General features: G+C 40.8%; 2 protein-coding genes across 5 annotated transcripts; both read right to left on the minus strand.

Annotated features, from left to right (window-relative positions):
* Positions 1–19,736: 19,736 nt before the first annotated feature.
* On the minus strand, positions 19,737–148,792 carry LOC126213511 (zinc finger protein 227-like). Of its 4 annotated transcripts, none has more exons than XM_049941341.1 (6): positions 148,564–148,792; positions 84,025–84,099; positions 70,295–70,366; positions 63,907–64,053; positions 51,286–51,323; positions 19,737–22,541 (listed from the first exon to the last, which is right to left on the minus strand). In XM_049941341.1, the coding sequence occupies exons 2-6, from the start codon at positions 84,052–84,054 to the stop codon at positions 21,692–21,694; spliced, it is 1,137 nt and encodes a 378-aa protein (XP_049797298.1). In that variant the 5' UTR covers positions 84,055–84,099; positions 148,564–148,792; the 3' UTR covers positions 19,737–21,691. The 4 variants fall into 4 exon arrangements, with proteins under 4 accessions (XP_049797298.1, XP_049797297.1, XP_049797299.1 ...); XM_049941340.1 differs by lacking the exon at positions 148,564–148,792 and adding an exon at positions 95,801–96,026; XM_049941342.1 differs by lacking the exon at positions 148,564–148,792 and adding an exon at positions 95,443–95,463.
* Positions 148,793–167,501: 18,709 nt separating this feature from the next.
* On the minus strand, positions 167,502–191,962 carry LOC126213512 (uncharacterized). Its single transcript, XM_049941344.1, has 2 exons — positions 191,747–191,962; positions 167,502–168,766 (listed from the first exon to the last, which is right to left on the minus strand). The coding sequence occupies exons 1-2, from the start codon at positions 191,779–191,781 to the stop codon at positions 167,764–167,766; spliced, it is 1,038 nt and encodes a 345-aa protein (XP_049797301.1). The 5' UTR covers positions 191,782–191,962; the 3' UTR covers positions 167,502–167,763.
* Positions 191,963–244,995: the final 53,033 nt, after the last annotated feature.

A 244,995-nucleotide genomic window follows, 5' to 3' on the forward strand; every position in this document is an offset into this window, starting at 1 on the left:
CAGACGGCAGCTACGACGACACTGACACTACTGGCACTATGGCTGACTAAAGGGACTCTCCTTTCTTAGGTATTATACGCGATTCTCAGAGTAATCATAAGGAGTATTCTTTTAGATGGTTCGTCCTACTCCGTGATCTCTAATGACTGTACTTCGCGATCTACTATGATTTTATTTTGAAATTAATGGGATTCTATCTTTTTTATTTCTTACTTTTTCAAAACGCTAAGCTGCTTGGTACTGAATTCCTTTTCTATCTACGTGCTATTATTCAAGCAACATTATTCCCGAAGGGACTTTGCTTTTTTTCTTTTTTTCCCTTTATGAAATTTGGAACTTGATTTTTGGGACTTTTGGGTTTTGGGGTACTGTTTTTATATCCTTCATTTTTCGTCCAAAGGAAGCGACGTTACAATGAGGATAAGATTCTTTCCTGCAAATTACTGTCCGACAAGAGAGAACATATATCTGATGACAAAAAATCTATTTAGGCTTTACAATACCAGAACAAAGAAAATGGCTCCACTGTGGGTAGATAAGAATGAAATCAGATGAAAGTTTTTAATGAAAATTGTTTCAGCAGTGAAATCGTCAACTCTGTACTAGCAGCAAAATAGTTTTGGATGTTTTGTGGCATTTGAAAGGAAAACTAGACGCAAAAGATACACTACAGAGAAGCTTTGTGCCACCCCCTAAACATGCGTTTGTACGAGGTGCAATCAAAAAGTAACAGGAATCTTTTAATTTGCGGGCTTAATACATCTGATTTTCAAATTTTTTTATCTTATAGGTACACACGTTCCTGATGTATGTTTGCATTTTCACCTTTTTTGAATATTTAGTTTACTGTTGACAGTCGAAAAGATTATATGTGTTTTCGAGTGCTCAGAGAATTTTTACTTTGGAAAAACGTGGATTGTGACTTTTAGCGAATTTAATATGTGTAAGACAAGAGTTTAGCAGTGGTATAAATGTTTCAGAGAGGTTAGAGAAGACACTGAAAATGACGGCCGCTCTGGACGCCCTAGCACTGACGATAATGTGGAAGAAGTAAAGAGCTTGCTGATGATGTCGTCACGTCCTTTGGCATATGCTAAGTAATGTTTTCGGTTCTGGGTATGAAACGTGTAGCAGCAAAGCTTGTTTCACAATTGTTGAATTTCGATCAAAACCAACATCGTGTAAACATCCCTCAAGAATCGCTGAATGAGGTCAGCAATGCTCCAAAACATCTAAAGTAGGTTATAGCAGGTGACAGAACATAGTGTACATATGATGTCGAAACTGAGGCCCAATTGTCCCAATGGAAACTGCCTGAAGAGCCAAGACCGAAAAAAAATTCCACGAGTTCGATGACACAAGAAGGTACTTCTCACTGTTTACTTCAATTACAGTGGGACTTTGCATCGCAAATTTCCGCCTTATGATCATACAATCAATAAGGAATACTACCTGGACGTTATCCACCGTTCGCATGAAACAAAAAAACAAAAAACAAAAAAAAAGAAATTGTGGCAAAATCACTCGTGGAAATAACATGAGATAACGCTCCTGCTCAGACCTCAATGCCTGTTCCTGATATTTTGGCAAAAAAAAAAAAAAAAAAAAAAAAAGAGTTTCAAAGTCATAAGAATAAGCGATAATAACGTGCGCTGGATGCTAGTCGCTTTGTGAAACAAGGATTTTCCCTCAACAATATGAATTTGTCCTCCTCCCCCCCCCCCCTTCCTAGATCTGGGTTTGCTGCGCATGCATGAATCTGGCAGCTTGGGCGCTCCAGTAAAATTTTTCCTGGTCGTATCTAGCTGCTTGCTGCGACTGCTTACACAGCCAACAGCCACACTTCTGTAGCCAGAAGCGGGAGAAGGTATCAATCAACTGCGCAAGCCCGTGATCCCGCTCGTAACTGTTAAAACGAATCTAATGTAAACAGTCGTGACGTCACGCTCATCGGAGGCAATTTGTTGTTACGAAGCATTGCACAGTCTTCCTACAGCCTTTGACACATTTTGCTGTTGGCAGACGCTTGTATGAGAAATCTGTTTTGTTGCTGTGTACGGCGCATTTCCTTTGAAATTTAAGTTTTATTTTCGTTTTTTCTCTCGTTCATGTTTTATTGCTGCAGTATTATTCTACAGTAGCGGGATACAGTAATATCACTTGTTAGAGTATCGGTTCTTACCAGTCAAAATCACAAAAATTTAACTGAAATCAAAAACAATCAAAAATTCCCGGGTTTTTCCAGGTTTTCTCCCGGATGAAAAAATTCCCGGGTTTTTCCCGGATCTCCCGGTTGTCCCGGGCAGAGATGGGTCGAACTCGTTCATTCCTGTGAACTACTTCATTCATTTCACTCTTTGCCGTGAAGCGTTCAAATGAAGTAGTTCATTGATGAAGTACGGAAGGCTGGCGAAGTTGCCCAGTTCGCCGCTCAGCCGCGGCTACGCTCGCTCGTACAATAAAGCTACGTAATACTTCATAATTTTACCAAAAGATGGCCGAACTATGCAGTAACGTGCACGCAACTTTTTACTTACAGCGTCTGAGTTAAATAGAGCATGGTCGAAGGGGACAGAGGAAAGATAAACAGAGAAGCCTGTCACATATAAAGTATTACATTTAATCTTGCTCGACATTTTCTCATGAAGCGCCCAAAAAAGTCTTTATCTGCCAAGTGAAACTTTATTTGTTGTATTCGTGGACTGAAAACTAGGGCTACCAACGAAATGCAGTCCAATTTTACGTTCCTTTTAAAATTTAATCCAAAATAGAATGTGTATGTTTACCACTGTCACAAAGTCTATATATCTACATTAAGTAATTATTCAGAAGTTTTCCTGTATATTTTATTTTTGTTGAGAATAATAACCCTCCAGATTCAAAACGTTAACTGTCACCTGTAGTCATTGGTACGATTTCAGGTAAAATCCCTCTTTCAGTGTTATTAACAAACCTTTTATTTTCATATTGGCTGTGCGTGCTCACACAGTCAGCCTCTTCGTTTGTATCTTTAATATTCATTTGCCCGCAAGAGCTGCCAACGGTAGGCTACCGATAGACGCGAAGTACACTCCTGGAAATGGAAAAAAGAACACATTGACACCGGTGTGTCAGTCCCACCATACTTGCTCCGGACACTGCGAGAGGGCTGTACAAGCAATGATCACACGCACGGCACAGCGGGCACACCAGGACCCGCGGTGTTGGCCGTCGAATGGCGCTAGCTGCGCAGCATTTGTGCACCGCCGCCGTCAGTGTCAGCCAGTTTGCCGTGGCATACGGAGCTCCATCGCAGTCTTTAACACTGGTAGCATGCCGCGACAGCGTGGACGTGAACCGTATGTGCAGTTGACGGACTTTGAGCGAGGGCGTATAGTGGGCATGCGGGAGGCCGGGTGGACGTACCGCCGAATTGCTCAACACGTGGGGCGTGAGGTCTCCACAGTACATCGATGTTGTCAACAGTGGACGGCGGAAGGTGCACGTGCCCGTCGACCTGGGACCGGACCGCAGCGACGCACGGATGCACGCCAAGACCGTAGGATCCTACGCAGTGCCGTAGGGGACCGCACCGCCACTTCCCAGCAAATTAGGGACACTGTTGCTCCTGGGGTATCGGCGAGGACCATTCGCAACCGTCTCCACGAAGCTGGGCTACGGTCCCGCACACCGTTAGGCCGTCTTCCGCTCACGCCCCAACATCGTGCAGCCCGCCTCCAGTGGTGTCGCGACAGGCGTGAATGGAGGGACGAATGGAGACGTGTCGTCTTCAGCGATGAGAGTCGCTTCTGCCTTGGTGCCAATGATGGTCGTATGCGTGTTTGGCGCCGTGCAGGTGAGCGCCACAATCAGGACTGCATACGACCGAGGCACACAGGGCCAACACCCGGCATCATGGTGTGGGGAGCGATCTCCTACACTGGCCGTACACCACTGGTGATCGTCGAGGGGACACTGAATAGTGCACGGTACATCCAAACCGTCATCGAACCCATCGTTCTACCATTCCTAGACCGGCAAGGGAACTTGCTGTTCCAACAGGACAATGCACGTCCGCATGTATCCCGTGCCACCCAACGTGCTCTAGAAGGTGTAAGTCAGCTACCCTGGCCAGCAAGATCTCCGGATCTGTCCCTCATTGAGCATGTTTGGGACTGGATGAAGCGTCGTCTCACGCGGTCTGCACGTCCAGCACGAACGCTGGTCCAACTGAGGCGCCAGGTGGAAATGGCATGGCAAGCCGTTCCACAGGACTACATCCAGCATCTCTACGATCGTCTCCATGGGAGAATAGCAGCCTGCATTGCTGCGAAAGGTGGATATACACTGTACTAGTGCCGACATTGTGCATGCTCTGTTGCCTGTGTCTATGTGCCTGTGGTTCTGTCAGTGTGATCATGTGATGTATCTGACCCCAGGAATGTGTCAATAAAGTTTCCCCTTCCTGGGACAATGAATTCACGGTGTTCTTATTTCAATTTCCAGGAGTGTATAACTGGACTGCACGAATAGTCACGGGTAATGATGTCAGCACTGCAGGAAGCAGCTGACGCTGCCTTCCCCTCGTCCCTCACCCCCACAACCCCCGGCAAACCAATCGTTTCCCACAAACGCCGCGCGATTCGTCGACAGGCAGTAGAGGGGGAACTGAAGTGAAGGGAGAATGAGTGACGTAGCGCCGATGTAATGGGATGAGGGAGAGGGGAAGAGAGTGAGTGAACTAGAAAAAAAGTGTGGAGTGTGCTATCTGTGAATAGTTTGAAGTACCAGTTCATTGAAATTGAGTGGTTAGTTCACACTTCACTGGAGTGAAGCGCTCATTTGAACGATTCATTCACGAGCTCCCCATCACTAGTGAACAGACCTATGATAGAGTATGCACGACAAAACTTCTTTGACTATTCTAATGTTTTTGACTCTGCAGGGAATGGCAACCACTGTCAGGTAGAAAGTGAATGGGAAAAAGACCATTTCCTGAAAGTGAACTGAAAGTAAATGACATAGCGTAATTTTGTAATTCAGCTGTCTGATTCCAGAGTGTAGTGCAATGAGCTTTCAAATGTAACATGTACCGTGTTTTTAAGTACCGTAAACTGTACTAAAAATGTGTTTTGGAATATCCCTGTTTTTTGGTTATCTATGCAGTCTCTTATCCACATTAACATGGATAACCGCAAGTTTGCTGTACAGTATATATAAAAGGTATGAATGTTAACAAGAAAACAGCTTAGGACAACAGGCACATTAAGTGGCATTTGCCTCAGTTTCGTTTTAATTATAAATAAATTAATAAAAAGATCATCACACAAATTAAATATTTCAAGACCTTAGGTGAAATTATCGGGAACACTATCAATGAAATAGTGACCTATTACCCACACAAAAAGGTTGTGTAAAGCTTACACAATCATCTGGAATATCTACAACAAGAAAACTCTCTCTATCCAAGGCAAATTTCATCACTATCAAACAGTCTGAAGAGAAAGTGAGTTACGCATCTGGCATGAAAAACACAAAACATAATAAATGACTTGTAATTATCACTTTAATAAAAGTGTAGTGTTATTGACTTTGCTCTGTGAACAAAAAATGAAACGTCAGGCGTTTATTACACTAGCCTTAATTGTTAATTTCCACAAAACCTGAAAAGTATAGCACTGGATGTGAATCTTGTGGCATTTATTGTTATACTTAGTATTGTTCTCTTTCCAGTCCCACATGTTTATGTTTTGTTTCTGTGACGATTGTAGTCAGCTTTCTGTAGAAAACACGATGTTACCTGAAGGTGCTGCATAAGCTGCTTCTTTGCTGGAAGGCGGTCACAGTACGCATTATGTTGGAGAAGTGTTGAGAACCACACCTCCCTCGATTTTCAGAACCGTAAGAAGTTACTGGGATACTGGAAGCTGAGCAATAAAACTGCGATTAGGCGAGAGATGAGCAACATCGACTAGAGATGACCTCATCTTACAACTTCAAGCTCTCTGCAGCCATCACAACCTCCACTGAAGCAACTCCATCAAATTCGTGAGGTGAATATTAGTGACAGAAGGCTGTAGAGGAAGGGAAAGGCCAATCTTCAATCCAGAAGACCTGTTACAGGCTTCATTTAGCATCGAAATGTTGCAGCTGGACATTACAACAGTGGGAACAAGTATTGTTCACTGATGAATCCCAGTTGATCTGTGATCAGCTAAGAGTAGAGAGAGGATGTGGAGAAGGTGTGGGGAAAAGTATTCACCTTGCATACTCTCATATGGGACACCTTTCTAGTGTGGTTCTCTGATGCTGTGGGTACGAGTCATTACGACTGGAAGAACGGATTTGGTCTTAGTAGAGCATGGGAAAGGTGCAGGTGTGGAAAACACGGATAGCATAACACTTGAGATAAATGGGGGGGGGGGGGGGGACTGAGGGACGCACAAAATGTCAGCTTTACTTTAAACAAACACTATATTGAAGTTGTGGACAAATTAGTAACTCAAAATAATATTTCAAAAATAAACACAACAAAAATTCCATGTGAGACAAAATGCTTATTCCTGACCACAACAAATGAATCAGAAATTGTAAAAGTAATACATAGCCTAAAAACAAAAAACACTGAGGGACTTGATGGTATATCCACTAAACTAATTAAACGCTGCTCACAGTGGGTAGGAAAGCCATTAACCGGTCTGATAAACTTATCTATAGAAAAAGGAATATTTCCAATGTGGCTGAAAAAGAGTTAAGTGATCCCTATACATAAAGGAGGCTGCAAAAAAGACCCAGGAAACTACAGACCTATAACCATTACATCTGTATTTTCTAAAATAATAGAAACCATAATAAAAGACACAATATTAAATTTCATACAAACATGCAATATTCTAAACATGGACAACATGGACTCAGAAAGGGCAAATCTACCAAAACAGCAATAACTGAATTCATAACACTGGTAACTAAAGCACTTGATGAACAGAAGAAAGTCTGTGGTATGTTCCTGGACCTATCTAAAGCATTTGATTGTGTACGTCATGACATCCTATTAGAAAAGCTTTATCTTTATGGTATAAGGGGGAAAGCAGCAGTCATCATTAAATCGTTTTTGGAAAATAGAAAGCAGTGTGTAGAAATAAAGCAAAAAGTGAAAAATAATATTACAAGTGTCTTTTCAAATTATGAAATTGTTAAATATGGAGTTCCCCAAGGATCTGTCTTTGGTCCACTACTTTTCATTCTGTATGTAAATCATGTGACCAAATCAGTATCCGATAATGTAGTCATGTATGCAGGTGACACTTCAATTGTTGTTACCAGTTCTACAATAGATGACCTGCAAGAGAAGGCATCGCTAAGTATGAAAAGTGGAAACAACTACTTCAGGGAAAACAATCTCTTCTAAAATGGAACCAAACAACATACATACAGATACATGCAAACAAACAACACACCTTGGACAACATCGCAGTCAGGCTTGGAGACCTAGAATTAAAGGAGACAGACAGCTACAAATTTCTAGGTGTAACAGTGGATAGATATAACACATGGGAGAATCACATAAATAACTTGTGCAGCAAAATAGGTTCAAGCTTATTTCTCGTGAAAAAAATGTCAAAGATAGTAAACAGACACTCTACAAACACTGTACTATGGACTAGTCCATACACACCTCTCATATGGCATCTTGGCATGGGGAAATGCTGCAAATGTGCACACACAAAAGGTATTAAGATTACAAAAGAGAGCCGTACGATGCATCGCAAAAGTATCACCAAGAGAACCTTGCAGAAATAAATTCAGAGAGCTAAAAATTTTAACAGCAGCATCAATATATATATATATATATATATATATATATATATATATATATATATATATATATATATATGAAACAAATATCTACTTAAAAACTAGCTGCACTGCATTGCTAAATGGTGAATATCATGAACATAATACAAGAATAAAAAATGACTATCATATAGAAGGAAGCAGGCTAAAATTAACAGACAAAGAATCTGTAAATGCTGGACACATAGTGTACAACCGTTTACCACAATGTATAAAGATGGTAGAAGGTATGTCTCTTTTTAAAAGACATCTGATGCACCTACAATATAAAAGAATATCTTGAAATAAAAAATTAAATAGTGTGTATGTATACATTTTTTGTAATGTACTTGAATGACATTTTCTGAGACTATTCTATAAAATATATGTATATGAACAACCTTTTTGTAACTAGCTATGTATATGCAAGATTTATGTAAAAATGAAGTATCCAATATAATTATAAGAAATGATCCACAGACAAATAAATAAATAAATAAAAATATTAAAGCACATCAGTATGTGGAAGAAATCCTTTCAGAGCACAATGCGCATTTCCCTCCATTTATTGGTGACAGGTTTACATTAATGTATGCCCACACATTGCAGGAGCTGTGTTCTTACATGAAGCAGAGATTCATGCTCCCACTTAGCTTGCTCAAAGCCCTGATTTGAACCCCCAGGCTGTAGTTGTTGGCACAGCGAACTTGAGAGGGGCAGGAATTTCGAGGTTGTGTGTCACTGACCCATCACGATAATAGAAAATCTCTATTTTAAATGCATTTCTACTACATATTCATAGCTAGGAAATAATTAATACAATCGATTTTTTTCAAGGAATGCGATGATTCTCCCACGATATTTGTGGCTCGATTATTCGCAGATTTGATTGTTCAGAAAATTTTCTGATATATATTTAGTATCTGCAGATTTGTAGTTCGGTTGTAGCTTCCACATCAAGAAAGCTATTTGGTACTAAATTTTGACCAATTTCAAATTATTTAATGCAGGATTCGTTGTAACGTTTTCATCTGAGTAAATGTGTAAGATATAACAAAAATCTGAGGTTTCAGAGTAATTGTGAAGTAAAATACTATACGAGACACATATCACAACATTTCTCCCAAAAAAGTGATTATATGGATATCAACATTCGACTCTGAAGTGTTTTATTTATAACTACTACAACTGAGAAAAGAAATTACGTACATACAGCAGCTGCAAGCGTTAACAAGGCTACTTTTTGTACATTGGTAGGCGGTAGAGTCGGTTAAGGTGAAGTGTGACAAGGTCACAATTACCAAAGAGCTATCAAAGACTCTTACAGATTTTACAAAATCAAATCAAAGAGTCTGAAAAAAAAAACAAAGATATATTATAGTTGCATTTGTGGATAGGAAAGTATAGGAAATTCCTGTGAGTAAGCCTCTACAAATATTTTGTACATAATGGTCAAATAGAGGTGACAGAATCCAAGTTTGCAAAAGTGTGACATAACTACCTTTATTCTGAAAGGTATCTGGTCTGTTTGAACGGAATGGACAGTATCTTGAAAGGAGGATATAAGATGAACATCAACAAAAGCAAAACGAGGATAATGGAATGTAGTCGAATTAAGTCTGGTGATGCTGAGGGAATTGGAATAGGAAATGAGACACTTAAAGTAGTAAAGGAGTTTTGCTATTTAGGGAGTAAAATAACTGATGATGGTCAAAGTAGAGAGGATATAAAATGTAGACTGGCAATGGCAAGGAAATCGTTTCTGAAGAAGAGGAAGTTGTTAACATCGAGTATAGATTTAAGTGTCAGGAAGTCGTTTCTGAAAGTATTTGTATGGAGTGTAGCCATGTATGGAAGTGAAACATGGACGATAACTAGTTTGGACAAGAAGAGATTAGAAGCTTTCGAAATGTGGTGCTACAGAAGAATGCTGAAGATAAGGTGGGTAGATCACATAACTAATGAGGAGGTATTGAATAGGATTGGGGAGGAGAGAAGTTTGTGGCACAACTTGACTAGAAGAAGGGATCGGTTGGTAGGACATGTTTTGAGGCATCAAGGGATCACAAATTTAGCATTGGAGGGCAGTGTTGAGGGTAAAAATCGTAGAGGGAGATCAAGAGATCAATACACTAAGCAGATTCAGAAGGATGTAGGTTGCAGTAGGTACTGGGAGATGAAGAAGCTTGCACAGGATAGAGTAGCATGGAGAGCTGCATCAAACCAGTCTCAGGACTGAAGACCACAACAACAACAACAACAACATCTGGTCTGAATAGAAAAAGACTTCCACTAGACTGGGAAAACCTTCATTCCTCTTGAAAAGTAAAGATGTGTTGTTGTTGTTGTGTCATATACGAATATTACAGTCATTGATACGTTTCAAAAATCACAACTTCTGAGATAATGTTGATTAGTTGAGGAGTAAGGTTTTTACCATTTTAAAATTTGTTATGATTCAATCGGCACATTCACGGAAGTCAATATTGACAAATATCTATAACAAACACTTTGTCAATAAACTAAAGATCTGAGGAAGTTGTAAAGGTACATCACTGGCGCCTATAGCTACATATCCACGAAGTTTTCATTAGATTTATATTTTCAGGGTGTATACGCGGACAAGGAAAAAAATTCCCGGATTTCCCGGTTAAACATACACTTTCTCCTGGGTGAAAATACAATTTTTCCTTGGTAAGTGACAGTATACTTTCCCTCGGAACTTTAAAACTTATCAATCCTTTGAATTGTTATGGTTTTATACGGGGGCGTAGATTTTCCCGGAACTTAAGAAAAAGAAACTCAGGCGGAAAAAAACACGTTTTGGAAATATCTTTGATGAGCAACAACATCTACGCTCCATATTTTCGTATGACGAAAGTATAAATTCGAACTGCATCAGACACCGCCAGGGTGTTCTATGCCTCTGCTGAACACTCTGGCAGTCGTCTTATACGCGGACTTGTACACCAAGTCCACCGCAGGCCGACCACGCGTTGGCCTGATCTGCTGCGGGAGTAGTTTACTCCGCAGCCCCTATGACGCTTTTGAAGCAGCGTCCGCCCCCGCGCGGGCGCTCCCATAGACCAATCCTAACAGTGAGGCCAACCAATAGATCTTGAGGTCCACGCAGGAATAGCAGCTTCGCTGCTTAGCCTGTCTCCCTCCTGGTAGATGAAACCAGTGACTTACCGTGCAGTGCAGTGCAGTGCACCGCATGTTACTTTCCGAAACATTGGAATAGAGACAGCGATGTGCTTTTGTAAGCCAGTCATAGACCATGTCACGTGATCTCGCCAGCCGATGACAGCGGATATTCAGAGCATAGGACACGTGATGTAGTCAGCCAATAGAAACATCACAGATAAGTAGCCAGCAAAACACAAACAGGGAAAGTTAATAGTATAAATTAATATACATGGTGTTGCTACAAGACAAGCAAAGCTTTCACACACAATATTTGTCTCGAAGATTAATAAGCTAAGCTACAAGAGAAGCTAAGCTTTCACATATAATGTTCATCTTTTTAGCGCATGTTACACTTTATGATACTTCACACAAATGTGCCAGTAAAATTTTTAATAATGATATAAATGTCTGATCTTCAGGGTTCGAAATTCTTCTAAATAGCTCGTCGTCAAAGAGTTGATTTAAATGAGAGTCACACGCTCTATGATTTAAGAAATTCATCGTAAATTCTCGCACATAGTTCATCTTGCGGAAAAGGAAATTTATTTTGAAAATGACGCTTTTCAAACCGCAATATTTTCCCGCGACCTGTTAGAAATAGATTCGTTCCAGGAGGGGCCAGGAAGCGCCAGATAACAGGCGTTACCGTGCTTGCCCAGCTCCGTAGGAAGCCCGTATGTTCGTACGCGTAAAACATTAAAAGATCTTACATAATACCATAAAAGAAACAAGACATCAGAGGATTCGTGAACCATATTAAAATGTATAATTCGCCTTAAAGTGCACATTCGTACGTCCATATTCCCAATGAAGTAGGCCTCGACCTGATATTAAGCTTTTCAGTTTGGTACCAGTACTGCAATACCTCATGTTTGGTTCTTTATTATGGCAATGCCATACGTGCTAGAATATGAAAATGCGCACTTGAAATGCAGCGGACGGTTGAAACTAGCCAATAGTGTGAGAGGTAAACGCTTCGTTTCAAATAAATTTACTTAGTGGTAAAGATTAATAAAAGGTAAATTTCTTTAGCAAACTGACAAATATAGCTTCATTGTTCTGCAAGGCGATTAATGCTTGACTGTCTGATAGTTGGAAATAAAATAAAATCTTAAACTAATAACATATTTTAGCCTTCCGTGTTATGTGGGTGTGTTTTAATTCATTTGATAGCTCCCAGCCGCAGAAATCCGTTTTGTTTTCATTTGACGTGAAAGCAGTAAACGAAGAGGACCAGCAAAATCGCTAAATGTAAACATGGGTCACGTGGAGACTACCCCCCCCCCCCCCCACCATTACAACTCGGATTACGATCTTTCCGAACCGGGGCATTACTAGATAATCCCTCCCCCCCCCCTTAACGGTCCTCACTCGACCGATTGGGATTGGACGTCAAAAATTTAAAAGGGAACGACTTTATAAAAATATGTTCATTTTGTAGCGCACATCTTGCTGAAGAGTCTGATGCATAAAAAACATATCTTCGAGGATACGTAAGACATGTTACTTGGTCTTACGTGTGCCAAAGTGCAGTACCACTCCCTTCACACAGCATTCTTCTACAGCACGTCACTGTGGAACTCAAACGTGTATATTTTGTAATGGATGCCATCAAACTATATTCAAGACAGTGGAAATAAAAATGTCCTGAGGTTCCTCTCCTGCTCTCAGACGGACGGTTAGACATCCTGCCCCTCATTTAAAAAAATCTCGCAGTTAATACTGGATGGATTATTTGAAACCAGGGGGACAAGAACTCTGAAATAGGATACATAAATTCAGTAAAAATAAGAGACAACCAAGGCAGTAAACATTTCTTCACTCCTTAGGTCTTAGCGTTTTCTTCTCTCTAATCTGGCTACAGCTTTACGTGGCGTGCTTTCCTTTCTGCGAAAGAATCTATCACCTAATCAAAGTTCGTCAAACGTTTTGCTACATGAAAAATCGAAATGTCGTTGTCTAATACCGGAAAAGCTGTTAATACAAATAGTACCAAAGAATGGTGTGGTTTCTCGAATTGAGTAAGTCTATTTTGTCACAGTCTGATACATAAAACAAAATGCCTTTCTAATATTTCAGCAACTGTAACACACACCAAATAAGAGAGACTGTTTTGGCAATAATGGTCATTTTTATAACACGACGCAATATAATTCAAGAAGTATCAATATGAAATGCTTATTTGGTCTACTATAAGTAAAAAGTTTTATGTTAGGAAATAGTTTCACATTTCATACATACGCTCCAGTTTCTCAAGCATGTGATCGAAAAGTAGTAGTACGAAATTTTTGTATAAATTTGGAATTGTCATATTCTTCCATAGCCGGCCGGAGTGGCCAGCCGGTTCTAGGCGCTACAGTCTGGAACCGCGCGTCCGCAGGTTCGAATCCTGCCTCGGGCATGGATGTTTGTGATGTCCTTAGGTTGGTTAGGCGTAAGTAGTTCTAAGTTCTAGGGGACTGATGACCACAGCAGTTAAGTCCCATAGTGCTCAGAGCCATTTTTTTTTATTCTTCCATAATTTGTGTAATGTCCCCTTTTCTCCGGGTAGCATGTGGCTGCTTGTTGCTACTGCTTACACAGCAACAGCTACCTTTCGTACGCGACTCAACTGCGCAAGCGTATGAGGCCGTTTAACTGCTCAAATGAATGTAATATAAACAGTTGTGACTTCATGCTCATCGGAGTCAATTTGTTGTTACGAAGCATTGCATAGTCTTCCTAAAGTCTTTGACACATTATGCTGTTGGCGGATGTTTGTTCGAGCACTGTTTTTTATATGACGCATTTCATTTGCAATTTAAGCTTTATTTTCGTTTTTTCGCTCGTCCTATTTTATTGCTGTAGTATTACTCTGTCGTGGCGTGATACAGTAATATCCTTCGTTAGAGTATCGGTTCTTACCAGACAAAATTATAAAAATTTAGCTAAAACAATTAAAAATTCCCTGAACTCTAAAAAGCTCCCTGGTTTTTCCCGGTTTCCTCCCGAATGAAAAAATTCCCGGATCGTATACACCCTGATTTTGCAAGTCACCTTAAAAAGGCCGCCGCCCGCTTTGATATCACATCGTTTTGAATTGCGGTGTTCACACTGGCGGCCGGGCCGCGCCGACACGGCGTGAGCCTCCCGGAGCCGAACCGGCGACATCCCGAGTGTTTGATATTGCCGGCGCGAGCCTGTGGAGCAGCACTACAGCTTCTGCAGTACACGTCTCCCTTCTACTTTCATCACAAGTGTGACTGCACACGTCTTTCATTTTAAGATGTTACCTCACATTTCGGAATCAGTGAGGAAAAATTACGTTTATTATAATGATACATGCGAAATTACTTTTATTTCATTTACTTAATCTACCGTATTTACATGCATTTACAACAATAGCTTGCCAGCGATCGCGGCATTGCCGCCACTGAATAGTTCGCATTTACTTGTAAACGGAGACAGATACGAGTGTCACTGAGGGACGGAAATGTGTCCCTACCAGATGACAATGCATTGTAAAGTCATGCTGTGGCACGTTACTATAAGCTGTTGTCTGTGACATCTTTTTGCGATGTTCTTACTTTAATTAATGCAGAATAACATAGACACGACATTAACTTGTGTCCCTCAATTTGGTAGCAGAAATTCGGTTAGTGTGACAGGAATGATGCAGTTTCCAGATTATGGAACGAAGAAACCAAGGAGTGTGTTTCAGATAGTACACACAAATATAAATTATTTTCCTTTATAATTTTATTGTTCTTTCAGTTAAAACGGCGAAATCTAAATGGAAATGTCTGAGACTATTACAGAGAAGAACTTAAAAAACTTGGTAACGTTAGATCAGGTGACCCAGGAAAAAGCCCACAGAAACGCAATTCCACTTGGCCTTGGTTCGAACACATGCATTTCCTAAGGGATATTTTAATTCCAAGAGAAATGCAGAGTTCGTTGTCATCACAAACGGAACCAGCAAGTCAATCTCAACTATCCCCAGGATTTTCGTCTAACGACCGCTCTAGTCCACAAGATGAACGAGATCAGTCTGATATATCATCATTAGTGGCAGTTGATGAAACGTCGCCACTGGCAAGCACAGTATCACAAAGGAAAACAAGAAAAGAAGTAGTGGGCCAAATATTGAAGAAGAATTTTTAAAGCTCGAAAAGGACAAATTAGCTGTGATGAAGGCACATCAAGACATGACCCAAAACGATGATACATACCACTTGCTGATGAGTCTCAGGAGTGCAATGAACTCCCTTCCAGTTCAGCGGCAAATGTTTGTGAAACTTAAAATACAAGAGCTTGTTTATAATGAATTGGAGGCAGTGAGTGCAGTGCCAGGTTCTTCAAAACAATGACTGCGCTAATTCAACTTACTTCTTCATTACAGACAACTTTGCTTCTTGTATTATATTAATGTGAAACTGTATTCCGTTTTGTAATTGTTGCCTGAAATGTTCTTTGATAGTGATACATGTTATTACTCAATCTGCAATATAAATAAAAGTTTTTCAGGAATGTTCTTTATTATTGTAATTAAAAACCTTTACTAAATGCCAGTCGATATTGTTAGGGAGGATCAATGTCCACCCTATTACAAAGTGCTCAAAATTCCACGAGTCACCATAATGTGAAAACATAACTAAGATAACAATCAAATCATTGTTAAATAAGACGGTTCTAATTGGATAACGGTGAAAAACTTCTGGCTGCACCTGTGTTATCTTCGACCTTCAGCTGCTAATGAATTAAGATCCCTTTGCCGCTGGGGACAAGACCACCAAGGGGAAAAAATACACAGAAGCAAACAGTGACACACACATCTCATCCTTTACACTGCTTGAACTAGACGAGAATCCAACAGATCAATCAACAATAATTCATTTACCTGTCCTGCTGTGCTTGAGGCTGTGCTGAATCCGCGCATTTTCTTTCAGTTACAGTAGAAAAATCGAAATGGCACCACCTTACAGAAAACGATTACTTAATCATTTCATTGTCAAACGATCCAGCAAAGTGTTGATTGAAACGCTGTCCCACTCAGCCTTGGTTTCATTGCATTCATTTCCTAAAATAGACTACTTGTAAGAGCTATCCACAGATCTTTCTAAGTGGAGATAGGGTCGATCTAAAGAATGTAATTATTTACAGCTTGCGGTACTATACTTACGTGAACTGCAAAAACAATAATACAAAAAAATTAACTTTTTGTGCCTTAGTCAAACTTAGACATAGAAACACCTGTAAATGTATTTATATTTTTTAACATCTGCTGTTTATTATATGAAACTAGAAATAAATGATGTAGAATGTTGCAAGCTTGTATTACAATGCATCAGGAGCAAGATCTCATCTTAGATTAATATACTCTTATCTTTTAGTTCGAAATACGAAATGTACATTATACTAATTGTAGGATGTTGATGACAAATAATTGTTTGTCTTTTGTGATGTAATGTGTGGCCAATTATAAAAGCATAGCAGATGATTGTCCAGTAGCCGAGGGAAAAATTCTTATACATTTGGATTTATCTAGACAATGAGACCATTAAAATAATACGACGGACCGACACTAGGTCTGCGCTGATCACTAGTAATTAGTTTTTTTCTGTCCTGCATTATATGACTACACTAAACCAAGCTGTAACCGCGCGAACTCCATGGCTTGCGGACACGGCACTGACGTCACTGAATAGCTCGCATTACTTGTGACCAGAGACAGATATCAGTATCATTATCATTTCAAAAATCTTTTGGTACTTTTAGCTACATTTCATTCCCAACAATGTATGGTCTAAAACGGATTTAACAGTACGCTACCCACTGCATAATTTTTTCACTACAAGATTTGTAAGTCAAGTGCACAACGTTGACAAATAGCATCATTTCACAATGACTGTTAAGAAATATGGAAAGATAAATGATTCAATACGAAGCTAAGATGTTACACTACCACGTGTACAAAAATAAGATTTTTTAGCCGCATACTTTCTTCAAAATCGGTTGGGAAGCGTTACGACGAAACTAAGAAATCACGCAAAACGAAAAGTAGACTTTTTCTTTTTTCATGACGTAAGCAACGCTTTTAAGGAAAAAATAAGTTCATAAAATGATGTGGCGAAGTCTTATATACCGCTAAGAATTTTTAAAACATGAAAATCGGAGAAGTGGATTTTCCCCAATTTCACTGTCCCAGCTCGGCGCGGCGCGCAATGTGAATGCACTACACGTCGGCCTGAGCTGGCCAGGCACGGGCCGAGCCAGTACGCGTCATCCCGGCCCGGCCGGCAGTGTGAACGCAGCCTTATGGTGTGTGGTGGAGAGTCCAGTCGTGAATGGTCACAAAGAGAGCAATTGGTAGGGCAACATATGGACTCGATTCCCTCTCATTTTATATTCATGGTTTTTTCATTATACATGAGGAAGGGGCAATATATTGGTCCACTCTTCTAGGAACACTCACACAGCAGTACATAAAGCCTCTCTTGCGGTGTCTGCCACTGGATTTGTCTGAGCAACTCCGTGATGCTTTCGTGCTTACTACATGAAGATGTAAGAAAATGCACTGTCTTCTTTGGATCTTCCCTATTTCCTGTACATCTTGTCTGGTACGGATTCCAGACTGACAAGCAACATTTGTCTATCGGTGGAACAATGGTTTTGTAGGCTATGGCCTTTGTGGGTGGACTACACTTTCCAAAGATTCTTCAAATTAGTCTCTGTCTGATATCTGCCTTACCTGAGATTAGTTTCATGTCGTTATGCTTCAAATTACTCCATACATACCTGTGTATTCCTGGATATTTAACGGATACGAATGCTTCTAGAAATTCTTCTGCGATCATGTAATCCTACAATAATGGTTCTTCCTACGTTATGTGCAATGTGTTACATTTGTTTATGTTGAGGGTCAACTGTCAATCCTTGGACCGAGTGTCAAGCCTTTGCAGGTCTTCCGATATTTTGCTACACTTTTCCAGCCTTGTGACTTCTCTATACACGACTGTATCATCTGTGAAAAGCCCATTGGAATCTCGGAAGTAATATGTAAGGCCATTTATATACACTGTAAAAAGTAATGGTCCTATAACAATCCTTTGTGGTACACCCGAAGCTACTTTTACATCGGAAGACTTCGCTTTGTTAACAAGGACCTAGTGTGTTCTGTCTGTTAGAAACCAATTTCAAAGCTGTTCTGATATTCCATACGCTTACATTTTGTTCATTGGGTGACAAGGTGGAAAAGTATCAAACACACTATGAAAGTCAAGGAACACAGCATCAACCTGAGCACTGGAATATACTGCTCACTGGATCTCGTGGAGAGACAGAACAACCTGTGTCGTACATGACCGTCATTAGCAGAATCCACGATGATCGTAACCGTAATGAAAAAACTTGCAGCATTAATCTCTTCTGATAGGAACTGTATTATGTTGGTGCATAAGTTTGTAGTGTTTTTCCATCAGTTTAATAAACACAACAGAGACTTTACTCATCAATAATATAATCTTTTTCACTATTTGCAAAAATCTGCTAATGCTCGGGTAACTTTTCAATCCCGCAACTGTAGAAATTACGTGGTTTCGAGGTGACAAACTCATCGAGCCACGTTTGGAAGGCATTTTCATCCAGAAAGGAAGGTTGTTTGATAGAGAGTGGAAAATGAGGGTACATAACCAGATGAATAAAGTGGCTGCAGAATGGTTTCACAACCCACCTCCTGTACACTGTTTTCTGTCAATCTAGCAGAATGCAGGTGAGCGTTATCTCGGAGTAGCATCACTTCATGCTGTCTTCCTGGTCGTTGTTCTCGGACTGCATCTGCAAGACATCACAGGTGTTGCCAATAAGTTTCAGCAGTGATGGTTTTACCTTAGGGAAGTAATTCATAGTACACCACACAGTCAATGTTCCACTAGATGCATAACATTATCTTTGGTGGATGTGCATAGGTCTTTGTACACGGAGTTGCTGCTTTGTTTGGGCTCAACCATTCCTTTCTTCTCCTTACATTAGGATACAGACACCATTTCTCGTCACCAGTAACGAAACATGGCAGGAATGGTGGTGGTGTCCACAAGCTGACTGATTATGAGCAAACAGAGATGCACATTGGCCACCCACTGATTTTTGTGATTTGGGCTTCATACACCAGGTTTTTGAACCTTGCACACTGTGTGCAAATGTTGCACAATGGTGAAATAATCACAGTTCAATGGTGAAATACTGACAGTTCATCACTTCTGGCAGTTCTCGAGTAAACTGATGTGGACCAATGTGTATTAATGCATTTAAATGATCTCCATCAAATTCCGAAGGTCTTCCTGAACGTGGAGAGCCTCTAAAGTCAAAATGATCCTTTTTAAAACTAGAAAAACATTTTCTTGCCGTGCTATGTCCACGCCCCACTCGCATTATTACCGTACCCAGCACAAATGGTTCTGGCTGCATCCACTGCTGTCAATCCTCTGTTAAACTCAAACAGAAGAATATGTCAGAAACATTACAATTTCTACATTTGGCACTCCATTTTCTAGTGTCCACAGCTCTATTCGCTATCTCCAAATGACAATATGTAAACTCACAATAGCAACAGTGAACTACAAATAAAAGATGGCTGTCGATAAATAAACTCGTAGGAACAGGAATACCGACGAGCAAAACAAAAATGCCAGAAACATATACACAAACTTAATAATTTAAAATAACATATATTTACTGCCAATTAAAACAAGATGCAAAAATTATGCATTTATTTAAGGAGTGACGAGGCACATACATAATTTATTTAAAAATATACACTACATAAATCATTTAAAAATATATGTTTCTATAGGAAAAACACCCATAGCTACAGAATTGACAGTAGAATAATTTAAACAATTATGCAACTGAAAGTATACCGGTAAACACTTCGGTGCTAATACCTCACAGGTCAGTTTTCCTCATGTATCACTTTCTTCCAAATAACCCTCCACTGTCATTAATGATTATTGTAACTGTTATGAAGAGAAATATTATTGGAAGAAATGGTGAAGCGTGGTATTAACAGCAACATCAAGCAAGTGGAATCTTAAAATTTCCTCATCCCATAAAATCATACACTACCACAATTTCTTTTGTGATAATGCTGAAAGAGAAGAAGAGGTGGAGGAAGAAGCCATGTGGCATCCATGTAAAGTCTGCAGGTGGAAGATTTTGCATCCTATAAAGTAATGTAGTTTTAGAGACAATGGATAATGAAAACCTGCTCTGCTCATACAAAGCCACGTTTCACACAGACGGGTTAGTATACTATCACAACAACAATGCTCATAATGAACAGGAGCCATACTGAACTTTTGAGCAATCCTTTCTTACAACTGCAGCATCCTAAACTACAAACTTTACGTTTACATATTTGTGAGATCAATAAACATCTACCACGTGAGCAGGTGCTATATTTACGAAATGACCAGTATCGATGTTCATTTCAACAGCTTACTTTTACTTAGTTTCTTGTTAAGAAGGAAATAATTGCTGCTAAATTCTTCTCTCAGACTTCAGCATGCATGTAGATATATATGCACGGGCACCAGTGGAGTTAGGAAAACATTAAAAAGTGGGAACACAAACATCCCACATCAGCCCACAGTACGTGCCCTCCGTAGTACCCGAAAAGAAAAGAGTTACAGAATGACAGATATGTCACTGTGAATGAGATCTCAACAATTCTTACAATAGGACAAAGTGCAATGCAGGATACAATTCAGAGCTCGAATTACTGAGAAATTTGTACCCTCCGAGTCCTGCATTTGATCAAAGACTGTAGTTTAGAAAACAACTGCCATCCAAAACCTCAAACAATTTCAAAATGTAAGAGGCAGTTTTTGAGGAGTATTACGACAGGAAATGAAAGCTGGTTTTGTCATTACGTGCCTGAACTAAATGTCAGAGGACGGAAGGGCTCCACTGGGATTTGCTGTCAGAAAAGAAAGTACGGACAGTAAAATTTGCTGAAAAAGCAGTGGGCAGCATTTTCTATGACACAGAGGGTTGCATTCCCGTTAATGTTCTCAAACATAGACAGACCACAAACGCTGTGCAGTACTTTCAGACACTTTCGAAGCTGTGCGAAGCACTGTACAATTCGTGTCCCAGTAACAGCAAAATAACACCTTCTGACACTGTCCTGCGTCTACTCCCTTTTTAGGTCCGGAGTAACAGATGCGAAGTCAGAAAGCAACGGAACACACTCGTCTGGCAGTCAGAACAGACTTCCGCCACAAGAAGATTTAGACATTGGCGAAAACTTGCACAAACAATGGAGACTGTACTCAAAAATGACAAAAACGTCTGTAGATAACCAGGATGTGCATTATTTGCTTTAAAAATAAAAGCTCAATCTTAACATACGGATAGAAATTCAGTGTTGGTGGGCTTCAAAGGTCACCTTACCAAGTGCAAACTGCTTTGTGTGCTACAGGAATGACAGCTACTGCACTCTGAAATGCACAGAAAACACAATAAACTTTGCCAATATTGAGTGTCCAGTGTGAGCCCTCCTCAGACAGTTCATATATTTGACATATTTTGTGGAAACGAATCACTATTTTGGGCCACACATATGGCTCAGTAAGCTCATAAGAGAAGAGCAACAAACACCACAAGCGAGCTCGAGCACGGCGTACACTTACAGAGACGTAAATCGATACTATCTGACGTGCAAGTATTTGTGTATCTGCAGGCCGCTGGCCCGATGGAACGATTCGCCACATATGTCGCACACGTAAGGCTGTACGTGCTGGGACCTGTGCTTCCTCAGTGAAGTGTTACTATTTACACATTTACCACATACGTTACACTTGTACATCTTGGACTGGCTCTTTCCGCCGTGCTGTTCTTTGTGCCTCCAGAGAGAGCACCGGTCGGGAAAAAACTTGCCGCAGACGTCGCACGTGAGGAAAATCCCACTGCCGTGTACCAGAGCGTGTCTCTTTAGGTTAGAGTTGTTATTGAAAATTTTTCCACAGATTCCACACACGCCCAAGGCAGATTTCCACAAGTACGCGTGAGTGCCGGCAGCAGCCTCCGAGAGAACCGATGCCGCAGCTTCGGAAGGTGCCGGGACGCGGCCACTACGAGAATCTCCGTGTGCCGAGCTGACTTCGCTCCCCCGTGTAGCGAGAGTGACCGCAGAGTCCTCCGGACACGGCACCCCGTCACACTCGTCGGAGAGAATTTCACCCTCCGCGACCTTAGGTACCTGCCGGACGTCAGAGTCGACCGTGGACGTAGAGCCGGAAAATCCTCTCCGGGGCGATCTCCGCATTTCACTCGTGACCACACAGACGTGATTCGTGCGATCTGCCTCCGACGAGAAATGGCGCGTGCACGAACTGCAGGTGGAAGGAGGAGAAGTGGCCGGCAGCAAACTTCTGTCGCACTCGGCCGCTCCCTCCGACCGTACGGGACTGTAGGACTTCTTTGTCTCTTTTGACTCTGTCACACCTCGAGCTCCGGCCAGTGTGATGTCGCGGTCTGCACTGCTGACGCCTCGAGATCTAAAAAAAATACTCTTATGTTTAAAAGAATATTTGATGAAAACATATTTCGGTAATGTACACACAAATATATAAGGGACAGGCAAATAAAAATGAGACAGATGGAAAGTAAACTGTTTAAACTGGAAAGTCCCGGTTGGAATATCAACAATATTATGAAAAGACTAGACCGCTACTTCCTGTAAAGATGATACATCGAGTTGGACAGATGCACATCAAAAAGACTTTTTACCCACTCAGCTTTCAGCCAAAACCTTCTTCAGAAAAGGAAAAAACGCACACATTCACACAAGCAAGAAGACCTCGAGCACACACGACCACTAGCTGTGCCCAAAGTGACTGGAGATAGTAGTCGTCTTTGTGAGGTGTGGTGCTTGTGTGAATGTGTGTGTGTGTGTGTGTGTGTGTGTGTATTTTTTCCTTCTTTGGAGGAGGTGTTTGGCCAAGAGCTAATTGTCTAACAGTCTCTTCATTGTGCCTGCCTGCAACTCAACATGTAATCTTTAGGGTAAGTAGCAATCTATTCTTTTCAGAACTTTCAGCATTGCAGTGTGTCAGCAATCATAAGTATCGAAATAATTATGAAAAATCCCCCTCGACAGTTACATTTTCAGCAATACACCAAGTCCTTTCATCCATACATGTATTTTTTCATCATTACTAACTTTTCTCCAGGAGCGTGTATACAATGTAAATGTCATGTTACTATAAACATAGCTAGGTCTACTTTGGGTCTTCAGATCGATACCACAATGCCAGGTCTTTTAGGTGATGCCATCTCGGTCGGCGAAAGATTCGAGTCCAGGAAGCAACGTGTTTTCACAACGAACAATCGCTAGGGTAAACCATCCACTACCAGAATTTCCAGTAACGACATCCAGAGTAAAATTAACTCAGCAGCCACGGAAGAATATAGGCCCATTCAATATGACAGCTTGGGCCGTTCCATTTCCTCCCAGTTTATTTTCAAGGCTGATAATATGTTTATAGACAGGCATGCGGTGGCGGCATTGATGATACACACGTCGATGAGGCATAGTGCTTCAATGCTGTTGCAGATAGAGCTCACAGCAGAATGGTTCCGCTGGCGTGCACTGCCCACTTATAAAGGAAAAGGTTGACCTTGATTATGTAACGCAGTGATAACGGACTTAGACTCTGCAGGCACCAGCAGGAATGGCTTATCCCGTACGCGTGCTGTAGTCGTTCTAGCAGTCAACCTTTTCCTATATAAGCGGGCAGTGCACGTGAGTGGAACCGTTCCGCTGTGAGCTCTACCTGCAACAGCACTGAAGCACTATACCTCGTCGACGTGTGTAACGTCAACGCCGCCACCGCATGCCTGTCTGTAAACATATTATCAGCCTTGAAAATCGAGGCGGATTTTTCATAATTATTTCTATTCTTTTCATAATATTGTTAAGTAAACTGCTTATTATTTCAAAAGTAATCCCCACGACTGTTAATACATTTACCCACTGAAACACAAGGCAGTCAATGCCTTCACAGAAAAATGTTTGCAGTTGTCTGTGGAACCACAATTATAACCAGGCGAAACAAATTGACAGCCACAAATGTCTCTCTTCAGGAGACCAAAAATATGGAAATCACTTGGGTCGGGGGTTTGGAGCTGTATAGAGGGTGCACTTCCCAATGAAACTTCTGCTTCATAGCCAAAACAATCTTGGCAACTTGGTGATGGATTGGAGGTGGAGTGGGGAGGGGGGGGGGAGGTGGTGTTATATTAAAGGCAGGGAAGACTGTTGGTAATGGATGCAATGGGTTAACAGAGATTGAGGCCAGGAGGATTATGCCAGCAATGAGTGTGTTGTGAGGATAACTCGCATCTGCACGATTCAGAAAAGCTGGTGCTGGAGGGAAGGATCCTGATGACACAGTTTATGTAGCAGCCACTGAACTCACACGTTTTGCAGTAGAACCAGTACTGACACGGCTACTTTCACTGGTGGCTGTGTATCTGACTGGACAGGATGAGCCTGTCACAGGAACAGAGTAGGACAGGGCTTCCCAACGTGTGGTCCGCCGGCTCTTTCTAGGGGGTCCGCGGCCACCTTTCACCAAATCGTGTAAAATAATGAGTAAAATTATTGCATAAAAATGTGAAAATCAACTTCATCACAATTTTTTTGTGTGAAAAACGTGTAGTTTTACTTCAGGTCGTATTCCCAAGCAGCCTTTGTGGTTCCTAAGTGAGAACACACAGTTTAGTGCCGGAGAATGCGGCTTCTCTGATCGACTGTTTTGCAACAATACGGGGGTCGTTTGTGCGCCGACTCACGGCGCTAGATGCGCTGATACCTTTTACGCATGCCGGAGAGAGCTTTGTCGACCAATCACAGTGCTCACTGGCACGTATGCGTCCCCAGGCATCATTAAATGTTAAACTTGCTTTGTCAGTGCACTACCTATTTCATAAGTCGATTTTTGACCAGTTTATTACTTCTAACATGGATCCGTGGCTGAAGTCGGGATCATTGAAGATGGGTGCGGTTTCTCCATCGTCTTCACAACAAGGAAAGTTTCCAGTTGAAATGAATGAGGCGAGAGGACGACCAAAGGAAGAACAATCACAAGAAGCTCCACAGCCAGATTTATTATGTGCAAATGCTGCAAGTACTCCATTGGTTGCAATATCCTGTGGAAGTGGAATAACCAAGAAGAGTAAGTACAACGAAAGCTATTTAGAAATGGGCTTTTTGGAGACAAAGGATGGTAAAGCTCAGTGTGTAATTTGCGCGCGAGTCCTTCTGAACTGTTCAATGGTTCCAGTTAAATTGCGCCGTCATTTTAAAGGTACTCACCCAGATTTTTTTCAAAAGGAAGAGTGCTGAACTAGCTGCTTCCCAGCATTGCATGAAAACTCATGCAAAAACAATTAATGAAAATTCATTAAAAGCTTCTTTCTTGGTTAGTTATTGAGTGGCAAAAACAGGCAAAGCTCATACCATCGCAGAAAATCTCATAAAGCCATGTGTTAATGATATTGTTTCTTGAAACTTTCTGGCAGATTAAAACTGTGTGCCGGACCGAGACTCGAACTCGGGACCTTTGCCTTTCGTGGGCAAGTGCTCTACCATCTGAGCTACCAAAGCACAAATCATGTCCCGTCCTCACAGCCTTACTTCTGTCGGTACCTCGTCTCCTACCTTCCAAACTTTACAGAAGCTCTCCTGCAAACCTTGCAGAAGTAGCACTCCTGAAAGAAAGGATATTACGGAGACATGGCTTAGCCACAGCCTGAGGGATGTTTCCGAAATGAGAATTTTCACTCTGCAGCGGAGTGTGCGCTGATATGAACATTGGGAACATGGCACTTGCATTAAAAAATTTCACTTCCCATGGGTTTCGCTCTGAAATTTAGACTTACTGGGCTCTTGACTGACTAGGGGTCCGCCATGGATTTTCGACTGATGAGGGGGTCTGCCAGCTGAAAAGGTTGGAAAGCCCTGGAGTAGGATATGCTGGGTGGCTGAATCGGGCCAGTCCTGCATTCGAGTCTCTGACAGAGATATGACCGCTGCGGCAAGGGGCTAGGTGTGTGTGGCATTCTGTGGCCCACCCAACCTACGTAACATCCTGATACATTCCTACGTCTCTCCCACTACCGACCCCTCGCCACAGGGTTCGCCATCTTATGGAAGACCGGCCCGATTCACATACCCAGCACATCCTACTCCAGTCCTGTCAGAGGACTTTCTCATCCCATCAGAGGCAGAGTAACCTGCAAAAGCTGCCACATTATATACCAGCTCTGCTGTATCACTGCACAACATTTTATCTCAGCACGACCACTGACCAGCTGTCCACCAGAAAAAACAGTTTGACACCTAATCATGACGGAGCACAGGGTCGACCACCTAGTGGAGGTACGTGCCGAAGTTCGACGGTTGCTTCATAATCCGTGCCATCCGGATATTTCTCCCCAAGCACCAGATGGGAGGTTATCCTTGCATCACTTCCTTTGTTCCTTTCATCCTCCTGAATTCACTCTCTGCAAACCCCCTGCACATTCACCCTCTACCAACAGTCACGATTGCTTTGCCGTCTGTCCGTCCGACTGTTAGGATACCTTTCTTTCAGGAATAGACAGACTTATCAAGTTTAAATTTATGTCACGTATTAAGGTCTATAAAACATACAGCCATTTATGTCAATCTTTCACACTTGAAAACTTACTCAGAAAAAAAAAAAAAACTAGAGTGTTGACCTAGAATCTGAAATATGGCAAGAAGCAAGGTTTCATGGTTCAAATAAAGGGAAAAATCCAAAAATTGTTAATCTGTAATTACATAAAAAATATTTTTTTGTAATTTTTTTTATCTATCTGTCTGTCCATTCGTATTTTAAGACCAGTTTTTCTCTGGAACAGTTTGGCGTATCAAGCTCAAATTTATATCACATACTAAGGTCTATGGTCCCTTGGCTGTGTGAAAATTGTAAGCTTCTAAATCACTGCAATAAAAGATAGGCCGTTACATCATCACATATTTTGACACTTGAAAACTCACTCGTGAAACCCTAAAGGGTACTTCCACCTGACCTAGAATCATGAAATTTGGTAAGACGCAAGGTTTCACGGTACAAACAATGTAAAATTCTGAAACTTCTTAAATTGTAATTTAATTAACACACAATGCATTCCTCATCTGTCAAAAGCACACTAGAGGAACGTTACTGCATGTATACATAAAATGTAAGTTGTAGTAATGTTTTAGTAAGTAAATACAACATATTTTATTTAATCTTCTTTCTCTACATATAAAAACTGAAGTCCCCTGCTTGCTTCTTTCCGTATGTCCGGGGTAGTTTGAGGAACTACTGTAGAGATTTTGATACAGTCACGGAATTCCTGCGACCTTTATCTTGCCAGTATCAAAACTGATAACAGGCAAAAATTGGTGAGATTCTTGATTAGTAAGATGGATGAAATATATATACACATAATTAAGTTTGTACAGAATCCTAAATGCACAAGTGCAATTCACACTTGGCCATTTCCTTGTGTTCCTTTCGACAACTCAATGCTTCTGCTACTCGGTGAGTGGTCTTGGTTACTCCCAAATTACTTATATTCTGCCAGAACTTTCCTTGCCACTTTTATAGTGTGTTGTTTGCATCTATTTCTACAAGGTTACTCTGCAATTAACAATTAAGTGCCTGGCAGAGGGTTCATCAAACCACCTTCAAGTTATTTCTCTATCATTCCACTCTTGAACAGCACATGGGAAAAACCGACACTTAAATTTTTCTGTGCGAGCTCTGATCATTTTTTATCATCATGATCATTCCTCCCTATGTAGGTCAGAGCCAACAAAATATTTTCACACTCTGTGGACAATGTTGGTGACTGAATGCCACCCTAACTTGCATATCATACCTGTGGCATTATCTCCCCTATTTCGCAATAATACTCAATGAGCTGCCATCCTTTGAACTTTTTCGATGTCCTCCGACAATCCTATATGATGCGGGTCATACACTACACACCAGTATTCCAGAAGAGGACTGTACGCGATCTCTTTTGTAGACCCGTTACGTTTTCTTAGTGTCCTGCCAATAAATCGTAGTCTTTCGTTCGCTTTACCCACAAAATTATCAATGTGATCGTTCCAACTTGAGCTATTTGTACCTGTAATCCCTAAATACTTGGTTGAATTTACAGCATTTAGATTTGTGTGACTTATTGTGTAACAGAAATTTAATGGATTCCTTTTGGTACTCCAATTGATGACTTTACGATTTTCATTATTTAAAGCTGTCTACAAACTTTTGCGCTATACAGATATCTTGTCTAAATCATTTTACAATTTGTTTAAATCATCTGATGACTTTATAAGATGGTAAATGACAGCATCATCTGCAAACAATCTAGGAGGACTACTCAGATTGCCTCCTAAATTGTTTATGTGGATCAGGAACAGCAGAGGTCACGTAACACTTCCTTGGGGAAGGCCAGATAGTACTACTGTTTTACTCGATGACTTTCTATTGATTACTATGAACTGCCAACTTTCTGACAGGAAATTGTGAATCCAGTAGCACAACTGGGAATATGCTCCAAAGGCATGATATTTTTAAGTAGAAGTTGTTTGTGAGGAAGGGTGTTAAAAGCCTTCTGGAAATCTAGAAATATGGAATCAATCCGACACCCCTGTTGATAGCACTCATTGCTTTGTGAGAACAGAGAGCTAGTTGAATTTCGCAAGAATGATATTTTCTGAATCTGTTAGCTGTTTGTCAATAAATCGTTCTCTTTGAGGTAACTCATAATGTTCAAACACAGGCATATGTTAAAAAATCCCACTACAAATCAACATTAGCGATATGGATCTGTAATTCAGAGCGGATTATTCCTATTTTCTTTCTTCGTTATAGGTGTGACTTCCACAACTTTCCAGTCTTTAAGTACGGATCTTTCGATGAGTGAGCAGCTGTATATGATTGCTAAGTATGAGCGTATGAGCTATTGTATCAGCATACTCTGAAAGGAACTGACCGGCATACAATCTGGACCAGAGGCCTTACAGACTTTGACTCAAATTTCAATATTTGTGGAACTGAAGTATTTACTTATTGATATCCCAAATTCACAAAACTTATGCGACTGGATGGTCAGTAAAAGAAATAAGTCAATGAGTGAAAATGGTCTTGAGTTCTTTTGGCAAATTAAGCAGAGTTTTTCAAAATGAAGCAATTGATGCGTATGAAAGTGAATGCTTACAATCAGCACTCCTTACCAGTTCTACTATACAGCAGAGTGTCACAGATTTGAAATGCATGAATCATTCCATAACTGAAGGTTGTCTTCTGCGAGCAATCAGTAGATGTGTGCTGGGCATTATTGGGAGGGACGGAAAGAAATGAATCAGGGAACAGACTGCAGTGGAAGGTACCATTATGACTGTAACGGAAACAAAATTGGTGCAGGCAAAATGCGTAACTATTTTATGTTTCCTGGTACAAACTTAAAATCCTGAACATACTCTGATAAATTAAGAACAAAACTTTGAAAAGCAAACAACTTATATCCATTTCTGCACTGATAGTTAACTGTTCGGTGTTTTGAGGGCATCCAGTCTTGCATTTGTAGTCTGTCTGTAATGTTTTGACTTACGAGATTGCTACTAGATATCACCTTTACTGTGCACAGCTTTAGATACTCAACAACAAAACACTTTGTCTCAGCCTCTATTCTGTATTCTTGTTATGCAGTGCTTCCGAAAATAAATGGCTATAGTAACCCTAAGTTTGAAATTGGATTTAGCAGCTCAGAAAGTGAAGAAGAATGTTGGGTTACTTCACTGGCGACAAAAAGCAACACAGAACATGAGATGATTGACTGATGAGTGGTCACTGATGTTAAGAGATAAATCACACAGTTACCAACATTTAAAGCCATTTTGAAATTCATAATTCGAATTCATATCCACACAGAAAGTAAGAAATGACTAAGTTACAGAATACTTCAGTCAAAGTCCAGTGCACAAGTTTACTCATAATGTTATTTGTGGTGATCTTCAAAATTTGTAACTCATTATTTTGAGCTTTAAAAGCTATCTTTACATACATATGTGTAATGTCATTTCACTAAAAAGCTTTAAGAGCTATATTTATGTATACATATGTAATGTCATTTCATTAAAGGATGTTTTTCATTAATAAAATCAATACTAGTTTTTGGAACTTAATTTGTATAAAGTCAGTATGTTAAGGGCTTAATGGAAAGTAACGAATGGTTATAGGGGAAGATATGCAGACGTGTTATAGATAGATGCAAATGATTGGCTGGAAAATGACAGGATGCCAGGTAAAATATGATTTCCCCCTCAAAAGATGTCATTTTATCCCATCATGATTAATTATGCTCAGTACAGAAGCTTAACATTTTTGTCTTATTACTAGTATCACTTCTTTCATGCAATATGCACTGACATATCAGTGACCATACTACAACACTTTTAAGCAATTGTACTAAGGGAAGTTTTCGTATCCATAAACTGGGAAAATAGATGGATGAATGAATGAATGAATGTTAAAGGAAGGAGCCTGAATTGCCTTTGTTTTTCTCATGAAATCATTTTGGTTGTCTCTAATGCAGGTAAATTCTTACACCTAGTGGACAAACATGATACAGCTGGTTTGAAAGCAGGCCTGAAAATAGATTATAAGACTGAGTCACTGTCAGCTTAGACAATGTAGCCATGTATGTGTTTTGTTTCAGTTAGTTCCGAGGGAAGAAACATAAAATGTGAGTTATTAATCTCATTACATACAATGCACAAACCATTACGTCTGCTGTTTAGGAAACATGTCAAATTTTAAAAATAACATGATTTCCCAAAGATCTTTCAACACTATTTTAGAAAGTTATACGTTATAGGTTTTAAGTAGTTTGTTATTCACATGCATTTAATTAAAATGCCAGTATATACAACACTTCAATATTTATTATACATTAACAATTTAAAATTTCTTTTGTTTAGTACATACAACATTTCAATACTAGGCTAATAGTTCACAGATTTCTTTCGTTCAAAGTGTCAGACTGTCTTCCGAGAATTCTTCAATGGTGTAGTAACATTTCTCTACTAAAATATAATGCAATAATCTTTTCAGACTGCCAAAGTCCATATTAATATGTTTCTAACTTTTAGTTTATTATAATTGGAGACTGGAAAATTTCGCTTTAAAGATAAAGTGAAAAATAATGTGAATTCTGCAATTTTTTGCGACACAATACGAGATCACTAGTTTTCATGACATGTCACAAAATGAGAATTGTGTATGGTCTTGAAGTAACAGCTGATTTCCTATGTAAAGAACTATATTTATATATGTAATGTCAAATGAACTGCAGTCTTGTAATAGTTTTAGTCACCAAAGTTACGTTTCGCGACACTTTTGCAGAACCTATCCCATAAAATAGGCGAGATATAAGAGGTCTTTAATGTGATACATCAATTAAACTAGATATTTTCATAGCATGCAAGCATAAAGATGAAAAACACTAAATACAGCACTTTAGTTTTGAAAACATGTAAATCATAACATCTGATACCTTTCAACAAACAAGGCTGAGGCCTTCACAACAGATCATGCTGTCACCACAAACTTCATTCACAGAATAGTAGAAATGTTATGGAATAAATATTTTCAGTTTTCTACTTATCGCCTAAAATATAATAGCATCGTGTCACGTGTACTGTGCTGTGAGTGGCTGAAAATGGCAAACAGAACACGCACAATGTTGATTTATGTGTTTATGGAGCTAAAGTACCGTATTTTGTGATTTTCATATTCGTAATTGGGTTCTACATAAATATGCAGTTAACTGATGCAACACATTAAAAATTTCTCCAAACCAAATCATTTTAGGTACGATTTGTTGCGGAATAAGGTCAGGAAATTTGATGTCGCCAGATAAAATATTACTTGTATTTCAAGTTAAAATTGGAGAATGCCTCGCTGTTGTGGGAAAACGGCGATTAAGCCAGTAAGCTTTTGAGACATATTAAGGGACAAATACTTCAGGTGGAGTTGAAGAAAACACTGAAATGCACTGTGCTGCACCTTCAAATTAGCAAACAACTCCCATGACCACAGATCCATGTATTTTGTTTAGGTTATTGTTTCAGTGACAGAATGGAACTGAACTCTACTCATGTTGGAATGCCAGTGAGTCTATTTTGTGTACATAGAATGGCAGGTCTCAGCAATGTAAGATATTCTGAAGGTATATGTATACCTTCATAATTTGTTGGAAAAACAGCTTTTCATGCTAGCAGAGAATGTGGACATTGCAAAGTATCTGGTGCTGTGAAGGCAGTCGGTTGTCCGTGTTCAATTTTAGACTGGGAAACTGTTTTCACATTATAGGCAAAAGGTAGAGAGGGATCAATGGTATTCAGTCTCAGAAGAGAACTTTGAAGCTTTAATGACACTTTCTTCTGAGAAACTTTTTCAATGGTGTGTTGTTGCAAACCTATTTTTTCTTTAACTGCTTAGACTTAATGGATTTAATATAAATTATTTCTGTTTTATTAATGTGAATTAATGTGATCTGTGATGTCAATTAATATGAGAGGCATTATAAGTAAAGCAACACTTTTTTTTTCCTCACTCAATTTCAGATGAAAAAAAATTTGAAATTTGTTGTGGGAGATTGTGGAATATTCCCACTTCAGCCCAGACAGGTTGTGGCAATATGCATAGCCCTCAAAATGGCATCTGTAATAGAGGTGGGTTCCAAGAAAATAGATGTAATCAAGTTTCTTTTGGCGGAAAAACCAGAGAATCGCAGATATTCTTAGGCACTTGTAACACGTCTACAGAGACCTGGCAGTAAGCAAAAGCACAATCAGTCATTGGGCGAGGTGTCCGTCTTCATCACAACAACACTGCACTATCCCGTCCAATCTCCAACATGCTGGCCGGCCGTAAACAGCTGTGACTCCTCCATGTGCGGACACTTTCATTCAAAGTGACTGACGGATCACAATCAAATGCCTCACTACACAACTGGACATCTCAACAACACAAGGCCTGACATAAGCTTCCGCATCCCAGAGGAGCTCTCAAAACTTCACTGGACTGTTCTTTCTCATCATCCTCCAGCCAGGATCTCACACCTTCCAACTTCCATCTGTTTGGTCCAATGTGCGAAGCTCACTATGGGCAACAGTACGTGGGAGGTGGGCAGGTTACTGATGCAGCAAGCTGTTGGCTGCAACGCCATGCAGGCTCTCCCAGTAAGGTGGCATAATACTGTCACATTGAACAGGTATTATGTTGAAAAACAGGGTTTTGTACCCAAAACAGTTGGGTACAAAACATGGAATACCGGAATCCTGAATAAAACCAACTGACTTCAGGAAAAAAAATTGTTGCATTACTTATTGAACTCCTCTTGTATAATGTAATTGATAGGAATATTTTTGTTTTCAACGTAACACTGTAAAACAATGACGTAAGGTCAACACCAATATATAGCACTTGAAAAATAAGCTGTTTGAAATTAATATCAAAACTGGCAAAAAAGCCGACAGAATAGACAGAAAATAACATGAAAATAGGTAAAAAATAAAACCGAACTTGACAAAAAAGTAACAGTAAAAATGAAAACAAAATAAAATGTTTTTTCCTGCCCCCAGTTACAATTTTTATCCCATTTACAGTGATGTCTGAGCACAATGCTTTCAGTGTTGTGAGGGAAGTCTGAAGTTCTCCATGGCATAGCTATACTTAACGCTGGAATTTTCAAGTTTATATAGGTTACTGTAAAAAAAAAAAATTGCAAACATATACAATGCTGGAATGCTTGCCATTTTTAATTTCTTAAATAATGGACAGCACGGCTAATTGCTACGGGAAGCATATGTTTCTAATGATTACCTCCTGAACAATTAATATCCTTGTCTTGTTCGTAGAATTTCCACAGAAATACCAAACATCCAACACAAAATAACTATGATATATAGTTTTTCTTGTATCCATGAAATATGCATTGAAAAAGCTAAGGTATTTAATTTATCTGTCAAAAAGTCCATATGTGTCTTCCAGTTTAAACTTTTATCAAGGTTTAGGCAAAAGAATTTCGCATAACTTGCTTCTGATGACAGTTGATTATTACTGTCTGAAAACTTGGCAACATTTACGCACGATCCTGTTGAAGTGCCTGTAAACCGCTCGAGGCCTCAGTGATATGCTGAATGGTATCCACTGTTGTTGTGGTCTTCAGTCCTGAGACTGATTTGATGCAGCTCTCCATGCTACTCTATCCTGTGAAAGCTTCTTCATCTCCCAGTACCTACTGCTACCTACATCCTTCTGAATCTGCTTAGTGTATTCATCTCTTGGTCTCCCTCTACGATTTTTACCCTCCACGCAGCCCTCCAATGCTAAATTTGTGATCCCTTGATGCCTCAAAACATGTCCTACCAACCGATCCCTTCTTCTAGTCAAGTTGTGCCACAAACTTCTCTTCTCCCCAATCCTATTCAATACCTCCTCATTAGTTACGTGATCTACCGACCTTATCTTCAGCATTCTTCTGTAGTACCACATTTCGAAAGCTTCTATTCTCTTCTTGTCCAAACTGGTTATCGTCCATGTTTCACATCCATACATGGCTACACTCCATACAAATACTTTCAGAAACGACTTCCTGACACTTAAATCTATACTCGATGTTAACAAATTTCTCTTCTTCAGAAACGATTTCCTTGCCATTGCCAGTCTACATTTTATATCCTCTCTACTTCGACCATCATCAGTTATTTTGCTCCCCAAATAGCAAAACTCCTTTACTACTTTAAGTGTCTCATTTCCTAATCTAATCCCCTCAGCATCACCCGATTTAATTTGACTACATTCCATTATCCTCGTTTTGCTTTTGTTGATGTTCATCTTATATCCTCCTTTCAAGACACTGTCCATTCCGTTCAACTGCTCTTCCAAGTCTTTTGCTGTCTCTGACAGAATTACAATGTCATCGGCGAACCTCAAAGTTTTTACTTCTTCTCCATGAATTTTAATACCTACTCTGAATTTTTCTTTTGTTTCCTTTACTGCTTGCTCAATATACAGATTGAATAACATCGGGGAGAGGCTACAACCCTGTCTCACTCCTTTCCCAACCACTGCTTCCCTTTCATGCCCCTCAACTCTTATAACTGCCATCTGGTTTCTGTACAAATTGTAAATAGCCTTTCGCTCCCTGTATTTTACCCCTGCCACATTTAGAATTTGAAAGAGAGTATTCCAGTTAACATTGTCAAAAGCTTTCTCTAAGTCTACAAATGCTAGAAATGTAGGTTTGCCTTTTCTTAATCTTTCTTCTAAGATAAGTCGTAAGGTTAGTATTACCTCACGTGTTCCAACATTTCTACGGAATCCAAACTGATCTTCCCCGAGGTCCGCTTCTACCAGTTTTTCCATTCGTCTGTAAAGAATTCGCGTTAGTATTTTGCAGCTGTGACTTATTAAACTGATAGTTCGGTAATTTTCACATCTGTCAACACCTGCTTTCTTTGGGATTGGAATTATTATATTCCTCTTGAAGTCTGTGGGTATTTCGCCTGTCTCATACATCTTGCTCACCAGATGGTAGAGTTTTGTCATGACTGGCTCTCCCAAGGCCATCAGTAGTTCTAATGGAATGTTGTCTACTCCCGGGGCCTTGTTTCGACTCAGGTCCTTCAGTGCTCTGTCAAACTCTTCACGCAGTATCGTATATCCCATTTCGTCTTCATCTACATCCTCTTCCATTTCCATAATACTGTCCTCAAGTACATCGCCCTTGTATAAACCCTCTATATACTCCTTCCAACTTTCTGCCTTCCCTTCTTTGCTTAGAACTGGGTTTCCATCTGAGCTCTTGATATTCATACAAGTGGTTCTCTTCTCTCCAAAGGTCTCTCTAATTTTCCTGTAGGCAGTATCTATCTTACCCCTAGTGAGATAAGCCTCTACATCCTTACATTTGTCCTCTAGCCATCCCTGCTTAGCCATTTTGCACTTCCTGTCGATATCATTTTTGAGACGTTTGTATTCCTTTTTGCCTGCTTCATTTACTGCATTTTTATATTTTCTCCTTTCATCAATTAAATTCAATATTTCTTCTGTTACCCAAGGATTTCTATTAGCCCTCGTCTTTTTACCTACTTGATCGTCTGCTGCCTTCACTACTTCATCCCTCAGAGCTACCCATTCTTCTTCTACTGTATTTCTTTCCCCCATTCCTGTCAATTGTTCCCTTATGCTCTCCCTGAAACTCTCTACAACCTCTGGTTCTTTCAGTTTATCCAGGTCCCATCTCCTTAAATTCCCACCTTTTTGCAGTTTCTTTAGTTTCAATCTGCAGTTCATAACCAATAGATTGTGGTCAGAATCCACATCTGCCCCTGGAAATGTCTTACAATTTAAAACCTGGTTCCTAAATCTCTGTCTTACCATTATATAATCTATCTGATACCTTTTAGTATCTCCAGGATTCTTCCAGGTATACAACCTTCTTTTATTATTCTTGAACCAAGTGTTAGCTATGATTAAGTTATGCTCTGTGCAAAATTCTACAAGGTGGCTTCCTCTTTCATTCCTTCCCCCCAATCCATATTCACCTACTATGTTTCCTTCTCTCCCTTTTCCTACTGACGAATTCCAGTCACCCATGACTATTAAATTTTCGTCTCCCTTGACTACCTGAATAATTTCTTTTATCTCGTCATACATTTCATCTATTTCTTCATCATCTGCAGAGCTAGTTGGCATATAAACTTGTACTACTGTAGTAGGCATGGGCTTTGTGTCTATCTTGGCCACAATAATGCGTTCACTATGCTGTTTGTAGTAGCTAACCCGCACTCCTATTTTTTTATTCATTATTAAACCTACTCCTGCATTACCCCTATTTGATTTTGTATTTATAACCCTGTAATCACCTGACCAAAAGTCTTGTTCCTCCTGCCACCGAACTTCTCTAATTCCCACTATATCTAACTTTAACCTATCCATTTCCCTTTTTAAATTTTCTAACCTACCTGCCCGATTAAGGGATCTGACATTCCACGCTCCGATCCGTAGAACGCCAGTTTTCTTTCTCCTGATAACGACGTCCTCTTGAGTAGTCCCCGCCCGGAGATCCGAATGGGGGACTATTTTACCTCCGGAATATTTTACACAAGAGGACGCCGTCATCATTTACTCATACAGTAAAGCTGCATGTCCTCGGGAAAAATTACGGCTGTAGTTTCCCCTTGCTTTCAGCCGTTCGCAGTACCAGCACAGCAAGGCCGTTTTGGTTAATGTTACAAGGCCAGATCAGTCAATCATCCAGACTGTTGCCCCTGCAACTACTGAAAAGGCTGCTGCCCCTCTTCAGGAACCACACGTTTGTCTGGCCTCTCAACAGATACCCCTCCGTTGTGGTTGCACCTACGGTACGGCCATCTGTATCGCTGAGGCACGCAAGCCTCCCCACCAACGGCAAGGTCCATGGTTCATGGGGAGGGGGGGGGGGGTACCCACTAACCCTTCCATTAGTTGTATTCCACCCATGGCATTCCATGATCACAGTTGTTATTACAAAATGGCTAAAACCACACATGGTCTCACTTGCTGGTTGACTATCTAACAGCTTCCAATGGCCAAAAAAATTTGACCTTCAGTGTTTCATATAATTACTGAAAAAAATTTAAAAAATTAAATTGTTAAGAACTAGTCATTACTAGGTATAACCTTGTGTTAAAGGTTTACCACAATAAGTTTGAAGTTAGGCAATGTCTATTTGGATGCAGTGTAACTCAGCATGCGTATTACCCACACTATTTCATCCAGTATACGAGAATGAGAGCACCTGACCACCAACAAATATTCCATATAATTTCAAATCGTTTCCTCACTGACACCCCATACAAAATAATGAAAGGAAAAACAAGTTTTGTTGTTCATGCAGTACAATTTGATCATCAGGTATGATAATTTAACTAGTTACTTCTTTACTATTCATTCAATTTGAACAAACTTTGCTGACAGTATCCACATATACCAATGAAAGTGTCTGCAAAATTGTAACATTGTACACGGTCTGTTCAAACAATTTCTACACTTACTTTTTACTTATTATGCTTAATCTCATTCGAAATACTCTTCTCCACAATTGATACACTGCTCCCAATGCCATTTGCACTTCCAGAAGTAGTTTTGTTACGCCTCACGATGGATCGTGCGAGGCACTGCCTTTGAATTTTCTTTTATCTCATCTATCATTGCAAACCTTTGTCCTTCCAAAGCTCACAGCGGTCATTCTGGAGAGCACAGAGGACGAGACAGCACAGCAATTTTGTTTTTTGTGCAACAGATATGCACCAACAGGGATGAATGTGCAGGTGCGTTACCCTGATGCAAGAGCCACGAATTGTCTCGCGACATTTCAGGCTATTTCCTCCTCACGTTTTCATGCAGGCGTCACAACACGTCCCAATAGTATCATCGATTACCAGTTTGTCCGTGTGGCATGAATTTGTGATGAACTGATCCTTCAAAGTCGAGGAAAACTATCAGCATGGCTTTGATGTTTGACCTGACCTGATGAGTTTTTTATGATCTTGGAGAACCTTTCCTGACCCATGGTGACAATTGAACCCATGATTCTCTTAAGGCACATCTTGTCCTCATTTGTGCAATCCAAAAGTTCTTCAAGGATTGGAAGCCGAAGATCTTTTTGGTCTCGACTCATGACTCGTGGGACAGACTTGGCGACAACACGATGCATTCCGAGATGCTGTGCTAGGATTTCACTGCGTAATCCACCTGGAATGTTACATTCTTCTGCAGTCTTTCAGTCAGTCAGTCTTTGATTGGAACGCACAATTTCGTTGACGTTTCTGACACGAGTGTCACCAGTAGATGTCGAAGGGTGTCCTGAATGAGTGTCAGCTTTAACTTCTGTCAAGTTATTTTTAAACCGTGTGAACCATTTGTAACACAGAGCATGGCTTAAGCACTCATCACCGCAGGTCTCCTGCATCATTTGGTGCATCTCTGTAAAGGTTTTCTTGAGTTTCACGCAAAATTTAATGCAGACGCATCGCTCCTCTAGTTCTACCGTCTCGAAATTCGCAAACTGTGCGACACAATGTTCTACTCGACACAGCACTCAACAATTACTAAAGGACATACAACAATGAAACTTCTGGCAGTTACACACTAAACCCAGGCGAGTACAGGGATGCCAACCACATTTCACTCCGACACACCACTGGCCCGAAATTATGAACGTTCCAGAAGTTTTTGAACAGACCTCGTATGACAAATACTTCTCAACACATGACATCATAAAAACTGGGATGTGTGAAAAGTTAGATTTTCTTAAAAAGGAGTCTGATACTTTAAAGAATTAGGAGGTGGTTAAGACTAAAATAATGTTTCACAAACAAGGCAGCTGAAGACACTTGAGGCAACAGCAAAAAGAAATAAATAGAGGAATAAAAACAGCCTGGAGTTCTTTTGGCAAATGAAACAGGATTTTCAAAACAATGATTCTGATGCACTGTATTTGGTCGGAGTATAGGATGCCCTTGATTACAAGACTCCCCCGCCCCCCCTTTTTTTCTAGAGGTCTTTTATCAATCTATTTTCAAAATATTCTGACTAATCAAAATTAGAAAAATCAAGTAATGATTTTTGGAGGGTAACATTTCCACTCTTGAATGTTACCTTTAGTTAAAGAAGCAGCATTAATGTTTGTACACAGTAACAGTATCCACACGTATATGATAACTTTCATTGGAAACTTGTTCTTGTACAGTTTGTAAGATGATACAATTTAGCACAAGTTCCTCCTGTGTTTCACTAAACCGCCAAATTTTAAGCGGAGTAATAGACTGTTGTAGTCACTAGTTCATGGATTCTCGCCTATCCCTCGCACTAACACTGTACGAGTCAAATGTCACGTTATTGTTCAAGCAATGTTGATACTGTATTGAGCGCTACAGTGTATCGGGAAATTTCAAACCTGTTCGAAAATGTAAGACAACCCCTATACACTCTGTTACAGAATGTAAAAATGTTAACCTCGGCAGCAACAGCTAATCTGTGAATATACGATGACCCTGTATTTTTCGAATGATGAGTTTGGGAAAAAGCCTCATCGCGTAAGTAAAGTATGTGAAAAGGAAAATAAGTATATTCCCTTTGTTACTCAAGTGGTCTCCTTGGCTATATATACACAGTTGCCAACGTTTCTGGAGGACTTGCAAACAAGCAGGGAAATTGTCAACAGTGGTGCTCATAAGGCTGCAGTCACTGTGACATCGATATCGGTGGATTCCGCCAACAACCGACATTGGCCAAAACAGCTGATCTTTCCTCATCAACATGCCACAATGTGTGCGGTTCCACTATAGTCAATCTTATCTCCCTACTGCACAGACTTCAGACAACAATTGGTGAAATTTAAATCAGTCTGTTTTCTTTGGTCAAATCGACCAACATTCTCATACATGAAATATGGAGTGTGACAAACTGACAAGTTTAGTCCAAGAAAGAGTGAGTTTGTGGCATCCTGAGGATGAAAATATCATAATTGGAACATAGTTCAGAATCTATGGACTGAAATCGCAGGTTTGTTGGAAACCTCAAATGGGTAAAAATCTTTATTGGAAATATTAGGCACAGGTTGCAACTTCAAAAAATAATTAGTTCAAGTGAAAATGGTGGCATATCTTATATGCTTATAGCTACTGTAGTGGATCTTTTTTGTTATGGGTTGTCTACAAATTATTACTACCACTTACTTGGCATTTTATGCCAGTAGGGTAATGATTCTGTTAATGTGAAGTGGTTTGCAAATGCAGTGTACGGTGTGTATTACCACTTTTAAGTGCTTTACATTTTCAGAGTATCTTATGCTACAATTTATGCTCGTTTTTCACTCAAGTGCTAAATGACAGTCTGAAGCTTAACTGACATACGTCTGTACAACTTTAAATAAATATAGAGAAATAGAGTGATTATAACTTGCTTTTCAAGGTCATCATGAATTATCTTGAGTATGTAACAGAATGTTTCTTCCATCATCTCATACATTCATAAAACTTGTCTGGTAATTCCAATAACTGAGTAGAGGGTGTATGGTACTCACCACATAGTTTACAAGACAGGAAAGCTTATTCACATGCATCTGGCATCTTTTTAACAGCAGAAGCAGCTATGAACCACTCATATCCAAGCACAGGGGCATTGCGCTATAAACCCACCCTAAGAGGTTAAAATCTAAGTTACTTCATAGATGGGTTAGGTTCTGTTCTAACCTAACCTAACCTCCTCGACCCTGCCAAAAACTGACAAAGGAGACTGAACACACTAAACCATGCTGTTGGCCGATGTTATCGGATGACCTCTCTGGCAACAGTGTCTGACTACCGTGGTTACTGCCACTGTGAACGCAGCCTATGCTCATCTGTCACAGTCCGCTGGGTGTCTGTGGTATCTTGATGAAGATCTTCTTTCTGTCACCTTTTCACTTACAGAAACAAGAAAAAACAGCAAGATGAGAGGTCGGGGGAATATGGTGGACATGGGATGGCAATAAGAGAATATCTGGCCAGATACTTGGTAACAGATAAAGTCTGGGGTCTTGTACTGTCATGCAGTTAGAACCAGTCCCGAGAATGCCACAAATCACGGTGGCGACATTGAATTGCTTGTCACAAAAGTTTCGAGACTTCAATGTAAAGAGCATGGTTCACTGTCAGGGTGTATACGTGGACAAGGAAAAAAAATTCCCTGGAATTCCCGGTTAAAAATACACTTTCTCCCGGGTGACAGTATATTTTCCCTTATCAATCATTTCAATGCTTATGGTTTTATACACGGGCGTACAATTTCCCAGCACTTTAGAAAATGAAACTCAGGGAAAAAGACACGTTTTGGAAATATTTTTGATGTGCAGAGACATGTATGCTGCGTATTTTCATATTACGAAAGTATACATTGGAATTCCATCAGACACCGCATGTTACTTTCCGAATCACTGAAATCGAATGTGATCTCACCAGCCGATGACAGCGGATATTCAGAGCATAGGACACGTGATGTAGTCAGCCAACAGCAACATCACTATTAAGTAGCACGAACACACAAACAGGGAAAGTTAATAGTTTAAATTAATATACATAGTGTTGCCACAAAAAAAGCAAGGCTTTAACATATAATATTGGTCTCTAAGGTCAATAAGCTGCAAGAGAAGCTAAGCTTTTGCATATACTGTTGATCTTTTTTGCGCGTGTTACACTTTAAGATACATCACACAAATGTGCCAGTAAAATTTTTAATAATGACATAAATGAGAATGAGATTTTCACTTTGCAGCGGAGTGTGCACCGATGTGAAACTTCGCGGCAGATTAAAACTGTGTGCCGGACCGAGACTCAAACTCGGGATCTTTGCCTTTCGCGGGCAAGTGCTCTACCGACTGAGCTACCCAAGCACGACTCATGCCCCGTCCTCACAGCTTTACCTCCGCCAGTAGCTCATCTCCTAACTTCCAAACTTTACAGAAGCTCTCCTGCGAACCTTGCAGAACTAGCACTCCAGTCTGCAGTGGGGCGCCGAGTCAAACGCCTTCCGGAAGTCAAGGAATATGGCATCCGTCTGATACCCTTCATCCGTGGCTCGCAAGAATGTAACGTCGAGTGAGTTTTTTGCTCACAGCCAGAGACAAAAGCCTTTTCATGTCTTTTAAGAATGGCCTAGAACTCCAAAAACTGGGAATCCTGTACCAGGGTAGAAAAATGTGTGCACAGGTCAGACTAGCCAGATAATATGGGATAGGTGTGTGGAGCACGAGTGTCACACAGATAAGTAACAGTTGCCTATGTCACTAAGGTGGAGCACTATCACTCCAGCTGACATACCACGAATTATTATAGCACCGACTTGTTGAAACTAGAAGTCTAGAATCGTATAAAAGTATCTGTAGAGGCCGAGCTACACGATGAGATGATAAATAAAGACAGCAGAAACTAAGGCTAAGTAAGGCTCGGGACAAGCCTCGGTGTGCTCAAAGCACAATGACAGCCTGTGGGAAGATCCGTTCGTACTATGCCAACTGGACACCTTAGTTCATACCACAGTGACATGTCTCCCCTTCGGCAGTGTCCTGACCTCCGTGGTGGTGGCAAAGAAACTGAGGACCACAACTCGTGTCCCAACAGCGCACTTCCCCTCTGCTTCACCAGTGGAAATGACCACAGGTACAGCAGGCAAAAACTCTACAGTGCAAAGGAAGCAGCAAACAGGTCGGCATCCGGCAGAAGACAGATCACTCATTGGGACCGACTGAATATAGTAACTCAGCTCGTTGAAATATCATACCATTTACAGACGGCACCAGTCTGATTACCTGAGAACATTTCATGATCATCTTCAGCTGGAAAAGCCTAAAATCACAGGCAACATTGTTATTAGTGCATAGTCTGCTTTTTAAGTCAAAAACAGACACAATGCAGGCACGTGCTGCTTGTGGGAATATACGGGGACGAGGTGGGGAGAGGGTAACACGGCTAGGTGCAGTCAGGAGGTTAGACGAAGGGCGGGAAGGGGAGAGGTTGCCACTGTGGGAGGGGTGGGAAGGATAGTGGGTACGACATTCCTCATTTCAGGGAACGACAAGTAGTAGTCCAAACCCTGACGGAGAATGTGATTCCTGGCTGGTATTTAGCCACAAGTGGGATGTTCCTCTGTGGCCAGACAGTGGACTTGGGGAGGTGGTGGGTGACTGGAGAGATAAGGCACGGGAGATCTGTTTTCGTACAAGGTCGAGAGGATAATTTGAGTCTGTGAAGGCCTCGGCACCGGTGAGACCCTCAGCGTATCTCGAGAGGGACCGCTTGTCACAAAGGATGCAATGGCATGCGAGTGGCTAGACTGCACGGAAGGGACTCCTCGGTACAGAATCGTGGAGATGTCGAAATGGAGGTATTGCCAGTGGTCGGTAGGTTCGATACGGACAGAGGTACCGATGTAGCCGTCTTTGAGATGGAGGTCAACATCGAAAAGGTGGCTTGTCAGGTTGAGTAAGACCAGGTGAAGCGAATGAGGTGTTGAGTTTCTGGAGAGCAAAAGCCTTCAAAGTAAAAGCAATTGTGGGTGAGAATATAGTTGATCGTGGCGATTAAGAAGGAGGTTGTGGGTTTGGAATTCGTCAGACATCGGGAAAGGTAATGTTCGATAGCGGTAAGGCCACGGGTGTTACGGATGTTAGTGCAAAGGGAGGTGGCATAGTAGTGATGAGCAGGGCACCATTTGGTAAAGGGACAGAAACTGTCATCATTCGTGACATCTTCACGATCTGAATCGAGGGTGAGGATACCCTATCCATATTCCTCTAGAAACTCAACACCTTCTTCCCCATTTGCTTCACTTGGTCCTACTCAATCCAACGAGCCACCTTCCTCTATGTTGACCTCCGCTTCACAGATGGCCAGATCAGTACCCCCATCCACGTAAAACCTACCAACCACCAGCAATACGTCCACTTTGACATCTGCCACCCGTTCCATACCGGGAAGTCCCTTCCGTACAGTCTAGCCACTCGTGGCTGTCGCACCCGTTGTGACACGCAGTTCCTCTCGAAATACACCGAGGGTTTCACCGAGGCCTAGACTGTAATTACTCTCCCGACCACGTACGTAAATGGATCTCCCGCGCCTTATCCCTCCGGTCACCCACCACCTCCCAAAGTCCCACCGTCCGGTCACAGACGATTGTTCCCCCCGTGACTCAGTACTAGACAGGATCGGAGCAACCGAATCACATTCTCCGCCAGGGTTTCGACTACCTCTCGTTGTCACCCGATATGAGGAATGTCCTACCCACTATCCTTCCCATCCTCCGACAGTGGAATTCCACCACTTACCGAACCTACACAATATCCTCACCCGTCTCGACACAACTCCTGCTGCCAGCCCCTCGCCTCGTGGCTCACATCCCAGTAATAGACCTAGATGCAAAACCTGTCCCATCCCGTACATCCTTCCACCACCACCTACTTCAGTCCAGTTCGGTCACAAGCATCACCTATCCCATCTAAAGCAGGGCTACCTGTGAAACCAGTCACGTGATCTACAAGCTAAACTGCGACCACTGTGCTACATTTCACGTGGTCGTGACAACTAATGAGCTCTCTGTTCACACGAATGGCCACTGAAAACCTGTGGCCGAGAAGCTGCCGGACACAGCAGTCTTCATTCCAATGACTGCTTCACAAGCTGTGCCGTCTGGATCCTTCCCACCGACACCAGCTTTTCTGAATAGCGCAGGTGGGAACTCGCCCTGCAAGATACTCTACATTGCGGTAACTCTCCTGGCCTTAACCTTTATTCTTCATTGTTCTTGCCCTCTAGCCCCTTCCCTGTTCCCATTCCAACACTACACATTCCTGTAGTACACCAATCCACCCACAGTCTTTTTACCTCTCTCATTTTCCACTAACACACCCCACCCCTGCCTTCTGTCTAACCTCCTGACTGCACCAAGCTGCCCTACCCTCTGTCCACCTCATCCCTGTATGTTCCCACAAGCAACACTTTACTATCTCCCACCCCTACCCTCTCATAGCTCCCCCTCCCCACACCAGCCTCTTCCTCACCCCCACCACCCGATTGCGTCTCCCATCATGTGCAGCTGCCGAAAGTGTGGCCTCAGCAGCCAGAGACAGTGGTCATGTGTGGGAGAGGTGTGTGTGTGTGTGTGTGTGTGTGTGTGTGTGTGTGTGTGTGTGTGTCCTAGTATCTCCGACAAAGGCCTTTTTGGCCAAAAGCTGATTTACTGACAGTCTTTTTGTTGTGCCTTCTGTGACTCAGCAACTACACTATATGGCGAATAGCAACTATCCTTTTCATAATATTGTTACATTCCATCCTAGATTTTGTTTCGTTGAATTCTGCATGACAGATAAATAAAAAGGAATTACCTTCACAAGCACAAAAATTCAAAGTGGAAAAAGAATGACTGGAAGATAAAATGAGAACAATTTAAAAACCAAACACGGTGATTAAAATGATGCGAGAAAGGAATAGATATTTTTAAAAAAACTGCATTTAATAAAACTAATTACCAAAGTCATTTCAATAAGATTTAAAAATTAGAAATTTCAAAGGACCTGATGAGATTTGTACCTTCTTTTACCTTTTGCATGTGAAGCCAGCACCTTAATTATCACACTCGGATTTTTTTTTTTTTTTTTTTAAGCTGCAGAGAATTATGGGGAAAAAAACGCTGAGTACTGGCAAATGGTGGCCCGCCACTTGAATAGCAGCAGAGTGTGATGTACAGGACCTTAAGCTACAACACTGTATAGACAATTTCAAAAAGTTGATTCCACTGCTGGGAACCTCTCCTTGTTAGTCTCTAGGCCCAAGCGCATTTGTCAGATTCACTGTTTGCTATCCAAAGGTTTGTCGAACAAGCGTGCAGAAGTACCAAGAGAGTTTGTCACAGTTAACCTCACTATTGAAGCTGCCTCCACACTGTGCACATCGTGCCACAAAGTATTCTGACACTAGTGGGAATGCAAAATTGTTGAGGCTTTCGTGGCCACTTGTTGACAAACTGCCTATTGGCTTCTGTCTCGGGTTCTTCGGCCGACGTTCATCTAATGATTTTTCTGACGTTAGTGGGAATGGCTACCAATGCATACAAAGCATTCACTGCACTGACTTAAGCACTGTGTACAGGGAAGAAAAAGAATAGATGCTGGTCCAAGGAAACACTGAAAATGTGGGATTAATATATCCTTGAAAATTTGCTAAAGGATATATTACACCCAGAACCTGATAATTATATCAACTTTCTCTGAATGAACAATCAAACTTGTAATAACGTCTTAGAATTACTTCATATATCAAAACATATTGTAATCGGATAGATACAAAAAAAATCTCCTCACCAGGTGACAGCACGAGAATACATTTATAAAGTAGTTAATTTTGCAAGCTTTCAGAACCAGTGGCTGCTCCTGGCAGAAAGATTGAGAGGGGAGGAAGAGGAGTGAAGGAAAATGACTGGTGAGGTTTAGGAAAAGGGGCAGATTTCAGAAAAGTCGTCCAGAACCTCGGGTCAGGAGAGACTTACCGGATGGGATGAGAAGGAAAGAATGATTGTTGAGGGACTGTGACATTGAAAAGTTATGCAAAAATTTCTTCCAACTTCTCAACAAATATCTACAACTTTCAAATATTGGCAACCGGAGCAGATTTTGAACAATGAGTGACATTGTTACTGAAACATCAGAAGCAATAAATAAAGCATTATTTTGTTGAGTTCCCCCTTGTATGTTGGGTACAGAGTTACTTTCTTCTCCCCCCCCCCCCCCCCCCCTTAACGTCTTCCTGTGTAATATTTGGATGGAAAAGACACAACACCTCCATTATTTTGATAATGGCCTGTGAGCTTTACATTTTGACCATGTAAAGCTTTAATTTTAGTTTCTACAATTGTGCAAACTAAAACTAGAAAGAGATAAACGTCAACAAAAATTTGTTTTCACTCAAAATGCACTGAAAAACATCAACATTTGTATGGTTTGTCATCTCAAAATCTGGCAAGAGACTGGGTTTTGCTTGACAAACTTAAGTTTGAGTGAAACTTATTTTCACTTCAGCCGTCAATCAAAATCCTTTCAAACACAATGTACACTTGTTAAACACGTCAAACACCGCAGCACATTAACAAATAATTTTACAAACACGTGAAGTTTGACAAATTATTTGATAGTCTACGGGGGCCTTTTCTGCCGACTCCTATCTTTCTTATGTCTACTGTTGACCTCATAACAGATGGATCCCTCTCACATCATTCTGGAGCCTGAGTGACCTGTCCTTCCTTTTTTTACTATCCCTCTCTCTTAATTGCACAGAGAACTATCAGCTTCAAAAGCTAGGACCTAGGATTAGTGGCTTACATCTCTCAATCAGCAGTACTGGAACTGCCCCCCCCCCCCCCCCCCCCCACATCGGAGGGAAGTAAGTACTGACCACCCGTTCTATCTGTTACTCATTTTATCAGTAACCCCCAATTCTTTGAAGAATCAAACTCCCATCTATAAAACAACTTCAATGACTGATTAGTGTACAAATGAGTTAATGTGTTACATACAGGGTGATTCAGGAGGAATGTCATAATTTGTGTAGTGAATCTACATGTGAAAATAAAGCGAAAAACTATTACGAAAAAGTGTCCAATTTTCAATTGTTACGGAACTGGAGTGGGTTGAAGATCACAGACATCCGTGAAAGGAAATGAAGACTCAGGTGAATATTACTTACCCAAATGCTGTGTAGGTGCTGTGGTGGACAAAATAATGGCAGGAGAGACGACTGATCCATTCGAAAAAAGGTGTGGTGGTTCTCCAACAGATGGCAGCACTCTGATGTCGCACGAGGCAACTGCTGCAAGCGTACCCAGTGTACAATTGTGGGTCATATCCGTGAGCAGCCTCGAGGCTGTGTAGTTTTCGTGTTTAATTGAACAAGTCCACTGTATCTGTGAATACTGACGTGTCATATACGTTCACCTGTGCAAAATAAGCAGTGTTGTTTGTGTACATATACCGGAACGGCAGTGCTCTTGCGACCGTGACAGAACACCAGAAATGTTTCCCTGATCGATAAACTACCTGTGCCGGGGTACTTCCCAGGATTTTTCACACATTACATGAAACCGGAACACTACACAATGTACACGTAACATCAGAATGTGAGGCCGTCCAGTCACCTGTACAATGTGCAATGGTACAATGGAGTCCCACCACCACTACATGACACATTAGCCATCAACTCATTATTTCACAAATGCAAGTGTGGCGTACATTATATCCCGAGAGCTTGTGCCAATTCCGTGTGCAGCCCGTGCAACATCTGCATCCGTGTAGCTCACTAACCAGACAACAATTTTGGGAACGATTGGCTGTACACAGAGATGTCGTGCAACAGACTTTTATTTACAGATGAAGCTACATTTACACTCATTGGTTTCACAAACACCAGCAATTTTCATACATGGGTGACGGAGAACCCAGATGGCATTAGGGAAACAACATTCCAATATCTGGTATGTTACGACTGATGACTTGGTGACAGGACCTGTGTTCCTGCCAAATCGCACGACAGCTGCAGCATACGCACATTTCCCGAGACAAGAACTACCTGCACTTTTGGGAGATGACATTAGAGCAACGATGGTAAATGTACCTGCAACATGACAGATCACCAATTCCATGTACCAGACACATATCCCAGTATCTGAACAACACATCTGCTCATTGGTGCATTGGCTGTGACGTACTCATTAACTGGCCTGCCATATCGCCCAACATAAACCTATTAGACTTTTGTTTCTGGGGATGGTTAAAGGGGTATATGTATGCTACAAAGGTGGATATACATGAAGAACTTGCTGCTCACATCACTGACACTGTTGCTCACATTACACTCCATTCTACTCCACCAACACACCCACAATTCTGCTTTTCCACTTCCCCACCCTCCGACTGCACCTAGCTGCCCTACCCTCTCCCCTCCACGTCCTGCATGCTCCCACAAGCAGGACTTTACTGTTCCCCACCCCTACCCTGCTCTCCCTCCCCCTCCACACCCCAGTCTTCTCCTTACTCCCACCACCCAGGTCGCTTGCACAGTTGCTCGCAGTCTGGCTCCGGCAGCCAGAGACAATGGTCATGTGTGTGAGCTGTATTTACATGAATGTGTGTGTGTGTGTGTGTGAATGTGTGTGTATTGTCTATTTCAGAAGAATGCTTCTCAACATAATGCTTACATGTTTAGCAGTCTTTTTGCTGTGCCTGTCATTCTTTTCACAATATTGTCTTTATTCCAACCTGGAATTTCCATTGTTTAATATAAGACGTGTTTTAGTAAATGGCATTAATCACTAATAAAACAAAATTACTCTTGTTTCTGAACATGATCTGTGGAAAAAATACTTATATTACTATCATGTAGTTAAAATGAAAACCATGCAGAAAAATGGATATATATCAAAATAGATGGTAAATTTGCTAAGGAAAGTTCAGGTAGAACGTAAATAATTTAGGAGTAAAGGACGCTACACACCGAATAGTACAAGCATCGAGTTGTCCACACTGTATACCTGTGCAGGTACGTCGAGCCAGTTGAACACGTATTGCCGACACTGCAGTTCAGCAGATGGATTCAGACGAGTTGTGTTAGGTGGGATGGCTAAAAGAGAGAGAAGGAGGCAGGGAGGAGTAGCCAGCAGCTGGAGGCAACCACTGGGCAGAATAGGAATGCCAGACACAGGCACCGGAGCCGCCGAGTTCACGTAGCACCCAATGGTGAGTACGTGAAGGGAACGGAGGGTAGGCGATCAGACGGACGACGGGTTAGCGGTGATCGAGGCCAGGAGAATTACGGGAGCAAAGGACGCATTGTGTAATTCAGGAAAGGTGGTACTGGAGAGAGGATCCAGATGACACAGTCTGCAAAGCAGCCATCGAACTCGAGCACTCTGTGCTCAGTAGCACGTTCTGCCACAGGCTGATAAGTTTTTGACTGTGACCATTCATTTTGGAGGACAATTAGCTAGCGATTGTACCCATGCAGAGTGCTGTGTAGAAACGGCAGCATAGTTATAGTCGGTATATGACGTGGCTGCTTTCACAAGCGGCCTGTCTCTGGTAGGCTAGGATAAGCCTTGGACAGAGCTAGAATAGAATGTGTCAGGTGGATGAATCGGGCAGGTCTTACGTGTGGGCCGTCCACAGGGAGATGACCCATGTGGCAAGTGGTTAGTAGTGGAAGTGGCACAGAGACAGATCGAGATGTCGTGTAGATTGGGTGGGCAGTGGAATATCACTTTAGGAGGAGTGGGAAGGATTACATGTAGGATGTCCCTAATTTCCAGGCACAATGATAAACACAGACACCGTTCAGTTGCTCCCGTCTCCGGGTGGTACTGGGCAATGAGGGAGGGGGAGGGGGGGGGGGGGACTTCCTTTGCAGATGGTTGTCTTCAGCATATAGGGCAAGGATTCATCTCAAAACTAGCAGCTTTTCATTCTTTCCCGTGTGCCTGTTGACAACTCTCTACTTCTGCTATTCAGTGAGCGGTCTCCTTTGCTCCGAAACTATTTACTGGTAAATTTAATTTTTATTTTATGTCCAACCAGAAGGTGTCAAACACTTACTCGATATTCCCAGGTGGTTGAGTAACTGATGTTGTTTCCTGCAACAGTTGAAACTGACATTAGGCACCTCCTGCGACAATACTGTTACTTAAAAGTGACATCAAAAATCATTGTAGTTGTCTATTTGTAAAAACAAAGCGATTAAATATAACAAATTACCAAATATTAATACAATTTCTTAGAGCTTCGTGTTATTTTCAGTCAGAATTGCCAATTTCCTTTTGTAAATAAGTGGTTGATGTCTATAACAATACACAAAATAATTAAAATAAAACTATTACTAGAACAATTATATAATATGAAGGCATCAGAGGTGAAATACCTGTCATGTCATTATATTCAAAACACGATGTCTAACTTGCTCACTACCCTAACTGTGTCCATCCATGTACCATCTGCCACTGAAACAAGAAACCCTGCATTCTGCACACAATTCAATGCCCTGCTGCTTTTACGAAGAAACTGAAGCATTTCTATAAGTTACCGACTTACATTTCCTCAGAAATTAAGATGTAGGACCAGTTGTGCTCTGTCAAATTGAAGCATTTGCTCCCATCTTCTCCCCTTTACTTGTGTTTCTCTTTTGATTTCTCAGTCACGTCATGTTCTTTTCCCCTCTCTTCATCAATTGTGTCTTCCCCCACTACTGTTGTGTCCACTGTTGCTAGTGCTCATACTTAAAATCTGCCTTCTTGTAACTTGTCTTTACTGTTGCACTTCTCATGAACAAATGTGAACTGTGTTTATTTTTCTCTTTTAGTGCTGTAGTAATAACTCAATATTTCATAGTGTTTATATTAGAAGTTGCTTATAACATGCTTACTAGATTAAATGTAAAGAAAAATATGTGAAATGCCTGGTTAGCTGTAAGAAGGACCTGAATGTCCTTATCCTACCACGTTAAATAAACTAATAAATAAATGAATAAAAATTGCTAACCATAAAAAAGATGCTCTAACAATTTAAAAAACTATACACTATTGTAAAAACACAGGACTTGTGACCTTCTACAAAAAACACAGAATATGTGCAATACAAACATGGTGGAGGAACTCATGTGAATACAAGGTTTGGGGGAGGGGGGAAAAACTGCTTGATAAACAAGAAAACAAACAGGATTAGTGTGCAGGTTATTACAGAAGACAGGTAACAGAAGAACAAATCTCCTACAATGCAAAGATTAGGCACTACACCATGACTTACACCAGAAACACTTTATACTGTATGAGAAAGGAGAAATAGAAGAACTAGAGAAGAAGGGAAGAAAAATATTACAGAAGCTCTTCAGACAACAAAAACGAAATAATAATTGTGGAAGAGGAGGAAATATGATTATCTACATAAACAGATGGACAAGCTCATAAACATTATACACAAGAAAAGACTGAAGTTTTATGTGCCCCTCTTTAGAATGAGCACACGAAATGGGACTAAGAATAAGAAAGGACATGGAGGAAGTTGGGATTAATCAGAAAGAGGTCTGGGAGAAATAAAAAAAAAATTAAATGAAGGTTGACAAATTCAAGGAATTCCATAAAAAAAAAAAACAAGGGCCAAGATCTGCTACATGACACTAACAATAGAAGCTAATCCTGTCATTAGATCATAAATTTAACATACTGGCATACATAGATGACAGTGGAAAAAATCAACAAGAGATTAATTCACTTACTGCAAAATTGTATAACAACTTATTGGCGCAGTAAAATCAAATACTCCATTGTCTCACAGCAAACTAACCATACCATTAAAACTGAAGCAGATAAGTTCACTTATCTGGGAACCTTGCTAACTATAGATAAAAGCATCACAGAATAAAAAGATTCCCTTACACAAAACTCTTTTCATACCTGTCCCGGCATACGCTGGTGAGACACGAACATTAACAAAATCAGAAGAAGCAAAATGTAAACACTGAGGATTGGGGAATGTAAACAAACAAAGAACTGTATGGAGAACCAAACATTCTGTCCAAAAATAAGCTAGGAAATTTCAACGGACTGGACATGCGCTGTGAGCTACAGACGAAGGGAAAAATCTACGAAGTGCGTACAGAATATCCTCAAGGAAGAGGACCACTTGGAAGACCAAGGCTATACTACTTCGATAAGATCAGAGGAGATATGAAAATCTCACACGTGATGAATTGGAAAATTAAATGCTGAGACAGAACTATCTGTCTGTGATGTCAGCAGCAAAGAGCTTGTGGAGCTTGCTAATAATAAGTAATCCTATCACCCATTTATACAGACACGAGCTGTGAAGGGAGGGCGACGGAGAGTAATGGGGTGATGCGGGCAGTGACGAAAAGGAATAGGCTGCATGGCTGGGGAAGGGGCCCGTTTGTGCTCTGCTGTAATGTTACTTAATGTACATGCAAGTAAATCATCACATGCACCATTTTATAGACCTCGTCTCATGCAGGTGATTGGAACATTCCAACTTGTTGCGCAAGAGAGTACCGTATTTACTCGAATCTAAGCCGCACTCAAATCTAAGCCACACCTGAAAAATGAGACTCGAAATCGACGGAGGGGGGAGGAGGGGGGGATCCCGAATCTAAGCCGCACCTGAAATTTGAGACTCAAAATTCAAGGGGAGAGAAAAGTTTTAGGTCGCACCTCCAAATCGAAACAAAGTTGGTCCATTGTAATATGAGACACAATTTAGGTTGAATGAATGACGATACAGCTACAGTACTTTGGTTCGAGTCGTAAGCTTAGCAGTTAAGGTTTACCAGATAACCACTGCTATGCGCCCGTCTGTATTTATACGGGTACCCTTCCTTTTTCACGTGCTACGCCTGGTTTGAATTGATTGCTTATTTTTCTTTGATCTGATAAGTGCCGTTCTCTTTGTTATAGGTGTTTACGTCACTCTAAGCTGAAAATGCATTACTGTACTGTGTCATGCATTGTTTGTCGCACTCTGATAATGAGTGTTTACGGCCTGTCGCCGCTCGCAGCATGGTTTGCTTTTGTGCACTCTACCATCATCATCATCATCATCATCATCATCATTTACGACTGATTATGCCTTTCAGCGTTCAGTCTGGAGCATAGCCCCCCTTATACAGTTCCTCCATGATCCCCTATTCAGTGCTAACATTGGTGCCTCTTCTGATGTTAAACCTATTACTTCAAAATCATTCTTAACCGAATCCAGGTACCTTCTCCTCGGTCTGCCCCGACTCCTCCTACCCTCTACTGCTGAACCCATGAGTCTCTTGGGTAACCTTGCTTCTCCCATGCGTGTAACATGACCCCACCATCTAAGTCTGTTCGCCCTGACTGCTACACCTATAGAGTTCATTCCCAGTTTTTCTTTGATTTCCTCATTGTGGACACCCTCCTGCCATTGTTCCCATCTACTAGTACCTGCAATCATCCTAGCTACTTTCATATCCATAACCTCAACCTTATCGATAAGGTAACCTGAATCCACCCAGCTTTCGCTCCCATACAACAAAGTTGGTCGAAAGATTGAACGGTGCACAGATAACTTAGTCTTGGTACTGACTTCCTTCTTGCAGAAGAGAGTAGATCGTAGCTGAGCGGTCACTGCATTAGCTTTGCTACACCTCGCTTCCAGTTCTTTCACTATGTTGCCATCCTGTGAGAATATGCATCCTAAGTACTTGAAACCGTCCACCTGTTCTAACTTTGTTCCTCCTATTTGGCACTCAATCCGTTTATATTTCTTTCCCACTGACATTACTTTCGTTTTGGAGATGCTAATCTTCATAACATAGTCCTTACATTTCTGATCTAGCTCTGAAATATTACTTTGCAAACTTTCAATCGAATCTGCCATCACAACTAAGTCATCCGCATATGCAAGACTGCTTATTTTGTGTTCACATATCTTAATCTCACCCAGCCAGTCTATTGTTTTCAACATGTGATCCATAAATAATATGAACAACAGTGGAGACAGGTTGCAGCCTTGTCTTACCCCTGAAACTACTCTGAACCATGAACTCAATTTACCGTCAACTCTAACTGCTGCCTGACTATCCATGTAAAGACCTTTAATTGCTTGCAAAAGTTTGCCTCCTATTCCATAATCTTGTAGAACAGACAATAACTTCCTCCTAGGAACCCGGTCATATGCCTTTTCTAGATCTATAAAGCATAGATACAATTCCCTGTTCCACTCATAACACTTCTCCATTATTTGCCGTAAGCTAAAGATCTGGTCCTGACAACCTCTAAGAGGCCTAAACCCACACTGATTTTCATCCAATTGGTCCTCAACTAATACTCGCACTTTCCTTTCAACAATACCTGAGAAGATTTTACCCACAACGCTGATTAAAGAGATACCTCTGTAGTTGTTACAATCTTTTCTGTTTCCATGTTTAAAGATTGGTGTGATTACTGCTTTTGTCTAGTCTGATGGAACCTGTCCCGACTCCCAGACCATTTCAATTATCCTGTGTAGCCATTTAAGACCTGACATTCCACTGTATTTGATGAGTTCCGACTTAATTTCATCCACCCCAGCCGCTTTATTGCACTGCAATCTATTGACCATTTTTTCCACTTCCTCAAATGTGATCCTATTTCCATCATCATTCCTATCCCATTCTACCTCGAAATCTGAAACATTACTGTGCACTCTACCGCCGCTTACAATTAAAAAAAAAGAAAGAGAGAGATATCGTCTCATTAGCGAAACAATGGCAAGAGACTGCTATTTGTTGTCACTTACACTGCTGCTTTCTTTGATAATGATCAACAAGAAACAAATAATAGACTGCGTATGATAGAAGATGTTCTGAACGAGAGTTTAGCGAAAAATTTTCTCCGTTTGAAAATCTCTGCAGACACCTAGACACCTCTTTAGTACATTACATTCTGCACAGAAATTAGAGTCATCTTAGGTTTAAAAATCTAGTCAATTGCCGTGCTTCATTTCTGACTGTATCACTATTAGGCATAAGAATAATACGAATATAATCATGACATGATATGTATATTCTTCCGCGTTTGCTGTTGTCTCACTCTAGTTTTGTAGTTTATTAGGCAAACAGAATTTAAATGAGATAGCAACAAACATGAAACAATACATGGCAAAATGTTTATACTCGTATTATTCTTATGGTGCACTGCATGTGGTTCACAATTCAAAAGTTCCTATTAGCGACCATCTTTTCTCACAGGTAGGAAAAAATTCAGAACGTAGAATTGGCCATATTGACAAACATCCCTAACAGTCTTGCCAGTCGGATTTTTGTAGTACATTGAAATGCCGATACATTCGAAGATGAACAATACGGAATTTGTATTTACTTCATTGGCTAATGTACGAAAATGCAGTGGTCGAAACTGGGCGGAGAAAAAAGCTCGTCTTCCACCCCCCCCTTTTTTTTTTTAATTTATTTACTGACGCAGAGGTTCTGGCGCCAGTATTTATCTTTGTGCCTGCAAAGCATGCCTGTGTAGTGCTACATATATTTGACGGCAGAAGTTAGTAGTGGCGGCACCTACCAACATTTTCCACAACTTCCGCTTACTTTGCACTAGATTTTAAGCCGCAGGCGATTTTTTTTGTTACGAAAACCGGAAAAAAAGTGCGGCTTAGATTCGAGTAAATACGGTAAGCCACTATGTTCATAACAATAACAATAATAAAGTTGTTAAATAATATTTGTATGTGGTTTTATTGTGGAAAAGAGGTGCCCAGCCACACATCTAAAAGCAGCCGTGGTCTGCTAGGATAAAGATTATCCCCTCAAGAGAAATTTATGCCCTTCAATGGAATGGAAAAAGAAGACGATTGTTGTAACTCTGCATGTGATTAAAAAGTAAGGGGAATTTTTGTTTTTCTTAAAGAATCTTTATTTATCCATCAATATCAACTTCATTCTCTTCAAAGCAATCCCTCTCTAATACAACACACTTGTGCCTGTTCTTTTCCCAATCTTGGAAGCACTTCGGGAACTCACTTTTTATGGCATCCAGCTCCTTCAACAATTCTGTTTTTATCTCATCAATGGTGGCAAAACACTGTCCTTTTATACTTCTCTTCAGCCTCAGGACTACAAAGTGGTCACAAGGAACCACGTCCGGTGAATATGGTTGCTGAAGAGACAACATAAAACTTTTTTTTTTTTTTTTTTTTTTGCCAAAAAATCATGAACGAGCATTGAGGTGTGAGCAGGTGCATTATCATGATGCAATTTCCCAATTTCCAGCAGTGGTTTTGCCACAATTCTGGCCATTTTCTTCACATTGCTTTGTGCAAGCGGTGAATAACTTCAGGTAATATTCCTTATTGACCGTACGACCATAAGGCAAGCACTCATGACGTGCTATCCCATGTAATCAAAGACAACAGTGAGAATAACTTTTTTTTTTTTTTTTTCTTCCAGTCTTGGCTCCGCAGGTAGTTTTCACTGGGACAATTGGGCCTCAGTTTTGACATCACACCAATATAACAGTGTTTCGTCACTTGTTGTAACCTTCTTTAGAAGTTCTGGATCATTGTCGACTTCATTCAACAATTCCTGAGTAATGTATATGGAATGTCATTTGTAGTTGAAATTTAACAGTTTTAGAACAAACTTTGCTGCTACAAGTTTCATGTGCAAACATCTGAAAAAACTGCTTGGCAGGAGCCACAGGATATGCCAACTTCACCTCTCTGATGGTGATTCTGCAATTTTCCACAAGCATTTTCTTTACTTCCTCCACAGTGCAGTCAGTAATTGATGTGCTAAGGCATCCCGGGTGTTTGTCATCATCATCTTCTCGACCCCCTCTGAAATCTTTATACCACTCGTAAACTCTTGTCATGCTCATAGTTGATCTGCCAAAAGCCACAGTCAATATTTTGAATGTGGTACTGCACTACATTCCATTTTTCATGCAAAATTTAATGCAAATTCTTTGCTCCGTCTTTTTCAAAAGTAAACATTCACCGAGCACTAGGAAACATGCATTCGACTGTCAACAACAAATGTCATATTCAAAACAGGTGAAAATGCGAACATACCTCAGGAGCATGTGTACCAACAAGATAAAAGAAATTTGAAAATCGGATGTCTGAAGCCAGTGAAATTAAAAAATTCCCATTACTTTTTGATCACATCTCGTATGCCAGTTTATATCATCATTTTTTTTTTAAATAAAAAACTTCATCCCTGTGGTCGCTTTCAAATTTGTAACTGACAATAAGTAAGTTTATGATGCCAGACAAATAAATGTGGAAATTTACTGAATTTGCTCTTTCTTTGAAGTCCAACACTTTGAATTTATGTCTGTGGAGCACAACCTGCAGTACTAGTATAAAATATATATATAAAGCACACACACACATATGTGGATGCATGTGTGTGTGTGTGCTCTGGTGTATACCTGTCCTTTTTTCCCCCTAAGATAAGTCTTTCCGCCCCCGGGATTGGAATGACTCCTTACCCTCTCCCTTAAAACCCACATCCTTTCGTATTTCCCTCTCCTTCCCTCTTTCCTGATGAAGCAACCGTTGGTTGCGAAAGCTTGAATTTTGTGTGTATGTTTGTGTGTCTATCGACCTGCCAGCACTTTCGTTTGGTAAGTCACATCATCTTTGTTTTTAGATATATTTTTCCCACGTGGAAATTTTCCCTTATATATATATATATATGTGACTTACCAAATGAAAGTGCTGGCAGGTCGACAGACACACAAACGAACACAAACATACACACAAAATTCAAGCTTTCGCAACAAACTGTTGCCTCATCAGGAAAGAGGGAAGGAGAGGGAAAGACAAAAGGATGTGGGTTTTAAGGGAGAGGGTAAGGAGTCATTCCAATCCCGGGAGCGGAAAGACTTACCTTAGGGGGAAAAAAGCACGGGTATACACTCGCACACACACACATATCCATCCACACATATACAGACACAAGCCTAGTTGATGTGTAGGTGAAGGATTAGGTGGGTGAGGGCGATGGATTGTTCAGTTTGGAACTGGTATAGGGACTGATGGAAAGAAGGGTTGCAGCCAGAGATGGGAACTTTAAGTGTGAGGCCTTTGGGGGTTATGCCAAATGTCAGACAAGCCTGGGAAAATAAAATATGTGAGCGTAATCTGGCTAGGGTGAAGGCATGTTTGCGGAGGGAATGTAAATAAAACTTAATGGGGTCGTTGTGGGGGTGTTGTGAGGGTGACATGGTATTGAAGGTGGAAAGTTTAACATGAGGTTGAAATGAAAATGAAAGATAAAAATATACGGGGAGAGATAAAGGTGAACTAGAAAGCAACTGGAGATCTGGTATGAGAAAAGGCGAAAAAGTGTTGGTTAAGTTGATCCTGTGGTGAACTTGGGTTGGTAGACAGTGATGTGCATAAAGGTTAGGTGGTTGTGTTGCCGCTAAAACACGTTAAAGGACGGAGAAATTCGGGAAAATTTCGAAAAAACGTATCAAAAGGAGTGGTGTTGTGGTGAAAGATTACGAAAATGGGGCTAAAAATTGTCTGACGAAGAAATAATGACGTTAAAACCTGTGGGGAGCGGCTAAAATGATCAGTGATGTGCGAAAAACGGAAGTGGAAATAAAGTGAAAGTTATTAGAACTAGCCGAAATGGTTGTTTAATACGTGAAAGCAGCTGTTATTGAACTAGAAACGGTGGATTTTATAGCAGCGGTAGTGTTGAAAGCGGAAAATAAAATTTTTTTGGTTATGGTTTGGAAGTGGGTTACGTATTATTGAGTATATATAGGCGGGATAAAATTGTATAGTAGATTACGGTGAAAAGCGGAAGGTGAATACAAAGTGAGACTACTGGAAAAAACAGAAAGAGAAAATAAAGAGAAAATAAGACGACAGGAAAGATTTCGAAATGCAACAGCGACAATAAGAAACGTAATTGTTGGGTTCAAATTAATGATATGGTTATAATAGAGGGAAACATTCCACGTAGGAAAAATATATCTAAAAACAAAGATGATGTGACTTACCAAATGAAAGTGCTGGCAGGTCGACAGACACACAAACGAACACAAACATACACACAAAATTCAAGCTTTCGCAACAAACTGTTGCCTCATCAGGAAAGAGGGAAGGAGAGGGAAAGACAAAAGGATGTGGGTTTTAAGGGAGAGGGTAAGGAGTCATTCCAATCCCGGGAGCGGAAAGACTTACCTTAGGGGGAAAAAAGGACGGGTATACACTCGCACACACACACATATCCATCCACACATATACAGACACAAGCATATATATATATATATATATATATATATATATATATATATATATATATATATATATATAATAGAGGGAAACATTCCACGTGGGAAAAATATATCTAAAAACAAAGATGATGTGACTTACCAAACGAAGCGCTGGCAGGTCAATAGACACACAAACTAACACAAACAAACACACAAAATTCAAGCTTTCGCAACAAACTGTTGCCTCATCAGGAAAGAGGGAAGGAGAGGGAAAGACGAAAGGATGTGGGTTTTAAGGGAGAGGGTAAGGAGTCATTCCAATCCCGGGAGCGGAAAGACTTACCTTAGGGGGAAAAAAGGACGGGTATACACTCGCACACACTGATGCTGTTGCTTTTAGTTCAAAGACCGGTTTGATGCCGCTCACATGCTAGTCTATCCTCTTCACCTCTACATAACTACCCTTCCTTACTGTAGTCAAGCCTTGGGTCTTCCTCTACAATTTTTACCCCTCACACTTCCCTAAATTAACAAACTGGCAATTTCTTGAAGCCTCAGGATGTGTCCTATCACCTGATCTCTTCTTTTAATACAGTGGTATCACACAAATTATTTTCTCCCTAATCCAATTCAATACCTCTTCACTAGATATTCGAACTTCGCATCTATCTGTCAGCAGTATACTCTAGCATAACACATCATTTCAAAAGCTTTCACGAGGGTGGTTCGAATAGAAATGGTAATTATTTTTTAATGCATTTATTGGTTAATCATTTACACAACTGAAACCTTCAGTTTTTCTCTACATAGCTTCCTGTACTTTTGCCAGAAATTTGTAAGCTCAAACTACCTCATTCGTAAAGAGTCTGAGAGCCCATAATCTACCCATCGTGCACACGTTTCTCAAGATCTAATGGTTTTTGAATACTTTCAAAAAAACTTCCCAAATGTTGAATAGTAAGATACTTCCGTTTTCTACAAAAGCTTTTGTTGCTGTTGCCAGTCTACATTTTACAGCCTCTTTTCTTCTGCCATCATAATAAGTTGCGTTGCTACCCAAATAACAAAACTCGTCCACTACTTATAGTCTCTTATTTCCTAATCTGTCACCACCACCAGACGTAATCTGAGTACTTTCCGTTGATCTCGTTTTACTTTTGCTGATATCCATCTTAAAACGGTCTGTTCAACTGATCTCCCGAGTCCTTTGCCCTCTCTGACAGAATTACACTGTCATTGGAAAACCTTAAAATGTTTTTATTTCTTGTCCCTGAACTTTTTCTCTGGAATGTCTCATTGATTTCTTTTGCTGCTCATTCAATGCACACACTGAATATCAAATGGGATAGGCTCGGATCTTGTCTCACTACCTTCTTAACTCCTGCTTCCCTTCTGAGCCCTTCACCTCTTATTCTGGTTTCTGCAGAAGTCATAGATTAACATTTTGCTTGCTTTGCTTTCTCACAGGTAACTTTAGAACATCAAACACATTTTCAAAATCAAAATTGCTATAAATGTGGGCTTGTCTTTTAAGATAATTTGTAGTCACTTTTGCCTCAAGTGTTCCCACATTTCTTTGGGACCCAAACCTGGTCTTCCCCCAATTTAGTTTTTACCAGCAGTTTCATTCTTCTGTAGATAATTCATTTTAGTACTTTGCAGTCATACCTTATGACTGACAGTTCGGCTATACTCACAGCAGTCCACACCTGCCATCTTTGGTATGGAGATTTCATGTTCTTCTTAAACTCTGGAGCTATTTTGTCTGTCTAAATCATTCATACCAAATGGAACAGTTTTGTCTAGGTTTATTCTCTAAAGAATCTCAATAATCCTGATGGAATGTCATCTACTAATAGTGGCTTGTTTCAAAGTAATGTCTGTTAGTACTGTGTCAATTTTTTCTCACAGTATTGCACCCCACATGTCCTCTTCATTCACTTTCACTGCTCTTTCCCGTATTATTAATTTCAAGCTTCCTTCTGTTACATAGCCCTCTTATCAGAGTGTCCCAGGAGAAATAGTCAATTATGAGGGATATGACTAACGATCATTTGCTTTTGGGTTCAAAATGAGCACTATGGGACTTAGAACTAATTAAACCTAACCAAACTAAGGACATCACACACATCCATGCCCGAGGCAGGATTCGAACCTGCGACCGTAGCAGTCGCGCAGTTCCAGACTGAAGCGCCTAGAACCGCTCGGCCACAAAGGTTGGCTCGTTCGCTTTTATCTTGTTCTGGTCCACACTATCACCTCTCAAAAAATGAACAGCAAACAGCTTACAGTAGAAGATATTTATTTCAAAGTATCAAAAATGAAGAAGTTATCATAGATATTAACCCTTTGAGTCTCAACGATTTAAAAAAAATTAATTTTAGAATTTTTCGTAAAACTGACCTTTATCATCAAAGTAAGCAATGAATACAAGAAGAAATTGGCAAAAACTAAACAATCAATTATTTTAAGGACATGGTTTCACTTTGGAACATAATTTGAAAACTTTTCACACGATTAACCTTTATCGTCATAGTAAACAACGAATAAAAGAAGAAATTGGCAAAAAGAAAACAGTCAACTGTTTTAAAATTGTGGTTTCACTTTTGAACCGCTGGTACATACAGTTTTCAACCACACATCATTTCACATGTTATATCTGAAAGCAATTTCCCATTTTCCCTAGACACAATCTGACATCTCAAAACTTCTGTGACCTTGTAATGCCCAAAACAAATTCTAGTCCTAAATAACAAGAAAAATGGGATTAAAATTTTATAAATTTATATCAAAAGTTCATATTACTCGATTGGTTTCATTTCCACACCATTCGTAATGTCAATACTAAAAACTCAAATTTATGTTACAATAAATTGCACTGTCAGTGTCCTCAATATGGCCATTATAAAAACATCACATCACCATCTCTTACAACCACATATTACAATATCTGCGCCAACTGTTAAGTAAATGGTGGTTTCAGGCAGAAAGCATTTGTACTCAAAAGGTTATAAGGTATGTATTTTGGAGCCCATGCTTCCTACACTTTCGTGTTCTGAATGATTGTTCCTGTATTATCCTGCAATATTGATCATTTCTCCTAGGACATCCTGTATATTCCTTCCAGGATTCAACCTGATATTTGCTTTGTACTGGCTTGCTATCTGAACTCTTCATACGTACAGTTCTTTCTCTTTCCTCCATCTGTTTCTTTAATCCTATCTTGTTGAAAGTCGATTTATTAGGAATTGTGGCTGTAGTACAATGATATAGTTGATAATTTACACAGAAACTAGTCATAAGTATGGTTTAAAAAAGTTTAAAGCATCTGTATTTCCTATAGTCACGAATGCTTCTACACTTTCCAGCCCTCTTCCCCTGCCACTTTGCACTTTCTGTCCACTTTAGTATAAGTGCACGGAAAAATAATAAAAGAAATAAAAAGAATATAGCTTACATCTCCCTCCACATCAACATCTTGATCCTCCTCTTCCTCCACATTGAGATACACAACTTCCCCTTCAACTTGGACACCCACATCAGACGCTTCCTCACTGCATCGAGACCGAGACTTCCCCACTTCCTCTTTTGCGAACGCCCACTTCTGCAACAGATAAACAACACAAATTGAAACCTGCACTAAATATAATGCACACATATAAAACATGTGAGCAATATTTCATACATATAACCTCCTTCAGCACCACAAACAAAAACCTTATGATTCCTGTGCAATATGATTCTGCTCAATTCACCACTCTTTAATAGTCAAAACATCAACAGCAGCAGGCAATTGACTGACATTTGGTCAACTGCTTGTAACTGAAAGCTCTTGGTTTCTTGTTTTAGAAGCTGATTTTCATGTAACATTTAACATAAACATTTGGCTACAAAATTAAAACACATTTGTTTTCATGCAGCCATGTGTGTTCCTGACTTGCTGCATTGGGGGAGGCAAATTTATAGTGGTGACTGTCGTATGTGCTACGAAGTCATTCTGGCACATAACACAGCATCGACAGTGAAAATGTACAAGGGGCATTCAATAACCAATGCAACAAATTTGTTTCCTCGGACAGTTTTGGCTGAAAAAATGCTGAATTTGTTGTGAGACATCGTCGAATATTCCTGCTTCAGGCCCTACAGTTTCATGAAGTTCTGAAATGTGGCGGCACAAAACCTGGGGGTCTGTTCCAAGTAGAGAGCTGTTGTTGAGTGTTGTCAGCTTCATTCAGCAACTCCTGAGCGATGACTAGGCAATTCTGTTTTTGGTCGAAATTCAACAATTCTGGAACAAACTTTGCTGGAACACGTTTATCACCAGCAACCTCTCTGATCATGATTCAGCGATTTTACAGAACCATTTTCTTAACTTCTTCCACACTGTCATCAGTAACTGACATGCCAGGCCACTGTCATCTTGATCACCTTCTCAGCCATCTTTGAAATGTTTATATCACTTGTGAACTCTTGTTTTACTCATAATAGATCCACCAAAAGCCACAGTAAACATTTCAAATGTGATACTGCACTTTGCTCCATTTTCCAGGCAAAATTTAATGCAAATTCTTCGACCCATCTTCTTCAAAAGTAAAAATTCGTCACATTCAGAAACACACATAACCTTTTCGACTGTGAATAGTAAACTAAATATTCTGAACAGCTGAAGATGCAGACATACATCAGGAACATATGTACAAACAAGATAAAAAGAAAATTTAGAAATTCGGATGTCTATTGTCCCTGAGATTAAAAGATTCCCTTTACTTTTTGATCACACCTCGCACAAAAAGGTCACCTGCTGCCGAGTCCAATACGAACTGAGTGCTACCGAAAACTCTTTCTTGCACCAGCACTGCACTCTTGTCACTGGAGCTGCCACAGATCACAGACTATTCTGCTTCACAGAGTGGGCAAGACTCCAATTTCCACACTGAGTAACGAGGCATCAATGTCTGACACCACCCTGCCATCTACACGTGGTTTCCACAGATACTGGTGACAGCAGTCGGTGAACAGCCAATCAACTTTGCCATTTCCGTGATGCTCGTTCCCAGATACTGGGCCACAACAATGTGCCCTTTGTCAGAGTCGCTGGAACGATTTCCCATTAGTCTCTGCTCAGCTTACATATTTTTCTTACTGCATAATGTGCTTGCCATCCCTAGAGTGGCGGAGAATGATGAGTTAATGCATCCACAGCAGTCAAAAGATTAATAATTTATGATTCATTTTGTTTTATTATGTTCACAGCACTTTTATTCTCATGTCAACACAGTTCAATTAACATAATTATTCAGATTGTGAAGGGAGACGAAAATTTAATAGTTATGGGTGACTGGAATTCGAGTGTAGGAAAAGGGAGAGAAGGAAACGTAGTAGGTGAATATGGATTGGGGCTAAGAAATGAAAGAGGAAGCCGCCTGGTAGAATTTTGCACAGAGCACAATTTAATCATAGCTAACACTTGGTTTAAAAATCATGATAGAAGGTTGTATACATGGAAGAACCCTGGAGATACTAAAAGGTATCAGATTGATTATATAATGGTAAGACAGAGATTTAGGAACCAGGTTTTAAATTGTAAGACATTTCCAGGGGCAGATGTGGACTCTGACCACAATCTATTGGTTATGACCCGTAGATTAAAACTGAAGAAACTGCAAAAAGGTGAGAATTTAAGGAGATGGGACCTGGATAAACTGAAAGAACCAGAGGTTGTACAGAGTTTCAGGGAGAGCATAAGGGAACAATTGACAGAAATGTGGGAAAGAAATACAGTAGAAGAAGAATGGGTAGCGTTGAGGGATGAAGTAGTGAAGGCAGCAGAGGATCAAGTAGGTAAAAAGACGAGGGCTAGTAGAAATCCTTGGGTAACAGAAGAAATATTGAATTTAATTGATGAAAGGAGAAAATATAAAAATGCAGTAAATGAAGCAGGCAAAAAGGAATACAAACGTCTCAAAAATGAGATCGACAGGAAGTGCAAAATGGCTAAGCAGGGATGGCTAGAGGACAAATGTAAGGATGTAGAGGCTTATCTTACTAGGGGTAAGATAGATACTGCCTACAGGAAAATTAAAGAGACCTTTGGAGATAAGAGAACCACTTGTATGAACATCAAGAGCTCAGATGGAAACCCAGTTCTAAGCAAAGAAGGGAAAGCAGAAACATGGAAGGAGTATATAGAGGGTCTATACAAGGGCGATGTACTTGAGGACAATATTATGGAACTGGAAGAGGATGTAGATGAAGATGAAATGGGAGATACGATACTGCGTGAAGAGTTTGACAGAGCACTGAAAGACCTGAGTCGAAACAAGGCCCCCGGAGTAGACAACATTCCATTGGAACTACTGACGGCCTTGGGACAGCCAGTCCTGACAAAACTCTACCATCTGGTGAGCAAGATGTATGAAACAGGCGAAATACCCTCAGACTTCAAGAAGAATATAATAATTCCAATCCCAAAGAAAGCAGGTGTTGACAGATGTGAAAATTACCGAACTATCAGTTTAATAAGTCACAGCTGCAAAATACTAACGCGAATTCTTTACAGACGAATGGAAAAACTGGTAGAAGCGGACCTCGGGGAAGATCAGTTTGGATTCCGTATAAATGTTGGAACACATGAGGCAATACTGACCTTACGACTTATCTTAGAAGAAAGATTAAGGAAAGGCAAACCTACGTTTCTAGCATTTGTAGACTTAGAGAAAGCTTTTGACAATGTTGACTGGAATACTCTCTTTCAAATTCTAAAGGTGGCAGGGATAAAATACAGGGAGCGAAAGGCTATTTACAATTTGTACAGAAACCAGATGGCAGTTATAAGAGTCGAGGGACATGAAAGGGAAGCAGTGGTTGGGAAGGGAGTAAGACAGGGTTGTAGCCTCTCCCCGATGTTATTCAATCTGTATATTGAGCAAGCAGTAAAGGAAACAAAAGAAAAATTCGGAGTAGGTATTAAAATCCATGGAGAAGAAATAAAAACTTTGAGGTTCGCCGATGACATAGTAATTCTGTCAGAGACAGCAAAGGACTTGGAAGAGCAGTTGAATGGAATGGATGGTGTCTTGAAGGGAGGATATAAGATGAACATCAACAAAAGCAAAACGAGGATAATGGAATGTAGTCGAATTAAGTCAGGTGATGTTGAGGGTATTAGATTAGGAAATGAGACACTTAAAGTAGTAAAGGAGTTTTGCTATTTGGGGAGCAAAATAACTGATGATGGTCGAAGTAGAGAGGATATAAAATGTAGACTGGCAATGGCAAGGAAAGCGTTTCTGAAGAAGAGAAATTTGTTAACATCGAGTATAGATTTAAGTGTCAGGAAGTCTTTTCTGAAAGTATTTGTATGGAGTGTAGTCATGTATGGAAGTGAAACATGGACGATAAATAGTTTGGACAAGAAGAGAATAGAAGCTTTCGAAATGTGGTGCTACAGAAGAATGCTGAAGATTAGATGGGTAGATCACATAACTAATGAGGAGGTACTGAACAGGATTGGGGAGAAGAGGAGTTTGTGGCACAACTTGACCAGAAGAAGGGATCGGTTGGTAGGACATGTTCTGAGGCATCAAGGGATCACCAATTTAGTATTGGAGGGCAGCGTGGAGGGTAAAAATCGTAGGGGGAGACCAAGAGATGCATACACTAAGCAGATTCAGAAGGATGTAGGTTGCAGGAGGTACTGGGAGATGAAGAAGCTTGCACAGGATAGAGTAGCATGGAGAGCTGCATCAAACCAGTCTCAGGACTGAAGACCACAACAACAACAACAAATGTAATTTGTACACAAAAAGAACCAGCAATCTGTGAAGGGACTCTCATTTACTTTGAGATGTGCTGAACTGTGCAGATTATGACCTCTACCGTAACGTAACAATATATCAAATTTTAGAAATGACAATATTTTCCACCTGGATTGTTATTAAATGTATTTATTTACCATGATTATGTTGGCTACTGTGCTGTTCCCAAGCAACAGCAGTAATAATAGAAATTGCTGAAAGACCAATTCCATTCTAGAGGAAAACTCTGTATTCAAAAATTTGTGAAGGCCAATTATCTTAAGACAGTCTATAAATGACATAAAATTACTGTAAGAATCTGCAATCATTGTGATTAGTCAGTAATTGCATGTCTCAACTACCTTTTTTAAGTATATGCCTTAACATATTTCAGCCACAGGAATGCTCAGAGTCACATTTAAAATCTCAATACGCTGCATCTTGCCCATTCTCACATACACTTGTTGACTAGTCTGTGGTCCTGTACCTAAATCACAATAGCAAAGCTGTTTACAAGACTGCTACCACAGAAATAACCACTCAGAGAATGTGCTCAGTCACGCCTTCAGTTCCATTCACCGTTAGAAAATTGTTCTGCTACTGCAGTTTCTAGCAAGTTGGAGATGACACTTCTGGCCAATAACGAATGATCTAACAGTTGTGATCTATTACATTGTGTGCTTTCTTTCCCTGTGTGGTGAGTTTATTTTGTGCTACAGAATGTCTGAAGCTTGAAACGGAAATGTGCAGATAAGTGTGGCTGCTAAATGGTCTGTCCAGCAAACTGCTTGCCTCACATTTTGCATGGTCAGAGGTGCGGGTGTGGACAGTGAGGGAATATTTTGATAATGGAGGAGACTGGTGCAAATTTACTGCTTATATGACAGTAGAAAGAACAGTAAAGATTTTGAAGACTCATACAAACACTGTTGCAAAAGTTTGTAATGAAAAATACTGTGCAAAACAGGGAGTAGATGGTTCATCTAAATTACGAACAGCCAGTAAAAATAGGAGGGCAGAACAATGAGTAACAGATGGGACCCATTCCAACAAGATGCTGTCCATCGCCACATGAATGGAGGAAAGAACATGCGACTATAAAAAAAACAGTATGCCACTCTTTGCAAGGTAGAATTATTCAGTGGCAGTAAGATTTCTTCGTTCTCAGTTGACAGAGCCCTCCCATTTCAGATACAAAAAAATTAGTGGATGCAAAATTGCAATGGTGAGAAGTGATATCGTTGCATCACGTTCTCCATTTTCACGAGACATTGTTAATCATCTGAAGAGATTGTGTGGTCCTCACTTCCATAAGCAATCTCATCTCATTACTAAGAAATCCCCTCTGCACTAGTATGATGTACTACATGAACACTACAGTTCCTATTATTTTAATGTTGTTAGTGAAGAATTGTGATCCATTTGAGCACCCTTTTCATATCCAATATGCTAATTATACATAGCTCATAATGATTATCAAACAGACACTTACATCCTCTTGCTAGTGACAAGAGATGCAAATAATAGGAAGAAAGGTATTATTTTATGTCGAGAAGTGCAATCGTTAACGATATGACAAACCTGTATTCCGTGCTCAACTGTGCTTTGCTGTCCCTTCCATATTTCACTGTCAATCATTTTGTTAATCTGATGCAGGTATAGTGTAAACAAGAATGATTTTAAATGTGATTCTGAGGATGACTGTGGCCAAAACATGTTAAAGTGTATAATTTTAAAAAATAAAATATAAATAGCTATCCAGGTGGACAATTATATTGGCTATTTTTAAGTGTTATACCACTTCCATACTCACTACCCTGTGTCTATGCATACTCATTCCTTTTAAGAGGGCACCGACCTCACACATGTGAAATGTGTCGACAGAACTGACACAAAGATGGTACAACATTTAGCTGAGAGCACTGTCAATTGTGGAAGAGGAAACTTAGCAGTTAAAGGATGTATCTAGAATAATTATTGGACTATGTACATCATCAACCAGAAGCAGTATTGGGAAATCAATTTACAAAAACATAGTGGATGCCTCACCTCTGCTATAACTCGCTGAATGGCTTCTCTGGAATCCAACAGCTCGTCTCTTAAGACTATGCAGTCAAATTCCTGCAACAGAATCATTATATATACCCTCAGCACAGTGAAAAAACTCTCTCTCTCTCTCTCTCTCTCTCTCTCACACACACACACACACACACACACACTCACTCTCTCTCTCTCTCTCACACACACACACACACACACACACACACACACACACACACACAAGTATTTGTCTATTATAGATATCAATGAAAGGGACAAATAGAGTACAATGAAACAAGCCTATAATCCTAACAAATATAAATCCGGAAAGAATACAAAATATGCACAAGTGCAGTCATGCCAATGTTACAACATTGTTAATGTATGGATAGTTTTCCTTGGGTTGAAAGGATGTGCATGTGGTCTTTGCAGGATACTTTCATGTGGCTGTTCGTTAACAAGCAGCACGAATCTTCAATACGTGTATCGGCCATGGGTCACCAATACTGTAGCCCACCAGGTGTGCAAAAATTTATTCTCTTCCACGTGGTCCTATAATGACAGTTCATTAAAATACTTTAATGCAGTAACATATGGCCTACATCATCTGTGGGAGAACCAGAGGAATTCAATTTTATTTTACTCCGCTACCACTTGTGTGTTGTGCATAGAAAAATGATTTTCTTCTTCATCTCTTTCCATGTAATTTATGGCTGGAAGAAATGCAATAGCTCTGTCATTTTGGTAACTGCCAGTGCTGTTTCGGTTGTATTCTCGACCGTAGTTTCCGTAGTTGTGAGAACTCATGATACAGTGGGATAAGTTGTAATGCAACTATTTTTCATTAAACACGTGCAGCAAAACACCAACACAAGGAATGTGCGACACACTTGTCCAATTTTCCGATAGTCAAAATTTCTTACAAACACATCAAACAGCACTGTACAATATCAAATATTTGGCAAAAATAGTAAAATCTGATAAAGAATTTGCTTGTGTATGGGGACCTTAATGGCTTCCAGTGGTAACAAAATATGCTTTTTCAATGGTTCCTACAGGTATTTACAAAATTTAAAATTCCGTCAATCGACTTATAAATAGATATAATCTTATGTTGAAGGTTTAATAAGGTAAGACAAGTATTACAGTTAGAGCCATTGTATACATAAATGCAAATCACCCGACCACATTCATGCAGTATTTGAAATGTGGACACAGCAACTTCCAACAAACTTAACACACAATTCCAAACCTTTATAAAACTTATCGGTTATTACACTTTTGCTATTCATGCAGTAAAACCTCAGCACCAGGAATAATGTTTTAATTTATTGGTTCTTTACTGCTAACTCTATTTGCAACAAAACTGCAGACAGTACCCATGTATACCACCAGATGTACCTGCAAAATTATATCACTTAATGACAAACAGTTTGGCAGAAATAACGTCAAAAACCTGCTTTTGCTTAAGACAGATCGCAAATTCTCTGTATGTCCATTTTTTAGAGTTGGTTGCGCGGCTCAAATGTTTGATACAGGATGTGAAACTAAACACCTTTCAGCCGTCTAGTTTCCAAACTTATTTTATTTGGCTATCAGTTCAGCGTTTTACTAAGCCATCTTCAGGCCCTGTGTACAGACAACAATGGTACCAATATGAAATAAATAAAAAAGGGGCATAGTGCAAGTCTTATATACGGTGGTAATATGTACGAGGGCTTTTCAGTAAAGAATGATCATAATTTTTTTTTTTTGACAACAACCTTTACTCGTCCTCATAATTTTGGTGGTCTTTCGCGAAGTAGTCTTCCATGAAAGTGATGCATGTGTCCCAGCGTTTCTGCCAGTCTTCAAATACATGCTGGAAACCATTTTTTGAGAGGTCCTTCAAAATCACCTCCACAACTTTCACCACTGTTTCTGATGATTGATAATGCCACCCCACGAGGGCATTTCTTCATGTTAGAGAATAGAAAAAAGTCACATGGGGCTAAATCCGGACTACAGGGAGTGTGAGGGATGGACTTCACGTTGATTTTTGCAAAATATTCAGCAACAACATTGGCAATATGCGGCCGCGCATTATTGTGGTGCAGCATCCAGCCTGCTTCATGGAAATGTCATCTTTTGCACCTGATATACACTTCCAATGTTTTCAGGACATCCCTGTAGTATTGTCCACTTACTGATGTGTCTGCAGGTAGAACATGCTGATAAACCATTCCATGAACATCAAAGAATGAGATGACCACAACTTTCCCAGCAGAAACAACCACTTTTGCTTTTATGGGGGTACATCAAACTTTAACTGCACGCAGACCTGCACGCGAATGTCCTTTTGTTCGGGAATCAACAGTCTTGGAACCCATCACACACAAACACGTTTCATGTGTAATTTTTCTGTCACCAACATGTGGATGGCAGCCAATGAAATGTTCAGTATTTCAGAAAGTGATCTTATTCATCGATCCTCTCTCACAATGACAGCAGCTGTGTCGTTTTCTTCCGTAAGAGCAGTAACTGGAGCACCGTGTCCACCTTCCTTTGAAATTGATTGTCACCCCTCTTTAAACATTTTAAACCACCTTTGAGCTGTGCTGTAGGGAAGAACAGACCTCCATAGGCCTCCTGTAACATTATATAGGCCTCAGCTAAAGATTTGTTGAGACGAAAGCAGAATTTCGAAGCCGCATATTGCTCCTCACGTGTTACCTCCGTTGCAGTGGAGGCGATACTGAACATCTGATGTTGCCTGCTTCTCACAGGCAGGAACCAGCAGTCCCAACAACGAAACTACTATGGCGTGTTTGTTGCACATTAAGCTAATAGAATATCATACGATTAAATTTTAGTGCGAAAAATTATGACCACAAAAAAAATTATGATCATTCTTTATTGAACAGCCCTCATAACAACATAACAATACCAACCAGTACAGGAAGTTACACATAGTTACAGGTAAATTAAGGACTAAAGAAACAGAACAGTGCACACCGTATTAACTTAAACTAGTGAGCAAAGTATATACATCATATAATTGTAAAAAAGGAACCTAATAAACAGAGGTCAATATTTCATATTATGCATAGATAACATAGTACAATGCTACCGCAATGCCCCTGAAAAAACTGGAGTAAAATAATGTAGTCATATATTGATAAGTAAAGTGTGAACATTAAACATTTGATTACATGCTCTCATATACTAGTAAAACTTATACCACTCACTGGAGGTCAACCCCAAAACTATCTGTATCATCATTTTCCATATACTACTAATAACTAATAAAAGGAGAATATAAAATACATCAGTGCAATTTATCACTCACAAACACATAAGATGCAATAATAAAACATTTCTAGTGAATCAAATTGTGGCTCTAAAGTAATGTACCGTAACAAATTCCTAATAAGTAGTACGTATTGAAATATGGCAATGACAAAATCAACATTATCATGAAAGTGGTAAGTCTGCCAGTAAGCAGGCGTGTGGCTAGGTGATATACTAAACCATAAGCTATGGAATAAGCCTGAAAGAAAGCTACTGTGATGCATATGTAGCGTATTAGAAAGACACTCATTACAATCAGAACAACCAAAGGTGCTTACCTATCTATCAGGTAGCCCTTAAGCACAGGAAGAGAATAGATAGTATGACCTACGACAGAAAAACCACCAGAGTACATTTCTTGGGGTATACTATACAATATGTAATATGTCAGTTAGAACCTTTACGATTAGACAGTTAATTGATATCAAGGAATATACCGGAACACTGTGTTGGGTATTATCAAGGCAACTGAGGTTCAGGTGAGTGACCTGAATAAACACCAATGTCAACTAATAAAATTACTATTCGCTGGAAAACTAACACTCGTCATGTAACTTGAAGGAGGAAAAAACTCACTCACAACACTATCATCATCATGCCAACCAATGTAGTGTTGCAACCATTGTGGTTACATGTCGAAGAATGACAGTAAGCAAGTAAGTACATGGAGGCAATGTTAACCTACCTCACACAGGACTTGTGAAAAAACTAGGAAGCTACAAAAAGCTAACGACACCTGTATCATTTGAAGAACAGCAACTGCACAGTTGTAGTGCAGCCTAGAAAAGTGATATTACAAAATAAGTAATGAATATGTATTATGAAAAATTTCTGTGCATGTTGAAGATCAGTAAAAACCAATACTGTGTGCCATTACATGTTTATTGTACAAAATTGTTAGCGAGAAGTACAAAGGTCACAAACACAATTGTGTGTTCCTCACTGAGTGGTGTCTCATAAGTACAATATACATGGAAGTGTTGCACTCAGCACTGAGTCATAACCAGGAAACTATGTTAATGTATTTTAATACACAGGCAAACACAAATGAAAAGTGGAACCCCATTTTAATTGAAAATAACAAAATGATCAGACATTCAATACTTCCAGTCTGTCATATATTACCGTATTTACTCGAATCTAAGCCGCACCTGAAAAATGAGACTCGAAATCAAGGGAAAAAAATTTTCCCGAATCTAAGCCGCACCTGAAATTTGAGACTCGAAATTGAAGGGGAGAGAAAAGTTTTAGGCCGCACCTCCAAATCGAAACAAATTTGGTCCATTGTAATATGAAACACAATTTAGGTCGAATGAATGACGATACAGTACAGTCGTTTGGTTCGAGTCGTAAGCTTAGCAGTTAAGCTTTACCAGGTAGCCATTGCTATGCGTCAGGCGCTCCGTCCGTATTTATACGGGTACCTTTCCTTTTTCACGTGCTTCGTCTGGTTTGAATAGAGTGCTTATTTTTCTTTGATCTGACAAGTGCTGTTTTCTTTGTTATAGGTGTTTACGTCACTCTAAGCCGAAAATGCATTATCGTACTGTGTCATGCATTGTTTGTCGCATTCTGATACCGTGTGTTTACGAACTGTCGCCGCTCGCGGCATGGCTTGCTTTTGTGCGCGCTACCGCCGCTTACAATAAAAAAAAGAGAGGAATTGTCTCATTAGTGAACCAATGGCAAGAGACTGCTATTTGTTGTTACTTACACTGCTGCTTTCTTTGATAATAATCAACAAGAACCAAATAATAGACTGCGTATGATAGAAGATGTTCTGAACGAGAGTTTAGCTAAATTTTTTCTCCGTTTGAAAATCTTTGTGTACAGAAATAGGAGTCATCTTAGATTTAAAAATTTACTCATTTGCCGTGCTTCATTTCTGACTGTATCACTATTACGCATAAGAATAATACGAATATAAACATTACATGATATGTATATTCCACCGCGTTTGCTGTTGTCTCACACTAGTTTCGCAGTTTATTAGGCAGACAGGATCTAAATGAAATAGCAGCAAACACAAAAGAATACATGGCAAAATGTTTATATTCGTATTATTCTTATGGTGAAGAGAATACTGCATGTGATTCACAGTTCATAAAAGTTCCTATTAGCAACCATCTCTTCTCACGGGTAGGAAAAAATTCAGAACGTAGAGTTGGCCATATTGACAAACATCCCAAACAGTCTTTTCAGTCGGATTTTCGTAGTACATTGAAATGCTGCTACATTCGAAGATGAACAATATGGAATTTGTATTTACTTCGTTGGATAATGTATGAAAATGCAGTGGTCGAAACTCGAGGCGGAGGAAAAAGCTCGTCTTCCACCTTTTTTTAAATTTATTTACTGAGGCAGAGGTTTTGGCGCCAGTATTTATCTTTGTGCCTGCGAAGCATGCCTGTGTAGCGCTACGTATATTCGACGGCAGAAGTTAGTTGTGGCGGCACCTACCAACATTTTCCAGAACTTCCGCTTACTTTGCACTCGATTCTAAGCCGCAGGCGGTTTTTTGGATTACAAAAACCGAAAAAAAAGTGCGGCTTAGATTCGAGTAAATACGGCAGTCTACAGCCATACATGGGAAGTCAAGCCCCTGTATTTCAAGTAGTTTAATCCTAAAAGGAAAAAGAAAGAATGTTTTGTGCAAGCCGTCGACCGTGGTTATTGTATAAAACCTCTTATGTGAAAGAATGCTTAACACTCTCACATGGACTAAACAAAGGGGGAAAAAACAGAGAGAGGAAGTACATCCATATCAGATTAGAACATCATGTGTTACCAGAATTTCTGTGTTGTAAATCATTAATAATAAACCGTTCCACTGTGAAAACGTTAAACCAAAAAATGAGAGAGCCGTGCCATCAGCATATAAGACATCATAAAATTGTCTAAACAACAACTGCCAATTGAATAAAACCTGTGGAAACCCAGGTGATGTCTAACTTCTATAAAAAGGGGGGAGCACACAACATCAGAGTTGACATATTTGGGGTCAGAATTGTAGGAGAAAAATCACATAATCAACTAGTGGAGGTAATGGAGTCCGTAAGAGTGGTTCCATTACATCACGTCAAATAATGTCGCGAAACTGATACAATTTGTTGAAAGTCCTTAACGAGTAGCATGCCTAACGATTTGAATATTGTGTGGGAACACAGGTCCCTCTGTTACATGTGCAGTACTGTACCCACAGACGTACTACAGACAGTAAAGCCATACAAATCTACAATTTACATGGCCAATAAAACCAAAACCACTTTAATAACCACATCAGATGAATTCGCAGTTGCGAATAATAACTACCATCAGCTGTAGAATGGAATGATGACAATGAAAATTTTTGGCAGACCGGGACTGAAACCCTGATTTGCCACTTATCACAAGTGGGTAAACCCGGGTTTGAGTCCCAGTTTGGCACAAACTTTCATTGTCGTCATTCCATTCTACAGCTGATAGTAGTTATTATTCGCAACTGCGAATTCATCCGACGCGTTTAGTAACGGCTGTGTTCACCGCATAGTCGTCAGAATAACACCGGCACTGCAATATCGTATTTTTAGTAACGGTCGAGGACGTGTCACTGCTCGTCAAAGTTAGTGCTTAAAGGGTCGGGGGTATTACTGTGCGATAACCCGTGACAGCAGCACGATCAATACATGTTAAAATGCAAAAGGTTAATGAAATGAGCACATTCGTTAACATTACCTACTTTCGGTACACTTCAACCAAATTAGTGCTACAATACTGTATGACTGGGAACACCCAAAAAAGTAAGTATCTAAATGACAACATATGACAAGAGGCAAATACTATGTAGTATAAAAACCACAAAAAGACCACACAGTGAGAGACAGCCTCAAATGATTATATACAGTCAGAACCCACAATTGTTGCAAGTGTGTCACGTGTAATCATTGCTGCGTCCCTAATTACACGAGATGGAACACGAATGTGGTTACCTGAGGTCTACCATCCTTACTCGTAATCGTACTCATCACACTTCCACCGAAAAAAAAAAAGTAAAACCGAAAATAAAATACTATGAAAGTACATATTGTCAATAGAACTGTACTAATTCTACTTCTAATGAAGAAGGAAGGAAGAATGAAAAGGAAATATATAATCTAGCTACTATAAAGGTGCATATATTGTCAATAAACCAGGTGATACGTGCTCAAAATCTGATGTGGTTGTTATGCACCAAAACATGAGACAAACACATGTGAAAAACAATATATGAATGAAAGCTTACCCTGGCCAAGGTGTAGGAAGATCCTACTTCGGTTGTGATCAAAACGGGGGCCAGCAATACTGGTATTAGTAGATTTCTGTTCAAAAGAAATGAGACACAGGCAGTAACAAATGAAAGGAACCATAATTGAAATAACAATACAAGATAGAAAATAACGTTCGTACGTACTTGCTACAGCGATCACTTCAACCGTCATCTGCCGACAGATAGATAAGCGTTCAAACCAAACAAGCAAAAGGTGAAAACCAGTGATTTCCAAAGACAGAGGTCCTAGTCAAAGGAAGGCATCACAGGTGCATGCCACTACAGTCCAGGGGATATCTATCAAAACTGTCGTAACCAAAATTGTGGCCTGAAATACTTCCCTATAAATCATTACGAGAGTACCGTATGCGCAAACAAAGGAAATACAGGGTGATTCAAAAAGAATACCACAACTTTAGGAATTTAAAACTCTGCAACGACAAAAGGCAGAGCTAAGCACTATCTGTCGGCGAATTAAGGGAGCTATAAAGTTTCATTTAGTTGTACATTTGTTCGCTTGAGGCGCTGTTGACTAGGCGTCAGCGTCAGTTGATGCTAAGATGGCGACCGCTCGACAGAAAGCTTTTTGTGTTATTGAGTACGGCAGAAGTGAATCGACGACAGTTGTTCGGCGTGCATTTCGAACGAAGTATGGTGTTAAACCTCCTGATAGGTGGTGTATTAAACGTTGGTATAAACAGTTTACAGAGAATGGGTGTTTGTGCAAAGGGAAAAATTCTGGACGGCCGAGAACGAGTGATGAAAATGTAGCACGCATCCAGCAAGCATTTGTTCGCAGCCCAGATGTTAGAGAATTGGCTTTTCCCTCAGCTCGAACAAGAAGCACAACAATTCATATTTCAGCAGAATGGAGCGCCACCACATTGGCACTTATCTGTCCGTAACTACCTGAACGTCAACTACCCGAGGCGATGGATCGGCCGCCAGGCAGCCTGTGACAGAGCACTTCATCACTGGCCTCCGAGAAGCCCTGATCTTACCCCCTGCGATTTTTTCTTATGGGGGTATGTTAAGGATACGGTGTTTCGGCCACCTCTCCCAGCCACCATTGATGATTTGAAACGAGAAATAACAGCAGCTATCCAAACTGTTACGCCTGATATGCTACAGAGAGTGTGGAACGAGTTGGAGTATCGGGTTGATATTGCTCGTGTGTCTGGAGGGGGCCATATTGGACATCTCTGAACTTGTTTTTGAGTAAAAAAAAAACCTTTTTAAACACTCTTTGTAATGATGTATAACAGAAGGTTATATTATGTTTCTTTCATTAAATACACATTTTTAAAGTTGTGGTATTCTTTTTGAATCACCCTGTATTTACCTCCGTTTAGCAGGTTCCTTTTTTACGATTATATGACATATATACTTTGCTCACTAGTTTAAGTTAATGTGGTGTGCACCATTCTCTTACTTCACTCCTTAATTTACTTGTAACTATATATAACTTCCTACTCTGGTTGGTATTGTTATGTCATTAAATATTACGACTGTGCACAAGACTTGCACCACACCCCTATTTCGGTTATCTATTTCATACTGGTACCACTGGTGTCTGCACTCAGGGTCTGATGATGATGTTGTAAAACACTGAAATTGGTACCCAAATAACCTAAGTTTGGAAACTTTTGGATGGAAGGTGTTTAATGTGACATCCAGATCGCAAATTATCCAGACTGTAGTCACACAGGATTTGATATCTAAAGCTATATTTACATCTACACACTGCAAACCACAGTGAGGTGCACGGCAGAGGGTATGTCCCTAGGTACACGTAACTAGGGTTTCTCCTCGTTCCATTCGTGTATGGAGCACAGGAAGAATGACTGACTGACTGCCTCTGTGCATGCCGTAATTATTGTAATCTTATCCACACGATCCCTGTGTGAGTGGTATGCAGGGAATTATAGCATATTCCTAGGGTCAACATTTAAAGCCAGTTCTTGAAACTCTGTTAGTAGACTTTCTCTGGGTAGTTTTCCTTCAGTATCTCTGTGACACTCTCCCACATATCAAACAAACCTGTGACCATTCGTGCTGCCCATCTCTGTATACATTCAATGTCTCCTGTTAGTCCTATCTGGTACAAGTCCCACACACTTGAACAATATACTACACTCCTGGAAATGGAAAAAAGAACACATTGACACCGGTGTGTCAGACCCACCATACTTGCTCCGGACACTGCGAGAGGGCTGTACAAGCAATGATCACACGCACGGCACAGCGGACACACCAGGACCCGCGGTGTTGGCCGTCGAATGGCGCTAGCTGCGCAGCATTTGTGTACCGCCGCCGTCAGTGTCAGCCAGTTTGCCGTCGCATACGGAGCTCCATCGCAGTCTTTAACACTGGTAGCATGCCGCGACAGCGTGGACGTGAACCGTATGTGCAGTTGACGGACTTTGAGCGAGGGCGTATAGTGGGCATGCGGGAGGACGGGTGGACGTACCGCCGAATTGCTCAACACGTGGGGCGTGAGGTCTCCACAGTACATCGATGTTGTCGCCAGTGGACGGCGGAAGGTGCACGTGCCCGTCGACCTGGGACCGGACCGCAGCGACGCACGGATGCACGCCAAGACCGTAGGATCCTACGCAGTGCCGTAGGGGACCGCACCGCCACTTCCCAGCAAATTAGGGACACTGTTGCTCCTGGGGTATCGGCGAGGACCATTCGCACCCGTTTCCACGAAGCTGGGCTACGGTCCCGCACACCGTTAGGCCGTCTTCCGCTCACGCCCCAACATCGTGCAGCCCGCCTCCAGTGGTGTCGCGACAGGCGTGAATGGAGGGACGAATGGAGACGTGTCGTCTTCAGCGATGAGAGTCGCTTCTGCCTCGGTGCCAATGATGGTCGTATGCGTGTTTGGCGCCGTGCAGGTGAGCGCCACAATCAGGACAGCATACGACCGAGGCACACAGGGCCAACACCCGGCATCATGGTGTGGGGAGCGATCTCCTACACTGGCCGTACACCACTGGTGATCGTCGAGGGGACACTGAATAGTGCACGGTACATCCAAACCGTCATCGAACCCATCGTTCTACCATTCCTAGACCGGCAAGGGAACATGCTGTTCCAACAGGACAATGCACGTCCGCATGTATCCCGTGCCACCCAACGTGCTCTAGAAGGTGTAAGTCAACTACCCTGGCCAGCAAGATCTCCGGATCTGTCCCCCATTGAGCATGTTTGGGACTGGATGAAGCGTCGTCTCACGCGGTCTGCACGTCCAGCACGAACGCTGGTCCAACTGAGGCGCCAGGTGGAAATGGCATGGCAAGCCGTTCCACAGGACTACATCCAGCATCTCTACGATCGTCTCCATGGGAGAATAACAGCCTGCATTGCTGCGAAAGGTGGATATACACTGTACTAGTGCCGACATTGTGCATGCTCTGTTGCCTGTGTCTATGTGCCTGTGGTTCTGTCAGTGTGATCATGTGATGTATCTGACCCCAGGAATGTGTCAATAAAGTTTCCCCTTCCTGGGACAATGAATTCACGGTGTTCTTATTTCAATTTCCAGGAGTGTAGAAACAGTCACACGAGTGATTTTTAACCAATCTCCTTTTTAGATTGATTGTACTTCCCTAGTATTCTACGAATCAAACAAAGTCTACTGCCTGCTTTACCTACAACTCAGCCTCCTACTAAGTGTTACACCTAGGTACGTGTAAGAGTTAGCCGATTATAACAGCGACTCATAGATATTATAGTCATTGGATACATTGTTTTTTCGTTTTCTGAAATGCACAATTTCACATTTCTGAACATTTAAAGCAAGTTGCCTATCTTTGCATCACTCTGAAATCTTATCAAGGTCTGATTGAATATTTATGCAGCTTCCTTCAGATAGTACTTCCGTATAGATAACTGATTAATCTTAAAGAAGTCTGAGGTTACTATTAATATTGTCTGCAAGGTCATTAATATACAACATGAACAGCAAGGGTCCCAACACAATTCCCTGGGACACACCTGAAGTCACTTCCACATCTGATGAGGACTCTCCATCCAAGATAACATGCTGTGTCCTCCCTACCAAAAAGACCTCAAACCAGTCACAAATGTCACTTGATACCCCATATGATGGTACTTTTGACACCAAGCATGGGTGTGGTACTGAATCAAATGCTTTTTGGAAATCAAGAAATACTAGATCTACCCGACTGCCTCGATCCGAGGCATACAGTATGTCATGTGAGAAAAGCGAGTTGGGTTTCACACGATCAACACTTTTGGAATCTGTGCTGGCTGGCATTGAGGAGGTCATTCTGTTCAAGATAGCTCATTACGCTTGAGCTCAGAATAAGTTTCGAGACTCTACAAAAAATCGATGTTAACGATATCGGATGGTAGTTTTGTGCATCACTTCTACTACCATTCTTCAGGTGTGACCTGTGCTTTTTTCCAAGAACTGTGCACAGATTTTTTTAGGGATTTACGGTACATTATAGTTAAAAAGGGCTAATTCAGCCACAAATTCAGTATAGAATCTAACAGGGATTCCATCTCGCCCTGGAGCTTTGTTCAGTTCTAACTATTTCAGCTTTTTCTCAATGCCACTGACACACTTCATTTATCATTTCAGTTGTGCAGAGATTAAATTGGAACAATTCTTCTGGGTTTTCCTATGTAAAGAAACATTTGAAAACAGAGTTAAGCTTTTGCTTCAACCAGAATTTCCTCGATTTTTGTGAAATATCATCTGACAATATTCTGCTACGGTAGTCGTTGAAGGCTCTCTTGACAGATAAATGAGTTTCACTCAGCACCTCCCTATGCTTTGTTTTACATCTATTGTGCAGAAAATCTCTGTTCCTTTACAAGTTTCTTTACAGTGACTGTGTAACATAGAACTTCCCACCCATTATGAACTGTTCTACAGGTCATATTATCTATCCAGTACATGGTCAACTGTTCTTTCAACTTGAGCCATAGTTTCTTTTCATGCTCCTGTCCTTGCACTGACTATCCAGTGCACGGTCAAGTATTCTTTCGACTTGAGCCATAGTTTCTCTACATACTTCTGCCCTGTACTGAAAGTTTCAAGTTCCCCACTGAGATATGACACAACTGATTTTTTATCTAGTTTACTGAAAATATATAGCTGCTTGCTTTGTTGTCCTTTGTACTTTCATAATCGTTGTTGTCACAACTGTGTCATGGTCACTGATACCAGTTTCAAAGAGGACTTCCTCAAAGAAGTCATGTCTATTTACTGCCATTAGATCCAATATATTTCCATCATCAGTGACGATCCTACCTATCTGTTCTATGTGGTTTTCAGAGAGGACATTATGTAATGTTTCACAGGATGTCTGTCTTATCACACCCACCACTAAAAAAACTGTAATTTTCCCAATTAACTGTTGGACGAATAAAGTGTCCACCGATGATTTCTGTATAACTGTGGAATTTATGTAAGAGTGAACTGTGGTTTTCTCATATGTTTTCGGTTACGTCAGACGACGAGTCTGGTGGGCGATAGTAGGACCCAATTATCATTTTATGCCCACCCACAATACTGAGTCTTGCCCAAACAATCTCACATACAGCTTCAACTTCTATCCCGGTGGCTTTCAGTTTCTTGTCTACTGGGACAAATACGCCACCTCCGTGCTCCATTTGCCAATTCCTTCAATATACACTCAAATTTCCCCCCAAAATCTCACTGCTACCAATTTCAGGTTTCAATCAGCTCTCTGTACCTAGTATTATTTGAACTTCACTGATTTTTTTAGGAGTGCTTAAAACTCTGGCACTCTGTTGCAAATCTTCTTTTCAACTGTTTACCATTAGGATTTTAATACTCTTAACCATGGAGGAGAGCACTTAGCAACTTCCAACAACCTTAAACATAAGGTCAAATATTTTCTAAATGCCAAATACTTAACGCATTATCTCATCTGTAAAGTTATCAGAAATCTGAAGCTATTCTGCACATTGGAGTTCAATTCTTTGCAGGATCAGGGATCACAGGTGTACTGGTGCTCTTATACACCAGTATTCAATATGATGAGATAGAAAGGAAAAGTTGTATGCTGATGTGAAACAGAACATATCTTTTGAGAAGCCAGGAGACAGATTACTGACTTACCAAGACTCCCGCGACATCGACAGCATCCATGTTGAATGCAGTTTGCCCTCACGTTACTTCTCAGCATCTTGCCCCCTAGAACAGGAAATGATGTCTCAGATTATAATTGCAATGGTCACCCTTAACTACGTTTTTTTTTTTTTTTTGTCATAATACAGATCAACTACACAGAAATGTCTGCCTTTACGACATCACTGTTAACTTCACTCACTACCAGCATTCATTTTATTTTCATCATTCTCCTCCCAAAGTACACTGGCCTCGCTATGAGGGACAGACTGAAAAATTTTTAGAATGCCATACTTCTATAAACAATTGAAACACATTTATTTTTGACAGCTACTTTCTAATGTTTTGCAAGTTGATTGCTGCATAGTTCGTTCAATTAGCTCCAACATTTTGTTAATCATCATCATTTTAAGATTTTTTTTTTGTGTACCGACGAATGTATTTGATTAGAGAAAATTTACAGGTTATGATTTTCTTTATGATTTTAAATTGTCATTAACACCTACCCAATGTAAAGCTCGACTTAGAAATGTATCTGGCAAAACAGTCCCATCTAAGGCAACAATCTGTAATTGTAGTAGCACATTCAAAAGACTGGTTTCTTTTTCATAGTGATGAATTTTTCTGAAGGACATCCAAAGAATGCTGTTACTGATGAAAATATTGCTGCTGTTTGAGCAATGCTTGAATAACAATAATGGACATCATCTGTATTTTTTCAGGTAACATTGTGAGTTGATACGAGTCAAATCCAAAACATTTTACATCAATTATGAGAAAGATTTGTGGTGCAACACAAACTGACTCTCAATCAAAATCAACAATACATTGATGGGTGCGGAAACACTCAGGAAAAATTCCAAAGCAACATCTGAAATTTGGTTTGGAATATTGGTACTGGTGATCAATCTTGGGTGTAATGTCATGATTCCGAAAACAAAAGTCAATCTTTTCTATCGGTCTTTTGAGCAGAACCTAAACCTTTTCCAAAAGGGGACCATATTACTCCTATAGAAGATAGACACACTGTTGCTGGTGTTGTTACACATATGCCTCTTTACCACCAATTTTTGAAAAAGTCAGTGAAAAACACCCAAAAGAAAAAATAATTTTACATCATGAAAACGCGTCACACAGAAAAACTAATAACACAGTATGTGAATGCTCTATAGATCAACACCATGGAACCTCCACCATACAGTCTCCGTTAGCACGTTGTGATTTATTGTTGTTTCCAAAAATTAAAGACAAAATGCATGGAATCACTTGCTGTATATGCGTACATGGGGGAAAAAGAACGTTCCGGATATCCCGGTTATAAATACACTTTCTTCCAGGTGTAAGTACAGTATACCTCTGGTGAAAGTACTTTTTTCTGAACGGAGGGACAATATAGAGAGAGAGACGAACCATCTTTAATGCATGGCAATTTTTGGCTGTTCCCCTCCCCAAGAGTGTGGTTAGGCATGACACTAGGAGCACAGCTTAAACTGCAGCACCAGAATATTTCTGACAAGCACGATTATAAATTTCACTACTGTGCACCGAAAATTTCATGGGTTAAATGGCTGAATTTACATTCTACCAAACACTTCGACTTTTCCGTAGAAAAGCCAATTAACAGGTGAAACTGCTCAAGAATTCACTTTGTACTGTTTTTTGAATGATAATTATACTTTTTGCCACTGTTATTGCATAATTTGTAATCTATGAAGAATTAAAATAAATATGAAAAGTTAACCTTGTTCTTTTTTTAGTGTTTGTTATGCTATAAGATATGCCAAACACAAATGTGCCAGTAAACTTTCAAATAATAACATAAATGGCTCGTCTTCTGGGCTCAAAATTTTTCGAAGTGTCTGGTCCTCAAAGTGTTTTGAATGAGAATCTAATGCTCTGTGATTTAAGAAATTCATCGCACATCCTTACTTGTAACATAATTCATTGTGTGTAAAATGAAATTTACTTAGAAACTAATGCTTTGCAAACCACCATTTGCAAAATTTACCTGTGACATGTTAGAAATGTAAATAGTTGTGACATCGTGCTCATCGAAAGCAGTTTGTTGTTACGAAGTACTGCATAGTATTTGACACATTTTGTTGTCGGCAGATGCTTGTGAGTGCACTGTGTTTTGATGCTGTGAATGGTGCATTTTCTTTGCAATTGTATTTTTCTTTTGGTGCTATTCTCTCATTTATGTTTTATTGCTGCAGTATTATTCTGAAGTACCAGAATCAAGTAAAGTTCTTTGCTAGACTATCATTTCTTACCTGTCAAAATTATCAAAATTTAACCTAAAACTACAACAAAAATTTCTGGGTTTTTCCTGTATTTCTCCTGGATGAGGAAATTCCCGGGTTTCTCCCAGATTTCCTGGTTGTTCCAGGGCGTATACACACTGTTATAAAAACCCCATTTCTGAAGTGTCTCAGGAAGTGTGGCATTGTTGCTTTAAGGACTGGTTTCACTGAATGCAAAAATGTGTTAGAGTGGAATATTTTGAACAACTATAAAATCATTTAATTCTTTTAAAATTAATCCTTGTTTGATTTCTTAAATATGTTCAGTGTCCCCTTCTACCATCCAGGACATTGGACATGCAGCACTTATTGAAACATTTGATGTTACTGTGCATCATGAAGAGAAAATCCAATCACACATAATGCTGACTGATGGCTTTTTAATTTTTCCAGATGGTATGACACCAATCCAAATTGTATTTTCAGAGATGGTCTTCACATGGTGCTTACGACATCAAGCACCTGCTATACTGCTGCTGCTTTATAAACTGAAGGACTAATGCTACACTTGCAAGTTCCTGTGATGCGAAAATATTTTGGTATCTTTAGGGCCAAAGCAGGCCACTATGGATTCCAAAAACATGTTTTAAGAAACAAAATTACACTTTTCAGGCACAGCATCCTAAAAGCTGTGGATCAAGGCAACCAAGTGGATGCAAGTATTTCTTAACTTTGGAAAAATCAATACCACACCTAAACCTATTATTGACAATGCGAAAGTACAGGGCATTGAGTGAAATTTGTGAAGGGACTGAGGGTTACTTGATACGGTGAACATGACAGATGTAGAAGTAGTGCTGGAACTATTGCTAAAGACCTGGCACACAATATTAATAGTACCCTCAGAGCTTTCACAGATGAGGGAGCTATCTATAATGAAGCACTGTACTGGGGGAAAGAAAGGAGGGGGAAAGGGGTGGGGTGGGCAGCACAAATACTGTCAAGTCTTGATAAAATTTCACAGTGGTGCAAACATTTGGCAACTTGCTTTAAATACTCGGAAACATAAAATTGCGCATTTCTCCAACTGGGGGAGATATATATATATATACCAAACGAAAGCGCTGGCATGTTGATAGACACACAAACATACACACAAAATTCAAGCTTTCGCAACCAACGGTTGCTTCATCAGGAAAGAGGGAAGGAGAGGGAAAGACGAAAGGATGTGGATTTTAAGGGAGAGGGTAAGGAGTCATTCCAATGCCTGTGTCTTTATATGTGCAGATGGATGTGAGTGTATGTGGGTGTATACCTGTCCCTTTTTCCCACTAAGGTAAGTCTTTTCGCTTCTGGGATTAGAATGTCCTTACCCTCTGCGAAAGCTTGAATTTTGTGTGTTTGTTTGTGTGTCTATCGACCTGCTAGTGCTTTCGTTTGGTAAGTCACATCATCTTTGTGACTTACCAAACGAAAGTGCTGGCAAGTCGATAGACACACAAACATACACACAAAATTCTAGCTTTCGCAACCAACGGTTGCTTCATCAGGAAAGAGGGAAGGAGAGGGAAAGACGAAAGGATGTGGATTTTAAGGGAGAGGGTAAGGAGTCATTCCAATCCCGGGAGCGGAAAGACTTACCTTAGGGGGGGGAAAAGGATGGGTATACACTCGCACACACACACATATCCATCCACACATATACAGACACAAGCAGACATATTCAAATGGCCTTGTTTCGACTCAGGTCTTTCAGTGCTCTGTCAAACTCTTCCCGCAGTATCGTATCTCCCATTTCATCTTCATCTACATCCTCTTCCATTTCCATAACATTGTCCTCAAGTACATTGCCCTTGTATAGGCACTCTATATACTCCCTCCACCTTTCTGCTTTCCCTCCTTTGCTTAGAACTGGGTTTCCATCAGAGCTCTCGATATTCATACAAGTGGTTCTCTTTTCTTCAAAGGTCTGTTTAATTTTCCTGTAGGCAGTATCTATCTTACCCCTAGTGAGATAACCCTCTACATCCTTACATTTGTCCTCTAGCCATCCCTGCTTAGCAATTTTGCACTTCCTGTCGATCTCGTTTTTGATACGTTTGTATTCCTTTTTTGCCTGCTTCATTTACTTCATTTTTATATTTTCTCCTTTCATCAATTAAATTCAGTATTTCTTCTGTTACCCAAGGATTTCTACTAGCCCTTGTCTTTTTACCTACTAGGTCCTCTGCTGCCTCACTACTTCATCTCTCAAAGCTACCCATTCTTCTTCTACTGGATTTCTCTCCCCCAATCCTGTCAATTGTTCCCTTATGCTCTCCCTGAAACTCTGTACAACCTCTGGTTCTTTCAGTTTATCCAGGCCCCATCTCCTTAAATTCCCACCTTTTTGCAGTTCCTTATTAAACCGACTCCTGCATTACCCCTATTTGATTTTGTATTTATAACCCTGTATTCACCTGACCAAAAGTTTTGTTCCTCCTGCCACCGAACTTCACTAATTCTCACTATATCTAACTTTAACCTATCCATTTCCCTTTTTAAATTTTCTAACCTACCCGCCCGATTATGGGATCTGACATTCCATGCTCCGATCCGTAGAACGCCAGTTTTCTTTCTCCTGATAACTACGTCCTCTTGAGTAGTCCCCGCCCGGAGATCCGAATGGGGGACTATTTTACCTCCGGAATATTTTACCCAAGAGGACGCCATCATCATTTAATCATACAGTAAAGCTGCATGCCCTCGGGAAAAATTACAGCTGTAGTTCCCCCTTGCTTTCAGCCGTTCGCAGTATCAGCACAGGAAGGCTGTTTTGGTTAGTGTTACAAGGCCAGATCAGTCAATCATCCAGACTGTTGTCCCTGCAACTACTGGAAAGGCTGCTGCCTCTCTTCAGGAACCACACGTTTGTCTGGCCTCTCAACAGATACCCTTTCGTTGTGGTTGCACCTACGGTACAGCTATCTGTATCGCTGAGGCACGCAAGCCTCCCCACCAATGGCAAGGTCCATGGTTCATGTAATGCTTATTATAAAACTCTTGTTTTCCATTGATTGTTGGGTTCAAATCAGTATCTGCGTTGAACAGTCAATGAATCATTTGAAAGATGTCACCAAAAAGAGGAAAATATTTAATATTTGAAAAAAGTCACATATAATCTGGCAATTAGGAAATGGGTACACAAACATTAGCATCACAAAGGAACTGCCTGTCTTTCTACAATTTGGAAGGACAGAGAGAAAATACAGAACCCCTCCCTCCCCTTCGCCGACACAATTCTTTAAAAACCAAGAGAGCGAGAGCATAGGAGCACAACAATTGAAGAAGCTTTGTTTACATAATTTAAGCAGCGAAGATCAAATAATGTGCCGATCAATGGACCTACTCTTCAAGTGAAAGCCAATGAATCTGCGCATCTGTTGGGGAATCCAAACTTCAATTATTCATCATCCTGGCTATAATGTGTCCGAGCCCAACAAGATAGTTTCGCTGTTAAAATATGTGGCGAAGCTGATACACTACTTGATGGTATAACAAATGAGTGGCTATCTAAGATGTGGCGTGTTTTGTGGAAGGTTACAAGCAAGATGACATATTAAATGCAGATTAAACTGGCTTGCCTTACGACATGAACTCAGGTAAGACACTGAAATTTAAAAGTGAACAGTGTTTGGATGGGAAAATGTCCAAGGTGAGAATCACAGTGAAGGATGCCGCCAATATGACAGGAACATGTAAAGAAAAGTCTTTCGTGACTGACAATTGAGAAAAGCTAGGTGTTTCATAAACAGTCACCCCCACTCATACTTTATGAAAACAATGCAAAATCTTCGATGACATCTGACGGTTTTCAAAAGGTGTTGCAAACTTGGACTCTCAGCTCAAATCAAAGAAATGTAAAACTATTCTCCTGGTCAATAACTGCCTTTTCCATGCAGCTGTCAATAATCTGCCATGTATAAAGCTTGTGTTTTTACCTCCATGTGTCATTTTAGTTCCACAGGCTAGGGCCCAGCGAGTTATAAAATCTCTAAAAATGCAGTAAAAAAAATTCAAATGATAAAAACATGTTTTCGAAAGAAACAGTTTTCAAAGTGCTTGATGCAATTTTAAGGTAGCAGAGTGCAGGAAAAAGTCACTCAAAAGACAATTGCCAATTGTTTTAAACATGCAGGATTCTGAGAACTCTCTTCACCATACCACACCAAGGGTGACACATTTTCAGGAACACCTGATGATGAAGGTGAGGATGACATTCCCGTGGTGGAATTAGTGAAAGAATTTTGTTCACCTTTATCAACTTTTGATACAGAGGACACCTCCAGGTAGACAACAATCTTACTGTGCACGCCTCGGCAACTGAAGAAGAAACTGTAGCTGACATCTAAAGCCAACAAGATGAAAATTCAGTGCACTGGAAACTTCACAAAAAAACTTATTTTGAAACAACAATGTAATGCAAACGGCAATAACGAGGCATTAGAATGAACACACCATCAAGTGCAGAATGTGTACATACACCTTAAATGCAAAAAGCAAACAAAAATAACTGATTACATGAAGCAGGATAGTATGTAGTATGCACTACGAACTCCATTTTAAAATTAAAGTAACTGGTTAAAAAACTAAACAACACTGTCTTTGCCGTGACTGTAGAAAACTGGGAAATTGAATTCTTATTTGTTATTTTTTTCAAAGAGCAAAAGTGGAATAATAGTGAATTTGTTATTCATGTTTTGTGATTGTATGTGTTGGAACTTCTCAATGTGTTATGTAGGCAACATCACGCTTGTACATTTTAAAGAGAAACATGGGAGAGTGTGTAGGCCTTTGGGTAAGGTATGTATAGAATATTGTCTTTCAGGTTTGATACTGTTGATTTATTTTTGTAATACACTAACTGCATCGAAGTTGTGTCATTCATGACTATTATATTATGCAGCACTTACACATTCATTATCCAAAACTGTGTTTGACATTATTGAACAATTTACATTGTTATTACTTCTTTCTTCACTTATTAACAGGGTTTTCCATTTTGCCAGCATGTTAACTCTGTGTGTACTGCAGAAACATATGAAAAATTCCTCTTCAGTCCCTCTCCACAAATACTGTAGGTGTACTTACTGTATTTCTGCTACTTTCTTAAGTATTGGCTATATGTCTCCCGAAATTTACAGATTTGAAATTTTTATCAAAACAACAAAGTGAGTGACTATTGGCTGTAACGACCACAAAATGTTGGTCCTTTCAACATCATTACTGGTATCGAAAGTTTTGAAGAATACAATACAAAAAACTGCTTTAGCCAGTGAAATTACCAATTAGCATTGTTGTTGCTGTTGTTGTTGTTGTTGTTGTGGTCTTCAGTCCCGAGGCTGGTTTGATGCAGCTCTCCATGCTACTCTATCCTGTGCAAGCTTCTTCATCCCCCAGCACCTACTGCAGCCTACATCCTTCTAAATCTGTCTCCCTCTACGATTTTTACCCTCCACGCTGCCCTCAAATACTAAATTGGCGATCCCTCGATGTCTCAAAACATGTCCTACCAACCGATCCCTTCTTCTAGTCAAGTTGTGCCACAAGCTCTTCTTCTCCCCAATTCTATTCAATACCTCCTCATTAGTTATGTGATCTACCCATCTAATCTTCAGCATAATGTCATAAAATCTTGCCTACTTCAACTATCAAAATATCAGCAGCTATATGGGAATATAGACGTTTTTGGTAGGGGTGTTCTCGTTATTAAAACCTTTCATCAGTTTGAGGACGGAAGTAATGTCTATTTAGATTTAGGCATATCAGATCATTCAGCACTGCTCATAGAGCTTCCAAAAATAGGGAAACCAAAATACGTGAAAACGTTTTAAATGGAACTTTAGCAAAGAGAATGTAAATATATTTTCCAACGAACTAAGAACTACACCCAAAAGTGGCCAATAAAATAAATTGGATTACACTGGGAATAAAAGTATCTATTGCCAGGAAAAGACAGCTTCCAAATGAGTTAAAACATAACAAAAATGCTGACTTTGTGGGGTGTGTAAAGAGATATACGAACACATTCAAAATAGTTGTACAAGCAGCATAAAAATTGGCTAACAACATGTATATTGGTAAAAATGAAAATAAATCAAAGGTAATTTGGTGTGTCGTCAAGTCTGAGTTGAGAGTAAACAACAAGTGGGAACAAATTGTTCAAATTAAAATGATGTAATTATACATTCTTTTCAAATGTCAACTGTTTCAAAGATTTTTTCATAAATGTGGCAAAATCAGAAGTAGATATCACAGCCCACCTGGACAAGGTAGATGTCAACTTTTTACCTATAAAACAAAATGCATGCCTTAAAACATTCAAAAGAATTATCCCAAAAGGTGTAGAAGATGCTATAGTGTCTTCTAAAAACAAGAAATCAGCTGGATGGAATGAAATTCCAACCACTGTAGTCAAGGCTGTTTATAACATCATCTCTTATCCATTGGCTAAAATTATAAATCAGTCATTTGAGGAAGGATATTTCCCGGATGAAAATATGCTGAAATAATACCATTGTCCAAGAATGGCTCACCAGATGACATGGGAAATTACCGCTCTATTTCCCTGCTGCCAGTTTTAGCTAAGATGATACAAAGGATTGTTGCAAAACATCTTGAAAACTTTCGTATAGAAAATGACGTATAGACCTAGTTAAAAATCAATTTTGATTTCAAATGGGGAAAAATACAATAAATGCTATCATGGAATTTACTGAAAAGATAAGCTCTGCTTTAGACAAGGGTAAAAAGGTCACAGGTATTTTTTGTGATTTGACCAAAGCTTTTGACTCGGTCAATCACTTACCATTTCTACACAAGTTAGAGAGGTAAGAAATCATGGACAAGACACCGCAGTGGTTCAAATCTTATTTGTCTGAAAGAAAACAGAGAGTTATTCTAAATTCAAATGGAAAAAAATATTCTCAGACTGGAAAAAGATTTGTACAGGGATCCAGCAGGGCTCAATTTTAGGGCCTTATCTTTTTCTGCTGTACACAAATTATTTACCTTTAAGCATTGATGTTCACTCTGTTTTAATTGAAAATGATAATTTAGAATAAATTCATGATACTGTGGAAAATATAATGGGAAACCTACAATTATGTTTTCAGCAAAATGGATTAAAACTCAATGTCACAAAAACACAATTAGAGCAGTTCAGTGCTAAAACATCATCAGCATATCACATAAAAATAGTGCATGGCTATCAGGAAATGACTGAAGCAAGTCATGCAAAATTTCTAGGTCTAAATCTTGACACAAATTTAAATTGGAAGGCATGTGTAGACTTCATAGCAAACAAACTAAACAGCCTGGCTTATGCGATTAATGTCTTATTAGGTTCCACCCTTATGGACACCAGGAAGATAATCTACCACAGCTACTTTGAAACTATAATTCAATACGGAATAATTTTCTGGGAAAACTCTATACAAACAGCCTGAGATTACTTACACTTCAAAAGAGAATCATAATAAACATATGAGTTTAGTCCAAAAAAGAACATCGTGTCGCCCATTATTTAAAAAATTAAAAATACTAACAGTTCCTTCTGTGTACCGTTACGAAATTTTTATTTTCATGTGTAAAAATCAAAACTCACTTGACAATTTTGATTTCAACCACAACTACAGTACTCATTGGAGACACAGTTTCGAACTTCCCTCTGATAATTTAAAACTTTATGCTCAAACACCATTACATACAAAATTAAAAATTTACAATAAAATAAATAACACAAATCTGTCAAATATGGAGTTTGACCAATTAAAAAGACTGTTATTTAATAGACTAGTGTAGAAATGTTATTATTCAATTGAAGAATTCATGCAGGACAGTTTGGAAATTTGAACAGAAAAGAAACAATACAGATTATGTATTGCATAATAAATTGTAAATATATTGTAGAAATTGTATTGCAAGCTGTAAAATGATCATAAGTGTTATATATGTTCTTGTTAAGTTGTTCATATCTAAAAATTCAGAAATGTCTGCTTATATGTGTTGATTATTATATCTTTATTTTTCTGAAGTAATTTGACGTGTCTCCAGTACAAAAATCTTTGATTTGTAACTTACATTGCGAGACGAATAAACAACATTCTACATTTTAAAAACTTGAAAATATCAGTGGGTAAAAGAAAGTTACCAATGGGAATATAATATAACTAGACCACACTATGTATATAAAAACGGTTGTCGTGATACTTTCACTGGCTTCGGTAATATACAAACTATGTTCTAATCAGTTAGTTGCCACAACCATGTTTTTTAAAAATATTATATTCAAATGTTCTGTGTTTTTTATGTTAAACTTTCTGACATGTTCCACACCCAGTAGAATCGTCTCATTTTTGGGTTCATGTAACGAAAACTGAATCTAATCTAATCTTCAGCAAAATTCTTGATTATTATTGCTTTTCCTATGATTATTGAAAGTAATAATAAGTTATTTTGCAGAGAAATAAACAAAACACAGAACTGTTTTGTACAATGTACCTACAAAGCATTAGCTAACACTTTTCCACTTTCTTATGTACTGGTAGTAACAGATGTTAGTCATTTCTCATTCAACATATTAAATCTTACGTGGTACAGAGCCAAATTTTCAGTAACTCAAAACGTGCTTGCATCTCATTTCATGTTGAACTAAATGAGACATGAAGTACCTTCAACACCTTTTCTTATGACTTTCACGACTCCCAAAACCATTACTGAGGAACAGAAAGAAGAAAGGTAAAACACTTAGGAGGTTGTACACTTATTCCAAATTATGATGGAAAATTAAAAATATTTCCCCAAAATAATGACACACAATTTACACCTTGAAATGGAACTATAGATAAATGGTATTGGGAAAGTAATGTCTCTTCGACATTTTGTCAACAGATAATTTCAGTTTGTAAACTTAGCAGTATCTGAATATAAGACGGTTGTACGACACTACATTACGCCTTCAGTACAACCAAGTGTACGTGTTGCAAACAGTAGAGAACAAAATCTATTTCCATACACATACGCGTATTTGAAATAGTACGAGAGAATATAACTCCTTCATGAAATAGTAAGCCGGGCATTGGAGAGATTTTCCATGAAAAGTGCAGTCAAAGATAGCTTAAGTTACCTCTTCTATCGTAATGCGGGAAAGTCGTGAACGAAATGCGGCGCTAAACAGCCAGAGACGCATAACGCAAATAACAACCCAATTTTAATTTTTATACCAATCGCAGCGTTTTAGTACTCTCACACGTAGTACAAACAACACAACGGCGATTACAACATGAACACTCGCACTTGTAGGAATTACGCATTTCTGATTAAAAATGGAAAATGAACAGCTGTGTTCAAATCGACACAAAAGCGTTTCATAATTCGTGCTTAATTCGAAGAGATCGCATTACAGCTGTTTCTCTTATTGTGAACAATATCAAATCATATAAAAATGTCTATAAATAATAATATTAGCAACTGGTAAGACTCACTTCATTCTTAAAATCAATATCTGTGCGATGTTTTCAAAGGTAAACTGAAACAAAAGTCTTCGTCAGCAAATGTACGATTCTTCCTACACCAATGAGTGCACAGCTTAAAATTGTGCAGCTATATATTTTTACACTTTGGGTGTATTGAATCAAATCCGCAAAAACTCAATTTATCAACATTGATTTCGAATTTCCAAACACAACACCGCCAAACCCCGTCAACATGGCCGGGCAAACAATGGACCAATAATGAGTCGATGTCGATATCGAGTATCGACTAGTGTAACAATTTGAGATTCTCAAGCAGACTCCAGCATAAATTAATACTACTACATGCACATGTATATTCTGCAAACCACTATAAAGTGGATAGCAGAAGGTAGCTTCCATTGTACCAGTTATTAGGCTTTCTTCCCATCCCATTACATTAATTATACCGCGCACAGAGGCATCTAAACATTCTTCCCACGCCCCGTACGCGAATTTTTATATATAAACATACAAACATTAGCGTACAGGGCGTTTGGAATAATGAGCGATTAGATGCCTCTGTAATTAATGTAATCTTGCCCTTTCGAATCCTATGTGAGTGATTCTTAGGGATTGTACTAATCGCTCAAATTAAGTAGACATTCGGCGCGGCAGCTGGTGGAAGCGGCCGTAAATGCATTGCCCATTTACAGTCACTCTCATCAGTGCCCATTTACAGTCACCGTGTCCATTGGCAACTTCGCTGTGGTCGTTAGTTGTATTCCGAAGTAGTAATTGAAGGTGAATTTACCAAAACTAAATTCATCTATTTTTCTTTATTATCCATTTCTCTTTATTATCCAACGTACCGCAGTTAATTAGCAAGCATATCTTTTAACAACATCGGCCCTACAATATACATATCTTTATTAGTCCAATAATAATTGGGCAAGAGTTAGCCACAGTCCAGGATGAGGTATAGGTTCTCACTTCACTCTAAAATATAGCATTACCGTAATTGAGTTGAGAACCAAGCAATAATTTGGCAGAATGAAAAATCAAGATTTTCCTGTCCAATGTTTTGCAGCTTTCATTGCCCAGACTGTTGCATTTATATTAGCCAGTAGTCCAAATGCAACATACAGGAAGCAATACTGTGAGATAGTAAAGTTTCTACTCAACCTAAACATATTCAGTTCCTGGTTTATTGCCCCTCTGCGCTCAGTAATTACTCCAATTTTTTCATCGCAGTCCCAACAAGAGTTATACGAAGGAGTTGTAGTAATTTAGTACATACTAGTACTCTAGAAATCACTGTGAAGTGTATGGCAAGAGGACACAAGGTAGCACATCTGAGGATTTCTTCTTGTTTCAGTCATGTATGGAGTGCAGAAGAATAACAAATTAAATGCCTTTGTGTGTATTGTGATTAATCTAACCTTGTGTTCACTGCCCTTGTGAGAGCAATATGTAGGAGGTGAAGACTATCTCTAGATTTTTCTCTTAATTGGTTCACGAAACTTTTTAAATAGGCTTTCATGGGATAATTTGCATCTTTCTTCAAGTGTCTGGAAACAGTTGCCCTAAACCTGTTCAACATAATGCCTTGAGAAGTCTGCCACCAGGACCATTCAAACGAAAAATTGCACAGGACTCGAAACAGCACCCTTTATACCATACTGAAGGATTTTTCTACAATGACCTAACTGATTGGACAATATATATATGTCCTTACTGTGAACAGTTTTCTTTATCTTTATACGACAATCCAGGAATTTCAGCCAGATGCAACATGTTACATATCTGAAGAAATGTCGCTTTAATGTTGTTATTTATTTTAGTACTATTATTTACTATTGTAAAAATCATTGCAACTGTATTATAAATTTTTGACATGTATTCTGTATGCATACTAAATGGATTTCAAATGTATGCCATGATATGAATGAATCACAAGTTTTTCAACATTTTCTTGACACATTTCAGTCAGTCGAACAAACCTGTGACCCTTCATGCCACCATAATTAGCATACACTGGTCTTATTTGGAACAGGTCCAATACACTTGAACAACCTGCTAGCATAGACTGCATCAGGTGATTTGTAAACAGTCTCCTTTATAGACTGATTCCATTTTCCCAGTATCCTGCCAATGAACCAAAGTCTCTCACCTGCCTTACCTATGGCTAACCCTATGAGGTTGCTTAATTTCCTATCTATACAAATGGCTATGCCAAGGTGTTTATACTAGTTGATTGATTCAGATTGTGAACCATTGCCACTGTAGTCATAGTATACGTCTTTACCACACATATTTAAGTGCAACCAAAGTCTCTCACCTGCCTTACCTATGGCTAACCCTATGAGGTTGCTTAATTTCCTATCTATACAAATGGCTATGCCAAGGTGTTTATACTAGTTGATTGATTCAGATTGTGAACCATTGCCACTGTAGTCATAGTATACGTCTTTACCACACATATTTAAGTGCACAGATTTATATTTATGAACATCTGAAACATGTTGCCAATCTTTCCATCACTTTGAAATCTTATCAAGATCTGAATGGATACCACATTTGTGGAGATCTTTTACATAGGACTTCAGTATAGATAACTGCATGATCTGCAGAAAGATCTGAGATTATTAAAAATATTGTTTAACAAAGGATATGTTTATATACAACTTAAGCTGCTGCATAAACTTAATTGGAACACATGTCAATAAAGTTTATACAGCAGCTGGTAGCATACATAGACATTTATCTTGCTACGCTGTAAAAATTTTGATACTAATATTGTATATGTAATACACTCATTGTCATAAAAAGAGCTGAACCCAGAAGGACAAGGCAGATTGCGATCATTGTTTACAGACAGGTAGATGGTACCACACATCATTTAGAAAATCATTACACTTTCAACTTGGGAGAGGCAATAGGTATTCTACTACACAGCCACAAAGCATACATGCTAGTATGGCATCAGGACCTATGGTTGCGAATACAAATATCAAGATGCGTGGCATGGAGTTGTATAGGTCTCAGGTGTCATCCTGAGATACTCCATCCCAAGTCACTTGCACCTGAGAGTGTAGCTCCTACAGAACAGTAAGTGGTGGTGAATTTCTGATGTCCATGCTCCATGGCATCCCACATATTCCTGACCAGAGAGAGATTGGGCAGTGCGGCTAGCCATTGCAGAGTACCACAAATGCAAGACCTTAACATAACATCAGTTTGCTGCATAATTTTGAACATATTGTCAGTTCAAATATGATAAATTTCCCTGAGATAGAAAAACTTCCGCACCACGAATCAGCACAGATTTAGAAAGCATCACTCGAGCGAAACTCAGCTTACCCATTTCTCACTATATACTGCGAACTGTGGATGAAGAGCACAGGCAGATTCCATATTTCTAAATTTCTGATACCCCACTGCAGACTGTTAGTAAAGGTACAAGCAAATGGAATAGGTTCCCAGATATGTGTTTTGAAGAATTCTTAAGTAATAGAACCCAGTATGTTGTCAATGACAGTGAGTGTTTATCAGAGACAAGGATATACTTAGGAGTGTCCCAGAGAAGTATGATAGGATTGCTGTTATTTTATATACACATAAATGATCTGGTGGGCAGCAATCTGCAGTTGTTTACTGATGGTGGTGTAGTGTACAGGAAGGCATCAAAGATGAGTGACTGTAGAATGATACAAGATGAGTTAGATAAAATTTCTAGTTAGTATTCTGAACGGCAGCCAGCTCTAAATGTAGAAAAATGCAAATCAATGCAAACAGGAAGGAAAAACAGACCAATAATGTTTGTATAAAGCATTAGGAATGTCCTGCTTGACATAGCCACAATGTATAAATATCCGGGCATAACACTGCAGAGCAATATGAAATGAAACAAGCATGTGAGGACTCTGTTAGGGAAGCGGAATGGTCGACTTCGGTTTATTGGGAGAATTCCAGGAAATTGTGATTCGTCTGTATAGGAGATGGCTTACAGGACACTAGTGCGATCTATTCTTGAGTACTGTTTGAGTGTTTGGGATCAAAACCAGAGTGAATTGAAGGAATGCATTGAGGCATTACAGAGGCAGGCTGTTAGATTTGTACTGGTAGGTCAGAACAACAAGTAGGTGTTAATGAGATGCTTTGGGAACTCAAATGGGAATCCCTGGAGGGAAGGCAACTCCCTTTTTGAGTAAAACTACTGAGAAAACTTAGACAACAGGAATCTGAAACTGAATGTGGAACAATTCTACTGCTACCGAGGTACATTTCACGTACGAACCACAAAGATAAGATAATAGAAATGAGGACCTATACAGAGGCGTACAGACAGACATTGTTTTGACTCTATTTGTGAGTGGAACAGGAAAGGAAGTGACTTGTAGTGGTACTAGGTACCCTCTGCCAGACACCTAACAGTGGTTGGCACAGTATGTAGGTATATGTAGAAGGCATGCTCGGGAGGTGGCAGCGGTATGGGGATAGGGCTGTCCTGCTCAAGTAGGGGATGGGCAATTATGAACAGCAGAACTACTTCTTGCAGATCCTCATCCGTGTATCGTATGGCTATCACGAATCCCGTTAGGAACATTAACAGTGAATGGACACCGTAGGATAGTTCTTCCCACACTGAGCCGGTGGGATGTGTGACAGGAGACCACAAACTGCCCTCTCTGGTGCTCTTCACTGCACTTCTAGACACGGACCAAGTGGTTGCCGCCTCCAAGATAGAAGTGGGGCTCATCACTACAGATGCCCTACTGCCAGTCTGCAGGGCTCCATCTTCATCATTGCCATCACATCTATGTTTGCATCTACATCAATACTCCACAATCCACCATATATTGTGTGGTGGTACCTCATGGCACTACTAAACATTTCCTTTCCTGTTCCACTTGCAACTAGAACGAGGGATAAATGAGTCCTACTTTTTCGCATCTTCTCTTCATGGTCCTTATGTTCTATGTATGTTGGAGACAACAAAATCGTTCTACAGTCAGCTTCCAATGTTGGTTCTCTAAACTTTTTCAGTGGAGTTCCTTGAAAAGAATGTTGCCTTCCCTCCAGGGATTTCCATTTGAGTTCTCAAAGCATATCTATAACACTTGCATGTTGTTCAAACCTACTGGTAACAAATCTAGGAGCCGGCCTGTTAACTACTTCGACGTCTTCCTTTGATCCGATCTTGTTCGGATCCCAAACACTCGAGCAGTACTCGAGAATAGGTCACACCAGCATCCTATATGTGGTCTCTTTTACACATGAACCACACTTTCCTAGAATTCTTCCAATAAACTGAAGTCAACCGTTCAGCTTTCCCACAACAATTCTCACATGCTCATTCCATTTCATATCACTTTGCAACATTATGTTCAATATTTAAATCACACGACTGTGTCAAGCAGGACAGTTCTAATGCTGTATCCAAACATTACTGTTTTTTTTTCCTACTCATCCACATTAACCTACATTTTTCTACATTTAGAGCTAGCTGCCATTCATCACACTAACTAGAAATTTTGTCTAAGTCATCTTGCAGCCTCCTACAGTCACTCAAGTCTGTCACCTGACCATACACCACAGCATCATCAGCAAACAACCGCAGACTGCTACCCACCCGGTCTGCCAAATCATTTATACGTGTAGAGAATAACAGTGGTCCTATCACACGTCTCTGGGGCTTTCGGGACGGTACCCTCATCCTTGATAAGCACTCGCTGTCAATGACATACCGGGTCACGAGGTAAGATGGGCACGACACTTTGGGGTGTGAGTGGCAGGCATCGAAACAGGGGGCGTGCAGTGAGCTCTGTGTGTGCACCCACTTGACAATAGCACTAGCACTTGAAGGATGTCACATAGAAGGCAGTACAGCCCACCAGATGGCCCCTATAATTGCTGTCAGATCTGCTCACATGTAGTGAACAATGCTTTGGTGCTCTCTCCTCGTAATGCGTGTCGGGCATCCGGATCCTACATGATGTGCGCGTGTGCCTTTGAATTGAATTGAATTTTATTTGATCCTGTAAGATTACATTGTGTACGTATAATATAGGCCATGTCAAAGTAGTAACATTCATTATCACTTATTTTTCTACCCCTGTAGCTTACATTTTTACAGAATTGATAATGAATAACAATATATACAAATTTAATGGCATAAGTATTCTGCAACACTGTAAAACTCTTTTTCAATGAGATAGTCTTTAAGTTTCTTTGGAAAGTCTTTGTCAAGTACACTATCTTGCAGGTTTTTCGGCAGACTTCTTAATAGTCTGATACCAGAGTACTGGAGTCCTTTTTCTAGCACTGCCAGTCGGTGGGGTATGCTCCTTACTTCATTCTTCCTTCTTGTATTGTGGGCATGTACACTAGCATTTGTAATCCAGTCCTCACTACCTTTTCTGATGTAAATTATTGTTTTGTATATATACAATGACAAAAAAGTTAGGATACCTAACTTCTTGAAACAGTTTCTGCACGTTTCAGAGTTCTTTCTTCTTAAAATGGTCCAATTTTTTTTTTTTTTATGTGAACACTCGTTTTGTCTCTTATTTGTTTGAGTTTCCCCACACAGTCACTCCTGTACACAGAAGGTTCTTGTCTGAATACTGTGATAGCTGCATCATTAAGAATATGACAGAGCTCAGTTTCTTACAGACATTATTAATATGTTTTTTGCATTTAAGTTCATTATCCACAAGAATACCTAAGAATCTAGCAGATTCTACTTCTTCCAGCCTTGTTCCACCAACCTCTAAATCCATGTCTACAGCCTTCTCCTTGTTTTTAAATGCTGCAAACATAGTCTTTTTTAGATTTATAACCAGTTCATTTTCCAAAAGCCATTGAGCTGCGACATTTGCAGATACGTATGCTCTTCTCTCAAGCTGTTCCATATTTTGGTCACTATTTAGTATTGTCATGTCATCAGCATACAATATTTTCTTTTCTTCCTCCTCAAAACCTATGTCATTAACAAACACATTAAATAACAATGGCCCCATTACCGAACCCTGCGGCACTCCATATTTGATGGGTTTGGTTTCTGACTGGTATGAGTTGCCTAATGAGACATACTGCTTGTGGTTGCACAAGTATGATTTTATCCATTCACCTGGTTGCCGTCGAATGCCATAGTTGCCTAATTTTTGTATCAGCATTTCATGGTCAGTGGTGTCAAATGCTTTTGAAAGATGCAGAAACATTGCAGAGACAACCTTTTTTTCATGTAAGGACTGTAAAATGTATTCTGTTAAGAGTGGCAATTGCTGATTCTGTAGATTTACCCTTTCTGAAACCATGTTGTGAAGGTATGAGAAGGTTATGTTTGTCCAAATAATTAACTAATCTGGTATACATAAGCATTTCTAGGATTTTCGAGAAACTTGATATAAGTGACACTGGTCTGTAGTTGTTGGGGTTGTCCTTATCGCCTTTCCTGTACACTGGCACCACCTTCGATATCTTCAACAGTTTGCTATGTTCAGCAGTGGTGTTATTATCTGCTCAGTTACCAGCTTTATTCCACGATTTGATATTTCATCATCACCAGCTGATTTCTTGGACTTCAGTTTCTGTATATTTTTCCGTACTTCATCTTCCGTGACTGGTCTTAAGAACATAGTACTGCATGGTACCTTAATACTCTTCTTCTGTTTTAGACTATTTCTTTCCATTTGAAGTTTTCTACTACACTGATATAGTTATTATTCAGTATGTTTGACATTTCCATACCATCTGTGACCACTGTGTTGTCTATTTTAATTGGCCTAATATCTTCTTCTTTGTTTGACCCATCTTTTTCCTTTCTTTCAGCATTAATTGCATTCCAAGCTGCCTTTGCCTTGTTTTTTGAGTTCGTTATGGTGGTGTCAATTGCTCTGGCTTTTGCTTCTCTTATTGTTTTTCTATACTTATTTTTTAACATTTTATAGTTTTCCGCTTCGGCCATCTGTCTCAGTTCCTGCAGCTTTTGTCGCTGTTCTAGTATTTCACTGGTAATCCACTGTGTTTGATCTTGCAGCCTTTCTTGTCTCTTTACTTTGGAAAATGCTACATTAAAATGGTATTTAATTGTTGAAATAAATGCATCATATTTTTCATTTACACTCTGGGCCTGTAGGGTTTCATTCCAGGTTTCCTTACTTAACATTGTTCTAAAGATGTTGATATTTTGATGGTCCTAATTTCTTTGGTTGTTTGTTTTGGTTCTGATACTGTGTCATTACTTCTGCAAAAGCTGATTAGTTGTCCATGATGATCAGATATTTCTGTCTGAACTACATGTAACTCATAGTTACACATACTAGTAATTATGTTGTCAATAACTGTCTCACTTTGTGAAGTCACTCTTGTTGGAGCAGTTATTGTTTCTTTCATGTTATGGTGTATTAACAATTCTTCAAAATCCTGTCTTATTTTTGTGTCTTTTCCCGTGTCAGTGTTGAAGTCTCCACATATAATAAGGTTTCTCTTAATATTCATTCTCAATAAGCTAGCATTTTTTTTTAGAAAGATGCTAATATTGCCACATGGTGATCTGTACATACAAAACACTCTAAAATCCTCTGTCACTATACCAGTAACTTCAAAGTCTTTTTCTCTAGCTATGGGCAATGTAGCAGCTTCACTGTTTACATTCTTTAGGAGAGTACCTGTTTTAATATACATACAAACACCACCACCCTTATATTTAGATCTGCAGAAGTAACTAGCTAGTTTGTAGTCCTTTATTGAAACATTATGTATTTTAATTTCAGTTAGTCCATGTTCACTGATGCATAATATGTCTGGTCTTACTTCACTCAGGAGAACTTCTGCTTCTAATTTTTTGTTACGAAAGTATTGAATATGTTGATGAAGTACTTTTATGTAATTTTTCTTTTGTTGGTTTTGAGGTGTATTCCCAGGCAAATTCTTAAGCATCGTCTTTGTTTGTATGGTGCTTATATTTTTCTTTTCCAGCTAGAGTGTATGATTTTTCACCCGCTTCAGGCCATATTACTAGTTTTCCTTGCTTCTAATGATTTTGCAGACATCTGAAAACATTCTGCTAAATGTTGCAGACCCCAGTCTATTTAAATGCAAGCCATCCTTCGCTAGCGAGTTTTCACTCAGGAATTTGTTTGTGTCTATAAAAACTGCCCCAAGATGATCACATTGTTCTTAAGGGGATACGGAATCGGATTTTGGGTTAAAAAATCGAATTTTTTTTTATTGGCGTATTATATTCTGCCATGTTTCCTCTTTAAAATGACGTATCATACATAGCTCTACTACAATTATAACTATTTTATTTTTATATATTTGTGAGATCGGGTATTGCGCTTTAGTTATACACGTCTCTCGTGGCTGACCATGAACTTTTTGGCAGTACCTTTAAAGTGACATGAATTCAAATATCCCGGTTTCCAGCGACTATTTATACACTAGTAGCCCGAAAATGTTTCTCTCTGGTTTCCTCAAGTTACTCTTTGACTTTGTGGCGGGACTGTTTTGTAAACAGTGTGATATAAGAAAGTAGTTGTTGTTGAGTTATTTCGTATTTAGTGCTTCATTTTTCGCAGTGAAAATGCCTAGAGCTAAAGCAAAAGTATTTAAAAAGCGTGTGAACTGGCAAAAGAAAAGAAATAATGATTCATTAGCAAAGCAAAGCAGTTCATCATCATCACTGTTGGAAAATGTGAATCCACTTATTACTGATTTGCCGAACGAACTTACACCAAATGAAAACAGTGCTTCTCATAAAAAAACTAAGAGATTTGGAAGAGAAATATAATTTACTTGATAGAGGGAATGAAGTTTTTGAACTCATTGATACGAATATATTGTGTGAAGCTCTTGAAAACAGTTTGTGCTGCAAAAAATGTCATGGAAACGTTTCTCTGAAAGTAGAATCCCATGTTGGCCTGGCTGCCCAGTTTAATTTAATATGCAGTGTTTGTAAATACAGCTGTAAGTTTCCAAGTTCGGTTTCAGTAACTGTAAATAATGGATACAAGAAAACTGAACTTTATAGTGTAAATATTAGGTTAGTTTATGGATTGCGAGCAATTGGTAAGGGCAAAGCAGCTGGTGATATGCTATGTGGTGTTCTAAATCTTCCAAGTGCACCTTCAAAGTTTGAAGCTTACAATTATGTACTAGGATCTGCAGTTGAAGATGTAGCACAGAAGTCAATGCAGGTTGCTGTGGAAGAAGCAGTGGAAGAAAATGACGGCAGTCGTGACCTCACAGTGGCGTTTGATGGCACGTGGCAGAAAAGGGGCCACACCTCCAACAATGGTGTTGTAACAGCAACTAGTGTTGATACTGGCAAGGTTATTGATGTTGCAATAATGTCTAAATACTGTAGGTGCACAGGCAGGCTGAAAAATGAACACAGTGATGACTGTATTGCTAATTATTATGGTAGTAGTGTTGGCATGGAGGTTGCTGGGGTGAAGAAAATTTTTCATCGCTCTTCACAGTGGTATAATGTTCGCTATGTCAAATATCTGGGAGATGGTGACTCTAAAGCATTCAAAGAAGTTTTGGAAAGCAAACCATATGGGAACAGTGTAAATATAAGCAAACTTGAATGTATAGGACATGTGCAGAAGAGAATGGGTGCCAGGCTGAGAAGGTTAAAATCGGTTATGAAAGGGAAAAAACTAGATGATGGGAAAACCTTGGATGGCAGAGGAAGATTGACTGATTCCATAATAGACCACATTCAGAACTGCTATGGCCTTGCAATCAGGCAAAATACAGGCAATCTTGAAGAAATGAGGAGAGCTATATGGGCTTTATATTTCCACACCGCATCCACGGATGAGCATCCACAACATGGTTTGTGCCCCAAAGGTGAAAACAGCTGGTGTAAATACAATAGGGGACTAACAACAGGAGAGAAATACATTCACCACCACAGTCTACCATCAGCCATCATGGCAGAAATAAAGCCCATTTTCAGAGATCTGGCTGACAGAAGTCTTCTGATGAAATGTCTTCACGGAAAAACGCAGAACCCCAACGAGTGCTTGAATAGTGTGATATGGCATCGTCTCCCAAAAACAGTGTTTGTCGGAATTAATACACTACATTTTGGTGTGTATGATGCTGTGGCAACCTTCAATCTTGGAAATATAACTAAATGCCAGGTCCTTCAAAAGTTGGGTATGTGTGTTGGTTCCCGTACGGTACGTGCTATGTTCTTTTTAGATCAGCACAGACTAAGGCATGCTGATAATATAATCAAGACATTAGTGAAAAAAGCAAGACAGGTGCAGAGGGGTGCCAAAAGAAGACTTGAAGATGATTATGAAGACTGTGAAGGGGGTATTAGCTACGGATCAGGAATGTTTTAATCTTCTTTCTCCGTTTCCCGTAAGTTTACTTTTTACTTCATCTAGGAACATTATCTCAGGTACTGGTCAACCTAGAAGTCTGAAATTTTTATGACGTAGTGACATAGGTCCCTATTACATACTGAAACAACGATTTTTTAATTACTTGATTTACAAAAGACTTAGGGGTGATAGTCTAGTAAAAAGCGATGGAAAAAATTTACTTAAAAATAAATGTACAATATCTCTGTAAGAAAATACTTTGACAATAAACTGTTGTTTCAGTATTGTTGTAACATATGAATGCACATACAGTAAAATTTTTACCTCTCTGTCTCCAGTAGTTTGTAAGAAAATGTTCCCTATAGTAGGCATATATTAACATTGCGGGGATAGGTGATTCCGTATCCCCTTAAAAACACAGTTTATTTTGGCGATATATTCTTCACTCACAGACCTTCTGTTTACGATTCTGCCAAGTACCAACCGAGATCCTGCATACATATTTCTTGTAGAACAAATCATGTTTCCTGTTTCGTTTGCCGTTTCTTCCTCACTGCTTCTCCTTAACGAATTCGTTCCAACATGTATAAACACCCCTTTATAGTTATGTCTGGTTTCAGAAGCTGGTTCTGTAGTAACGTGTCTTGCATTTGCCATATTTTGAAAATGTTTACCGAGTTGTTGCGTTCTAATTCCAGGTTGTATGTCGATCTTGCAATTGGGGACAGCAATATTCTTCAGCAGTGAATCGCCAATTATTAAAAAGTCATTTTCCTTTTGTTGCGTATCTGTTGCCTTGTTTTTCCTTTTGCTGTATGTCACCACCTTCCATTTATATTTAAAATCCGGTTTTTGGCTTACTGAGTTTACCAAGACATCAATGGGAACACTTGAAATGATGTTGTTTTTAAAGTCCTATCATTCACTCGTATTTTCGCGAACTTCTTGCTTTTCCGTTTGATGATTTTTACACACACAGGACTTCTTTTCTTGTATTACTGTATCGTTTTCTTTCTCGATGGTCGAAATTTCGGTTTTTAATGCCTCAATGTCACTTTGTAGTAGCTTTATAATTTCATTTTTTGTATCAACTGCACTTACAAGATTGGCCGTTTCATCACGTAAACAACCGTGACACGTCCACGGAAAATCATCGCTGACGAATTTTAGATTTACTTTCGCACACTTTTCGTGTAACCAGTAGTTGCATTTGATACACAGATACCCTTCACCAAACGCTTTTCACATTCTCTATACGAAGAACTGTTCATTTTTTGCCTTTTTAACGAGAGAGAAGCGTCACTAGAATTTCCTATCGGCGCCTTCAACAACTCGTCACCGACATTAGGCAGTGCTAGTAACGTACAACGATTTCATGTGTACAGAACAATATAAGGACAACCGGCCTCCTGCATCCCCTCTTGAACTTGTCCCGCTGGGCAACCTAGTGTCAAAAGTGTCGCCTGATCGCAGTGCGTGTTCAGGTGACACTCTCAGTGATGCTACCCAATGTCATACTGGCTGGCACAGCTGTTTGGGGACCTCTTACATTGACCGATGCTTACGCCATCACGGCCCCATCTGTGCTCCCTGAGTGCGTGGCCGACGGAGAAAAAGTAATCGTCGGCATAGCTGATGTGTGCAACGTACCCACCCAGTTTGCAGTGGATCACTTGGATCCCTCTGGGTGCAGCTCCTTTTATAACAATGAGTGTATGAACAATGAAGTTCTGAACACATTTCACTGGGGCATTCCTGAAGTTATTTCTTCTTCTACCAATGACTGTCCACAAGAGATAACATGCTGCATCCTCCCTGCCACGAAGTCCTCAATCCAGTCTCAAATGTTGCTCGATATACCGTACACAGTGCGTCCCGCAGACGGGTTTCAACTGTTAGAAGTTTAACAATGCGAGCAAAAATAATGAGTTTTTAAGTCACATACATGGTCACGACATTATTGATGATGTTTCACTGTTGAAGATGTTGAAAATGCCCTCCATCACTTGCAATGCTATGGCACAGATACACACACATATGTTATGGTTGACATTGAAATGGACTCACGGGCAGTCATGTCATGCTGCATAAATGGCTTTGTTGTGTGGATGCTATCCCTCTGCGTTCCTCACAGGAAGAATTCTAATGGGAGAGTATTAGTAGACAGTATGTTTTTTAGTAGTCCTGTTATTGCACTAAAACATATGTAAACTTTGAGTAAGCTATTGCTGCTGTCTGTTTTTGATGGATGAAATATTTTTTCAGAAACGTTTTAAAGTTGTTCAATAATTTGATGTTGCCCATATATTATAATACTGTTTTTATTTTTTTGACAGTCACAGAAATTTATGTTTGACAGTTAGTTGTTTACTCAAACTTGAATTTCTACAACTGTCAAAATAATAAAAAACATAAAATAAGTGCAACTTTACATTATCAAACAACTTTAAAACATTATCCAACAACTACAGCCAGTAGTAATAGTTTACTCAGAATCGACGTATGTCCATCTACAGTGTCAGCACATGTACTAATGAAGGTTGTTGTTGTTGTGGTCTTCAGTCCTGAGACTGGTTTGATGCAGCTCTCCATGCTACTCTATCCTGTGCAAGCTGCTTCATCTCCCAGTACTTACTGCAACCTACATCCTTCTGAATCTGCTTAATGTATTCATCTCTTGGTCTCCCTATATGATTTTTACCCTCCACGCTGCCCTCCAACGCTAAATTTGTGATCCCTTGATGCCTCAGAACATGCCCTACCAATCGGTCCCTTCTTCTTGTCAAGTTGTGCCACAAACTCCTCTTCTCCCTTATTCTGTTCAATACCTCCTCATTAGTTACATGATCTACCCATCTGATCTTCAGCATTCTTCTGTAGCACCACATTTCGAAAGCTTCTATTCTCTTCCTGTCCAAACTATTTATCGTCCATGTTTCACTTCCATACATGGCTACACTCCATACAAACACTTTCAGAAACGACTTCCTGACACTTAAATCTACATTCGATGTTAACAAATTCCTCTTCTTCAGAAACGATTTCCTTGCCATTGCCAGTATACATTTTATATCCTCTCTATTTCGACCATCATCAGTTATTTTGCTCCCCAAATAGCAAAACTCCTTTACTACTTTAAGCGTCTCATTTCCTAATGTAATTTCCTCAGCATCACCCAACTTAATTCGACTACATTCCATGATCCTCGTTTTGCTTTTGTTGATGTTCATCTTCTATCCTCCTTTCAAGACACTGTCCATTCCGTTCAACTGCTCTTCCAAGTCCTTTGCTGTCTCTGACATAATTACAATGTCATTGGCAAACCTCAAAGCTTTTATTTCTTCACCGTGGATTTTAATACCGACTCTGAATTTTTCTTTTGTTTCCTTTACTGCTTGCTTAATATATAGATTGAATAACGTTGGGGAGAGGCTACAACCCCATCTCACTCCATTCCCAATCACTGCTCCCCTTTCGTGCCCCTCGACTCTTATAACTGCCATCTGGTTTCTATACAAATTGTAAATAGCCTTTCGCTCCCTAATTTTACCCCTGCCACATTTAGAATTTGAAAGAGAGTATTCCAGTCAACATTGTCAAAAGCTTTCTCTAAGTCTACAAATGCTATAAACGTAGGTTTGCCTTTCCTTAATCTTTCTTCTAAGATAAGTCGTAAGGTTATTATTGCCTCACGTGTTCCAACATTTCTACGGAATCCAAACTGATCTTCCCCGAGGTCAACTTCTACCAGTTTTTCCATTCGTCTATAAAGAATTCGTGTTAGTATTTTGCTGCTGTGACTTATTAAACTGATAGTTCGGTAATTTTCACGTCTGTCAACACCTGCTTTCTTTGGGATTGGAATTATTAAATTCTTCTTGAAGTCTGAGGGTATTTCGCCTGTCTCATACATCTTGCTCACCAGATGGTAGAGTTTTGTCAGGACTGGCTCTCCCACGGCCGTCAGTAGTCCTAATGGAATGTTGTCTACTCCCGGGGCCTTGTTTCGACTCACGTCTTTCAGCGCTCTGTTAAACTCTTCACGCAGTATCGTATCTCCCATTTCATCTTCATCTACATTCTCTTCCATTTCCATAATATTGTCCTCAAGTACATCGCCCTTGTATAGACCCTCTATATACTCCTTTCACCTTTCTGCTTTCCCTTCTTTGCTTAGAACTGGGTTTCCATCTGAGCTCTTGATATTCATACAAGTGGTTCTCTTTTCTCCAAAGGTCTCTTTAATTTTCCTGTTGGCAGTATCTATCTTACCCCTAGTGAGATAAGCCTCTACATCCTTACATTTGTCCTCTAGCCATCCCTGCTTAGCAGTTTTGCACTTCCTGTTGATCTCATTTTTGAGACGTCTGTATTCCTTTTTGCCTGCTTCATTTACTGCATTTTTATATTTTCTCCTTTCATCAATTAAGTTCAATATTTCTTCTGTTACCCAAGGATTTCTACCATCCCTCGTCTTTTTACCTACTTGATCCTCTGCTGCCTTCACTACTTCATCCCTCAGAGCTACCCATTCTTCTTCTACTGTATTTCTTTCCCCCATTCTTGTCAATTGTTCCCTTATGCTCTCCCTGAAACTCTGTACAACCTCTGGTTTAGTCAGTTTATCCAGGTCCCATCTCCTTAAATTCCCAGATTTTTGGAGTTTCTTCAGTTTTAATCTGCAGTTCATAACCAATAGATTGCGGTCAGAGTCCACATCCGCCCCTGGAAATGTCTTACAATTTAAAACCTGGTTCCTAAATCTCTGTCTCACCATTATATAATCTATCTGATACCTTTTAGTATCTCCAGGCTTCTTCCATGTATACAACCTTCTTTCATGATTCTTGAACCAAGTGTTAGCTATGATTAATTTATGCTCTGTGCAAAACTCTACCAGGCGGCTTCCTCTTTCATTTCTTACCCCCAATCCATATTGACCTACTATGTTTCATTCTCTCCCTTTTCCTTCTCTCGAATTCCAGTCACCCATGACTATTAAATTTTCGTCTCCCTTCACTACCTGAATAATTTCTTTTATCTCATCATACATTTCGTCAATTTCTTCATCATCTGCAGAGCTAGTTGGCATATAAACTTGTTCTACTGTGGTAGGCGTGGGCTTCCTGTCTATTTTGGCCACAATAATACATTCACTATGCTGTTTGTAGTAGCTTACCCGCACTCCTATTTTTTTTATTCATTATTAAACCTACTCCTGCATTACCCCTATTTGACTTTGTATTTATAACCTTGTATTCGCCTGACCAAAAGGCTTGTTCCTCCTGCCACCGAACTTCACTAATTCCCACTATATCTAACTTTAACCTATCCATTTCCCTTTTTAAATTTTCTAACCTACCTGCCCGATATAGGGATCTGACATTCCACGCTCCGATCCGTAGAATGCCAGTTTTCTTTCTCCTGATAACGACGTCCTCCTGAGTAGTCCCCACCTGGAGATCCGAATGGGGGACCATTTTACCTCCGGAATATTTTACCCAAGAGGACGCCATCATCATTTAACCATACAGTAAAGCTGCATGCCCTCGGGAAAAATTACGGCTGTAGTTTCCCCTTGCTTTCAGCCATTCGTAGTACCAGCACAGCAAGGCTGTTTTGTTTAGTGTTACAAGGCCAGATCAATCAATCATCCAGACTGTTGCCCCTGCAACTACTGAAAAGGCTGCTGCCCCTCTTCAGGAACCACATGTTTGTCTGGCCTCTCAACAGATACCCCTCCGTTGTGGTTGCACTTACGGTATGGCCATCTGTATCGCTGAGGCACACAAGCCTTCCGCCATCCGTGGTTCATGGGGGGGGGGGGTAATGAAGGTAATAAAGCCAAAATAAGCTTATACAAAAATGAAATTCAAGCAGCATACTGTTTACTAATTCTCTGCATAATGTCCCACTGTAACATAATATATGCCACAGGTCCCACAATAAAGAAGGTCTAATGGTTTTACATTGGTTGATCTGGGCGGAATCTCAACAATTCCTGACAAATGTTTCAGCCAGGAATTGCTGCACGTCACAATGTTAATGTGACGGTGCACTGTATTGTTGGGAGGTGGGGGACGAAATCTTCACTTAAGAACAGTTGATGAACAGCTTATACAATTCATTTCTGCAACATGGTGAGGTACTTTACACGTGTCACTGTTTGTTCAAAAACGAATGGCCCTACAAATCCTCTTGCCAGATATGTCACCCACATTGATAATCCAGGAAGATTAACAATTAATTATTCTATAATGTGAGGTTTATCACTTGCCTGGCACACACATTTGTGGTGATTGTTGATTCCATTCAATATAAATGTTATCAGACCAAACATGGCTTCAGTCAGCTGTTTGTTATTCAAGTCCATTCACAGAATTCAAGGCACCTATCCAGATAATCTTCATTCACTGCATGAAGCAACCTGGGATTGTAGGGTTTCCACTTTGCTTGCTTTAACCCATTAGCTTACACAGCCACAGATGTCAAGTCTGTTATTACATTGCCAACTGTGAGATGGGCTTAGCATCTACAGTGTTTCTTGGTGTTTTTTCTTTTCTGTTAATAAATAACATGACATGATATATACCACTGGAAACCTGAGAAATGATTCTATTTACTATTGTGTAACACACTCAATTTGCTTCAATGTTTTGCGAGTTACAAGCAAACACTTTCAGGTTTTGTCAGGTTAATCCACCCTCCCCCCCCCCCCCCCCCCCCACCAATTTCATTAACAGCCTCCAGAAATTGTGTAGTGTGCAAAGCAAGGAAGAAGAAAATGATACACGATACATGGTGTGATCATGAGGGATGTCTTGTGTGACTCTGGGTTATTTCGGTTTATTCCCCAAAACCACCTTCCACTTCTTTACAAGGTGACTTACTTGGAATTTACAGCCACTCTTCTTTACTGGATAGCCGGCTGCTGGAAACCCTCTTGACTCCTCTGTCGAGTAATGCTAGGTACAGGAATTTTTAGACTCTTTCTACTTATGAAATAAGTAGACACACAAACTTTGCTTTTCATCGATTAACAATGTATTTGATTTTCATACACAATCAAACCTCACTTTCAACATAAATATATAACTTCCGGTAAGTCTCTCGTACAATTGAATGTCAGAAATAAATTGCATTACACTTAAAAGAAAGTTAGCTTTGATACCATAACTTTTCTTAACATAAATCAGAAAATGAGTCTTGGTAGGTAGGATTCTACCGTCCCACACTCATATCCAGAATATTGTGTGTTCGAGATGGTAGAAGGCTTAGTGGTTCTAGAATTTACTCAGAAATTCTCGAATCACTACAATGCATGTATTTCTTTGGGTATGCCTCATGAACAAAAACTTCTAAAACAGTATATCTTCACTCCTCAACACTTCAATAAATAGTAAGGATAGATTTCTAAAGAATTTCTATAAAAAAAAAAAAAAAAAAAAAAAAAAAAAAAAAAAAAAAAAAAAAACTATATGAGTTTGAGAAAAATGTGTAAGACAAAACTGTTGATTTTCGTACATTTAAATGGTAAATATTGGGTACTGTGGGGAAAAATATTAGTATGTCAGTGGGTTGAAATGCAGCAACACTTGATTTGCTTACACCTGATTCACACACAGCTTGCCGTATAGACTTCTTTGGAGATCTCGTGAATGTTTGTACCACTGCATCCACCCCTACTTCATCCACTGCCAATTTTTTCCTGCCACATCATCCCTTCTTCAAGATTATGCATAATTTTGTTATTGTTACATGTGATGTGCCATCATCTATGTACTGCTTTCATGTTTTCATATTTCCAATAACATTTTCAAATCCACTTTCTCTGCTACGTGGACAAGTTTCTAGCCACCTTGTTATCTACATCTACATCGATACTCTGCATAGCGGAGGGTACCCTGAGCCACTAATCATCATTTCCTTCCCTGTTCCACTCAGAAATAGAATAAGGGAAAAATGACTGCCTATGTGTCTCCGTATGAGCCCTGATTTCTCGTATCTTATCTTTGGGATCTTTATGCGCAATGTATAATGGAGGCAACCTGCACTCAGCTTCAAATACCAACCCTCTAAATTTTCTCAGTAGTGTTCCTTGAAATGAATGTTGTCTTCCCTTCAGGGATTCCCAGTGGAGTTCCCAAAGCATCTCCGTAACAGTTGCGTGTTGTTCAAACCCACCAGTAATACATCTAGCAGCCCACCTCCTAATTGGTTTGATGTCTTCCTTCAGTCCAACATGGTAGGAATCTCAAACACTCAAGCAGCACTCAAGAATAGAGTGCACTAGTATCTTCCTCTGGTGTCCAAAATTAAAGCAACAAACCGCTGTTTCCCCATCCTGTGTCTAATTCGTGACGTAATCATACAAACTGTCAATCAGATGTCCGTACGTCCATGTACTGCACTGAAGACATTCTGGTCAATGCACAACCACGCCAATGTCAGGGCACCTATGAAACGAGATAGTGTTTGCCAGGTATCCCCACATCCACAAGCACTATGTACACAGTCACAGACAGTGCACTACAGCACAGAGAAGATGCCTACGAGGATCTCTGAGGTGGAGGGCCACAGAAAGAGAGGAAGCAAAACAGTCGCAAACTGATGTGGCCCGATGGCTTAATGTGAATCGTTCTGTTGTTTCCCAGATGTAGATATGCTTTATAGAGATTGAAACTGTATCCTGAAGACCAGGGCAGGCTAATCACACGTGACACCATACTTGTTGGGTTTGTTGATTTATCATAACAGTTAGGAAGGTCTAGGGAATGGTAGCAGAGGTGGTGGAAGACTTACTCGGCTCATTGTATCAAAATGTTCTTTAGTTTTAGAACAGTCATAGTAAATATATAGATAATTTTACAACATTTAATGTCAAATAAAAATTTGTAAAACGTACTGCACAAGATCAGCCCATTTCTCTCACCGCCCTTCTTCCATACATCATATTTATTGACTCGAAATAATGATATGTTATCACAAGAAAATTTCAACAAGTCAGTGTCTTACAGTAAGGATACAGGACACACCACTACATCTGCGGACACAGTCCACAGCACGCGGATCCTACGAGGAGAGATCCTGAAGGACTTCACACCCATTTATCGTACAGGACTCCAAGTGGGGGAGGCCGGCCACACAACTGCCGACAGTCTGCGCCTCGACGTGGCAGTCCGACAGCCGCAGCACGCGCAACCTCTCCAGATAGCGTAGATCTGCGAACGCGTCCTCCAAGAGGCGTCGGCAGTCCGAGACTTCCAGCTCCTCCAGTGTCGCGCTGCAGCCCCGCACGAAAGTCAGGCTGTGGAGCCGCTGGCACCGGACGTACAAGGCGCGCACCGGACCCAGACTGCAAAGTCTCTCGAGGTGTTCGTCCCGGATGTACTTGCTGAACACATTCACTTCCTCCAACACCGGGCACACGGTAGCGTCCGCTCCGGACGTCGGGACGGGGACCTCCGAGGCACTACCGCGGCGGCGACCATTCCCGGAGAGGAGGTCGCGGTGTGCCTCTCTGACCCTCACGCGGTATGCCTCTCTGACCCTCAGCACGGAACCGTCCTCACTATCAGCTTCGCAAACCGGCCCGGCAGATTCACACGTACGGTCAGACGGGTTACAAAAGTACGACTGTTCTACGATGAATATCCTCCTCAACGTGAGGTGGTCGACCCACGACAAGTAGAAAAAAATATTTTTCTGCATCGAGTGGTCTATCACCAGGCACTCGGTATCGAAACACCGGAAGTAGGGCTCCCACCTCGCTGCGGTGTTGCCGTAGTGGTAGAAGACGGTGGCCTCCGGCCAGGCGACGTGGATCCCGAACGTGCCGGAGTAGAGGAGGTAGAGCGTTTCCAGCTGCGGCACTGCACCCGCCATAGCTAGCACTTCCCTCCCGATCCCGTCGTATGCCCAGCACCGCCAGCGCCTCCACAGCGACTTCTCCTCGCGTAGAATAGCACGCCACCTGCTGCACGTGTGCGAACACCACGTCAAGTCGAACGGCCACAAGTAGGAGAATATTTCGATGAGAACCTCGTCTGGAAGGTTATCTATTCCACAGAGAGCTGTTCCCGGTGCTACTGTCTCTCTGTAAACAATGAACAAATTGAAATAGCAAGTTATGTAATGCTGCAGAAACATCTGCAAATATACAAGGTGGTTATCATTAGACTTTCACTACTAGACAAGGCCTGCATGATAAATGAGTTACTGTAGGACAGTGAAACGTTTTGGAAATATTTGTAAGGATATGCAGAAGAGAATTAATTAATAAACCATGGAAAGAAAGATATTTTAATTTGCAGACAAGTGGGTACCATTTGTAAACTGTGTACCAAGTTCACATTCCCGGTTACAAACATTGCTCAAAGTGACAACCCTCTGCATCCGCAACATCCCAGAGCTACTAAGAGATGCCATTTCATTTCACAACTGTTCACGGCACACTTCGAACAGTGGGCTACGAAATGTTTAGCTGTCGTTAAACGGCTCGTGCAATGCTTGAAGATTGCACATTGCATCCAGCATTCTCAGACAGGGCAACAGTAACTTCAACAATTTGTGGTACAACTGGTCATTGGCCTCCCCCAGCAACAATTCTGAAATTGCCAGTTAATTCGAACTCCCGACTCACATTCTTGTGGAAAGAGGACCTCCCTGAATTTTTATAATCCGTCAATACTCACGCAGAGCAGAAGCACTTTTGCTGTTGTTTTGATAAAACAACTTTACGAGTAAAGTCCTGCTCACCTCGTCCAGACCAACATTGACTGCCTGAAACTGTAACACAAGTTGATGTTTGTGCTTCAATGTACATCATTGCACCAGTACTGATGTCTTAACAGCTGATCGTGACACTAACACTGCTAGAAAAGCACATGCTGCTGTACGCAGTCTGAACATCATTCCTGTACAGTTGGATACACTTACAGTAAATAGTTTTCCATCTACACTGGGTCAAGTAACAAATGTTCAATCATAACCACTCTGTACTTTATAACACTGTAATTCTGTCAGAGATGATGCAGGACATGGAATATCAATTGAACAGAATGAATAGAGCCTTGGAAAAATGTTATAAAATGAGCATCAGTAAACGTAAGACGAAGTTAACGGGTAGTCAAATTAAAATTAGGTGACGCAAAAACTAGTAGACAGATTTCACCATCTGGGTAAAAAATAACGAATGATTGTAAAATTGAAAAGAATAAAAAATGACAATAGGAAAAAAAGTGAATTGCAAACACTTGATTAAGGATGGGTTCAAAGCAGACAATATGAGGAACATATGCCTGGCTTTTGCTAATGAGCTAACGTTGCTGGCAAACAACATGCAAGAGACTTCTGTGCAATATAGCTCCAAGGACTGTATTTTATATGACATGCGAGAGCCTTTTATGCAACCTTGGCACTGAGGCAAATGCATTTGTTCAGATGTAGACTCTTTACAGCAATACACCACCATTCTCACCTCATCCTTCACAGGACGTAATCACCCCACCAGTCTAGTTCAAAACCAGATTTCCCAGACCACCACATCCAATTCCAGTACCACTGATCCCTCCAAAAAATAATTTAGGAGTACACCTGTTTTCAATCAGTATTATCCTAGTCTCGAATGTAGTAATCAGCTACTTTGACAAGGCCACGACTCCCTAAAACGAGGTACATTCTGTCTGAGATTTTGCCCACCACACTTAGAATAGCTTTTCATCATCTTCCCAATTTCCGCAATAGCCTTGTCAGACCGTGTGCACCTTAGTCACCCACCTCCCTACTCTGTGACTGTCCCCACTGCAAGACTCACCCTATGCACCCTCCTACCACCACCTTTTCCAGCTCTGTAACTGGCAAAACATATAATATCAAACGGAGAGGCACCTGTGAAATGACATGTCGTATACCAGCAGTTACGTAAGCACTGTTCGGCCTTTTACATCGGCACGACTACCACCGAGTTAGCAGTTGCAACGAATGGGCGCAGGCAGAGGGTGTATATCAGCAGTCACTATAACATCACAGTCGTGACCTCAGAGCCTGTTTCACCACACGCATTTTCTAGACTCTTCCCCCAGACACCAGTTTCTCAGAACACCACATGTGGGAACTGGTGCTAAAACGTGTCTTCAGTTCTTGCCACCCAACTGGCATTAATTTATATTGATTACTTCAGTTTCAGCATTTCTTCACAGCAACTATTCTTTTCTTTACCCATTTTTTACTTTTCTGCATCTTTCACTTTCTGACCTGTCTACTTACTGCCGTGCCCGTCCCACCTCTATCACATACAACGCAGTTAGCTTCCTGTTCTTATTAACTTGTGCATGATGTTTTAGCACTAATCTCTGTCTTGCATATTACCCTATTTTCCACCTTTAAGCTTTCAGGTTTTCAAATCTTGCCCAGAGCAGTCCCCAACAATGAGTCTTTCCTTCCCATCCTTTCCGGCAAGTCTACCCTGAGTTGGAGTTCTGGGCAACTTTTCCGAACTCTACTCCTTTTTCTAAACCTCGACAGTCCTTTACCTTCAACCCTCTTCCTCCCCCTTCAATCGTTCTGCCAGAAGAAGAACCCACTGGCTTAGAAAGCTTGCATACATACTACCTTTTATGTGTGTGTCTCCTGACACCACTTGGTGAGTCAATTTTTTATCTATCCAATTACATTATGTTTTCAACAACTGTATTTAACAGCAGATAGATCTATTGATCAACATCCACGAAGCATATCAAGAGAGCCAAAGCCATAAACTAACTTGGAGAATGAATCTCACAAGATACTGTTTTGAGGTATAAATTTTTCTGTCCTGTCTAATTTGATTTTCCTTTGTTTCAGAGCTTCTATTTCATTGAGATCATCCGACATGGGGACTGCGTGGTAACCACCTTTTGTAATTTTTTGTGTTTATGGTATGTGAAGTTTAGAATTCAAATATACCTCTCCCAAAGCAATTCTGTGCAACTCTCAAAAATACACGAGTATATTAACTTTGAAGTTTTCAACGTTTTTTAATATGCTAAACTAAGGTCTAATTAGGTATCTTGAACAGAATGACCCCCTCAATACCAACCAGTGTGGTTTTTGAAAACTATAGTCACCTGAAACCTAACTCACACTTTTCCACATGACATACTGAAAGCTTTGGATCAATGCAACCAGGAATATGCAGTGTTTCTTGATTTCTGAAAAGCATTTGACACAGTATTGCACATACGCTTATTGTCAAAATATGATTGTACGGGGCATCAAGTGAAATTTGTGACTTGATTGATGACTTTTTGGTAGGGAGGACACAGCATGTTATCTCGGATGGAGAGTCATCGTCAGATGTAGAAGTCACTTCGGGTGTGCCCCAGGGAAGTGTGTTGGGACCCTTGCTGTTCATGTTGTACATTAATAGACTTGCAGACAATGTTAATAGTAACCTCAGAGTGTTTGCAGATGATGCCATAATGTGAAATGAAGTATTGTCTGAAGGAAGCTGCATAAATATTCAATCGGATCATGATAAGATTTCAAAGTGCTGCAAAGATCGGAAACTTGCTTTAAATGTTCAAAAATGTAAAATTGTGCACCTCACAAAACATAAAAACGTAGTATCCTATGACTATAATGTCAATGGATCACTGCTGGAATAACCAACTCATACAAATACATGTGTGTAACTCTGTAGGTATATGAAATGGAATGATCACATAGGTTCAGTCATAGTTGGTTGGTTGGTTGGTTTAAAAGAAGGAGGGGAGGGGGAGACCAAACGGCTAGGTCATCAGTCCCTCGTTCCGATTAAAATAATTCCACAAGGGTGAGAGTAAAATAACCGAGACATACAAAACATAGCTGGAAGAAAGGAGAAAGCTACAAGAGTGACAGAAGAGCAACAAACACTAAAATGGACAAAACCAGACAAGAAAACCACACAGAGACACAAGAAACACGTAGAAGAGATCAAAACAAGAGAGCAGATTACTGTGGCTGGCTGACCATGAGAATAAAGAGGAGAAGCCAGCTACTCTGCAACTCATTAAAACCTACACCCTAAAAGCACTAGGGTGGAGGTCACAGAGCAACAAAGTACATGCGCTAAAACTTAGATCAAATGATAAAACCCACCCTCACGAATAAAATGTAAAACTAAAGCTGCTGTTGAGTCACTGTCATCAGACACCGAAGGTAGGGTGCTGGGAAAATTAAAAGCTTGCCGCACAGTGGCTAAAAGTGGGCAGTCCACCAAGAGGTGGACGACCGTCATTTGTGAGCCACGGCGACACCGAGGTGGGTCCTCGCGACGGAGGAGGTAACCGTGCATTAACCACGTGTGGCCAATATGAAGCTGGAAGAGTACAACTGATTCTCTGCAAGAGGGCCACACGGAAGACTTCCACACGTACGTAGTCTCCTTAATGACACACAGTTCGTCGTGCATACTGTTACGCCATTCCGTCTCCCGAAGCCGAAAAACCCTGCGGCATAAGACAGAATGCAGATCAGCTTCGGAGATGCCCGTCTCCAGAAGTGGTTTCCGCGTGGCCCGTTTGGCCAGCCTGTCGGCAAGTTCGTTGCCTGGGATTCTGACGTGTGCTGGGGTCTACACAAACACCACTGAATGACAGGACCATTCGAGCGCATAGATGGACTCCTGAATGGACACTACCGAAGGATGGTGAGGGAAGCACTGGTCGATAGCTTGCAGGCTGCTCGAGTAGTCAGTACACAAGAGAAATGACTCCCCAGAGCACGAGCGGATGTGCTCGAGAGCACGAGATATGGCCGCCAGCTCTGCAGTGAAAACACTGCAGCCATCTGGCAAGGAGTGCTGTTCAATATGTCCTCCACGAACATACACAAAGCCTATGTGACCATCAGCCACTCGGTGTAAACCACTTCAAGGCCACAGTACGTGGAAAGAACCGAGAGGAAGTGATAGCGGAGAGCCGCAGTGTTAACACAGCCCTTAGGGCCGTGCGAAAGGTCCAGAAGAATCTGAGGCCTAGGTGTATACTGTGGAGGTGTACGTGAATGGACCTCGAGGAGGAGTGGTAACAGGGAGGACTCCAGTTCAGACAGAAGGGACCGGATGCGAACCGCAATCATAAGTCCTGACCTGGGACGCCGATGTGGGAGATGAACCGCCGTGGTTGGGAAAAGGAGACGGTAATTCGGATGCTCAGGAGAACTACGAACGTGTGCAACATAACGGGTGAGCAGCTGTTCACGCCTAATCTTCAATGGAGGGACTCCAGCCTCCAGCAGGACACTGGTCACCGGACTCGTCGTAAAAGCTCCCGTCGCTAGGCGAATGCCACAGTGGTGCACTGGGTCGAGTAAACGCAATACTGAGGGTGCCGCCGAACGTAAACCAGACTCCCGTAGTCGAAGCGGGATTGAACGAGGGCTCTGTATAGCTGCAGAATTGTAGAGTGATCTGCACCCCAGTTGGTGTTGCTCAAGCAGCAGAGGGCACTGAGATGCTGCCAGCACTTACGCTTAAGCTGACAAAGGCGAGGTAGACAATTCAATCGGGTGTCGAAAATCAGTCCTAAGAATCGATACGTCTCCACTACAGTGAGTGGATCACCATTAAGGTAAATTTCTGTTTCCAGATGAACGGTACGACACTAACAGAAGTGCATAACACACGACTGAAAACTGAAAGCCGTGGTCTAAAGCCCACGACTGCACCTTGTGAATGTCTCCCTGTGGGTGAAGCTCAGCAACACCAGTACTGGAGAAGCAGTACAGAAGGCAGAAATCGTCCGCATACGGAGAAGGTGAGACCAACGGCTTCTGTTAGACCGTTAATAGCCACTAAAAATAGAGACACACTCAATACAGAGCCCTGTGGAATGCCATTCTCCTGAATATGGAGAGAACCGGGTGAGGCACCGACTTGGAACGGAAAATATGGAGCGACAGGAAATTTTGGATAAAAATCGGGGGCAGGACCCGGAGACCGCACTCCTACAATGTGGCCAGCATATGATGTCACCGGGTCATGTCGTATGCTCAAAAAAGATGACAACCAGATGTTAGCATCTGGAAAAGGCTGTTCGGATGGCAAACTCGAAGGACACAAGATTATCAGTGGTAGAGCTACCCTGGCAGAAGCTGCCCTGACACGGAGCCAGTAGGCCACGCGACTCCAGAACCCGACCCAACTGCCGGCACCTCGTACGTTCCAGCAGTATACAAAGAAATTGTGGGGGCTGATGGGCCGGTAGCTATCCACAACAAGTGGATTTAGACTGGGTTTGAGCACCGAAATGATGGTGCTTTGCCACCACAGCGATGGAAATTTGCCATCACACCAGATCGAGATGAAGATGATGAGAAGATGTCACTTGCAGTCAGACGAGAGATGTTTAATCGTCTAATTGTAGATCCGATCTGGTCCAGGATCTGTGTCGGGGCAATGTGCAAGGGCACTGAGGAGCTCCCACTCTGTAAATGGGGTGTTATAGGGTTCACTGTGGTGAACACGAGGACTTTCATTTCCAGGCACCATTTGAGGGTGCGAAGGGCTGGGGGGTAGTTCTCCGACACAGAGGCTCGAGCATAGTGCTCAGCAAAGTGCTCGGCAATTGTGTTTACGCCGGTAGGTAACACACCATTGATGCTAATGCCAGGCACACCTGTCGGGGTCCGGTACCCAAAAAGATGCCCGATCTTTGTCCAGACTTGGAAAGGTGACGTACGACACCCAATGGTCCACACGTACCTCTTCCAACACTCCTGTTTCCATCATTTTATAAGCAGGTGAACGCGAGCACGGAGCCACTTAAAGGCTATTAGGTGCTTACTTTGCTGTAGAGCTCGCCTACACTCTTTAATTGCCTCAGCAACTTCCGGCGACCACCGAGGGACTGTGTTTCCCCGGGGGCACCCTAAACAATGAGGGACCGCATTTCCTGCACAGAAACGATCATTGTAGTGACCTGCTCAACGACAACATCTATGGCACAATGTGGGGGAGATTCAGTGGTGACAACAGAGGTGAAGGCTTCTAAGTCTGCCTTGTTCAAAGCCCATCTGGGTAGGCGTCTGTGGGCATGACGCTGGGGGAGTGACAGGAAGATGGGGAAGTGGAAACTACCACACAGGTCATCATGTGCTCTCCAGTGGATAGATGGGAGAAGGCCAGGACTGCAAACTGAGAGATCAATGGCTGAATATGTGCCATCTGCCACACTGAAATGTGTGGGGGCACCTGTATTTAAGAGGCAGAAGTCAAGTTGTGACAGTAAATTTTCGACCTCGCTACCTCAGCCAGTAAGCAAGGCGCCACCCCATAAGGGGTTATGGGCGTTAAAATCTCCCAAAAGTAGGAAAGGTTTAGGGAGTTGATCAATCAGTGCAGCCAATACATTCAGGGGTACTGCACCACCTGGAGGAAGATATACATTGCAGACAGTTATTTCCCGTGTCGTACTTATCCTGACAGCCACAGCTTCCAGAGGGGTTTGAAGGGGCACAGGTTCACTACATACCGAGTTCAGGACATACACGCAAACTCCACCTGACACTCTTATTATAGTCGCCACGGTTCCTGTAATATCCCTTACAGCTTGCGGAGGGCAGGGGTCCACATTGCCGGGAACCAAGTTTCCTGGAGGGCATTGCAGAAAGCTTATCAGTTGCCATAGCTCAGCCAGGTGGTGGAAAAAACCACCGCAATTCCACTGGAGGATTGCACCTCATCCTCAGACACACAGCTTGTAGGTAGTGGTGGTGTGGGTGCCACCACGGTGCCTTGATTCTTGGAGATCTTTTTCTTTTTAGGTTTCTCTCCCTGCTCCTTAGGTTTGTCCTGCTGGGAGGGCTTCACTGATTCAGTCTCAGGGACTGAGGAGGACCGTGAAGCCCTACGACCAGCTACCTGTGGTTGCTTCAGCCACTGGCAGCTTTGCCACTGGTAAGAAGGAGTGATCCAAGGGATACCTCCTTCCTGGAGAGAGGAGCCGAAGACGACTTACGCTTCCTAGGCTGAGAAGTGGGGACTGACGTCCCCGATGGTTGGAGGGGGGGGGGGGGGTTGCTCCTGAAGTAGGTTGTGCAGGAGCAACAGGGAGGGAAGTGCCCCCCACCATCAAGGGAGCAGGTGGAGTCTGACAGCTCTGAGAGCCAACTGTACCCGGCAGAACGGAAGATGGTACAACCGTTGTCATAGCAGCAGCATAGGTTGACATCATATGCACAGGATGTAGCCTCAGTGTAGGTCAGTTGGTCCAGGGTCTTGTATTCCATTATTTTTCTTTCTTTCCGGAGAATCCTGCAGTCTGGCCTGCAAGGCGAATGGTGCTCTCTGCAGCTGACACAGATGGGAGGTGGGGCACAGGGAGTATTGGGATGTGAAGGACATCCACAATCCTGACAGGTGACGCTGGAAGTACAGTGGGAAGACATATGGACGAACTTCCGGCACTTAAAGCACCACATCGGGGGAGGGACATACGGCTTTACATCACAGTGGTAGACCATCACCTTGACCTTCTCGGGTAATGTGTCACCCTAGAAGGCCAAGATGAAGGCACTGGTGGCAACCCGATTTCCCTCGGACCCTGGTGGACGTACCGGATGAAATAGACACCTCGCCACTCTAAACTGGCGCACAGCAAAAGAAGGTCCCTGTGAAATATGATACTCTGCACCATATTTAAGCTCTTATGGGGTGTGATGGAAACAGAAACATCCCCCAGTTTGCCACAGGCGAGTAGTGCCCTTGACTGGGCAGAGGATGCTGTTTTGATCAAGACCGACCCTGACCACATTTTGGACAAGCCCTCCACCTCCCAAACTTGTCCTCTAAATGCTCCACAAAAAACTTTCACTGAGAAGAAAGATTCCCCATCAAGTCTCGTACATACAATGTACCAGGGTGAATAATCTTCGCTGCCATCCTCCCATGGTGTGGCTGGGGAGAGTGGGGGGGGGGGGGGGGGAGGGAATGATTTGGAGTCATATTTGTTAGCACTGAATTTAGACCTTGATCGTTTAGACACTGCTTGTGTTTGACCACCAGCAAGAGATAACGTGCTACACTTCATTGTGTGTCATCCACCCACTCCGAACAGGGGCCCTTCCCACACCCAGCTGTAGCAAAGGCCACCCTGTTAGGATGGCAATTGCTGGGAAACCCGATGCCCCAGGGTGACGGGCATCTACTCCTTGGCATACGTGGGGAGTTAATGGTGCAGGCATCAGCAGAGCAATCCCTGTGTAGTCAGGGGGGTACAACCAACAGGGTACATGGTGACCCCACCACAGCAGACGCTAGACGCTGGATATCAGGTGCAAACGAGCTAAGAAGTCCATTATTGTCAACAGCGCAGAAAGTGATACTGCTCAGAGGATGGAGGAAAACGCACCCAGGAGGGTGACCACACCCAACACTTGGAGAATGAACGGAAGTGCAGATCCGCGTCGACAAACGATGCGAGAGGTCTCAGTGCATGGAGACTATGCACAATGTAAGGCACCCTTCCCCAATTGGCTCGCTCTTCGGGAAAATTTTGAAAAATGGAGGTCAAACCCTACAGGGGACAATCACATAAAGGCCGAAACGTGAGAGACTCCTTTTAGTCGCCTCTTAAGACGGCCAGGAATACCTCGGGAATATTCTACACCTGGACCCGCACGGGGGTTCAGTCGTGGATAAAGCAGGTGGTAGACTTCTGTTTATTGATATAATACTGGGGAAGTGCAATCAGTCTACTAAAGAGTGTTTACAAATCACTCATGCAACACATCCTAGAATATTGCTCAAGTATGCGGAACCCATACCAAATAGGACTAACCGGGAATAATTAATGTATACAGAGAAGGGCAGCATGAATGGTCACAGGTTTTATTAATCCAGAGGAGAGTGTCGCAGAGATACTGAAGGAACTGAAATGGCAGCCTCTTGAAGACAGACGTAAACTATCCCGTAAAGTCTATAAATAAAGTTTAAACAACCAACATTAAATGATTACTCTAGGGATATACTACAAGCCCCTACATATTGCTCACACAGGTATCGTGAGGAGAACATTAGAATAATTGCTGCATGCACAGAGGCATAAGCAATGTGGCTATGTAGTAGACTCCTTGTCTGACATGTAAGGGCCTGGGTTCGAATCCTGGCGGAATCAAAATTTTAAACCAAGGTGCACGTTCTGTGAGCATTTCCGTGAAGCATTAAACACAAAAAACACAGAAAAAACTTTTATTCTTTTTTAATTACACACTCTTGATTAACAATCTTTTATAAAATATCAGTAGGCTACTTAAGAATTTTTGAGTGCAATGTTGTTGTTGTTGTTGTGGTCTTCAGTCCTGAGACTGGTTTGATGCAGCTCTCCATGCTACTCTATCCTGTGCAAGCTTCTTCATCTCCCAGTACCTACTGCAGCCTACATCCTTCTGAATCTGCTTAGTGTATTCATCTCTTGGTCTCCCTCTACGATTTTTACCCTCCACGCTGCCCTCCAATACTAAATTGGTGATCCCTCCATGTCTCAGCACATGTCCTACCAAACGATCCCTTCTTCTAGTCAAGTTGTGCCACAAGCTCCTCTTCTCCCCAATTCTATTCAATACCTCCTCATTAGTTATGCGATTTACCCATCTAATCTTCAGCATTCTTCTGTAGCACCACATTTTGAAAGCTTCTATTCTCTTCTTGTCTAAGCTATTTATCGTCCACGTTTCACTTCCATACATGGCTACACTCCATACAAATACTTTCAGAAACGACTTCCTGACATTTAAATCTATACTCGATGTTAACAAATTTTTCTTCTTCAGAAACGCTTTCCTTGCCATTGCCAGTCTACATTTGATATCCTCTCCACTTCGACCATCATCAGTTATTTTGCTCCCCAAATAGCAAAACTCCTTTACTACTTTAAGTGTCTCATTTCCTAATCTAATTCCCCCAGAATCACCCGACTTAATTCGACTACATTCCATTATCCTCGTTTTGCTTTTGTTGATGTTCTTCTTATATCCTCCCTTCAAGACACTGTACATTCCGTTCAACTGCTCTTCCAAGTCCTTTGCTGTCTCTGACAGAATTACAATATCATCGGCGAACCTCAAAGTTTTTATTTCTTCTCCATGGATTTTAATACCTACTCTGAACTTTTCTTTTGTTTCCTTTATTGCTTGTTCAATATACAGATTGAATAACATCAGGGATAGGCTACAACCCTGTCTCACTCCCGAACCAACCACTGCTTCCCTTTCGTGTCCCTCGACTCTTATAACTGCCATCTGGTTTCTGTACAAATTGTAAATAGCCTTTCACTCTCTGTATTTTACCCCTGCCACCTTCAGAATTTGAAAGGGAGTATTCCAATCAACATTGTCAAAAGCTTTCTCTAAGTCTACAAATGCTAGAAACGTAGGTTTGCCTTTCCTTAATCTATCTTCTAAGATAAGTCATAGGGTCAGTATCGCCTCACGTGCTCCAACATTTCTATGGAATCCAAACTGATCTTCCCCGAGGTCGGCTTCTATCAGTTTTTCCATTCGTCTGTAAAGAATTCGCGTTAGTATTTTGCAGCTGTGTCTTATTATAGTCCGTGAGACGAGTAATTGGTACTGACAGTTCCGGCGGGCAGACGGCGCTGTTGCCGAACGTGGCTCACAGCACGCGGCGCCCTGTCTGCTACACGCATTCTCTAGCAGCAGAAATAAAAGCGAGACAAAATACAAGTCGTATTGGTACGCGTGAATTTATTTAAAGTTGATGCTTGAAATATATTAACTCGAAAACTGATAAGAGCTATTTAGTACAAGTATCTAAGATGCTGAAACATAATAAAGTTATTTGTTAAACTTCACAACTGAATTGAAAACTATTTTCGCAAGTTCTTGAACATTAGCAGTTTTTGTTTCCATTGTTAAGTATTAGCATTATTAATTTGTTCTACTACAAGCTACAGAATAATTGGTCAGTGTATTAAGAGTTATAATCTGAAGAAAGTACTCACAATATGATGATCTGGTTGTAGATCGATAGCAAACTCCCTCCTTACATTCCTGAATACGTTGTAGTTACTGTAATGGAAAAACACCACTCACATCACTGTCAGAATCTGATTTGACATTGTCTTCCTCAGCACTACTCGAACTATCACTGCTCTCTCCCAGATGTGTAATCAAATTTTCGATGCATTCTACCACAACCCCTTAGGTTTTGGCCGCCTCTCTGATGGCACTTGCAGTGCTGTTTACAATTTTAGCTACGTCTCGCTTGTCACTTTATTGATAGCTGCTGGAAGGAGAGTTTCCACTTCAGAGATCGTGAATTTTTTATTGTTTGCAGCAATGTAATTTTTTATCTGCGCCCACACTCCTTCAATTGCATTGAAGTGACAGTGGTATGGAGGAAGCCGAACGATTTCATGCCCGTGCCTTTTAGCAATCTCGTCAATTACATATGTTGGAAATTGGGGTTTCTTTTGTGCCACAATTTCGAGCAGTTCCACCTTCCTTAAATCTTCTCTGAAATCTACTTTTCGCCGTTTCAACCACTGAATGATATCGTCTTTTTTTGTTGCCAAGGTTTGTGCCTTATTGTGAACAACGGAATGATAAGGTGCATTGTCCATAACAATCACTGATGGACTTGTCAGATTCGTCATAAGCGATGTCTCGAACCATTCTTAAAATACTGCACTGTTCATTTCTTCATGGTAATCTCCCGTCTTTTTTGACCGAAACATTTTCAAGCAGTTTGGCACAAAACCTTTCGATGTTCCTGCATGTAAGACAATAATACGCCCTCCTTTGCCAACAGGCACTGCCATTGTCCCCTCGGGCGTTCCATCATTCCAGCCTCTACGTAAAGAATGTAGTTTCATCTAACCACACTATACTTTCGAATTCCACACCCACGATCCTGCGCAGAAATCTGCACCGCCATGCAACTACATCTGTCCTTTCCATTAATATTTTGTGTCCGTTAAACAGTGAATAGCTGAAGCCTATGTCTTTCAACACTGTACGCAATGAAAATTTGCTCCCTTTAAAAAGATCGTCTTTCTGAAGCGACACCAGTAATTTAGATAGAGTGGGATGTTCCCTTCTCTTATAATAGCTGTATATATGACGACGAATAGCGTCTTTCTGAAAATCGTCCAAAGCTGTCACCTGCTTATTTCTCGGTCGCTTCTTTCCTGGTGTGTGCAGCTTTGTTGTGCCACTCTCGTCACAATCTACACTATACTGTTCTTTCCCTATCTTTACAACAGTGTTCTTACTTATTTTCAATGCTGCTGCAGTTCTCTTCACAACCTGAACAACAGGAATTAAGGGCCCACCTTTGTCCTTTTCTTTCTCAAAGTAATCCCTCACAGAGCACACGAATTCACGGGCCTGGGTGTGTAGCAAACTTTTCTTCCTCCGTTTCACTTCTTGTGTTGGGCTGGGTTCAATGGAATGGCTCATCAAGATGAATGGAACGAGTGGTGAACAAGTTCAAAGGAATGGTCTTTCGTAGTTCACTTTGGTCGTGACTTTCTGTTTATAGTTTCCGGGAACGGGAAATGGTTGGTCTCGTTCCCGCAACGGCACGTCGGCCAGTCTCTTTCCAGCCTCGGTCCGGTTCCCACCTGTCTCAGTCTCGCTCGGCTGGACTCGTCCTTCTTCGCATGGCCACTCGTCGTAGTTCCAATGCCGACTGCTCATAGTTAGCTCAGTATCGAGTTATTGTTTGTTCTGTTCGCTGCGCAAGCCCTTCTAGATTTGTTTCAAACCTTTTTTTGAACTTTGAACTTCTGGTTCTTTTCATATTCTATTCAGCGTCCATGACTGGTAATTAAAATGTATTTAATAATTATGTAAATTACATGGTATGTAATGCATCTTTTCAGGTAACAAAACGGCATATCAGCTTACTTCACTATTTTGATAAACAACAGAAGAAATACTTGTAAAAAGGCAAGATTTTTTTATTATTACACATGCAGAGGAAGTTGGCACGGCACACACAAGTGGCCATTTTCCGTCTTGATTTGATCCAAGGTAAAAGAGCACGTTCATTGTTATGGAATGTAGACCGACTTAGAACCAAATGAAGTTCACTTTCCATAATCGAGTGTCTGGTGTCACATTTTGTAAAGAGAATAGTATAACTTCTACAATATTATTTCAGTGGTACAGGGTGGCACAGGAAAAATTGTCCCCGAGTACTAGTCTGTTCATTTTCGCCTACCAATCATCATCTATTGTTTCGAAGATGTTGTTTGCGTTAGCTTCTTTGTTATTTATTCACTGCCTAATTATTACATGTTTATCTATGCTGCTCGTAGAGTTCAACAAATCCTGCGTAATTGGCGAGCTGTCTGTACTCGGGGCTGTTTTCCGTGCGCCACCTTAACATTGTTTCACTGCGATCAGCCACATAATGCTATAGTTGGCTACATGAGAGGTTTCAGAGAATCACGAAAATAACAAGTGTGTGAGAATTCTGTTAGGAATAAAAACTCTGTACTCCGGGGTGGAGACAAGTGCCCTCTTGGCGCCTTCCATCTTCAGTCACCTATACCAATAATTTTCAATTTTTCATAAGAACCATATACCAAGCACAAATGAAAGGTGAACGAGTAAAAATGAAGAGTTCCCAAAAAAGAGCGATCACCAGTGAACTACTTCCCAAGGATGAATGAGTTTGCCCATCACTAATGTAGTGTCATACGACAAAAAAATGCACGAGTCGCCACTGGAACGAGTCAACTTATACAACGTTTTTGTGTACAATTTGTCGGGAAATGAAACTGAACTATCACATAGACTCGGCAACAAGTAAAGCAAGTTGTCAAAGGAGATTCCTTACAAAACACTCCTAGGATATTACACAAGTGCGCAGAATCTGTAGTGCAGCATAATGTGGGATCCTACGGAATAACCTCCTCCACTTTTATTCTCTCAACGCCGACAACAGATGTTCGTGAGACCTGAAAACTTAGTTTAGGTAGTTGTTAAAAGGATAAATTCCCAATGTAGAGAGATAAAGTGTAAGCCACGACAGCCCCGTAGATCGGCAGGGTGCGATTGCAAATAAAACTCTCCATCTGCTGTGGTGGAGCGCTTGTTCTTTGGATACTGTGGCTTGACGGTGCCTCGGAACTTGAGGGACAGAGAAGTGTGCTCGAGAATGTAGATCTAGGTTGCAAAAGTCATATATCGCATTGGACCTTATTTTTCCTGGAACAGAGCAGCAACTCAACTTGGAGTGAGCTCAACAAGTCATTGGAAGTCCCCTGCAAAAATAATGGGCAATGCTGCCTCTACAGCTGTCCATAATTGCAAAAGTGTTGCCAGTGCAGGATTATGTGTACACACTGAGCTCTCTTTTATCTCACGTAAACATTCAATGGGATTCACGTCAGACGACACGGGTGGCTAAATCGTTCCCTCAAACTGTCCAGACTGTTCCGCAAACCTGTAGCGAACAACTGTGGCCCCTGGTGAGATAGTGCATTGTTATCTGGGAGCAGGAAGTGCACGAATGGCTACAAATGATCTTCACGTAACTGAACATAACCATTTCCGGACAATGATTAGTTCAGTTGGACCAGAAGACCCAATCCATTTCATGTAAACACAACTCACATCATTAAGGAGCCACCACCAGTTTGCACAGTGCATCATTGATAACTTGGCTTTGTTACACTCGAAAGTTACCATCAGCTCTTACCAACTGAAATCAGGACTCATTAGATAAGGCCACAGTTTCCCAGTCATCTAGGTTTCAACTGATACGGTCACAAGCTGAGGAGAGGCTCTGCAGGCAATGTCGTGCTGTTAGCAGAGGCACTTGCCTCAGTCATTTGCTGCCCTATCCCATTAACACCAAATTGCGCCACACTGCCCTAATGGATACGTTCATCACACGTACCACACTGGCTACTGTGGGTATTTCACACAGTGTTGCTCGTCTGTCAGCACTGACAACTCTATGCAAACGATCTGCTCTCAGTCGTTAGGAGAAGGTTGTCAGCCACTACGTGGTCCGTCAGGAGAGGTAACGCCTGAAATGTGGTATTCTCAGCACGCTCTAGACACTGTGGATTGCAGAATGTTTAATTCCCTAACAATTTCCAAACAGAATGTCTACGCGTCTAGCTCCAGCCATCATTGCATGAAAACTCTGTTACTTCCCATTCTGCAGCCGTAATCACACTGTAAACCTTTTTACATGATTCACCTGAGTACAAATGACAGTTCCTACCCCTTTTATATCTCGAGTACACAACACTTGATTGAAGCTCTCCACAGTGATATGACTGGACAGGTCCTCTGCCAGAATGAAACAACTGGTGAATTCCCAATAACAAGTGGGCTTAGACAAGGATGCGTTCTCGCACCGACATTATTTGCATCGTATCTGGCAGCTATGCTTTACGAGACATCCGTAAACAGTGCAGGAATAGAACTACAGTACAGGTTCGATGGAGGATTGTTCGACCGGTCCGGACTCCGTTCGAAAAGGTTCACCGGCACCACTCGTGTGACAGAGCTGCAGTATGCTGATGACAGTGCTTCTCCAGCTCATTCACCTGCAGAGTTGCAGCTGTCAGTCGATTCCTTCAGCAGGGCGTACGAACGATTTGGTCTCTCCGTCAATATTCCAAAGACGAAGGTGACGGCGCAGCCAACTCCTGGCTCCTCCGTTCCTGATTTCGGCATATCCATTTATGATACACCCTTGGAACAAGAGGACCATTTCCTCTACCTAGGATGCATACTGTCATCTAACTGCTCATCAGGAAAAGATGTCGAGAATAGATTACGTGCTGCCCACGTAGCATTTGGACGTCTTACAAAGCGTGTCTTCCCGGATAAAGACCTAACACTGTACACCAAACTGACGGTGTACAAAGCTGTAGTCATTTCCACCCTGCTATACGGTTGCGAAACGTGGATGTTATATTGCTGTGATCTGAAGAAACTAGAACGCTTCAACCGACAGAAGCTAAGATATATCCTGAACCTGAAATGGGATGACTTCATATCAAACACGGGTGTTCTTGAGAAAGCAAAAATGTATAGCACGGAAGCTCTTATCACTGGGCATCAACTCAGACGGGTCGGACACGTCCAGCGGATGGAAAATGACAGACTTCCACGCCAAATGCCGTACAGCGAAGTGAGCACAGGTAAAAGGCCACGAGGTGCCCCTCTCGAGCGTTGTAAGGATTAGTACAAGAAAAATCTGAAAAACTTGAACATCGATCCGAGTAACTGGTCCATAATAGCAGAAGATCGAAGTCGCTGGCGCTAGTTACCTCAAATGCTCTTCAAAACTTTGAGCCGGAACGTCGAAGAATGGAGAATGACAAATGCCGGAGACGTAAACTCCTCCAGGCTCAGCCACGTCCTCCACCTTCCGTCAGCTGTAATGTCTGTGCCGCCTGTTCCACGCTAGGATTGGATTGCTAAGACATCGACGACACTTCCATGCCTGAACCGTGACAAAGGAAATCTCAGGAGAGAAATGAAAACTCGGATACGAGTATCAGCTGCTGCCGACGACAACACAACACTACCACCATCTGTATATGTGCACACAGCTATCCCATGGCTTTTGTCGCAGAGTAAACAAGCAGAAATGTATAAAATTGTTTTCGGAACAGTAGCTTACTGACTTTCAATCACTAATGTCACAGTGGGACACATGCCGGTTTTAAACATTCTGCCACGAGCTACAAGATCTGTCACCCATCATTATAACTGAAGCTGTGTATCAAATTACCAATAAGTTGTTTACAACATTTAGTAACTTGGAGATTGATTACAGCACTCTTCCAGCAACCGTGCATTGCAACAAAACAAAGAAGTCTGAGACAACGGTCATGTGGCACTGCACAGCAGGACCACGGAAGTAATTAACTTTGAGAACTACGATATACACGTATTCGGGGTGACAGAGCGTGCCTGAAGTGCACAACACGAGGTAACACCGTGAGACATCTCAGCAGCAAACAGGAATGCCATAGGATACAGAACGTATTCAAAGAAATGCAATTCAAATGTTTGAAGCAGTGTTTGATGTGTGGGAGAGCATCAAAGAGCTGCTGAAGAAACCAAACTCTTGAAGACAGAGACCAACTATCCTACAAAAGCCAACGAACAAAGTTTCCAGAACGAGCCTTAAGCGAGGAATCTATGAATATATTACAATCCCCTATGTATTGCTCCTGTAGAGGTCATTAAAGCAAGATTCAAGCCCAATAAAGTGTGCACAGAGCATTGAAAGTCATTCTTCCAATGCTCTATACACAAATGGAACAGGAAGAAGTCCTACTAACTAGCACATTGCTAAGTATCATCTTTTTACTGAGGTTTGCATTTCTAAGGTACCACTAATAAGAACCAAACGACATCTACAACTTAAGCATTACAACAAAATCAGAAAAAACACCATCTATGTAACATATGATGGCTCACATAAAGCACTCAGGCACAGCAATGTGCTCGCATTGTTTATTAGGTCCAAATTCTCATCCTCTGTTTGTAGAATGTAGTAACACATTTGGCACCCCGAATATTTGTCAAGGGCTACAGCTCGCATCTATAAAGAGTATTTGCTACGGTGCATTCAAAGGAATAAGACAGCAACCTCACTCCAACAACAGTCTACAAATTACCACAGCTTTCAGGAAAGTCGTACTAACGAGAACTGAAAAGGTGGTATGAATGGAGGTGACCAGTCATTGTTGCACCACTTTCAATTCATCACAGTGGAAAGCAAGTACAATGCACATTGAATTTTGCATGGGCAGTGATTAATACCAGGCATTTTTGGATGTGGCAACAAGCTTAATTCGTTAACATCAAATAAATATACAGTCAATAACATTCATAGCGATATTTCTTTTAACACTGTATGGGCTACAAGTGAAATCTAATGGTCCCGTCTAAATCCTATGTAAATGCTATATTTCAAAAATGGCTTAAAGTGACATTGCTTATTGTGCCTTATCGAGTAAAATGATGCATTTTTACTACATTTTCAGAGATATGTATTCACTGTAACATCTAATGTTCATTTTTGTTTGTTACGTATTTGGAGATTACTAGCAATAATGTAATGCTTATTATCAAACTCTTGTTTTTCATTGATTGTCGGGTTCAAATCAGTATCTGCGTTGAACAGTCAATGCATCATTTGAAAGATGTCACCAAAAAGAGGAAAATATTTAATATTCGAAAAAAGTCACATATAATCTGGTAATTAGGAAATGGGGACACAAATATTAGCATCACAAAGGAACTGCCTGTCTTTCTACAATTTGGAAAGACAGAGAGAAAATACAGAACCCCCCCCACACACTTTGTCAACACAATTCTTTAAAAACCAAGAGAGCGAGAGCATAGGAACACAAAAATATTGAAGAAGCTTTGTTTACATAGTTTAAGCAGCGAAGATCAAATAATGTGCCAATCAATGGACCTACTCTTCAAGTGAAAGCCAATGAATCTGCGCATCTGTTGGGGAGTCCAAACTTCAATTATTCATCATCCTGGATATAATGTGTCCGAGCCCAACAGGATAGTTTCGCTGTTAAAATATGTGGCGAAACTCATACACTACTTGATGGTATAACAAATGAGTGGCTATCTAAGATGTGGCTTGTTTTGTGAAAGGTTACAAGCAAGATGACATATTCAATGCAGATGAAACTGGCTTGCCTTACGAAATGAACCCAAGCAACACACTGAAATTTCAAATTGAACAGTGTTTGGATGGGAAAATGTCCAAGGTGAGAATCACAGTGAAGGATGCCGCAAATATCACAGGAACATGTAAAGAAAAGTCTTTCGTGACTGAACATTGAGAAAAGCTAGGAGTTTCATAAACAGACACCCCTACCCATAGTTTATGAAAACAATGCAAAATCTTCGATGACATCCGACGTTTTTCAAAAGGTGTTGCAAACTTGGACTCTCGGCTCAAATCAAAGAAATGAAAAACTGTTCTCCTGGTCAATAACTGCCCTTCCCATGCAGTTCTCAACAATCTGCCATGTATAAAGCTCGTGTTTTTACCTCCATACGTCATTTTAGTTCCACAGGCTAGGGCCCAGCGAGTTTTTATATATATATATAATAGAGGGAAACATTCCACCTAGGAAAAATTTTGTGTGTATGTTTGTGTTCGTTTGTGTGTCTGTCGACCTGCCAGCACTTTCATTTGGTAAGTCACATCATATATATATATATATATATATATATATATATATATATATATATATATATATATATATATATATATATAGAGAGAGAGAGAGAGAGAGAGAGAGAGAGAGAGAGAGAGAGAGAGAGACAGAGAGAGGGAAACATTCCACGTAGGAAAAATATATATAAAAACAAAGATGATGAGACTTACCAAATGAAAGTGCTGGCAGGTCGACAGACACACAAACGAACACAAACATACACACAAAATTCAAGCTTTCGCAACAAACTGTTGCCTCATCAGGAAAGAGGGAAGGAGAGGGAAAGACGAAAGGATGTGGGTTTTAAGGGAGAGGGTAAGGAGTCATTCCAATCCCGGGAGCGGAAAGACTTACCTTAGGGGGAAAAAAGGACGGGTATACACCCGCACACACACATATCCATACACACATATACAGACACAAGCAGATATATATATATATATATATATACTCCTGGAAATGGAAAAAAGAACACATTGACACCGGTGTGTCATACCCACCATACTTGCTCCGGACACTGCGAGAGGGCTGTACAAGCAATGATCACACGCACGGCACAGCGGACACACCAGGAACCGCGGTTTTGGCCGTCGAATGGCGCTAGCTGCGCAGCATTTGTGCACCGCCGCCGTCAGTGTCAGCCAGTTTGCCGTGGCATACGGAGCTCCATCGCAGTCTTTAACACTGGTAGCATACCGCGACAGCGTGGACGTGAACCGTATGTGCAGTTGACGGACTTTGAGCGAGGGCGTATAGTGGGCATGCGGGAGGCCGGGTGGACGTACCGCCGAATTGCTCAACACGTGGGGTGTGAGGTCTCCACAGTACATCGATGTTGTCGCCAGTGGTCGGCGGAAGGTGCACGTGCCCGTCGACCTGGGACCGGACCGCAGCGACGCATGGATGCACGCCAAGACCGTAGGATCCTACGCAGTGCCGTAGGGGACCATACCGCCACTTCCCAGCAAATTAGGGACACTGTTGCTCCTGGGGTATCGGCGAGGACCATTCGCAACCGTCTCCATGAAGCTGGGCTACGGTCCCGCACACCGTTAGGCCGTCTTCCGCTCACGCCCCAACATCGTGCAGCCCGCCTCCAGTGGTGTCGCGACAGGCGTGAATGGAGGGACGAATGGAGACGTGTCGTCTCGTATGCGTGTTTGGCGCCGTGCAGGTGAGCGCCACAATCAGGACTGCATACGACCGAGGCACACAGGGCCAACACCCGGCATCATGGTGTGGGGAGCGGTCTCCTACACTGGCCGTACACCACTGGTGATCGTCGAGGGGACACTGAATAGTGCACGGTACATCCAAACCGTCATCGAACCCATCGTTCTACCATTCCTAGACCAGCAAGGGAACTTGCTGTTCCAACAGGACAATGCACGTCCGCATGTATCCCGTGCCACCCAACGTGCTCTAGAAGGTGTAAGTCAACTACCCTGGCCAGCAAGATCTCCGGATCTGTCCCCCATTGAGCATGTTTGGGACTGTTTGGGACTGGATGAAGCGTCGTCTCACGCGGTCTGCACGTCCAGCACGAACGCTGGTCCAACTGAGGCGCCAGGTGGAAATGGCATGGCAAGCCGTTCCACAGGACTACATCCGGCATCTCTACGATCGTCTCCATGGGAGAATAGCAGCCTGCATTGCTGCGAAAGGTGTATATACACTGTACTAGTGCCGACATTGTGCATGCTCTGTTGCCTGTGTCTATGTGCCTGTGGTTCTGTCAGTGTGATCATGTGATGTATCTGACCCCAGGAATGTGTCAATAAAGTTTCCCCTTCCTGGGACAATGAATTCATGGTGTTCTTATTTCAATTTCCAGGAGTGTAGTTATAATAGAGGGAAACATTCCAAGTAGGAAAAATATATCTAAAAACAAAGATGATGTGACTTACCAAATGACAGTGCTGGCAGGTCGACAGACACACAAACGAACACAAACATACACACAAAATTCAAGCTTTCGCAACAAACTGTTGCTTCGTCAGGAAAGAGGGAAGGAGAGCGAAAGACGAAAGGATGTGGGTTTTAAGGGAGAGGGTAAGGAGTCATTCCAATCCCGGGAGCCGAAAGACTTACCTTGGGGGAAAAAGGACGGGTATACACTCGCACACACACACATATCCATCCACACATATACAGACACAAGCAGACATATTTAAAGACAAAGAGTTTGGGCAGAGATGTCAGTCGAGGCGGAAGTGCAGAGGCAAAGATGTTGTTGAATGACAGGTGAGGTATGAGTTGCGGCAAATTGAAATTAGCGGAGATTGAGGCCTGGTGGGTAACGGGAACAGAGGATATATTGAAGAGCAAGTTCCCATCTCCGGAGTTCGGATAGGTTGGTGTTGGTGGGAAGTATCCAGATAACCCGGACGGTGTAACACTGTGCCAAGATGTGCTGGCCGTGCACCAAGGCATGTTTAGCCACAGGGTGATCCTCATTACCAACAAACACTGTCTGCCTGTGTCCATTCATGCGAATGGACAGTTTGTTGCTGGTCATTCCCACATAGAATGCATCACAGTGTAGGCAGGTCAGCTGGTAAATCACGTGGGTGCTTTCACACGTGGCTCTGACTCTGATCGTGTAGACCTTCCGGGTTACAGGACTGGAGTAGGTGCTGGTGGGAGGGTGCATGGGACAGGTTTTACACCGGGGGCAGTTACAAGGATAGGAGCCAGAGGGTAGGGAAGGTGGTTTGGGGATTTCATAGGGATGAACTAACAGGTTACGAAGGTTAGGTGGACGGCGGAAAGACACTCTTGGTGGAGTGGGGAGGATTTCATGAAGGATGGATCTCGTTTCAGGGCAGGATTTGAGGAAGTCGTATCCCTGCTGGAGAGCCACATTCAGAGTCTGGTCCAGTCCCGGAAAGTATTCTGTCACAAGTGGGGCACTTTTGTGTTTCTTCTGTGGGAGGTTCTGGGTTTGAGAGGATGAGGAAGTGGCTCCGGTTATTTGCTGCTGTACCAGGTCGGGAGGGTAGTTACGGGATGCGAAAGCTTTTGTCAGGTAGTTGGTGTAATGGTTCAGGGATTCCGGACTGGAGCAGATTCGTTTGCCACGAAGACTTAGACTTCCAGCCTTGCATCTCAATCCTTCTTAAAAAACCTTAATCCTACTCCTAACATCACCACTGCTGAAGCCCAGGCTATCCGTGATCTGAAGGCTGACCGATCCATCGTCATTCTTCTGGCGGACAAGGGTTCCATGACCGTGGTACTTGATCGTCGGGAGTATGTGGCTGAGGGACTGCGCCAGCTTTCAGACAACACCACATACAAAGTTTGCCAAGGTAATCCCATTCCCGATGTCCAGGTGGAGCTTCAAGGAATCCTCAGAACCTTAGGCCCCCTGCAAAACCTTTCACCTGACTCCATCAACCTCCTTCCCCACCGACACCCCGCACCCCTACCTTCTTCCTGAAATTCACAAACCCAATCATCCCGGCCGCCCCATTGTAGCTGGTTACCAAGCCCCCACAGAACGTATCTCTGCCTACGTAGATCAACACCTTCAACCCATTACATGCAATCTCCCATCCTTCATCAAAGACACCAACCACTTTCTCGAACGCCTGGAATCCTTACCCAATCTGTTACCCCCGGAAACCATCCTTGTAACCATTGATGCCACTTCCTTATACACAAATATTCCGCACGTCCAGGGCCTCGTTGCGATGGAGCATTTCCTTTCACGCCGATCACCTGCCACCCTACCTAAAACCTCTTTCCTCATCACCTTAGCCAGCTTCATCCTGACCCACAACTTCTTCACTTTTGAAGGCCAGACATACCAACAATTAAAGGGAACCGCCATGGGTACCAGGATGGCCCCCTCGTACGCCAACCTATTCATGGGTCACTTAGAGGAAGCCTTCTTGGTTACCCAGGCCTGCCAACCCAAAGTTTGGTACAGATTTATTGATGACATCTTCATGATCTGGACTCACAGTGAAGAAGAACTCCAGAATTTCCTCTCTAACCTCAACTCCTTTGGTTCCATCAGATTCACCTGGTCCTACTCCAAATCCCATGCCACTTTCCTGGATGTTGACCTCCACATGCCCAATGGCCAGCTTCACACGTCTGTCCACATCAAACCCACCAACAAGCAACAGTACCTGCATTATGACAGCTGCCACCCATTCCACATCAAACGGTCCCTTCCCACAGCCTAGGTCTTCGTGGCAAACGAATCTGCTCCAGTCCGGAATCCCTGAACCATTACACCAACAACCTGACAACAGCTTTCGCATCCCGTAACTACCCTCCCGACCTGGTACAGAAGCAAATAACCAGAGCCACTTCCTCATCCCCTCAAACGCAGAACCTCCCACAGAAGAACCACAAAAGTGCCCCACTTGTGACAGGATACTTTCCGGGACTGGACCAGACTCTGAATGTGGCTCTCCAGGAGGGATACGACTTCCTCAAATCCTGCCCTGCAACGAGATCCATCCTTCATGAAATCCTCCCCACTCCACCAAGAGTGTCTTTCTGCCGTCCACCTAACCTTCGTAACCTGTTAGTTCATCCCTATGAAATCCCCAAACCACATTCCCTACCCTCTGGCTCCTACCCTTGTAACCGCCCCCGGTGTAAAACCTGTCCCACGCACCCTCCCACCACCACCTACTCCAGTCCTGTAACCCGGAAGGTGTACACGATCAAAGGCAGAGCCACGTGTGAAAGCACCCACGTGATTTACCAACTGACCTGCCTACACTGTGATGCATTCTATGTGGGAATGACCAGCAACAAACTGTCCATTCACATGAATGGACACAGGCAGACAGTGTTTGTTGGTAATGAGGATCACCCTGTGGCTAAACATGCCTTGGTGCACGGCCAGCACATCTTGGCACAGTGTTACACCGTCCGGGTTATCTGGATACTTCCCACCAACACCAACCTATCTGAACTCCGGAGATGGGAACTTGCTCTTCAATATATCCTCTCTTACCGTTACCCACCAGGCCTCAATCTCCGCTAATTTCAATTTGCTGCCACTCATACCTCACCTGTCATTCAACAACATCTTTGCCTCTGCGCTTCCGCCTCGACTGACATCTCTGCCCAAACTCTTTGTCTTTAAATATGTCTGCTTGTGTCTGTATATGTGTGGATGGGTATGTGTGTGTGTGCGAGTCTATACCCGTCCTTTTTCCCCCTAAGGTAAGTCTTTCCGCTCCCGGGATTGGAATGACTCCTTACCCTCTCCCTTAAAACCCACATCCTTTCGTCTTTCCCTCTCCTTCCCTCTTTCCTGATGAGGCAACAGTTTGACTCCTTACCCTCTCCCTTAAAACCCACATCCTTTCGTCTTTCCCTCTCCTTCCCTCTTTCCTGATGAGGCAACAGTTTGTTGCGAAAGCTTGAATTTTGTGTGTGTGTTTGTGTTTGTTTGTGTGCCAGCGCTTTCGTTCAGTAAGTCACATCATCTTTGTTTTTAGATATATTTTTCCCACGTGGAAAAAAATAGTTTTCGAAAGAAATAGTTTTCAAACTGCTTGGTGCAATTTTAAGGTATCAGAGTGCAGGAAAAAGTCACTCAAAAGACAATTGCCAATTGTTTTAAACAGGCAGGATTCTGATAACTCTCTTCACCATCCCACACCAAGGGTGACACATTTTCAGGAACACCTGATGATGGAGGTGAGGATGACATTCCTGTGGTGCAATTAGTGAAAGAATTTTGTCCACCTTTGTCAACTTTTGAAACAGAGGACACCTCTAGGTAGACAACAATCTGACTGTGCGTACCTCATCAACTGAAGAAGAAACTGTAGCTGACATCCAAAGCCAGCAAGATGAAAATTCAGTGCACTGAAAACTTCACAAAAAAAACTTATTTTCAAAGAACAATGCAATACAAACGGCACTAACGAGGCATTAGAATGAACACACCATCAAGCGCAGAATGTGTACATACACCTTAAATGTAAAAAGCAAACCAAAATAACTGATTACATGAAGCAGGAGAGTACGTAGTATGCACTACTAACTCCATTTTAAAATTAGAGCAACTGGTTAAAAAACTAAACAACACTGTCTTTGCCATGACTGTAGAAAACTGGGAAATTAAATTCTTATTTGTTATTTTTTTCAAAGTACAAAAGTGGAATAATAGTGACTTTGTTATTCATATTTTGTAATTGTATGTGTTGGAACTTCTCAATGTGTTACATAGGCAACATCACACTTGTACATTTTAAAGAGAAACATAGGAGAGTGCGTAGGCCTTTGGGTAAGGTATGCATAGAATATTGTCTTTCAAGTTTGATACTGTTGATTTATTTTTGTAATACACTAACTGCAACGAAGTTGTGTCATTCATGACTATTATATTATGCAGCACTTACAGTAGGTTTCACATCACACATGCTCAACATTTTATCTCATTCATTATCCAAAACTGTGTTTGACATTATTGAACAATTTACATTGTTACTACTTCTTTCTTCACTTATTAAGAGGGTTTTTACATTTTGCCGGCATGTTAATTCTGTGAGTACTGCAGAAATATATGAAAAATTCCTCTTCAGTCCCACTCACAAATACTGTAGGTGTACTTAGTGTATTTCTGCTACTTTCTTAAGTATTGACTCTATGGCTCCTGAAATTTACAGATTTGAAATTTTTATCAAAACAACAAAGCAGTAGCCTGGTTTGTGTGACTATTGGCTGTAACAACCACAAAACGTTGGTCCTTTAAACATCATTACTGGTATCGGAAGTTTTGAAGAATACAATACAAAAAACTGCTTTAGCCAGTGAAGTTGCCAATTAGCATAATGTCATAAAATCTTGCCTACTTCAACTATCAAACTATCAGCAGCCATACAGGAATATAGCATATCATATCATTCAGCACTGCTCATAGAGCTTCCAAAAATAGGGAAACCAAAATATGTGAAAACATGTTTTAAATGGAAAGTTAGCAAAGAGAATGTAAATATATTTTCCAACGAACTAAGAACAACAAACTGGCTCTAGATAACAGTGTGTCAAGTGAAAAAAATTTCAAAATATTCCTAAACTGTCTCCTAGATATTTTCAACGAAACTTTTCCCCCTCAAGCCTGGCGACAAAAAGTGACCAATAAAATAAATTGGATTACACTGGGAATAAAAGTGTCTAGTGCCAGGAAAAGACAGCTTCCGAATGAGTTAAAACATAACAAAAATGCTGACTTTGTGGGGTATGTAAAGAGATATACGAGCACTTTCAAAATAGTTGTACAGGCAGCAAAAAAATTGGCTAACAACATGCATATTGGTAAACATGAAAATAAATCAAAGGTAATTTGGGATGTCGTCAAGTCTGAGTTGAGAGTAAACAACAAGTGGGAAGAAATTGTTCAAATTAAAATGATATAATTATACATTCTTTTCAAAAGTCAACTGTTTCAAAGATTTTTTCATAAATGTGGCAAAATCAGAAGTAGATATCACAGCCCACCTGGACAAGGTAGATATCAACTTTGTATATATAAAACAAAATGCATGCCTTAAAACATTCAAAATAATTATCCCAAAAGGTGTAGAAGATGCTATAGTGTCTTCTAAAAACAAGAAATCAGCTGGATGGAATGAAATTCCATCCACTGTAGTCAAGGCTGTTTATAACATCATCTCTTATCCATTGGCTAAAATTATAAATCAGTCATTTGAGGAAGGATATTTCCCGGATCAAAATATGCTGAAATAGTACCATTGTCCAAGAATGGCTCACCAGATGACATGGGAAATTACCACCCTATTTCCCTCCTGGCAGTTTTTGCTAAGATGATACAAAGGATTGTTGCAAAACACCTCAAAACTTTCGTATAGAAAATGACATATAGGCCTAGTTAAAAATCAATTTTGATTTCAAATGGGGAAAAGTAGAATAAATGATATCAGGGAATTTACTGAAAAGGTAAGCTCTGCTTTAGACAAGGGTAAAAAGGTCACAGGTATTTTTTGTGATTTGACCAAAGCTTTTGACTCGGTCAATCGCTTAACTATTTCTACACAAGTTAGAGAGGTAAGAAATCGTGGACAGGGCACTACAGTGGTTCAAATCTTATTTGTCTGAAAGAAAACAGATTGTTATAGGGATCCAGCAGGGCTCAATTTTAGGGCCTTATCTTTTTCTGCTGTACACAAATAATTTATGAACCTTCAATATCGCAGCATGTCAGCAATCGTTGGTTAATATATTAAAAACTAGAAACCCACCTCGATTGCGAAAAAAGCACCTAGTGTTAACCTAGGTTTCGGCGTAGATAACTACACCTTCTTCAGAACAATAGAACCCACAAGTTCCTAAGAAGACCTTTGTCAATACTTAAAAGAACACCATAGCTATACATTTATAAACAAAAAAAACTTGTGAGTTATCTACGCTGAAACCTAGGTTAACATTAGGTGCTTTTTTCACAAATCGAGGCGGGTTTCTAGTTTTTTAATACAAATCATTTACCTTTAAGCATTGATGTTCACTCTGTTTTAATTGAAAATGACAATTTAGATCAAATTCATGATACCATGGAAAATATAATGGGAAACCTACAATTATGTTTTCAGCAAAATGGATTAAAACTCAATGTCACAAAAACACAATTAGAGCAGTTCAGTGCTAAAACATCATCAGCATTTCACATAAAAATAGTGCATGGCTATCAGGAAATGACTGAAGCAAGTCATGTAAAATTTCTAGGTCTAAATCTTGACACAAATTTAAATTGGAAGGCACATGTAGACTTCATAGCAAACAAACTAAACAGCCTGGCTTATGCAATTAATGTCTTATTAGCTTCCACCCTTATGGACACCAGGAAGATAATCTATCACAGCTACTTTGAAACTATAATTCAATACGGAATAATTTTTTGGGAAAGCTCTATGTGAACAGCCTGAGATTACTTACACTTCAAAAGAGAATCATAAGAAACATATGCGTTTAGTCCAAAAAGGAACATCATGTCGCCCATTATTTAAAAAGTTAAAAATACTAACAGTTCCTTCTCTGTACCGTTAAAAATTTTTATTTTCATATGTAAGGTCAAAATTCACTTGACAATTTTCATTTCAACCACAATACAGTGCTCGTCAGAGACACAGTTTCGAACTTCTGATAATTTCAAACTTTATGCTTAAACAATTGTACACAGGATTAAAAATTTACAATAAAATAAATAACACCAATCTGTCAAATACGGAGTTTGACCAATTAAAAAGACTGTTATTTAAGAGACAAGTGTAGAAATGTTATTATTCAATTGAAGAATTCGTGCAGGACAGTTTGGCAATTTGAACAGAAAAGAAACAATACAAATTATGTATCGCATAATAAATTGTAGAAATTGTATTGCAAGCTGTAAAATGATCATTAGTGTTACATATGTTCTTGTTAAGTTGTTCATATCTAAAAATTCAAATAGGTCTGCTTAAATGTGTTGATTATTATATCTTTATTTTTCTGAAGTAATTTGATGTGTCTCCAGTACAAAAATCTTTGATTTGTAACTTACGTTACGAGATGAATAAACTACATTCTACATATTAACAATGTGAAAATATCAGTGGGTAAAAAAAAGTTACCAATGGGAATATAATAAAACTAGACAACACAAAGTATATATAAACGGTTGTCGTGATACTTTCACTGGCTTCGGTAATATACAATATATTACCTTATAAATAAATAAAAAACTTTTTTATTTTAAATTCAGTGCATTAGTATTTGTAAAATGACTCTTATTGTTCATTAAAAAATGACGATCATTCCACTTGGGACCTGTGGAATGGTACATTAGCTTATTTGTTTTAGTTGTAAATATTTGTCATGTATTGTTGTTTTTCTGACATGTTCCACATCCTGGAGGACCTCCTCACTATGGATCAATTGGAATGAAAGTAAATCTAATTTAATCTAAAAACTATGTTCTAATCAGTTAATTGCCACAACCATGTTTTTTAAAAATATTATATTCAAATGTTCTGTGTTTTTTATGTTAAACTTTCTGACCTGTTCCACACCCACTAGAACCGTCTCAGTTTTGGGTCCATGTAACGAAAACTGAATCTAATCTAATCTTCAGCAAAATTCTTGATTATTATTGCTTTTCCTATAATTATTGAAAGTATTAATAAGTAATTTGCAGAGAAATAAATAAAACACAGATCTGCTTTGTACAATGTGCATACAAAGCATTAGCTAAAACTTTTCCAATTTCTTATGTACTGGCAGTAGGCTAACAGATGTTAGTCATTTCTCATTCAACACATTAAATCTTAGGTGGTACAGAGTCAACTTTTCAGTTCCTCAAAACGTGCTTCCAGCTCATTTCATGCTGAACTAAATGAGACATGAAGACTGGCCAATGTGACAGACAGTACCTTCAACACCTTTTCTTATGACTTCCACGACTCCCAAAACCATTACTGAGGAATAGAAGGAAGAAAAGGTAAAACACTTAGGAGGTTGTACACTTATTCCAAATTATGATGGAAAATTAAAAATATTTCCCCAAAATAATGACACACAATTTACACCTTGAAATGGAACTATAGATAAATGGTATTGGGAAAGTAATGTCACTTCGACACTTTGTCAACAGATAATTTCAGTTTGTAGACTTAGCAGTATCTGAATATAAGACGATTGTACGACACTACATTACGCCTTCAGTGCAACCAAAGTGTACGTGCTGCAACAGTAAAGAACAAAATCTATTTCCATGCACATACGCGAATTTGAAATAGTACTCCTTCAGGAAATAGTAGGCCGGGAATTGGAGAGATTTTCCACGAAAGTTGCAAAATTGCAGTCAAAGATAGCCTAAGTTACCTCTTCTATTGTAATGCGGGAACGTCGTCACCGAAATGCGGCGCTAAACAGCCAGAGACGCATAACGCAAATAACAACCCAATTTTAATTTTTATACCAATCGCAGTGTTTTAGTACTCTCATATGTAGTACAAACAACACAACGGCGATTACAGCATGAACACTTCCACTTGTAGGAATTACACAAGTAGGAATTAAGCATTTCTGATTAAAAATGGAAAATGAACAGCTGTAATCAAATCGACACAAAAGCGTCTCATAATTCGTGCTGAATTCGAAGAGATCGCATTACAGCTGATTCTCTTATTGTGAACAATATCAAATCATATAAAAATGTGCATAAATAATAATATTATCAACTGGTAAGACTCACTTCATTCTTAAAATCAATAGCTGTGCGATGATTTCAAAGGTAAACCGAAACAAAAGTCTTCGTCAGCAAATATCCGATTCTTCCTACATCAATGAGTGCACAGCTTAAAATTGTGCAGCTATATATTTTTACACTTTGGGTGTAATAAATCAAATCCGCAACTTCATCGGACAATTGATCAACATCGATTTCGAATTTCCATACACAACACCACCATACCCCGTCAACATGGCCGGGCAAACAATGGACCATTCAATAATGAGTCGCTGTCGATATCGAGTATCGAATAGTGTAATAATTTGTGATTCTCAAGTAGACTCCAGCAGAAATTAATACTGCTACATGCACATGTATATTCTGCAAACCACTATAAAGTGGATAGCAGAAGGTAGTTTCCATTGTACCAGTTATTAGGTTTTCTTCCCATCCCATTACATTAATTATACCGCGCACAGAGGCATCTAAACACTCTTCTCACGCCCCGTATGCGAATTTTTACATATAAACATACAAACATTAGCGTACAGGGCGTTGGGAATAATGAGCGATTAGATGCCTCTGTAATTAATGTAATCTTGCCCTTTCGAGTCCTATGGGAGTGATTCTTAGAGATTGTACTAATCGCTCAAATTAAATAGACACTCGGCGCGGCAGCTGGTGGAAGCGACCGTAAATGCATTGCGTCCATTTACAGTCGCTCTAATCATCAGGCAACTTCGCCCTGGTCGTTAGTAGCATCCCGAAGTAGTAATTGAAGGTGAACTAAATTTATCTATTTTTCTTTATTATCCATTTCTCTTTATTATCTATCATGCCGCAGTTAACTAGCAAGCATAACGTTTAACAACATAGGCCCTACAATGTACATATCTTTATTAGTCCAATAATAATTGGGCAAGAGTTAGGCCGGTATTACACTATCAAATTTCTTTGTCCAATATCTTTGTCAAAGATATTTGATAGTGTAATAGGGACTTTGTCAAATGTCGTCCAATATTTGATCAAATCTAGGGCCTAGCTGTATATTTGATCAAAGGAAGCGCTTGTCGTCTGTTCACTGCAATGTGACATGTTACCACATGGAGCGCTAGCATCGCTGCAGCGGTCTGTCGTCTGTAGTGTTTTTATAACCATTGCCGGTAAATACAATTGGTGTGTGCCGACAACTACAAAATTAATAAAGATGTCTGAAGCTGATGAGACGCTTTACAACGTGAGGCACCCTGAATACAAAAATAGATTAAGAAGATTGGAGACCTGACCTAACCTAACCTAACATAACATAACCCTCTCCTGTAGCAAGGAATCGGAGTGTTACAGTGAGCCTGTCTTCTGAAGATGTAGCAGTTCTTAAGTGAATGTTGTGCTTTGTGATATGAGGATACACTTCACTGAGCACATACAGAAATGTATGCTCATCCATTCTTAAGTAATTGATGTACGACTTGACGTCTTCCACTGTAAGCTCACGTAACAAGTTTTGTTGAATGCTTTTATCGTGTCGTCGTAAAACCCACGGCTTCACCCAGATTAGATTAGTTTTTCGTTCCATAGATCCGTGCTGAGGAGATCCTCGTGGATGTGGAACATGTCGATTTTTTTAATGCTGAAATAACAATACTAATAGTATGAATAAATACAATACACCATTTGTTTCTTTTAAAAATTTCGCCAGTGGAGTAGGAGTTGGCCAGTAGTAAGTTTTTCAGGCTCCTTTTAAACTGATCTTTATTTCTAACAAAATTTTTTATGTTTGCTGGCAAATTATTGAAGATGAGTGTTCCTGAGTAGTGGACCCCTTTTTGAACTATAGTAAGTGCTTTTAACTCCTTGTGCAGATCATTTTTGTTCCTGGTATTGTATGTATGAACTGAGTTGTTTGTTGGAAAAAAGAGATATATTATTTACGACAAATTTCATTAAGAAGTAAATATACTGAGAGGCAGTAGTTAGTATATCCAGTTCTTTGAAGAGGTTTCTATAGGTCGTCCATGAATTTACTCCACAAATAATACGTATTACACGCTTTTGGACTCTGAAAACTTTTGTTTGACTTCAAGATTTACCCCAAAATATTATCCCATAGACATTATGGAATGAAAGTAGGCAAAGTATGCAAGCTTTTGCATTTTTATGTTGCCTATGTCTGCTAACACTCGAATTGCAAATACAGATTTGTTCAGGCCTTTCTGCAGTTCTGTGGTGTGCTCCTACCAACTGAATTTATTATCAAGTTGTAATCCCAGGACTTTTAAGACTGTCAACCTCGTATGTATGGTTCCATTTTTCCCCCACTTCTTTCCGCATGTGCACACAATGCAATTGGGGTATGTACAACTGCTGCGGTTAATAACAAGTTGTTGTCAGCCATCTTAAACTTTGACGAAAAATTTGATGAAAGTGTAATACCTCTTCTAGTGCTTCGTCAAAGATCTTTGTCAAATATATTGGACGGAATATTGGATCACATCTTTGATCAAATCTTTGACAAAGAAATTTGATAGTGTAATACCGGCCTTATCCCCAGTCCAGGATGAGGTGTATTTTCTCACTTCACTCTAGAATATAGCATTACCGTAATTGAATTGAGAACCAAGCAATAATCTGGCAGAATGAAAAACCAAGATTTTCCTGTCCAATTTTTTGCAGCTTTAATTGCCCAAATTGTTGCATTTATATTAGCCAGTAGTACAAATGCAACATACAGGAAGCAATACTGTGGGATAGTAAAGTTTCTACTCAACCTAAACATAATCAGTTCCTGGTTTATTGCCTCTCTGCACTCAGTAATTACTCCAATTTTTTCATCGCAGCCCCAACAAGAGTTATACGAAGGAGCTGTAGTAATTTAGTACATACTAGTACTCTACAAATCACTGCGAAGTGTATGGCAAGAGGACACAGGGTAGCACATATGAGGATTTCTTCTTGTTTCAATCATGTATGGAGTGCCGAAGAATAAGAAATTAAATGCCTTTGTGTGTATTGTGATTAATCTAACCTTGTGTTCACTGCCCTTGTGAGAGCAATATGTAGGAGGTGAAGACTACCTCTAGATTTTTCTCTTAATTGGTTCACGAAACTTTTTAAATAGGCTTTCATGGGATAATTTGCATCTTTCTCCAAGCATCTGGAAACAGTTGCCCTAAAGCTGTTCAACATAATGCCTTGAGAAGTACGATATCTGCCACCAGGACCATTCAAATGAAAAATTGCACAGGACTTGAAACAGCACCCTTTATACCATACCGAAGAATTTTTCAACAATGACCTGATTGGACAATATATATGACCTTACTGTGAACAGTTTTCTTTATCTTTAGACGACAATCCAGGAATTTCAGCCAGATGCAACATGTTACATATCTAAAGAAATGTCGTTTTAATGTTGTTATTTATTTTAGTACTATTATTTACTATTGTAAAAATCATTGCAACTGTATTATAAATTTTTGACATGTATTCTGTATGCATACTAAATGGATTTCAAATGTATGTCATGATATGAATGAACCACAAATCCATAATGTGAAAAATTGTAATACCTTATACTGCTATGTATGTTTGTGGTTTGACAGTCTGTTTAGTCATGACTGGCAAATGACGCAGATCTAGTAATAAAGTGAAGTAATAGTAAGTCATGTTATTCAACATTTTCTTGACACATTTCAGTCAGTTGAACAAACCTGTGACCCTTCATGCCACCATAATTTGCATACACTGGTCTTATTTGGAACGGGTCTGATGCACTTGAACAACCTGCTAGCATAGATCGCATCAGGTGATTTGTAAACGGTCTCCTTTATAGACTGATTCCATTTTGCCAGTATCCTGCCAATGAACCAAAGTCTCTCACCTGCCTTACCTATGACAAAACCTATGAGGTTGCTTAATTTCCTATCTATACAAATGGCTATGCCAAGGTGTTTAAACTAGTCGATTGATTCAGATTGTGAATCATTGCCACTGTAGTCATAGTATACTTCTTTACCACACATATTTTAAGTGCACAGATTTATATTTATGAACATTTGAAACATGTTGCCAATTTTTGCATCACTTTGAAATCTTATCAAGATCTCAATGGATACCATATTTGTGGAGATCTTTTACAGAGGACTTCAGTATAGATAACTACATGATCTGCAGAAAGGTCTGAGATTATTATAAATATTGTTTAACAAAGGATATGTTTATATACAACTTAAGCTGCTGCATAAACTTAATTGGAACACATGTCAATAAAGTTTATACAGCAGTGGGTAGCATGCATAGACATTTATTTTGCTACACTGTAAAAATTTTGATACTAATATTGTATATGTAATACACTCATTGTCATAAAAAGAGCTGAACCCAGAAGGACAAGGCAGATTGCGATCATTGTTTACAGACAGGTAGATGGTACCACACATCATATAGAAAATCACTACACTTTCAACTTAGGAGAGCCAATAGGTATTGTACTACACAGCCACAAAACATACATGCTAGTATGGTGTCAGGACCTATGGTTGCAAATACAAATATCAAGATGCGTGGCATGGAGTTGTATAGGTCTCAGGTGTCATCCTGAGATACTCCATACCAAGTCACTTGCACCTGAGAGTGTAGATCCTACAGAACAGTAAGTGGTGGTGAAGTTCTGATGTCATGCTCCATGGTATCCCACATATTCTTGACCAGAGAGAGACTGGGCAGTGCGGCTAGCCATTGCAGAATACCACAAATGCAAGGCCTTAACATAACATCAGTTCACTGCATAATTTTGAACATAATCTCAGTTCAAATATGATAAATTTCCCCGAGATAGAAAAACTTCCGCACCACGAATCAGCACAGATTTAGAAAGCATCACTCGAGCGAAACTCAGCTTACCCATTTCTCACAATATTCTGTGAACGAAGAGCACAGGCAGATTCCATATTTCTAGTTTTCTGATACCCCACTGCAGACTGTTAATAAAGGTACAAGCATATGAAATAGGTTCCCAGATATGTGTCTTGAAGAATTCTTAAGTAATAGAACCCAGAATGTTGTCAATGACAGTGAGTGTTTATCGGAGACAAGGATATACTTAGGAGTGTCCCAGACAAGTGTGATAGGATTGCTGTTATTTTATATACACATAAATGATCTGATGAGCAGCAATCTGCAGTTGTTTACTGATGGTGGTGTAGTGTACAGGAAGGCATCAAAGATGAGTGACTGTAAAAATACAAGATTACTTGGATGAAATTTCTAGTTAGTATGCTGAACGACAGTCAGCTCTAATTGTAGAAAAATGCAAATCAATACAGACAAGAAGAAAAAACAGACCAATAATGTTTGTATAAAGCATTAGGAATGTCCTGCTTGACATAGCCACAACATATAAATATCTGGGCATAACACTGCAGAGCAATATGAAATGAAACGAGCATGTGAGGACTCTGTTAGGGAAGCGGAATGGTCGACTTCGGTTCATTGGGAGAATTCCAGGAAATTGTGATTCGTCTGTATAGGAGATGGCTTACAGGACACTAGTGCGACCTATTCTTGAGTACTGTTTGAGTGTTTGGGACCAAAACCAGAGTGGATTGAAGGAAGGCATTGAGGCATTACGGAGGCAGGCTGTTAGATTTGTTACTGGTAGGTCAGAACAACATGTAGGTGTTAATGAGATGCTTTGGGAACTCAAATGGGAATCCCTGGAGGGAAGGCAACTCCCTTTTTGAGTAAAACTACTGAGAAAACTTAGACAACAGGCATCTGAAACTGAATGTGGAACAATTCTACTGCCACCAAGGTACATTTTGCGTACAAACCACAAAGATAAGATAAAAGAAATGAGGACCTGTACAGAGGCATACAGACAGACATTGTTTTCACTCTATTTGTGAGTGGAGCAGGAAAGGAAGTGACTTGTTAGAGGTACTAGGTACCCTCTGCCAGGCACCTAACAGTGGTTGGCACAGTATGTATGTATATGTGGAAGGCATGCTCGGGAGGTGGCAGCGGTATGGGGATAGGGCTGTCCTGCTCAAGTAGGGGATGGGCAATTATGAACAGCAGAACTACTTCTTGCAGATCCTCATCCGTGTATCGTACGGCTATCACGAATCCCGTTAGGAACATTAACAGTGAATGGACACCGTAGGATAATTCTTCCCACACCGAGCCGGTGGGATGTGTGACAGGAGACCACAAACTGCCCTCTCTGGTGCTCTTCACTGCACTTCTAGACACGGACCGAGTGGTTGCCGCCTCCAAGATAGAAGTGGGGCTCATCACTACAGATGCCCTACTGCCAGTATGCAGGGCTCCATCTTCATCACTGCCATCACATCTATGTTTGCATCTACATCAATACTCCACAATCCACCATATTTTGTGTGGTGGTACCTCACGGCACTACTAAACATTTCCTTTCCTGTTCCACTTGCAACTACAATGAGGAATAAATGAGTCCTACTTTCTCGCATCTTCTCTTCGTGGTCCTTATGTTCTATGTATGTTGGAGACAACAAAATCGTTCTACAGTCAGCTTCCAATGTTGGTTCTCTAAACTTTTTCAGTGGAGTTCCTTGAAAAGAATGTTGCCTTCCCTCCAGGGATTTCCATTTGAGTTCTCAAAGCATATCTATAACACTTGCATGTTGTTCAAACCTACTGGTAACAAATCTAGGAGCCGGCCTGTTAACTACTTTGATGTCTTCCTTTGATCCGAACTTATTCGGATTCCAAACACTCGAGTAGTACTCGAGAATAGGTCGCACCAGCATCCTATATGTGGTCTCTTTTACACATGAACCACACTTTCCTAGAATTCTTCCAATAAACTGAAGTCAACCGTTCAGCTTTCCCACAACAATTCTCACATGCTCATTCCATTTCATATCACTTTGCAACGTTATGTTCAATATTTAAATCACACGACTGTGTCAAGCAGGACAGTTCTAATGCTGTATCCAAACATTACTGTTTTTTTTTCCTACTCATCCACATTAACCTACATTTTTCTACATTTAGAGCTAGCTGCCATTCATCACACTAACTAGAAATTTTGTCTAAGTCATCTTGCAGCCTCCTACAGTCACTCAAGTCAGTCACCTGACCATACACCACAGCATCATCAGCGAACAACCGCAGACTGCTGGCCACCCTGTCTGCCAAATCATTTATACATGTAGAGAATAACAGTGGTCCTATCACACGTCTCTGGGGCACTCGGGATGGTACCCTCACCCTTGATAAGCACTCGCTGTCAATCACATACTTGGTCACGAGGTAAGATGGGCACGACACTTTGGGGTGTGAGTGGCAGGCATCGAAACAGGGGGCGTGCAGTGAGCTCTGTGTGTGCACCCACTTGACAATAGCACTAGCACTTGAAGGATGTCACATAGAAGGCAGTACAGCCCACCAGATGGCCCCTATAATTGCTGTCAGATCTGCTCACATGTAGTGAACAATGCTTTGGTGCTCTCTCCTCGTGATGCGTGTCGGGCATCCGGATCCTACATGATGTGCGCGTGTGCCTTTGAATTGAATTGAATTTTATTTGATCCTGTAAGATTACATTGTGTACGTATAATATAGGCCATGTCAAAGTAGTAACATTCATTATCACTTATTTTTCTACCCCTGTAGCTTACATTTTTACAGAATGGATAATGAATAACAATATATACAAATTTAATGGCATTAGTATTCTGCAACACTGTAAAACTCTTTTTCAATGAGATAGTCTTTAAGTTTCTTTGGAAAGTCACTGTCAAGTACACTATCTTGCAGGTTTTTAGGCAGACTTCTTAGTAGTCTGATACCAGAGTACTGGAGTCCTTTTTCTAGCACTGCCAGTCGGTGGGGTATGCTCCTTACTTCATTCTTCCTTCTTGTATTGTGGGCATGTACACTAGCATTTGTAATCCAGTCCTCACTACCTTTTGTGATGTAAATTATTGTTTTGTATATATACAATGACAAAAAAGTTAGGATATCTAACTTCTTGAAACAGTTTCGGCACGTTTCAGAGGTCTTTCTTCTTAAAATGATCCCAATTGCTTTTTTTTTGTAATGTGAACACTCGTTTTGTCTCTTGTTTGTTTGAGTTTCCCCACACAGTCACTCCTGTACACAGAAGGTTCTTGTCTGAATACTGTGATAGCTGCATCATTAAGAATATGACAGAGCTCAGTTTCTTACGGACGTTATTAATATGTTTTTTGCATTTCAGTTCATTATCCACAAGAATACCTAAGAATGTAGCAGATTCTACTTCTTCCAGCCTTGTTCCACCAACCTCTAAATCCATGTCTACAGCCTTCTCCTTGTTTTTAAACGCTGCATACATAGTCTTTTTTAGATTTATAACCAGTTCATTTTCCAAAAGCCATTGAGCTGTGACATTTGCAGATACGTATGCTCTTCTCTCAACATATTTTGGTCACTATTTAGTATTGTCATGTCATCAGCATATAATATTTTCTTTTCTTCCTCCTCAAAACCTATGTCATTAACAAACACATTAAATAACAATGGCTCCATTACCGAACCCTGCGGCACTCCATATTTGATGGGTTTGGTTTCTGACTGGTATGAGTTGCCTAATGAGACATACTGCTTGTGGTTGCACAAGTATGATTTTATCCATTCACCTGGTTGCCCTCGAATGCCATAGTTGCCTAATTTTTGTATCAGCATTTCATGGTCAGTGGTGTCAAATGCTTTTGAAAGATGCAGAAACATTGCAGAGACAACCTTTTTTTCATGTAAGGACTGTAAAATGTATTCTGTTAAGAGTGGCAATTGCTGATTCTGTAGATTTACCCTTTCTGAAACCATGTTGTGAAGGTATGAGAAGGTTATGTTTGTCCAAATAATTAACTAATCTGGTATACATAAGCATTTCTAGGATTTTCGAGAAACTTGATATAAGTGACACTGGTCTGTAGTTGTTGGGGTTGTCCTTATCGCCTTTCCTGTACACTGGCACCACCTTCGATATCTTCAGTTTTTCTGGAAAAATTCCATCTCTGAAACAACAGCTTGCTATGTTCAGCAGTGGTGTTATTATCTGCTCAGTTACCAGCTTTATTCCACGATTTGATATTTCATCATCACCAGCTGATTTCTTGGACTTCAGTTTCTGTATATTTTTCCGTACTTCATCTTCCGTGACTGGTCTTAAGAACATAGTACTGCATGGTACCTTAATACTCTTCTTCTGTTTTAGACTATCTCTTTCCATTTGAAGTTTTCTACTACACTGATATAGTTATTATTCAGTATGTTTGACATTTCCATACCATCTGTGAGCACTGTGTTGTCTATTTTAATTGGCCTAATATCTTCTTCTTTGTTTGACCCATCTTTTTCCTTTCTTTCAGCATTAATTGCATTCCAAGCTGCCTTTGCCTTGTTTTTTGAGTTCGTTATGGTGGTGTCAATTGCTCTGGCTTTTGCTTCTCTTATTGTTTTTCTATACTTATTTTTTAACATTTTATAGTTTTCCGCTTCGGCCATCTGTCTCAGTTCCTGCAGCTTTTGTCGCTGTTCTAGTATTTCACTGGTAATCCACTGTGTTTGATCTTGCAGCCTTTCTTGTCTCTTTACTTTGGGAAATGCTACATTAAAATGGTATTTAATTGTTGAAATAAATGCATCATATTTTTCATTTACACTCTGGGCCTGTAGGGTTTAATTCCAGGTTTCCTTACTTAACATTGTTCTAAAGATGTTGATATTTTGATGATCCTAATTTCTTTGGTTGTTCGTTTTGGTTCTGATACTGTGTCATTACTTCTGCAAAAGCTGATTAGTTGTCCATGATGATCAGATATTTCTGTCTGAACTACATGTGACTCATAGTTACACATACTAGTAATTATGTTGTCAATAACTGTCTCACTTTGTGAAGTCACTCTTGTTGGAGCAATTATTGTTACTTTCATGTTATGGTGTATTAACAATTCTTCAAAATCCTGTCTTATTTTTGTGTCTTTTCCCATGTCAGTGTTGAAGTCTCCACATATAATAAGGTTTCTCTTAATATTCATTGTCAATAAGCTAGCAATTTTTTTCAGAAAGATGCTAATATTGCCACATGGTGATCTGTACATACAAATCACTCTAAAATCCTCTGTCACTTCAAAGTCTTTTTCTCTAGCTATGGGCAATGTAGTAGCTTCACTGTTTACATTCTTTAGGAGAGTACCTGTTTTAATATACATACAAACGCCACCACCCTTATATTTAGATCTGCAGAAGTAACTAGCTAGTTTGTAGTCCTTTATTGCAACATTATGTATTTTACTTTCAGTTAGTCCATGTTCACTGATGCATAATATGTCTGGTCTTACTTCACTCAGGAGAACTTCTGCTTCTAATTTTTTGTTACGAAAGTATTGAATATGTTGATGAAGTACTTTTATGTAATTTTTCTTTTGTTGGTTTTGAGGTGTATTCTCAGGCAAATTCTTAAGCATCGTCTTTGTTTGTATGGTGCTTATATTTTTCTTTTCTAGCTAGAGTGTATGATTTTTCACCCGCTTCAGGCCATATTACTAGTTTCCCTTGCTTCTAATGATTTTGCAGACATCTGCAAACATTCTGCTAAATGTTGCAGACCCCAGTCTATTTAAATGCAAGCCATCCTTCGCTAGCGAGTTTTCACTCAGGAATTTGTTTGTGTCTATAAAAACTGCCCCAAGATGATCACATTGTTCTTTAAAAGCACAGTTTATTTTGGCGATATATTCTTCACTCACAGACCTTCTGTTTACGATTCTGCCAAGTACCAACCGAGATCCTGCATACATATTTCTTGTAGAACAAATCATGTTTCCTGTTTCATTTGCCATTTCTTCCTCACTGCTTCTCCTTAACGAATTCGTTCCAACATGTAGAAACACCCCTTTATAGTTATGTCTGCTTTCAGAAGCTGGTTCTGTAGTAACTTGTCTTGCATTTGCCATATTTTGAAAATGTTTACCGAGTTGTTGCATTCTAATTCCAGGTTGTACGTCGATCTTGCAATTGGGGACAGCGATATTCTTCAGCAGTGAATCGCCAATTATTAAAAAGTCATTTTCCTTTTGTTGCGTATCTGTTGCCTTGTTTTTCCTTTTGCTGTATGTCACCACCTTCCATTTATATTTAAAATCCGGTTTTTGGCTTACTGAGTTTACCAAGACATCAATGGGAACACTTGAAATGTTGTTGTTTTTAAAGTCCTATCATTCACTCGTATTTTCGCGATCTTCTTGCTTTTCCGTTTGATGATTTTTACACACACAGGACTTCTTTTCTTGTATTACTGTATCGTTTTCTTTCTCGATGGTCGAAATTTCGGTTTTTAATGCCTCAATGTCACTTTGTAGTAGCTTTATAATTTAATTTTTTGTATCAACTGCACTTACAAGATCGGCCGTTTCGTCACGTAAACAACCGTGACACGTCCACGGAAAATCATCGCTGACGAATTTTAGATTTACTTTCGCACACTTTTCGTGTAACCAGTAGTTGCATTTGATACACAGATACCCTTCACCAAACGCTTTTCACATTCTCTATACGAAGAACTGTTCATTTTTTGCCTTTTTAACGAGAGAGAAGCGTCACTAGACTTTCCTATCGGCGCCTTCAACAACTTGTCACCGACATTAGGCAGTGCTAGTAACGTACAACGATTTGATGTGTACGGAACAATATAAGGACAACCAGCCTCCTGCATCCCCTCTCGAACTTGTCCCGCTGGGCAACCTAGTGTCAAAAGTGTGGCCTGATCACAGTGCGTGTTCAGGTGACACTCTCAGTGATGCTACCCAATGTCGTACTGGCTGGCACAGCTGTTTGGGGACCTCTTACATTGACCGATGCTTATGCCATCACGGCCCCATCTGTGCTCCCTGAGTGCGTGGCCGACGGAGCAAAAGTAATCGTCGGCATAGCTGATGTGTGCAACGTACCCACCCAGTTTGCAGTGGATCACTTGGATCCCTCTGGGTGCAGCTCCTTTTATAACAATGAGTGTATGAACAATGAATTTCTGAACACATTTCACTGGGGCATTCCTGAAGTTATTTCTTCTTCTACCAATGACTGTCCACTAGAGACAACATGCTGCATCCTCCCTGCCACGAAGTCCTCAATCCAGTCTCAAATGTTGCTCGATATACCGTACAGTGTGTCCCACAGATGGGTTTCAACTGTTAGAAGTTTAATAATGCTAGCAAAAATAATGAGTTTTTAAGTCACATACATGGTCACGACATTACTGATAATGTTTCACTGTTGAAAATGCCCTCCATCAGTACAAATAGAGCACTTGCAATGCTATGGCACAGATACACACACATATGTTATGGTTGACATTGAAATGGACTCACGGGCAGTCATGTCATGCTGCATACATGGCTTTGTTGTGTGGGTGCTATCCCTCTGCGTTCCTCACAGGAAGAAATCTAATGGGAGAGTATTAGTAGACAGTATGCTTTTTAGTAGTCCTGTTATTGCACTAAAACATATGTAAACTTTGAGTAAGCTATTGCTGCTGTCTGTTTTTGATGGATGAAATATTTTTTCAGAAACGTTTTAAAGTTGTTCGATAATTTGATGTTGCCCATATATTATAATACTGTTTTTATTATTTTGACAGTCACAGAAATTTATGTTTGACAGTTAGTTGTTTACTCAAACTTGAATTTCTACAACTGTCAAAATAATAAAAAACATAAAATAAGTGCAACTTTACATTATCAAACAACTTTAAAACATTATCCAACAACTACAGCCAGTAGTAATACTTTACTCAGAGTTGACATATGTCCATCTACAGTGTAAGGACATGTACTAATGAAGGTTGTTGTTGTTGTTGTGGTCTTCAGTCCTGAGACTGGTTTGATGCAGCCCTCCATGCTACTCTATCCTGTGCAAGCTGCTTCATCTCCCAGCACTTACTGCAACCTACATCCTTCTGAATCTGCTTAATGTATTCATCTCTTGGTCTCCCTATACGATTTTTACCCTCCATGCTGCCCTCCAACACTAAATTTGTGATCCCTTGATGCCTCAGAACATGCCCTACCAATCGGACCCTTCTTCTTGTCAAGTTGTGCCACAAACTCCTCTTCTCCCTTATTCTGTTCAATACCTCCTCATTAGTTACGTGACCTACCCATCTAATCTTCAGCATTCTTCTGTAGCACCACATTTCGAAAGCTACTATTCTCTTCCTGTCCAAACTATTTATCGTCCATGTTTCACTTCCATACATGCCTACACTCCATACAAACACTTTCAGAAACGACTTCCTGAAACTTAAATCTACATTCGATGTTAACAAATTCCTCTTCTTCAGAAATACTTTCCTTGCCATTGCCAGTCTACATTTTATATCCTCTCTATTTCGACAATCATCAGTTATTTTGCTCCCCAAATAGCAAAACTCCTTTACTACTTTAAGCGTCTCACTTCCTAATGTAATTTCCTCAGCATCACCCGACTTAATTCGACTACATTCCATGATCCTCGTTTTGCTTTTGTTGATGTTCATCTTATATCCTCCTTTCAAGACACTGTCCATTCCGTTCAACTGCTCTTCCAAGTCCTTTGCTGTCTCTGACATAATTACAATGTCATTGGCAAACCTCAAAGCTTTTATTTCTTCACCGTGGATTTTAATACCGACTCTGAATTTTTCTTTTGTTTCCTTTACTGCTTGCTTAATATATAGATTGAATAACATCGGGGAGAGGCTACAACCCCGTCTCACTCCATTCCCAATCACTGCTCCCCTTTCGTGCCCCTCGACTCTTATAACTGCCATCTGGTTTCTATACAAATTGTAAATAGCCTTTCGCTCCCTATATTTTACCCCTGCCACCTTTAGAATTTGAAAGAGAGTATTCCAATCAACATTGTCAAAAGCTTTCTCTAAGTCTACAAATGCTAGAAACGTAGGTTTGCCTTTCCTCAATCTTTCTTCTAAAATAAGGCATAAGGTCAGTATTGCCTCACGTGTTCCAACATTTCTACGGAATCCAAACTGATCTTCCCCGAGGTCGACTTCTACCAGTTTTTCCATTCGTCTATAAAGAATTCGTGTTAGTATTTTGCTGCTGTGACTTATTAAACTGATAGTTCGGTAATTTTCACGTCTGTCAACACCTGCTTTCTTTAAGATTGGAAATATTAAATTCTTCTTGAAGTCTGAGGGTATTTCGCCTGTCTCATACATCTTGCTCACCAGATGGTAGAGTTTTGTCAGGACTGGCTCTCCCAAGGCCGTCAGTAGTTCTAATGGAATGTTGTCTACTCCCGGGGCCTTGTTTCGACTCACGTCTTTCAGCGCTCTGTTAAACTCTTCACGCAGTATCGTATCTCCCATTTCATCTTCATCTACATTCTCTTCCATTTCCATAATATTGTCCTCAAGTACATCGCCCTTGTATAGACCCTCTATATACTCCTTTCACCTTTCTGCTTTCTCTTCTTTGCTTAGAACTGGGTTTCCATCTGAGCTCTTGATATTCATACAAGTGGTTCTCTTTTCTCCAAAGGTCTCTTTAATTTTCCTGTAGGCAGTATCTATCTTACCCCTAGTGAGATAAGCCTCTACATCCTTACATTTGTCCTCTAGCCATCCCTGCTTAGCAGTTTTGCACTTCCTGTTGATCTCATTTTTGAGACATCTGTATTCCTTTTTGCCTGCTTCATTTACTGCATTTTTATATTTTCTCCTTTCATCAATTAAGTTCAATATTTCTTCTGTTACCCAAGGATTTCTACCAGCCCTCATCTTTTTACCTACTTGATCCTCTGCTGCCTTCACTACTTCATCCCTCAGAGCTACCCATTCTTCTTCTACTGTATTTCTTTCCCCCCATTCCTGTCAATTGTTCCATTATGCTCTCCCTGAAACTCTGTACAACCTCTGGTTTAGTCAGTTTATCCAGGTCCCATCTCCTTAAATTCCCACATTTTTGCAGTTTCTTCAGTTTCAATCTAGAGTTCATAACCAATAGATTGCGGTCAGAGTCCACATCTGCCCCTGGAAATGTCTTACAATTTAAAACCTGGTTCCCAAATCTCTGTGTTACCATTATATAATCTATCTGATACCTTTTAGTATCTCCAGGCTTCTTCCAGGTATAAAACCTTCTTTCATGATTCTTGAACCAAGTGTTAACTATGATTAATTTATGCTCTGTGCAAAATTCTACCAGGTGGCTTCCTCTTTCATTTCTTAGCCCCAATCCATATTCACCTACTATGTTTCATTCTCTCCCTTTTCCTTCTCTCGAATTCCAGTCACCCATGACTATTAAATTTTCGTCTCCCTTCACTACCTGAATAATTTCTTTTATCTCATCATACATTTCATCAATTTCATCATCATCTGCAGAGCTAGTTGGCATATAAACTTGTTCTACTGTAGTAGGCACGGGCTTCCTGTCTATTTTGGCCACAATAATACATTCACTATGCTGTTTGTAGTAGCTTACCTGCACTCCTATTTTTTTATTCATTATTAAACCTACTCCTGCATTACCCCTATTTGACTTTGTATTTATAACCCTGTATTCGCCTGACCAAAAGGCTTGTTCCTCCTGCCACCGAACTTCACTAATTCCCACTATATCGAACTTTAACCAATCCATTTCCCTTTTTAAATTTTCTAACCTACCTTCCCGATTAAGGGATCTGACATTCCACGCTCCGATCCATAGAATGCCAGTTTTCTTTCTCCTGATAACGATGTCCTCCTGAGTAGTCCCCGCCCGGAGATCCGAATGGGGGGACTATTTTACCTCCGGAATATTTTACCCAAGAGGACGCCATCATCATTTAACCATACAGTAAAGCTGCATGCCCTCGGGAAAAATTACGGATGTATTTCACCCTTGCTTTCAGCCGTTCACAGTACCAGCACAGGAAGCCTGTTTTTTTTTAGTGTTACAAGGCCAGATCAATCAATCATCCAGACTGTTGCCCCTGCAACTACTGAAAAGGCTGCTGCCCCTCTTCAGGAACCACACGTTTGTCTGGCCTCTCAACAGATACCCCTCCGTTATGGTTGCACTTATGGTATGGCCATCTCTATCGCTGAGGCACACAATCCTTCCGCCGTCCGTGGTTCATGGGGGGGTAATGAAGGTAATAAAGCCAAAATAAGCTTATACAAAAATGAAATTCAAGCAGCATTCTGTTTACTAATTCTCTGCATAATGTCCCACTGTGACATAATATATGCCACAGGTCCCACAATAAACAAGGTCTAATGGTTTTACATTGGCTGATCTGGGCGGAATCTCAACAATTCCTGACAAATGTTTCAGCCAGGAATTGCTGCACGTCACAATGTTAATGTGACGGTGCACTGTATTGTTGGGAGGAGGGGGACGAAATCTTCACTTAAGAACACTTGATGAACAGCTTATACAATTCATTTCTGCAACATGGTGAGGTACTTTACACGTGTCACTGTTTCTTCAAAAACGAATGGCCCTACAAATCCTCCTGGCAGATTTGTCACCCACATTGATAATCCAGGAAGATTAACAATTAATTCTTCTATAATGTGAGGTTTATCACTTGCCTGGCACACACATTTGTGGTGATTGTTGATTCCATTCAATATAAATGTTATCAGACCAAACATGGCTTCAGTCAGCTGTTTGTTATTCAAGTCCATTCACAGAATTCAAGGCACCTATCCAGATAATCTTCATTCACTGCATGAAGCAACCTGGGATTGTAGGGTTTCCACTTTGCTTGCTTTAACCCATTAGCTTACACAGCCACAGATGTCAAGTCTGTTATTACATTGCCAACTGTGAGATGGGCTTAGCATCTACGGTGTTTCTTGGTGTTTTTTCTTTTCTGTTAATAAATAACATGACATGATATATACCACTGGAAACCTGAGAAATGATTCTATTTACTATTGTGTAACACACTCAATTTTCTTCAATGTTTTGCGAGTTACAAGCAATCACTTTCAGGTTTTGTCAGGTTAATCCACCCTCCCCCCCCACCCCCAATTTCATTAACAGCCTCCAGAAATTGTGTAGTGTGCAAAGCAAGGAAGAAGAAAATGATACATGATACATGGTGTGATCACGAGGGATGTCTTGTGTGACTCTGGGTTATTTTGGTTTATTCCCCAAAACCACCTTCCACTTCTTTACAAGGTGACTTACTTGGAATTTGCAGCCACTCTTCTTTACTGGATAGCCGGCTGCTGGAAACCCTCTTGACTCCTCTGTCGAGTAATGCTAGGTACAGGAATTTTTAGACTATTTCTACTTATGAAATAAGTAGACACACAAACTTTGCTTTTCATCGATTAACAATGTATTTGATTTTCATACACAATAAAACCTCACTTTCAACATAAATATAAAACTTCCGGTAAGTCTCTCGTACAGTTGAATGTCAGAAATAAATTGCATTACACTTAAAAGAAAGTTAGCTTTGATACCATAACTTTTCTTAACATAAATCAGAAAATGAGTCTTGGTAGGTAGGATTCTACCGTCCCACACTCATATCCAGAATATTGTGTGTTCGAGATGGTAGAAGGCTTAGTGGTTCTAGAATTTACTCAGAAATTCTCGAATCACTACAATGCCTGTATTTCTTTGGGTATTCCACATGAACAAAAACTTCTAAAACAGTATATCTTCACTCCTCAACACTTCAATAAATAGTGAGGGTAGATTTCTAAAAAAAAAAGAAAAAAACTATATGAGTTTGAGAAAAATGTGTAAGACAAAACTGTTGATTTTCGTACATTTAAATGGTAAATATTGGGTACTGTGGGGAAAAATATTAGTATGTCAGTGGGTTGAAATGCAGCAACACTTGATTTGCTTACACCTGATTCACACACAGCTTGCCGTATAGACTTCTTCGGAGATCTCGTGAAAGTTTGTACCACTGCATCCACCCCTACTTCATCCACTGCCAATTTTTTCCTGCCACATCATCCCTTCTTCAAGATTATGCATAATTTTGTTATTGTTACATGTGATGTGCTATCATCTATGTACTGCTTTCATGTTTTCATATTTCCAATAACATTTTCAAATCCACTTTCTCTGCTACGTGGACAAGTTTCTAGCTACCTTGTTATCTACATCTACATCGATACTCTGCATAGCGGAGGGTACCCTGGGCCACTACTCATCATTTCCTTCCCTGTTCCACTCAGAAATAGAATAAGGGAAAAATGACTGCCTATGTGTCTCCGTATGAGCCCTGATTTCTCGTATCTTTGGGATCTTTATGCGCAATGTATAATGGAGGCAACCTGCACTCAACTTCAAATACCAACCCTCTAAATTTTCTCAGTAGTGTTCCTTGAAATGAATGTTGTCTTCCCTTCAGGGATTCCCAGTGGAGTTCCCAAAGCATCTCCGTAACAGTTGCGTGTTGTTCAAACCCACCAGTAATAAATCTAGCAGCCCACCTCTTAATTGGTTTGATGTCTTCCTTCAGTCCAACATGGTAGGAATCTCAAACACTCAAGCAGCACTCAAGAATAGAGTGCACTAGTATCTTCCTCTGGTGTCCAAACCACGCCAATGTCAGGGCACCTATGAAACGAGATAGTGTTTGCCAGGTAGCACCACATCCACAAGCACTATGTACACAGTCACAGACAGTGCACTACAGCACAGAGAAGATGCCTACGAGGATCTCTGAGGTGGAGGGCCACAGAAAGAGAGGAAGCAAAACAGTCGCAAACTGATGTGGCCCGATGGCTTAATGTGAATCGTTCTGTTGTTTCCCAGATGTAGATATGCTTTATAGAGATTGAAACTGTATCCTGAAGACCAGGGCAGGCTAATCACACGTGACACCATACTTGTTGGGTTTGTTGATTTATCATAACAGTTAGGAAGGTCTAGGAAATGGTGGCAGAGGTGGTGGAAGACTTACTCGGCTCATCGTATCAAAATGTTCTTTAGTTTTAGAACAGTCACAGTAAATATATACATAATTTTACAATATTTAATGTCAAATAAAAATTTGTAAAATATATTGCACAAGATCAGCCCATCTCTCACACTGCCCTTCTTCCATACGTCATATTTATTGACTCGAAATAATGATATGTTATCACAAGAAAATTTCAACAAGTCAGTGTCTTACAGTAAGGATACAGGACACACCACTACATCTGCGGACACAGTCCACAGCACGAGGATCCTATGAGGAGAGATCCTGAAGGACTTCACACCCATTTATCGTACAGGACTCCAAGTGGGGAAGGCCGGCCACACAACTGCCGACAGTCTGCGCCTCGACGTGGCAGTCCGACAGCCGCAGCATGCGCAACCTCTCCAGATAGCGTAGATCTGCGAACGCGTCCTCCAAGAGGCGTCGGCAGTCCGAGACTTCCAGCTCCTCCAGTGTCGCGCTGCAGCCCCGCACGAAAGTCAGGCTGTGGAGCCGCTGGCACCGGACGTGCAAGGCACGCACCGGACCCAGACTGCAAAGTCTCTCGAGGTGTTCGTCCCAGATGTACTTGCTGAACACATTCACTTCCTCCAACGCCGGGCACACGGCGGCGTCCGCTCCGGACGTCGCGGCGGGGAACTCCGAGGCACTGCCGCGGCGGCGACCCTTTCCGGAGAAGAGGTCGCGGTGTGCCTCTCTGACCCTCCGTATGGGACCGTCCACACTACCGGCTCCGCGAACCGGCCCGGCAGATTCGCACGTATGGTCGGAGGGGTTACAAAAATACGACTGTTCCACGACGAATATCCTCCTCAACGTGAGGCGGTCGACCCACGACAGGTAGAAAAAAATGTTTTTCTGCATCGAGTGGTCTATCACCAGGCACTCAGTATCAAAACACCGGAAGTACGGCTCCCACGTCAGGGGGGCATCGCCGTAGTGGTGGAAGACGGTGGCCTCCGGCCAGGCGACGTGGATCCCGAACGAACCGGAGTAGAGGAGGTAGAGCGTTTCCAGCTGCGGCACTGCACCCGCCGTAGCTAGCACTTCCCTCACGTTCCCCACGTCGTACGTCGCGCACTGCCAGCGCCTCCACAGCGACTTCTCCTCGCGTAGGATGGCACGCCACCTGCTGCACGTGTGCGAACACCACGTCAAGTCGCACAGCCGCAAGTAGGAGAATATTTCGATGAGAACCTCGTCTGGAAGATTATCTATTCCACAGAGAGCTGTTCCCGGTGCTACTGTCTCTCTGTAAACAAGGAACAAATTGAAATAGCAAGTTATGTAACACTGCAGAAACATTTGCAAGTATACGAGGTGGTCATCATTAAACTTTCACTATCGACGAGGCCTGCACGATAAACGAGTTACTGTAGGACAGTGAAACTTTTTGGAAATATTTGTAAGGATATGCAGAAGAGAATTAATTAATAAATCTTGGAAAGAAAGATATTTTAATTTGCAGACAAGTGGGTACCATTTGTAAACTGTGTACCAAGTTCACATTCCCGGTTCCAAGCATTGCTCAAAGTGACAACCCTTGCATCCGCAACAGCCCAGAGCCACTAAGAGATGCCATTTCACAACTGTTCACGGCACGCTTCGAACAGTGGGCTACGAAATGTTTAGCTGTCGTTAAACAGCTCGTGCAATGCTTGAAGATTGCACATTGCATCCAGCATTCTCAGACAGGGCAACAGTAATTTCTTCAACAATTTGTGGTACAACTGGTCGTTGGCCTCCCCCAGCAACAATTCTGAAATTGCCAGTTAATTCGAACTCCCGACTCACATTCTTGTGGAAAGAGGACCTCTCCTAATTTTTATAATCCATCAATACTCACGCAGAGCAGAAGCACTTTTGCTGTTGTTTTGATAAAACAACATTACGAGTAAAGTCCTGCTCACCTCGTCCAGACCCACATTGACTGACTGCAAGTTGATGTTTGTGCTTCAATGTACATCACTGCACCAGTACTGATGCCTAACAGCTGATTGTGACACTAACATTGCTAGATAAGCACGTGCTGCTGTGCGCAGTCTGAACATCATTCCTGTACAGTTGGGTACACTTACAGTAAATAGTTTTCCATCTACACTGGCTCAAGTAACAAATGTTTAATTATAACCACTCTGTACTTTATGGCACTGTAAAGTAATTCTGTCAGAGACGACACAGGACATGGAATATCAATTGAACAGAATCAATAGTGCCTTGGAGTAGGAGTAGTAGTAGTAGTAGTAGTAGTAGTAGTAGTGGTTAGTGTTTAACGTCCCGTCGACAACGACGTCATTAGAGACGGAGCTAATGCTCGGGTTAGGGAAGGATTGGGAAGGAAATCGGCTGTGCCCTTTCAAAGGAACCATCCCGGCATTTGCCTGAAGCGATTTAGGGAAATCACGGAAAACCTAAATCAGGATGGTTGGAGACGGGATTGACCCGTCGTCCTCCCGAATGCGAGTCCAGTGTGCTAACCACTGCGCCACATCGCTCGGTAGTGCCTTGGAAAAATGTTATAAAATGAGCATCAGTAAACGTAACACGAAGTTAACGGGTAGTCAAATTAAAATTAGGTGACACAAAAACTAGTAGACAGGTTTCACTATCTGGGTAGCAAAATAACAAACAATTGTAAAATTGAAAAGAATAAAAAATGACAATAGGGGAAAAAAGTGAATTGCAAACACTTGATGAAGGATGGGTTCAAAGCAGATAATATGAGGATCATATGCCTGGCTTTTGCTAATGAGCTAATATTGCTGGCAAACAACATGCAAGAGACTTCTGTGCAATATGGCTCCAAGAACTGTATTTTATATGACATGCGAGAGCCTTTTATGCAACCCTGGCACTGAGGCAAATGTATTTGTTCAGATGTAGACTCTTTACAGCAATACACCACCATTCTCACCTCATCCTTCACAGGACGTAATCACCCCACCAGTCTAGTTCAAAACCAGATTTCCCAGACCACCACATCCAATTCCAGTACCATTGATCCCTCCAAAAAATAATTTAGGAGTACAACTCTTGTCAATCAGTATCATCCTAGTCTCGAATGTAGTAATCAGCAACTTCGACAAGGCCACGACTCCCTAAAATGAGGTACATTCTGTCTGAGATTTTGCCCACCACACTTAGAATAGCTTTTCATCATCCTCCCAATTTCCGCAATAGCCTTGTCAGACCGTGTGCACCTTAGTCACCCATCTCCCTACTCTGTGACTGTCCCCACTGCAAGACTCACCCTATGCACCCTCCTACCACCACCTTTTCCAGCTCTGTAACTGGCAAAACATATAATATCAAACGGAGAGGCACCCGTGAAATGATATGTCGTATACCAGCAGTTACGTAAGCACTGTTCGGCCTTTTACATCGGCACGACTACCACCGAGTTAGCAGTTGCAACGAATGGGCGCAGGCAGAGGGTGTATATCAGCAGTCGCTATAACATCACAGTCGTGACCTCAGAGCCTGTTTCACCACACACATTTTCTAGACTCTTCCCCCAGACACCAGTTTCTCAGAACTCCACATGTGGGAACTGGTGCTAAAACGTGTCTTCAGTTCTTGCCACCCAACTGGCATTAATTTATATTGATTACTTCAGTTTCAGCATTTCTTCACAGCAACTATTCTTTTCTTTACCCATTTTTTACTTTTCTGCATCTTTCACTTTCTGACCTGTCTACTTACTGCCGTGCCCGTCCCACCTCTATCACATACAACGCAGTTAGCTTCCTGTTCTTATTAACTTATGCATGATGTTTTAGCACTAATCTCTGTCTTGCATATTACCCTATTTTCCACCTTTAAGCTTTCAGGTTTTCAAATCTTGCCCAGAGCAGTCCCCAACAATGAGTCTTTCCTTCCCATCCTTTCCGGTAAGTCTACCCTGAGTTGGAGTTCTGGGCAACTTTTCCGAACTCTACTCCTTTTTCTAAACCTCGACAGTCCTTTACCTTCAACCCTCTTCCTCCCCCTTCAATCGTTCTGCCAGAAGAAGAACCCACTAGCTTAGAAAGCTTGCATACATACTACCTTTTATGTGTGTGTCTCCTGACACCACTTGGTGAGTCAATTTTTTATCTATCCAATTACATTATGTTTTCAACAACTGTATTTAACAGCAGATAGATCTATTGATCAACATCCACGAAGCATATCAAGAGAGCCAAAGCCATAAACTAACTTGGAGAATGAATCTCACAAGATACTGTTTTGAGGTATAAATTTTTCTGTCCTGTCTAGTTTGATTTTCCTTTGTTTCAGAGCTTCTATTTCATTGAGATCATCCGACATGGGGACTGCGTGGTAACCACCTTTTGTAATTTTTTGTGTTTATGGTATGTGAAGTTTAGAATTCAAATATACCTCTCCCAAAGCAATTCTGTGCAACTCTCAAAAATACATGAGTATATTAACTTTGAAGTTTTCAACGTTTTTTAATATGCTAAACTAAGGTCTAATTAGGTATCTTGAACAGAATGACCCCCTCAATACCAACCAGTGTGGTTTTTGAAAACTATAGTCACCTGAAACCTAACTCACACTTTTCCACATGACATACTGAAAGCTTTGGATCAATGCAACCAGGAATATGCAGTGTTTCTTCATTTCTGAAAAGCATTTGACACAGTATTGCACATACGCTTATTGTCAAAATATGATTGTACGGGGCATCAAGTGAAATTTGTGACTTGATTGATGACTTTTTGGTAGGGAGGACACAGCATGTTATCTCGGATGGAGAGTCATCGTCAGATGTAGAAGTCACTTCGGGTGTGCCCCAGGGAAGTGTGTTGGGACCCTTGCTGTTCATGTTGTACATTAATAGACTTGCAGACAATGTTAATAGTAACCTCAGAGTGTTTGCAGATGATGCCATAATGTGAAATGAAGTATTGTCTGAAGGAAGCTGCATAAATATTCAATCGGATCATGATAAGATTTCAAAGTGCTGCAAAGATCGGAAACTTGCTTTAAATGTTCAAAAATGTAAAATTGTGCACCTCACAAAACATAAAAACGTAGTATCCTATGACTATAATGTCAATGGATCACTGCTGGAATAACCAACTCATACAAATACATGTGTGTAACTCTGTAAGGATATGAAATGGAATGATCACATAGGTTCAGTCATGGTTGGTTGGTTGGTTTAAAAGAAGGAGGGGAGGGGGGGGGGGGACCAAACGGTTAGATCATCAGTCCCTCGTTCCGATTAAAATAATTCCACAAGGGTGAGAGTAAAATAACCGAGACATACAAAACATAGCTGGAAGAAAGGAGAAAACTACAAGAGTGACAGAAGAGCAACAAACACTAAAATGGACAAAATCAGACAAGAAAACCACACAGAGACACAAGAAACACGTAGAAGAGATCAAAACAAGAGAGCAGATTACTGTGGCTGGCTGACCATGAGAATAAAGAGGAGAAGCCAGCTACTCTGCAACTCATTAAAACCTACACCCTAAAAGCACTAGGGTGGAGGTCACAGAGCAACAAAGTACATGCGCTAAAACTTAGATCAAATGATAAAACCCACCCTCATGAATAAAATGTAAAACTAAAGCTGCTGTTGAGTCACTGTCATCAGACACCGAAGGTAGGGTGCTGGGAAAATTAAAAGTCTGCCGCACAGTGGCTAAAAGTGGGCAGTCCACCAAGAGGTGGACGACAGTCATTTGTGAGCCACGGCGACACCGAGGTGGGTCCTCGCGACGGAGGAGGTAACCGTGCATTAACCACGTGTGGCCAATATGGAGCCGGAAGAGTACAACTGATTCTCTGCAAGAGGGCCACACGGAAGACTTCCACACATACGTAGTCTCCTTAATGACACACAGTTCGTCGTGCATACTGTTACGCCATTCCGTCTCCCGAAGCCGAAAAACCCTGCGGCGTAAGACAGAATGCAGATCAGTTTTGGAGATGCCCGTCTCCAGAAGTGGTTTCCGCATGGCCCGTTTGGCCAGCCTGTCGGCAAGTTCGTTGCCTGGGATTCCGACGTGTGCTGGGGTCTACACAAACACCACTGAATGAAAGGACCATTCGAGCGCATAGATGGACTCCTGAATGGACACTACCAAAGGATGGTGAGGGAAGCACTGGTCGATAGCTTGCAGGCTGCTCGAGTAGTCAGTACACAAGAGAAATGACTCGCCAGAGCACGAGCGGATGTGCTCGAGAGCACGAGATATGGCCGCCAGCTCTGCAGCCATCTGGCAAGGAGTGCTGTTCAATATGTCCTCCACGAACATACACAAAGCCTATGTGACCATCAGCCACTCGGTGTAAACCACTTCAAGGCCACAGTACGTGGAAAGAACCGAGAGGAAGTGATAGCGGAGAGCCGCAGTGTTAACACAGCCCTTAGGGCCGTGCGAAAGGTCCAGAAGAATCTGAGGCCTAGTGTACACTGTGGAGGTGTACGTGAATGGACCTCGAGGAGAAGTGGTAACAGGAAGGACTCCAGTTCAGACAGAAGGGACCGGATGCGAACCGCAATCATAAGTCCTGACCTGGGACGCCGATGTGGGAGATGAACCGCCGTGGTTGGGAAAAGGAGACGGTAATTCGGATGCTCAGGAGAACTACGAACGTGTGCAACATAACGGGTGGGCAGCTGTTCACACCTAATCTTCAATGGAGGGACTCCAGCCTCCAGCAGGACACTGGTCACCGGACTCTTCGTAAAAGCTCCTGTCGCTAGGCGAATGTCACAGTGGTGCACTGGGTCGAGTAAACGCAATACTGAGGGTGTCGCCGAACGTAAACCAGACTCCCGTAGTCGAGGCGGGATTGAACGAGGGCTCTGTATAGCTGCAGCAGTGTAGAGTGATCTGCACCCCAGTTGGTGTTGCTCAAGCAGCAGAGGGCGTCGAGGTGCTGCCAGCACTTACGCTTAAGCTGACAAAGGCGAGGTAGCCAATTCAATCGGGTGTCGAAAATCAGTCCTAAGAATCGATACGTTTCCACTGCAGTGAGTAGATCACCATTAAGGTAAATTTCTGGTTCCAGATGAACGGTACGACACCAACAGAAGTGCATAACACACGACTGAAAACTGAAGCCGTGGTCTAGAGCCCATGACTGCACCTTGTGAATGTCTCCCTGTAGGTGAAGCTCAGCAACACCAGTACTGGAGAAGCAGTACAAAAGGCAGAAATCGTCCGCATACGGAGAAGGTGAGACCGACGGCCCGACAGCTTCTGTTAGACCGTTAATAGCCACTAAAAATAGAGACACACTCAATACAGAGCCCTGTGGAATGCCATTCACCTGAATATGGAGAGAACCGGGTGAGGCACCGACTTGGAACGGAAAATATGGAGCGACAGGAAATTTTGGATAAAAATCGGGGGCAGGACCCGGAGACCGCACTCCTACAATGTGGCCAGCATATGATGTCACCAGGTCATGTCGTATGCTCAAAAAAGATGACAACCAGATGTTAGCATCTGGAAAAGGCTGTTCGGATGGCAAACTCGAAGGACACAAGATTATCAGTGGTAGAGCTACCCTGGCAGAAGCTGCCCTGACACGGAGCCAGTAGGCCACGCGACTCCAGAACCCGACCCAACTGCCGGCACCTCGTACGTTCCAGCAGTATACAAAGAAATTGTGGGGGCTGATGGGCCGGTAGCTATCCACAACAAGTGGATTTAGACTGGGTTTGAGCACCGAAATGATGGTGCTTTGCCACCACAGCGATGGAAATTTGCCATCACACCAGATCGAGATGAAGATGATGAGATGTCACTTGCAGTCAGACGAGAGGTGTTTAATCGTCTAATTGTAGATCCGATCTGGTCCAGGATCTGTGTCGGGGCAATGTGCAAGGGCACTGAGGAGCTCCCACTCTGTAAATGGGGTGTTATAGGGTTCACTGTGGTGAACACGAGGACTTTCATTTCCAGGCACCATTTGAGGGTGCGAAGGGCTGGGGGGTAGTTCTCCGACACAGAGGCTCGAGCATAGTGCTCAGCAAAGTGCTCGGCAATTGTGTTTACGTCGGTAGGTAACACACCATTGATGCTAATGCCAGGGACACCTGTCGGGGTCCGGTACCCAAAAAGATGCCCGATCTTTGACCAGACTTGGAAAGGTGACGTACGACACCCAATGGTCCACACGTACCTCTTCCAACACTCCTGTTTCCATCATTTTATAAGCAGGTGAACGCGAGCACGGAGCCACTTAAAGGCTATTAGGTGCTTACTTTGCTGTAGAGCTCGCCTACACTCTTTAATTGCCTCAGCAACTTCCGGCGACCACCGAGGGACTGTGTTTCGCCGGGGGCACCCTAAACAATGAGGGACCGCGTTTCCCGCCGCAGGAACGATTGTTGTAGTGACCTGCTCAACGACAACATCTATGGCACAATGTGGGGGAGATTCAGTGGTGACAACAGAGGTGAAGGCTTCTCAGTCTGCCTTGTTTAAAGCCCATCTGGGTAGGCGTCTGTGGGCATGACGCTGGGGGAGTGACAGGAAGATGGGGAAGTGGAAACTACCACACAGGTCATCATGTGCTCTCCAGTGGATAGATGGGAGAAGGCCAGGACTGCAAACTGAGAGATCAATGGCTGAATATGTGCCATCTGCCACACTGAAATGTGTGGGGGCACCTGTATTTAAGAGGCAGAAGTCAAGTTGTGACAGTAAATTTTCGACCTCGCTACCTCAGCCAGTAAGCAAGGCGCCACCCCATAAGGGGTTATGGGCGTTAAAATCTCCCAAAAGTAGGAAAGGTTTAGGGAGTTGATCAATCAGTGCAGCCAATACATTCAGGGGTACTGCACCACCTGGAGGAAGATATACATTGCAGACAGTTATTTCCCGTGTCGTACTTATCCTGACAGCCACAGCTTCCAGAGGGGTTTGAAGGGGCACAGGTTCACTACATACTGAGTTCAGGACATAGACGCAAACTCTACCTGACACTCTTATTATAGTTGCCACGGTTCCTGTAATATCCCTTACAGCTGCGGAGGGCAGGGGTCCACATTGCCGGGAACCAAGTTTCCTGGAGGGCATTGCAGAAAGCTTATCAGTTGCCGTAGCTCAGCCAGGTGGTGGAAAAAACCACCGCAATTCCACTGGAGGATTACACGATCGTGAGACTGGGTAGGCACAAAACAGTCAACGAGGCAGTCTACGCCTCAGCGTCACCTGATGCCACCAGATGAGTACCTGTGGGATCGACATCCGTGGGTGCCACCACGGTGCCTTGATTCTTGGAGATCTTTTTCTTTTTAGGTTTCTCTCCCTGCTCCTTAGGTTTGTCCTGCTGGGAGGGCTTCACTGATTCAATCTCAGGGACTGAGGAGGACCGTGAAGCCCTATGACCAGCTGCCTGTGGTTGCTTCAGCCACTGGCAGCTGTCAGCTTTGCCACTGGTAAGAACCTGGGAAGGGAGTGATCCAAGGGATACCTCCTTCCTGGAGAGAGGAGCCAAAGACTACTTACGCTTCCTAGGCTGAGAAGTGGGGGCTGACGTCCCCGATGGTTGGGGGGGGGTTGCTCCTGAAGTAGGTTGTGCAGGAGCAACAGGGAGGGAAGTGCCCCCCACCATCAAGGGGGCAGGTGGAGTCTGACAGCTCTGAGAGCCAACTGTACCCGGCAGAACGGAAGATGGTACAACCGTTGTCATAGCAGCAGCATAGGTTGACATCATATGCACAGGATGTAGCCTCGGTGTAGGTCAGTTGGTCCAGCGTCTTGTATTCCATTATTTTTCTTTCTTTCTGGAGAATCCTGCAGTCTGGCCAGCAAGGCGAATGGTGCTCTCTGCAGTTGACACAGATGGGAGGTGGGGCACAGGGAGTATTGGGATGTGAAGGACATCCACAATCCTGACAGGTGATGCTGAAAGTACAGCGGGAAGACATATGGCCGAACTTCCGGCACTTAAAGCACCACATCGGGGGAGGGACATACGGCTTTACATCACAGTGGTAGACCATCACCTTGACCTTCTCGGGTAATGTGTCACCCTAGAAGGCCAAGATGAAGGCACTGGTGGCAACCAGATTTCCCTCGGACCCTGGTGGACGTACCGGATGAAATAGACACCTTGCCACTCTAAACTGGCGCACAGCAAAAGAAGGTCCCTGTGAAATATGATACTCTGCACCATATTTAAGCTCTTATGGGGTGTGATGGAAACAGAAACATCCCCCAGTTTGTCACAGGCGAGTAGTGCCCAGGACTGGGCAGAGGATGCTGTTTTGATCAAGACCGACCCTGACCACATTTTGGACAAGCCCTCCACCTCCCCAACTTGTCCTCTAAATGCTCCACAAAAAACTTTCACTGAGAAGAAAGATTCCCCATCAAGTCTCTTACATACAATGTACCAGGGTGAATAATCTTCGCTGCCATCCTTAGCCTGGCATTCCTCCCATGGTGTGGCTGGGGAGAGGGGGGGGGGGGGGGGAGGGAATGATTTGGAGTCATATTTGTTAGCACTGAATTTAGACCTTGATCGTTTAGGCACTGCTTGTGTTTGACCACCAGCAAGAGATAACGTGCTACACTTCATTGTGTGTCATCCACCCACTCCGAACAGGGGCCCTTCCCACACCCAGCTGTAGCAAAGGCCACCCTGTTAGGATGGCAATTGCTGGGAAACCCGATGCCCCAGGGTGACGGGCATCTACTCCTTGGCATACATGGGGAGTTAATGGTGCAGGCATCAGCAGAGCAATCCCTGTGTAGTCAGGGGGCTACAACCAACAGGGTACATGGTGACCCCACCACAGCAGACGCTAGACGCTGGATATCAGGTGCAAACGAGCTAAGAAGTCCATTATTGTCAACAGCGCAGAAAGTGATACTGCTCAGAGGATGGAGGAAAACGCACCCAGGAGGGTGACCACACCCAACACTTGGAGAATGAACGGAAGTGCAGATCCGCGTCGACAAACGATGCGAGAGGTCTCAGTGCATGGAGACTATGCACAATGTAAGGCACCCTTCCCCAATTGGCTCGCTCTTCGGGAAAATTTTGAAAAATGGAGGCCAAACCCTACAGGGGACAATCACATAAAGGCCGAAACGTGAGAGACTCCTTTTAGTCACCTCTTACAACAGCCAGGAATACCTCAGGAATATTCTAAACCTGGACCCGCATGGGGGTTCAGTCGTGGATAAAGCAGGTGGTAGACTTCTGTTTATTGATATAATACTGGGGAAGTGCAATCAGTCTACTAAAGAGCGTTTACAAATCACTCATGCAACACATCCTAGAATATTGCTCAAGTATGCGGAACCCATACCAAATAGGACTAACCGGGAATAATTAATGTATACAGAGAAGGGCAGCACGAATGGTCACAGGTTTTATTAATCCAGAGGAGAGTGTCGCAGAGATACTGAAGGAACTGAAATGGCAGACTCTTGAAGACAGACGTAAACTATCCCGAGAAAGTCTATAAATAAAGTTTAAACAACCAACTTTAAATGATTACTCTAGGGATATACTACAAGCCCCTACATATTGCTCACACAGGTATCGTGAGGAGAACATTAGAATAATTGCTGCATGCACAGAGGCATAAGCAATGTGGCTATGTAGTAGACTCCTTGTCTGACATGTAAGGGCCTGGGTTCGAATCCTGGTGGAATCAAAATTTTAAACCAAGGTGCACGTTCTGTGAGCATTTCCATGAAGCATTAAACACAAAAAACATAGAAAAAAACTTTTATTCTTTTTTAATTACACACTCTAGATGAACAATCTTTTATAAAATATCAGTAGGCTACTTAAGAATTTTTGAGTGCAATGTTGTTGTTGTTGTTGTTGTTGTGGTCTTCAGTCCTGAGACTGGTTTGATGCAGTTCTCAATACTACTCTATCCTGTGCAAGCTTCTTCATCTCCCAGTACCTACTGCAGCCTACATCCTTCTGAATCTGCTTAGTGTATTCATCTCTTGGTCTCCCTCTACGATTTTTACCCTCCATGCTGCCCTCCAATACTAAACTTGTGATCCCTCCATGTCTCAGAACATGTCCTACCAAACAATCCCTTCTTCTAGTCAAGTTGTGCCACAAGCTCCTCTTCTCCCCAATTCTATTCAATACCTCCTCATTAGTTATGCGATCTACCCATCTAATCTTCAGCATTCTTCTGTAGCACCACATTTTGAAAGCTTCTATTCTCTTCTTGTCTAAACTATTTATCATCCATGTTTCACTTCCATACATGGCTACACTCCATACAAATACTTTCAGAAACGACTTCCTGAGACTTAAATCAATACTCGATGTTAGCAAATTTCTCTTCTTCAGAAACGCTTTCCTTGCCACTGCCAGTCTACATTTTATATCCTCTCTACTTCGACCATCATCAGTTATTTTTCCTCCCAAATAGCAATACTCATTTACTACTTTAAGCGTCTCATTTCCTAATCTAATTCCCACAGCATCACCCGATTTAATTCGACTACATTCCATTATTCTCATTTTGCTTTTGTTGATGTTCATGTTATATCCTCCTTTCAAGACACTGTACATTCTGTTCAACTGCTCTTCCAAGTCCTTTGCTGTCTCTGACAGAATTACAATATCATCGGCGAACCTCAAAGTTTTTATTTCTTCTCCATGGATTTTAATACCTACTCCGAACTTTTCTTTTGTTTCCTTTATTGCTTGTTCAATATACAGATTGAATAACATCAGGGATAGGCTACAACCCTGTCTGACTCCCTTCCCAACCACTACTTCCCTTTCGTGCACCTCGACTCTTATAACTGCCATCTGGTTTCTGTACAAATTGTAAATAGCCTTTCACTCTCTGTATTTTACCCCTGCCACCTTCAGAATTTGAAAGAGAGTATTCCAATCAACATTGTCAAAAGCTTTCTCTAAGTCTACAAATGCTAGAAACATAGGTTTGCCTTTCCTTAATCTTTTTCTAAGATAAGTCGTAGGGTCAGTATTGCCTCACGTGTTCCAACATTTCTACGGAATCCAAACTGATCTTCCCCGAGGTCGGCTTCTATCAGTTTTTCCATTCGTCTGTAAAGAATTCCCGTTAGTATTTTGCAGCTGTGACTTATGAAACTGATAGTTCGGTAATTTTCACATCTGTCAACACCTGCTTTCTTTGGGATTGGAATTATTATATTCTTCTTGAAGTCTGAGGGTATTTCGCCTGTTTCATACATCTTGCTCACCAGATGGTAGAGTTTTGTCAGGACTGGCTCTCCCAAGGCTGTCAGTAGTTCTAATGGAATGTTGTCTACTCCCGGGGCCTTGTTTCGACTCAGGTCTTTCAGTGCTCTGTCAAACTCTTCACGCAATATCATATCTCCCATTTCATCTTCATCTACATCCTCTTCCATTTCCATAATATTGTCCTCAAGTACATCACCCTTGTATAGACCCTCTATATACTCCTTCCACCTTCCTGCTTTCCCTTCTTTGCTTAGAACTGGGTTTCCATCAAAGCTCTTGATATTCATGCAAGTAGTTCTCCTTTATCCAAAGGTCTCTTTAATATTCCTGTAGGTAGTATCTATCTTACCCCTAGTGAGATAAGCCTTCCTGTCAATTGTTCCCTTATGCTCTCCCTGAAACTCTGTACAACCTCTGGTTTAGTCAGTTTATCCAGGTCCCATCTTCTTAAATTCCCACCTTTTTGCAGTTTCTTCAGTTTCAATCTGCAGTTCATAACCAATAGATTGTGGTCAGAATCCACATCTGCCCCTGGAAATGTCTTACAATTTAAAACCTGGTTCCTAAATCTCTGTCTTACCATTATATAATCTATCTGATACCTTTTAGTATCTCCAGGCTTCTTCCATGTATACAGCCTTCTTTCACGATTCTTAAACCAAGTGTTAGCTATGATTAAGTTATGCTCTGCGCAAAATTCTACCAGGCGGCTTCCTCTTTCATTTCTTAGCCCCAATCCATATTCACCTACTATGTTTCCTTCTCTCCCTTTTCCTACTCTCGAATTCCAGTCACCCATGACTATTAAATTTTCATCTTCCTTCACTATCTGAATAATTTCTTTTATCTCATCATACATTTCATCAATTTCTTTGTCATCTGCAGAGCTAGTTGGCATGGGCTTCGTGTCTATCTTGGTCACAATAATGCATTCACTATGCTGTTTGTAGTAGCTTACCCGCACTCCGATTTTTTTATTCATTATTAAACCTACTCCTGCATTACGCCTATTTGATTTTGTATTTATAACCCTGTATTCACCTGACCAAAAGTCTTGTTCCTCCTGCCACCAAACTTCACTAATTCCCACTGTATCTAACTTTAACCTATCCATTTCCCTTTTTAAATTTTCTAACCTACCTGCCCGATTAAGGGATCTGACATTCCACGCTCCGATCCGTAGAACGCCAGTTTTCTTTCTCCTGATAACAACGTCCGCTTGAGTAGTCCCCGCCCGGAGATCCGAATGGGGGGACTATTTTACCTCCAGAATATTTTACCCAAGAGGACGCCATTATCATTTAATCATGCAGTGCAATAAATAATTAGAAATAAGAAGATATCCACTTTTCATAAAAATGGCAGTTATATGTGTTAAAGAGAATATATATGATATATGGTGTAGGTATTCAAACAGAGAGAGAGAGAGAGAGAGAGAGAGAGAGAAATAGTAAGCAGAACGAGCTTCACTCAATTACCAGTCTTGCACACGTTATGTATTCTATGCTTCACAGAAATGCTCATACAACATACAACATGCACCTTTGTTTAAAAATATGATTCTACCAGGAATCAAACACATACCTCCACATGGTGCGCGAGCCCTCTACCACGGTGTGGCACTGCCCGTCGAAAAAAATGAACCTTATTTTAAAAAATGGAAACTCCAGATCAGAATATCAACAATATAACAAAAAGACAGATCGTCACACACAGTTAAGACAACACACTGAGTTGCAGACAGGCACAATGAATGCACTTACACATTAGCTTTTGGCTCCAGCTTTCTCCAGAAAAGGAAACACATACATTCATTCACACAAACAAGCACACCCTACACACACGACTGCCTGGCCCAGATGGACATGGCGGTCCTATGTACACGAGATGTGTGTGTTTAATTTTCTGAAGAAGCCTCTGGCTGAAACCTTATGGGTACATGTCTTTTTGTTGGGCCTGTCTACACTTTAACATGTCATCTTTACGGTGAATAGCAATCTATCTTTTCCATATATTGTTGAAGCTTATTTTAGCGTAATTAAACATGCCCAGGAAAATTTCAAATTCAATTATCACAAGAATTTTTGAGAGTTGCATGTACTATAGTGCTTTGGGAGAGACATTCGAGTTCTGAACTTCACGTACCGTAAATTTAAAACGTGACAGAAATCTGATATGCGTGTGGTCCCCTTTTCAGTTGATCTCAGTGAAATGGTAGCTCTCGAACAAAGGAAAATCAAACTAGATAGGGCAATTTGTTGTTGTTGTGGTCTTCAGTCCTGAGACTGGTTTGATGCAGCTCTCCATGCTACTCTATCCTGTGCAAGCTTCTTCATCTCCCAGTACCTACTGCGACCTACATCCTTCTGAATCTGTCCAGTGTGTTCATCTCTTGGTCTCCCTCTACGATTTTTACCCTCCACACTGTCCTCCAATTCTAAATTTGTGATCCATTGATGCCCCAGAACATGTCCTACCAACCGATCCCTTCTTCTGGTCAAGTTGTGCCACAAACTCCTCTTCTCCCCAATCCTATTCAGTACCTCCTCATCAGTTATGTTATAGGGCAATTATGCTTGAGGAAAAACGTACCCCTCGAAATATCTATTGTTGAATATCAAACTACAACACAGTAGTCAGACTATCAATCCTCTATGCAGCAGTGTGTCTATCCCTAACCAAGAAGACCCCAATAGTGTGTCCTCGAATTACAAAAAAGGAAATTCCTGCAAAAGGTAGTGAGAAGCAAAATCTGAAATGCCATAACTCCATTTTAAAATTGCCCTTTACAAAGGAAAACCCGGGAGAACCGTTCCAATTTAATCCTCGTGCCACTGAAAAGATGACTGAAATAAGTATCAGTGTCAGTGGTGTTGAGAAACAGCTGAAATTGTTAAAACTGAACACAGCTCCAGGGTCTGATGGATTCCCTGTCATTTTCTATATAGTGTTTGTGACTGGGTTATTCTCTCTTCTAACCATTATCTACTGTAGATACCTCAAACAAAAAACTATGCTTAGTTCTTGGAAAAAAGCTGAGATCACACCTGTCTAGAAGAAGGGTAGTAGAGATGATTTACAAAACTATGTCCAATATCTTTTATATTGATTTGTTGTAGAATCTTAGAACATATTCTGATCTCAAACGTAATGAGGTATCTTGAACAGAATGACCTCCTCCATGCCAACCAGCACGTATTCTGAAAAGATCAGTCATGTGAAACCCAACTTACACTTTTCTCACACGCCCAACTATATCCTCACCCACAACTAATTCTCCTTTGAAGGCATTACCTACAAACAAATCCGTGGTACGGCTATGGGCACCCACATGGCACCATCCTATGCTAACCTATTCATGGGCCATCTAGAGGAATCCTTCCTAAAAACCCAGAATCCTAAACACCTCACCTGGTTCAGATTCACTCACTGATGACATCTTTGCTATCTGGATTGAAGGTGAGGACACCTTATTCACATTCCTCCATAACTTCAACAACTTCTCCCCATTTGCTTCACCTCGTCCTACTCAACCCAACAAGCCAGCTTCCTAGATGTTGACCTCCACCTCAGAGATGGCTACATCAGTACCTCTGTCCATATCAAACCTACCAACCACCAGCAATACCTCCACTTCAACAGCTGCCACCCATTACATACCAAAAAGTGCCTTCCATACAGCCAAGCCACCTGTGGCTGTTGCACCTGTAGTGATGAGCAGTCCCTCTCAAAATACACCTAGGGTCTCACTGAGGCCTTTACAGACTGTAATTACCACCTCATACTTGTACAAAAACAGATACTCCATGCCTTATTGTTCCAGTCTCCCCACCTTCTGAAGTCCCACCATTCAGCCGCAGAGAATCATTCCCCTCATGACTCAGTACCGCACAGGACTCGAGCAACTCAATTACACATTCTCCACCACGGTTTCGACTACCTCTTGTCATCCCCTGAGATGAGAAATGTCCTACTCACTATCCTTCCCATCCCTCCCACAGTGGTACTCTGCCACCCACCAAACCTACACAACATCCTCGTCCATCACTACACAACCCCTTGCCTCTTGGCTCATATCCCTGTAAAACACCTAGATGCAAGACTTGTCTCATACATCCTCCTACCACCACCTACTCCAGCCTGGTCACAAACATTACCTATCCCATCAAAGGCAGGGCTACCTGTGAAACCAGTCATGTGATCTGCAAGCTAAGCTGCAACCACTCTGCTGCATTCTACATGGGCATGACAACCAACAACCTGTCTGTCCACATGAATGGCCACCAACAAACTGTGGCCAAGAAACAGCTGGACCACCCAGTTGCAGAGCACGCTGCCCAACACAATGTTCTTCATTTCACAGCCTGTGCCACCTAGCCTTCCCACCAACACTGGCTTTTCTGAATTGTGAAGGTGGGAACTCCCCATCAATATATCTTATGTTCCTGTAACCCTCCTGGCCTCAACCTTCATTAGTCATTGTCCTTACCCATCCAGCCATTTCCCTGTTCACATTCCAGTATTACACAGCATTCCATTCCACCAGCCCAAACTTTTTGTTTCTCTCTTTATCTGCAACCACCCCCTCTCCCACCCCCCTGTCTAACCACTCGACTGCACCTAGCTGGCCTACCCTCTCTTCACCTTGTCCCTGCACACTCTCACTAGTAGCATTTTATTGTCCCCCACCACTACCCTGCCATGCCTACCCCAGCCTCTTCCTTACCCCCACATAGTTGTCTCTCCTATCATGCACTGCTGCTCGCAGTCTGCCTTCAGCTGCCACACACTGTGGTCGTGTGAGTGTGTGTGTGTGTGTGTGGGGGGGGGGGGGGGGCTGCTGCGGGTGTGCACGTGCATGTAGTTGTCTATTTTCAACGAAGGCCTTGTTGCCGAAAGCTCATTTTCCATCAGTCTTTTTGTTGTGCCTATCTCTTACTCAGTATCTCAGCTATATGGTGAGTAGCACATATCCTTTTCATAATACTGTTACATTCCCTCCTGGATTTTCCATTGTTTGAAAAATAAACTTCAGTAAGGTACAGGAAGAGTCCAGGTTCAGAAAAGGAGTTAGACTAGGAAGTCCCCTATCCCCATATTTATTTAATATGTTCACTGAGACAGCTATTCAGATCCTGAGGGAGAAGATAAAGAAAATAAAATGGTTAGAGGATGCAATGTGTTGTTGTTGTTGTCGTGGTCTTCAGTCCTGAGACTGGTTTGATGCAGCTCTCCATGCTACTCTATCCTGTGCAAGCTTCTTCATCTCCCAGTACCTACTGCAACCTACGTCCTTCTGAATCTGCTTAATGTATTCATCTATTGGTCTCCCTCTACGATTTTTGCCCTCCACGCTGCTCTCCAATACTAAATTGGTGATCCCTTGATGCCTCAGAACATGTCCTACCTACCGATCCCTTCTTCTAGTCAAGTTGTGCCACAAACTCCTCTTCTCCCCAATTCTACTCAATACCTCCTCATTAGTTATGTGATCTACCCATCTAATCTTCAGCATTCTTCTGCAGCACCACATTTTGAAAGCTTCTATTCTCTTCTTGTCTAAACTATTTATCATCCATGTTTCACTTCCATACATGGCTACACTCCATACAAATACTTTCAGAAACGACTACCTGAGACTTAAATCAATACTCGATGTTAGCAAATTTCTCTTCTTCAGAAACGCTTTCCTTGCCACTGCCAGTCTACATTTTATATCCTCTCTACTTCGACCATCATCAGTTATTTTTCCTCCCAAATAGCAATACTCATTTACTACTTTAAGCGTCTCATTTCCTAATCTAATTCCCACAGCATCACCCGATTTAATTCGACTACATTCCATTATTCTCATTTTGCTTTTGTTGATGTTCATGTTATATCCTCCTTTCAAGACCATGTCCATTCGGTTTAACTGCTCTTCCGGGTCCTTTGCTGTCTCTGACAGAATTACAATGTCATCGGCGAACCTCAAAGTTTTTATTTCTTCTCCATGGATTTTAATGCCTACTCTTAACTTTTCTTTTGTTTCCTTTACTGCTTGCTCAATATACAGATTGAATAACATCGGGGAGAGGCTACAACCCTGTCTCACTCCCTTCCCAACCGCTGCTTCCCTTTCATGCTCGACTCTTATAACTGCCATCTGGTTTCTGTACAAATTGTAAATAGACTTTCGCTCCCTGTATTTTACCCCTGCCACCTTTAGAATTTGAAAGAGAGTATTCTAGTCAACATTGTCAAAAGCTTTCTCTAACTCTACAAATGCTAGAAACAGGATGCAATGTAGCACATTAAAATGAACACATGGAAAATGAAAGCAATGGTAGTACAGAAAAATACAGAAGAAATTAAAACCAACATAAAAATTGATGACGTCAGAACTGATCAGATGAAACAATTTTGTTATCTCGGTAGTGTAATCCCACAGGACTGTACATGCTTAATGAAAGTGATGAGAAGGACTGCAGGCATTTATGACTAGGGTAGATGCTTTAACCAGCAAACATATGATTACAGATGTCAGAAAATCATTTGTATGGAGTAAACTGCCCTATGGGAGTAAAACTTTCATTCTGGATACATTGGATAGGAATCAACTTGAAGCTGCAGAAATGTGGACACAGTGGAAAATGACAGGAAACGAAAAGCAACCTGGAAGTCTTAAGGTTAGTCAACAAATATTAACAAAAAATTAAAAGAGAAAACTAAAATTTATTAGGCATGTCATCAGACACAACACTTTCACCGTTCACATTATTGAAGGGAAAGTGGTGGAAAAGAAAGGGAAAGAACAATATAGGAAGAGGTATTCGGAAGACATCAGGAAGAGGATACCATCTGGAATATTTTTTGACATTAGTACAGCCTTTGATGTTACTGATCATGAAATTCTCTTGCATAAGTTAAATAATTATGGAATTCGAGGCCAGTCCGAAAGGTAAATCCAGTCAGACCTCAATAATTGTCAACACAGTACAGAAATAGAACTCAAACACAAGTGAAACACAAGAAGTTCTAGTTTTTGCAGTAATGAGGAAAAAAAATTATCAAGTATGGAGTCCCATTAGTGTCAGTGCTGTGATCTGTCCTATTTTTGCTGTATGTAAATGACTTGGGTGATAAAATAAACGATGGAATCACAGTACTTTTTGCAGATCACACAAACATTCTAATTAAATCGCACAGTGACAACAATCGGCAGAAAACTGCAGCATCAGTTATGCATAGTTTCACACAGTGGTTCAACACCAACAGCCTCATCATAAAATCGGATAAAACTGGGGCAATTAACTTTCACATCATATAAAAACCTCCATCCTGCAAACCCTGTTTTCAAAATTAAAGGAAAAAATGTCTCAAATATCGGTGATACAAATGATATACATGTATATGAAACTGGGCAGAAGCTGAACCTACACATAAACACAGTAAGCACAAACTTACACAAATGAGGAGTGTATCGTACTGGAGTTATGTTATTTAACTATATGCCGCCTCACTTAAAACACCTATCAACATTAAAAATATTTAAGGTAAAGTAGAAACAACTCTTGCTTGACCACTACTTCTACTCCGTCTCAGAATTTCTGGATCATCATAATACGCAATTTACTTTGAGTTCATCATGTAATCTCTCTTGCTAACCTCTGCTATTAAATGTATAAGCAATGTAGTATGTCAATTTATATTATTATCACACTGAGTGTGTTGACCATCTAGTTACAACTGCTCTAATCATTAATTAATTATGTTTACCCTTGTGGCAGGAGGAACAAGACTTTTGGTCAGGTGATTACAGGGTTATAAATACAAAATCAAATAGGGGTAATGCAGGAGTAGGTTTAATAATGAATAAAAAAATAGGAGTGCGGGTTAGCTACTACAAACAGCATAGTGAACGCATTACTGTGGCCAAGATAGACACAAAGCCCATGCCTACTACAGTAGTACAAGCTTATATGCCAACTAGCTCTGCAGATGATGAAGAAATTCATGAAATGTATGACGAGATAAAAGAAATTATTCAGGTAGTGAAGGGAGACGAAAATTTAATAGTCATGGGTGACTGGAATTTGTCAGTAGGAAAAGGGAGAGAAGGAAACATAGTAGGTGAATATGGATTGGGGGGGAAGAAATGAAAGAGGAAGCCACCTTGTAGAATTTTGCACAGAGCATAACTTAATCATAGCTAACACTTGGTTCAAGAATCATAAAAGAAGGTTGTATACCTGGAAGAATCCTGGAGATACTAATAGGTATCAGAGAGATTATATAATGGTAAGACAGAGATTTAGGAACCAGGTTTTAAATTGTAAGACATTTCCAGGGGCAGATGTGGATTCTGACCACAATCTATTGGTTATGAACTGCAGATTGAAACTGAAGAAACTGCAAAAAGGTGGGAATTTAAGGAGATGGGACCTGGATAAACTGACTAAACCAGAGGTTGTACAGAGTTTCAGGGAGAGCATAAGGGAACAATTGACAGGAATGGGGGAAAGAAATACAGTAGAAGAAGAATGGGTAGCTCTGAGGGATGAAGTAGTGAAGGCAGCAGAGGATCAAGTAGGTAAAAAGGCGAGGGCTAATAGAAATCCTTGGGTAACAGAAGAAATGTTGAATTTAATTGATGAAAGGAGAAAATATAAAAATGCAGTAAATGAAGCAGGCAAAAAGGAATACAAACGTCTCAAAAATGAGATCGAAAAAAAGTGCAAAATGGCTAAGCAGGGATGGTTAGAGGACAAATGTAAGGATGTAGAGGCTTGTCTCACTAGGGGTAAGATAGATACTGCCTACAGGAAAATTAAAGAGACCTTTGGAGAGAAAAGAACCACTTGTATGAATATCAAGAGCTCAGATGGCAACCCAGTTCTAAGCAAAGAAGGGAAGGCAGAAAGGTGGAAGGAGTATATAGAGGGTTTATACAAGGGCGATGTACTTGAGGACAGTATTATGGAAATGGAAGAGGATGAAGATGAAATGGGAGATACGATACTCCGTGAAGAGTTTGACAGAGCACTGAAAGACCTGAGTCGAAACAAGGCCCCGGGAGTAGACAACATTCCATTAGAACTACTGATGGCCTTGGGAGTGCCAGTCATGACAAAACTCTACCATCTGGTGAGCAAGATGTATGAGACAGGCGAAATACCCTCAGACTTCAAGAAGAATATAATAATTCCAATACCAGTTCTAAGCAAAGAAGGGAAGGCAGAAAGGTGGAAGGAGTATATAGAGGGTTTATACAAGGGCGATGTACTTGAGGACAGTATTATGGAAATGGAAGAGGATGTAGATGAAGATGAAATGGGAGATACGATACTCCGTGAAGAGTTTGACAGAGCACTGAAAGACCTGAGTCGAAACAAGGCCCCGGGAGTAGACAACATTCCATTAGAACTACTGATGGCCTTGGGAGAGCCAGTCATGACAAAACTCTACCATCTGGTGAGCAAGATGTATGAGACAGGCGAAATACCCTCAGACTTCAAGAAGAATATAATAATTCCAATACCAAAGAAAGCAGGTGTTGACAGATGTGAAAATTACCGAACTATCAGTTTCATAAGTCACAGCTGCAAAATACTAACGGGAATTCTTTACAGACGAATGGAAAAACTGGTAGAAGCGGACCTCGGGGAAGATCAGTTTGGATTCCGTAGAAATGTTGGAACACGTGAGGCAATACTAACCTTACGGCTTATCTTAGAAGAAAGATTAAGAAAAGGCAAACCTACGTTTCTAGCATTTGTAGACTTAGAGAAAGCTTTTGACAACGTTAACTGGAATACTCTCTTTCAAATTCTGAAGGTGGCAGGGGTAAAATACAGGGAGCGAAAGGCTATTTACAATTTGTACAGAAACCAGATGGCAGTTATAAGAGTCGAGGGGCATGAAAGGGAAGCAGTGGTTGGGAAAGGAGTGAGACAGGGTTGTAGCCTCTCCCCGATGTTATTCAATCTGTATATTGAGCAAGCAGTAAAGGAAACAAAAGAAAAATTCGGAGTAGGTATTAAAATTCATGGAGAAGAAGTAAAAACTTTGAGGTTCACCGATGACATTGTAATTCTGTCAGAGACAGCAAAGGACTTGGAAGAGCAGTTGAACGGAATGGATGGTGTCTTGAAGGGAGGATATAAGATGAACATCAACAAAAGCAAAACGAAGATAATGGAATGCAGTCGAATTAAGTCGGGTGATGTTGAGGGTATTAGATTAGGAAATGAGACACTTGAAGTAGTAAAGGAGTTTTGCTATTTAGGGAGTAAAATAACTGATGATGGTCGAAGTAGAGAGGATATAAAATGTAGACTGGCAATGGCAAGGAAATCGTTTCTGAAGAAGGGAAATTTGTTAACATCGAGTATAGATTTAAGTGTCAGGAAGTCGTTTCTGAAAGTAGTTGTATGGAGTGTAGCCATGTATGGAAGTGAAACATGGACGATAACCAGTTTGGACAAGAAGAGAATAGAAGCTTTCGAAATGTGCTGCTACAGAAGAATGCTGAAGATAAGGTTGGTAGATCACGTAACTAATGAGGAGGTATTGAATAGGATTGGGGAGAAGAGAAGTTTGTGGCACAACTTGACTAGAAGAAGGGATCGGTAGGTAGGACATGTTTTGAGGCATCAAGGGATCACAAATTTAGCATTGGAGGGCAGCGTGGAGGGTAAAAATCGTAGAGGGAGACCAAGAGATGAATACACTAAGCAGATTCAGAAGGATGAAGGTTGCAGTAGGTACTGGGAGATGAAGAAGCTTGCACAGGATAGAGCAGCATGGAGAGCTGCATCAAACCAGTCTCAGGACTGAAGACCACAACAACAACAACACCCTTGTCCTACATCATATGTAAAAACAATGTCCTAAAAATGATTCTTGGACTAAATAAATAAAAAAAAAATAAAACAAATACATGTACAATTACGTGGAACTGAAATGAACAGCCAATGACAGGAGTGAGTGGATTCACTGACACAGCATTAGCCATTAGAATACATAAGTATATATGTAACTTTAACGGTGCACTTGCCTCGAGACAGTTGTTCCTTTGATAAGGTCATCCATTAGAAGAGTTCCTTACAGTTGCCAGTAAATCTCAATCCCTGCTTCAACTGCATCCAGGCATCACTGAACAGGGAATCAGATATTCCTCCTTCCTGAATATGAGATACTACTCCCAGTTTGCAGCAAATATTACACACTGCAGAAACAACATTCTTGAAAGTGTTCGACCAAATTTATCTGTCATCTGTGGGCGAAATATCTAATTAGTCATCTTATGCATACAGTGGGAAAAGGAAAGGATGTCGTGGCAACTAGCAAATAACAAACACAAACATAATAAAACTACTAGAGAAAAAGAGTAAAATTATCTCACTTAATATTCACTCTTTTGTTTCATGTTTCAAACAATAACACATAATTAAATTTATTTTTTTGACAGTAGCGCTTTTTATACATCTACATGAATACCGAGAATCATCAGCAGTATAATGGAATGATGACAACGAAAATTTTTGTGGGACTGGGACTCGAACCTGCATTTCCTGCTTATTGAGGATCATTGCTTTAACATTAGGCTACCCAAGCATGTGTCTACGTATCATAATTATGAACAACACAGACACTGAAATATTGTAATTTTATATATCTGGTGGTCCAAAAGTTACAAAAAAAGGAAAGACAGTTGAAAAATTATCATCATTACCATAGCAGGGTTCACAGTTCACAACTGATCTTCTGACTGCCAACAGGTTACACAATTTAACAGAATTAAATTTTGGGTAATGTTCCATATACGTTAAAAGTGTGAAAATTTCTGTACTCTAATCGTCTACAAATGAGCAAGTGTGTGCTAATGCAATTGTAATATCTAATTAAATATAAGAGAGGAGGACAAAAATGTGCTAGTTGTCAGAAAACATGAATAATTTATTTATAAGTTCCTATATTTGTCTTTTTATTTGGGGCACTCTTTGACTGACGTGGCACACAGAGTGTTAGCAGATATTCCAAGATCATAGCAGTTGCTGCATGGTGCGCCTAGGGGAATGTCAGAGCATTCCATCCCCATACTTCAGGGACATAAAAAAATAATTAATAAATATGCGAATGTTGAATGTATGAATTGAAAGCTATTAACAGTTAGTACCACAAACATCTATATTCTACAAACCACTGTGAAGTGCATGGCAGGGAGTCTGTCCCATTGTACCAGTTATTAGGGTTTCTTCCCCTTTGATTCTTAAGAGTTGTTTGGTGGGTCCATTTGGGGGAGGGGACCAATCAGCGAAGACATTGGTCCCATTGAATTAGGGAAGGATGAGGTAGGAAGTCGAACATGCTCTTACAAAGGAACCATCACAGCATTTGCATGAAGCGATTTAGGGAAATCACAGAAAACCTAAATCAGGATGGGCGGACGAGGATTTGAACCGTCGTCCTCCCAAATGCGAGTCCAGTGTGTTAACCACTGTGCCCCCTCACTCCGTCATTCTTAGAGTAATCATTTAAAGCCAATTCTTGAAACTTGTGTTAGTAGGCTTTTTCAGTCTGCCAGTTCAATTTCTTCAGCATGTCTGTGACACTCTTCCACAGGTCAAACAAACCTCTGATCTGATGGTAGAGCATTTGCCCGCAAAAGGCAAAAGTCCCGAGTTCGAGTCTCGGTCCGGCGCACAGTTTTAATCTGCCAGGAAGTTTCGTATCAGTGCACACTCCGCTGCAGAGTGAAAATCTCATTCTGGAAACCTTTGATCATTCATGCTGACCTTCTCTGTATAAGTTCAACATCCCCTTAGTCCTATTTGGTGCGGGTCCCACACACTTGGGCAATATTCTGGAATGAGTCACATGAGTGATTTGTAAGCAACCTCCTTTGTAGACTGAGTGCACTTCCCCAGTATTCTACCAATAAACCGAAGTCCACCACCTATTATACCCACAACTGAGCTTATGTGATCATTCCATTTCTTTTACTGAGAAAATTCTGGTCCTATGTACAATTGTTGAGGTGTAAAGGCTTCTATCCAGTCACTCGCTGACCAGTCTGGTGTGGCAGTTGAAGATAGCAAAACAAAGGCTGGAAGTTTTAAATTTCACGTTCAAGAAATCATTTACACAGGAAAATTGTTTGAATGTACAATCGTTTGACCATCAAACAGACAAGCATCTCAGGCATGGAAAAACAACTGAAGGAGTTGAAAACAGCTTAAGTCACCAGAACTGGATGAAATCCCGAAGCGACTGGAAGAAAGCACGAGTGACTCCTGTGCATAAGTGCAAAAGAACAGACACACAAAATTATAGACCAATGTGCCTAACATTGGTTTGCTGCAGAATCCTTCAACTTATTCTCATTTCAAATATAATAAATTTTTCTTGAGACCAAGAAGCTTATGTTTGCGAATCAGCATGGTTTCAGAAAGCATTCTCATGCTAAATTCAGGTTGCCCTTTTCTCACAAGATATACTGTGAACTATGGATGAAGGGCACAGAAAGATTCCATATTTCTACATTTCCAGAAAAGTGTTCGGCACCGTGCACCACTGCAGACTCTTAAAAGGAAATACAAGCATATGGAATAGGTTCACAAGTATGTGAGTGGCTCGAAGACTTCTAGTTATAGAACCCAGTATGTTGTTCTTAACAGCAAGTGTTCATCAGTGACAAGGGTATCATCAGGAGTGCCCCAGGGAAGCGTCATAGGATCATTCTTATTCTTTATATTCATAAATGACTTGGCATACAGGCTAAGCAGCAATCTGTGGTTGCTTGCTGACGATGCTATGGTGTATGGTAAGGCATCAAAATTGAGTGATTGTAGGTGGATGCAAGATAACTTAGACAAAATCTCTAGTCGGTGTGATGAAAGGCAGCTGGCTCTAACTGTGGAAAAATGTAAGTTAATGTGGATGAGTAGGAAAAACTATCCTGTAATGTTAGGGATACGGCATTAGCAGTGTCCCGCAGTGCAGCGGATAGGCACTTGGCGCAGGGAGTTGCAATTGACCCCTAACATAGACAATGTAATGTATTGCGAATACATAGAAAGAAGGATTCTTTATTGTATGATTATATGATAGTGGAACAAACACTGGTAGCAGTTACTTCCGTAAAATATCTGGGAGTATGCGCGCGGAACGATTTGAAGTGGAATGATCATATAAAATTAATTGTTGGTAAGGCGGGTGCCAGGTTGAGATTCATTGGGAGAGTCCTTAGAAAATGCAGTCCATCAACAAAGGAGGTGGCTTACAAAATACTCGTTCGACCTATACTTGAGTATTGCTCATCAGCTCGGGTTGACAGAGGATATAGAGAAGATCCAAAGAAGAGTGGAGCGTTTCGTCACAGGGTTGTTTGGTAAGCGTGATAGCGTTACGGAGATGTTTAGCAAATACAAGTGGCAGACTCTGCAAGAGAGGCGCTCTGCATTGTGGTGTAGCTTGCTGTCCAGGTTTCGAGAGGGTGCGTTTCTGGATGAGGTATCTAATATATTGCTTCCCCCTACTTATACCTCCCGAGGAGATCACGAATGTAAAATTAAGAGAGATTCGAGCACACACGGGGGCTTTCCGGCAGTCGTTCTTCCCGCGAACCACACGCGACTTGAACAGGAAAAGGAGATAATGACAGTGGCACGTAAAGTGCCCTCTGCCACACACCATTTGGTGGCTTGCAGAGTATAAATGTAGATGTAGAACACAATCACATTGTTTAAATACCCGCGCATAGCATTGCAAAAGGTATGAAATGGAACAAGAATGCTAGGATTGTGGTAGGAAAGGCAAATTATCGACTGCAGTTTATTGGTTGGATTCTATGAAAGTGCAGTTTGTCTGAAAAAGGAGACCACATTAGGATGCTAGTGTGCTGCTGGAGGGACTGTGATCTGCACCAGGTCTGATTAAAGGAAGAAATCAAAGCAATTCAAAGGTGAGTTGCTATATTTGTTACTGGGAGGTTCAAACAATACGCAAGTGTTGTGGAGATGCTTTGGGAACTCAAATGTGAATTCCTGGAGGAAAGGTGACATTCTTTTTGTGGAACACTGCTGAGAAAACTTAGAGAACTGGCATTTGAGGCTGACTGCAGGACAATTCTGTTGCCTCCAACGTATACTGAGCATAAGGGCCACAACGATATGGAAAATTAGGGCTCGTACAGAATCATACACACAGTCGTTCTATTTGCAACTGGAACAGGAAAGGAAATGGCTAGTAGTGGTGCAGGTTACCCTCAGCCATACACCATAAGGTGAACTGTCGAGTATCGATGTATATAGTGTTACATGCAGATATTTGTACGAGTTGGCTGATTTCCACAGGCTCATTGATGTTATAGTCATAGGATGCAATGTTTTTTTTTTTTTTGCATTTTATGAAGTGCAAAATTTTACTTTTCTGAACATTTAAATCACATTAATACCACACAGGGAACAGCTGAAATTGTACTCCTGAAAAATCTCTTTGTAAGTAATATGAGGTTGTGTGAAGTTAAAAAAATAATTATCAATACGGGAATCTGATTATTTAAAGAAGATAAAAATAAAATTATTTATTTATGGAAGAATCTGAATGACGAAAGTAGAGCTGATGCAGTCAGAAAAACTGAGCAGTAGTAGTTCGCCTCAAATAGTCCATTGACAACCTGCTGTTTGAAGAACCCACAAAGTGGAAGCGAATTATGTTAATTCCATCTCTCTTTGTTCGCTTTATGTCCCCAAAGCAAAGTCATGTCTTTCACCATCATTCATATTGTGAGAGATTGTGGAGAGGTATCAGACTTTGCTGTGTGGGACAAAACTTTGTTGCAAGTCCTGTTTTCAATTCAACTGTTTTAATCTGCCAGGAAGTCCCGTATCAGCACACACTCGACTGCAGAGCAAAAAATTCATTCTGGAAACATTCTCCAGGCTATGGCTAAACCATTTGCCACAATATCCTTTCTTCCAAGAGTGCTTGTCCTGCAATGTCCACAGAAGAACTTATATGAAATTTGGAAGTTAGGAGGTGAGGCACCAGTGGAAGAAGAGCTATGAGGACAGGGCGTAAGTCTCGTTTGGGTACTTCAGTTGGCACAGCTCTTTCCCAAGAAAGGAAAAAGTCCTAGTTTCGAGTCCTGATTCGGCACACAGCTTTGATCTGTAAGGAAGTTTCATATCAGCGTACACACTGCTGCAGAGTGAAAAATTCATTCTGGAACAATGTATTTTTGTTTAATATCTAAGAGCATTTCATTTCACTGTTATATTTATACTCCTACTGAAAACATCTATTTTCCCATATTGCTCTGGTAGTTTCAGGCTTTTAATACACAGCCTGACAAAAAAGTGAAGAACCCAGAAGACATTGTCGGATGTCAATGTAACTTTGTATATGTGCACGCCACTGGATGCCACATAAATGACAAGAGTTGCAATTCTCTGTGACATGTACAATACCCACCAGAGGGCATTAATGTTGTTTGTGTTTAGTGTTGTTACGAGGTCTGACAGGGTATATAAGGGGCATGAACAGTGTCACATGTTATGTAATCACTGTGAAGGCAATGGAGATGACATGTACTCATGTGAGCCAGTATAATCAGCTAATTGGAAGGGGCCTCATTGTGACACTCTAAAAAAAACAAAGCAACAAAAACCCCATTAATTTTATTTTCCCATGTGATAGCCTGTGCTTTGAGTAATAGTTTGAAGGAGGGGTGGGGGATTTAGGGAACATTCCTTAAGTTGTATACAATATTCACTGTAACGGTAGAGGATTTTTTTGTTTTTTGCAAAATCAAATACAAAATGTAAGTGTAGGCTACATTTCTTTCCGGTCTCGGTGGTTTCATTAAAAGGTATGGCAAATTATTTTCTACAATACTTACACTATAGAGTACATAACCTCCAAATTCCACACTGCCTGGATGATAAACAAAAAATGGAAATTTATTTTCAAAAAGTTAGCAAGTGTTATTTTGTACCATCACAGTGTTGAAAATGACAAAACTTACAAACTTTGAAATGCCACTAAAAAGACATAAAATGCTAAAATTTGGTATGGTTATTTATGTTCATGACAGGACAAATAAGCTGTTTCGTCCAAATCTCAGGTGGTGGATGAGGTGACCTGGATGACTTGAAATATTCTGTGTATGTGTAAATTTGAGCTACCCATTTTCATTTTATCATAAATTCTGTATCATTGTGAGATGATTCTTAGACTAATGAGTAAACAAAAACTTTACAACAAAAATATAAATGATGTTCATTAAGGTCATTCTGATGCAGTTGCTTCTATTTCAGGTGGTGTTTATTACGTAATATCCTATCAGGCCTATACTATAAGATTAATACCTCAGCTTAGTTTTAGAACTAAAGTGCTATTTCACTGTTTGCTACTAAACATTCTTAGTTCTTTTATGTGGTTTAATGTTCTTCATTTTGTATCTCAAGAACACGTTGAAAATACAATGCTGTTGGTAAACACAAATTTGAGAAAAACCTCGTTTTAGAGAGAGAAAAAAAACTGTGGTTTTGAGAGTTTCCAAAATGTACTTTCATTTTAATACGATGGTGCATTTTACAGCATTACCATTACATATCAAATTAAGGCGTATACTACACCATTGAGTATATAGAGGGCTATACAAGGGCGATGTACTTGAGAACAATATTATTGAAATGGAAGAGGATGTAGATGAAGATGAAATGGGAGATATGAAACTGCGTGAAGAGTTTGACAGAGCACTGAAAGACCTGAGTCGAAACAAGGCCCCCAGAGTAGACAACATTCCATTGGAACTACTGATGGCCTTGGGAGAGCCAGTCCTGACAAAATTCTACCATCTGGTGAGCAAGATGTATGAAACAGGCGAAATACCCTCAGACTTCAAGAAGAATATAATAATTCCAATCCCAAAGAAAGCAGGTGTTGACAGATGTGAAAATTACCGAACTATCAGTTTCATAAGTCACAGCTGCAAAATACTAACACGAATTCTTTACAGACAAATGGAAAAACTAGTAGAAGCCGACCTCGGGGAAGATCAGTTTGGATTCGGTAGAAACACTGGAACACGTGAGGCAATACTGACCTTACGACTTATCTTAGAAGAAAGATTAAGGAAAGGCAAACCTACGTTTCTAGCATTTGTAGACTTAGAGAAAGCTTTTGACAATGTTGATTGGAATACTCTCTTTCAAATTCTAAAGGTGGCAGGGGTAAAATACAGGGAGCGAAAGGCTATTTACAATTTGTACAGAAACCAGACGGCAGTTATAAGAGTCGAGGGGCATGAAAGGGAAGCAGTGGTTGGGAAAGGAGTGAGACAGGGTTGTAGCCTCTCCCCGATGTTGTTCAATCTGTATATTGAGCAAGCAGTAAAGGAAACAAAAGAAAAATTCGGAATAGGTATTAAAATTCATGGAGAAGAAATAAAAACTTTGAGGTTCGCCGATGACATTGTAATTCTGTCAGAGACAGCAAAGGACTTGGAAGAGCAGTTGAATGGAATGGACAGTGTCTTGAAAGGAGGATATAAGATGAACATCAACAAAAGCAAAACAAGGATAATGGAATGTAGTCTAATTAAGTCGGGTGATGCTGAGGGAATTAGATTAGGAAATGAGACACTTAAAGTAGTAAAGGAGTTTTGCTATTTGGGGAGCAAAATAACTGATGATGGTCGAAGTAGAGAGGATATAAAATGTAGACTGGCAATGGCAAGGAAAGCGTTTCTGAAGAAGAGACATTTGTTAACATCGAGTATAGATTTAAGTGTCAGGAAGTCGTTTCTGAAAGTATTTGTATGGAGTGTAGCCATGTATGGAAGTGAAACATGGACGATAAATAGTTTGGACAAGAAGAGAATAGAAGCTTTCGAAATGTGGTGCTACAGAAGAATGCTGAAGATTAGATGGGTAGATCACATAACTAATGAGGAAGTATTGAATAGGATTGGGGAGAAGAGAAGTTTGTGGCACAACTTGACCAGAAGAAGGGATCGGTTGGTAGGACATGTTCAGAGGCATCAAGGGATTACCAATTTAGTATTGGAGGGCAGCGTGGAGGGTAAAAATCGTAGAGGGAGACCAAGAGATGAATACACTAAGCAGATTCAGAAGGATGTAGGTTGCAGTAGGTACTGGGAGATGAAAAAGCTTGCACAGGATAGAGTAGCATGGAGAGCTGCATCAAACCAGTCTCAGGACTGAAGACCACAACAATAACAACAACTACACCACTCACTATGTCACCAGTTTTAGCTGGCTAGCATCAATCGTTTTAAAGTTATGGGCATTTTTGTTTTGTGACATTCTTCAAACAGTGATCAATTTCCATTTTTTAAAAACTGTTTTGTACATCAGAAGGGGCTGAAATAATGGACTTTTCGTTTGATCCATGAGTACATTCAATAAAGGAAATAACAATAAATATCTTAACTAAGCTGTTCAAACATTCGGCTGCTTTAACACATGCCCACCCTACACATGGTGTATGTAACATGAATAAAGGAGGGCGGGGGGGGGGGGGGGCAGAGGTAAAGAGGAGGGAACTATGAAACGCTCGCTACAGTGTGACAACCCTGAAATAAGGGTAACTTGATTTCTTGATTTAACACCTCTTAACTATTCCAATATTACAGAAAACTTAAAACTTCCATGTGTTTAATGTGTGATGGGACACACACACACACACACACACACACACACACACACACACACACACACACACACGTAGTTCAGCAAAGGTCTTTTAGTGTCATACTATCCTCACTTAAACTCAAGTCTTAGCTAGTCAGAAAATGTGGGTACAATTTAAGTGCTGGAAAGAGTTATAAGAAATACATTGACAAGTAGTGGTTCAGTTCATTGTAAAGAACTGTTTAAAAAATTGGATACCATTACTGCACCAAGTATGTCTACCAGTCCGTTGTGCATAACAGTGAAAATATCACTACAGCTTTTTTTACTAATTTTTCTATACATAATCATGGAACAAAAACTAGATTGAACTTACTTTTACTAAGATAAAGCAAACAAAACTGAAAACAGCATTTTCTATCAGGTAATAAAAAAAATTATAAGTCAAGCACACTACACAATCAAGTATTCCTCAGAGAAGTCAGAGTGGAGATTAATAATGGAAGGCGATAATAACAGCACCCTGTCATATTGCAATCCTGTAACAACTTTGCAAGATCATGTCAATAAGTAGTGTTCAATAGTAATGCCTTGTCATTCTCCCGGGTTCAAAATCTCTCTCATTATGGTCAGATGCTGACAGCTTTTCAGTTGAACTAAGGGAAGGACATGCGAGTTTTGTAAACATATTGGATTTACAGCGGGGGATATAACATCAAGTTCGTGGTTCCAGACACATTGACAGCAGTGTTTGATGTGTGCAGCAATGAAGAGTAAAACTGTGTTTATATCGATGAACGTTATACATAGGGGCCAAATAAATGACGTGCTGTTGTTACGCCGCAGAAATATTTGGGTGGATGAATTGACCGTTTGGATATGGGTTTTCTGTGGTTTTCCTAAGTCACTTCGGGTAGATGCGAGAGAGTTCCTTCACCGTTGCCACGTCTGACCACCTGTGCTATCCTTTTCAAGCAGAATTATATGTTCTAAGATTATGCATTATGTATTTGTTTTGCACTTATTATTTTCTTCGACTTATGATGAGAAATCCTACATTATTGTGAGATGACCCTTGAATGAATGAACCAACAAATTAATTAACTGGGTTCTTTCTTAACCTATACACTGTCTGCCGATGAAACATTTCCGTTCTTGCATCGAAGGAAAGGATTTGATTTGGTGCCAGTCATATAGCAATTTATAACTGTATATACATTAACTTAACTTTCAGGTTTTCGTAATTGCCGAAATCAGAAGAAATCGCCAGCAGATCGCTTCCGAGTAGCAGATATGAATGTGGGGACTTGACGATGCCCGATTCAGAGTAGAAGGAAGATAACAGTACATTATTACAATGCGCGAAAATATTACTGTAATAAGAACTACCCTCAGGAACTCAACAGCAACTATATCAAACATTAACATACACTACACAGTACACTATAAATAGAATAACGTTCCCACAGATGTTATTTAGCCTCAGCGCAATTCCACGAATATTGCAAACCACGCTGGAAACAAATGAATTCCGCTCCCAACAAATTCGAACAGCCATGAACACAAGCACCATAGACATAAATAACATAGATTGTGCACGCTTCTATCTCACGTGCCTTTATTTGCATGTCCCACACTCATGGTCTACGGGTCTAACATAAAAGTCGCGACACGAACACGAACTGCTGTAACAGTTGTAGCCGTTTGACAGGTGGACCGACACTAGTGCTCCAAGTGGCGACAAAGGAGAACGTCAGATGCGTCTTAGAAGCATAATGTTTGTGTTGCGTCCTTTTCCTACGTGACGTACGAAATATTTGAATTATTTTTTTTTTTGCCTCCAAGAACTTGTGTAATAACAGAAGACATAGATGTTTCTAAAAATGATTCTAAAACAAGCGCAAGTAGGGATAAAAATCATGAATCCAGAGGCAAGCTACAACACATTCGAGAAGAAACACTTGTGACGTTGGATACAACTATAGGTTACCACGTTGATATCAAAAGGATGTACTCACAAATTCACTCGTATGAAGCACATATATGTACCTCTATGAGCAAAAGGGATCGACGCCCCACTTGTCGTTCCGTAGGCCTACCGTGTTTTAATCATTGTCGCCTGTTGCCACATTATATTATTCTAAGTGCGACAAGAAACTGCCAAATAGTGGGAGATATATGCTGTGCGTTAAACCCAAAGTGCTCAAAGACAGTAACAATGTCAGAATTGCTGCCATATGTTAAATTTGCCATTAGAGACATTTTACCCAATGACATATTCACTAGAATGAGATTTCCACTCTGCAGCTGAGTGTGCGCTGATATGAAACTTCCTGGCAGATTAAAACTGTGTGCCCGGCCGAGACTCGAATTCGGGACCTTTGGCTTTCGAAGGCAAGTGCTCTACCAACGTTTTTTTTTTTTTTTTTTGTTGATCTCATTTTGTTCTAGATTGTTCGTTGAATTTGTTCTTCGCGGACGTCTGATGACGCCTGTTCAGGTTGATCGTTGATTCGTTCACTCAGCATTTGTTACAGAGGGTAGCTAAACCCTCTGACCGAACACGCTGAGCTACCATGCCGGCTCCAACTGAGCTACCCAAGCACGACTCACGCCCTGTCCTCACAGCTTTACTTCTGCCAGTACCTCGTCTCCTACCTTCCAAACTTTACAGAACCTCTCCTGCGAACCATATTCACTAGTTCATCTGTACCTTCTGCTTCAATAGGTGATATATAATGTCACTTATCCCACATTTTATTTGTATGCCTTCCACATCCCTCTAATGTATGCACTGATGGAAGCATAAACATTCTGACAAAACCAGTATGCCTGAGTGCTGTAATAAACTTAGAACAAACAGCTTACTTTAGTCGTTCCATATTTCTGCACGTTCCTCCTTCAATGGCATGCTAATCTGGCTTAACAGCAAGTCAACAGCATCCTATAATCTTCAAATTTTTTTTGTCCTTCACTTGATCCTTCTGATACAGTTTCTGTTGCTGTCTGTACTTGAATTGACACTAATTTTCCTTGTCCCGTAATAGTTTACAAGAAGTGTAGCGATCTGCACACTGACACTTTACACGCTTTTGCAAGACACGAATAACTGCACTTAATCTAGCCACTACATCGTCAAAGTAGGTGTGTGTTGTCGATTCAGATGAATCTCGCACTGGAGATTTGAACTGGCTGCCTCTGGTCCACGGCAGTGTTTTACAGCTTTAGACGGATTGCCGAATCTTTTCACACTTTGCGCTTCATCGTCAGCTGATGACGTAACGTTAGCGACAGCTCTGGACCTGGAACAAATCCCGCTCGCTTAATCATACGCTAAGCCCCGCCCACGGTCTCCCACATGTTCCAGCACCAAACTTCTTAGTGTCACAGGTATGCCAGTCATGAAAACTAGGGAAAAAATCAGTAATTAGTACTAATTTCTATTTTTCTGGTACCACTGTGAAAAGAGGATATTACTAAAGAAATAAAAATATCTATATTGAATGTGTGAAGTGAAAAAAAATTGTTTCATGAACCTTCTTCTGCAGTATCTTAAAAATCTGGCGTTTGTTAATCACAGTGAGCGCCAGTTTCCATCAACTTACTTAGTATAAGAAAGTCTGTTGAAAATATCTTTTAGTAGCAAAGCCAAGGATGCAGTCTATTATCTCGAGTGCCTAAAGTCAACTTGTGCATAAACAAGCCAAAATCATTTTCTTCATTTGTTTGTGATTATCTCATCAAAATTAAAGAATACACATGTGAGATAATGTAGATATACTTAATGAAACCAATCAGATATCTCTGTATATGGCATACTTCATTAGTATTTCCATCTGTAACATGCGAATTTTTACTTGTGAATTCTTATGGTCGCTTGCATGTTCCAGACATGAGATTATTTTACTTTAAATTATTCTTTAGTGTTGTAGCTTCTGCTGTGTGATATATTATTGTTGTAAGGTCGTTGCAAACGCCTTAGCAAAATGAATTGTTGATTTTCTTAGTTGTAGAGCTGTCTGATGTTAAACATTTGTATATAATTTCGTCAATGTCATTCCAACCCATCTTATTGTGCTTTAATGAGATTTCCGTTTTGTCAGCACTTGGCAACAACAGCCAGGACTAGGTATTTTGTGTATGATAAATTTAGTAAAACTGCATACCTATGTTTTCATTATGACAATGCATGAATTCTGTAAATACCAGCAGTTCCAGTTTACCGTAATGTATTCACATATTTTGACAACATCCTGACAAATGATCAGGGTAGTGAGCATTACATTCAGATGTTTTGTTTTTTTACGTTACACTTTCCAACTTGTTCTACACCTATGAGAATCATCTCATTTTTGGGTCTATGGAACAAAAACTGCATATAAACTAATAATTGGGATGTGGATTTAAGAAACATGCTAGCAGACTGGGACGGCATGAAACAAATACCACATGGTGTTTTTTTAAGGCCATAACCAGTGTTCTTGATGTATTGATAAATTCTTTTTCCACCCTGAAGGGGGGATGTAATGGACAATGTAAACATTTATTTAAAAAATCATTACAACCATAGTTATTAATGTACCAATCTAAAATTTTGCATGTGTAAAGCAAAAGAGCTGTGTTTGAACAGAAAAATATAATAAAATATACAGGATTAACGTTTTGCTAAAAAATTAGAATTTTAAATTTAAAAATATTTTTTTTTTAATAAAAAGCTCTTAACTCCAATTCTAATCATGCAATCAATCTGAAAATTTTACTCAAGTGTTTTGAGAAGGTTATGAGAACTACAGTTATTAACTTATGGCACAAATTGTATCATTTACAAAGTTCTTAATTTTGCACATTCAAAATTAACTTTTTTCTGCATACAGTCATCTAAAAATCAGAATATAATTGCAGGATCTCGAATTTTTTTTTTCAGGGAGTCAGCAACACATTGCGAGCAGTTCCTGAAAATTTCATAGCATTAGTGCATATGCTTTTTGAGAAAAAGCTTCTAATAACATAAAAAAGGTACAACAGAGAAAATTAGGGGCAAAGATTTTCCTCTCATACTTCTACATATAATAAGATTACCTCAGTTTCAAAATCCTCCATACTGATACTCCTCATCCTCCAGGTTTCTGTTCTGTCCACTTAGAATATGCCTGGCCTGTATTTGCAGGTAAGATACTGATCTGTTAGACTTTTTGACCCTGCTCTCGTCGATGGTGTAAAATACTTTCGTCGTAAACACACCATGACCAGCACATCAATACTTCCATTATTTCCGTTATTGTAACATAAAACTGCACCATAAACACCTATTTTGAGTACTTCAAGTCCACAGAATGTCCTTTTGGAACACTTAATCCAAATGAAATTATTGAGGTTTTCGTTTGCATTTTGTGTCTTTCCATGAAGACACTTTCTCAATAAATCAGGGTTTGCAAGAAACCTGAAGGTGTGCATAATTGCATTCATAACAGGTTCTGGTAACAAGGTTTACGTGAATATATCTCATTTCTGTTGTTGAACTTACACCAATCATCTTTCAGTCGCAGATTGTACATTGGTGTTTGGTTAGTGGATACTTTGTGAAAAAAAACTGGCCACTCAGCGCGCATCATTGCCTCTAAATTATGTGTTTTTCGTGATAGCTCTCTCATAAAATAACTGAAGAGAATCAATTTCTTTCACACTAAGCCTGCCTTTTCCTCCAAGTGATTTTCCATCCTCAAGTACTTCACGTTTCTTCTCTTTCGACAAGCGACAAAACCTACCACCAAGCCCCTTTTGGGTGTGGCCAACACACTCCAACCTTTCTATTGTCGTATTGTACTGATTTTTATCTGTTATAGCTTTGAATGAAGAGGAGTCCTCATCACCAAGGTATCTAACACCTTACTGGTCCTCAGATCTGGAGAACATCCTCACAACTGCAGCAGCTTCCATACCCCCACTTGAGCCACTATAATTTTAGAGCATGCTACTGGATGCTTTACTTTCCGAAGTTTCTCACTGTCTCCATTGCTGGACATTTTCCTTGTTGAACACTGGTGGCAGTATTCAGACATAATTTCTACATCTACAACTTTACCTGAGTCAATAACAATAACAGATGCAATTCCATGTAGAGATGCGTGACCCCTTTTCATCCAGGTAACATCTACACACACAGCTCAGTAACATTTGTAGGAGATACACTGCCATGAATATCTACCCCAGCATCCATTTCTTTTTGGTTTATTTCCACTAATTCCTCCACTGCTTTGTTGATAGAAACTTTGGCAGTATCACATACTGCATCAGACATTTCTTTATTTTTTTTTTAAACCTTGCACAAGGTTGAGGCATATTCAGAAAACCAAACAATAAATTACCTCCTTCCCTGTCCTTTCCAAGGCATCTCAGAGCACATGTTAACCTTAAATCGCTTTCATAGGTACCAGTGTCAGTCTTTTTGGAGGAGGAAAATGAAAATTAATAGCCACACGAATTACAAATTAATTTAAAATCACGAGCTTTTCCCACTCTTCTTTCTTCAACAACAATAAAGCATTCCTTATTTTTACAGCTAACACATGAACACGAAAGCTTCATGGCCTGGCAGAGAAGCTCTAAATCAATAAGTCTGAATCCAGTGGAATACATATCAACACCATTCACGCACCTGTACAATTCTCCTGTCCCAGATTGCGATGCTGAAGTTCATGTTCTTCATTTCAAGCTGCTTCCTCCTTTTTATTGGTAACCCGATTTCCACGAAACCTTTGTTTCCTAAGCACAATTTTTCCATCACTCATTATGCATAAATCTTGACTTCCACATAAAGGTTTGCGAATTCAACCTTCCATCTACTAATATGGGTGTTGTCAAAACGTAAAGCCCGGTCGACACGCAACGATCTGTCTGCGCAGACATCGGCGCAGATATCTGTACATGCAAAAGATCGCTGCAAATGTGGTGTGTTCACACGACACAAACCCCAATCTACTACTCGCCTGCCATCTGTCGGTGTAGAAATGAAATATCAGTGGCAAGCGACTACGCTCCCCGTAAACGTCAAAATTTCATTCAGTTATTTTGAAATATAGCAATGGAGGAAGTTCTGTTGTGGTCTGTGTTCGCAACTTGTGTTGCAAAAACCATTCAGACCAACCGCAGGAAACAGAGAAAGCGGTCAAAATGGTGTAGACAGTGGCTGCTAAAGCAAAAGCAGTTTTCTCACGTAAATTTACTGCGAGAGTTGCAGGGCGAACCAGTTTTGTTTTACATTACCTCGAGTTCCATTTCCTCGCACATTGGCATTCCAATTTCGTCTTCAATTGTATTCCTGCTTGGTCTTGGCGTTTCTTGATCACTAAGAAAGACAAGCAGATCAAAATACCATAACGTTGGCTGGTATACTTGATCTACTCCTACACCAGATCTTCTAGATTTCTGAACTTTGGATAACTCTTTTCGGTAAACAATTCGCTGACAGACTTAATTTACTTGACTTGCCTTCATGGACTCATCCTTCAGGAAAGCGTAAATAGCTTCACATCTGTTGGGTATTATTTCACTCAATGCTTGTTTCGATATTGCAGGTGAAAATTCCAAATCCTTGTAGCTCCTTCCTGTTGCTAGGAATCTTAATGTTACCGCCAGCCGTTCATGAGGAGAAATTGCCCTTCTCATACAAGTATTTTTTCTCATAATATGAGGGGTTACAAGCTTTAAGAGATAATTATAAGTTTCGACATCCATCCGCAAATAATTTCGCCAATTCGCAACGAAATTTTTTTTTTATTACTGTTTCTCTGCTTGCCGAAGCGTCAACTACCCGCAATTTTTCAATTAGAGCATTGTATGCTGCTGTCTTCTGGTCTCGGTCACTATATTCTTTACTTTTAATCTTCCACAAACATGGGTGGTTTCTATATACTTCAATGAATTCACTTACAAACTCTCGAGAACACTGACGAGTATCAGCCATTTTAATGCTCTGTGCGTACAAATACAAACACTAGACTGAGCAAACAGCTGTTTCGCGCCAGATTTGCGGCGATCTCCTGTCCACACGCTCCAACTTGTCTGCGCAGATGTGGTTTGAACCTATAGATTTGAGAGGTTTCGCTCAAACCTCCAACTCCAACTTCCAGGTTTCCACACACCTCAGGTTGGTGCAAATCTTCTGTCCACACGCAACGATCTGTCTGCGCACATCACATGTGCGCAGACATTTGCGCAGACAGATCGTTGCGTGTGGACGGGCCTTAAGTAAACTACATGCAAGAAAATTTTCAGGTGAAGATATAGATGCCAGTCAGCGATATAGATGAAAGGCAAAGATATCGAAAGAAAATAGCCTTCACACTGACAAAACTTCCGTTGCAGCAAGCAGTTTCAAAATGTTGGAAAAGGTGGAAGTGGCTGCCAGTGCTGAGTTAATCAGTTTAACTATTTGAAGACATTTCTAATGCTGCTATTACGATAAAATTCATACACACAATATAGATTAAACTGTGCAGATCAAGAAAATAATATTTTTGAAAAATCGATTTTTAGGACCAAAATCCATTACATCCCACCATAAAACATTGCAGAAAAACTTTACCCTGTGTGAATCACACACATAGAAAGTTTGGGTCGCACTAGCAACAATACTGTGAGTTGGCTCCCCTGCAGAACTTCAGCTAAAATTTGTATTTTGTCACACATACTGTCTGAATTTTGAAACTTACCTCTCATCTAGTGTGTTTGCTCCACTTTCTCTAAGTTCTTCCTCTTATTCTTTTTCTGGTTGTACTACTTAATCCCAGCATTGAGGTTACAGTTTTCAGCTTTTCTTTTCCTTACACTGAAGCCTATTTCCTCCTAAGCTATTCACCTAAATACAGAGTACTTGTGTTTAAAGAGTATTGTGTAAGTTCAAAAATGGTTCAAATGGCTCTGAGCACTATGGGACTCAACTGCTGTGGTTATCAGTCCCCTAGAACTTAGAACTACTTAAACCTAACTAACCTAAGGACATCACACACATCCATGCCCGAGGCAGGATTCGAACCTGCGACCGTAGCAGTCGCACGGTTCCGGACTGCGCGCCTAGAACCGCGAGACCACCGTGGCCGGCTGTGTAAGTTCAGGTGCTGTCATCTTCACCTACATTTTCTGTAGAAGTGGCTGTCACAGCTGAGACCAAATAAGCTAGTGTAGGGTTTTGTAATATCTGTCTTCCAACTTGGTTGGAAACCAAAGGATACATATTTAATGCTCATACCTGAAAGTCCTTAAATTCTTCTGTACTCTTGCATTACATTTATATGTACTGCATTGGCATAATTTTGACTTGAAACCCATCTTTTTCAAGCAAGCACTCCTTATTTTATTGTTTGATATAATGTTAGCCAATGTCACCGTGTTTCCTGTCATTGTACATTCCATAACATAAATATGAAATTAATTTCATTAACTAAACTGCTGATGATATAATGTGATGGAATGTTGGGTGGTACAATGTTAAATAAAATCTGTAATACAGGTGTACATTTCTAACCTATCCTTGTGTATGTTATATCCGAACTACTTAGTTTCACTGTATTACAATGACAAACCTTACATCACTGTAAGATGATCCCTGAATGAATAAATAAACATTGCAACCACGTGGATAGTTTTTGGCATTTAAAAAGAATACATTCATGTGGACATATGCACTGTACAAACTAAACTGGAAGCAGCAGAGATACACAATTTCATATCAGTTTATGGAAGTCACCAGGAGACAACACACTGATGTTAATAATGGTTCCTCTGTACCACAGGCCAACTTGACAGCTGTCTGGCAACAGCCTGGAGTACGGAAGGAGGGGGAGAAGTTATAGGAAGTGAGGTTATGTTACCCAATAGTGTAAAACTCTAGTAATTTATTTTCAAATGAGAGAATTTCCATTGCTGCACCTGGACTAGAACCACAATTTAGTACTTTACCTTGAGACATATCTGTGTAAAAATTTCATTGTTTCTGAATTTGCAAATGCATAACTTTCCATCGAGTTGTCATGTACTTCTACAAATTGGCATTTTTCATCTCTTACCAGGATCACTGACTGCAGCAAATTGAGGACGTTTAAGTTGAAAATGTTTTCCTTTTGTGTTGTTTACAAGGAAGATCCATTAATGTACGATTGTGCATCACATTCTCTCAGACTCAAACAAATAACACTTCCCCTTCTCCCCCCCCCCCCTGCCAACCTATTTTATCTAAATTAGGTTAGTTCATCTGACTGTCAACATTTTCTCTCCTAGACGCTACTACCCACTTAACACTGACTCAAATAAAATTATTTTCCACTATTACAGTTTTTTTATGCAGAACAAAATCAGAAAGCCATTACATTACTCACTATTACTCATTTCCTTCCACAAGGGCTCTTTCTCACAACAATCTAATAACACATGTCCACATTTGTGTAATTTTATAATGTACACTAAGTCTTGTTTGTGTTGTCAGAGGAGTCATAATATAATAGTTCATTGTTTGTGTTGTCAGAGGACTCATTATAAAATAGTTCATTTCAATATAAATATGTTACCACAAGAATACCAAGGTGAAGTTTCAGTGTTGACAGATTATCCATGTAAAGTAACAGGATAGACTATTCTTTCTTCAGTCACCTACATATAACTAAACTGAATTATAGAAAAACTGTGTGCATGTGTTTCTTTCTTGTATATATTTCCTCAGAAGATCACTTTTCAGATTATGTTTTGATACCCCTCACCTCACACTTTCCTACCCCTTGTGTACTCGCATTTTTTATTCCAATTGTCCTGTCTCAGGCAAAATCATTCACTCTGCAGCTGAGTGTGAGCTGTTTTTCAAACATTAATGGAAGATTGGAGTATCCTTAAAGGTGAGTGCGCTGCTCTAGATAATCAGGTACCTGCATTCAAGTCCTGTCCAGTTCACAATTGTGATCTTACATTAATGTTTCAAATAAAAATCTAACAATGGAGAGTCAATAATACTATGAAAGGGATAGATTGATGCTCGTCATAAAGATACCTTCTGTTACATATAAGCTATTGGCCAGTGACCTTTTCAGAAAGGAGAAACGCATACACATTCACACAAGCTAGAACACCTCATACACTCAACTGCTACCTCCAGCCATACTGCAACAGAAACCTGTTGAACTACATACATAACTAGGTCTACTTTGTGTCTTCAGGTCGATACCACAATGCCACGTCTTGTAGGCGATGACATCTCGATCGGCGAAAGATTCAAGACCAGGAAGGGAAGCGTTTTCACAACAGACAATTGCTAGTGTAAACCAACCACTCCCAGAATTTCCAACTGCGACGTCCAAAGCGAAATTCACTCTGCAGCCACGAAAGAATATAGGTCCATTTAATATGACTGCTTGGGCTGTTCCATTTCCACCAGGTATATTCTACAGGTTAATAATATGTTCGTATACAGTAATGCGGAGGCGGCGTTGACGACAGACACGACGACGAGGCACAGTGCTTCAATGCTGTTGCGGATCAAGCTCACAGCGGAATGGTTCCGCTGGCGTGCACTGCCCGCTTATATACAGAGCAGGTGACCTTGGTTACGTAACGCACTGATAACAGACTTTGACTCTGCAGGCACCAGCCGGAATGTGTTATCCTGTACGCATGATGTAGTCGCTCTAGCAGCGCGCTGCGCTGGTGCGTCTGCCTTATCACTTGGTGCCGAGCCGAGTCGGGCGGGTTGCGTCACCGACTCGCTAGGCGCTCAGCGTGCGGTGCGGCACTATGCTTTCGAATTTTTTCAAACTGTTGCATCCTTGGGCCCCTGGTTCGCGATGTACGCTCCTCAGTTACAGAGGTCAAGGAGGGGAAGGGGGAGGGACAGTGGGATATTGATGAGGAAACAGGAGTCGACCCTTCTGGCAGAGCATGCAGGAACTGGAGGGGGGAGGATAGGGCTGATAGGTGCAGCATCTGGAGGCTGTGGGGGAGGGAGAAGGTGGAAAGCAGAATGGAGAGAAGCAGAGAAGGAAGAAAGACCAGTGGATGCAATGGCTGAGAACAGCACATAGTGTGGGTGAGAGGAGGCGAATTGTGAGATGACAGGATAGAGGGGCCTGGAAACAGTTGGGTGGAAGATGTGGGGTCAGTAGGTTAGCTTAAGTTGAGGACGGGATGACTTTGGGAGCAGAGAATTTGTTGTAAGGATGACTCTGACTTGTGCAGTTTAGAAAAGCTGGTGGTGCCGATGATCCAGATGGCCTGGATTGTGAATCAACTAATGAAATAAATTATGTTATGTAAGCTGCATGTTGTGCCACAAGGTAGTCCACTTTGCCTTGGCCATAGTTTTGCGGTGTCCATTCATCCTCACTGACAGATGGTTGATAGTCATACCAATAAAAAACTCTGAACAATTACTGCAGCAGAGCTGGTCTATAACACAGCTGCTTTCAAAGGAGGCTTCGTCTCTTTGATAGAATAGGGTAAGCCTGTGACAGGATTGTAATAGAAAGTGCTGGGCGAGTGGATTGGGCAGGTCTTGCACATGGATCTTTCACAGGGATATGAGCCCTATGGCAATGGGTTTTGATTGGGAGTGGCATAGGGATGCATTAGAATGCACAATGTATCTTGAGAAAACTGTTTACTCCGCCATGTTAAGAATTTAGCTGCTTTATATATATTTTAGCATGCATAAAAGAGTATTTCATAAACGTATGCTACAAGAATATCCAATAGCCAGATGCAGAAGGTGACACTAGGTGGCTATAAAAACTGCAGATTCTGAGTGGAATTTTACGTACAATCAATACTCACAGGAAAAAACGTTACCTACCTCATTATTGCAAGGTCCTCACTCTCATGTACTGAATCTTTTAATAACCGTTAAAAATTAAGTTCACTCTTACAGCTTATAGTTCCCCAGTTTTGTGTGAAAATACCAGCTGATGACAAATGAAGATGGAAATTGTTCTACGAGTTTTCACATATCTCCATGAGACTTTCAATATTGTAATTGTTTGCTGCATAGGGATCTAATAGTTTGATTTTGAAAAAGTTAGATTTGCAATTCACCACATGGAGAAGATATTGAGTCACAGACAGGCACAACAAAAAGACTGCTATACATGTTAGCTTTCGACCAAAAGGCCTTGTTCATCTCCAGATACAGTGTTCATTTGTGAGAGAGTTGTGGTTGCATGAATATGTGTATTTTCTGTGTTAGAAGAAGGCCTTTTGGCAGAAAGGTCGCATGTATATCAATATTTTTGTCGTGCCTCTGAGTGACGAAACAGCTCATCTATCCTTTTCTTAATATCATTTTTATTCCATCCTCGATTTTCTGTTTGATTTCAATTTTGAAAGTATTTTCACACTGTGGTGCATGTTTGACTAACAGAAAGCTGTTCAGTGTTGAACCACACATTAAGAACTGTGTACAGTATAGAGATAATGAGATAGCATTGAAAGTTGTCAACAGTAGTTCATAACTCAGGCAACCACAGGTACTGTGAAGGATACAGGCAGCACATTATAAAACAGTCGGATTTTTGTGATGGGTGAGAATGGGACCATATATTGCATACTTTCATTGAGAAGCAATGTAGCACCATTTGTAAGGTGTACATCACTGTGTAGCATTGCTAGGATGACAGTTTCATTAACAAATACTCATCAATCTTCATAAGTGATGAGCTTTCAATGCTACCACATATTTCCAATGGGTGATTTTAATTATGCAGAATAGGCAAAGTAATCAATAAGATGCACATTCTGTAAGGATATACTTTTATTGATTCAATGAAACTCTTGTGACTAGTACAGACACCTGAATAAAACAAATGTGGAAATAAGTTGTACGTGACCTGCTATTGGATAGCTGTAATTCAGAATAGTCAGTCAACTGGCTTTGATAGGGCGATAAACTCAAGAATTTGTTAATGACAATGTTTAATGGCTAGGAATGAATTCACTCTTGACTATCATAGATGATTAAAACACTTTAAGTGATTACTAAAATGAAATATTAAACTCTGAACACTTAAAAAAACATTTTTCCCACTGCATCCAACATTTAAATCTTTTTCAGAAGCTACGAAACAAATAAGAAAATTCTGTGTGATTACTGTTTTAGGGAGCCAAGTATTTTAATTGGTGGAACACAGATAATAGTGTGGTTGTAACAAATTACAACTCCCATGACTACAATGATCTAAATCTGAAAACCAGTATTTGCTTGGCAAAAGTCAGACAAAACAGTAAAGTATCTGGTAAACACAAAAATTAAAACAAGAATGTGCCATGTACATAAAATTATGCCCTACAGTGGGTGTAAAAGTATAATAAATCATGATAGGGATATGACATCACACAGACATTATGTAAATCAAATCAAGATTCTGGACACCAAAAATATAGTAAATTGGGAATAGGATCTGCAAATACCATTGATCAAAACACGAGAAATGAGTTATCACATTAACATTCATTCAGTCGCACTGAAAAACACAGTTTACAATATCTGAGCTTTCACATGGATCAGAGTAGATATATAGTTTTAGTTATACATATATATATATACATATACATATATATGTATACATACACACACACACACACACACACACACACACACACACACACACACACACACACACACACACACACACACACACACACATATATATATATATATATATATATATATGTGTGTGTGTGTGTGTGTGTGTGTGTGTGTGTGTGTGTGTGTATATATATAGTGAGGAGAACCTCATAGATGTAGACTACTGTAGAGAACAAATACAGACTACATAGATGATTTCTTTTGGATTCTCACTACAGCCTCTATAAATTTGAAGGGGAACTGTGGGGTCCTGCTCACTTGTCTCTTATAGGGTGATTAAAGGATGCTGCTTTCTCAGATAGCTATACTACAATTCAAGCAAATCTCATTAATGGTTTTTATTACCATAAAGAAGATTGACAATACTTAACTTTCGATTTACGACGAGTTGTCACAAGTCATGGGCGACATGCAAACAGTCAGTATCCTTTACTATCTATAATGTCCATGTAAGTATTCACACTCGCTCATATGTCACTGCTGTCGCTAATATTAATTCTCATCTAGGCCTCTCTGCTAGTGTCCGTCTTCTACCGCCCGGCAGATGCTGGCAGGAGCGGCGCTTACATTTCCTTCTTACAGAGGCTGCTCCTGTCGTAGTGCCGTCCTAGTCCGCAGGCTATTGGCTGACGTCGTCTCAGAGCCGTCTCTGCTCTTGTGTTCTTCATCTTTGTGCTGCTGCTTGTAGGTATGCTGGAACATTCGACACCGCCAAAGTGACGGACCATGGTCGTGTAGGGAGAGCGACTACGGCGGGGGAGGCTGGAAGGTGGGCGAATCGTGGGACCGGAAGCTGTGGCTGTAGGGGAGGCAAGCTTCCGGCCATACCCTGCCTTCCGGCTTTCACTCTGGCGGAAACTTCCCCCAGAAAACGACGTGAAGGATACACGTCCACCTCCAGCTGCCATGAACCACAGAAGAAGAAGTGGCGACTGGTGCGGTGTGGGCGAATCCAGCTCCATCACTAGCAGGAGAGGAGGCGGAGGAGACGAAGGCTCTGTCTCCATGAGGTCGTCCCACAGTGTGATGTCGCCTTCTGGTGGCTGCTGTGGCTGCGCTGTTCTCTGGATCCGTGAGTCGGGGGAAGAGTGTGTGTGTGTGTGTGTGTGTGTGTGTGTGGGTTGAGGTTTTCGGGCGCTAAACAGCGTGATCATCAGCGCCCATGCGGTGAAGGGACGAAGACGGACAGCAAACAAGGAAAACGGCTAAAAGACACAGGCCTGACGCAGTTCCAAATCCTCACATACAGAGGCAAAACAACAGGAAAAGAAATGCACTAAAAAAGGAAAGGAAACACAAGGAAAAGAGAACAGAAATCGAAGTGAAACAAGTAGGTAATCGTGACTGGCGGACCTCTTACCTAAAACCTGGGTGAGCCTGTCACCCAGCAGCACATTAAAATCCTCTCCCTAAAATCCGAGGCAGCAAATTGGACAGGACACAAAACCGTAAGACCTTAACCACAGTCGTTGCGTCGTATTGCAAAATAGAGGGCAAATCCGGTGGCAAGGAAACCACCGCCCTCTGGTCAGAGAATAAAGGACAGTCAAGTAAAATGTGGCGGACAGTAATCTGGACACCACAAGCACTGCAGATCGGGGGGTCCTCCCGCCGGAGTAAAAAACCGTGCTTTAAGGGACTGTGCCCGATGCGGAGGCGAGTGAGGAGAACCTCATCCCGCATGAATGACTGGTAGGACGTACGCCATGGCCGCGTGGTGGCCTTGACAAGACGCAGTTTATTTCCACCGACTGCCAGCCACTCCTCTTCCCATTGACGCAAAACACGAAAACGCAAAAGGGAGGTAACAGCATGGAGGGGGACGGCACATTCGACAACGTGAGGGAGAGAACATGCATCATTGGCAGCCAAATCCGCCAGTTCGTTTCCCCTAATACCCACGTGCCCCGGCACCCAGCAGAAAGAAACCTCCTTCCCCTGCTGTTGCAGGTGGAGGAGGGCATCATGGATGTTCTGGACGACCGTATCCGCTGGGTACAAGTGTTGCAGGGTCTGAAGGGTACTCAGAGAGTCAGAACAGATGAGAAACTTAAGACTGGGAACACATCTCATCTGCTCCAGTGCCCGCAAGATCGCAAACAATTCGGCATCAAAGATGGTAAACTCCGCAGGAAACCGTAACTTGACGACTCGATCAGGGAAAACAACAGTACAACCGACAGAGTCCCCCTGTTTAGAGCCATCCGTAAATACTGGTACGTGGTCGGGATGCTGGTTTAAAATATCGTGAAATAACGAGGTAAAAACAAACGCATGAGTGCAGCTCCTCCGGTACTCTGACAAGTCTAAAATGACGCTGGGCCTCTGGAGCAACCAGGGAGGCAGGTGGGTAAAACCCTGGAGACACTGAAAGATCATCGTACACGTGACAGAGGCGGAATTCATTTTGATGGCGGCGCTGCAAGCCATCTGGACCTGAAATATGATATATGCAAGCGCCAAGTTGACGGAAGATCTCTCCTCGCGACCACCGTCTGCTGTTGCTAGAAACCCTTTAAAAGACAATATCATGTGGTGCGAAGCGATACTTGCGGCCTTCCTTCGGCGCCGGCTGCTGAGGAGGGTGGAGCAGGTGAAGCAGTGTCCGATGGCGGCGGTTATGAAGCCATTCCGCCGGTGATGGTCCATCTCGTAGGTGCCAACGATGAGAGGTGAGAAACAGTTGTAATGCTTGGTCACTGGTGTGTACAGAGCGATGTTTCGCCATCTACTGCTTGAAGGTTTTGACAAAACATTCCGCTTCACCGTTTGACTGTGGATGGAACGGTGCACTAGTTAGATGCTGTATGCCACTGTGTTCACAGAATGTTTCAGATACATTTGATGTGGACTGAGGGCAGTTGTCTGACACCATTACTTCAGGTAAACCTTCGATGCAAAAAATAGAGGACAACACCTGGATTGTGCTACGTGACGTTGTCGAGTTCATTGGCACAGGCAAAGGAAACCTGCTATAAGAGAAGCAGAGAATGTTTTGTGGCAGAGCAGATTGATTTTCCGCACGTGCATGACACTGACGTCATCTGTTTCATTTGGGCGCCCATACCCTGCCAAGTACAGTGTCGACGCGGTAACGAGCAATTTCCCAGTGTCCTTGGTGAAGTAACTGCAACACTTCTTTTTGCAAAGCTTAAGGGATCAACACAAATGACAGTCCACTGTCATTTTGAACAAGAATTACACCATTCTGTACAGCGAGGCTATTTGTTCAATCAGGTTCAGTGGCCTTAGCAATTTTCTTGTGGTTCAGCCGAAAAGATTGAAGCAGTTCAGAATATTGAGCAACAATGTGACAACAAGATGCAGCAGAAGTGTCAATGTCTCTGTCAGGGCCAATCGGAACACGTGAAAGTGCGTCCGCGTTACCATGTTGAGCTGTCGGACGATACACAATCTCGTACTGGTATTGAAACAACAACAAAGCCCATCTTTGCAATTTTTGGGCAGTTCGTACAGGAACCGATTTCGCCGGATGAAACAAGGGGTGCAAGGGCTTGTGATCCGTTACTAAGAAGAATTTTCTGCCATAAAAATAGTGGTGGAATTTGGTGACGCCATACAGAATAGCCAAAGCCTCCTTCTCAATTTGTGAACAGTAACACTGAGATTTGGACAACACTTTTTATGCGAAAGCAATAGGTCTGTCTTTATCACCAATGCTGTCCAAAAGCACTGCACCAATTCCGTAAGAGAAAACGTCAATCTGCAATACAACTAGCTTGCCAGGATCAAAGTGAACTAAGCATCTATCACTGAGCAATGCATTTTTAAGCTGTTGAAAAGCTTCTTGGCACTCATCAATCCAAACAATGGGAACATTTTTACGATGCAAGCGATGCAATGGCGCCGCTATTCGCGCTACATTCAGTATGAAATGAATGCAATTGTTCATTTTCCCTAATACTGACTGCAATTATGTGACATGGCAAGGAAACTGGCAAGTCTCGTATGGCTAACAAATGCGACTGAAGAGGATGCAAACCTTGACTGTTTATGACATGACCAAGACACTGCAACTCAGGTTTAAAAAAATCACACTAGTATAGTCTACACTTTAGTCCTGCATCAGATAACACACGAAACAAAGCCCGTAAATTTGCAATGTTCTTCAGGTGTATGACCTGCTATGACAATATCAACCAAATATTTTGAACAGTTTGGCACTTGTGCAGTCAGCTGTTCCAAATGCCGTCAGAAAATGGTGGGTGCGGAACACTGCCAAAAGGTAATCACAAATATTTGAGTATTCACTGCACACAGTTTTAGAGATTCTTGATTGAGTGGTATTTGAAGATATGCATGGCGAAAATCAATTTTTGAAAAGAAGTGTCCAGCGCCCAATTTGTCCATGAGATCCTCTGGGCGTGGCAATGGATAAGTATCAATCACAGTTTGTTGGTTGACTGTAGACTTAAAGTGAACACAGAGGTGAATGTGACCTGAAGGTTTTGGGAGCAAAACCAGTGGACTTGCCCATTGACTAGCTTGTATGGGCGCAATAACTCCACTATCTTGCAATCCTTTAAGTTCAGCAACGACTTTGTCCCATAATGCAATGGGAACAGTTCTGGCCCTGTAAAATTTCGGCTGAGCATTGTCTTTCAGCGAAACATGTGCAACAAAATTGTTGGCCTTGCTGAAACTTTCAGCAAAGAGTTCCAGGAACTCTTTTAGCGAGTTAGCTACACTGTCTTTTGCGTTGAATGGAGACATTGACAACACATTGTCCTGAATGTTAAAGCCAAACAATTCAAAAGAATCGAGACCAAATATGTTCTCACAATCGCGTGATTGTAGCACAGTAAAAGTCACTGATCGCGTATGCGCGCGATACATGGCAGGCAATGTACATTTTCCGAGAACGGAAATGTCTTGTCCATTATGAGCCGTCAGTTGCATGTTAGTTTTAGACATGCATGGGAAGCCTATCAGTTCATATGTGTAACAACTGAACAATGTGACAGAGGCGCCTGATTCCAACTGAAATTTCCCATGTTTTCCATAAAGAAGCAAATGGACTAAAGGTTTGTTTGACTGGCGTATCACTAAAGAAACTGCACGCTTGCTAGGTTTGCTAATGTCTATTGCAGGCTTGGAATATGCTGCATTAATGATATGGGCCTTGTGACTAGAATGTTGTGAGTGGGCCGAATTCATATGTTTGTTCTGCTGCAAACATATGAATTGCACATGTCCTTTCCTACCACAAGCGTAGCACTGAGCTTGTTGGGAGGGGCAGTCTCGGCGTTTGTGTTGTGTATAACACCAAGAGCAAGACTTATTCCGTTCGCCTATGTAGCCACATGTTTAGTGAACTGGTTACGTGGCGTAGAGAGATGTTGTTTACTCGGCTTCCCTAGCACAAGCAGCCGCCGCTGAATGGGCCGACCGTGAACAAGCGAGTCAACCCGACAAATTGCTGGCTGCTCAGATTGAACGGCTGACAGGGCACCTGAATCGTACTGATCTAGTATTTGCACTACCTGCTGAAATGATGGATTGGACTGTTTCAAAATCTGATCTCTGAGTTTGGCTCCAGGTACATTGCACGCGATCGCATCACGCAACATAATATCTGAATATAAAGCACTGTGAGCACATTTGAATTTGCATTTCCTTGTCATACCCTACAAATCTGTTACCCACTCGCGATAAGTTTGTACTGACCATTTTGCAATGAAAGAATTGATACCGAGTTGCTACCACATTCACTTGTTTGTCGTAATAGTCATTTAACGACTGTACCATAACTAAGTTCACTCGGTACTTATATGGATATATATACATATCCATATAAGTATATAGTTCTGTCAGTACCGGCATGACCTCCTTCTTCTGTGCGGATGCACACATATTCCCCAAACTCTTACGGGACTTGGTAAGAATGTCTTCCATGTTTCCATGTGTAATGAGTATGTTGGGGTGTGACACTACGAATGTAGTGTGTGTGGACAAACAAGGTGAGAATGTGGGTCTCGCGGGAGGCGTGCGCGAGATAGTCCCTGCAGTTGCACTATTCTTTGTGCCTTCGGTGGCTCAGCTGGATATGTAAGCATCTGTCATGTAAGCATTAGATCCCGGGTTCGAGTCCCGGTCGGGGCACACATTTTCATCTGTCCCTGTTGGTTGATATATATCAACACCCGTCAGCAGCTAAAGGTATTAGTATAATTCTAAGTTCAATAGGAGTGGCGTTAGGGAAACGTTTTTGGAGGAGCCTAAACACTGCATTTCCTACTGTTGATATTAGATAGGGAAGTTTCACAGTACCTGGTATATTGTGAGCGAGGGTATGGGCTTCAAACTTTGACAACCACTCGAATCATTACTCACGAAATTCTCGAAAAGATGGAATAGCAGAAGGTGTTGCTGCATCTGGTGCTTGTTCCGGCGGGAGCGCAGCATTGGCCAGTAGCTACTGCACCGTGTTGAGTAGTGTAGAAATCTGCTGTGTCTGGAAATGAAACATCTGCATTAGCTGTGTGGCATCTAACGCTTGCGGCTGTGGCGCCTGAGTAGGGGGCGGGACAGGTGGGGTAGGCAAGTTGGAAGACACAAATGCACAAAACAGACAAGGAAAGCAAGTAAAATAGGCAAAGAAAATTTCTGCAACGCTCACCTGAAAACACTGATTAGCAAAATCGACGAGAAAATGTTAAAGCAGTGAGCGCCCCTGCAAAGTAAAGACAAAGAGAAAATTAAGGAGACAGCACAATATAAAATAAATTCCGTGACCGTCAGGCACTGGGTTCGGCGGATTCTCGTCGCCAAATGTCGGGTCCTGCCCACTCATCTCTTATAGGGTGTCTAAAGGATGCTGCTTCCTCAGATAGCTATACAACAATTCAAGGAAATCACATTAATAGTTTTTATTACCATAAAGAAGATTGACAATATTTAACTTTCAATTTTCAACGAGTTGTCGCAAGCCATGGGCGACATGCAGTCAGTGTCCTTCACTACATATAAGTCTATGTAAGCATTCACACTCGCTCATAAGTCACTGCTATCGTTAATATCATTGCTCATCCAGACCTCTCTGCTAGTGCCCGTCTCCTACTGTCTAGCGGAGTGTGGCAGGAGCGGCGCTTATATTCTCTTGTTGTAGAGGCTGGTCCTGTTGTGGTGTCGTCCTTGTCCGCAGGCTATTGGCTGACATCATCTCAAAGCCTTCTCTGCTCTTGCGTTCTTCATCTTCGTGCTGCCGCTTGTCGATACGCTGGAACAAGAACATCATTCCACTAGGCTTTATTTCAAATTACATTGAGAAACAGTGCAACTCCTGCAAATGTGTTTCACTTTAACAGTATCAGCTCTTCAATCGAAAGAAAATAACACACGACAGCAATTTTAATAATTTAATAGTGATAAGCTACTTCCAATATGGTTATTCAAACCTGGAAAGAAATTCCCTGAGAATTCTAGGAGTGAGGAGGATCATTGTGCTAATACATTACTGATAAAGTAATGATAAGAGGGGAATGGGGGGAGGGCAGAATACCGCAACAGCGATTTTTCTTTTCATTTAGTTGCACTATAAACCAGCCATACGCAGCAGTTTAACCACAGTTTTTAAACATCAATAATTTATATGGAATAATATTCATATAATTACCACACTTTGAAATATTAAATGTCTTGAAATTTGTGATTTATAAAATTCAATTTCAATACTAGATTAAAATGCAGAATTCGCTGCGATTTTATAAAATTCTTGAAATTCCCTGAGATTTTCCAGGTAAAATGTAATTCCCTGAGAATTTCTGGTTTTCCAGAAGAATCACCACCTTGTACTTATTGGCAGTTTTGTGTAATTAAAAGTATTTAAAATGAGTGCTTTTAAGTGCTAAATTTGCGGAAACTAGTAGAATTATCACAAGACTCTGGGGCAGCATATTCCCTAAGTGCACCCACAGCAACTGAACGAAATCATATCTCATGTTACAAATAATGAATCTTCATGCTCCTAACAGTGCTACATATTCTACAAGAATTTTACTTGTAAAAGAAATTAAAGTGCCACCAACAAAACATTCATGGCGTAATGCAACAGGAAACATTGAACTATATGATGTATACATTTGAAGCTGATTCTAAACATTTTTGGACTGATTATTTTCAATCCTCTCATCAAATATGTTTGAAATCTGAGGATCTAGAGTTCTCTAATGAAGATGAATTTTAAAGCTTGAAGAGGAAATGGAATGCGCTACATAACTCAAATTCGTCTAACAGTGTGCCACTAAATTTGTTGACTGCTCTACTTGTAAATATGTTTGCCTTTGGTCAGGTTAATTTATCTCCAAAGGTGAAGGGATAAGACACCTAAAATTGATAGGAAGTAACAAAAGCAATGGAAAGTGCCCTGCAGAGGTCCTGTATAAGGAAGGAAAGTGCCTTGTTAATTTTGGCTCGACTCATGTTGGACACGATCTAGACTTGAGTATGTAAATTTGATACCACGAGAACCGGAGAGCATTGCTGCACACATTGCTGTAGGATTCCCGTTTCCCACCCATTCCCCAATGGGTCGCTCTATAAATCTGGTATAAACTGGCTAGATAGCAGAAGTGCTTTCTATGAGCAATGCTGTCCTTCGACAGAATGTGTAGTCATATGGAGAGTTGTCGGCAGCGCCGTTTCCGGAGGCACCGTGTTCATGGTTGTTGGCCTTCTTCGACTATTGAAATCTGCGTTTAGAGCTGCTGCTGCTTGACAAAAATTGATCAACAATGCAGGATTCATATTTGGTGAGAGTACATCTCACAATGAGGCAGGATTTGTATTACATGCAGCTTCTTATATTTTGGCATTTTAGTTAGTCAAAGCTTACATACACAAAGTTAAGCTAATCGATAATTCATGTATAATTTTACAAGCCATAATGACCTGTACCTGGAATTATGATGTGAAGATTTCTTGTTACCTGCACCTGGAATTAGGAACTGAAGATTTTGTGTTAGTAATAATTAATCATGCACAAGTTGAATTATTAGCAAAGTACAGAAACGATTATATTTGTGTTGATGGGACTCTCAGTCCAAATGGCTATGATTTTAAACTTACCATGATACTAGTACTAGATTATATGAAGTATTGATTTACATGCACTTTCTGCCTTTCTGTCAAAAATGGTAATGATGTGTTGAGTGTATTTCAATCCTATAAAGTCACAGGTTGGACAGATTTGACTCAAGGTATTCATGTCAGATTTGGCAGAGCCCTACAGTATTGCTTGGAACAGAACAGTAGAAGGTCCTAGAATGAGACTTCTGTGCACCTGGCATGTGGGTAGAGTATGAAGGAGTAACACCAAGAGTACAATTCTACACAAGGACAACAGAAATTAGATGTACAAGCTTGTTAAGACATTAATTCAGGTGAGAGATGTTTCTATGTTTGAAGAATCGCTGGAAAAAGCACTCCAGAAACTTTGTAGTGATCCAGATAGTCCGAATTTGCTCATTATTCCAACACCTACTATCAAAAAAATGTAAAATGTTGGGCATATTGTCACATGTTGCAAGCTTTGAAATACATATATGATAATGCAAAGCAATTGAAATGACTGGAAAAAAGTATATCTGCATTGATGACGTTTGTAACAATAAAGCTGTTTGATAGGCTTATTGTGACTGTGAAAGGAATGGTAACTAGTAAAGGAAAAGACATTTGCATTAGACACAAGTCTATTTTAATGGACAACTTCATTACTAAAGTAGACAGTGGTTGAGAAGTACTTTCTTCAAGACAATAATGTCCACTGGAAGTGTAGCTTGGAGAACAGTAAATATGAAGTATGCATTCATTGGTATTCTTGCACATGCAATGATTACAATATCAAATATGTGTAACCACTTTCATATTGTTTGTAAATTGGGGAAGAGCAGAGGTGATACACCCTTATAAAATCATGAACTGTCAGATGCATTTGTTACTGATGCTGGAGATGTGTTTGTGATTAAAGAGAGGGAAGCAATTTTGGACTAAGTAGGTGTAATTGCTAACTCCAGTACCCAAGAAGCACTGTCAGATGAAAAGAGAAAGATTATTGAATGTTGCTGGAATGTAACCAAACGAAAAAATGATGACATCATCGAAGGCAAAAGTAGATGGTGCTCAAACCCATAGCAGCAGTCCTTTTACTAATCCAAAAAGTATGCACAAATTCCTGATGCCTATGCAGGGTTCAAACCTGCTTGTACAAGCATTAGTTTGTTTACCAAAAAAGTCGAGCTCAGTCAACAATGTGCTGGCTGTGGAAACCTTTCAGCTTGTTTTAAAAAATGGTGATATGTGGAGTAAAAAGTAGTTAAAGAAACGAAAAAATTATTCCCGTATTAATTATTCGTGGTAGACATACTACGGAAACTGTATTTAACAAAACCAGATTTTAAATCAAACCATATAACTGATATATGCTTGCACAAACCTCCCCATTTTTTGTACGCACACTAAAGCGTACACACACTTCAATGCCTGCACAAGAATTCATAAAAGGAATTAGATCAAACATCTCACTGATTGTACAGTTTTTATACTTGCCCAAATTTTCCTGGGCAAGGACGCCAGCGCAAGCATGCTTGTCAAGCATACACTTACGTGTGTGGCTATCTTAAGTTTTGTGATTCCGGGCCGTAAGCCAAGTTTCCACTATTACAAGCTATGTGAAGTGCAGCTGACAGCTTCAGTCTTTTCTCATTTATAACTGAACCCAAGCATTGATTTTAACGATAAAACCATGTGCCTTATTGTTATTACACATGCAGTCGCACAGTTAACCTAATGTCTCCGAAATTCCTAATATTAATGAGACAGTTATCGTTTTTAGATAAGGCCATGTGAAACATACTGGCAATTCTGTTTACAAACAACAGAATTACGGTTCTTCAGTGAATACTGAGTTTTTGTTCAGCACTTCCACAGGAGTAAAAGATAAAATGATGATTCCTTAACAATGCATGTGAAATGTTTTGTTATGCTCTTTCAAACGAAATCATTTTATATCTATAATGTCCGGTTTTTACTAAAAGTAAGAATATATGTTTTGCGACTGTTGCATAATGCAGTCAGATATCGAAAAAATGTATATAGTAATATATAAGAAAACGTTGATTATAGAGAAGACTCCTGTTAGTTGGACATTAACGTTCTGAGGTTTTAAAATCCTTAGTCTTTCATCAAGCCTTACTTCTAAAACATTCATCCAGGCTTTGAACTTATGGAAATAACTCTACAAGAATTGTGAAATAGTGCACTTTTACTACCGCTGGTTTGTCTAATCTGTAGGCTGCGAAACGATACTTATCTGAGCATATATTGTGTGCTTATTTGCAAAACCCTTTTCAGTACAATTTGGTCATTTTTGTATTATATATGCATTCTGCATCAGAAAATGAATATTTTTCGTCTCGTGAAACCAGTTCAGTGCAGTTCTTACCCTAAGAAGTTAAGCAGATGTGGCAGATATCTGTTAAGTGCATAGGTGAACACTCCATACAGTACATCTACATCTACATGACTACTCTGCAATTCCCGAACAGCGCGCGGGAAAAACGAACACCTAAACCTTTCTGTTCGAGCTCTGATTTCTCTTATTTTATTTTGATGATCATTCCTACCTATGTAGGTTGGGCTCAACAAAATATTTTCGCATTCGGAAGTGAAAGTTGGTGACTGAAATTTCGTAAATAGATCTCGCCGCGACGAAAAACGTCTTTGCTGAAATGACTTCCATCCCTACTCGCATATGATATCTGCCACACTCTCTCCCCTACTACGTGATAATACAAAACGAGCTGCCCTTTTTCGCGCTATTTGGTTGCCCTCCGTCAATCCCACCTGGTAAGGATCCCACACAGCGCAGCAATATTCTAACAGAGGACGAACGAGTGTAGTGTAAGCTGTCTCTTTAGTGGACTTGTTGCATCTTCTAAGTGTCCTGCCAATGAAACGCAACCTTTGGCTAGCCTTCCCCACAATATTATCTACGTGGTCTTTCCAACTGAAGTTGTTCGTAATTTTAACACCCAGGTACTTAGTTGAATTAACAGCCTTGAGAATTGTACTATTTATCGAGTAATCGAATTCCAACGGATTTCTTTTGGAAATGTAGATCACCTCACACTTTTCATTATTTAACGTCAACTGCCACCTGCTACACCATACAGCAATCTTTTCTAAATCGCTTTGCAACTGATACTGGTCTTCGGATGACCTTACTAGACGGTAAATTACAGCATCATCTGCGAACAACCTAAGAGAACTGCTCAGATGGTCACCCAGGTCATTTATATAGATCAGGAACAGCAGAGGTCCCAGGACGCTTCCCTGGGGAACACCTGATATCACTTCAGTTTTACTCGATGATTTGCCGTCTATTACTACGAACTGCGACCTTCCTGACAGGTAATCACGAATCCAGTCGCACAACTGAGACGATACCCCATAGGCCCGCAGCTCGATTAGAAGTCACTTGTGAGGAACGGTGTCAAAAGCTTTCCAGAAATCTAGAAATACGGAATCAACTTGAGATCCCGTGTCGATAGCGGCCATTACTTTGTGCGAATAAAGAGCTAGCTGTGTTGCACAAGAATGATGTTTTCTGAAACCGTGCTGATTACGTATCAATAGATCGTTCCCTTCGAGGTGATTCATAATGTTTGAATACAGTATATGCTCCAAAACCCTACTGCAGACTGGCGTCAATGATACAGGTCTGTAGTTAGATGGATTACTCCTACTACCCTTCTTAAACACTGGTGCGATCTGCGCAATTTTCCAATCTGTAGGTACAGATCTATCGGTGAGTGAGCGGTTGTATATGAGTGCTAAGTAGGGAGCTATTGTATCAGCGTAATCTGAAAGGAACCTAATCGGTATACAATCTGGACCTGAAGACTTGCCCGTATCAAGCGATTTGAATTGCTTCGCAACCCCTTTTAAGGTATCTATTTCTAAGAAACTCATGCTAGCAGCTGTTCGTGTTTCAAATTTTTGAATATTCCATTCATCTTCCCTGGTGAAGGAATTTCGGAAAACTGCGTTCAATAACTCCGCTTTAGCGGCACAGTCGTCGGTAACAGTACCATTGGCACTGCGCAGCGAAGGTATTGTCTGCGTCTTGCCGCTTGTGTACTTTACATACGAACAGAATTTCTTCGAATTTTCTACCAAATTTCGAGACAATGTTTCGTTGTGGAACCTATTAAAGGCATCTCGCATTGAAGTCCGTGCCAAATTTCGCGCGTCTGTAAATTTTAGCCAATCTTCGGGATTTCGCGTTCTTCTGAACTTCGCACGCTTTTTCCGTTGCCTCTGCAACAGAGTTCGGACATGTTTTGTGTACCACGGGGGATCAGATCCATCTCTTACCAATTTATGAGGTAGGAATCTCTCAATTGCTGTTGCTACTATATCTTTGAATTTGAGCGACATCTCGTCTACATTTGCATAGTCAGTTCGGAAGGAATGGAAATTGTCTCTTAGGAAGGCTTCTAGTGACACTTTATCCGCTTTTTTAAATAAAATTATTTTGCGTTTGTTTCTGGTGGATTTGGAAGAAACGGTATTGAGCCTAGCTACAACGACCTTGTGATCACTAATCCCTGTATCAGTCATGATGCTCTCTATCAGCTCTGGATTGTTTGTGGCTAAGAGGTCAAGTGTGTTTTCGCAACCATTTACAATTCGCGTGGTTTCGTGGACTAACTGCTCGAAATAATTTTAGGAGAAAGCATTTAGGACAATCTCGGAAGATGTTTTCTGCCTACCACCGGTTTTGAGCAAGTATTTTTGCCAACATATCGAGGGAAGGTTAAAGTCCCCACCAATCATTTAGGTGCCATTAAATGATTTTTCGTACAATTTGTCGACGGGCTTGGTGAAATTATTTGAGCGACAGCAATCCATCAAGTGTACTTAATGGAATAACTTTATCTTGGAAATATTCCATTTGGTCCGTGTTTGCATAGAAAAAGAACAATATCAGAAATCCTTGATGCAAAACACCTTGTTATTTGTTTACTTATTTTTTCCCGCTATGTTGTTGCAATACAGGGTACAGAGCAGCGAGTAAGTGTGCAGACGTTTTCAGAAGTGATAATGGTAATGTGTGTTGAAAATGGCTTAAAAAACCCATATTGATGACGTAATGAGGGATAGAATGCTAGGACGACTAGAGGCTGGTCGAACACAGCAGGTCGTAACACTGGCCCTCCGTGTGCTACAAATTGTGATCTCAAGATTATGGCAACGATTCCAGCAGATAGGAAACGTGTCCAGGTGTTACACTACGGGACGTCCACAGTGTACAACACCACAAGAAGATCAATATCTCATTAACAGTGCCCGCAGACGGCCACAGAGGTAGCCTTGCTTGGGACCTTACAGCAGCCACTGGAACAGTTGTCTCCAGAAACACAATCTACAGACGACTGAACACACATGGTTTATACGTCTGGAGACCTGCAAGGTCCATTCCACTGAAATGAAATGAAATAAAATGATCATATGGCATTGTTGGCCGGGAGGCCCCATGCGGGGAAGTTCGCCCGCCGTATTGCAAGTCCTTTTTAGTTGACGCCACTTTGGCGACTTGCGAGTCAATGATGATGAAATGATTATGAAAGAAACACAACACCCAGTCGTCACGAGGTAGAGAAAATCCCTGACCCCGCTGGGAATCGAACCCGGGACCCCATGCTGCGAACTGTCCAGGCACTGGAACAGTTGTCTCCAGACACAAAATCTACAGACAACTGAATAGACATGGTTTATTCACCCAGAGACCTGCAAGGTGCATTCCACTGACCCCTGGTCACAGGAGAGCCCATAAAACCTGGTGTCAAGAACACAATACATGGTCATTGGAACAGTTGTCCCATGTTATGTTCACGGACGAGTCCAGATATAGTCTGAACAGTGATTCTCACTGGGTTTTCATCTGGCGTGAACCAGGAACCAGATATCAACCCCTTAATGTCCTTGAAAGGGACCTGTATGGAGGTCGTGTTTTGATGGTGTGGGGTGGGATAATGATTGGTGCACATACACCCCTGAATGTCTTTGACAGAGGAACTGTAACAGGTCAGGTGTATCGGGACGTCATTTTGCACCAGTATGCAGGGGTGCAGTGGGTCCCATCTTTCTCCTGATGGATGACAACGCATGGCTCCATCGAACTGCCATCGTGGAGGAGTACCTTGAAACAGAAGATATCAGGCGAATGGAGTGGCCTGCCTGTTGTCCAGACCTGAACCCCATCGAGCACGTCTAGGATGCTCTCGGTCGACGTATCGCTGCATGTCTTCAAACCCCTAGGACACTTCAGGAGCTCCGACAGGCACTGGTGCAAGAATGGGAGGCTATACCTCAGCAGCTGCTCGACCATCTGATCCAGAGTATGCCAACCCATTATGCGGTCTGTATACGTGTGTATGGTGATTATATCCCATACTGGTGTCTGGGTACATGTGCAGGAAACAGCGGCGTTTTTAGCACATGTATTTTGGTACGGTTTTCTCAACTTATAATCAATACCGTGGACTTACAGATCTGTGTCATGTGTGTTCTTTAAGTGCCTATGCTATTAGCTCCAGTTTTGTGTAGTGCCACGTTGTGTGGCATCACGTTCTGCAATTATCCTTAATTTATGAACATGAGTGTAGTTGAATTGATGCCCTTTAGATTAGTGTAATCGAAGTCTAATGGATTCCTTTCAGCGCTCATCTGGATGACCTCCCTCTTTTCATTATTTAGGATCAATTGCCAATGTTCGAACCATTCAGCTATCATTTCTAAATCGTTTTGCCATTTGTTTTGATCTTCGCTCGGGCTCATGAACTAACTGCTCCAAATAATTTTCAGAGAATGTGTTTAGTACAATTTCAGATGATGCTTTATGCATACCTTGGGATTTAATCCTCGAGCTGACACGCGCCTGTGTATAAAGTACGCCAACCAAAAATAAAATGCCTTTATGCGGTTCTATTTTTGTTTCACAACTGCAAACCTATACCTATTCCTTCAGTATTGCTTCAGGTAACACAGCGATAAATTGTGGCATCATATGTCCATGTGAGCACCAGTGATATAAAATACAAAGCGAGCTAGACGAGAAAAAATTTCCGATCAGTTCAAATGACTCCAGTTACGAACTAGCAACATAATCCCACATTGAGGCAGTTGTCTACGAGATAATTAGTGGTCGAATAAGCAGCTGACCCAGATCTGATGCAACTGCACTGCTTAATGCTTCAAATGCTTCATTACTATTTCTTTAACACTTGTCCTTGGCAACAGAGAGTTATAGAGAAACGTTATTTCATTATTGTTTAATAAAACAGTAGTTTAGCTTATATTATGTAAGTTTATTACTTCTTGTTTAAATGAACTAAGGTTAAACTGTGAGTTTGATCATACATGACTTACCTTGGTAATATTAGGGAACCCATTCTTTTCATTTGTACAAGGGCAACCCCCCCCCCCCCTGCTCATGTTATGAGAAACGGCGCGCCTGCTCGAGCGTTAAATATGTATTTTTGCCAACATATCGAGAAGTTACCATCAACTATAATTGCACAAGTAGATTAAACAAGTTTTGTTTGAACCCTTCAGCAATTGTATTATCTGAGTTGTGAGGTCGATAAAAGAATGCAGATGATGCAAGCAGAGTACATGATGAAGTTCCCACGCAAGCAGTGGTACAAGATAAACCAAAGCAGAAACTGTATGAGATGAGCCTCTCGAGAAGTGCTTTTAGTGATATGGTTAACCATAGCTCAGAAGAGATTGAGTTTTACTCTGATTGTATCTTATGAAGCAGGTTCCAGTGATACATGCAGTATAGATAACACGATTGCAGAAATCAATGCTCTAAGAGGGGCTAACAGCACTAAAATGTCAAGAAGGAACACAAGTGATTCCAAAAGATGGAAGAAGAATATAATTAAAAAAATATAAAATTTAATCTAAGAAGCCAAAGCCAGTTAATTGTTAAACATGTATATACAATTGCAACAAAAATTTTCTGATGAAGTGAGGTTCTCCTTTCGTAGAAGCTTCTGAGTTTAAGAATATCCAATGCAGAAAGATTTTATGCCTGGTAACACCGTGAGTCTAACCCCAGCTCAAAGACAAAATACTGATCACCAACTGAAACAACGTAAAGATTCTATAGTTTACTATGTAAATAAAGACAAAAAACTCAAGTTCTGTAAGAACTCCTTTATTAAAACTTTATGTATTTTGGCAGATTTAATTGAGATTGCATACAAAGGGGAAGGTGAGGGTGGCTTTCATAATAAGTGATAAGAGAGGAAAAACAATTCCCCATAATAAAACTAAACCAGATAATGCGCAGAGAGTTACAGAACACACAGAAACGTTTCCTACAGTGGAGTCTCACTACTCGAGGAAATCCACAAAACGACTTCGCATAGACTGCAAACTAATTACATATATCTGAAATGTACAGTCTCTGCAAGGAAGATTGTACGGATTTCAAACCAGGCAGTAAAATAACTTATAGAGAATATCTTGTTAGAATGATAATCTGACCTACAAACCTAAAAACATCAATGTCAAAAATGCATTGGAAACTGAGTACAATGAGCATTTGCAAGGAAAAATGAATGCAGCAAGCAAAAGCTGATGATAAAGAACAATGTAAACCAGACAAGACAGTGAAGTGTTCCACATATGACTTAAAATCTGTCTTGGAAATACCTTCTAGTAAAGTCGATCAGATTTACTATAGTCTGAAAATCTGTGCATACAGTTCCACTATCTATGAACTTTCTGTGCCAAATGGTGTATTCTGTTATGGTTGGGCTGAGTTAAATGGAAGAAGAGGTAGCTCAGAAAGCGGTACCTACTTCATGAAATACATTAAACAGATTTGATAAATTATAAAACACATTTCCTTCTTCTCTCACACCTATGGAGGTCAGAATGGGAGTCAAAACATAGCTGCATATTTAATGCTGGCAACAAATTTTGACATTATTGAACACAAGTTTCTTGAATCCCGTCACATATTCACGGTAGTGGACAGCACGCATAATGCAATAGAATGTGTGAAGATACATGTACCTGTTTATACCCTCCAGCATTGGCCGAATGTATTTGTACTAGGAAGATTGAAAAGGGTTTGAAACAAGAAAGGTTCACCTTATGCAGCATACGAATTTAAAGCTGCAGAATTCAAGGGTTTCGGTGAACTTTCTGCATCTATCATTAAAAACAGAAGTACTGAGGGTCCAGGAAATAAAATTAACTGGATAAAAGTGAAATGTTTTCGCTACCAGAAATGCAAGCCAGGAGTGATAGAGTAGAGATACAATCACTCATCAGAGTATAAGTAAATACATATATTTGGCAAAAGAGATACTTTAAACATAAAAAGTGTTGACTTACGAGATCTTCGTTCTAAGATTCTGATAATAAGTGGACAAGGAAAAGAAATGCCTGATACAGAGATGCAAAAAGGGAATTCCACATTTGGTATATGTCTCCTCCTATTTCAACTGCAGCCACCAACACAGGTCCTGAACCTGGTGTAGAAGACAGTGACAGTAGTGACACGGATATATAAAGTAGTGCAGGAAAAAATAACTTCTTCAGTTTAGTGATATAATAAAATGACTGGTTTTACTGAAATAATTTGAATGTTTGCCAGAAGATATATGTGTTCTGTTAATTATTAACAAAAAATTATCCATTAACTGGTTAGTTATACATTAATCTTTACTACAAAACATCATTAGTTAATTGTTGCAATGGAACAATCCCTGTGATGACACAATTACTTGTTGCTCAAAAATAAACTAAACATTCTGTTTTGCCAATATTTCCTAAAATGTAGCTGATGGGTTTGTCGAGAAAACCCACAGTTCGGAGGTCATTACTTCTGTTTGTCATACAAAGCACAAAATTTGATTCAAGACAAAACTCAATGAAGATGGAGAATCTTCAGGGATGTAGAATGAATCAAATTTATTTATGGTCTATAGAAGACACAAATAAACACAGAGATTGGATATGGAAGAAGAGTTGGAACAAAGATATTGTTGAAAGCAAAAGAAGTTAATTGTTGATGATTTAATAGTGTATGTGCTCTGAAGGTCACACAAATAAATAATATAAAATAACGAAGCTGTAATATTTACGTCAGCTGTTTTCATTAACACATTTCTATTTAACAAGTTTGTTTGCGTGGCCATCCTCTGCAACAAGTACAGAGATATTAGTTTTGTAAATAAAACCGCCTTTCCTTGCTGCAACTATAATTATTTTCTCCCAGACGAGTCTCAACTTTTTTTACTGTTTGTTATCTTCAGTGGGGTCTAGTATGACATAGTTTTGTTTTTATATGTTATTTTTAGATTGTACTAATAGAGAAAAAATAAGATAACACTCCAAAAGAGGATTATTATCATAATAATAATACCACACTACATATTTTCATTCACTTGTCGATGAACCCCTCCACAGAACATTTAAAGCAAAACTCATATCAGTTGTTCACTTTATTCGCACATTGCATCTCATATACAATCAAATGATTGGGACATAGGTGACTCATCGAAGAGTAATTTACTGCTGTTTTATAATTTTAAGCAGCACAAAATGATTTAATACAGTCATGTTGAAAATAAAGTAAAATTAAGAATAAATATTTACTCAAAGTGCTTTTTCTAGCATGAAATAGAATAACGTTAAACATCAGGAACAATTATTTGTGACAAGTAGTCATAAATTCTTCTACACTGTAATAATATTCACTTGCTAGGTACCTGTTTAGTCCAAATTCTTCTGGTTCAAGATTTTTAAATTTTTCATGTCATTCTCAAAAAGTTGTGGGTAGTTTTAGAAAACTTAGTTGTCTCACAGATATAGAGGCCAGGAACAGTCGTAAGATAAAGAGCCTTGAACATAGGTCTGTATGATTGTGTTTTTTCTTCACCTGCCATGGTTGTAATGATTTTTTCTGTAGCCTAAAGTCTCTCTGTAAGTTTGTTTTCTCTGGTCCCCAAAAAATTATACCATATCTAATCATAGACACAAAATATGCATGACATACAATTATTTCGACTGGTGTTTCTATTAAACAACTTATAACATTCATTGAAAATATTAGATTATGTAGCCAGCGTCACATGGCATCTACATGGTCTGACCATGACAAATTCTTATTCAGGGATACACTCAGAAATTTGGTACAGTTTGTTGTGGCAAGGTGATTGTCCTCATACGTTTCAAGTATATCCTTTAGAGCTTGTTTTGTGATAAAGTGAATGATTGGTGTCTTTGTTAGGTATATTTTCAGACCATTATTTCTCACCCAAGTCTCGATTTCAGCAAGAGTCTGCTGAAGATGGCTAATTAAATTTTCAAGTTTCTTGCAACGAACTATCACTGTCAAGTCACCTGCGTATAGAATCATGTCTGAATTTGTGTTAGTCAGCATGTCATTTATAGAATACAAGAACAGTACTGGCCCAAGGATAGGTTATTGTGGCACACCTTGTTCTGCCTTTTTTTCAACTTGAGAAGAATCTCTTACCATTCTCTTCTATTGCTAGTCTTTGTTTGCTTTTTAATAGGTAAGATGACATCCAACTCTTAGAATTTTCACTAAAACCATATGGTTGTAACTTATGAAGTAGTAGTCTATGGTGTATTACGTCAAAGGCTTTAATTTTTGTAATAAGTTCTTTGATGGCTTGCACAGTGCAGCGTCCTCTTTGGAAACTATGCTGATAATTCTGGATAATATTTTGCAGATTATTATAGTTAACTATCTGGTTACATGCTACTCTTTCAGATATTTTGGAAAATATTGATAAGAATTAGATTGGTTGAGAAGTACCCACTTCATTGTGCTAGCCTTTTTTATAAATGGGTCGTATTTCAGCACACTTCAATCTGCTGGTAAAATATCCTTCCTCGAAATATTGACTGATTGTGAAGGACAGAAGGTATGCAATACTACAAGTGACTGCCTTTATTATTTTTGTAGAAATTTCATCCCAGCCAACAGAATTTATATTCTTAAATGACTTTATGGCATCAACTATTTCAGAGTAGGATATATGAGTGAATTTGAATTCAGTGCAGTTAAATAAAGTGGAAAAAGGATACACATTGGAGGTAGAAGTGCATCAGTTTTACATGGATTTGTGAAGTGGCGGTTAAAAGCTGCACAGAACTGTGAGGGGTCTGGAACAGTTTCATCTGCAAATACTAGTTCAAGTTTTGTTTGTCTGTCTCTTTTGATACCCATTTCATTCTTTACAATGGTCCATATTGCCTTAGACTTATTTTTAGCATTCAGAATGTACTTATTATTTGTCAGTTTTTGGTTTGTCTGACTACTTAATCAATTTTTTTATATTGCATAATTTTTATATTACATAATTAAGAATTCTGGGTTTCATTGACTTTTGTTTTCATATGAAGTTCTCTTTTCCTCATGCTTGAAATCTGAATACCCTGCGTTATCCATGAACCCTTCTTAGATCTGTCAGTTTTTATGATTAGAATACGAAAGCATTCATTGAACAACATCAACGGGCCTTCAAAAAGCTAATGAAATTCTCTTTCACTGAGGACTGAGTAGTAAACAGTCACGAGATGAGAAGCATTTCTTTATTTTCGTGTCTAAAATTTCTGACTTTCCTATTTGTGTCCTTTGTGATAACACAAGGTAATAGCAGTAAGGAAGCACTATTGTCTGAGATACCTAAGTTTACTACACATTTTTCTGTTACTCTGTAATTTAAGCTACAAGCAATGTTATCTATATAGGATGCAGATTAAGCAGTTGCCCCTGTCATTCCTACAAAATAAGACCATTTGTGGACATCAGCTCCTTCATCTCAAAGGCAGATTTGTAATTTTTTCTCATGTCTATATTAAAATTAGCACAAACAACAATTTTTACACAACTTTTCAGTTTTTAGTTGGTGAAGTAAATTTTCAATTTTGACAAGAAAACTGAAGGAGGATTAGTCAGGGGTACGATAAGTGCTGACGATCAGCATGTTACACTCCTTACGTTCTATACAGCAGCTCTCAAATGTACGTTCTTCAATTAAATTGTTGGAATTTTGACTAATTCGGTATTTCACTGATGAATGAACCAGAATACATGAGCTACCATACCCATTGTCTCTACAGAAGCTAGCTGCTACTTCATAATCTGTAAGTTTGTTCAATACATATTTTCATTTCTAAGCCTATCTTCACTTAAGCAAATAACCTTCACAAAGCATTTTGTGCACAGGTCCCAAGTGGAATGATCGTCATTTTTTAATGAACACTGAGAGTCATTTCACAAATACTAATGCACTGAAATTAAAGTAAAAAAGCTTTTTATTTATTTATAAGGTAATAAACATGTAATACAACTACTGTAATAATTATTTACAATGAACACATTACTGCACTGAAATGGCGCAGAAGTTAGATTATACTTACATACACACACACACACACACACACACACACACACACACACAAATTTTCAATGAACACATTACTGCACTGAAATTGTGCAGAAGTTATGTTGTACTTATATACAAATCAGTTGGTTTTACTAAGAAATTCATCAATGGAGTAGAAGGAGTTGGTCACCAATAAATCCTTTAGGCTTCTCTTAAACTGAATTTCATTGCTTGTTAAGCTTTTTATGGCTGCTGGCAAGTTATTGAAAATGTGTGTTCCTGAATAATGCACACCTTTTTGTACTAGACTAAGTGACTTTAAATCCTTGTGAAGATTATACTTATTCCTAGTATTGATTCCATGAATTGAGCTGTTGGTTTGAAAAAGTGATATATTTTTAATAACAAACTTCATCAAGGAATAAATATATTGGGAAGCAGTAGTTAGTATCCCTAGTTCCCTAAACAGGCTTCTGCAGGATGTTCTTGAGTTCACACCACATATAATTCTTACTGCACGTTTTTGTGCCCGGAAAACTTTAGCTTGGCTTGATGAATTACCCCAAAAAATAATCCCATATGACATTATGGAATGAAAGTAAGCATATTATGCCAGCTTTTTCATTTTTATATCCCCTATGTCTGACAAAATTCGCATTGCAAACAGAGATTTGTTAAGATGCTTCAGCAGTTCTGTGGTGTGCTCCTCCCAGTTGAATTTATTATCAAGCTGTAATCCCAAGAATTTAACACTGCCCACTTCTTCTATCTTCTTGTCATCGTATGTTAGACATATACTCTTGGGACACCCCTTACAAGTTCTGAAGTGCATGTAGTGTGTTTTTTCAAAGTTTAGTGACAAAGAATTGGCTAGGAACCAGTGATTAATGTCCACAAATATTTTATTGGCTGATCTTTCTAAGACTACACTTGATTTGCTATTTATTGCAATGTTTGTATCATCGGCAAACAAAACAAACTTGGCATCTGGTAATGTTACTGATGAAAGGTCATTGATATACACAAGAAAAAGTAAGGGTCTCAAAATGGAACCTTGTGGGACCCCACATGTAATTAGTTCCCAGTTGGATGATGCCTGATAGCTTGATACATGTCTCTTTCCTAATAACACCCTTTGTTTCCGGCCAGAGATATAAGATTTGAACCATTTTGCAGCCTTTCCTGTTACACTATAATATTCTAGTTTACTTAAAAGGATATTGTGATTTACACAGTCAAATGCCTTTGACAGATCACAAAATATACCAGTTGCCTGCAATTGTTTGTCTAATGAATTAAGCACATTTTCACTGTAAGTGTAGATAGCCTTCTCAATGTCAGAACCTTTTAGAAATCCAAACTGTGACTTTAACAGTATGTTATTTGCGATAAGATGGTTATAAAGACGACTGTACATTACTTTTTCGAAAATTTTTGAGAATGCTGGCAACAGTGAAATTGGACGGAAATTTGATGCTATTCATTATAAGATTATAAGATTATTATTTGCTATTCTGGATGTGACATTATTAAAATTATCTATTCTAAGATGACCATGCACAACGTTTTGTAGGTTACTTATCTTACTGTTTCTTTCATCGCAGTTTCTATTAAAAAATCCTTAACATTCCATGGTGGTGAACTTTTTCTCTTGTTATGGGGATGAGTGGCTCTTATTGCTTCTTCTGCTGTTGTTTCTTCTGCTGATGTTGTTGGTTCTTCTGTCTCTGTTGCTTGTTCCCATGTTGCTTATTCTTGTGATGATAATGGTCATGATTCTGGAAATGCTGGTGGTGCTGCCACTGGTGACAGGGCCTCTGTTATTGTCACAGATGGTGGTGGTTGCGTTGTCCATTGAGATGATGTTGCTACATCCTTAGGTCCTGCCACTTCTGAAGAGGATTGTTTTGCTTCAGTTGATGCGGGTTTCTCTGCTACCCAGTAGGGTAGCCGAGAGCACTACCCTGCTCCTTCCTGGACTCGGGTAGGCGCGCCTGGCGGATTAATAACGAGGGCCAGTGTGCTGGCCAGTCTGGATGTGGTTTTAGGCGGTTTTCCACATCCTACTAGGTGAATACTGGGCTGGTCCTCGCGTTCAGCCTCAGTTCCACGACTCACAGACATCTGCAACACATACGCACTATTTCATGCTTTACATTAGACGCAGACAGCTGGGGTACATTAATTCCATCCCGGGGGGATATGGGGTGGCGACAGGAAGGGCATTAGGCCACTGCTTAAAATTAACCTTGCCAAATCTGTACTTAACCCTGCCGACCCTGCGCTGCTGTGGGACGCAGGCAGTAGAAAAAGAAGAAGAAGAAGAAGAAGATTTAGGTTTTTCTGCTCCTGGTTTCTGATATAAATAGTATTTTTTTCTGTGATGTCTGATGGTTTAACTGTTGTAGTTGGTGGTGATAGCTGTACTGTCATTTGTTGCTGGCTTGGTAACCTTGGTTCTGCTGTTCCCGTCAACATTTCAATATTTTTGTAGCTGAGAAGTCTCTTTCCCTTTCCGTTTAAGTGCATTCCATTCTGGTGAAACTGTCTGTACCTAGCTGGTTAACAGGTAAAAATTAGCGTTTTCATACATATAGAGATATAAACGTCATGAATATACTTTAGTTTTCAACATATACATCTTTATGTTGAAAACATTTAGGTAAACAAACCAAACAGTCGGAAACAGTGTGAAAGAAAAAGCTCAGAATTTAAAAATGTGCTTATGTTTCGGAATTGAAGCGGTAGTGCTATTTCCAGACCACATGAGAGGAAACGCAGATGCCAATAAGTTGTAAATAATTGCTTATTTACATATAAAAGTGACATGAACTCTTTGATATAATCTAAAAATAACATAAATGAAAACAAAAATGTATCGCTCTAGATCCCACTAAAGACTGCAGGTCAGGAATAAAACCCACATATACTTAGAGACATTTATTTGCTTGGATTACAGTTGGAAGAACAGCTCTAAAAAAAGAAAAAAAGATAACCATCAAAATCAGCTCTTCTTCCAAGGAATAAATAATGCACTTTACTGGTTGGTATCTCTTTTCACACAGCCCCTCTCCCTTACAGTGCAGAGCACCTGGGCTGTAGGGGTACTTGGATTTGACTTGTCGTCCAGATCTTGTGCAGATGACTGGTTGTTGTGTGGGTGTGAGCACGGGTGCGACCAGTTGTTCTGTAGTCCTCTGACATCTTTGTGTTGTCTCTCCAGTTTAACTGGGTGTAGGCTCGCCTGACCCTTGATCATCCTGAACTTGAGGAGTGCTTTCGTGCTTCGGTGACGATAAGGTCCATGCTGGTTTCTTTCTTTCAATGGATACCCTGAAAGTTTTTCATTTTGAGAGATGTCCATGGCATGGGCATTACATCGCTGTACTTGTTAGGGCCCAGTATAAGGAGGTTGTAGTGGTGCCTGTACGGTGTCTGGTGTCTGTGTGCAACATGATGCGCGAGCAATCCGCCAACACTTTGTGCACAAAGACTGGATGTTCACCATGGCAGGACGCCTTTGGCTCTCTCATCCTTGCCACATGGTCACGAATGCTCTGTAATAGCAGTGGTTGTAGTGGTGCCGTTGTGAGATAGTCTGCAGCCATTCTCAAGGGTTCTCTGTGAACCATCTCCACAACTGATGCGTCTATATCCACCTTATACACAGTCTAAAAACCTAAAAATACTAGTGGTAGCGGCTCTGTCCAACGTTCCCGGTGACACATGAGGGCCGCCTTCAGTGTTCTGCGCCACCTTTCCACCATCTCGTTGCTTGCTGTGTGATAACTGGTTGCGTTGTGACGCTGGAATCCACACAGTCTAGCCAGTTCATTGAAATGATTAGATTCGAATTGTTGACGCTGATCTGTTGTAATATATAGGGGGCGCCCGAAACGAGCCCATCTTGTGCATCTGTCTACTGCTGTGAGCAAGTATTTATAGCCCCCTGAAGGTGGAAGTGGATCCACTATGTCGAGATGAACGTGAACAAACCTTGCTGGCGAACCTGAAAAATTTCCGACCTCTGCCGTCCTACTTCACAACGCTGGCGTTGAAGGCGTGAACGACTCCAATTCCTGGCAGCCTTTTGAGTCAATGGCCACGCAAAAAGCTCAGTTAGCAATTTGATAGTGACGTTTGTACCTGGGTGTACTAAGTTGTGGACACAGTCAAAAGCCACTTTGCAGAATCGCTGCGTAATGTAGGCCATGGTCTCTGTTTTTATACATTCCACCATATTTTGATTTTGCTTCCTTGAATTTATATTTGTTCCAGTCGCTACCCTGTTAGTAAGTCTTGCAACTTTCGATCTCTCCCTTGTACCGTGGCGAGGTCGTCGCAATTTAGGATGCTGACTGTGCTGCATACTTGAGAAAAATAATCGGCGATTATGTGTACTGCGTCTCTAATTTGCTGTATGTCTGTAGTGAATTGGCTGTCGAGCTCTATGTGTTGGAACTCCCCTGTCGAACATTTGTAGCTGATGTTGTGGAATGCTGATATGATAGGTTTATGATCCATGAAAATTGTCACTAGTTGGGCTTCAATGTAAGAGCATATATGTCTCACACTCTCATATACCGTCAATAACTCCCTATTATATGCACTCCATTTTGTCTGTCTGTGCTGTAGCTTCTTAGTCAAAAAACTCAAAGGCTGCCAATGTCCATTCACTTCTTGGTGTAGTGGTGCTCCAATTGCGGCATGGCTGGCGCCGACCACAATATTCAATGATGCAGCTGGGACAGCGTGGGCAAGCAATGCTGCTTCCTCAAGGCTGATTTGTAATTGGCTGAAAGCGTTATGAATTTCTGGTGCCCATTGTAATATTTGACTGCCCTTGGTATTCTTACCCGCAATTGCATCCCTTAGCTGTTACCGGCAAATGACAGTGGTAAAAATTTACCATGCCTAATAATCGTCTAAGTTGTTTATAGTCCGTTGGCTTTGGTAGATCACACAATGTGGTAAGCTTTTCAGGCTAAGGTCAGAATCCCATCAGCCGAGACTTTTCGACCTAGGAAAGTTACCTCGGTTTTGTACATGACGCACTTGTCTTCATTTAGTACCACTCTATAGTTACACAACCTCTGTTGTACTTCACGTATATGCTTGTCATGAACTTGTGCATCAGCTCAATGTGTTCATATGTCATATAGGCCCAAATACGTGAAGCAAAATGGCAAGCCTTGTAACATCTCTTCAATGAATTTCCGCCAGGCTTGGGCTGCACTTTTAAGACCAAATGGCATAAACAAAAACTCAAACGGGCTGAAAGGTGTAATAACTGCTGTCTTTGCAACATCGGTATGTACCACTGAGATCTGATTGTAAGCTATCTGGCAATCCAACACTGAGAAAACTTTTGCACCAGACAGAGAATAGGTAAATTGTTGGATATTACGTGTCAGTACTTGTCCGGGGCTGTTCTTGCGTTCAGCCTACGGTAACCGTCCCAGAGGCGCTATGTGTCGTCCTCTTTGCGCACTAGGTGAAACGGGGATGACCATGGGCTGTCTGAGCTTCGTATAACACGAACACGGAACATATCCTCAAATATCGCTTTAGTCTCAGCCTGTCTTTCTGGAGCTATCCTATGGACGCGTTGTGTAACCGATGGACCTGGTTCATGCATATATAACGCTTGGCTGCACCGAAGTATGTGGGATCGACTGTTTTACTTGCGTCAGTAATTACTCCTATAACGTTGTCCACAGAGGCTCTCTGAATTACCTTCACCCTGTCACATTGTGTCCCACTTATAAGGCAGGCATTTGCCAAATCTACAGCCAGTGCAAAGTGCGACAGAAAATCAGCACCTAATATGGGTTGCATAATGTCTGCTACGACGAAACACCAATTGTATGGAGTAGGGAAACCAATGTCTATCATCATATCTTTGCACTCATACATTTTGATGCTGTAGTTGTTCATGGCTAGCAACTGTGCCCTTGACTTGAAGGGTGCTGACCTCTGAACTACTGCCTATTATAAATCTTAAACCTGAAATCTTATCAATCACGTACAGTTGACGCGATGTCGTGCCGCGACTCTTCGGAAAAGAAGTAAGCATGCCATCATGGGCCTTTGCCATGTGTTCATCTGCATGTTGCTGCAACATGACTCTTCTTAAGTTGGCAGTACCATTTGTGAGTGCTGCAGCCCGTGGTGTCTAATTCGGACTGCTCTTGCCATGGGCGCCGAACCATATTTGGTACCAGCAGATATCATCGGCAGCAGTTTGACCTTGAGTGGTATCTAATGGCTGTAGGTCGGATGAACGACGCGACTGCATCCTCTTACTGGAGTCCGTTTGTAACTACAAGTTCTGTAACTGTGTGACAGTTCTTCCCATTGTGGTCCGTAATTCTCAGGGTTCCCCAGTGATGTCTGGTGATTGTCGACAAGATGAGGCGGCACAATTCTGCATGGGCTCCTCCAAAAGCTGCGATGCGTATTTGTCACCTTCTGTTGTGACGCTCGCATTTGTCGCTGCTACGCATGTCACAGTAGTTGACTCCAATGTGGCATCTGCTCTATCAGCTACTTGCAGGAATTTATCCAGCAGTTGTCCTTCATACGCTATTAATGTCAACTGTACTTGGGACAGAAGTAGTTGTCGCCAGATATGTAACTTATTAGATATTATGGTATAGTCCGCTATCGCTCGTAAGATTAGATTAGATTAGATTAGATTAATACTTGTTCCATAGATCATGAATATGGCACTTCGTAATGATGTGGAATGTGTCAGGTTAATAAAAGATGTCTGTAGAAGATATTACATTACACAAAATATTGCAGGACACTAATGTTTAAGTTGTTTTTTTTTTCCCTTAATTTATATCTAACAGTTCAGCCAATGAGTAGGAGGAGTTGTCATCTAGAAATTCTTTTAATTTATTTTTAAATGTTAGTTGGCTATCTGTCAGGCTTTTGATGCTGTTTGGTAGGTGACCAAAGACTTCTGTGGCAGCATAATGTACCCCTTTCTGTGCCATAGTCAGATTTAACCCTGCACAGTGAAGGTCATTCTTTGTCCTCGTGTTATAGCTATGCACACTGCTATTACTTTTGAACTGGGTTGGATTATTAACAACAAATTTCATAAGTGAATATATATACTGTGAGGATCCCTAGATCCTTAAATAGATGTCTGCAGGATGACCGTGGGTGGGCTCCAGCAATTATTCTGATTACACGTTTTTGAGCAATGAATACTTTTCTACTCAACGATGAATTACCCCAGAATATGATGCCATCCGAAAGCAGTGAATGAAAGTAGGCATAGTAAGCTAATTTACTGAGATTCTTATCACCAAAATTTACAATAACCCTAATAGCATATGTAGCTGAACTCAGAAGTTTCAGCAGACCATCAATGTGTTGCTTCCAGTTTAACCTCTCATCAATGGACGCACCTAAAAATTTTGAAAATTCTACCTTAGCTACAGACTTCTGTTCAAATTCTATATTTATTACTGGAGTTGTGCCATTTACTGTATGGAACTGTATATATATTATGTCTCCAAAATTCCGACTTTTTTCTGTCCCC

The sequence above is a fragment of the Schistocerca nitens genome, chromosome 11 (assembly GCF_023898315.1).
Source record: "Schistocerca nitens isolate TAMUIC-IGC-003100 chromosome 11, iqSchNite1.1, whole genome shotgun sequence".
In the NCBI taxonomy this organism is placed as follows: Eukaryota; Metazoa; Arthropoda; class Insecta; order Orthoptera; family Acrididae; genus Schistocerca; species Schistocerca nitens.

Excerpts from the sequence above, each read along its gene's own strand:
- LOC126213511 (XM_049941341.1), bottom strand. The coding sequence starts at position 84,054 with ATGGATGCTGTCGATGTCGCGGGAGTCTTG. Across the intron at positions 64,054-70,294 it reads TTCAGCGAGTTATAGCAGAG|AAGTGGGCGTTCGCAAAAGA; the intron begins GTGAGGCATCCA and ends TATCTGTTGCAG. Across the intron at positions 22,542-51,285 it reads CAACCACCTGGGAATATCGA|ATCTCGAGGCGTCAGCAGTG; the intron begins GTAAGTGTTTGA and ends TATTTTTTTTAG.
- LOC126213512 (XM_049941344.1), bottom strand. The coding sequence starts at position 191,781 with ATGGATGACCTTATCAAAGGAACAACTGTCTCGAG. Across the intron at positions 168,767-191,746 it reads AAAGGAACAACTGTCTCGAG|AGAGACAGTAGCACCGGGAA; the intron begins GCAAGTGCACCG and ends CCTTGTTTACAG.